At 47.6% G+C, this 265365-nt stretch overlaps 1 protein-coding gene across 4 annotated transcripts; it reads left to right on the top strand.

Moving 5' to 3' along the window:
- The first annotated feature begins 46310 nt into the window (after positions 1 to 46310).
- On the top strand, positions 46311 to 207311 carry LOC147706552 (guanylate-binding protein 2-like). Of its 4 annotated transcripts, none has more exons than XM_086933023.1 (20): positions 46311 to 46476; positions 88525 to 89414; positions 106607 to 106728; positions 120371 to 120483; positions 124332 to 124519; positions 136063 to 136278; positions 136547 to 136659; positions 136940 to 137074; positions 141866 to 141927; positions 144322 to 144458; positions 151713 to 151923; positions 155725 to 155852; positions 156809 to 156918; positions 164137 to 164336; positions 168417 to 168650; positions 173095 to 173381; positions 184101 to 184313; positions 186517 to 186619; positions 203532 to 203725; positions 205085 to 207311. In XM_086933023.1, exons 10-20 carry the CDS (start codon positions 144387 to 144389, stop codon positions 205205 to 205207), a joined length of 1875 nt encoding a protein of 624 aa, XP_086789149.1. In that variant the 5' UTR covers positions 46311 to 46476; positions 88525 to 89414; positions 106607 to 106728; positions 120371 to 120483; positions 124332 to 124519; positions 136063 to 136278; positions 136547 to 136659; positions 136940 to 137074; positions 141866 to 141927; positions 144322 to 144386; the 3' UTR covers positions 205208 to 207311. The 4 variants fall into 4 exon arrangements, with proteins under 4 accessions (XP_086789149.1, XP_086789148.1, XP_086789146.1 ...); XM_086933022.1 differs by having other exon boundaries at positions 46341 to 46476; positions 141866 to 141922; positions 144369 to 144458; XM_086933020.1 differs by having other exon boundaries at positions 46341 to 46476; positions 141866 to 141922; positions 144369 to 144458; positions 151707 to 151923.
- Positions 207312 to 265365: the final 58054 nt, after the last annotated feature.

The following is a 265365-nucleotide window of genomic DNA, read 5'->3' as shown; positions in this document are numbered from 1 at the left end:
TCCTAGACAGACTGTTGTGTGCAGTTGAATGAAATGTGTATTGCCGCGCTGTGCGATGAGTATGCCTCCATAGGTCAACCAACCCCAATGCTTCCGTAAAGCTCTGTAAGCGGGAGACTCCCGGTGTCAGTGTCCTTACTGGATGTCTGTCCATGCTGGCATCCATCATGTCATTAAAGCCCCCCCCCCCGATAAGAAAGTCACCCTCTGGCAGGGACAGCAGAAACTCACTAAGGGCCGGGAGTGCCACCGCTTAGAGCGCCGGGGGGATGTACACTGATATCACGTTGATGGGTCTACCTTTCCATTGACCCTGTATTGCCGCAAACCTCCCCTGGTCGTCCTTCCTGGTTTGCTTAACTATGAAGGAAGAATTTTTTCGCAGTAGGATACCCGTTCCTCTGGATCCTGATGAAAATTCAGAGTGTACCACCATCTTGTACCCCCACCTATCTAACGCCTTACATGCTGTGCCCGTGAGGTGTGTTTCTTGCAGGAGTGCTAATGTGGGGGCTTGACGCTTCAAGGCTCGCAGCACTAGCCCTCTTTTAATTTTGGCCCCCAACCCATGTACATTTCAAGTAAGTAATGTGAGCGGGGCTACTGGAGCGTCAGGGGTCATGTCCTGGGTATTAGACATTGGGGTGCTTATTGCCATGGGTGCGGTAGAAAACAAATGTGGGCTGAAACCCAGTCATGTGACGCAGCCTGAACATACCTTACTATTCCACCATTGCCGGTCCAAACTACAATAAGAAAACACGAAAACCTAACTCCCCAGTCCCTTGGCCCCCCCCGCCCTGCCTCCCTGCCCGACGGTCTTCGAACTGCCCCCCACCCCAACAGTGCAGAGTGCTTCATCCCAACCCAGAACAGTGTACTTGCGTGAAGGTGTGAAGAAGTCCAAGGAGAGTGTGACCTTCCCTACCCATCAGGACCTGCATCAGCCCGGTGTCCAGAGTCGGTTCGCCTGCAGTCCTATGTACACCCAGGTGTCCATTAAACAGCTATCTTCCCACGTTCCTGATTCATCCCGGACCGAGGTCGTCTGCTTCCTCCCTTTGTGACTGTCCTCGTCAGATTGACGGTGTTCCTGGTTGCTTGACTCTTCATTACCCTTCCGACGGCGCTGTGCTCTATTCCCACGATGTGGTCCCTCTACTTGTCGCCAGCCCTCAAGCCAATCATGGGCCTCCTCCGGTGTGTCGAAAAAACACGTTTTCCCATCTGCTACTACTCTCAGTTTTGCTGGAAATAACATCGAGTACGGCACTTCTCTGGCTCTCAGTGCTTTTTTGACCTCCAGGAAACTGCGACGGCGCCGTGAGACCGCCGCAGTGTAGTCTGGGAAGAAGGAGATCGTTGAGTTTTGTAGACAAGTCTGTGGAGATATTCTCGCAGTTTGTAGTATAACATCCCTATCACAGAAGTTGAATAAACGTGCTAGCACTGGTATGGGGGGCTCCCCAGGTTTGGGCCTTCCACTTGGCACTCTGTGGGCTCGTTCTACAGAAAAGAAGGTTGAGAGACCCTTAGGTTGCAGCCTGGTCTTTATGAGGTCCTCCACATACAGATCCATTCCCGGGATACCTTTGCTTTCTGGACTTCCAAGAATTCTTACGTTGTTTCTTCGCGAGCACCCTTCTTGGTCGTCCAGCTTCTCTGTCAATAGTTTATTCTCCGTTTCAAGCCGTGATACTGTTTTCTGCATCGCCGTCATGTCTGTGACTAAAGTTTTCGTGACATGTTCGACTTCCGTGACCCTAGTCATAATTTTCAGAAAGTCGGCCCTCAATTGGGACACATCAGTAGAGATGGAGCCCACTGTAGTCTGAACGCTGGTAAGAGCTGCCATTATATCCTCCAGAGTCACTTTCTTGGAAGCATCAGTTCCTGTGGCCTTCCCTGAGGAGGTCTTCCTTTCTGGCAGTGGCGGAAAGTCCTTCCCATAAATGTACTGTTCCAGCCTAGATTGTGCGTTTTGAGATTGTGGGCCTCTACATGCCATGTTGATGCTGGGGTTGTCAGAGTACGTTTCTGTTAAGTGCCGCCTGCTGCCCGGGCTCTCTGGACTCCATGGCCTGCTAGTCTATAAAGCCCTCTTGCTCTACACGGCGTATTATTCTCAGGTCTCCCGGCGTGGACGTATGGCCCAGTTATCAGCCGCCCTCTGGGGGTATTTATCCTCAGTCTGCTCCAGTCTCCCCTGTTAGCATACACAGGGCTGTATGTTCCCTCCCAGGTGTCGGGGGGGCTGTGTTGTTGAGGCACTCACCAGGGGGGGAGGAGCACCACGGTCAGCCGCGGCACACGGGTTACTGGCCCCTCTGGAGTTCTGGGGGGGGGCCCCGGGTCATGCAGGAAATCTAGGTCCCTTACTGCAAGTGTGCCTCACAGTGTCGACGTGGCCCTCATGTCTCGGCCCCCTGTAGTGCGATCCTTGCCGCTGCCCCAATGGTGCGCCTGACGCCTCCGCCACCGCTCAGGCCGTTCCGCCGCCGCCTTTCACAGTCCCGATGCACTGGCGGGGTCAGAGCGCACAGGTAATCCAAGCCCCGGCTCCGTTTCAGGCAGCAGGCCTCACCGTTCCGATGCGCCCCCCGGGCCTCGGTTCACTGCGAATCAAATAGTACTGCCGCCTCTGCAGTTACATGAGGTCGCGCACTCCCACCACTGCTCCTGGAATTTTTTATTTTTTTTTAAAGCCTCCTCTGCCGCGTAGGCCGCTCCGCCGCTGCCCCACTCTGACCTGGTGCACCGCACAATCTAGTCCCCGGCTGCCACACTTGGAATAGACCGCTACTGTCTGCTCCGTCGCATCTCAACACCCGGTGTTGGATTTGAACAGGAGTTGCTCCTGCAGACGCCGCTCGATCCCCAGCCTCCACATATGCCTCTGATGTGCATGTACATGCCGGATAAATGGTCTGATTGACCTAGAAGGTCACGTCTCCTCCAGAGCTCTCCTAGTCTGCAGCCATCTTGCTCGGCCGCTAGCCACGCCCCAGGTGAAAGATATTTTGCTCAAAATTTTGTTTTAACGTTTTCATAATTTCCCCTTCATTCTGATGAAAGCTAACCGTAAAATAGAATTATTGAAACATGAGTCATCTCTAAGACTATTCCCATGTGTCCCAATATATTGCCATGTATATATTGGGGTTCGTATTGTGAGGTTTTCTGGTCCTTCCACCTATTCTTACTATTATGGAAGGGGACTGCGGGGGCAGGTCCTACAGAACATCTTCAACACACACACTAACACATCACTGCTGTGCCAAATTTTTAATTTTCATTAAGAAAAACTTGTACACTAGGTAAAATCTGTAGAGTTCTGGGCTCCTCCTGCACCACAGTTTTCAAGCGGTCCTCATTTGAAGGGCTCCATCCTCATTATCTCTTATACACACTGGGCATAGTCATGCAGTTCACTGTGTGTAAGGGGACGGAACACACCAGGCCATGCCAAAGGATCCTCAGAATCAGTTTGACAAATTAAGACCTGTGCATGAATCCCTGTGGGTGATGTTGGGCCCGCACAATGTTGTAGGCCAGCATGTGACCCCAGGTCTTTGGGATACTGGGAGTTAGGGAGATGGTTTGTAAAGTTTGGGCCATTAATGTATATTAAATAAGCGCTGTTATATAATGGAGCTGTGCTTTGTAATACCAGGCCTGTGCATTGTGATACAGTCACAATGCTGTGTGACCTTGGCCTAACTTTGTGTATTTAGATGGACTGGACAAGCACAGTGTATTGAGATTGGTGCTATTAATGCACCAACATTATGTACAAGGAATTGTCCGTACATCTCATTAGATGCTGAAAAGCGCACAACGTTGCTCTATTTGAAGAGAGCCTTTGTTCTTTTTCAGCAGTGGCTCGGCACAGGGCTATAGTGGCGCTTTGGATGGGGGAGTGGCCTTCAGACAGCCTCAGCAGCACAAGTACCACTGAGCCTACCAGTCATGAGTACCGGTCCGCTTCTTGACAACGAAAAAGTGTTGGTACTTATGAGGATAAAAATAAAAAGTGTTGCCACTCATTACCGGTAAGTACCGGCCCATTTAAAGCACTGGGCCAGTGGTTCGCAAACATTTGACTCCTGAGGACTCCCATTGAGTTACTTCTGGAAGTCAGGGACAACCAAGCAATTTGTACGATTTAAATTTCGAACATTAAAACAATACTTTGAAAAAAATAACACACTAGCACTCCAAAAACTCAAATTACTAAAGATTTTAGTATGTTATGTTGAAAACATTTGTTACCTCTAAAAATGTTATTGGGAAGGTGCTGCATCTCAGCGACTAACTTTTCAATGTTTGTCTTATTTTGCAGTACGAGACTCCTGCTCCTGCCACGACTAGATTGGAAACCCAAAGCAGCCGTAGAAAAGGTAGTCAGACCAGTCCCCGTATGGTGCACACCAAGTGCAGCAAGAGAGCCTGACCACTACAATGGGGGTTTTGGGGGGCTCTCCCCCCCCCCCCAAGAAAAAATGGGTAAAAATGGTGTATTCTACAACACATTTGTCGTTATATATTAAATTGTATTAGCTTTTAAAGCATAGTAAATGATGACCTTACTATGCACCAGGATACAATAATCTCTGTTGGGGCTCTTCAATGATCCCCTCACTATCACCCTTCAACAGTGCCTTTCATCTTTCCATAGCCCCTCTCTCACATGTGTTTCATTTGTTTTATAGCACCTCTCATACCGGTGTAGGGTGTCAGAGCACTTTACATCATACACATACAGAGACAATGAATCATACATGTGTAAATCAGTGTATAAAAATGTTACATAAGGCAAATGGGACTACAAGGTGTAGGATTCATATGTCATCCATACTGCTAGGCATTTTTAGGAGTGCTTGGTCTGGAGAAGCACAAACTCAGGATTTAGAACATAACACAGAGGTTAGCGTTGACTTTCATAATTCCTATTTATTTCTACCCAACAAACCTTTTAGTAGCATCAGAAGAACGAAACACTGGGAAAAAAACACAACTTACTAACTTGTACCATGCAGTTTTCATGCAGCTCTTTGGTGACAGTTCATAGCTCATGGTGCTAGATTATAGTTGTAAGTTAGGAACTGCACGGTAACAAAAGGATCTCTAAGACAAAAGCAGTAACCCACTGAGCTATGCACATAAAATACTGTTTTTTAAATGCATGGTACATGTTCTGTGCATGAGGCATATTAACCATCTGTGCTTCCTTAGATGAGTCAAAGCTGCCACTGGACTAAACTCCCATCTCTCTGCAGCAGGTACATTAATCACCAGAGTTATCTTGACACTTTTATTGTTGCCGAAAACTGCTCATTATACATGGAACTTTGCACTGCTTTTAAAACTGTGGCCTGCAGGCCCCTGGGTATATTTCTCAGACCCCTGGGAGTCCTCAGACCACTGTTTGTGAACCATTGGTTTAGGGTGACCAAACGTGGGCGCCTGTACATTCTATCCTAGTGCTGTAATTTAAGGGCACTTTCCCACAGAAAAAAACAGTAGGGCTCTATAGGTAGAAAGTGAGCCTTCAATTGGAATGGGATTAACACTGGGTGGAATCCGGTCTCTTGGTGCGCATTGCTGACTCACATCCCATACCCCCACCTCATGACAAAAGTGAGTCTCTTCTGTTCATCTCCAGGCGTAGGCCCATACCAAAGAACCAGGCAAACCAGTCTGTTGAGGAATGGAAGATTCATTGACAGGGAAATTGACCTATTCCCTACATCTCCCCAACGATGAAGTATTGTACACCATATCCTGTGCAATGAGTATTCCTCGAACCATGGTACCAGCTCCTCATCTCCTCACTTGGCCCAACGGTGTGATGCTTTATCCCATGACTCAGTTCACTTACTTGAAACAAAAGTCTAGTGCTTAGAAACGTACCTGAATGCTGCTAGGTGCTATATAAAACACAACATTTTTTTCAACAGGTGGCAACTTTGAGAGCATTAAATCCACCATTAGAGGCCCTTGCACCCAAACAAACATCCCTCATTTTTAAGTGAAGATGTCTGGCCAATATGAGTGTGCCCAGTCTTGGGAGTCCCCATTATTTAACTTTACCTTGGGCGCTCTTGCCTTGCACATGTTGAATGATGGCTTCTTGAACAGTGTGTGGCAGAGAGTGGCCCTGAGCATTGCTATAGGGCCAAGGGTTGGGTAAAATCCAAGTACCAACATCTTCTCTGGTGCCCTTTGGGTACAAACGTAAAGCCGAAATGTCTGTAAGTTGAGGCTGCCTTCAATGCCCATTGAGCCTCAGGCCTCCACGAGCCTCTCGCTACAAACCCCCAAAGCCCCAGGCTGTCTCAAGTATCCTGTGCTTACAAGCAAACTGCATCCCAGGCTGTCCCAATTATCTTATGCTTACATACAAACTGCATCCCAGGCTGTCCCAATTATCTTATGCTTACATACAAACTGCACCCCAGGCTGTCTCAAGTACCCTGCCCTTACATTCACACTGCAGCTCAGGTTAGATTAAGTAAAGGTGGGCCAGCCTCTGAAAGCTCGAGCCAGGCTGAAGCATGGAGCCTGGTTCTGGCTCAGGTCCTGGTCCCCTTGGATTGTGGAGGCAATAACAAGTCAAGCCTTGTATGCGGCTTCTGCCTGACATCCCCCCTCTACCCAGGTTGTCGTGTTACAGTCAGAGCCTCCTAATTTGGATCTTGGGAACTAGGTCCAAATCTTAAGCCTCATTTTATGTTAATGCTTTGTTTTGACTTCTTTGTGCATTCTGAAGCTTTTATACAGCCGAACTTGACCCCGAGGCATAAGAGTGCTTTACATGAACACCAGTGACTTTACACAAGGTCATGTGGAGATTAAATGACTTTCCCAGAATCACATGATGTGGACCCAAAGCTTACTCGATTAGCATATGGCAATCTTTAAACAACCTGTCTTTGGATTTGCTATTTTAACCTGTTTTGAATCATAGCGAACAATGTCTTTATAAGGTGATTATTGATTTATGACTCATTTGATTGATTTGAGTTTGTTGCTTCTAAGTTTCTAACTAATCTTCTAATAAACCTACATGGTTTGCAAATCTACTATTTTCTGTTCTTCTTTTGGGGCCATATGTGTTTCACTGTTATTTATATATTGTTGAATTGCTGCTGTTCAGTCTCAATTGAAGACAAAAGTCCACCCACCCAAGTGCACCATGTACTTAAATGTGCACCAAAGATTTGTAAGGTGCAAACTCCATCTCGTGCAAATTCACAAGTACAGAGTTAGACATGATTTGCAAATATAAAACTTAGAAGAATATGGAACATAAACGTGGCCTGGTGCATCTCCTCAGTCAGCAGTGAACCTACCGGGTCTCAAAAAAAAGAAACAGTCAGGGGACTTGGATGAAAGAAAGTGGCAAGTAAAGATTGTGCAAAGTTAGGGAAATCAGGTGGCAAAGTTCCAATAGAGCTGAAGTGGTGGAGTGATGTGTTACATGACAGAGAATAAGACAAAGATAGGTGACAAAGAAGAGTCCCAATGTCAGATGCGAGCAACAGGATGTTTAAGTTCAGTGTTGCAACCTGTCTTAGAAAAAAGGCTTTCAACCTTTCGTAGAATAAAACCTCAGGCCATTTGCATATGGTTTGCTATTATGAAAGAGCCAAGCCCTGGCTGGTGATAAAGAATGAGTGTAAAATTGTCAGGATTCTTTTGTTACATGACAATTATCCCTTTAATTATCATTCTGAAACAACTTACACAGCTGTCAAATACATTTTATTTGATTTCTTTATGTGTTTACTGTGGGTATGCGTCTTTTTGAGTCTCTTGTATCAGAGATTTTGGTCAGAGGAGCCAGTAACTGCTGGAGGGTGGGATAGGAAACATTATCAGATTTTTCATTTCAAAAGATTTTATTATTTTGAAGGAGCACATAAGGAAATAAGGTACAGACATTAGTGATACCATTGGAATCAGATAACTACAATCAAAATATGAGGCTCAAAAGTAATTAGCACAAGACATATTTCTAATACATCTAGGTCTACTGAAGTCAGATAAATAAGTCAATTGAAGGAGAAAAATTAATATACAGCAGACGTAACTATCAAAAGTAACACTATCAGATAATAAAATTAGGGGAAAAAGGGAAGGAGAAAAGAAGATAGAAAAGAGGAAAAAAGTAGAAAAGAAAGGAAGAGGGAACAGGAAAGCAAAGAGAAAAGAGGACAGAGAAAGGAAACATTATCAGATTTAATTGCTTTTCCCAATATTGTTCCCAGCCTGGATTTAAAAATACACACCAGGTCAACTGAAAGCAGTCTAGGAAGAGCCAGTCTAAGAAGATTCAAGAGAAAAAGCCTAATACATGTTTTTTATTGTGTTGTTGTAGTTGCATCTATATAGGGCTTCCTACTCATGGAAAGACACAACAGCGCCATACTCTTGGTAGCATACTGCTCCGCAACCTAAGGTTAGCCGTTTATCCAGTGGCTATTAGTTATTATTGTTTTTTTTTGTGTGTTTTTTTTTAACTCTTTTTTTATTGTTTTCAATTAACAAACAGTTACAAAACATACTTTCATTAATCTTACAGCGTTTGGTGGGTCCAGGTATCCCCCAAAAGTTTTTTACATTAATTATGTCATTGTGGCATATACAAATCACAAACTTATCTCGCATGTATGCGGGCGGAGAGGCGAGAGTCCATCTCACCTTCAGCAATCCTGCCAGGCATGAAACCTCACATCCGCCTGAGTCACAATCGCGTGAGGTTGATGCATATCGAACAATTCTCTGGGGCAAACACAAGACACATTTTCACAACATTACAACATTTGTTCCCTATACTACTAGATAAGAAACAAATCGACCTCCACCCATCTCCATACGGTAAGTAGCTTGCTCATTCCTGTGTCTGCTATGATACGTTTCATGTACCTCCATCCCCCTTCGCTTTTTGGAGCAGATAACACGTTAGTGGAGCCCAAATATCATTAGGTCTAGAGGCTACCGGTAGTAGCTCTGCATACGTAGCTAGTTTTTCCTGACAGGTAATAAGATCTTCCATCCACGTCTTAAATTTGGGTGCTCGTCCCCTTCGCCATCTACATGCCACTCTCCGTTTGGCCAAGAGTAGCGCCATAGCTATGAAGCGTCTGTGTTCCGCTTTTATGGGGGTAACGTAACCTAACAATGCCACTAAAGGGTCTGGTGTCAGTGGCGCATCTATCATCTGTCGCAATGCTTCAAATATTTGCTCCCAGTATTCTTTAATCCTTGGGCAGTTCCAAGCTAAATGTAAAAAATCTGCAGCTACAACCCCACATCTGTCACAACAATCGTTCTCTCTCAAGTTAAAGCGGTGCATCTTGGCTGGTGCATAATACAATCTGTGTAGAAATCTATAGTGTATAATTCGGAGTCTGCTACTTGCTGATACTCTTTCTGTCTGCAGACAACAGGTCTCCCATTGCATATCTGTTAATGGTCTCCCCAATTCCACTCCCCATTTCTCTCGGGCCTGTGGGGCGGGCCTCTCTCGCTGTGCATGTACTGTATTATAAATCAGGGACATAAGTCTTGTGGGTTTGTCTCTATCTAGCAGCAGTTTGAGAGGAGTCCTGCAAAGTGCGGGATTTGAGCATTCTCGGATGCACCATTCTGCCCAATTCCAATATGGCACACCCCTTCTCCTGGCGCGTAGAGCTCCCTAGCCCAACCCAGAGATGTGGCTACCAAGGAGGCTGCACGCCCTAGGCAAACCGGTTTACCAACTAGTTTCCCCTCTACTGTCTCAAGTGCCAGTCTCCCTGCCTGTACAATGGAGCAGTCGAGTCGGCACCGCAGAGGGCAATGCCCCAACACCGTACCGCGACCCTGGTCTCACTGACGACACATACTGATGCCACCACGAGGCGCTGCTCGCACCGGGACCTCTGGGCACCGCACGCCGCCCCGCCACGCTTCACAACAATGCTGTGATATCCCCGATGCTGCCGCTCTATGCCGGACTTGACGCCGCTGCCTTCACCGTGGTTCGAGGGTACTGCTCGTAAAGTTACACGACACACCGCCCTCATCCAGCACCGCAGCCTTGGCCTACCGACGTCGGTACCACTGACTCCAGTTCATCAGCCGACGACAGCACTTCAGCTATCCTTTCCAGGGAGATGTTAGCACATCTATCCAGGAGGGCAGAAAGCTGAGTCGATGACAGGACCCTGTGTCCAATTAGTATGGGCACAGGGTCTAAAGGCAACAAAGCGGCAACTTTCCTAAAGTTGCACATACCACATTGTCACATTAATTTTGACCTCAAGTTGGGCCTGATATAATGAGTTGTTTGATACCTTGGATGACCCACTTTGGTCTCACCGTTCCCAAGAGTTAGCACAGATGAGGGGTGAGCGAGTAACTCTGCACTTGCCAATTGGGCGACCAAGCTCTTCCACAGTAAAAAATGACAGTTTTGTGTTTTTACTATCAGAACACTTAAAATTATATGTTCTGCCCATGGGATACGTTGCTCCTTGCCTTTGGAATCTATAGGCTTGCCATAGGAGTGACTATAGAGGAGTACATTGATCGGATTACCTCATTGGGTATAGACCTGCCCACGGGAGAGTTGGGCAGGCATTATGTGCCAATTTTCCATTCTGTTTCATTCCCTGAACAGATACTACAAGTCAAAGACTAAACTATATGCATTTTTAATCGGGTGCTCACACATTAGGTGTGCATTCTTTCCTTATTAAAGGTTTTCACAAGGAGTGGCACGTATGGGGCTGGTCCCTGTGTGGTTCTGAAGAGGAGGTTTAGGGGATGCCTCGAAACATGTTGACCGAATATTAGGGACTGTATACACATAATAGTTCAAATTGTACCTACTATTTAACCCTTTTTCATCCATACCAACTAGGAACAAAAATAAAATATTAGCTCACTAGCTAGGTATTTTTAGCATCACTTTCACCACTCCACTAACACTGCACTACACATTTTTCCCCCAAAAAGTGCTCCTACGCAGTTCCGCAAGTCGCAGCACGCCCCAAACAACAGCTGCTTGAGATGGTCCCAATAATGAAGCATGTCACCTTGGGGCAACCCTGGGTGAGTGAGGGGACTCAAGAAAAGAATTTTCTTTTCTTAGGACGGGTTCCTTTTTTTCGCACATTCAGCGGAATCCCCATTCCCTTGGTTAGGTTCTGTGGCTCTGACATTTACAGATTTTTTTTTATCTACAGGTACATTGGATAGTGAACCTAACTGTTACCTCCATCTCCCCCTTTTTTGATTGTCAAGACAAGGGTGACCAAGACAACCACTGGGGGTGACCAAAAGAAATGGGTTACAAAGCCTCCCCAGGTGAAAGAGGGTGAGAAGCCTAAAGATAAAACACGTCTTCAAAAGGCCCCCCCAAATCCTGTCCAAGGGGGTGGGCTCAAGAACTCTTCCCAGCCCACATGTGGGTATAAGGGGAAAAACATTGATCCCACAAAGGCCCGGTGTTTCCACTGTAACAAGAAGAGACACCGAACTAGAGCTACTGCCTAGTTCCCCCACCAGTTCCTACTGGTATGGCAAATCTCCAAATGGGATCAATAGTGTGCCCAGAGCAAATCAGTGTCCACTCTGAGGCTGTTTTAGTCTCTGAAGGGGAGGGAGAGTTGGCCACTTTGGGTGTCTGGCCCCTAATGTAATGAAATGCATGCAATACCACTTAGTGAATGGAACTAAGATATAATCACTGAGGGATTCAGGTGCCAGTGTCACCATGGTGAGAGATACACTGGTTTCACCAGAGTAATACCTGACTGGAAAGGCTTATCCAGTTACCAGTGCTGACAGTGTCAGTACTAACCATGCCATAGCTATGGTGGCATTAGACTGAGGGAGGGGGGCTGCTGGCTAGAAACAGGTAATGCTCTCTCCAAAACTCACAGCAGCCTGTCTGCTTGAATATTGTAGGAGAGTAGGGTCTGCTTCCTATGGTCACCCCCACTTTTTGCTGTGATACTCTGGTTTTTCGACTTTAGTGTGGCTGTGGGCCTGCTAATCAGACCCACAGCCCAGCTGTTCTCTCTCTAAATTGATACCATGTTCTTTAGGTACATACCTAATTGGGAATTGGGACACCTTTGTGAGCCCCTGTATAGTGTACCATAGGTACCCAGGGCATAGGTGCATCCAAGGCCTACCAGGGGCTGCAGCATGAATTGTGCCACCCCTGGCTGCCCATCCAAACTGACACCACAGGCGGATCACTCAGCTTGGGCAAGGTGGTGTAATCACCCCTTACCTAACATATAGTGCACCTATATCTTACCTTATATATAGACACATATATACCTATAAGTCACTCCTATGGCAGGCCTTGACAATCCTGAAGGCAGAGTGCTTGGTTTTATGTGAGATGGTGCTCTAGCATGAGCTGAGCCCGTCTGCAGCTTTCGGAACCATGTCCTTATAGCTGTTCTATGATATAGCCATACCATATACTCTTAAGTGCATCATAATCCTCGCGGTTAATGCTAACTCTGGTTTGGCTTTATCAAAACATGTTGTGTAAAGTGTCAAATACTTTGGAATACTACCCCCCGCCAGTCCTGGCGGCGGGGTTAGCATTCCACCCTTCTAGAGGAAGAAGACATGTAGTTACTGCTTTACCCGGTTAAAGTTAAACAGAGCCTCAGCATCACAAAATGGATGCTGCTGCCACAGACACGAGTCTGACCTCCTGCAGCTGGACAAAACTCCGGCAAGGGAGGCCTGGACAATAGGTTTCCTGTTGAGAGAGGTGCCAGCACCTCCCCAGACAGCCTGTAGTGGATTGGGACAGGGTGGGTTCAATGGAAAGATGCTTTTCCAGACACTGCCTGGGGCACACAAGGTGCTCCATGCAAAGTCCGGTTCAAACCAGTTGCTGGGGCATTCCAGACAAAGAGAAAGGGGTGTAACCACCCCCTTCCCAGGTTCCCCCCATAGGAGGGACCTAGCAGGTAATCCAGCCCCTTAGTTTAGTATAAAAATAGGAGCTGTGTCTAGAGACATTAGATTATCCTGGGAAGAAACTCTGAAACAAACTCTTGGACCTTCGACGTTTCATATCGACTGGAAGACTGAACATCTCCCTTGTGGTCAAGGAGTGACCACCCTGTGCAAACAGGCACCACCAGTAACTTGCCAGTTTGCTTTGTCAACGCTCCTGCTGGAACCCGAAGACTCAGCGACTCAGGAACTGGACTTCCTGACTTCTCCGACTCTGATCCACATCCACAGCAAAGCTGAGATCCGTGGCAGACACGAGAGACGTGGGACCGGACATCCTGGACTACTTGCTTTTTGCTAACTGTGCAGCTTCAGAAGTACCCTCGAAGTTGTGCATTGGGGTTTGAGAAGCCCGAGACCGAGCAGCATTTGACCCAAAGCTCAGCTGTCCACACTCCACGAGTGCCGCGTGGGGCCCGCTCCAGCATCTCAGCTCGACGCATCTTCCCGGTTGCTAGCCCGTTGGCTAGTGAGCCCTACGAAGACCAATCTTTGAGCCTACGATGCTTGCCTGGTTGCTCCAGACTTGCTCCAGCTTCCCTGTGAAGTATAAGCGGCACAGACCTTGCTGGTCTGAACAGAAGCCAATTTTCACTTCCTGCGTGGGTTGCGCTTACCAAGGCTTGTTGGGTCCAATCCGGATACTGACACTGCAGTCACCTAGATCCTTCATGGGACAGCTGGTATCCATCACCTGGTCATCGTCAACGCCTCCTGGTCCACGTGGCTGCAGAGACAAGCTTCACCTCTTCACCTGATTGCATCTCAACAATGCCTGGTTCCTTCCTGGTTCCTTCCTGGTCACTGGCTAGTGACCCAGACTCTGTCCCCTCTGCTTTCAGGTTCTTCTCGACTCTGATCCACCCTTGGATCCACCCGGACACTTCTCTCCTGGTCGCCTGTAGCACTTCTTTACAGCTCTCCACAGGATACAGCGACGAAACCCGACACGAAAAGACACCTATGCACCCGGCTTCCCTGGGTGAGGTAACACAAGTACTCCGGTGCTCCCGTGAGTGTTGACTACCCAAGTGTCCTAGTTTAAAAGGGTTTTACTATAGTCCATCCGGAAGTGTCCTGAATCTACTACTTTGTAACTTTTACGTTCCCATTATAACTCTATGGTAACTCATGTGTGTGTTTAGACACTGCACACGCATCCTGTGGGTCTCCTACTTACTAACCTTTGGTTGTCCAGTGTAGCCCCAGCGATTCCCTAGGCCCTAGGCCTATTCACCGCTCCTGAAGTGGTTCTTATACCACTTACTTAGTATATGCTTTGTGAGGCCCCTAGGGTAGAATTGTATTTGTGCAACTTATAGTATGCTTAATGAGTAACTTGTGCTGTATCTCGAACTCTGACCTCATAAAGAGTGCAGAGGGGTTGTGTTAGTAATAAATACATAGATATTTGATATATACCTTGTGTGGTGTCCTTTCATTTGGTATTCAAGGGATTATAATTGGTAAAACAGCTGGCTTCACATGCTCTCTGAAGTTTTAGCCTAAGACTGCTTTGTCCATGCTACCACTAGGATAACTGGTCTATAAGGTTGACTTTACAACCATCACCATAAGGGTTGTTTGGACTGATACAGGGTGCCCACTAGAATAGTAGAAAACATATACAAGGCCAACTTCTCACAAATATGATCTGGAGACCTCAGCAAGGGCTGCGGTAGTAAGACACATGCAGCTATGCTGCAAATCCCAGAGATAGTGTGTGTAAAAACAAAAGCATAGTGCCTATCACAGTGTGAACAAGGAGGGTTGGAGCCTGAAATGATGGCCCAATTACCCAAGAGGAAAGGTAGGAAGACTGGCGACACAGCTTCTACACAGCAAAAAGGATCAGGACCCATTTCTTCAGGGAGAGGAATTGTCAGCCCCAGAGAGAACTGAGCCAATGGAGCTTGAACCTTATTAGGTAAATCTCTTGGGCCCATGGGACCCTGCTGTGCCTTGGGCAGCAGGACTACCCCACTCTTGTAGCCCTGAGGCAGCAACCTGTGGCTCCCATTAGGTCTATAGGGAGAACAACTCCTGTACACTGAGGCCAGAGACCCCAAACCTGGTGCCACTAGGAGAGTGGCAGTGCCTCAGTTGTATAAAGAGTTTCTACTCACATTGACCCAAGACATTCCCCCTAGCTGAACAACCACTTCTATTGGCCACAGATGTGCCAAAAGGTGAAGGCATTTGTTAGCTTCTGTGTCACCTGTCAAGCCAGTGGCAAAACAGTAGGACACCCAAAAGCCCTCTTAATTCCACTGCCATAGGTTGGGGTTCACTTTGAAAGCATAGGTGTGGATATAGTGGGTCCATTTGAACCTCCCAAAGCATCAGGAAACAAATTCATACATGTGGTAGTGGTTCATGCCACCAGGTATCCTGAGGCAATTCCCCTTAGGACTACTACAGTCCTGAAGTAGCCAAGTCCCTCATTAGTGTCTTCACCAGGTGTAGTATATAGCGAATAGAGTGCAGAAGACATAGTGACCCGAAAGGGTTAACTAGCGTAGGCAGTGCTAATGAGTGAAAATGCATGCAGAAAACCCTTGTGTCACGCAGCCCTAGCAGAGAACCTTGTGACGCTTGTTTTGCTATTTCTACTAGACAAAATTAAATGTGCTGCCATGGTGCCTAATTTATAGTACCAGGCCACGTTGAACTTCTGATGCTTGTTTTCGGCATCCCATAGACACAGCTATTTGCGAAGAAGCCTAGTTTATAGTACACTCGGGTGGCCAGGTGGATCGTGGGAGAGACATATCGTTGAGAATGTACTGACCCAGAGAGGGCCTGGGAGGATGATTGATGAGAACTAGGGACAGCAACGTTGTAAATACTGATAACAGGGCAGAACATGCCAGAAGGGAACTGAATGAAAAGTTAACCAAATTCTAGTATATAAACGTGGGTCTGCCCTTGCCTCAGTGGAAGCTCATAGATGGAGTCGTGCAGATCCGCTGTCAGTCCGAAGCTGCTTCCTCCCCAGTTGTGCCATCGCTAGAGAGGGTGTTGGAGAGGTTGGAGTGGGCTTCCTGGCACTGTGGAAAGTTACGTTCCAGGGGAGATGAAGGGCCTAACTATTGCTTTATCCTGACTTTTTAGTTTCTTATTAGTGTGCCTTTAATTAGCTGCATTGCAATTGATTTAGGACTGGGTGTTTCATCGTCACTGTGTCAGCATTGCACTGTACATATAGATACGTATATTGGATGTGACCATTTTGCTATTGTTAGCTGAAAGGTTGTGTATGGTGCACCATCACTGCACCAGCATTGTACTGTCTACTATTTTTTGGTCCCTGTACCTGTATCCATTTCTGTAACAACAAAGTAAATTTGCTACCACCATTTTTGAGACATTATCCTCCGAGCGGTTCAATACCACTGAATGACGATACTGTGATGTTCCTTTTGAGCACAAGAAGCCTGTTTTTTTTGCATTTGTCCGGCTGGACTCTTTTCAGAATCATAGATAGTACCTGTGTCTGAGGTGGCTTTTCCCGAAGAAGGCATTTTTATGCTGAAACGCACCTAGAAACCACCTGGGAACTGCAGTCGCTTCACGACACAGATACATATAATGCCCATTTTAGAAATTTTTTAAAGATAATCATGTGTTGTAATTAAGATTAAAATGCATCAGAATATGTACAAAATATGTTAATAGACAAGGTCTCTAGTATTGAATAAACCTGTACATGTATATATTCTGAATGTTGAGTGTGTATGCTTAGATGGATGTGGAGGGTATGTAGATTGTGTATATTTTATATCGGAAAAAAGAATACATTACTATCAATAAAAAACTATTTTGTATTTTTCCATCACATTGGTCTCTCCTGGTATTTACTTGTTGGTTTTAGATATTGTTGTTGAAGTTGCCCTAGGAATTTACATTATGTATTATTTCCCTGCCTATTAGTAGCAGGGGCCCTTTACCATTACAATCTTTGTTTTTTGGCAATGTATTTCTTGAGGGTGAAGTTTGTGTCCAGGGTGAATCCAAATGCTTTGGAATTCAGTGGAAATTGGGCTTTGAAGCCATCAACTTTCATGTCAACAAGCAAGGTATGTACTGTTTCTTGTTTGTTGTTCTTGGCAAATCAGAGGAATTCTGTCTTGGTTGAGTTGAGCTTCAGGAGGACACTATGGGGCACATTATTATGGTGTAACGATCGCCACCGCCGAGCTAGCGGTGGCGACAGTTACGCTATTGTAACGTGAAATACCCCCCCCCCCGCCATATTATGATGGTGGGAGGTATCGCGGCGGACGCAAAGTCTGTCCGACACTTTTCCACCGGTAAGCAATCATTCCGATTACAAGCCGGGCGGTGCTGGGGCAGTAATATGGTGGCGGTGCCAACCAGGCACCGCCAGCCATATTATGATGTGGGTTACATTCAGGCCCTTCCAGGGCGGCAATGCCGCTATGGAAGGGCTGGCGGGGATTGGCTTTGGGGGCCCGTTGCCCGAGGGGTGGGGAGTGCACTTGAGGGGTTACCCATGGTACACCCCTGCAGTTCCCTGCACCAAGTGGCAGGCACCGCGTGGTGCCTGCCACGTGGTGCAGGGAAATGCCAGGCATGCCCTTTTACCATTGTGGATGGTTCTGCAGGCAGCAACACCGTCGGCAATGGTAAAAGGCCAGGATGCTCTCGCCAGTATGGCGGGCACATCCTAATTTGGCTGGTGGGACTGCCGCACATCTGGCGGTCGGTCCCATCATCGTTATGGTGGCGGGCGGACTGATGTTCTCCCACCATCATAATGAGCCCCTAGATGTCTAGGCAATGTGCAGGCAGTGTCTGAAGCGATAGATGTCTGAAGCAAAGCAGACTTTCAAATAGAAGTTGCGATCCCTGTGTAAATACCCCATTTGAGTTGCACAGAGAGCGCAATCATAATTACCTGGTTCAATAATGTACACACTCTGTTAAATCTATGCAGGTCAAAACTCCCGAAGATTAATAGGTGAAAATGCCTGTAAAACACCAGTGCATGCAGATTTTTATGCAATAGCACTAAAATCAACCTTATGGTCCATTGGCAAGGCAAATATGTGAATAGATGACAATTATCGTAACAGATCAATTCCAAACACCTCAGTGATGGATTTTAGTGAGTGTGATAAATATTCATGGATGTCATTTATGGGGTGTCGGTGGTCACAAAAGTTACCCCTGGCTTGTGCCTTGCAACCCCTGGAACTGCCTTTGTGATGCTTGACTTGATAAAACCAGTGCCAAGAATACAGTGGCGGCTTGCATTCCTAATTTTACACTTCACTAATAGTGAATAATATTCTATTATTCACAAATAGTGTAATAAAAATGGAGCATGCTTGAATGGGATTGAGAACTATGATGGCAGCTGTGGTAAGTAACCATGGTTTTAAATGTATGTAGTTTGCATGTTGGCAGGTGAGATTGCATTTATATGAGAGAGCATGTGTATGTGGGAGCAAATGTGTCTGTATGAGTAAGAGTGTGTGTGAGTGAATATCACTAATGAGTAGGATTATATGAGATTGAGGAAAATGCACCATATCAAGTAATGTTGCATTGTGTTCTCTTCCAGTGTTCTGGCACACTTTGGCAGCCATACACCTAGGCACAGGCCCTTGTGAATGAATGATCGGTTTTGTAAAGTGCACAGCTACTCAATGAGTGTCCTGGCACTAGGGCAGAAACCGGACTGGGAGGAGACCTATAGCCTAGAGAGATAGGTCTTCAGGACTTTTCAGAAATTCGATTCATCTGTATGGACTCTTAATGAAGTTGTAGCTGGTTCTACAATTTAGCCACCAGCAACATGAAGGAGGCATTACCTGTCACTTTCTTCTAAAATGAGGGACAGCAATCATCTCACTTCCTCCTACCTCACCGGCAAATCCTGGACCACCATGCCGCTTCATCCCAGGCTCTCCCTGTCTCTGACACAATTCAGTAAGGACTTCAAGACCTGGTTCTTCGAATGAACCACAGCGCCTAGTCGGTCCTGCAATACCTCCACCTGCTCCCCTCTCCGCCCTCCCCCCTGCGCCTTAAGACGAAGCACAATCGTTAAGGCTTTGAACGTCACTCTCTTTCGGACTGGCAGGCAATGAAGTTGTTCCCGAAAGTGGGACACCAAAGAACATTTAGATAATTTAAACAGCAACAGGATTGCCGTGTTCAGTACCATCTGCAGGCAGTCCATGAGATATTCTGAAATACCCAGGTAGAGTACGTTGACGTATTCCAATCTGGACATAATCAGCGCTCTAACCACTGTTATCCGTGCCTTCCATGGCAGGAGATCCAGGAATTTCTTCAGCATTCGTAGAATCAAAAAACGGGATTTCACTACTGCAGCTATCTGGGCCTTAAAAGAGAGCTGAGTATCAAACAGGACACCAGGTTCCTCAAAACCTCTGTAGGAGGGGGAGGTGAAACCCCACTGCTTGGCCAGGCACTTGTCTAACACGCAAAAGGATCAGGCCAAACTGCAGTATTTCTGTTTTGTCCGGATTGCACAGAAGGAGATTGGATTTAAGCCAATCTATCACTTCTACCAGACATGATGAGGTTTGTTTAGCAGTAACTGGGTTGTCCTCGTAAGACAGCAGCAGCTGCATATCGTCCGCATATGAGACAATTTTGATGCCAAATGATTCAGCTAGAAAGGCCAAGGGTGCCATATAGATATTAAGAAGGGTAAGGCTCAATGCAGAACCTTGTGGTACCCTGCATGTCAGCGTTTTCTCCTCGGAGTTGAAGGGCCTCATCCACACAGCATTTCAAACCATTCCCCTCACTCCAACGGTCTCCAGCCTTTGCAGCAAGATCTCATGTAAAACAGTATCAAGCGCTGCTGATAAATCCTTCTGCTTTAGTGCAAGGGCGTGTGCATTCTCTGAAGCATAAGTTTTGTACTGGGAGGTGTCCATTCTAGTACAAAAACTATGTTTTAAGACTTTTTGCGGGCTGTACAATGGAGTACCCTTGCCAAGTTGGAAAATCAAGGAGAAATGAAAATATTTCTCCTTGTTACGTCTGCCTCAAGACGGCGTAAGACTTTGACACAAATTCAGGTCTACCTGGTCAGACCCGGTCGCTCCTCCCGCCTCGTGGCCCACCCCGAGTGTGCCCGGCCTCCTCCTGCGGCCTAGAGAGTTCTGCCCCTGCTGGTTTGGCCCCCTGAGCCTGCCTGCCCTCTGTGCCTGCTTTGTTGTTTGGTAAATTATATCGCCGTAAATTGCCTCGTTATTGTACTTGTATTTGCTTGTTTAATCGTTTTTAGCGCATTTCACTTTTATTGTCCCGTTGTCACTGCTTGTTCCCTGCCCCACCCCGCTTCCTGCGGCTGCTCCCCCGCGGCCACACCCACGCTCCCTCCAGCATCACCACACCGCTCACCCCCCCACTCGCCACCCCGCTCCCGCCTCCCAGCTGCTCCTCCCTCCCACAAAGGTTCATAAGGCGAGGAGCTGTGACCTGACCTGACCTGGTCAGACCCGGTCGCTCCTCCAGCCGCGTGGCCCACCCCGAGTGTGCCCGGCCTCCTCCTGCTGCCTAGAGAGTTCTGCCCCTGCTGGTTTGGCCCCCTGACCCTGCCTGCCCTCTGTGCCTGCTTTGTTGTTTGGTAAATTGTATCGCCGTAAATTGCCTCGTTATTGTACTTGTATTTGTTTGTTTCGTCGTTTTTAGCGCATTTCACTTTTATTGTCCCGTTGTCACTGCTTGTTCCCTGCCTTACCCCGCTCCCTGCCGCTGCTCCCCCGCGGCCCCACCCATGCTCCCTCCAGCATCACCGCACCACTCACCCCCCCACTCGCCACCCCGCTCCCGCCTCCCAGCTGCTCCTCCCTCGCCCCGCCCCCCAACTCTCCATTTATGGCAGAGTGCATGCGTACGCGCAGGGATGACGCGCAGCGGGCACGCCGATTGTGCGCCGAAGGCGCACCAAAGGCAAGCCCGTCTGCGCCCGTCCGTGCCTGGACCGCGCGCAGCGCCAGACCCCCTGGCCCTCTGCAGCTGCCAGCCCACCCGCCGGACTTACGACACCGCCACCCTCAACGCACTCAACACTGGCCGAATCCCCGGCTGCCACCGAGCCATCCCAGGACGCACCCACGGACCCTTCACTTGCCAATCCTGCAAGTTCTCCTGCATGCGGACCTGCACCGCACCCGCCAAGCCGAGCACCAGCAGCAACCACCTGAAGTGCATCCTGCTCAACACCCGCTCCGTCCACAGACACACCGTCGAACTCTGGAACCTCCTCGACTCCACATCACCAGACGTCGCCTTCCTCACGGAAACATGGATGAACGCCTCCTCAGCACCCGACATCGCCATCCCGGACGGATACAAGATCACCCGAAGGGACTGCGTCAACCAGACTGGAGGAGGCATCGCCATCGTCCACAAGAACACCATCTGCATCACGAGCAACTCCGACGACACCCTCACAACCTCTGAACACCTGCACTTCCAGATACACACCGACCCCAAGACCACCCTCAGAGGCACCCTCATCTACAGACCCCCGGGACCACGCACACAATTCAGCGAAGACATCGCCGACTTCATCAGCCCGCACGCCCTCCCCTCCGCTGACTACATCCTCCTTGGGGACCTCAACTTCCACCTAGAGTACAACAACGACCACAACACCACCACCCTGCTGGACAACCTCGCCAACCCCGGACTCAAGCAACTGGTGACCACTCCCACCCACTACGCCGGCCACACGCTTGACCCCGTCTTCTCCTCCAGCAAGGACATCTCCTTCAGCCACACCACCTGCTCCACTGGACAGACCACAGCTGCGTCCACTTCAGCTTCAGTAGGACCGCCACTCACCACCACCCGCAACAGGTTCCCCGCAGAAGCTGGAACAACATCACCACCGACCAACCCACCACATCCCTGAGCCAGAACCCTCCCGCCAGCTCAACGAACCCCAACCAAGCTGCCAACAACCTCACAAGGTGGATCACCAACTGCGCAGACGACCTCGCTCCACTGAAGACCCCCCCCCCCGTCATTCCCGGCAGCAAGAAAGCATCCTGGTTCACCGACGAACTCAAGAGCTCCAAGAAGGACTGCTGGGCCCTCGAGAAAGCCTGGCGCAGAGACCCGACTACAGACAACATGACCAACCTCAAGCACGCCACCCAAAAACACCACCAGCTGATCCACACCACCAAGAAAACCGCATTCAAGGAAAGACTGGACAACAACGCCCACAACAGCAAGGAACTCTTCAACATCGTCAAAGAGCTCTCGAACCCCAGCGCCGGAAACAACGACATCACTCCCTCGCAAGACCTCTGCAACTCACTCGCCTCGTTCTTCCACAGCAAGATCACAGACATACACAACAGTTTCAGCACACAGCCGACGCACCCTACGACCGTACCAACGCCCCCCACCACCACCCTCCGCTCCTGGACCCCGGTCAACACCGAAGACACCATCCGCACGATGAACTCCATCCACTCCGGATCACCAACCGACGCCTGCCCTCACCACGTCTTCAACAAGGCCGACTCCGTCATCGCACCCCACCTCCGGGACATTATCAACACCTCCTTCGACACCACCACCTTCCAAGAGAGCTGGAAGCACGCTAAACTCAGCGCCCTACTGAAGAAACCATCAGCGGACCCCACCAACCTCAAAAACTTCTGCCCCATCTCGCTCCTTCCTTTTCCTGCCAAAGTCATCAAAAAGACCATCAACAGACAGCTGACCGCCTTCCTCGAGACGAATGGATCCCTCGACCACGCGCAGTCCGGCTTCCGGGCCAACCACAGCACCGAGACCGCCCTCATCACAGCAGCCGACGACATCCGAGCCCTGCTCCGAGCCCTGCTCGACAATGGGGAAACAGCGGCCCTCATCCTCCTGGACCTCTCCGCAGCGTTCGACGCGGTCTGCCACGCACCCTAGTGCAGCGCCTGAACAACGTCGGAATCCAGGAGAAGGCACTGGAGTGGATCATCTCCTTCCTCGCCGGAAGAACCCAGAGAGTCCGCCTCCCCCCGTTCAGATCCGAGGCCACCGAACTCATCTGCGGCGTACCACAAGGATCATCACTCAGCCCCACGCTGTTCAACATCTACATGAGCCCCCTCGCGGCCATCGCACGCCAACACAACCTCAACATCATCTCCTACGCCGACGACACCCAGCTGATCCTCTCCCTCACCAATGACACCCCGCAACCGCCAGAACCAACCTACACGAAGGGATGAAAGACGTAGTCGAGTGGATGATGAACAGCCGCCTGAAACTGAACTCAGATAAGACGGAAGTCCTCATCCTGGGACCATCACCCTCGGTCTGGGACGACTCCTGGTGGCCCCCTGCCCTGGGCTGCGCACCCAAACCAATGGACCACGCACACAACCAGAGCTTCATCCTGGACTCCTCCCTCTCGATAACCAGGCAAGTCAACGCCGTCTCCTCGTCATGCTTCAACATCCTACGCATGCTACGCAAGATCTTCCGGTGGATCCCCACCGAAACCAGGAAGACGGTCACCCAGGCCCTCGTCACCAGCCGACTGGACTACGGCAACTCCCTCTATGCCGGAACCACAGCCAAACTTCAGAAAAGACTCCAGCGCATCCAGAACACCTCAGCACGACTCATCCTGGAAATCCCCCGACACAGCCACATCGCGGAACACCTGAGAGACCTGCACTGGCTCCCCGTCAGCAAGAGAATCACGTTCCGACTCCTCACCCATGCACACAAAGCTCTCCACAACCAAGGCCCCGGATACCTCAACGACCGCCTGACCTTCTACACTCCCACCCGCCAGCTACGATCGACCAACCACGCCCTCGCCGCCGTTCCCCGCATCCGTAGAGCCACAACGGGAGGAAGATCCTTCTCCTACCTGGCTGGCAAGACTTGGAACTCCCTCCCCATCCACCTCCGCCTGACCCAAGACTGCCTCTCCTTCAGGAAGCAACTCAAGACCTGGCTGTTCGAACAGTAGAGGACCCCCTCCCCCAAGCGCCTTGAGACCCTCCGGGTGAGTAGGGCGCTATACAAATGCTTTGATTGATTGATTGATTGATTGTAGGTAGGTATTTGCGTCAAAACCCATGGGTAGGTGCATGGGACTTCCCATGCACCACCCAGGGAACACCCCCTTAATGTGAAATAGCACAAAGCAGCGCATAGCACAACTTTGCTTTACTTTGGGATACAATCCAATGCAAATCCTGATTTACATTGGATAGTAAACCCCACCCTAACAATGTGCGCTGGGTATATGGCACAAAAGTGATGCAAACCCTGGACAAAGCATAACTAAATATGGGCCTGACCGTCAATGAGTATGACTGAGTGAGAATGAGATTAAGAATTAAATCAAGTGAGTGAGAATGAATAACAAGCATTAGAAATGCAATCGGGCTCGGATTTATTTGAGTTTGAGTTAATGGCATTGTAAATGCCAATGTATTGTTGCTATGTGTTATGGAGTGTGTTCATGTGGTGTGTACTGCCAGTGATCTCCTTGTGAGTGTGAGAACATTGCACCGTTACTGCCTGTGATGCCCTTCTTGTGAGTGTGAGAAGCTTGCACCTCTGCTGCCTGTGGTCTCCTTTTGAGCGTAAGAAGCTTGCACTGCTGCTGCCTGTGATGTTGTTCTTGTGAGTGGGAGAAGATTGCACCTCAGCTGGCTGTGGTCTCCTTGTGAGTGTAAGAAGCTTGCACAGCTGCTGCCTGTGATGTCCTACTCACTACTCTACTCTACTCACTACTCTACTCACTACTCTGCACTCACTACTCACTACCCTACTCACTACTCTACTCACTACTCTACTCACTACTCTGCACTCACTACTCACTACTCTACTCACTACTCTACTCACTACTCTGCACTCACTACTCTGCAGTCACTACTCTGCACTCACTACTCACTACTCTACTCACTACTCTACTCACTACTCACTACTCTACTCACTACTCACTACTCACTACTCTACTCACTACTCACTACTCTGCACTCACTACTCACTACTCTGCACTCACTACTCTACTCACTACTCACTACTCTCCACTCACTACTCTACTCACTACTCACTACTCTACTTCCTACTCTACTCACTACTCACTACTCTACTCACTACTCACTACTCTGCATTCACTACTCTACTCACTACTCTACTCACTACTCACTACTCACTACTCACTTCTCTACTCACTACTCTGCACTCACTACTTTACTCACTACTCTACTCACCTCACTACTCTACTCACTACTCTACTCACTACTCTACTCACTACTCACTACTCTACTCACTACTCTACTCACTACTCACTACTCACCACTCACTACTCACTACTCTACTCCCCACTACTCACTACTCACTACTCACTACTCACTACTCACTACTAACTTCTCTACTCACTACTCTGCACTCACTACTTTACTCACTACTCTACTGACCTCACTACTCTACTCACTACTCTACTCACTACTCACTACTCCGCACTCACTACTCTGCACTCACTACTCACTACTCACCTCACTACTCTACTCACTACTCTGCACTCACTACTCTGCACTCACTACTCTACTCACTACTCACTACTCTACTCACTACTCTGCACTCACTACTCACTACTCTACTCACTACTCTACTCACTACTCACTACTCTACTCACTACTCTGCACTCACTACTCTACTCACTACTCTACTCACTACTCACTACTCACTACTCTACTCACTACTCTGCACTCACTACTCTACTCACTACACTACTCACTACACTACTCACTACTCACTACTCTACTCACTACTCTGCACGCACTACTCACTACTCTACTCACTACTCACTACTCTACTCACTACTCTGCACTCACTACTCTACTCACTACTCTACTCCCTACTCACTACTCTACTCTACTCACTACTCTGCACTCACTACTATACTCACTACTCTACTCACTACTCACTACTCTGCACTCACTACTCACTACTCTACTCACTACTCACTACTCTACTCACTACTCTGCACTCACTACTCTACTCACTACTCTACTCACTACTCTACTCACTACTCTACTCACTACTCTGGTGGTGTTAGTACTGGTAGTACTGATGGTGGTAGTACTGGTAGTAGTGGTGGTGGTTGTGGTAGTGGTAGTACTGGTAGTGGTAGTACTGGTGGTGGTGGTACTGGTAGTACTGGTGGTGGTGGTAGTACTGGTGGCTGTAGTAGTGGTAGTACTGGTGGTGGTAGTACTGGTAGTATTGATGGTGGTAGTACTGGTATTACTGGTGGTAGTGGTAGTGGTAGTACTGGTGGTGGTGGTAGTGGTAGTACTGGTGGCTGTAGTAGTGGTAGTACTGGTGGCTGTAGTAGTGGTAGTACTGGTGGTGGTAGAAATGGTAGTACTGATGGTGGTAGTACTGGAAGTACTGGAGGTGATGGTGGTACTGGTAGTGGTAGTACTGGTGGTGGTGTTACTGGTAGTACTGGTGGTGGTGGTGGTACTGGTAGTGGCAGTAGTGGTAGTACTGGAGGTGGTGGTACTGGTAGTGATAGTACTGTATGTGGTAGTACTGCTGGTGGTAGTACTGGTAGTGGTGGTACTGGTGGTGGTGGTACTGGTGGTGGTGGTACTGGTAGTGGTAGTACTGGTGGTGGTACCGGTAGTGGTAGTGCTAGTGGTGGTGGTACTGCTGCCCGTAGTACTGGTAGTGGTAGTACTGGTGGTGGTGGTACTGGTGGTGGTAGTACTGGTGGTGGTAGTGGTAGTACTGGTGGGTGTAGTAGTGGTAGTACTGGTGGCTGTAGTAGTGGTAGTACTGGTAGTACTGATGGTGGTAGTACTGGTGATGGTGGTGGTACTGGTAGTGGTAGTACTGGTGGTGGTGGTACTGGTAGTGGTAGTACTGGTGGTGGTGGTACTGGTAGTACTGGTGGTGGTACTGGTAGTGGTAGTAGTGGTAGTACTGGAGGTGGTGGTACTGGTAATGGTAGTAATGTTGGTGGTAGTACTGGTGGTGGTAGTACTGGTAGTGGTGGTACTGGTGGTGGTGGTACTGGTAGCGGGAGTACTGGTGGTGGTGGTACTGGTAGCAGTAGCATTGGTGGTGGTGTTACTGCTGCCTGTAATACTGTTAGTGGTAGTACTGGTGGTGGTAGTGGTACTGGTGGTGGTAGTCCAGTGGTGGTAGTGGTACTGGTTGTGGTAGTACTGCTACTGGTAGTACTGGTGGTGGTGGTAGTACTGTTGGTGGTGGTACTGGTAGTACTGGTGGCTGTAGTACTGGTAGTACTGGTGGCTGTAGTAGTGGTAGTACTGGTAGTACTGGTAGTACTGATGGTGGTAGTACTGGTAGTACTGCCCACTCTGCACTCACCGCCACTCTGCACTCACCGCCACTCTGCACTCACCGCCACTCTGCAGTCACCGCCACTCTGCACTCACCGCCACTCTGCAGTCACCGCCACTCTGCACTCACCGCCACTCTGCACACTGCCACTCTGCACTCACCGCCACTCTGCGCTCACCGCCACTCTGCGCTCACCGCCACTCTGCAGTCACCGCCACTCTGCAGTCACCGCCACTCTGCACTCACCGCCACTCTGCACTCACCGCCACTCTGCACTCACCGCCACTGAGTTGTAGAAGGTATTATTGCTACTAGGGCTCATTGTCTTGTAGTATATGCTGTGTTGTGTGTTGAAAGTATGTTCACAAGCTGTAGTTGTTTGAAAAATGAAAATTATGTGCAGGTAGAATGTTAAATTGTCTATGAAATGTTATTTTTCATGTTATTGTCTGTCAGTCACCTAAAGGCATAGCAATAGCATGATTGCAGGGAGCAGATGTTCCATAGTGGGTGTATTTGGATATTTACTTTAAAATGTGTATACACGCATTGGAGCATCGTGTGCTGCTGCTTGGATGAGAGAGCACATCACAGGCAATACAGTGAAATGCAAACAGACACGACCAGCATCTACCAAGCACGGTGTGCTTCGCAATTAGAAGTGTGTACAATGAAAAATAAAACCGGTAGACCCATTTATTTGCAAGCTCGGCGCATTACTCTCTCGTCTGCTTGACCTTAGAATACCGAGCATGAGGGAACTACACACAGCATTTATATGCAATTCATAAAAAACACGATGGCACGGCCAATGGGGAGGCAGCTCTTTCCTAGTTGCAAAGTATAGCAGATGCAGGCTATGTGCTTTACAAGAACTAAGGTAATGTCTTCATTCTCCACCCCCCCTCTCTGGTGCTACTCTAAGAAGTTGCGTCAGCGATGTAAATGAGCACGAGATATTGTTATAGTTTCGTATCATGCGACATGCAAAACCGATTACTGTTTGCCAATCCCGTGAACGGCATCAGCCCCTCCCATGCACAAGGCAAACAGCAGCAGCCGGAGTAGGGAACTGCTGGTGGCTGCACAACAAAGCAACCGGCCTTTGGGAGCCAATACTACGAAAACGCATCCAAGCCCCCGCCATGGAGCGACAAAACATGCCCTGCTCTCAGCTCCGTCCTTCCACGTGGATGACACTGGGCGGAAAACCACTCCGTTTAAAGAATAAACTGCAAATGCTAAGCTCGGCGCCTGTACTATGACTACTCCTCCTCCTCAATGTATACAAATGCACCCATGTTTTCTTACAACCAATCACGGTTGGTAGGATCGCATTCAAGGCGTGGGGGTTATTTCAGTAATTGCCCGCACAGCCCCCCTGGGGATGACAATTCACGCTTCCGCTGAAGGAGACAAAGTGCTTTGTATGGGGAAATGTGGTTTTTACAAGTTCTTTTTTTATCGTCTCGCTCGGTTCTAAATAGAGTCAAATGACTCATCTCGTAAACATAGACGAGCCCACGGGAGCGCGGCAGTTAATGCACACATGGGAGCGCACTTCCCCACCATCAATGCGCGCACTGGTTGCAAAGCTGCTGAGTCCAGGGCAGCGTGCGCTTCTTATTCCGAGTATAAACTAAGCAGAGAAGGACAGACCCCGCGTGAATAATGGTGGCCTTATAAACAGCTTTTGGGATCTAAACAAAAAGACAGTACACCCGAACGGTAACTCCCCGTGTAGCTTGGTTTATACGGTCGTTTGCCCAAGCATGCAATGTGAACGCGCTCGCACCATCTGGATTACATTACACGGCCACTGTGACAGCTCGTAATTAAGATTAATCACTCTCCAAGCTCGTTCGCGCACAGAATATGCCATGAAACTAACATCAATGACGGACGAAAAGTAAATATAGCCTATCACGTCAAGGCTACTACATAGACAGCACAGCGAACACGAATCACTAGGCAGATGCCATAAAACACTAAGGAATGTAAGGAATTTGTCTGGCCAGAACCCTAGATATCCTTTTTTTTTCTTTAACATTAGGATCTCGGAAGCTCCGCCTCCACTTCGTGGACGCCGAGGCCCGAGCCCTAAAAATGAGTGTGAGGGAGTGTAAGAAAGTGAATGAAAAGGAATGAGTGTGAGTGAGGGAATGAGTGTGAATGTTAGTGTGAGCAAGAAAGTGAGGTCAGACTTGCACCTTTGTCATTTGCCCTAAGGTATTTATTGCCTTACAAGAGATAACATGAGGAAAAAAACTGTCATACTTGCAGCAATCCTTAACACAACAGACACCTGTGATAAAGTACTGGCACACTGGGGGTAATTCTTGGCATAAATGGCACCTATGGAAATATACGGGCATACATGAGGAAATGACTGGCATATGGACACCAGTGGCAGTAGGCTGGTACTAGCACAAAGGAGGGATTGGCATAATGGGGGACATCCTGGCATATGGGAGGGAGACAACCAAGACAAACTGAGGTAATTTTTTACATGAGTCACCTATGGAATACGGAAAGCATAAAATGCAATTTTCTGGCACTGGAATTTTATGCCATATTTAGGTTTCGCCTGCATAGCTCTTGCACGATGCTTGTGAAATCTATTGTATTAAATATATCTTAAAAGGGACTTACATCCTGTCTTCACTTCTTATTGGTCCTTGTGCTTTTCCTGTTACTTTTCCTTGTTCTATTGGTTGTTGATGTTCTATTTCCTGTTCTTCCATGTGTGTTTCTCTTATTAGTTTAACAAAGTAGGACAAGTGCACAACCTCCAGTTTACGAAAAAGTGTTTTCTGGTTTACTGATTTGTTTAGAATAAGTTTAAGGTTGCTCCCCTGGGTATGTTTTCCGTCCAGTGAAACGTAAATTAAATCATAGCTGTGTGTTTCCAAAAGATATTTGGTCACAAACCCAACAGGGGCACTCCTTGTTAGTGATCACAGTAAAGGCTTCTTATTTTGGCTTGTAGAATTTTATTCATTCAAAAGAAAAAGTTCATATCTTCATTTAGTTCTTATTTCATTTCGAAAGCATCATGAAATTATATCAGACTTGAATATATTCCAACCTCCAATGCATTTCGAGCGGATTGTCCGCTCTTCATCAGGGAGTACATTCTAAAATAGATACAATGCAACCAATGAATTCAGGTTCAACATAAAAGTATACATATTGTAGATACATTAGTGCAATAATCATCACTCAATAGTAAATACCACATCTGAAATGCGATGTGACTAGTGTGCTAGATTGGCCTTATAACCCAAGTGAAAAAACGTGCTGTGTAAGGATGTTATAACTGGTCAGTTACTCACGTAATCAGATTATCAAGTTTGGAGTAAATCTGTGAAAAGTAATCGGAAACGCGTGTCAGACAGTAAGAGGACTGACATTTAAAAAGAGCTCGACTCGCGCTTCGAGAATGACCAAAGCGCTTCAAAAAGGCAGCGTGACGCTTTCAGGACTTCTTACCTGAATATAGATGAAAGGCGCGTGTTCAGTGAGTCGTCCGGTACACCGCGAGCAGTGATGTTAGTAGCGATCGGGTTGCCGGTTTTAACACGAGTGTTTGAAATAATTAGTAAACATATTATGTTTACTAATTATTTCAAACACTCGCGTTAAAACCGGCAACCCGATCGCTACTAACATCACTGCTCGCGGTGTACCGGACGAAAGCGTCACGCTCTTTTTAAATGTCAGTCCTCTTACTGTCTGACACGCGTTTCCGATTACTTTTCACAGATTTACTCCAAACTTGATAATCTGATTACGTGAGTAACTGACCAGTTATAACATCCTTACACAGCACGTTTTTTCACTTGGGTTATAAGGCCAATCTAGCACACTAGTCACATCGCATTTCAGATGTGGTATTTACTATTGAGTGATGATTATTGCACTAATGTATCTACAAAATGTATACTTTTATGTTGAACCTGAATTCATTGGTTGCATTGTATCTATTTTAGAATGTACTCCCTGATGAAGAGCGGACAATCCGCTCGAAATGCATTGGAGGTTGGAATATATTCAAGTCTGATATAATTTCATGATGCTTTCGAAATGAAATAAGAACTAAATGAAGATATGAACTTTTTCTTTTGAATGAATAAAATTCTACAAGCCAAAATAAGAAGCCTTTACTGTGATCACTAACAAGGAGTGCCCCTGTTGGGTTTGTGACCAAATATCTTTTGGAAACACACAGCTATGATCTCTTATTAGTTTCCCATTTGCAAATTTCTGTGTTCATCTGCTCTGGTGGAACTTCTTTAAAGAGGCTCAAACAACGATCGGGAAAACAAAATAAAAACACGAGTTAGACCCTTGCTTGAAAGTTATAGCGCTGCTCGAGAGTTGTGGGCTCAGCGTGCTACTATTATCTCCATGAGATCCTGAGCCTTTTATTCCTTTGCTCTGGATGAAGCATGCACTACTTAGTGCTCCCGCGGCATAAGAAAGAACCCACTGGAGTGCATTCGCCATTGCGTCGCTTTTCTCTGATAGGATCTGTTTTAAAGCCACTTTAAATCACTTTTTTGCCCTAAATGCAAAAATGTAGTCTTATCTCAAACTTTTATTTAAGAGGCATACAAATATCTACGTATAAGTGTCTGCTCTGCTGGCATCTCACTACTCATCCAAAGAACATGCCCAGAATGAGATCTAAGGCTGCTGCTGCATGTGCCGCACAAATGCCAGGTATGTTAGAAATGTAGAGAAAAAAAACTAGCCTTATTATTTTTTTCTGCAGTTTTATATAGTGGGAACTCGACCCAAAGGTACTGGAGCACTTTACATGAGCACAAGTTTCATTATACAATGCCATATTCATTTTTTGGTAGGCATGGGTGTTGGACTTGGGCCTTTTTGGCATGTTCACCCCTAGACTTTTTGCCTTTAGCCTCTGGCGGTAGTGATTTTAGGCCTCTGCGCACGTTATCACTGTGGCCCAGGGTAAAGTGCGTGAGTACTCTGAGTGCATGTGGTGAGATGGCCTGCCCTCCCATAGGAATGCATGGGGGATATGTGTGTCCATGGTAGTTCCTGATATGTGGGGAGCGCAGGGTCGAGTTTGGTATGTGCGAACTCGTGAGGATAAATGCTGCGCGATGGTGTGCACAGATTTATTGTGTCTAGTGGAGAAGTGCCACTTTTAGAAGTTGCAAAAATAACAGTTGATGGACAGAATGCAGAACAATGTCATATATTCACCCCAGTACAGAGATCTGGGCCTAAATCCATCGTTTTTTTGCACTCCACACCACCCCAGTTCAGACATGGCCATATGCAAATCAGCCTTGACCCTGTGCCTCATGGGAACAGTCCAGCCCAAACTGCCAAGCCATGTCTTTCCTGGACCGGAATCAAGCATCCTAGGACCAGTTTCTGGCTATCAGCCGTCTTCAGCCAGGATAGCTTGACTCCAGTAGTGTGGAGAGCATGGGACTCACGTCTGAGCATACCCACCCACCACCCCCTTTTTTACCGCTTTGTTCGCCATAAGTTGGCAGGGTATGCTCAGACGTGAGTCCCTTGCTCACTTTGCCACTGGATTCAAGCAAGCCTGGCTGAAGACGGCTGGAATGCCAGGAACCGGTCCTAGGAAGCTTGTTTCCAATCCAGGGAAGGCATAGCTTGGCACCAGGGAAGATGGGCGCATAGGGGTGAAGTGACGTCGGAAGCTGCTATAGACAGCAATGGGAGACTTAGAAGAAGATGCCTCTGGAGAAGATGAAGAGGGGTCTGGTGGAATCCAAGGGTGGATTCTGGAAGTGCAGAACCTGCAAGCAGAGGGGACAGAGTCCATGTCACTCTGAGGTGACCAAGAGGCATGGAAACACAATGCTCACCGATGTCAAGAGGTTCAGGTGAGACAACTGTGACTTTGTCGCTGCAGCTGTGAGAACCAGCCAACTCTGGGAAAGTCTAGGAGCCATGCATGAGCCGTCCTTAGTCAGATGGCAGTGTCTAGGTAGTCGGTGTCCAGTGGGAGCACTAACAAGCCTTTCTAGCCGCAACTGCCATGGATAACAAAAAGGAGCAAACGTTGGGACCAGCAAGGTCCAAGGGACTCACCAAGAGCTGGAGAGACAGAAAAGGCCCGAGCAAGCAGTGGAGCTCACTGAAGAAAGAGACAACCTCAGGAGGACCTACAGGCTGAAGGCACAGGAGTCGCAAGAAGACCTCAGGCAGCTCACCAAAGATGAAGGCCAGCGGTGCAGAGGATGCAGTGAGGATGCTGATCTTTGGAAGATAAGGTGCTGGATGCTGGGCTTCTTGTAGACCGAAGATCTCTGGAGTGAAGAGACAACAAGCCTTGTCAATGGCAAGTCAACACAGTGCACAGGGGTTTGGTCCCAGAGGCCGTGACTAGGGATCTAGGGAGCTGCAGAACAACCACCTCTGTTGCTGGGCCTCAGGAATTCCATAGAAAGACAGGAACAGCAGGCTGGTCAGCTTTGTTGCGGTACCTGAAGATGCAGGGGAGTGACTCCTTCACTCCAAGAGAGATTTTTTCGGGTGTCCTTAATGCCCACAGGTTTGCTGAAGAACCTGGATGAAGCACAGACACAGATTTCGACTGATTGACGAGACTACCCCCTGCCCGCCGAAGCATCTGACAACATAATAGGAGTCTTTTGCTCTTTGCCACACATACTCAACCACTTTTTTTACCGAGCATTTTACCATTAGCGATTTTTGCTAATAGGTACACAAGGATCTAGGATAGTGTGTGCCTTTTAGGGGGTACATACCGTCCATTTCCTTGCTTATGGTCCTGATGAATACCTGGTACTTCCCATGTAAGGTAGAAACATGTTGACCAATACACATATAGAGATACTCTGGCCGTAACTTCCCTCTTAGTATCTCGCCCCCTTTTTTAATATTGTCCAGTTGCTTTAAAATAAAATTCATATTTTCTATAAGTTAAACCAGGAAAATTTTTAACATCTTTTTTGCCCTTACATTCACAACCTGCTCCACTGTACTTCAGCTGTTGAAGCACACCCTGGTGACGCTAGGCCACCAGGGTGGACCCCGATGATGAAGAATGTCACCACTAGGCTGGTGAGTGAGGGTTTTTTTTACAAAAGGATGAATCTTTTCCTTTTGTCAGCCAAAACACCCCATTAGGAAATCTTCTGTTTTTCTTTTGGTGGTACTCCTCTCTTTGTTTAATTCAGTCCTTGATCAGGGAAACAGGAGTACTCTCCGTTCACCTTGGGTGAACACTATCCCTTGCTCTCCCCTTTGTTTTCCCATGACTGCAGACAAACCAAATTTCCTAGCACACACAAAATTATATAAACACAGTTTTTTGTATTCTTCTTTTTCTTTTTATTTGATTTTTTCTGCCAGCCAACACGTGTTTCATCAGTGGGTGTCTTACCCTATGACTTCCTCAGGGCTGTAGTCTGTTAGAATCCTCTCAAGCAAATGCAGAAAAGTGAGTAGGAAATTCGTAGGTATCAAACGTCTAGATGGCGTCTCCTTTGGCCGGGTGCGGACTCAGGATTTTTCTGGGCACTGTCAACCCGTGTGCGGGTCGGCTGCTCCCCGGCTGTGATAACAGCATGTTCGTTTTCTGTGTGTTGACTCCCATGGCTGGCACAATACATGCTGCAGCCCATGGGTGACCACTGGTGTATCTATGCCCTGGGTACCTTAGTTCCATATGCTAGGGACTTGTCAGGCTACACCAGTAGCCAATTTCTGGCATTTCAGCCGTCTTCAGCCCAGCTTGCTTGAATCCAGTGGCAAAGTGAGCAAGAGACTCACCACCCCCTTTTGTACCGGTTTGCTCGCCATAAGTTGGTAGGGTATGCTCAGAGGTGAGTCCCTTGCTCACTTTTCCACTGGAGTCAAGCAAGCCGGGCTGAAGACGGCTGAAATGCCAGAAACCGGTCCTCGGAAGCTTGTTTCCGGTCCAGGGAAGGCATGGCTTGGCATTTCGGGCTGGACTGTTCCCATGAGGCACAGGGTCAGACTGATTTGCATATGGCCATGTCTGAACTGGGGTGGCAGAGTGGGCTAAAGAACGGTGATGGATTAAACCCAGATCTGTTGACTGGGTGTGAGTGTTTGATTGGTTCAGATGCTCCGTCCATCACCACCCCCTTTTGTACCGCTTTGGTATTATAAGGAGGCACCCATGACAAAATGCTAGTCCTGGCACAATGGATGACATTTTCTACATGGTGGAGCCCATAGCACATTTTGAAATAAAAATGTGGTCAACTCCTGGGGAACATCAGATTTCATTGGCTTGGCATAACCTGAAAGAATTTGAATATTTAATGAGTTCCCTTTCAATGCCTATGGCATTTTAGTAAATTGAAGTGAAAATTGTGTTTAAAATGCAGTTTCACTCCATTCTTTTCAAATTTGTGTCAGGGGAAGGATGCCACTAGAAGTGGTCCGGCTTACTTGCTGTGCTCTCTCATTACAATTCAGGACAAGTATTATGCGCCAGAACTTTACATATCAAGTCAGTACCATAGTATCTAAAATAGATGTTTGTCTATTTTACACAGTTACACCAATCATGCAGTTATTATGGAATTTTGGAGATGTCAATTATTGCCATGTTAGGATCATGAGACATGCCTTCCAGGAAAAGAAAACAGGGGCAAACAATGTCACTTCCTGTTATGTAATTAAGGTCGAGGGGAATGTAATGTCATTTCTGCTTTCCCTGGTATTTTGGTGAATCCACGCCCATGTAATTATTGCGCCCAAAACTGGGCACTCCTCATTAGGCCCTAGAAGGGCACAGAGTAGCATTTTTACTATAGGCCCTGATTACAATTAGTCCGCAAAAGTGTGCGGTATTTATTAAACCCGGTTTATTCTGACACCACGCCCTGTAAGGTTTACTTCTGCTAAGCAACTCTTTTCCTGGTATTCTCCGCCTAGAGCCCCTTGCTCATTTTATTCCTGGTTCTGAGGCTAAAGGGCATGAACCAAAAACCCTAATTTCCAATGGCAGGTCACAGTTTAGCTTAAACTGTGACGTCAGCCAATGGAAATGAGGGGCGGGGCTTAAAGTCCTCTTCTTAAAGTCCTTGTTAACAATAAATCTCACCAACGCAGAAGCGCATGCGCTGCTACGCTAGGCGAGACCTAAAAACGGGGTATTTCGCATTAATAAAAGGGTTACAATTTTACGTCATCCGATGGGCACAGGACAGCGCTCATTGACAGAGAAACACAGGCAACGAGGAACTAAGGAAAAAAAATGCAATTGTTAACCCAAGTTTCTTACCTGTTAATGAAACTTCTTTCTGAGAACGGCATTGAACTATCCCTGCATTGGAAAACATAAAAAAACACACAGGCGACTCGATCTCCTTGGAAACTGGGACGTGGTTTTCATGAAGATATTTACTCGTTGATTATTGTACGTTTTATTATGAAAACATTTAATAAAGCAATGCAATACTAAAAAAAGAGAAAGAAAACTGGGACGTGAGTCAAATGCGCTGAGATCTGCCAGACAGCTGTTGGAAACAGTACAAGAGCTCTCCATACTTCTTAACTCTTTCGGCGCCAAAACGCCTTTGGGTAACTTCACGTTTTAAAAATAGAAGCTAAACTGAACTACTGTTGGATCAAATAGATGGCCAAACAGACAAAAATGAGTTTTTTAACTGGGGTTCTAGCATGTTTTTTTAATGTTTCTTTATTGTTTGTTTTTGCATTGTATTATTTGATGTCAAGATTTTTGGAATGTTTCATTTATGAAAAATGTTTTTTTTTGTAAAATTTTTATTTATTCAAAGTTTTAAGCAGAAAAAAGGGAGGAGAAAAGAAGGTAAGAAAAAGAAAGAGGAGAGAATAAAGGAACAGGCGACATCCCGCCATAAATCCCCACACAGGGGGTGCTAGAGAACGGTGCTGCAGAAAAAAAACCAAAATTACATAAAGGGAGACGGCAATCAGCGTTGTCAGACGCAGTGCAAATGTCAGTGTTTGCCAATCTCCATCAATGGGAGGGAGCACCAACGTCTCAGCAAACAGTCCAAAGTTCTCAAAAGCAGGTGGTGTCCCAGCCAGGATCACTATCATATAAGAAGGCCGTGCAATCCGTCTTCACATGCAAAGTTTGTCGCAACCAAAAGTAGATCAACAACCCCAATCCAACAACCCACCCACCCCCACTTCCCCCCTACCCCCCACCCTGTCCCCGGTGGTGGCGACCATCATGCACTCAAATAACGTCATTCAAGCAGGTGGTTAAATTTGGAAGAGATGTAATGCACGAAGAGCTGAGGGGCAAACCGCAGATGGCAAACCTCGAGACAAAAACCTAACCAAGGGTCCCCAGTTGAACATGAAGTTTTTAAAATTCCCCAGGAAAATATCTGACAATCTTTCCATACTTAGTAGTCGCCACAGCTGTGCGTGCCATAAAGAGATAGCCGGAGCTGTTGGGCTTTTCCAAGCGGCTGCCAAAGTCATTTTGGCCGCTCCCAGGCACAGCCATATAATGCGTTTATCGGCCCTAGTTTGGTGTTCCAACAGCGGGTCTCTAAGCCCCAACAGGACATACTCCATTGAATCCGGAATTGGATAGCCCATCACATCCCTGATGTGGGATAGGATCTCGGACCAGAATGGTCAGATGGTGGGACAGTCCCACCAGATGCGGCGGAAGTCACCCAGCAGACCGCAGCCACGCCAGCACTTATCTGAGGTCGTCGGAAATATCCGATGTAACTTAGATGGATATAGATAACAGTCAAATATAAGCTTCAGATGAGCCTCCCTAAGATCTGTTGAGTGATTATGTGCTGCTACATCTCGCCAAAGGCCCCTCCACTCATTGTCAGAAATGTCCCTACCCAGTGTGGTCTCCCAGTGGTCCATGTATCGAGGTCGGGGGGACACCGTGGTGTCTAGTAACATCCCATAAATGAAGGAAATCGTTCCCTTCATGGTGGACGTGCGAAGAATAAAGGCCTCAAACTTCGTCAATGGTCTAGTAGCGGCATCCACCACTCTAGGTGACGTTGCCCAGTGTAGGAGTTGGAGATGCCGAAAGCGCTCAGTGGGCAGAACCCCATAATCCCGCATACAGTTATGGAAGGTAAGAGGCGCCGTACCATGAAACAGGTGAGTGAGGGCTCTGCAACCACCCTCTCTCCAGACACCAAAGGGTCCATCCGTCAGGGCCAGAGGAAAGGCCGGGTTGAAATGGATGGGAGTAAATGGGGACGGGAAGGTGGTCCACCGGTCGTCGCCACTGACCGTGTCCCAGACCTTCAACACCGTGCTGGTGGGGGTGCTAATATACGCATTTCTGGGTCGGTCCGCCTTAGGTTTCCAGGCCAGGTCCCAGATGGATCTCCCGGCCACACTCCGATCCATATGGAGCCAGTGCTTCTCTGAGAGCTGTTGGGACCATTCCACCAGTACTCTTAATTGGGCCGCCTTATAATACAAGTGCATGTCTGGGAACCCCACCCCCCCTTCCATTCGTGGACGTCGAAGCACTGCATAGGAAAGTCGCGCCCGGCCGCCTTGCCATACAAATTTCAACATCAAGGTCTTTAGTCGATGGAAATAGTCCAACTCCACCGGAATGGGCAATGCCTGGAAGAGATACAAAAGTTTCGGTAGGAGGACCATTTTAAGCGCATGAATCCTACCCAACCACGAGATGTACTTCGGCTTCCATCTCTCCAGTTCCGCGCGTATCGCCGTTAGCATCGGGGGATAGTTGGCCTGGAACAGTGCGCCTAGGGTAGAGGTCAGTCTCACGCCCAAATATAACAAGGACGAAGTCGACCATGATAGTGGTGTTAGCGCTTGAATCCGGTGCACCTCTTCTGGAGGTAGTGTTAGGTTCAGAATATACTATTTGTCGAAATTGACTTTAAATCCTGCCACCGTCTCAAATTCCGAGAGCACCGTATGAACATAGGGTAACGATAGTGCCGGATCCCTAAGCGAAAGTAACACGTCGTACGCGAAGAGCGGAATCTTATGTTGTTCACCTGAGAAGGGGAGGCCCAAGATTTGTTCGTTCTCCCGAATCGCTAGGGCCAACGGTTCAATGCTTAAAGCAAAGAGAAGTAGGGAGAGCGGGCATCCCTGACGTGTTCCGGGGGAATGGTGGAAACTCCCGGATCTATGGCCATTAATCAGCACCCGAGAGGTGGGGTTGTTATAATTAGCCTCAAGCATTCTTATGAAGTGGGGTGAAAAACCGAAGGCCTTCAGTGTGCGATGTAAAAATCTCCAATCGACGCGATCAAAGGCTTTCTCCGCGTCGAGCCCGACTAATACCGCCGGTATGCGAAATCTATTAGCCTTCTCGATTAGATGGATCACTCGCCTCAAGTTGTCATGAGTTTGCTGGCCTTTTATAAACCCGGACTGGTCCGGGTGGACGAGGGCCGGCATCAAATCCTGTAACCTACCAGCAAGAATAGAAGAATACAACTTAGCGTCCAGATTAAGGAGCGCTATCGGGCGATAAGACGTGCATTTGGTAAGGTCCTTCCCCGGTTTGGGGAGGATGGTAATCAGAGCCTCGGCCATAGTTTCAGAGGTTCTCCCATCAGACGCCATTGTATTAAAGAGGGAAACCAGGTGATCGTAGAGGTCCGACGCAAACGTCTTGTAGAACAAGGCCGTGTAACCGTCAGGGCCCGGGGCCTTGTGGAGTTTCAGAGCCTTAATGGCGTCGAATACCTCCTCTCTAGTGATGGGGGAAGACAGCAAGTCATTCCATTCCCTGGAAACCTGTGGTATAGGGAGACCATTCAAGAACGCAGATTGGGCATCCGAGTCAAGGGCGTCGCTCGAATAAAGATCTGCATAAAAGCGGCCAAAAAGGGCTGCTTTGTCCGCATCCCTGTGCCGAACAGAGCCCGTATGGTCCTGTATACCCCCAATATAATCCTTCTCGCGTTTATCATGAAGCTGCCGGGCCAGGTGTCGCCCCACCTTGTTCCCCTGGGAGTAGGAAACGCGTCGGATGCGCAGGAGGGTAAAGTCAGCCCGGTTGTTGTAGTGGGCTTTCAATTTTCCTCTCACCGCTGTTAGTGGTCGGAGGGTCACCCTAGAGGGGTTTGACTTGTGCGCCTGTTCCAAAGCAGCGAGTTCCATCTCCAGGGCCTCCCTCCCTAGCTTGTTGAGGTTCGCATTGAGGGCGAGGCATGTACCCCGTATTGAGGCCTTGCATGCATCCCACGTGGTATATACTGATGTATCAGAGGGAGGGTTAAGAGCAAAAAACTCTCTCATGGCCCTTCGCAGCTCTTTACAAGACACCTCATCCCGCACCAACGCTGCTGGGAAGTACCACTTCCGACAACCGTCCCCCCCCACGGACCAATGCAACCCAAAAACTACCAGGCTATGGTCAGATACTGAGAGTGGGAAAATACTAGCAATTTGGACATCCCCCTGAGGGCCTGGCTAATAAAAATATGGTCTATACGAGAGTACGAGCGATGGACATGAGAGAAAAATTTATAATCCTTGGTCTGAGGGTGTAAGAAGCGCCAGCTGTCCACCAACCCCAATTCGCCTATTTGCCGTTGCGTTTCTTCCGTAAAGATCCCAGAGTCTGCCCTGCGCGCCCCCGAACTATCCATATACCTGTCCCACACCATATTGAAGCCCCCCAATAGGAACAAGTGCCCTTCTACAAAGTCCCCAATCTTGTCCATCAGGCCTTGTAAAAAAACATTCTGTCCAGCATTAGGAGCATAAACCACCACAAACGTACATTGTCGGCCATATAATGACCCCTTCACCATTAGCCAACGACCCTCCTTATCGCTACTCACCCCCAGAGGCTGAAAGTGGAGAGACGCCCGGAACAGGAGGGCCACCCCCCTATGCTTGGTGGATGCTGATGCCCTATAAATAAGGGGGAAGTGTCTATGTCGGAGCCTTAGTTCATCTTTCCTAGCTAAGTGGGTTTCCTGGAGGGACACTACATCAAGATGATGATCAGATAGGTACTTCCAGAGTTTCTGGCGCTTTTGCGGGGAGTTGAAACCCTTCACATTCCAGGTACCTATACTAACAGGCATAATGATGGTGGGAGACTCCGCTCTGTGTGCTTAGTAGGATGATCAGAGCCCAGATCTCGGTCACACCCTGGGCCAAACCCACCTCCCAACCACCTCCTCCAATCTTCAGAGCCCCCCTTCCCTCCAGCAATTCCACATCATCGGGCCTCCCAGAGCCAGGCAGACAAGATGATCCGCAGAGCACCGCATATTGAAAACACTCGGACATAGACGCCAATAACAATGTCCCAAGCACCCCCTGCCCATGAGGAACAGGACACACCCCTTCCCAGAGCTCCAGACAACCCCCATCCATGCAAACATCAGAAAATGTGTACTTCTCAGTACGGTTCCAGATAACGATTGCAATGGAGAACACCACTAGTGCAAACAATACCTCACACACACATTTGTCGGGCGCCACCACTCTCCCCTCCCTCCTTGCCCCAAACCCCAACACCCCCTCTGCACCCCCTGCCCCCGAAAACCCCCACCTTCCACCCCTCCCCTGCAACCAAAAACCCATAAGGCATAACTCAAGAAACTGAACCTGAACAGAGTACTCAGCAGTTCCAATGGACCATAATTCACAAGGCCCTCATCGGACTGGAATCGGGGTGGGGGCACCAACTCAGGGACCCCCAGGGCCACGGTCCGGGGTGTCTTCTCCAAAAGTACAATAGTACCCCGGGACCTTAGGGCCAGAGTCCCTCCGGCGCCAAACCTTCAGAAAATCTGGGGTCACGCTGCTCCAGAACTTTGTTGGGAATCTGCTACTGTGGCCGAGGCCACCGATACCACCGCATCACCCCTTTCCTGCAAGCTAGCAGCGCGATCCGGTCGCCGCCGGTTCGGGGACGAACCAATTCTATGCCAGGAGGAAGACCGGTGTCGTCTCCTCGATGGTGAGGAACGTGTCGCTTGGGTGGGAGGAACGTCCTCCAGCCCCAGAAGATCCTTTGCCACCTGCAGGGAGTGAATTTGCGCCAGCCTATTTTGCCATCGAAATATGATACGGAAGGGGTGCCCCCAGGAGTACGAAATGTTGCGTTCCCGCAGGAAGGAGGTTACAGGGCGGAATTCCCTCCTCTTCTGAAGCGTCGACGTTGCCAAATCCTGGTAGAGCTGTGGACGGTGGTCCCTGAATTGCAAGGAAGTGATGGCTCTAGCCTTTCGCAGGATGCGCTCCTTCACCTGAAAGTCATGCACACAAACGAGGATGTCCGGAGGGGGACCCCCTCCCCTTCTAGGCAAGCCGACTCTATGTACCCTATCCATTTTAATTTCTTGCACATCTTCCTCGTCCAAAATCTGTAAGAACAGGGCTTGGACATATCCACGGAGGTCCCCAGCTTCTCCGTCCCATGGGACCGCCCTAATGCGAATGTTGTTCCTCCGGGAACGATTCTCTAAGTCCTCTGTGTGAGTCTGCAGATCCAAATTCTGTTCAGTAAGACGGATGATGTCTTGTTGTAGTTGGTGCACGTCGTTCGCTACACTCAGATCGTGATCGTCCAGCGTCGCTACACGTTCACCAATTCCATCTACCTCTCTCCACACTTCCCGGAGATCCGATGCCAACTGGGCGCGGAGCTCAGAGATGTCCTCTTTAATAGAGGTGAATAGCTCAGTCATAAAGGCCTTGGTAGCGGGCGCTTCATCATCCGATTGCTTGGACGAACCACTGGCCCCGGGGGAGGCCGGCTGCTGCGAGGACTTAGAGGTGCCGTCCTTTCCCGGCCTTCCCTTACGAAGCGTGGTGAACATCATGGAGTTCCGGCTGTGGCACGGGACCAGGGTTGTCGCTCACTCCCCAGGAACAAGGGGCGCTCAGGTGCAGCGCAAGACCTCACTAGGTCTCCAGTTTCGGCCTCCGCGTAACTGCGCCACAGTCAATGGCTGCCCAGCCAAGATGGCATCGTAAAAGCTTCCCGCCAGGAGGTGTCTTCCAAAGTCAATGTAGTGATACGTGCGTCCGGTAGCCCAAGGCAGCAGAATGCGCTGCGCCTGATCTTGGGTCCTCCGCTACTGTAGATCGGGGCCCCCGTACTCCTCTCAAGGCTATGGCACAGCCTCAGTCGGAGGAATAAACCAGGCTAGTTCTTCAGTCCGCAAGGCGATGTAGGCCGTACCGCTACTGTGGGCCTCGGCGTGTCTCTGGCCTCCGACCCCCCCAGCACCTCTCTTCCAGGGAACCAAACACCGTGTCTCGGCTCCAGACAGCAGGCAATCCGACCAGAAGGCCCCGAGGCTGTGGCAGTCTGCTTACCGCGGAGCTCCGCGGCGTCCCCAGGACCCGGGTCCGTTCTCACTCCAGACCGGTGCTCTCAGGTCAGGGCCTACTCCCTCGTCAACAGCCGTTTCACGCTGCGGTCAGGGCATCAGAGATCCCAAAGTTGCTCTGCAGTAGGGCCGTCCCCCTCCTCCAGCGGCCGCAACCAGCTCCACCGGCGCACTCCTCTAATGGCCGCTCCCAGCCGTTCTCAGCTCCTCCGGTAGCCGATGGCACTCTCCACGTGGTCGGCCGGCTACCAACTCCCCACAGCTGACTGCAACAAAGCGCCCCAAACCGCCAGGACTTCCTCGATGGCGTGCCGCAGAACTGGCGGGCTTTATGGAAGGCAGATGAACCCCGCGGCTCCGCGACACCGCGCCCAGTCGGCGCCAGGTGCCTCCGCACTCAAGGGCCGGCCTTCTTCTCACGCAAGTCCGGTGCTTACAAGGACGGAAGTCGCCTCTCCTCCAACGGCGTTTTCTGACCTCCCGCAGCCCCGCCGGCAGCGCCGGACCGCTCCACTCGATGTCAGTGGCCTCTGCAGGTGACTGGAGGTCGGTCAGCACCCTGTGGACGATGCTATACAAAGCTAAGCTGGTCGGGTGCCGGAGGGACTCGAAAGTGCGTCTTACTCCGACGCCATCTTGGCCACACCCCATGAAAAATGTTTTTATATATTGACTGTATACATACTTTTGGGACATTTCCGAAATGTTAAAAAGAGAGATAATTTACATTAATAAAACAGTGTAGGCATTACATTTCAGTCTGAGAGTATATTTGTAATCTGGATTTGTATATTCAGCACAGTGGTATGAATCAGTTGTATGGTGAGGTTATTGAGGAGAGTATGTAAAAAGTGACTGACTTTATTTCAATCCCAGCAAAAAAGCTAATCGCACGCTCACCCTCAATGAAGAGCCGCTTGAGCGGGTCAAAACATTTTATTATCCTGGGATTAGGATACCTGACCAACTCAAGTGGAAACCCCACATTGAAAAAATGGCCCTTAACCACAAACGGGTCGTGGGTGCTATAAGCAGGGAACATAGATCTTCAGTTTCTAGACCTATAGACCCTGCTCTAGAGATCTATTCAGCAAAAGCAGTAGGCAGTGCACTGTGCGGGGCTGAGCTCTGGTGTTTTAGCAATGTTGACCTGCGATCAATGGCTGAAAACCAATTTTATAAAGAGCTGTTGTCCATCCCCAGGAGTTTCCCTAGCAAGCCCATTCAATACGATTTTGGACGCAGATCTATCAAAGACCTTATAATTCTGCGTCCGCTTCTTTATTGGGCTCGCCTGTGGCGCACACCGGAGCTAGAGAGCTACGAAGACGGCCTCAAAGAAATCATGAGCTTGCAGGGGTCACATAAAATAGCCTGGCTTTCCAAATTAAAGGAACTCCTGTTGGCCATCGGCCTTTGGGTGGCATGGGAGTCCGGTGCTTTATTTTCCAAACTAGAAGTCAAGCGGGCTTACTGGCGGTGGGTCGACGCCCAGGAATCTAGAGCGGATAACTTGGGCAGGCTCACCGATGAGTTCTGATTGCACAAAACTGTTCCCTTTCTTGAACCCTACCTGGACGTTATTAGAAAACCAAAACACAGGGCTTTGTATGTACAATTTAGAATAGGAACCTTACCAGTCCGCGAACGCACCTCAAAATGGAAACCCCCTTTCCAGACGCCTGCCACCTGCCCACACTGCAGCACCGAACTGGAAACTATCCCACATGTTTTCTTCGTCTGCAGTGCCTACAACAAGCCTAGATCTAAATGGTTAAAATCTGTTTGCCTCCTTCTCAAGACTAGATGTTATGCCCCAGCTCTAAGAATCCTGCAATCTGATTCTAACACAGTACTGGCGTGTGGGGTCGCCAAATTTCTTAGTTGGGCGTGGGTGATCAGATGTAAAGCTATGTGATGAACCCTCTTCCAGGCAATCCTTGGCTTCCTGTTTCTTATAAACTCAAAGCTGTAAACTGTTTAATACTGTTTTAAACTGTCTATTTAATTATTTATTGAGTGTTTTTAATATTATGAATTGTATTTTAACTGTTATGTGCTTTTAAGATATTATCCTATCGAAATAAAGCTCTGTACTTGTACTAGACTGAGTGAAAGTAGGTAAGGTTTTTTCCAGGGATGTTCTAATTTGTTTAGTAAACTGAACTACTACTGCCTGAGAACGGCAGGGGCATAGGCTGCAGATTTGGGGACACCACAATATCTAAATTCTTGTATTTAACACCCCGCCCCGCCCGGGAAGGTTTGACCTCCATGCGAAAGAAGAAGCGCGGTGCTACGGCCCAACAGTGGTAACCCCAGGACTCACGGGAACCCGCCCCCACCGCCCTTGATGGAAGTCCAGGCTCGGACCCGTGACCGCCACGGCAAGGCTGGTGTGGACCGACAGACGCTCTGTCCCCAGGGGTTGTCTCTCTCTCTGCCGGACAGACAGTCTCACCCATGGGCAGGGAGCGAGGCGCAGCGGTCCCACCCAGGAATGGGCCGGGAAACCCCCTGGGCCTCTCCCGGGAGCAGGCACCCCGCCACCAGCTCACGCATGGGGCGGGCGCGGTTCGCTGCAGTCACGCCCCATGGGCGTCTTCCTGGAACCAGAAGAGGAAACCGAAAGTGAAAGGGAAAGGCCGTGCGCTGGACTGTGAGCCCGGAGCGGCACCGGGGCAGAGACAAACAAGAGACGCCCCAGGCAGAGAGGGAGCAGGCGGTGAGTGACACCCTGAGCTGAGCGTGAAGGAGCCCCAAGGGAGGGGTGAGCGACACCTCGGGGGCGCTGATCGGGAGGGAGAGGAGCTGAGTGACACCCTGAGTTGAGAGTGAGGAAGCAGGGGGTGAGCCCCAAGGAAGGGTGAGCAACACCCCGGGTGGCTGATGGGGAGGGGGAAGAGCTGAGTGACACCCTGAGTTGAGAGTGAGGAAGCAGGGGGTGAGCCCCAAGGGAGGGTGAGCTACACCCCGGGTGGCTGATGGGGAGGGGGAAGAGCTGAGTGACACCCTGAGTTGAGAGTGAGGAAGCAGGGGGTGAGCCCCAAGGGAGGGGTGAGCGACACCCGAGAGGGTGGGGTGGCTTAGTGACACCCCTGGGAGGGGGGAACTGAGTGTGAGGGGGCCTCAGTGACACCCCTGAGTTGAGAGTGAGGAAGCAGGAGGTGGGTGAGACCCCAAGGGAGGTATTCAGAGACACCCAAAATGGGGTTACGAGCCGTGCTATTGAGGGGAGCAGGTGACTCCCCAGGAAAGGGGGGAAGGGGTGAGGGGGAGGTGAGCAGCTCCAGAAGTTAGGATCCAAACCGAGACAGTGAAGGAGCAGGCGTTGGGTGAGTTCCATGGGGAGTGTGTGAGCCCAGAGTCAGAGACCAGGGAGTGAGTGGGGCCCCTGGTGTCTAATGCACTTTTATTTACAGAGATCTGTTTTCAAAAAAACAGGTCAGAGGATTGAATTATTCTATAATTGCTCACCTGTCCCTGCTGCGCAGCGCGTCGCTTATAGACCGTATTTATGTGAGCAAATGGGTTTGCTGGGCGTTTCTCCAATTATAAAAGAATAGGAACTTACTTCTGTTTTAATCTTTTCTGAGTCCTAAAACAGTCCTTGGTTTCCTTAGTGCTCAGTTACAGTCCTCTTTAAGTGCAGCATAGGTTAGTCCAAGAAACGTCACCAAAATGTGGTACACAAACAAGGATGCGTAGTCCAGGTGTAGTGGAAGATCCTTCTTTATTGACAGGTAGTTAGGTGGCAGGTTACAAGATAGTAAGTTACAGGGAGAAACCCCACCAGGAAAGAGCTACCAGCTCCTCAGCCTCAGATGACCAAGTGACAATCTTTACACAGGGAGGCACACTAACATTCCATCATGTCACAGGACATTCTCATAAAGTGGTAGAGAGGGAAAACACATAGAACCATTTACCACATCCTTCTTTAAAAACCGTGTGTCCTCACCCCAATCGGCTTCAAATTATATTCTACATCTCCAATTGGGGCTCCCCTTTCTGAGTGACACCATAAGAATGGCCCTGGTCCTCTTGTGGCTATCCATTTGGCAAAGAACTAGGGTAGACTTGACACAAACCATTATAGGAGAATGCTGTAACCTGGATTATTACAAAAGAATTGGGTGGCTAAATCCTGTAGAAACTGTATTGAAGGCTATAGGAATGAAAAAACTCTTTCAGGACCCTGACTCCTGTAAGGGGGTCACCAAGAAACGGTTAAAAGATCTATATTCCCAAAGAGCAGAATACACCCGCAGGGAAAAAAAACAGATCCATCATTCTACTATTGTGTATGACTTGGTCCCAATAATACCAGGAGATGGTTTCCATTACTTAGCACAGATAAACAACACCCAGCGCAGATTTATTCTACTGCGCTTCAGATTAAACATGATCCCGTCACTCATGGGATATCCACAAAAAGAAGTACAGGCTAGCGGATATCGATCCCCTGTAACAACCTTGCGGCGCAGACAGATCTGCATATCCTACTATTTTGTCAAAAATATTCTGAGGCAAGGAAGTTGTTTATGCTGCCAATTCTGAGGCATCATAATTTCAGGCAATGTCGGGTCGCAATGTATATTTAAAAGCCCTACGTGACCCTTTCGTCTGTTTCCGTGTTGCCTCATATCTATGGGCCTGCCTCAGGAAGAGGAGAAGGGTGGGCACAGTTTCTAGCAGCACCCTGTAACCTTATTATGAACTGCTTTTTCTATTTTAACCGATGTTAAAGGTTTTAATTGGACCACAGCAACATGTGTTTAATAATGTTTTAATTAATGTATATATGAATATTTATTGATCTGGATATTTTTTTTATACGTATTCTTCTGCTTTTATGATCTGTTTACAATGATCGAATAAAGCTGTGTGAAATTAAAAAATGTGACATAATTCAGTAAGTCTAGCAGAGATGTGTCAGTATCCTGGAAGGGGGCTCCTTTTGACATTTATCTGCTCTTACTCAGGACACCTCTTGGTCAGTGCTGCTCTTGAAGTGTGACCTTGGTAGATTCCTGCACTCGTGAAGTGTGACCCTTGTATATTCATGCACTCGTGAAGTGTGACCCTTGTAGATTCCTGAACTCGTGTAGTGTGACCCTTGTAGATTCCTGCACTCTGGAAGTGTGACCTTGGTAGATTCCTGCACTCGTGAAGTGTGTCCCTTGTATATTCATGCACTCATGAAGTGTGACCCTTGTATATTCATGCACTCGTGAAGTGTGACCCTTGTAGATTCCTGAACTCGTATAGTGTGACCCTTGTAGATTCCTGCACTCGGGAAGTGTGACCTTGGTAGATTCCTGCACTCGTGAAGTGTGACCCTTGTAGATTCCTGCACTCGTGAAGTGTGACCCTTGTAGATTCCTGCTCTCGTGAAATGTGACCCTTGTAGATTCCTGCCCATGTGAAGTTGTGACCCTTGTAGATTCCTGCCCTTGTGAAGTGTGACCTTGGTAGATTCCTGCTCTTGTGAATTGTGACCTTGGTAGATTTCTGCTCTTGTGAAGTGTGACCTTGATAGAGTCCTGCTCTTGTGAAGTATGACCTTGATAGATTCCAGCTCTTGTGAAGTGTGTCCTTGGTAGATTCCTGCTCTCGTGAAGTGTGGCCCTTGTAGATTCCTGTTTTGGATGTAGAGGATTATCAGAGCCTCCCGCGGGTATTGTTCGCACAGTGAAACACTCTTTTTAGTAAGTCTGGGTGCTGCTAACTGCCCCCAGTGTCAGCACTCTACACTAGGACACAGCTGTGGACTAATACTGGTCCAACAATAGCAGCAGGTACATAATCTGGTAGCTTCATAGACTCTTCCAGCAGTGATGGAGAGAGGGAGGTGAACTGAGCACGAGGGAAGAGGAACACTCAGTGGGAGGTGAGGGAGACTCCATGGAATCCCCAGATGAGGGGAGTAGTCGAGAATAAGGGCGCACATGGCCAGTCTGCAGGGAGCCAACTGAAATCACTACTTTGTAGTTGGGATGGGAGCAGGTTATATTTTTTGTCACCTACAGTGTGGTCGTGACCATTGCAGGAAGTGATGTCACACGAGGAAGTGCCGGCGTGTGACGTTTGCCACTTCCCTCAATAATGTATCCACAAGACCAAGACAAGTCACTTGTGAGCCGCGGCTCCCCTCAACTCAAATAGCCCACTTCTAAAGATGGCAAGAGAATTTTAGGCAGTTCTCATTAAGGGCCCGTTAATTAGTATATATCTTTACCACTCTTCACTCCCATCCTCTCTCTCACTTTCTCTCTCCATTTCTATTTCTTTCATTTTTTGTTACAAATTTGTCCCTGCATTCCCTTTTGGCACCCAGCTCTTTCGTTCATCTCTGTCCTTCTCTCTCCCTGCTATCTTTCTACTTTTCCTTTTTCTTCCCCTTTCATTTTCAAAGCCATCTCTTTCTCTCTTACCACTTCCTTCTCTCTACATGTTTCTCTTCTTTCTTTCCTTTCGCCCGATCACCTTGTCAGTTCTCTCTTCTTTCCACTCTGCCTTTCTCACGCTCCTTTCCCCTTTCCTTTTTTATTGTTTATAATTCCTCGCTCCCTTTTCTTCCTCTCCTTGCTCCCTATTTCTTCCCCTCTCTGTTTCTGTCCCTCTGTCCACTCTCTTATCTTGTTTCTCTTGCTCTTTTTAGGTTGAGCCTATAGCGGCAGTGCGCATGGGCAGCTCGCTTTGCGAGACATGCAGTATTCAGTATGGTGTTGAAGCTCCACCCAATCTCCTCCCATCTTTTTCATTGGTTTAGGTCCTAAATGCTGCCTTCCAATTGGTTTTAAGCCTGCTGGTCCCTCCTCATGACAGCCATGACGTCATTAGTATCCTTCCATGGCAACTGGCCCCTTTACTTCACACTATTTTCTTCTTGTGCTCCCTCTCCCTCAGTCCGTGACTTCTCGCCCCCTGCACCCCACCCGCACTCCCGTTTTGTGCCTTCTCGCACGCCTGCACTTGCGTTTCTAATGTAATAGGTCTTGCGTAAATGGGAGTCCTATTGCATTGCAATTGCTAGTTCTGTACTTTTGTCTCTCCTCTCTCTCTATCTGTCCTTTCTATTTCCCGCCTTCTTTTTCCCTCTCTAGTTACCCTCTCAAACTCTTTTTCTCTTCTTCCTCAGTCTTCCCTTTCTCTCTCCCTCTTCCTTCCTCCTTTCTTTATCCTCCTCTATCCCTCTTCCTTTCTTTATGCTCCTCTCTCTCCCTCTTCCTTCCTCCTTTCTTTATGCCCCTCCCTCTCCTTCCTCCGTTCTTTACACCCCTCTCTCTCACTCTTCCTTTCTCCACGCCCTTCTCCCTCCCTCCTTAGATGTGTTTGCTCAAGCTTTGTGTGCCTACATATATTTTTAGGTCTCGCCTAGGTAACGCATGCGCTGTCTCTCCGAGACTTAAAGTTATCTATATTGTTGAGTGAAACTCCACCTATTGGCGGCTAATATGTCCGGATGCTCGCCATTTGTTTAACATTGCATTGCTTTTCTTATTCTGTTTATGGTTGGCTCGCTATGCAAAACGTCACTTCCGTTTTGCAGGAAGCAGCACCGACCAACTACTGTTTAGTTACGCTACTGGGCTGTTATTATACCATTTAGGGACTACTTCCTTGTTATCATTCAGCTAAACAAGCCAGCAGCGTAACTAAACAGTAGTTGGTCGTTGCTGCTTACTCTCAGCACGCCTCCCATTTCACGGCAGCCGTGCTAGTCAGCAACTTTTTTCCTCCTCAGTCTCACCAAACTGCCAGCGCCAGCGACACAGTTGTCTCTTGGGAATAAAAACATTCTCTACCAACGGAGCGAGGCACAGTGACTCAGAGCAGAGCTTTAGGGAGACGGAACCATCCGCTTACGTCATAGGCCGGCAGCAGTAGCGGCTCAGAGCAGCACCTGTAGGTGCCAGGACTGGTGCAGGGCAAGAGCGGAGCTCCCAGCAGCACCTCCCACATGGGCTGGGATCCCGGGGCAGTTGGTGGCAGCGGAGGAAGGTGTGCGTCTTTCCGCACCAGCATAGCCAGCTTGGGTTCTGCCAGATAAGTCAGCTGAGTGAAGACCGGATCGCACAAAATGGTGAGTGTGATGTAGCATGCTGTAGGAGACAACATGGTGCGTATCTCTGAAGCTTCCCGGTAGCTCTGTGCGCCCTACCTACAGCCCTTGGTTCTTGCTCAGTGTGCCCCACGAGCCACCTGTGTAGTGCTGATCCGCTGCCGCGTCCTCCAAGAGGTCCCGAGCTGTGGCCTTCCTGTATCTTTAGTGGAGCTAGTACTCTCCTACCTGCTCGTCAGTCATATTTATTGTGCCCATTCACTCTCACTTAGTGGGCTTTTTCTCCAGGGACCATGGGCACTATTTATTAAGCAATTTGAGATGGTAACCTGAAAAGAGGTGACAAGTATGCCAATTCCTTTCAGATAGTTCTGTTTCTAGCCTCTGTACAGGTGCCAAACACCCATTGGGGTCACTGGGCTTCAGCCCCCCATCGTGTGTGCCATCCCGGGCTGAGACAGCTTTGCGGGCTGGCGACCATCTAATTGCAGCCACACCGAGTATTTCACGTTTACTTGTTGTTGCGGGGGGCGTGGGATGCTAGGTGGAACAAGAGGAACTGATACGGAGCCCTTAAGTGTGCTTTTTAAGGATGGCTTTATTTTCATTAACACTCTTCTCTGGCGGCTGGTGGTTCTCTCTCTGGTGAAGGCCGCTTGATCGGTTCTGGGATTCTTTAGGGTATCCAGCGTCTAGCCGGTCAGGTCCTTTAAATCCCAAGCGTAACTCAGCAGAGTGGTGGGGAACGCGCTTCCCGGATGGTATCTCGTGTCGGAGCAGACCCCAAAACAAAAGAAACAGAACACAAGGGTTGGGACAGCCGTCCTGTTTGCTCGACTCGCAAAGGGACCGGGAGTGAAGGAAACCGGGTGTTCAAGTGTAACGTGCAGAGACTGTCGGATATTTACAAAATATACACGGTATGCCGAGCATACACTGGTGGTGTTGGTTCTAGGGGGGGGGGAGAGGTACGTTGTCCCACCCAGCCCGCTAACTTGCCCCGTACCTGTTGGAGCCACGCTCCTCCAGTGGGAACGTGGCAGGGCGACTCGTGGGGTCGTTGGCCTCCGGGCTTGCTGGAACTGCCACGGAACAGCCGATCACTCGTCTCCTCGTCTCCTTCGTCCTCCGATGTATCTCGCAATGCTCTCTCTCCTCGCCTCCTCGGAAACGCCGTTCGTCCTCTTCCGTGTTCCGTCCTCTCTTGACGGATCGTCATTCACAGGGGGAGGAGTCTCGTCCGGTCGGTGTCCCCAGTTAAAGGCGCCGGTGTCCTTTTCTTCTTCCCAGCTCCATGCCTGTTGATCGTCCTGCTCCCATTCGGGGCTTTGATGAGGTTCAGGCTGCTGCTGCAAGGGGACACAAATGGGTGAGAGGGGCACGGCGGACCACCAGTCCTGTAGTGCTTCGGGACCCTCGGGTGTGCTGCCCGCCCCGTCACACTTGTTAATGAGACTTTATTGCACAGTTTTTTATTTTAATAAAATGTGATTTTGGGTACTTGAGAAACAAAAGCTCATGACCCTTAACAGACGCCCACCCTTAACCCCCAAACATTAACTTGCTGAACAGAGAAAAACGAGAATTAAAAAATGGAACCAAATAGCAAAACTCAGGGATCACAGTTTTAAATTTGCCCAAAAGATTAGGTGACCATTCTGAAATCAAGTCGAGCGCCTAGAAGCCTGTGAAGACTTTCACCGTGTGAAAAAATAAAACTATTATCTGGACGCTCTCAGCCCCTTCCCTACCTGCACCGTGCACATTGTCGTGCATGTAGGGGGTGCTCGGTTTCCCACCCTATTTTTTTATCACTCGTTTAGCGAATGAGGGCTAACCAGCTTGTTTAGTTTACCCATGTGCTGCTGCCAGTGAACTGATCACCCGGAGAGGAAAGGAAGTCTCATCAGTCATCAAGTGTGAAATAATGTAACATGGGATTTGTAACAGCAACTTGCCGTCTTGATTTCCTCACCATAATACATGTGCTAAAGCCTTTTGATTATATAATGACTGTTATTTTTTTTTTTAACTTACAGCTATGTTGAATGAATGGGTTTTTTGAAAATGGCACCACTTCAGATTAATTTGATTCGGGTATTCTCATTCCCTTTTTAATTGGCACAGGATTTTATGAAAACGTAACCATGACGTGGCTGATATTTAAAGCAGCAACTGATTTATCTAGAGTATGTAGACATTTGTGGATCATTTTGACAAATTGGGAAAAAACTGTCAACTGTCTGTTTTCCCAAATAAATTAATTAAAATATATTAATGTATGCAGCACACACCTGTGTCTGTAGTCATGTTAAATGATCAGGATATCCCTAACTGCAACTATGTCACACATCAGATTTTCAGATGACTCTTAATTTTGGTTTAGCAGGAAGGTGGGTGACATTTGAAAGTGGTGGGGCGCAAAGTGATTTGCATCCAGCATCGTAGCGAGCGAGCGAGCAAGCCCGAACCCCAAAAGGGGGGTATGGGGGGGTTATCCCCCCAAGAAATTTTTGAAAAAAAAGAAGAAAAATCGTGCATTTTCAAGCAAATTTGAGAAAGCAGGAAGGTTAATAAAGCAATTGTGAAAGTGCAGTTATTACATTAATAGATGGCATAACATAGGTAGCTGCTTATTCAGTATAACCACAGAGCTTCATACATTCCGTCCTTTTACGCTCAGGTGCTGAATTCAGACTATAAGACTTTCATGAAAATCTCAGCTCTAAGAGTAGAAGTTGTTGCACAGCAGTTGGGAAACAGCCTTAACATAGGGGAAATAAGGAGAGACCAGCCATGGGAGAGAAATAGAGAAAGTTTGTCAGAGCTACACAAACACACGCCCACACACAGAGACACGCACACACATACACACACACACACACACACACACACACATCAATCAAAACACCCACACATCAATCCACACACACACACTCACACAGACACCTCCCCCCCACACACACACATCCTCACACAAACACACATCCCTGGGACATATATCGCACAGTGTTGCATAGGAAGGCCTGTGTTTTTGTTTGAGTGAGTATTTTAAATCCAAGGTGAAATCTGAGAGATATCTAACCATACCCGACTGAAAGCTCCTGTACCCAACTATTTATTAAAAAATACATTTATTAAGGGGGTGTAACACCCCAAACCACCCCTGACGCTTCGCCACGCACTAATAGATCAAGCTGCCGTGATACAATAGAGTGTGTCTTCTTGCCCATTGCTTGGAAATGTCCTGCTAGGGATGAGGCATGGGTAGGACCTGCAAGCATCTTACATTGTGCAGCAGCATACAGAAGACACTTTTTGGGTAGGGATTTTCAGTGGCCACCAGAAGACCCAGACAAGGGCTTCCCTCTGTCTTTTATGAACTGGTCCACTGATGGAATGAACCAAAATCCTTCAAAGCTGTAGGGGTCAACATGTTAATAATAATGTGTCAGCACAAGATCGGACACTGCATGCCTGGAATTTAGCAAAGAAGAACTAATAATGAAACTCAGCCTTGTAAGCTTTGCAGTTATAATTCTACCATAACTTGGAAACATATTTATAATTAACTCTCATGACACAGAGGCCCCCAAAAGATTTCCTAGGTGCCCTGTGCCCAACACCAACTCTGCAAAACACGAGGCAGTATAGTTCTTCTGATTCCACGTCATGCCTTTTTCTTCACCACCCTTTAGTTCCCTCTCTTGATCTATTTTTCATACCTATTTTTATCCATTATTCACTGTTTCCAATAGTTCTCATCCTCCCTTTCTAAACGTTTCCTCATGCGGCCAAAGCCTAATGATAAACATGTCTCGTCAGCCACTAACTAACTGCAACCGCCCGCACACGAACATCGACTACGCCCAAATCAGCTGCAGCCAATGATTTCTCCAGGACCATAATCCCTCGCAGCCTCCCCGTGTGTTCACACAAGCTCCCGCACACCTTCATGCAGATAACTTAGTTGTTTGGTTTAAAGTTATAAGCTGTCCCCGTCTTATCCAAGGGGGCGGTGGGGGCACAGTACGCCGCCGGTCTCATTAAAATCATCTTCGGTGGTACGGGTGGAGAGCCTAGAGCGAGCACATACACATTGCAGACTAACAAACACCATATACATCAAAGCTTCCACCTGCTCCAATCCGGCCACACCTAACAAGCTTCTATTCCCCAACCGGTAAATATCACACTCATTCATGGGTATCTCGCTCCTGGGGGTGACGCCTGACGGCAAGCCTCCATCACACCCAATCGGACACCGCGGACCCAACTACATTTTGTTCGGCTTTATCGGCTGCGTCCTGTCTTTTGGGGGTGCTGTGACTAGAGTCTGAATCCGGTTGTTTCGGGGGGAGGGTGTCATGCCAATGTTGCACCATAGACAAGAAGTGTGCTGTTTAAGGATGTGGCACATCTGCAGGAGGGGCTACGGCTACGATCCTGACTTTCCCACTGACAACTTTTTATACTACACGCAACGACAACGAAGAGCAGCACACCTACTGTATATTAAATCAGTTGACTGCGACGTGTCTCTCTATCGAAGTGCGGACGTCTGCTCAGTCCTGCCTGCTCGCATGTGGATGGCCCGAGCCCTGCTCCCCACACTAGAGGTCAAGGAGTAACTAACTAAAACGTCACGGCGCGCGCGGCGCGTCCCGACTCCCGAATGGCCAATCACTGCATGGCTTCACATGCAGAAGTCACACAGTGATTGGCCATTATATTTAGTGCTGAGCAGTATGCCACCCCCCACACGCGGCATCCAATATTGGATTTTGCGCGGTGGGACAGCCAATCCTGGCGCTGCAGGATTGGCTAGGGGGGCACACTGACCACTCGCCCTGGCGCCTTTCAAAGCCCGGGGCCCCAGCTAAGGCAGCACCCCCGGCCCCTTTGGGCCCTCTAAGTGGGAACTGACTGTAACGCGCATGCTCTGGCTAGTCTGAGCCCAGAAATCCTCATGCGCACTACTGCTGGCCTGCTGCAGACAGGCTGTCACTCAAGCTCAAGCTGCAGCAGGCCAGCCCCACCCCCTGTGCACTCCTCCGCATCCATCAGAGGTGTGTCCCGACTCCCGAATTGAAGCGCTGCGCTGCAGCGCTTTATTATTATTTGTCATGAAACTCATAAAGTTACATTATTTTAATTTTAGTGCTGCTGTATGCTCACGGTGCGTCCAGGCTTAATGGGGCTACGCCCCTATGCCCCAAAGGACGCACCGCGGCTGTGGTTTAGCGCTGGGCAGCATGCATGTCTCGCTCTCGTTTCAGTGAACTTATCCACGACTTATACAAGATACTTTGTGAAGTTCAGCTCGGCTGTTCTACATGTGATCAATTCTAGTGCCGCAGCGATTTACCTGATGTGTAAGTAAACAAGCGCCATGTTTGCTAAAATGGTAATCGTATCTCTGTATAGACACAGAGCAGGGAGAAAGGGGCTTTACCAACTCAAGTGTCCTCGTTTGCCACGAAGCACAGATAGCTGGCTGCTTTTTTTCAGCAAATGTAATTCATTGGTGGGCTGTGACCTACTTTGAACTGCTCGCAGGACTCTTTTCCCTTACCTTTCTAGAGTGTCCCACCATCTTTGAACCCCAATTCACCAACTTGCTCCGTTTCTCCTCACATTTAAAAAGTAATTAATTCAAATGCCTTCCCTCCTAAAAACCGACGGGCTCTGAACTGAAGAAGTCTGTACATTGTATGCTTTGCTGCGATTTAAAAGCAGGTTTTGGGCCTCAGGGGTTTAAACAGTGGATTTTGCTTCACTAACAATCCTTCTGTGTGTTGATAAATGAGCACTCGCTCCGTGTCAATAATTATTTTCCTTCGTTGTCACATCCTTAAAGGTTGTTAGCTGTTTGTCCCAATGTCCAGCCGATCAGATCTACTTCAGCTGTGATGAAACTGTATGCGAAGGACCCCAGTCCTTTCTTTGAGGGGGACGGGGGTAGTTCCAATACCTTGGACAACTTGGAAAGGCTCCTATGAAGAGTCTACGTTCAACTCATCTGGCCCATCGAGAGGATTTGCTACGATCAGAAAGGTCTCACACTCTTAGCAATTCTGGTTTGCGTTTTCGGTCTGTCGAGGCATAGGTAGTCATCTGTCGTTCAGGCCACTTGAAATGATCTCACAGTGTTCCCTTCCTTTTTATTGCTGCACTTTTGTGGGCACTGTCCGTTAGAAATGCTGTATTCAGTCTATGGCTGCATGGATAAATACTTACAAGGTCCCAAAGGCGAGACCGATTGCATTGCAAATGCATGTTCTGTTGGATGTTTCCAACCTTTTTGTAAATTTCCTCATCTATAAATAAATCCTGCGTTTTTCTGTCATGAAACGTTAATCTGACTGGGATTTCCTTGTGTATGTATTTCTTTTTAAATCCCAAAAAGAGTCAATGTAAATGTTGGCTGGATTTGACATGAAGGTTTGGGATATTTTTAGGTTTGGCTTAGAAACATCGTTAGCTCTCTTGCCTGCGTCATGGTTAAATAATTACCAAAAGTAATACACGTCTAGAGAGCCTTCTGTATGCCCTGTATTTACATCCCAAGTGTCATTCAAGTTTTGATTCTGCTCATTGAGCTTGGGGCACTGGGCCCACCCACTTGGACAATTGTCTGGTTTGCTCTGTGACGCCATCTTTGTGCCTGCAATCTTTCCTTGAAGTTCGAATTGACTGGAATCTTTACTTTTTTACGTATGTTTGTTTGTCGGCCAGTGCCTCTTTGCTTTGTCGCTTTTTTGAAGCGTGCATGCGCAGAACAGTTGTAGATGTGATCCAGTGTTAACCTGTTAGAGGAGGCCGGGCAGATCAAAGGCAGCCTCTCTCCTCTCTGTTGACTTCTGCAAACAGCGCCCTCCTGACAGATGCACCTTGAGCTGTGACTCCGCCTCTCTCTGCGGCGTCCTCTGGGTTGAAACTGCCACATGACCTCAGTGGTTAATAAGTATAAGGGAACCCAACAATCAATAAGGACCAAGGGTAGGAAGCATTTTCTGGAACAAAGTTCCCTACAGTCAATGAATAGATAACAATGCTCTGGCGACAAGAATAATGCCCAGGAGTAATAAAAAACAAGCATTTGCAGTGTAATTGGTCTTGCATTTATGCAAGTTTAAGCTATTGGCATTGTAAGTGACAATGCCAATAGCTTAAACTTGCGTAAATGCGAGATCTATTGCATTGCAAATGCTTGGTTAACTGTAAAACTGACCGCAGCGCCTCTTCAAGGACACACAGCACTTGTTTTTTTTTTGTTTTAACTTTAACACTGAGCACGGTGTCCTTGAAGCTGGTGCCCCACTGAGTGTTAAAGTAAAAAAAAAAAAAAAAAGAGACAGAGCACATTGTCCGTGAAGCAGCGCCGCACTCAAGTTTTAAAGTAATAAAATAAAGAAACAGAGCACGGTGTCCCTGAAGTGGGCACCGCACTCACTATGAAAGTTAAAAAACGAAACAAATCGCGGTGTCCCAGAAGTGGACGCCTCGCTCAACATGAAAAATGAATACAATTAAAATTGAAGATGATCGCGGTGTACCTAAAGCAGGCACCGCAATCACTATGCAAATTCCCCAAAAAGCAGCCACCATTGCCCTCATCAGTGCCAATTCCCAAAAAAGTGCTCACCTCCTAGATAAAGCAGACCCTGTAATCAGCCAAGTAAAAGGTCCAGATGTTATGGGCTGTAACAAATGGAGACAAGGCAGTACCAAGGCGGGACTAACAAGCCCATTTACGAATCAGAAGCCACCATTTAAGAAGGACAATGACACAAAGCCAATGACAAATGTGGGCGGAGAGTGGGAGATTCTTCAACAACATACCCTAATACAGCATGCCTTGCAGAGCGAGTAGCGCATCCATGCTGCGGCCAGGCTCGACCTAATGAATATGTAGTACACTTTTAATCAAACATATATGCATGGAAGATTAACCCCACTGGGGTAATCCTCAACGGGTGTTAAAACCATGAAAACAGACAGGCATAACACATTAAATGACCATTAGTTGTATCCACAATGGGGGCCACTTATTTACATCAAAGTGAGCACTACTGCACCCAAAAATCATTTACACATTAAAAGGGTCCGAGTGTTTAAGGTCGACGACGTTTCAATCCGTGATTAATGCAGGGCCTTCATCAGGAATTCAAAATACATGCCTGATTACATTTATTAGTGTGCAAAGACTACATGTCATCTTATGTAGAATTAACAAGACCTATCATAGTGTCAGAAAGACGACATGACGGTATTTAATACTCAGGGCCAAAAAGAGGTAGGAAATCAAGGCATTATTTACATAGGCAAATATAAGCGCAATCCATAAATGCGGGGAAGCAAACAGCCTTCACGGGCAAGGTCCCACGGATAGGAATCCTCATTCCAAGAGTTGGGAAATCGGCAAGTATCAATGATGTGATAACAGGAACCTCCGACCGCAACACAGAGTAGTGGGCACTGAACAAGAGCTGGGGGACAGGTCCACTGCGGGGAGCCCACAGGGGTTTCATTCCTCTCTCACATCATCAACTCCAAAGTAAGTAATCAAGTGCTATAGAACCTGCAGCTTAACTTCCCTACAGTCTCTGCAATTATTATAAACATGCAGGGGCATTGCTGTAAACATGAACAAGAAAGAATAGATCACCTTTTCTAATGTGAGGCTTTTAAAGCTGTCTTCTACGTTTGTGTAAAACGTTTGTGCATCTAAGTTCAAATTAGGTGAGCAAATGGCTTTTTGAATGTTGGCAATGTTTAGTGTTAGCATAACATCACAAAACATAGCAAAGTTGTTGCAGAATAGCCAAAACAGACCTCGAAGACCTTTTGTTAAGACAAGAGCAATGCTCGTGTGGCTTAAATACTAGGGTCTATTGTTGCATACAGGCTAGGCTCTATTGTGCTAACACATACAGGAAAGAGGGGAAAATAAGTAAGGCTGGCAGCCCTAATCCCAACCTCATTTCATTTTCCAAGGCGGGGAGTAGGTAGTACCAGACAGTAAATGCCTGCATTTAGTATTTTCCCTTTCGAGTAGAGGTAATCTGCTAACCTGTCTCTTTGCCTTTCACACTTCAGAGCATGGTTAAAGACATGACTTCTCTACTGCAGGGGCCAATGTCCTCCCAGAACCCAGGTAATTTATCCATCAGATAAATATACTTATTGGAGTAGACCATTGCCTGCCAATGGCTCTACAACTGGCATTTGAATGCCCTAAACAATGCACAGTGATTTCTAGCTCTGTCATTCATGGATTTCTTTCAATTAAACCTCTTTCCCACTCCTGTTTTCTCGTGATGTGCCTTGCTTCCAATTATTTCTCTTTTCACTCCCTCCCTTTCTGTTGGTCAGATACCTAAATGCAGATAGCAGAAAAGCACTCTTAAAAAAGACCGCTCCTCCCACAAAGGTCCTTCTTCAATCATGTTATCTTGCCCAATTTCTTTTCCCCCGTTCCCTCTTTTCTATCTTTACTCAACATTCATCCGCCCTCAATGCTTCTGAGGTAAGCTTATGGAGGTTTAAGTGCTACATAAAGAAGCCTCTCAATATCCAAGTTAACATTTTGTGTACCTGCTGGAGAATAGGGGTCTCTAGTTGGCAGGTTTGCACCCTGTCCTAGTAGAGACCCTTCCTTCTAGTCAGGATAAGGGAGTTACACACTTAAAATAATTCCTGCTCACCCCCTTGGTAGCTTGGCACGAGCAATCTGGTTTATCTTAGAGCCAACGTGTAAAACATTTGCACATAACACACAGTATCACAGTGAAAACACTACAAATGGAAACCACACCAGTTTAGAAAAATAAATTATCTTTATCTAAACCAAACAAGACAAAAACAACAAAAATCCAACATACAGATATGAAAATATGACTTTCAAAAGGTAAAAAACTGTTCTGGCCCAAGATGGCTGACGCCTGAGACATTGCCTGCTTTTAGCACAAAGGATTCGTAGCTCCTCTTACCCCCTGATAACCGGAGCTCGCAAGCGGAGAAAGGTTTGGCTCCCCTTCCCTGGCTCTGCACAAAGGGAAGCTGATTACAAAATACTGACAAGCATCGATATCAACAAGGATCCAGAAAGACCTGAAGATCTTGCCTGGACTCAAAATGGCCGACGCATAGGACTTCTCAGGCCGAAGGTTCTGCCACTTACTGGAAGTTTTCAGGCTCCCGCCCTCCAGGCCACCCACAGGGATGAAGGCCTCCCCACCCCATTCCTGACCAATTGGAAGCCCAAAAAGGAAGCCAAAAGTCCCAGAAAGTCTTAAAGCCTATGCCTGGCCCCAAGATGGCCGACGCCGAGGACATCTCCACCTAATAGTCTGCAGCATCCACTAAGCTCTCCGTGTCACCGCCCACTGATTCACTCACTTGGATTATTATTATTATTATTATTATTATTATTATATTCTTATATAGCGCCAGAATCGACCCCCGAAGGGGTATCTCCGCGCTTGCCTTGGAAACCCGTCCTGGTTTTTCCCTGTGAGATAGCCCCTACAGGGCATCCCCAAGGTGAAAGCCAGGCATCCCGCCGCGGGGGGGGGGGGGCGCGTTGTGGAGATTAAGCAAGCTTAATGCCCAGAGTTGCAGAGTGTGAACCCATGATTAGGTCAGGCGCCGAAGCGAGAATTATCGAGTCCATGGACATTTGAGCTCAAGACCCTGCCGCGTCGGGAATTGAACCTCTGCTTCAGGGTCTGCCTGCTCTAACCAGTGAGCCACACTTCTCCACTGGTTCCCACCTCCACCTCCACCTCAGACCTGCCCAAAGAAACCCCAAAAAGGAGCCTGACCACGCTTTGGACTAGCACGGAGTGCATGCCTGACCTTAAGACGACTGACACTATCCCTCATCAGCAAAAGAGAGTAAGGCACTTAACTCTCTTTAGGTCCCCTACGCACTGGAAGGCGATACCTAGGACGCCAAAGCTGTCTTGCAGCCGGAAGGATGGGGCTCAGAACATCGGCTCCGTGGAAGATAACGCTCGCGAGCCCTGGGTCCCCCTTATCGACCCCTGCACCCGAGGTGAGCAGACCTCCAGAGGGGATATCGAGAGGTGCTACCTGTTTTGCGGTGAGGGGTTTGCCCGAAGGGGGTGCCTTTTGGTTGCCTGACTCTGCAATTGCGGCGCCCGTGACCCAGCAGTGCTGCTAATTCTCACTGCTCACCGTGTGGACTCCTGGGGCATGGTGGCGTGTAGAGAGCCCTGGGAGTGGCAGCGCGACTTTAACCACGCGCCCCTGTTTGCTGCTGAGGAGCCTGTCATGGCGGCGGCTCACAGACACGGAATCGAGCCTCCATTCACCAGACTTTGGGTCTCCCCAAAGTCTGCACGGCCCGCAAACTGTGCCACAGCACACTCCACAGCACCCGCCTCCCCCCGTGATGACAAATTGGCAAGAGTAAAACACTGAGGTGACCAGAGCGACCCCATCATGGCCGAAAATGATGACTTCTTCCCCCCGCTGAACTTTGACTTACTCTTCCAGTCCGAACACTGCGCCTACCTTTATGCGAACATCTGCAATTCTTTCTTTCCCCCCCGCTCTACTCCTCTCCACTTACCTGCTACTGACCTCTGCCCTCACCTTGTCCTGGCCCTAGTCCCCACCCTGCTTACCCGTGAATTTTCCCTTGGCATGTGAGATCTAGCTATTTTGCCTGATGCCCGATGGAGCTACCTGGTTTAGCTATAGGGGAGAAAGGTTGGGGATTCTATCCTTGGACGTCACCTACCCAGTCAGTCTTCAGCCAGACTTCCTTTCATCTCTCATGTCATCTCTTCCCGCATCCTCCCTCTATGTCTCTCCTTCTCCTTCTCCATGCTCGTTTTATGTTTCCCTTGAGACCTAGCTATTTGGCCAAAGCCCAGTGGAGCTACCTGATAGCTATAGAGGAGATGGGTTTTGGGACTCCCCCTCGACCTTCACCTACCCAGCCGGACTTTGGGCAGACCTTCCTTTGTCTTTCTGCTGTATCTCCCCTTACGCCCTTCCCCTCTATACTCCACTTATCTCTTTCTCTATGATCTTGTAATTGTTTTTCTAGCAACTGTTGTATATTGAAACGGATGTAATCTTGTAATTCTGTTGAACCTCATGTAAAGCGCTCTGATACCTCCAGGTCTAGCCAGCGCTATATAAAACTCTTAAATAAAATAAAATAAATAAAAATAAAATAAAACTATGGATGCATCACTTTTGTTGCAAAGTACCTGAGATGCGTCAAAAATCACAAGCGAACGGATGGTGATGCGTCGGTTCCTTACATGCAGGGAAGGTGATGCGTTGGTTTCTTGCTCCAGGGGACGTGATGTATCGGTTCCTTACTAGAGAAGGAGATGCGTCCGTTTCTTACTGTGTTGGGAGGTGATGTGTTAGTGTCTTACTGCGGCTCTAGTGTTGATGTAGATTTGGTGCACAGGTGGGATGTGTGGAAATCCGGACACGCTGGAGGTCAATGCGGCAGCGGTCACACAGTCGGCGCATCGATATCCTGCTAAAATAATGTCTCTAAAGAAAAAATGGGAGCTGCTTAATCTATTTTTAAGACGGCCACAGCAGAGGCAGACTGAGAAATCTGGAAATTGGGCATCCAGCTCCAGACCTATGAACGGTTGTAAGGCTGTTACAGCTCTTACACAGTTCTGTTGGCTCTCCCTGATGACTGGCTGACTCAAATCCAGCCCAACTAGCCTTTTATTTTTTTTTTTTTTTTTAGCAAACTTTTGCAAACTCTCCGCTTTTCCCTCCAAACTAGTCTCCCACTAACATACGACGGAGCTGGCCTCAGCCCTGCCTACATGTCAGAGGTACCGTCACAAAATGACTAGGTTACCCTGTCGGCCACTTTCCCATCAAGCATGAGACTGACCCAGCACCAGCCATACCAACCTGTCAGTAGAACCATGTAACGAAATAACTAAGTTACTGAAGTGACTGATAAGTTGTTCATGCATTCAATGAAATGTTTGTATATAGGGATAAAGTTATATTTCCTGATGTTGTCCCTTTTCCCTTTCCACCCCCTATTATGATGCACAATTTTTTTAAAGAAGCAGGCTTGTTACATTGTTTTGAGTCTCCCTTACCATTTTTTTATTTATTTCTTTTTATTGACACATATAACAATAAACTTGAATACATCGGGTGACACATAATCACAAAACATCTGATGATTCATCTACCTTTTACAAAATACTTAACATAAGAATTTAATACGGATCATTGCGATTCCAACACCAGATTGACTTCCTGTGCAACTGGGGGAGCACAAATATCTCCTCTGTACCCATTCCAGGCACCCCAAATGTTCCCACATTTCCTGGGCCGCCCCGTAGCAACATACACCGATCTTTCTCTGAACATACACCAATCTAAATCCTCCATCCATTTTCCTATCTGGGGGGCCTGGCAGGCTCCTCACAGCTGGGCGATATTACGGTTGGCCACTGCACATGCCAATGTAACCCACGTCTTCCCGTGTGAAGTAAGATCAATCGGCTCCCAAACTTTCAGGAAACATTGGCGTGCCTCTAACTCCAATGCCAATCCCCACACTTCGCGTATTTTGTCATGGACTTCAAACCAATAACTCCGTCCGTCTGAGCAATCCCATAAGATATCTAGGAATGTTGCGGCCTCCCAGCATCCTCTCCGACACTCACCATTCACCGCCAAACCCATACGCACCAATCTCAGCCCAGTCACATAAGAGCGATGTAGGATTTTCAACTGCACTAACCTCAGTCTCATTTGTACTGCGACCACTCTGGGGGAGGACACAGCCTCTCTCCAGTCCTCGTCATCCAAAACCAGTCCATCCGCCTCCCACTGTTCCCTAAGGGTGACGAGCGGATCCTCAGTGTGGTTGATAAGCTTTTTATAAATCAAGGAAATTGTTTTTTACCGGAAGATGTCCGTTTAACAACCGGTCTTCCAACGGTGAGGCATCCGGGGGTGTAACGTCATGGGGGATATTAGCCAGCAAAGCATGTCGGATCTGTAGATACCGATATCTCTCGCTTTCCTGCAATTGATGTCTCTCCTGCAGAGCCACAAATGTGAGGATCCCGTCTTTCCCCCACACATCTCTGACTTGTGATATCCCGATGAGATCCCACTTGTCAAAACCTTTCTTCTTCCACAGACCGCCCAAGCGGTCCGAGCTCCACAGCGGCGTAGCCAGAGTTATTTTCCTGTCCCATTTAAGAGACCTGTTAGTCTCATACCACTTCCGTACCGCAACTGCCGCCGACCCCACCAGTGGAAACCACCCCTTTCTGGCGTAAAGAGGCCTAGTATAGTCACCGCCCGGTATCTGCCCACGGTCCATCGCGTAGCCAGGGTCAAGTGGCGAACCATAAATTGCCTGATTGATAGCCGCTAGTTGGGGGGCCCAATAATACTTCTGGACATTAGGCAGGCCAATCCCCCCCATCATACCAAAGCAAAGCGAGTTTGGCGAATGCAATCCGTGGCCTGCCATCCCAGAGTAGCTGCCTCTGAAGGGACTCAATTTCCCTGAAATATGAGGGGGGTACCGGGTCCAAGGTGTTTTTGGAGTGCATACAGGAAGCGGGGTAGGGCCATCATTTTAAACAGGACCGCACGTCCCACTAGGGAAAGTAGCAGCGACCTCCATCTTGCCACGTCCTTCCGGAACCTCGCTAGCGGGGGCACCAGGTTCGTGTCATATCGTGCCTTGGGATCCATTGAAACAAATATGCCCAGGTACCGGAACCCCACCAACTCCAACCTCACCGGGAAGTTTGTGGGATATCTGGGGGAGCACCGCTCAAAACAAAAAAGACTGACTTCGACCAATTCATGGCAAAGCCTGAGTACCTCCCGAATATGGCTAGGACATCCAGAAACACGATCAAAGAATTCCGGGGGGTGGTCAAGTAGAAAAGGATGTCATCTGCGTACAACAATATTTTATCTTCCCACTCTGGCATCCATCTCAACCCCCTAATCGACCTGTCCCAACGGACCCACGCAGCTAGTGGCTCCAGCGCCAGCGCAAACAACAGCGGTGACAGAGGACATCCCTGTCTGGTGCCCTTTCCCAAAGGGAAGTCTGCAGACCTATGGTTATTCACCACTACTCTGGGCAGGGGTCCGGAATACAGGAGGTGGACCCAATTGATAAATTCCGGTCCCAAGCCCATCTTGCCCAAGACCGCGAAGAGAAAGGGCCACTCAACTCTATCGAAAGCCATGGTGGCATCCAATGACAGCAGAACCGCCGGCTCATGTATTTTCGACACCCCACCAAGGATCCCATGCAATCGGCGTATATTAAGAGCGTGTTGCGGCGCGGCATAAAGCCAGACTGATCCGGGTGTATCCGTGTCGTGATGACTTTTACCAGGTGGGTCGCCAGTAGCTTGGCTAACACCTTTTGGTTCAGCATTCAAGAGTGAGATCGGCCGATAAGAAGAACACTCTACCCTCGGCTTGCCGTCCTTATGAATTACAAATATATTAGCTGCTCTCTGATCATACAGGAGCTGGCCCTCCTCTCTACTCTCAATAAACATTGCTCGGAGAAATGGAGCCAATTTGTTAGCGTGCACTTTATATAGCTCAATGGGGATCCCATTCGGACCTGAGGCTTTCCCAGAATGAACCCCTGTAATAGCCTGCGCCACCTCATCGTTCGTAAAAGGGGAGTCAAGGTATTCCCTATTGTCATCTGATAGAATGGGCATCGGTATATCGCGGATCATACCTGCATTTTCAGTATCAGAGTAATCCCCTTCCGCTGTGTACACTGCCTTATAATAGTTGGCGAATTCCTCCGCTATTTGTTGTGGGTCTGTTATTCTACCCGAACCTTCCGACACTAACTCCGGCACAAGGCGTGACGCCCAGACCCCCTTTTTCAGCCACGCAATCAATTTCCCGGCCTTGTCATCGTGCTCATATATCCTACTCTGTGTATTTGCATGTTGGATCTTAGCCCTGTCTCTAGCCAGATTCCTGTACTCATCCCTAAGGAGTCTGAGGCGGTGTAGTCCCTCCGGGGTGGCGTCAACCGACACCTCTCTCTCCAAGGCGAGCAACTCTTCTTCCGCCTTATCAACCTCAGCCCTACTCTTTTTCACGGAGATAATCGATAGTACTTCCCCTCTAATAACAGTCTTATATGCTTCCCATAGGAAGCAGTGTGAGTCAACTGTGCCAACATTATCTCGGAAAAATCCATCCGTGATTCGTACGATCTCCTTCTTAGTGTCAGGGTCTCTCAATCGCCAAGCGCTGATTGGGGCGACTCTAGCTACATCCCACTGCCCCATCTCAACTCCAAGCCAGACCGGAGAGTGATCAGATACTCCTCTAGCCAAATGTCGCACCTCATGGATCCATGCTGCTTGTGACGCTGGCATCAATATGTAATCTATCCTCGAGAGGGTATTATGTGCCGCTAAGGCATGAGTATATTGAATTTCACCAGGGTTTTTAATTCTCCACCCATCCACCAGTCCCATAGTTTCTGTAAAATCTGACAACCTTCTACGGGACGGCAACAAAGCCTGGGGAGGGTGTCTATCCACTTCACCATCCATCACTGCATTAAAATCCCCCCCACAATCAAGATCCCAACAGGCAATGTCAAAAAGATTTTACACAGGTCCCGAAAGGTGAAGGACTGCAGGGCTGGTGGGACATATACAGACAAAAATGTAACAGTTCTCCCCTCCCACAACCCAGAGATCCCAATGTATCTGCCTCTATTGTCAGCCCATGTGGCCTGGATAGCCAGCGGAAAGGAGTTCTTCACCAATATCCCCACCCCCCTCGAGCCAGAGGTGAACCCCGCGTGTGCCACTAACTTGTATCCTCATCTGTGCAACGCCATACAACGCCGACCCATGAGTTGCGTCTCCTGCAACAATACCATATCAGGCGAGTGTCTTCTAATCTGCTGACCCACCATTCCTCTCTTTATCTTATCTCCAAGCCCATTCACGTTCCTACTGAGTGTGGAAATGCCCAATCCCCGTCTACCGGAAGACATTATGGGAATACATCAATACTGACGCAATCCGTGACACCCGATGCAAAAGAAAAAAACAAACATCAACAACAAAACATTCCCAACGACTCTTCATTACGGGTGTCCCCCTCTCCCCCTCCCTGCACCCCTGCATGTAGCTTACGCTCATCCCCAACTCGCAGTGTGCCTGTCGCCCCCAATCTACTCTACAAATAACTAAAAGTAGAAAACAGAGGAGGACCAACTAACCGTTCCGCCACCCCCTCCCCCCTTCCAGCTCGCCACAGCCACCCCTGCATATTCAAAACAGAACTAGCTAAACTCTATTAGGCAGGGGATTAAATATATGCCCCCTCTCACCTACTGCTACTCAATACAGATCGTCGCCCCCAACGGCCTAATAATTACTGTGTCATTGTTCCTCAGCCTCTGGCTGGTGGTGGGCCTCTGAGCCCGGCCCCTGAACATGGTCCAGCCAGTCCGCAGCCACTGCAGGATTATCGAAGAACCAGGTCTTGCCATCAAGCTCCACTCGCTCAACTGTAAAGAGGGTGCTCAGGCATTTAGGTTTAAGATAAGTGAGAATGAGATTTTCTACAAACAGATCCGGCGCTGGACCCTCCGATTTCTCCGGCGCACCCAAAATGCGTATGTTATCACTTCTTGCGCGCCCTTCATAATCGCCAATCTTCCGATCTGTGAGTTCCCTTGACGCCTTAAGATCACGCACCTCCCGCTGCAGCAGATTAACGTCATCAATGAGGCTGGTCGTCTTAACCTCCAGGGATTTGACTTTCTCTCTTGTCTTTATGAGATCTGCCCTTATAAGACCCATTTCTATGGTGACGGTGTCAAGCTTACTGTCCATAGCCTCTATTTTCTGACCCAGGGATGTCTGGACACCAGTTATTGCGGCCATGAGATCCGTTAATGTAGGCTCAGTAGGATAATCTTAGGAGCCCCCGCGGGTCCTCACTTCCTTTCAATCGGAGACCCTTAGGCAGGGTATAGCGGTCCAATTTATTAGATTGAACCTGCCTGGCCCCCCACGTGGACTTGGGGAGGGTTTTATCTGAATCCGCTTTCCCGCTATCTTACCCCTTGAGGACCCGTACGCCGCCCACTTTCTTCGCTGAGGCCACGGTGTCTCTGCTAACCCCAGTAGCCGGCAACAGGTTGTCTCCCGAGTCACAACATTCACCCCCGTCCGATCCGCTCCTCGAAATCACTCCAGATCACTGCGCGGGCGCCGTCCGGCCAGGAGAAGCCGTCCATTAAGGTGTGGAACGCTGGAACGCAACCGCTGGAACCATCCGATCCACTGGAAGGGTAGCGCCCCGCTTCTCTCCGCAATTCAGGCACTCATGGGGCAGCGCCACAGACCCCCATGCGTGCAAAGTGTCATAGCAAGGGACCACCAGGCGGACCCGGTAAATAGTGGGCCACACGCTCTGCGTCTCCGTGGAGCAGCCACCAATCACACCGCAGGGCCCGCTTGATCCCAAGCAACAGTGGCGCCAGATCACTTCCACTAGGCCTTCTCACTCCCAACACTGGGGTCCGTCACCACGGGCCGCAGTACTTCCTCCTCTCTCCCGGGCCCCAGCCCAATGTCAAGGAGTCAGGGCACAAATTGGGGCCCCCGCCGCATCTCCAGCCACGAGGGCGCAATTCTCCAGATCCCCCTGTCTGCAGGCGGCCGAAGTATCTCCACCGTGGGGCCTAGTCCCAGTGCCGCGTCGGACCTGCTGTCTGCTGCCCTTACAGGCCAATCTCCTATGCTCAGTCCTGCCCTGGGTAATAGCGGGGCGCCTCCCGGTGCTGACCTTCACTCTCTCGGTGCCCCCAAGCTGCGGCGTCTCACAGCAGCCGACTAGCCCCCCTGGGACTCGCAGCTGATTTCTGGGCCGACCTCCGACCGGACCGGCCTCTACCGACCCCGGTGCCCGATGTTGTGAAACTCCGGGGCGGGCAGGCCGTCACTCAATTTCCCGGTCTTTCAGGCAGCTAGGCCCCAATCTTCCGGGCGGTATTCCAAGGGCACCCAACCCCGAAGGAGGGCCGGATTTCCACCCGCCGGCACCGCTACGGTTCCCCCACTCGAGAGTGGGGTCGGAGACCAGGATATCTATCAGGATGGCGAGCCAGGCGAGAAGGGTCGGCGGAGCCGGTCCTCAAGCGGCCATCTTGGTCACTGACGCGGCTCCTCCTTGACCATTTGTTTTTAAATGAAAATGAGATGTGGCACTCTAGCTTTTAATGCCCATGCTGCTAGCTGTTTCTCGTCTCTCATAAATGTCTGATTACTTAAGCTGCACCCTTCAACACTTTTCCAACTTTCTTTGGGGGAGGAGAGAGTGCTATTTAGGTGGAGACTTATGCTTTTGGCCTAGAGTGTTTTATAGTGCTACAGAATTGTGAACTTGTAATTGCTGTATGAATAGGGTAAAAAGTAAAAAAATAAAATGTTATGGACAATTTTCCAAAATGTATTCAAAACTTTCTTTGGGGGTGTAGGAGAAGGGGCTCAAATAATCCTATTAGGCTGCGACCACTGTAACTTGCCTTCTATGTTTCAGGGGTAAACCGGTTGCTGATAATTGCCGTTGGGTCTAGAAGCTGCACATTTGCACCATGCTAGGTCTAATATGCATTAAAACCCAACATTTTGTGATCTTGCTACAATTCCTCTTGGGCAAGTACTAAAACTGTGGTAAAGTTGTTATATCTTGTTATGTTTCAGGCCATTGTTACTGGTTTGGTGTTCATTAAATCACAAAATTAAGATGTGGCCTTCTTTTGCAACTTTAACTTCCTGCCCCCTCAAAGGTTGAGGTTAGCTGCTCCCTGGGAAGACAGTCACACTTCTAGAGCAGGGTTCCCCAAACTGTGGGTTGCGAAAGAAGGTTTCCGGTGGGTTGCAAAACTCCAAGCAACCAATAAAGATCCCTTTAAATGCTGTGTTTTATCTGGTCACCCTTGCCAGTGCCTAAAAAACAGAGGTCACATGTCAGGCTTATTTTATAATACAAACATGTGATTCTGCAATCCATGTATAAATGCCTGTCTCTAATTTCTTTATAATCGTCGACTTTTACGTAAGAACTCGACTATTAGAAGTTATTACAATCAGGTTCTGAAGTCAGAGTGCCTATTGCCAGAGCCAACAGCGGGGGTGAAAGGCAGGTAAGGTCACGAGCACATTGAAGCAGCTGTTTCAAAAAAGGAAGAGGAAACATAACTTTTCTTTATTCTGCTTTATTTTAATAGTTTACAATGACAAGCGGAGAGAGTATGATTATTTTTTGCACTCCTTAGACAGGGAAAAGCTGGAATCTTTCTGCATGTTTTTACACATTCTAAGCTACTGCAGATTGTTTTATTTTTTTAAACTGACATTTATTAAACTGTTTCTAATATCTGTTTGCAACAAATATCTAAAAGTATTTTAATATGTTTCATTTTGCACTAGAGGTTTTATTTTTGTTCTTCATGTATGCAAACCTGCTCTGTTTCATATGAAAGAGCTATGCACCAAGGTTTTAAGTGGTTTGTGGAAAGGTGATGGTGTGACTGTGTATTATATGGGGTAAAGTACCCCCTGGCAAACATGATTAAGATATTGCAAGCCACCTCAGAGTTCCATAATTTTAAAATGAATTATGTGACAATGTAGGATGTTGTTTTTGTGTAACACAACGAAATGTAATTACCTGTAAATTAACTGTATGCACTCAGCAGTTAGAAAAACAAAAAATGAAGAACATCGATTAGTAATTCTGAAGTGTGCTGGAAACAGAGATTTTAATAGGAGCAAATCAATCAAAACCCAATACTTGGTGATTCACAAATGATAAATGATCACAGAAACCTGATTTCCATGCATCATTTGTGTGCTGCGTAGTTTTATCAGTAAAACTGGATGTCTGTGAAAAGTTAGTGGCCATTTCAGTGGAAAATGTGCTTTGTGTAAATGACTGCGAAACCACATGATGCTTTAGTCCCATGAAAAATTTGCCGCGCTCATGTCTATTAAAGCGAGTGGGTCGCAAAAGTTTATTGTTCGGAAAAGTAGATTGTGGTTCTAAAAAGTTAGGGAACAGCTGTTCTAGAGTGATGCAGGCAGCGTGGGACATGTATCCAGAATGGTACGAGGTCAAGGTGGGTCATGTGGCTTGTTTGGGATCAGTGTGTGGTGCCTGGAAATCCCTGCTGCAGGGTCCACAAGAGGGCATTTAACTCTCCTGGCCCCGTGAATAATGCAGACAGCGTTGTTTATAAACGTCTGGAATGGAAGCAGCACTCTCAGGGACCAGGCGAGTTAAATGTCCACTCCTGAGTTTTAACCATACAGGGGGCCGGACCGGAGTGTTACCTCTGGTCCGTGTGACCATCCTCAGTGCAATTTATTTATTTTTAAGTTTTGTATAGCGCGAACATGACCCAAGCGGGTTTCAGAGCGCTTTACATATGGGTTGTGGAAGACATGGGATGATAGCTGTAGGAGAAAATAAAAGCAATATACAACAGGAACAACATGGCATAATGGTGGCGACACGCGCCGTAGCAAATGTCAGATAGTAGCTAAAACAGCGAAACAAGATCGGAGGCAAGAGGAGAATAACTTCTAGTTCAGCGCGTCTTTTATTAGAAGAGCCTTGACTTCCCTTTTGAAGGCAAATGTTGAGGGAATCAGTCTTGTTTCCATGAGTAGGGAGTTCCAGATTCTCGGGGTAATGCCAGAGAATGTACGATTTTAGGTTTTCACTTTTTAAAATGTCTTCGGCTTAAGCAGCAGTGTGTTGGTGCTCCATGAGGGCCAGTAGCAACCGGAGAGTTAGAGCTTATTTTTCGGGTAGAGTGAGGTATTGAAGTGTAGAGCTCTATGGGTCATACATGCAATTTTTAATTGGATCCTTGCCTCAAATGGAAGCCAGTTGAGCGATTTCAGGTCTGGAGAAATGTGGTTGGTTTTCTTGGAACCAGTGATGAGTCTGGCCGCAGCATTCAGTGATGCTCTGAGGGGGGCTAAACTGAGTGTTCGAGGCATATGAGCTGCAGATCCTACATTTAGCAATAGATCGCCACCTGGTGTTGGGCTCGGATGATTGCAGGTTGTTGTTGTCTTCTTGCAAGAAGTCTTTTGTAGTCACGAGATAGGTGACTCCTCCCTTGGACAATACTGCGCATGGTCATCGACTCCATCCTCAGATTGTTTTTTTCCGCCACTGGGTTCGGATAAAAGTTTTCCGCTCCGGCTAGAAAAATACTTTTTCTGCTTTTTCGAAGCGAGAAACTTCAAACAAACTTCTTTCGACATCGAACAGACTTTCGACATCACAAACTACATTCCGGTGCGTCAACCCGGGCCGTTGGGCCCATCGGCGCCATGCGGCCTATGCCTCACGGAAAGAACTCCATTCAAGAGATGCCCGGTATGTCGAGCAAAATTCCCTCATAGCGACCATCATGAGGTTTGCAAACTCTGTCTCTCACCAGAACACGGCGAGTCGACCTGCACAGGCTGTGCCTCCTTCCGATCGAAGAAAACAATTCGAGATCGGAGGGCCCGTCGCCACGAAATGAGATCAGCACCAGCACCGGAGGCCATCTTTGAAAAGGAGATCGTCAAAGAAGACGTCTCCGAGGACGAATATCCAATCGAAGATATCTCCGAGGACGAGGCTCCACTCGGCGCAGAGGAGGACTCGCCTGATCTCCAGATAATATCGGGGGCAGAGGATTCGGATGACTCGATCCCGTCTCGACAACCCGTGAGTACATCTGCCCCTGCACGACAGACATTATCCAAACAGAAGGCAACGGTCAGCACTCCGCCCATGGGGCCCAATCGAGACCGACATTTACCCTCTTTGGGCTCGGCTCTGAGGAAAGACAATACGCCTTCCGGTGCCTCGGCACCGAAAAACACCATGTGCCAGTTACACCTCCTCCATTGGCACCAAAACATCCTTCGACACCAAAGGATTTGTCGGCACCGAACATAAAAAAACCCTTCGGCGCACAAAGACAAAGACACTTCGGCACCCGTACCATCGGCGCCAAAGACCAAAACTGTACCAAACCCGAAAGCTTCGACACCGAAACCTACCGGTTCAAAAAACAAAGAGGGGAAGCCTGTTTCCGGCGCCACAGGCCCAGCAAAACCTGTCTCCACGCCGAAACCTCTAATACCGGTACCGAAGACCCCAGATAAGGCTAAACAACATTCGGTACCCACAACATTGCCAAAAGACTCGACTACTCCTCATAAGGTAAAAAGTACTAAACAACCTCTATCGGCTCCGAAAAGATCGACGCCGTAGAAGGTTATAAAAGAGGAAGAACTGTTTAGGTTTAAAGCATTTTATTAAGACAAAAAATAGGAGGCAAGGGAACATGGGGGGTAGGGTTACATACGATCAGGTGAGAAAAGCTGAGCATAAATTTATGAGTGCGATGGTGGACAAAGCTGCTGCAAAGAAAAGAACAATGGCAAATGATAAAAGCTGAGTACAGTCGACACCATCAGGCAGACCAGAAAAGGAAAAGCAATAATGCAGGAGACCAACTCCACCGCCCCCAGAATCTCCCCCCCCCCAAACAACCCAACTCACCCCAACACCCCCCCGCCTCACCCCCGTCCAATACTCGGCTGATAACACAACCTGCCCTCCCGCCACGCCCCCCTCCCCCTCGTGAGCCCAAATCTTGTGTCTCCTTAGCCGGTTGAAAGCACCGGCGGTGTTAATCTCAAAAGTCTGAGGTATTTCGGGCAAGTGAGTTCCCTGAATTCAGTAGTTAGAAGCGCGTGGAAGGGTTGCCATAGCTCATCAAATTGGTCCACGTCCCCCGCCACCATAAGCGATAGTTTCTCCATACCAAGTACGTGCCAAAGCCTGTGCAGCCAGCCTGTGATGGAGGGGACCGTGGTGGTACGCCAGTGGATCAAGATGTTCTGAATCGCTGAGCCCAGCGCTATCGCAATTTGTCTGCCCCTACGGGACTTCAGCGGGTACATCAGGTCATTAGGAAGGCCTAGCAATACATACGCCGGGAAGCGCAGCAATTCAGTTGCAAAATGAACATCAATCTCGTCAAGAACTTCCTTCCAGTAAGCTTCCAACAAAGGACAATCCCAAAGTATATGTGTGAGGGTCCCCACCCGACCGCAACCCCTCCAGCACGCCTTCTCAATATGCCTGTTCATTTCATGGAGCCTCTCCGGGGTGTAATACCAATACGTAGACACCTTGGTGAGTGTTTCCGTGAGGCCTGTATGATATGCAGAATGTCTCGCACGATGCGCAATTTGATCCCATTCCTTATGGCTAAGCGTCCTTCCCAGTTCTCTATTCCAACGTTCCCTGCCCGGATTATAGAAGTGAAACGGAGGGGGCTGTAGAAATTTATAAAGATCAGTGATCAGCTTAGCGTCAGAGGCGCGTGTCACCAACCACCGTTCGTATGGCGTTATCTGGCGATCAGCAGTGTCCCGCACCTGGGGTTGAAGCGCCCAGTGCCTGACCTGCATATATCGCAGCCTGTCCGACTCAGACAAATGGAACTCCTGTTTCAGTTGCTGGAAGGGGACTACCCCCTCCGGCCCATAGACCTGGAAGAACGCTCGGCAGCCCGCCGCCCTCCAGTGAGAGAAAGCACCTGGCTCCATCCCGGGGGAGAAGTCAGGATTGTCTGCGATCGGTGTAAAAGGTGAGGGGAACGTAGTGGGTTCACGAGCCACGTTGACTGTGTCCCATACCCTTAGGGGAACTCGCGTAACGAAAGAAGCATAGAGATTACGGGGGCGGTGAGCCCGGCGCATGAATGGAACCTCCTGGAGGGTACGCCCCGCCACTGCCTGGTCCTGAAAAAGCCAATGCTTGTCTGATTCCCACCTGCTCCACTCCACCAGGTAGCGCAACTGCGCCGCCTGGAAGTATTTCCGGAGGTCAGGGATGCCAAGGCCCCCTGCCTCCTGAGCCAGCGTGGAGAGAACCCTCTTCATCCTCGGTTTGCGGCCTTGCCAGACGAAGCGCGCGATGTCCGCTTGTGTATGTCTAATCCAGCCCACGGGAGGCTGGAGCGGTAAGGCTCGCAAGAGGTATAAAATCTGGGGCAGAGCCGTCATCTTGACCGCAGCAATTCTGCCGAGCCAAGACAATAGGCTCTTACTCCAGCGACCCAGTTCCTCCCTTATTTTCCTGCTGAGAGAGGCATAGTTGGCCGTTACCATCGCTGGCAACGTTGGCGCTAGCAAAATCCCCAGGTACGGCACTAGAGATGACGACCACTGCATGGGAAAGAGCCGCTGCAGATCTCGTCTAGTATCTGCGGCCAGGGACACATCCAAAGCCACCGACTTGCCCATGTTCATCTTAAAACCAGCCACTTTCGAAAAAGCGTCTAGTTCATGAATACAAGCCGGGAGGGCCCGTCTAGGATCGTCCAAAGTTAACAGGACGTCGTCAGCATAAAGACTGACCGTGTGAACATACTGCCCCATCTTGATCCCGACCGCATCTGGGTTCTGACGAATTCTCTGGGCAAACGGCTCCATGTAAAGAGCAAAGAGGAGTGGGGAGAGCGGGCACCCCTGCCTAGTGCCCCGTTCGATCGCAAAGCTACGGGAGCTGCACCCATTGACTCTTACCGTCGCCGACGGGCGCTTGTAGCAGTTGAAGACCATCGAGCAGAATTTGTCTCCAATGCCTAGTTTCCGGAGCACCTGCTCGAGATAAGGCCAGTGAACCCGGTCGAATGCCTTCTCAGCATCCACCGCCAGCAGCATCCACTCGCCCGGGATCCGCGAAGCCTTCTCCAGAATGTGAACCACTCTCTTGGTGTTATCGACCGTCTGTCTGCCAGGCAAGAAGCCAGCTTGATCAGCCTCAACTAGGCCTGGCAGATGCAGGGCTAGCCTAGACGCTAATATCCCCGTGTACAATTTTTAAGGTCGACATTCAGGAGTGAGATAGGCCTGTACGAGCCGAATAGGGCCCGGTCCTTCCCAGGTTTCGGGATCACTGATACCGTTGCTCTTAGCAGGTCCAGTGGGATGGCTCCCGGCTCCGAAAAGGAGTTAAACAGGCGAGTAAGAATAGGGGCCACGACCGGGCAAAAGGTTTTATAGAACAAGGACGTGTAACCGTCTGGGCCTGGAGCTTTCCCGTGTTTGAGCCTCGCTATCGCCGACACCACCTCCTCTACGTGGATGCTACGCTCAAGGTGTTCCGCCTGAGCAGAGTCCAGCGCCGGAAGGGTCACCGACTCCAAATATTCCGAGGCATCCTGCGTCGAGGGGGGTTCCCCCTTGTACAACGCCTTATAGAAACTACAGAACGTTTCTGCCACCGCGGCGTCATCAGAGACCGCCACCTCGTCAGCACCGAGGAGCTCCTTCACCACATTACGTTGGTGCGCGATACGAAGCCTATTTGCCAAGAGTTTGCCACACCTATCCCCTCCTGTATAAAAGGCATGTTTTAGACGCAGCGCTGCGTATTCCGCTCTATCCATGTCCAACGCCGACAGGAGCTTCCTAGCAGCCTTCAGCTGCCTCCAAACCCTTGGAGCTCCGGTACGGCGATGGACCTGTTCCAATTCCCGGACCTGGGCAGTCAACTCCTCCCTCTTGCGCTGTCTCTCCCTATTCTCTGCGGAGGAGATGGATATGAATTCCCCCCTAAGAACCGCCTTCAGTGCCGCCCACTGTGTCACTGGCGAGGTGTCCGAGTTATCATTGTGTGCCTGGTATTCCCGAATCGCTTCCTCAATATGCTTCACCACCGTTTTTTTGTGTAGGAGGGTGTCCCTGAGGCGCCACACCCCCCGGGAGCGGGAGGCCGCCGGCAATGCAAATGAGCCCACGACCGGCGCATGGTCAGATAGCGAGAGGACCCCAATGTCCGCCGCCGTAGCAGCGGCACGCATCGGTCCACTAACCAATAAGTAGTCCAGCCGTGCGTAGGTCCGGTGCGCATGGGAATAGTAGGAGTAGTCCCTGTCTGTGGGGTGGAGGGTGCGCCAAAGATCATGCAAATCCATGTCAGTGATCCGGGCCTTCCCAGCCTGTGAAAGTTCCCCAGTCTGCGGGTATCGCTGCGCTGATCTGTCTAGTGTAGAATCAAAGACAATATTCAAATCACCCCCAGTATGACATGGCGATCGGGGGAGGCAGTCACATCTACCAGCACGGAGTCCAGAAAGCGCTCCTGGTGGTCATTTGGGCTATATAAGGAGCCAACAGTGAACGTCGTGTCCCCCAGGCGGAGGCGGTATGCCAATAGCCTCCCCTTCTGTTCCACAAATTTGTACAATACCTCCCCCCTGAAGGAACTCGCTAACAGGATGGCTACCCCCGCGGTCTTAGATGCAGCAGAGGAGAAAAACTGAGTCGGGAACTTCGCAGAGCGCAACCTATGACAATCCCGTGATAGTAAATGGGTTTCCTGCAGTAGGCATATATCGGCCTGTGTCCCCTCCAGCAGAGATAAGATCGCCCTTCGCTTCACAGGATTATTCAGACCCTTAACATTAAGGGTCACTACCTTCAATGGCGACATATCCCCGGGAAATCGGAAACGCTAAGCCACGGGTAGACTATAAGCGAAAGGGGGGCACGGGCCAGCAGCCCAGGACAAGCAAAATAGAGCCAAGCAATAACATTTGAGACATTGGACGGTACCCCCTCAACCCCTGAACAACACCCAACCCCCCCAAAAACAGACCCATGGCAACTGGCCAACTCCCCACCCATGCACAAACAACCCATTGTCCCAGTCAAGTCCCAAAACGGACAAGTCCGTGGAAAGTAGCAAAAGTGGACGTCCAGCCACTTGTTCTCCCCGCCTCCCCCCGACCCTCCCCCAGCCCCCAAACCTGGCACTGAAGAAGCTATGTCCATCTCCCCCCGGAGTGAGTTTACGCCGTCAAGGCGACACCGTTCGTGGCGACTGAGTCCCTGGCCGCTTCTCTGGCCATGTCTGCCCTGATAGTGGGCGAGTCCGGCCGTCCAGCACTCGCCGCCGACCTCCTCCTCGCTGATCTCCGCCGTCCTCCTCTATCCGAACGCCTCCAGCTCGGTGTTGCTTTTCCTACCTCCGCGGCCGTGAGGCCCAGGACACCGCAGACATCTTGCAAGGAACGCAGCTGATCGAGCACTCCGTTCCAGCGGAATATCAGGCGAAAGGGATGACCCCAAGAGTACGGCGTCTCATGCTCTCGCAGGAAATCTGTTGCAATTTTGAAGGACCTGCGCTTCTGTAGCGTGATAGCGGACAGGTCCTGATACAGTGCCACAGGGCGGTCACGGAAGGTCAATGGTTGCTTTCTGCAGGCTTCGGCCATGATGCGCTCCTTCACCGGGAAATCCGGGCGGTAGGCCAAGATGTCCGGTGGAGGTGCCGTCGACTGTCGCTGTCGGCCGACTCTGTGGGCTCTGTCGATTCGGATCGGGAAATCCGCGGGTTCTCCCAGAATCTCTCGAAACAAGTCCTTCAGGTAGCCCGTCCGATCTGTCCCCTCATCCGCTGACGGCACACCCCGAACTCGGATGTTGTTCCTTCTTGACCTGTTCTCCAGGTCCTCATTGTGCGCTTGGAGTTCGACATGTTGCTCCCTGAGGCGGAGAACGTCTTGCTGCAAATGGACAATCTCTTCGTCCCTCCGTTGAGCCGCTGTCTCCATCCGTTCGCTTAGGCCCTCCACCTCTCTACGGACCTTGCGCACTCCGCTAGCCACCTCCTGCTTCAGCGTCTGGAAGTCGGCCTTAAGCGAGCTGAACAGCTCTTCCATGAAGGACCTCGTGACGGAGGGCTCGCCTCCAGTCGGGTCCGCTGCAGCCCTCGAGGAGGTCGGGGACGGTTGTGCCCTGTCCCGCTGCTGCTGGGCCCTGCCAAGCATGTCCGGCAGGGTGCGGTCCCCTTTCCTTGATCCTCGGTTCCCCGACATTCATGCCCCATAAGCCGCCACACTCCAGTCAGGGAATGCGAGCTCGGGTCACTAGCAGCAGGCCTCGGTTCCGATGAGTCTCCAACAGCCGGCGGAGCGCCGCCAGGGGGAACGCCCGTGATAGTAGGGACACCAAGGGATCTGCGCCACAGAGGACAAAATGGCGGGCCAGACCTGTCGTAGAAGGCAACTCAAAGTCCAGCCCAAAGTCAGACGCTGGCCCCCATCAAGGGGACCCAGGGTGCAACGTCCCTCAGGAAGGAAGAGCTTTGCTAAGTCAGGGGTGCAGGAGTCGTCCCTGGGCGACACTATAGGAGGGCTTCGTCACTGTCGCCTGGAAGACAAGATGGCGGGTGGGCGTAGCCGGGTAGATCGTCCGAGCCCGACGGCGCCACCAAAGCCGCACCGGGAGACAGTGTCACTGGTAGGAGTCCCAGCCAAGGCCGACCGGCCAACGAAGAGAAATAATAAACCGGGCCTCAGATTCTGAGTAGTGTCTCAAACTTGCGACGGGCCGGGGTCCATTCAATGTCGTAAGCCACCGCTGCAGATCTAGGGGCCATCATGATCACACAACAGGGTCCACTCTCTGCGGCAGCCCGTGGCAGCTAGCCTCCGTCGTTCCCAATCGGGCACCACCTGATGCGGGAATCCAAGCGAAGTCCACGCCAGGCCACCAGTTATCAGCACCAGGATCTGTCCAAGCCACCAGGCCAGCGCTCTGCTCCGCTCCGCCCCCGAAGCGCTCCGCAGTTCGTTTATCGTCTCTAAGCGTGCCTCCGCCGGATCTTTCGGGGCCAAAGTTGCATCAATATGTGCCCCAGGGTCTCCGCCACTCGTCCCTCGGTCGCTGAGCTTCAGCGGGGAGAGAGAAGCTGACGAAAAAGGGCTCGGGCCTAGTCGGGCCGGAGGAGCTGCGGGAAGAAGCGTCTGCTCACCCCGCCATCTTGGCCACGCCCCGGAAGAACTGTTTAAACCAGATCCTAGACAGAAAAAAGTCCATATTAATACAAAAACTGGACATGTGGAAGCAATCCCTTATAAGAAGAGACCAGCAGACACACCACTTACACCTGTGGTCCCTGCCAAAAAGGACTGTGCAACTTCTCCAATGCACCCTTCCTCTCCTTCACCTTCTTCCTCTCCTGTTACTCCATATGTAGAACCTATAATTTCTCCTATTCACTCTCCTGCATCATCACACCACACTGATGAGGAGTATGATTTGGGTGGGGGTGATGATGTTCCAGAAACACATACATACCCTTTAGATGAGGATGTTAACATAGATTACCCTAATGATGATGAGGATGCATATAATTTTTCACCAAATAATGCACCAGACATCCCTGATCCTCAGTACTACCCAACAAAACCTTCCCCTACAGATGATAGTATGGGTTTTAATCACTTGTTAAACAGAGCTGCACTTTACCATGGGGTTCCCATGCACTCTGATGCCGTTGAGGAGGACTTCTTGTTAGACACTTTCGAACAGTCACAAAGGTCTACTCAAATATTACCAATGATTAAGGGAGTCATTAAACATGCTCCAGAGATTTTTAAAGATCCGGTAAGGTGTAGGGTGTTAAATCCTAGAATAGAGAAAAAGTATAGGCCAGCACCAGCTGATCCAGTATACATTAAGGGTCATCTGCCACTAGACTCCTTGGTAGTGTCTAATGCGTGCAAAAGGGCCAATTCCCAAACTTCTGGGGACACCCCCCCGCCTGACGAAGAGTCCAAGATCATTGATGCGTCAGGGCAACGAATTGCTGCACAAGCAACAAACATATGGCGCATAGCAAACACACAGGCTTTACTCTCGCGCTACAACAGGGCTCATTACGATCAACTAGTAAAGTTAATGGAACACCTACCAGATCAACACAAGGATCTAGCAGCAGAACCTTTACAAGAAGGCATCCAGAGCAGTAAACACTTTTGTTCTTCTCAGGCGTCACGCATGGTTCCGTATCTCAAGTTTTAAACCAGAGGTACAAACTACCATTCTAAACCAGCCCTTTAATCAAAACCAATTGTTCGGGCCGGAGGTAGATAATACATTAGAAAAGATGAAGAAAGACACAGATACCGCTAAGTCTATGGGGGTGTTACATTACACCCAAGCTAGAGGTTCTTTTCGCCGCTCCTCTTATAGAGGAGGCTCCAAGCAGACCGGCTCAGACACAACATCATCTTTTAAAACACACACGCAGACCTCCTCTAATAGAGGATTTTTTAGAGGAGGATATATAGGCAATAACAACAAGGGAAGAGGTAGAGGTAGTAACAACAACCGCTCCTCTTCCGCTCCTAAACAATGACTTCCCTCTGCCTCCCCTACAGCATTCCACGCCTGTGGGGGGCAGACTCTCACAGTTCCTACCTGTCTGGAACTCCATCACATCAGACAGGTGGGTAAGACAAATTATCCAACATGGCTACTGCCTTGAACTCACAGCAACCCCCCAAACATACCACCCAGGCAGCGTCCAATGTCTGCAGAACACATAACTCTGCTTCAACAGGAAGTTCTAGCACTCATACAAAAAGATGCTATTCAAGTAGTTCCATTAGAAGAACAAGGAACAGGAGTCTATTCCCTGTACTTCCTAATTCCAAAGAATGACGGGACAGTAAGACCAATTCTCGACCTCAGGCCACTCAATCACTACATTCAATCAGATCATTTTCACCTGATCACTTTACAACAGGTACTCCCATTACTACAACAGGGAGATTTTCTGTCCACACTAGACCTAAAGGACGCCTATTTTCACATTCCAATACATCCTGCGCAGAGGAAGTATTTAAGATTTGTCATACAAGGACAACACTATCAGTTCAAAGTGCTTCCATTCGGGGTCACAACAGCACCACGAGTGTTTACAAAGTGCTTAGCAGTAGTGGCAGCACATCTCAGAAGACAACAAATACATGTCTTCCCCTACGTAGACTACTGGCTCATAAAAGCAAGATTGTGCACCCAGTGTGCACAACACACAAAACAAACAATTCAAACACTGCACAACTTAGGGTTTACGATAAACTACACCAAGTCGCACCTAGAGCCTTCGCACGTTCATCATTATCTAGGAGCTACTATAGACACATCGGTAGTTCTAGAGTATCCCAGTCAAGCCAGGATTCAAAGTATTCTGAACTTAGTCTCCCTTTTTCAATGCCAGCACTCTCTACAAGCCAGAGTGTTCATGAAACTAATAGGGATGATGGCATCTTGGATCTTCATAGTTCCCCACGCAAGACTGCAAATGCGTCCACTACAGGAATGTCTAGCACAACAGTGGAATCAGGCTCAAGGTCAGCTCACAGACCTGGTGTTGGTGGACAGCCGTACATATCGCTCTCTGCAATGGTGGAGCACCAAAAATTTGACAAAGGTACAGCCGTTCCTAGAACCTGTTCAACAAGTAGTTCTCACAACAGACGAATCCCTAACAGGATGGGGAGCCCATCTCCTGCATTATACCACACAAGGTCAGTGGAACAATCAACAGAAACAGGTCCACATCAACCACTTAGAGCTGCTAGCAATTTTCCTAGCACTCAAAACCTTTCAAGTACAAATCCAAAACAAAGCTGTCTTAGTCCGAACGGACAATATGACAGCCATGTACTACATACAAAAACAGGGGGGACACACTCTCTGCAACTCTCAAAACTTGCACAGAACATTTGGAGATGGGCCATTCCTCAAAACATACATCTGACAGTAGAACACTTTCCAGGGATCCACAACCAGATAGCGGATCTGTTAAGTCGTCAATCACAACAGATTCACGAATGAGAGTTGCACCCACAAGTACTTCAACCATTCTTTCAAATGTGGGGGCATCCACAAATAGACCTGTTTGCCACCCTCGAGAACTCAAAATGCCCAACCTTCGCCGCCAGGTTTCCACACCCACGGTCGGAGGGAATGCAATATGGATGAATTGGTCGGGCAGATTTGCGTACACTTTTCCGCCTCTCCCACTCATTCCGCCAGTAGTACGCAAGCTCAGACAACAGCCCTTCAAACTGATACTAGTGGCTACTAGTGACTACATGGGCACGTCAATCGTGGTTCACCACACTACTAGATCTCTCAATGGTTCCACATCAGAAATTACAGCTCACGCCACCCCTGTTAACACAGAACCATGGAGAAATAAGACACCCAGAACCAAGCCAACTGAATTTGGCGATCTGGCTCCTGAAGTCCTAGAGTTTGGTTACTTAAACCTACTACCAGACTGTATGGATATAATCAAAGAAGCTAGAAGACCCACTACCAGAGCATGTTATGCTGCTAAGTGGAAACGATTTGCAATATACTGTAACAACAATCATATTGATCCTTTGGACGTTTTCTATCCAAAATATCATTTGCTACCTTCTACATTTACAAAGGTCCAATTTGGCTTACTCTTCCATACGCCTGCATCTAGCAGCTATGGCAGCGTATTTACAAAATAGACAACATCTATCTCTATTTAGAGTACCTGCAATAAAAGCATTTATGGAGGGATTAAAAAGAATAATCCCACCCAGGTTACCACCTGCTCCAGTATGGAACCTAAATGTGGTCCTTACAAGACTCATGGGACCCACTTTTGAACCATTACATACATGTGAACTACAATTTCTAACATGGAAAACTGCTTTCCTTGTTGCCATTACCTCTCTCAGAAGAGTTAGTGAAATCCAAGCATTCACAACAGAAGAACCATTTTTTCAAATACATCCTAACAAAGTGGTTCTTAGACCCAATCCAAAATTCCTACCAAAAGTGATTACTCCTTTTTACCTAAACCAATCAGTAGAGTTACCAGTGTTTTTTCAAAAACCGGACTCTGTTGCAGAAAGAGCTTTACACACCCTAGATGTTAGAAGAGCTCTACTATACTACACAGACAGGACAAAATCATTCAGAAAAACAAAACAACTATTTGTATCCTTCTCTCCCCCACACAAAGGCAATCCTATCTCTAAAGGAGGTATTTCTAGATGGATTGTTAAGTGTATTCAAATATGCTATCACAAGGCTAAACGTACACTAACAGTTACTCCTCGAGCACACTCCACTCGCAAACTAGGAGCCTCTATGGTTTTCTTAGGAAACATACCATTAGAGGATATATGCAAGGCAGCAACATGGCCTACAATACACACCTTCACTAAACACTATTCTGTTGATGTGCAAGCCAAGCAGCAAGCTGCAGTAGGCCAAGCTGTCCTTAAAAAACTCTTTCAGTATGCTGCAACGGATACAAGCGACCACCGCTAGGGGAGAAACTGCTGCACAATCGTTGCTAAATGTAGGATCTGCAGCTCATATGCCTCGAACGGAAAATGCTACTTAGCATCTGTTCTTGGCATGTAGAGCTGCAGAGTCCTACATGCCCTCCCGCCTCCCCGGGACTTGTATCCGTTCCAGTACTCATCTTACTTAGATGCACACGCATAGACATCCTTTTCTCTTTACTTCTACTAACTCCATCATTTCCCATCATGGCGAAAAACAATCTGAGGATGGCGTCGATGACCATGCGCAGTATTGTCCAAGGGAGGAGTCACCTATCTCGTGACTACAAACGACTTCTTTCAAGAAGACAACAACAACCTGCAATCGTCCGAGCCCAACACCAGGTGGCGATCTATTGCTAAATGTAGGATTCTGCAGCTCTACATGCCAAGAACAGATGCATACTGGTAAGTAGCATTTTCCTTTGGCAGTCCGCATAGAGTAGCACTGCCGTATTCTAGTCTAGAGATGACTAGTGCTTCCACCACCGATTTGAAGTCATCTTGGGAAAGGTAGGGTTAGAGTTTTCTTAGGATGCTCAGTTGGAAGTTCACTTCTTTGGTAGATGCTCTGACGTGGTCTTGCATGTTAAGGGTCTTATCTAGCACAACTCCCAGTGATTTTGTGGAGTCAATGATGTGTGGTGTGTATTCGAGAGCGGTGATATAGATATTTCACAACACTGGGGATTTGCTTAGTAGGTGAGATGAGGAGGAATTCTGTTTTAAGGGCGTATAGTTTGAGGTGGTTGGTGGTTAGCTAATTTAGGGTTTTGAGCAGGGTTCTGTTGAGTGACAGGGGAGGATATTTTCATGTACAGTTGGGTGTCATCCGCATACATGTGACATTGTATGTTGGATGCTTTGAGGATTACAATCAGTGGTTCAAGGAAAAGTTTAAAGTGCGTGGGGGAGAGTGAGGATCCTTGGGGACACCCAGAGTGCAGGGGCTGGAGTTGGATAGAGTTTGATTAGATTTGACTCTTTGCGTTCTGTTGTTGAGAAAAGAGGCAAACCATTTAAGGACCGTGCCTGAGAGCCCCATCCTGCATTCCAAGAGGTTAAGTAGATTGTCATGTTTGACTGTGTCAAAAGCAGAAGAGAGATCAAGTAGTATCAGTAGGCAGGCTTCATTCTGGTCAAGCAGAGTAAGAGCATTGTCGACTATATGAGTGATGGCCGTTTCAGTGCTGTGGCCCGTGCGGAAGCCTGATTGGAATTGATCGAGAAGTTGGAATTGCTCAATGTGTTTGTGCATTTGTTCATGTGCACGTTTCTCCAGGAGTTTAGCGAGGGTAGGGATGTTTGTGATTGGTTGGTAGTTATTCAGGTCTTCAGGGTCCGCCATGGTTTTTCTGAGAATAGGGAGCACAAGGCCAGCCTTCAGGCAGTCATGGACCTCACCTGGAAGAAGGGAGGTGTTGATGATCTTGGACCAGAGCGGGACTAGTGATCCTATCATTTCTTTGAAGAAGTTTGGTGGAAGGGGGTCATTGAAGTGATTAGAAGGTTTCAGGGTCGAGAGTATGTTGAGGATGGTAGTGACATTGAGGGGTGTAAGTTGACTCCAAGAGGCATTGTTTTTGGGGGGAGACGGGGCTGCATGGGAGGAGGCGCGGGTAAAGAGGAGTCAGGAGAGTGTGAGAGTTCAATTAGAGCCGACTTAAGATCTAATTCGATCTTGCTCGCCTTTCCAAGGAAGAAGTCCGAAACCGCATCACAGTTTGGCTGAGGGCAGGAGATATGCAGAGATTGGATAGAAGTGTTATCGGATTGTGACTTAATCAACTCAAATAGCCGTTTCGGGCGATTTTTGGCTTTGTCCAGTTGAGATTTGAAGAAGGTTTCTTTAGCTGTTCTGATGATTTTGTTGTATCTACTTCTTTTTAGTCTTAACGATTTTAGAAGAGCAGTGGATGGAGAGGATCTTCAGGCCTTTTATGCTAATCTCAAGCTCCGTCTGTCACCATTTAGGCTGTCATTGAACCATGGTTTGGAGTCATTGATGGGTATTATTTTTAGTTTGGTGGGGACATTTGCATTCAGGGCAGACATCATGGCGTTATTATAGTGCTCAGTGAGGTTGTGAACGTCGGCCATGTTTGAAGGTGGCGGTAGGGAGATGTGGGGGGAGCCCCTGCGAACACAGTAGGGGGAACACTGTGCACTTTTTTAAAATTGGTCGAGAAACTACTACAAAGCACTGCTTGAAGGCTTCGAACTGCTGCAATTTATGCTAGGAATTAGGGTTACAGCAGGACTGTTTGCCACCTGTAACTGTATTTTAGCTTGAATTTTAACCTTATTACTAAGTTTGAATGCAGTAAACAGATTCATTTAAACAGAGTTCGTACATGTGTAATACCCACACCTTTCTCAACCTCTGTTTTTTATTCTCACAGATGACAGTCTGCAGTGAGAGCCCGGGAGAGCATGCTTTCTTCTATTCCACCACTCGTGAACGTTTGTGTTGGCACTCTGATCAAAGGATGCTCTACTTCGAAGGAAGATAACTTCTGCTTCCTCATCCACCAGGAAGAGGCCTCACGGACTTCTCCCTTCCAGAAAAGACTATCCCTGACGCTCCTCTCCCGAGTAAGATAACCTCAGGCAAGAACAAGAGCTTGAGGGGTTCCTCGCCACCAACGTAGAGCCTTCATACTACCAAGATTGAATGCTCCTGCAACAAGGAACGTTTGTCTTCCTGTGACTGAACTAGATCCTTGCTGCCTTCTTCCTGGAGCTCACAACCTTCCTGCCCTAAGAGGACAACGTCTTGCTACTTGGAGGAAATGTTTTACCTACCCCTGAGTAAGAACTACGAAGCAACATCAGGCCCTGGAGCAGTTGTACCAAATACAAAAAAAGCTACTGCTCACAAAGTAAAGGAACTCCCCCCTTGCTGTTCTATCACAAAGGTAGAGGAGGTCCTGTGAGGGGAGGGACACCCCCCTGCTATCACACCACAAACAGAACCAGAGAACCCCGTATAGGTACACCTCAAAGAAAGATAGACCTCTGCCGGGCTACCACAAAACAAAAGACTCTGCGTTGAAGCAAGAACCCTCTCCACGTTCACACTAAGGGTTTGTCAGGGCACAGCTCTGACCCCGGATGATGGAAGGGCCCGTGTGTCTGGTGGAGGTTACCCCCTCAGGTGGTCTTTCACTGAATCCTGAAGGTCTAGAGATTCTCAGCAGCCTGGACGATGCTCTGGAGGTGGTGGCCATATTTGGACCCAAAGACACTGGAAAATCCTTCCTCCTGGACCAGATACCAGGAAAAGAAAAGTGTATGTTCCTTCCTTCCCTCTTGTCTGTGTTTAGGTGGATGATAACCATGCAGTAGATACTCAGTGAGAATGAGCCACGCTTGTAGCAACAAGACCATGTAGCGGGCACTGCATGGAGGTGACAACATGCACTGCACAGAGTACGAGCTAATGAGACTAGGTAGTGGGAATGAGAACCACAGTAGGCACTCTTACTGGTAGTATTACTGCGAGTCACAGAAGGCCGTGCTGCTGGTACTATTGATGCGAGCCACTGTAGGCACTGCTACTGGTAGTATTAATGCGAGTCAAAGTAGGCCCTGCTACTGGTAGTATTGATGCGAGCCACTGTAGGCACTGCTAATGGTAGTATTGATGCGAGCCACAGTAGGCACTGCTAATGGTAGTATTGATGCGAGCCACATTAGGCACTGCTAATGGTAGTATTACTGCGAGTCAAAGTAGGCCCTGCTACTGGTAGTATTGATGCGAGCCGCTGTAGGCACTGCTAATGGTAATATTGATGCGAGCCACAGTAGGCACTGCTAATGGTAGTATTGATGCGAGCCACATTAGGCACTGCTAATGGTAGTATTACTGCGAGTCACAGTAGGTTGTGCTGCTGGTACTATTGATGCGAGCCACTGTAGGCACTGCTACTGGTAGTATTGATGCGAGCCACAGTAGGCACTGCTAATGGTAGTATTGATGCGAGCCACAGTAGGCACTGCTAATGGTAGTATTGATGAGAGGCACAGTAGGCGCTGCTACTGGTAGTATTAATGCGAGAAACAGTAGGCACTGCTACTGGTAGTATTAATGCAAGGCCACAGTAGGCAATGCTACTGTTAGTATTGATGCGAGCCACAGTAGGCACTACTACTGGGAGTATTAATGCAAACCACTGTACACACTGCTACTGGTAGTATTGCTGTGAGCCTCAGTAGGCACTGTTACTGGTAGTAATAATGTGCGCCACAGTAGGCACTGCTACAGGTAGTATTAATGCGAGTCACAGAAGGCACTGCTACTGGTAGTAGTAATGCCAGCCTAGGTAGGCACTGCTACAGGTGGTATTATTGCGAGTCACAGAAGGCACTGCTACTGGTAGTATTATTGCGAGCCTCAGTAGGAACTGCTATTGATGCAAGCCACAGGAAGTGCTGCTACTGGTGGTATTAACTTGGGCTACAGTTGGCACTGCTACTTGTAGTATTGATGCAAACCACAGGCAGCCCTGCAACAGGTAGTATTAATGTGAGCCACAGTTGACAACTTACTAGTACTATTAATGCGAGCCACAGTAGATGCTGCTACTGGTAATATTAATGAGAACCACAGTAGGCACTGCTACAGGTAGTATTCATGCGAGTCACAGAAGGCACTGCTAATGGTACTCTTAATGCGAGCCACAGTAGATGCTGTTACTGGTAGTATTGATGCGAGCCACAGTAGAGGCTGCTACTGGTAGTATTAATGCAAGCCTAATCAGGCACTATAACTGGTAGTATTGATGCGAGCCACAGGAAGTGCTGCTACTGGTGGTATTAACTTGGGCTACAGTTGGCACTGCTACTGGTAGTATCGATGCGAGCCACAGGCGGGCCAGCTACTGGTAGTATTAATGTGAGCCAGCGTAGGCACTGCTACTGGTAGTATTAATGCGAGCCACAGTTGGCAACCTACTGGCACTATTAATGCTAGCCACAGTAGATGCTGCTACTGGTAGTATTAATGAGAACCACAGTAGGCACTGCTACAGGTAGTATTCATGCAAGTCGCAGTTGGCACTGCTACTGGTAGTATTAATGCGAGCCACAGTTGGCAACCTACTGGTATTAATGCAAGCCACAGTAGATGCTGCTACTGGTAGTATTAATGAGAACCACAGTAGGTGCTGCTACTGGTAGTATTAAGGCGAGCCTCAGTAGGCACTGCTACTGGTAGTATTAATGCGAGCTTCAGTAGGCACTGCTCAAGTAGTAATAATGCGAGTCACAGTAGGCACTGCTACTGGTAGTATTAATGCGAGCCTCAGTAGGCACTGCTACTGGTAGTATTAATGCGAGCTTCAGTAGGCACTGCTCAAGTAGTATTAATGCGAGTCACAGTAGGCACTGCTACTGGTAGTATTAATGCGAGCCTCCGTAGACACTGCTTCTGGCAGTATTAATGCGAGCTTCAATAGGCAGTGCTCAAGTAGTATTAATGCGAGTCACAGTAGGCACTGCTTCTGGCAGTATTAATGCGAGCCTCCGTAGACACTGCTTCTGGCAGTATTAATGCGAGCTTCAGTAGGCAGTGCTCAAGTAGTATTAATGCGAGTCACAGTAGGCACTGCTACTGGTACTATTAATGGGAACAACAGTAGGCACTGCTACTGGTAGCATTAAAGCGAGCCACAGGAGGTGCTGTTACTGGTAGTATTAATGCGATTCACAGTAGCCACTGCTACTGGTAGTATTAAAGAGAGCCACAGAAGCCAATGCTACTGGTAATACTAATGTAAGCCACAGTAGGCACTGCTACTGGTATATTAATGCAAGCCACAGTAGACACTGATACTGGTAGTAATAATGTGAGCGACAGTTGGCACCCTACCGGTAGTATTGATGCGAGCCACTGGGTGTATGAATGCTAGCCACAGTAGGCACTGCTAATGGTAGCATTAAAGCGAGTCACAGTAGGCCCTGCTACTTGTAGCATTAAAGTGATCCACAGTAGGCCCTGCTACTGGTAGTATTAATGCGAACCACAGTAGGCACTGCTACTGGTAGTATTAATGCAAGCCACCGTAGATGCTGCTACTGGGAGTATTAATGTGAGCCACAGTAGGCACTGCTACTGGTAGCCACAGTAGGCACTGCTACTGGTAGTATTGATGCGAGCCACAGTAGGCACTGCTACTGGTAGTATTGATGCGAGCCACGGTAGGCACTGCTACTGGTAGTATTGATGCGAGCCACCGTAGGCGCTGCTACTGGTAGTATTGATGCGAGCCACAGTAGGCCGTACTGCTGGTAGTATTGATGCTTTTCACAGTAGGCACTGCTACTGGTAGCATTAAAGTGAGCCACAGTAGGCCTTGCTACTGGAAACATTAAAGCGTGCCACAGTAGGCACTGCTACTGGTAGTATTAATGTGAGCCACAGTAGGCACTGCTACTGGTAGTATTAATGTGAGCCACGGTAGGCACTGCTACTGGTAATATTGACGTGAGCCACAGTAGGCACTGCTACTGGTAGCATTAAAGCGAGCCACAGTAGGGACTGCTACTGGTAGTAATGACACAAGCCACAGTAGGCCCTGCTACTGGTGTTATTAATGCTACTGGTAGCATTGAAGCGAGCCACAGAAGCGCTGTTACTGGTAGTATCAATGCAAGCCATAGTAGGCACTGCTACTGGTAGTATCAATGCGAGCCACAGTAGGCACTGCTACTGGTAGTAATAATGCGAGCCACAGTTGGTTCCCTATTGGTAGTATTAATGTGAGCCACAGTATTTATTTATTTTTATTTATTTTGAAAGTTTTATAGAGCGTGGACAAGACCCTTGCGGGTATCGGAGTGCTTTACCATAAATGTGTATAGGTATATCAAACATTAAAATTAAGTAGGACCATAAGAATAACATCAGAAAGCTTAATAAACAAAAGGACAAATCAAACATTAAAGATAAACAGGACCATAATGAGTAGCAGCAGAGAGAATCGCAGATAGAAGGACAAATCAAATAAGATGCAGAACCGGAACGGTCAGTCTGATGGGTAATGGTAGTACATTAATGATATGTACGTCAAATAAATAGAACAGGTTGATAGGTAGGATGAATGGAGTAGGGGTTCTCACAGTCATGTGAGGCTATGTTTTAGTAAATTTTGCCATAAGGCTGCCTTTTACTTCCAGTTTGAAGGAAGAAGTGGAGGGGTTCAGTCTTATTTCTGGTGGAAGGGCATTCCATATCTTGGGTGCCATTCCTGAAAAGGATCGATTATACGTTTTTTTCTTGTTGAATTTTTGTGGTTTCAGAAGGAGGTTTTCCGCACTTCTTGTTGATCTTGACCCTCCAGATATTGTGAGTTTGTGTGAGATAGCTGGGTGCATTATGATTTAAGGCCTTGAGCATCATGCAAGCTATTTTCAGGTGGATTCTGGCTTCAAATGGCAGCCAGTTTAAAGATTTTAGATCCGGGGAGATGTGGGCCCTTCTTTTCGAGCCAGTGATGAGTCTCGCTGCTGCGTTGGTAGAGGCTCTATGAGGAGCTGTAGTGGCTTTGGGGAGACCGCATAGCCAGACACTGCCATAGTCCAGCCGAGGTAGAACTAGAGCCTGAACCGCTAACTTGAAGCCATTGGGAGGAAGGAAGGGCTTCAGCTTCCTTAGTGTATTAATCTGAAAGTTTGCTCCCTTTGTTGCATTACTAATATGTTTCTGCATATTGAGGTTACAGTTCAGAGTTATACTCAGTGATTTCGCCGAATCCAGAATGGTTGGTTGAACATTGAGTGCTCTGAGGTGTTTGATCAAGTTGTGCATTGTGGGGACTTTGGCGGGTGGAGCAATAAGGAGGAATTCAGTTTATAAAGCATTCAGTTTGAGGTGATTCTCTGCCAGCCATGATTGGGTGGTCTTAAGAGTGTTGTTAAGCAAACTAATGTCATCCAAGGTGTTGATCTTGTGGTAGAGTTGGGTATCGTCGGCATACATGTGAAATTTCACGTTGGATGTTTGTAACAGATCGGTGAGTGGTTCCATGAACAGGTTGAAGAGTGTAGGGGATAAGGAGGAGCCTTGTGGGACTCCTAGCGTAACAGGAACTGGTTTGGACAGGGTGTTGTTGACCGTGAATTTTTTTTGAGTCCGGTTTTGCAGAAAAGAGGTAAACCACTTGAGCACTGGTCCTGAGAGACTCATTCTGTGTTTCAGCAGATCTATCAAGTGCTCGTGTTTGACTGTGTCGAACGCTGAGGAGAGGCCTAGTAGGATGAGGAGGCATGCTTCGTTTTGATCAAGTAATTGAAGTGCATCATCAATGTTGTGTGTCATGGCTGATTCTGTGCTGTGGTTTGCACGGAAGCCGGATTGGTGTTTGTTTAGGAGGTTGAAGTGATCGATGTGTTTTGGCAGTTGGTGTTGAACACATTTTTCTGAGTTTTGGCCAGGGTGGGAATTTTGGAGATAGGGCGGTAGTTGTTTAGGTCCGTAGGGTCAGCTGTGGGTTTCTTAAGTATGGGAGACACCTGCCCTACCTTTAGGGAGTCAGGGATGCAATCTTGTTGAAGTGAACTGCTGATGATCTTGGTCCAGAGGGGTAGTAGCAAAGGAATGGGATATTTAACTGCATTTGCGGGGAGAGGGTCAGTGAGGTGATTGGAAGGCTTCAGGGCATTGAGAAATTTGCCAATAGCTTCTCCAGAATAGGTGTAAAAGTATCACCATGTTGCGTTGTTTTTTAAGGTAAACTTTGATGGGATTTGTTGAGAAGCGATAGGGGGTGCACTGCTACTGGTAGCATTAAAACGAGACAAACTAGGCACTGCTACTGGAAGTATTAATGCGAGCCACAGTAGGAACTGCTACTGGTAGTATTGATTCGAGCCACTGGAGGCACTGCTACTGGTAGTATAAATGCGAGTTACAATAGGAACTGCTACTGGTAGCATTTATGCGCGACATAGGAGGTGTTGCTACTGGTAGTATTGATACGAGCCACAGTATCCACTGCTCCTGGTAGTTTTAATGCACGCAATAGGAGACGCTGCTACTGGTAGCATTAATGCGAGCCACAGTAGGCACTGCTACTGGTAGCATTAATGCGAGCCACAATAGGCACTGCTACTGGTAGTATTAATGCGAGCCACAGTAGGAACTGTTACTGGTAGCATTCATGCGCAACATATGAGGCGTTGCTACTGGTAGTATTAATGTGAGCCACAGTAGCCACAGCTACTGGTAGTATTAATGCAAGCCACAGTTGGCACCCTACTGGTACTATTAAAGCGAGCCACAGTAGATTCTGCTACTGGTAGTAATAATGAGAACCACAGGAGGCTCTGCTGCTGGTAGTAATAACCTAAGCCACAATTGACACTGCTACTGGTAATAATAATTTGAGCCACAGTTGACATCCTACTGGTAGTATTAACTTGAGCCACAGTAGGAACTGCTACTTATAGTATTAATGCGCGCCTTAGGAGTCACTGTTACTGGTAGTTTTAATGCATCAAATAGGAGGCTCTGCTACTGGTAGTATTAATGCGCACCACAGGAGGCCCTGCTACTGGTAGTTTTAATGCACCCAATAGGAGGCGCTGCTACTGGTAGTATTAATGTGCACCCCAGGAGGCACTGCTACTGGTAGTTTTAATGCATGCAATAGGAGGCGCTGCTACTGGTAGTATTAAGGTGAGCCACAGTAGGAACTGCTACTGGTAGTATTAATGGGTGCCACAGGAGGCGCTGCTACTGGTAGTATTAAGGTGAGCCACAGTAGGAACTGCTACTGGTAGTATTAATGGGTGCCACAGGAGGCGCTGCTACTGGTTGTTTTAATGCACCCAATAGGAGGCGCTGCTACTGGTAGTATTAATGCGCACCACAGGAGGCACTGCTACTGGTAGTTTTATTGCACCCAATAGGAGGCGCTGCTACTGGTAGTATTAATGCGCACCACAGGAGGCTCTGCTACTGGTAGTTATAACCTAAGCCACAATTGACACTGCTACTGGTAATAATAATTTGAGCCACAGTTGACACCCTACTGGTAGTATTAACTTGAGCCACAGTAGGAACTGCTACTGGTAGTATTAATGCGCGCCACAGGAGTCACTGCTACAGGTAGTTCTAATGCATGCAATAGGAGGCGCTGCTACTGATAGTAATAATGCAAACCACAGTAGGCACTGCTACTGGTAGTATTGATGTCCACCACAGGAGGCGCTGCTACTGGTAGTTTTAAGGCACCCAATAGGAGGCGCTGCTACTGGTAGTATTAATGCGCACCAGAGGAGGCACTGCTACTGGTAGTTTTAATGCCCGCAATAGGAAGTGCTGCTACTGGTAGTAAGAATGCGAGCCACAGTATGCTCTGCCCCTGATAGCGAGAACCACAGTGTGCAGCCACCCTGGTTATAGGACGAGCAGGATAATGAGGCCCACATTGGCCTGCAAATGGTATTTTGCCAAGTAGAATGCACTGCTGGTGGGAGTAAGGTCCACAGTGTGCACTGCTAGTGAAGAGAGACTCCGAATGCACCTCTAGAGGGACCCACACTATCCACTTGCTAATGATAAGACCCCCAGTATGCACTGCCAGTTGTTGAGGAGACCAGTAGTATGCACTAGTAATGAGAACCATAATGTGCACTGCCAGTGGCAATGAGCACCAGAATGTGCACTACAGGTGGTAATGAGAAGCAGTGCGCACTGCCACTAGCAACTACACCTGCAGGATTGAATGCTAATGGTAATAAGAGCCACAGAATGCTCTAGTGCTTGCAATGAGACAAGTAGTATACACTGCTAATTGCAGTAATGCTCATTGTCTGTACTGCTAGCGAGTATTGAGGCCCATAAGATCTACTGCTAGTGGTAATGGGCGCCGAAGTATGCGCTACCAGTAGTAATGAGACGGGCAGTGTGCGCTGCCACTGGCCTTGAGACCGCAGCAGGCACTGCTAGTGGTTTTGCGTTTGTACTGTGATATACTAGTAGTAATGAGACCAACAGTATGCACTGCTAGTGGGTAGTGAAACCCACCGTATGCAATCCTAGTGATAATCAGAAACCGTGTATGCACTGCCAGTGGTTCTAAGAACTGCAGTATGGTCTACCAGTGGTAATAAGACCGGCAGCATGTACTTCTGGTAATGGGGCCAACATTATACATTTCTAGCAATAATGAGACCAGCAGTTTTGTCTGACAGTGGAAATGAGACCTGAATATCTAGTGCGAGTGGTAATTAGATCAGCAGTGGTATCGATACCCAGAATATGTACTACTAGTTAAAATAGCATTCACAGTGTTCACTGCCAGTGGTAATGAGACCCCAGTATATGGTGCCAGTGGTAAATAAACCCATAGTATGCAGTACCAGTGGTAATGAGATGCACAGTGTGCAGATACCAATGGTAAACGGACCCATAGTATGCACTGCCAATACTAATGAGACTCGCAGTACCAGATGTAATTAGACACGCAGCATATTGTGCCAGTGGTAATGAGATCCACAGTATGCAGTACCAATGGTAAAGGGACCCATAGTATGCAGTACCAATGGTAAAGGGACCCATAGTATGCAGTACCAATGGTAATGAGATCCACAGTATGCAGTAACAATGGTAAAGGGACCCATAGTATGCAGTACCAATGGTAAAGGGACCCATAGTATGCAGTACCAATGGTAATGAGATCCACAGTATGCAGTAACAATGGTAAAGGGACCCATAGTATGCAGTACCAATGGTAAAGGGACCCATAGTATGCAGTACCAATGGTAATGAGATCCACAGTATGCAGTAACAATGGTAAAGGGACCCATAGTATGCAGTACCAATGGTAAAGGGACCCATAGTATGCAGTACCAATGGTAAAGGGACCCATAGTATGCAGTACCAATGGTAATGAGATCCACAGTATGCAGTAACAATGGTAAAGGGACCCATAGTATGCAGTACCAATGGTAAAGGGACCCATAGTATGCAGTAACAATGGTAAAGGGACCCATAGTATGCAGTAACAATGGTAAAGGGACCCATAGTATGCAGTACCAATGGTAAAGGGACCCATAGTATGCAGTACCAATGGTAATGAGATCCACAGTATGCAGTAACAATGGTAAAGGGACCCATAGTATGCAGTAACAATGGTAAAGGGACCCATAGTATGCAGTACCAATGGTAAAGGGACCCATAGTATGCAGTACCAATGGTAAAGGGACCCATAGTATGCAGTACCAATGGTAATGAGATCCACAGTATGCAGTAACAATGGTAAAGGGACCCATAGTATGCAGTACCAATGGTAATGAGATCCACAGTATGCAGTAACAATGGTAAAGGGACCCATAGTATGCAGTACCAATGGTAAAGGGACCCATAGTATGCAGTACCAATGGTAATGAGATCCACAGAATGCAGTAACAATGGTAAAGGGACCCATAGTATGCAGTACCAATGGTAAAGGGACCCATAGTATGCAGTAACAATGGTAATGAGATCCACAGTATGCAGTAACAATGGTAAAGGGACCCATAGTATGCAGTAACAATGGTAAAGGGACCCATAGTATGCAGTAACAATGGTAAAGGGACCCATAGTATGCAGTAACAATGGTAAAGGGACCCATAGTATGCAGTAACAATGGTAATGAGATCCACAGTATGCAGTAACAATGGTAAAGGGACCCATAGTATGCAGTCACAATGGTAAAGGGACCCATAGTATGCAGTACCAATGGTAAAGGGACCCATAGTATGCAGTAACAATGGTAAAGGGACCCATAGTATGCAGTAACAATGGTAAAGGGACCCATAGTATGCAGTAACAATGGTAAAGGGACCCATAGTATGCAGTAACAATGGTAAAGGGACCCATAGTATGCAGTAACATTGGTAAAGGGACCCATAGTATGCAGTAACAATGGTAAAGGGACCCATAGTATGCAGTGCCAGTGGTAATGAGACCTGCAGTATGCAGGGCCAGTAGAAAATGGACTCGTAGTATGCAATGCCAATACTAATGACACACCCAGTGCCAGATGTAATAAGACACGCAGCATACAGTGCCAGTGGTAAGTTGAACCATAGTATGAGCTGCCAGTGGTAAATGGACCCATAGTATGCACTGTCAGTGGTAAATGGACCCATAGTATGCAGTCCCAGTGGTAAATGGACCCATAGTATGCAGTCCCAGTGGTAAATGGACCCATAGTATGCACTGCCAGTGGTAAACTGACCCATAGTAGGCAATGCCAATACTAATGAAACAAGCAGTGCCAGATGTAATGAGACACGTAGCATACAGTGCCAGTGGTAAGTGGAACCATAGTATGGGCTGCCAGTGGTAATGAGACCCATAGTATGCACTGCCAGTGGTAAACTGACCCATAGTATGCACTGCCAGTGGTAAACGGACCCATAGTATGCACTGCCAGTGGTAAACGGACCCATAGTATGCAGTCCCAGTGGTAAACAGACCCATAGTATGCACTGCCAGTGGTAAATGGACCCATAGTATGCACTGCCAGTGGTAAACGGACCCATAATATGCACTGCCAGTGGTAAACGGACCCATAGTATGCAGTCCCAGTGGTAAATGGACCCATAGTATGCATTGCCAATTGTAAACGGACCCATAGTATGAACTGCCAGTGGTAAACGGACCCATAGTATGCACTGCCAGTGGTAAACGGACCCATAGTATGCACTGCCAGTGGTAAACTGACCCATAGTATGCACTGCCAGTGGTAAATGGACCCATAGTATGCACTGCCAGTGGTAAATGGACCCATAGTATGCACTGCCAGTGGTAAATGCACCCATAGTATGCACTGCCAGTGGTAAACTGACCCATAGTATGCACAGCCAGTGGTAAACGGACCCATAGTATGCAGTGCCAGTGGTAAACGGATCCATAGTATGCAGTGCCAGTGCTAATGAGATGCACAGTGTGCAGGTACCAATGGTAAAGGGTTTTGAATAGAAAAGGAGAGTACCCTGCCTCAGGATATGAAGGCCCTAGCTAAAGGGTCCAAGAGATATACATAGAGGGGTGGTTAACCTAGGGATTGACACTAGACATCACAATCACATGGTCAAATCAAATAGACTATACAGTTCATATTGAAAAATATATTTTTTATTTTTTGTTTTCTGATAAAGATAAAAAAAGTTTCTTCTTATAATATAGAAATATATTTTTTAGTACATCATTAGTGCATATAGGTCATAAATAAAACAAACATAGATATAGAGACAACAACATCAAGGAAGTTTGTCCTACCCAGTAACGGCCAATACTTAACACACACAATATCATTCACATTCAATCCTTACTCACTCTAACTAGTCTGATACCATACACCATTCATTCTACCATTCATTTTTCTACTCCTTGCAAGTACAGCACACCGATGGTTCATGTGCTGAATATATCAGTGTGTTAATCCAGATAGGTGGTTTTGGCTACGGGTCCTGATGTAGTGAGGACAATAACCGTATTCCTGGAGACATACGCTGACGCGCGTTTCGGTGACAGGCCAATTAGGCCGCACCTTCGTCAGGGCAAGGGGCAGTATACTGGGACGGGCACAAAGATAAAATTCTGCAAGATAGAGAGTAAAACAAAATGCATTTTACTTTCATGTATGTACATATACTATTCAAATTACAATTCAGTGCTAACAATAAACATTCATCATCATAGATGGGTCACTGCATATTTCAAACATTTAGAGAAACTTCCAATATTTCAGCCTATTATTTTGTCCAAATGAATGGTAGAATGAATGGTGTATGGTATCAGACTAGTTAGAGTGAGTAAGGATTGAATGTGAATGATATTGTGTGTGTTAAGTATTGGCCGTTACTGGGTAGGACAAACTTCCTTGATGTTGTTGTCTCTATATCTATGTTTGTTTTATTTATGACCTATATGCACTAATGATGTACTAAAAAATATATTTCTATATTATAAGAAGAAACTTTTTTTATCTTTATCAGAAAACAAAAAATAAAAAATATATTTTTCAATATGAACTGTATAGTCTATTTGATTTGACCATGTGATTGTGATGTCTAGTGTCAATCCCTAGGTTAACCACCCCTCTATGTATATCTCTTGGACCCTTTAGCTAGGGCCTTCATATCCTGAGGCAGGGTACTCTCCTTTTCTATTCAATGGTTTTTCCCCCCTATTTCCTGCCATATCCTTAAGCTACCCACGGGGAACCCCCTTCTTTGTTCACCAATGGTAAAGGGACCCATAGTATGCACTGCCAGTGGTAAACAGACCCATAGTACGCAGTCCCAGTGGGAAACGGACCCATAGTATGCACTGCCAGTGGTAAATGGACCCATAGTATGCAGTTCCAGTGGTAAACAGACCCATAGTATGCACTGCCAGTGGTACACAGACCCATAGTATGCAGTTCCAGTGGTAAATGGACCCATAGTATGCAGTCCCAGTGGTAAACGGACCCATAGTATGCACTGCCAGTGGTAAACGGACCCATAGTATACACTGCCAGTGTTAAACTGACCCATAGTAGGCAATGCCAATACTAATGAAACACGCAGTGCCAGATGTAAAGAGACACGCAGCATACAGTGCCAGTGGTAAGTAGAACCATAGTATGAACTTCCAGTGGTAATGAGACCCTTAGTATGAAGTGCCAGTGGTAAATGGACCCATAGTATGCAGTGCAAGTGGTAAATGGACCCATAGTATGCAGTGCTAGTGGTAATGAGACGCACAGTGTGCAGGTACCAATGGTAAATGGACCCATAGTATCCAGTGGTATTGACACCCGCAGTATGCAGTACCAATCGTAAAGGGACCCATGTATGCAGTGCCTGTGGTAATGACACCGCAGTATGCAGTACCAATGGTAAAGGAACCCATAGTATGCAGTGCCAGTGGTAATGACACCCGCAGTATGCAGTACCAATGGTAAAGGGAACCATAGTATGCAGTGCCAGTGGTAATGAGACCCGCAGTATGCAGTACCAATGGTAAAGGGACCCATAGTATGCAGTGCCTGTGGTAATGACACCCGCAGTATGCAGTACCAATGGTAAAGGAACCCATAGTATGCAGTGCCAGTGGTAATGACAACCGCAGTATGCAGTACCAATGGTAAAGGAACCCATAGTATGCAGTGCCAGTGGTAATGACACCAGCAGTATGCAGTACCAATGGTAAAGGAACCCATAGTATGCAGTGCCAGTGGTAATGACACCCGCAGTATGCAGTACCAATGGTAAAGGAACCCATAGTATGCAGTGCCAGTGGTAATGACAACCGCAGTATGCAGTACCAATGGTAAAGGAACCCATAGTATGCAGTGCCAGTGGTAATGACACCAGCAGTATGCAGTACCAATGGTAAAGGAACCCATAGTATGCAGTGCCAGTGGTAATGACACCCGCAGTATGCAGTACCAATGGTAAAGGAACCCATAGTATGCAGTGCCAGTGGTAATGACAACCGCAGTATGCAGTACCAATGGTAAAGGAACCCATAGTATGCAGTGCCAGTGGTAATGACACCCGCAGTATGCAGTACCAATGGTAAAGGGAACCATAGTATGCAGTGCCAGTGGTAATGACACCCGCAGTATGCAGTACCAATGGTAAAGGGAACCATAGTATGCAGTGCCAGTGGTAATGAGACCCGCAGTATGTAGTGCCAGTGGCAAATGGGCCCTAAGTAGGCAGTGCTAGTGAAATATGCAGTGCCAGAGGCAAATTGACCCATAGTATATAATGCTAGTGGTAATGAGACCTGCAGTAGGTACTTTTAATTAGACCAGTAGCAAGCACCGCTAGAATGAGTGAGACACACAGTACACACTGCAACCACAAGGCATGTGAATACCAGTATAGATCTGTACACACAAGTCATGGGATTATCAGGGTAGAAAGGACTCCACACACAAGGCATGGGGATCCTAGGGTAGTAAGCGCCACACACAAGGCATGATGATACCAGGGTACCAAGGTCAGCAAAAACAAGGCACAGGGATACCAGCGTACCAAGGACTGCACACATAAAGCCTGGGGATACCAGCATACCAAGGACTGCACACACAAGGCCTGGGGATACTAGAGTACCAAGGACTGCTCACACAAGGCATGTGGGTACCAGGGTACCAGGACTGGACACACAAGGCATGGAGGTACCAGGGTACCAAGGACTGCTCTCACAAGGCATGGGGATACCAGGGTACCAAGGACTGCTCTCACAAGCAATGGGGATACCAGAGTACCAAGGACCACACAAACAAGCATGGGGATGCCAGGGTACGAAGGACTACTCACACAAGGCATGGAGATACCAGGGTACCAAGGACCACACACACAAGGCATGGGGGTACCAGGGTACCAAGGACTGCTAACACAAGGCATGGAGGTACCAAGGACTGCTCACACAAGGCATGGAGATACCAGGGTACCAAGGTCTGCTCACACAAGGCATGGAGATACCAGGGTACCAAGGACTGCTCACACAAGTCATGGGGATACCTGGGTAACAAGAACTGCTCACACAAGGCATGGGGATAACAGGGTACCAAGGACTGCTCACACAGAGCATGGGGATATCAGGGTACCAAGGACCACACAAACAAGTCATGGGGATACCAGGGTACCTAGGACTGCTCACACAAAGCATGGGGATACCAGGGTACCAAGGACTACTCGCACAAAGCATGGGGATACCAGGGTACCAAAGACTACTCGCACAAGGCATGGGTATATCAGGGTACCAAAGACTGCTCACACATGGCATGAGGATAACAGGGTACCAAGGACTGCTCACACAAGGCAGGGGGATATCAGGGTACCAAGGACCACACAAACAAGGCACGAGGATACCAGGGTACCTAGGACTGCTCACACAAAGCATGGGGATACCAGGGTACCAAGGACTGCTCACACAAGGCATAGGGATATCAGGGTACCAAGGACTGCTCACACAAGGCATAGGGATATCAGGGTACCAAGGACTGCTCACACAAAGCATGGGGGTACCAGGGTGCCAAGGACTGCACACCCAAAGCATGGATGTACCAGGGTACCAAGGACTGCTCACACAAGGCATGGGGATACCAGGGTACCAAGTACTGCTCACACAAGGCAGGGGGATACCAGGGTACCTAGGACTGCTCACACAAGGCATATGGATATCAGGGTACCAAGGACTGCTCACACAAGGCATGGAGATACCAGGGTACCAAGGACTGCTCACACAAAGCATGGGGGTACCAGGGTACCAAGGACTGCTCACACAAGGCATGGAGATACCAGGGTACCAAGGACTGGACACACAAGGCATGGGGATACCAGGGTACCAAGGACTGCTCACACAGAGCATGGGGATACCAGGGTACCAAGGACTGCTCACACAAGGCATGGGGATACCAGGGTACCAAGGACTGCCCACCCAAGACATGGAGGTACCAGGGTACCAAGGACTGGTCACAGAGAGCATGGGGATACCAGGGTACCGAGGACTGCTCACACAAGGCATGGAGATACCAGGGTACCAAGGACTACTCGCACAGAGCATGGGGATACCAGGGTACCAAGGACTGCTCACGCAAGGCATGGGGATGCCAGGGTACCAAGGACTGCTCACACAGAGCATGGGGATACCAGGGTACCAAGGACTGCTCACACAAGGCTTGGGGATGCCAGGGTACCAAGGACTGCTCACACAAAGCATGGGGATACCAGGGTACCAGGGACTGCACACACAGAGCATGGGGATACCAGGGTACCAAGGACTGCTCACACAAGGCATGGGGATACCAGGGTACCAAGGACTGCTCACACAGAGCATGGGGATACCAGGGTACCAAGGACTGCTCACACAAGGCATGGGCATACTAGGGTACCAAGGACCACACACACAAGGCATGGGGATGCCAGGGTACCAAGGACTGCTCACACAAAGCATGGGGATATCAGGGTACCAAGGACTGCTCACACAAAGCATGGGGGTACCAGGGTGCCAAGGACTGCACACCCAAAGCATGGATGTACCAGGGTACCAAGGACTGCTCACACAAGGCATGGGGATACCAGGGTACCAAGTACTGCTCACACAAGGCAGGGGGATACCAGGGTACCTAGGACTGCTCACACAAGGCATAGGGATATCAGGGTACCAAGGACTGCTCACACAAGGCATGGAGATACCAGGGTACCAAGGACTGCTCACACAAAGCATGGGGGTACCAGGGTACCAAGGACTGCTCACACAAGGCATGGAGATACCAGGGTACCAAGGACTGGACACACAAGGCATGGGGATACCAGGGTACCAAGGACTGCTCACACAGAGCATGGGGATACCAGGGTACCAAGGACTGCTCACACAAGGCATGGGGATACCAGGGTACCAAGGACTGCCCACCCAAGACATGGAGGTACCAGGGTACCAAGGACTGGTCACAGAGAGCATGGGGATACCAGGGTACCGAGGACTGCTCACACAAGGCATGGAGATACCAGGGTACCAAGGACTGCTCACACAAAGCATGGGGATACCAGGGCACCAAGGACTGCTCACACAAGGTATAGGTTACCAGGGTACCAAGGACTGCTCACACAGAGCATGGGGATACCAGGGTACCAAGGACTGCTCACACAAGGCATGGGGATGCCAGGGTACCAAGGACTGCTCGCACAAGGCCTGGGGATACCAGGGACTGGACACACAACGCATGGGATACCAGGGTACCAAGGACTTCTCACACAAGGCATGGGGATGCCAGGGTACCAAGGACTGCTCACACAAGGCATAGGTTACCAGGGTACCAAGGACTGCTCACACAAAGCATGGGGATACCAGGGTACCAAGGACTGCTCGCACAAGGCCTGGGGATACCAGGGTACCAGGGACTGGACACACAAGGCATGGGGATACCAGGGTTCCAAGGACTGCTCACAAAGAGCATGGGGATATCAGGGTACCAAGGACCACACACACAAGGCATGGGGGTACCAGGGTGCCAAGGACTGCTCACACAAGACATGGAGGTACCAGGGCACCAAGGACTGCTCACACAAGGCATAGGTTACCAGGGTACCAAGGACTGCTCACACAGAGCACGGGGATACCAGGTTACCTAGGTACACGCTCACCAGGCATGTCTGCAGGCTAGGACAGCACACGCAGCCTGTAAATATACCAGGCTAGTTCAGATGTTTCAATCAATGCATGAAATACCATGCTAGCTAGCACTGCATGCACAGTGCATAGGGGTCCTGGGGTTGATCTGCAGTACATGTAATGAACTTACAGATTGCTTCTAGAGGGACCGCCTATGCCGAATGCGTTCCGGGGTGAGTAGGTGAGCAGGAGGAGTCTTGGCAACAAGGAGAATTATCATGAAACTCCTCCCAGTTGTCCCCTCCTGCCTCATGTGCCCTCCGCACTCAGTGAATGCATAACAGGTTGCATTTTCTTTTTTATTCTTATTTCAGCATTTGGCCAGTGCCGGCCTTGGGGGACTAAGGCCCCTGGAATATGGATGAGATGCCTGCCGCACCCAATGGGAAGGGACAACAGCCTCGTCCTTTTGGATACTGATGGATTCAGAGATGAGGTACTGAAAATCTGATTACTGTTCTGTAAGGGTATGGGGTAAACAGGCAGAGAAATGGAGAATGCCCAAGTAAGGGTGCATCATTGTGAGTTTGTAGGACCCATGTGTCCTTTCATTGTGTGTGACCGCTTCCTCCACATATCTTGCTGTGTGTAGCATTCAGTGCTTTTGAGGCCTCACAGACACATTGTGGGTGGCTCTACAGACTTGTCTAATGATCCCACTGGCACATCATTGCAATCTTTATGAAGGGTTCTCTTCCATTGAGAAGCTCACAGATATGTATTCAAGTGGTCAACTGGCGTGAAGCACGTAGACGACTTGTTGAGCTGTGTTCTTTATGCTGCAGCAAAATGCACATATTCAAGGATAGCTTACTGCTCACAGCTCATAATTCCATCCCTACACAACCATAGAATCAGAAGATGGAAGTAATGGATATTCCAGCCAACATGGATGGAACAGCGGGGTGGAGTGCTGTTGGGTCCTGAGTATGTGAAATATTTTATACTATGTATGCTCTAAAATGGAGTGCCAACTATGGAAGGCTAGCTGTCCACTGTATGGGGTTGTTGTTTTAGGCCCTGCTTCCAGCCACCCACAGTTAGAAGCTGCTAGTGCAAGCTTCACCCGTAAAGATGGTGTCCTCATCGTTTCACTGGCAGTGAGTGACCTGCATGGATTTTTGTGGGAGTCCTTGGGATTTTGGCTACAACATGTGAATATAAAACTTTTGAGGAAGAGTTAAGAAGTGAAGTGGTAGAAAAAAGAAATGGGAAATTCCAGGAGGTTCTACTGACCACTCCTCATTTGATTTTGGATAAGCTTGTATACCTGTGTAATTCCCTTCTAAGGATTGAACATACTGCATCCTACATGGAAGAAATGTCATTTACTCAATATTTTCCACCTGTGTAGGAAAAGAATTGTAAGGATTAAGTTGCTCAATTTGAAGAGCATGCAGCGAATGCTGTGCCTCTCAAACCTTTTGGCATCTGGGACTCCAGTATTGTGGTAACTCATGCCAGCCCGTGTGGTGTGGGGGCTGCATTGATACAGCACAAGAATGACAAAGACACAGTGTTGGCATTCACCAGTCAGTACTTGGTTTTAGAACATGATGTTTGGCTGGTTGATGGGGGATCAGTGCTACCACAAACCTTTGGTGGCTTTGTTTACCACCAAGGGTGCTAGAAGAGACACACTGAGAATTGCAGTTGACACTTTTGACTGCAGGAGTTCCATCACAAAATTGGATATATTTCAAGAGTTATGACCATAATGGCAGGTTGCTTTGCTAGGCTACTCTTAGGTAAATGTAAATGTAGATTGATACTTGTATTGCGCACTACTCACCCGCAAGGGTCTCAAGGCGCTTGTACGAATACCACTGTGGAACCCATCCTGGCTTTCCCTCTGAGGCGTCCACTCCTGGGCACCCCCAAGGTGGAGGCCAGGCATCCTTAGCGTTGTGGGGGCCGTTGTGGAGATTAAGCAAGCTATTGCCCAGAGTTGCAGAGTGGGACTCCATGATTGGAATAGGCACCGAGGCGAGAATTATCAGGTCCGTGGAATTTTTGAGCCCAAGACCTGCCGAGGCGGGGAATTGAACCCTGGTCCCGGGCTAGACCTCTGCATCAGGGTCTGCCGCTCTAACCATTGAGCCACACTTCTCCACAATGATGCTGGAGAAATGGAGCCAGAAGGTGAGGATAAAGCCGCAGTTGGTGCTATATCTTACATTACTAGAGGTGTAAATACTGAGACTGAGTGGTTGCAGGTGCTTGCTGAAGATGAAGCCTTCAAGAAGGTTGTGCAACATGTGAATGGAGGATGTATGAATTCTAGATGTTCGGTTGCTAAATAGGACACCTATCATCACTTTTCACTGTAGTTGTGTATAGTCACTGGTTTCTTGAGAAGATTTGATGCCTTGCTGTATAGAATCACCGAGAATAGAAAGTGTATTTCCAGTTGAATATGAATGTATTCAATATAACAAGTAATTTATCCACATCTCTTCTTGCAGCAATCCAACACTTCTTAAGGTATTCACTATTAAAGTCTATGTATTGGAAATAGAGTCCTGGCTCTAAGGTTACTCCAATCTTTAAAGGATATATCGCCAGCCTTCAAGGGGCCAAGTTCCCCATTTCAGTCTCTGATTCTGATCTTTCTTCCAGCAGTTTAACTAGAGCAGATGTTACTATTGGTCTCCCTTCCTCTCAAAGTGGGCAGGGGATCCCTTCATCTGAAACATGGAGGTTTCTCGGATAAGGATTAGTATTCCCCCTTTCTGTGTCTTTCCTCTCAATCCCTACTATTGCCTGAAACAGAGGTTTTCTGGGCAAGGATTGTTGCTGCTCCTTTTCTGCATCCTCACCCTACTCATTCCCTAATGGCTTTGATAGAAATTGACTTCTCATTTCTTCTGATTCCCACATCCTTAGGCTTCAACCACTAAAAACCCATTCTCCGCCCCCTTCTCCTCACAGTGGGGTCATTACGTTTTCTGGCCCCTCGATTCCTCCGCACTGCATGCTTTCCTGGGTTGGGGCCCCGGATGCTTTACTCCTCTTTACTTTGTTCAAAATACTGTCTTCCTTTCTGCCTATTTCAAGCCACCCTGCTAGTCACGGGACCCTTTGCCTTTTCTCTAGGTGCTTGGTCTCCGCTTGCACACTACCTTGCACTAGATTGTACCCTTTTCTTTACATGTTAAGGTTGTTGAGTTGGTACACAAAGGCCGTATTGACATGTGGCCCAAGAAGAGAGGGGTTAGATAGTTGACTTGGAAGCCAAGTTTAGACAGGTCTGTGAAACAGTTTGTCAGATAAGGTGTATTGTGTATTTATAGCAATAAGTCACAAGTTACTTTCCCAAGTCCTGTAGAATTATTTCCACTGCCAGAAAATGTCCTGGTTTAACATAAGCGTTGATTTCATTCGTCCCTAAATGTCTTGAAGGGAATGGTCAAGTATGGGATAGTGGCTGCAGATCTTATTCCCGTCGGCCTGAAGTTAGCTTTGTCAACAGTGCCACCATTTGCACAGTCAGGGAATTCCTGGAGAATTTTTTTCCAGAAAAGCAGTGCCTGGAAAATGTTTTCCAGACAACCCTACTCATATAATTTCAATATAATGTTTTGCTTTTACTTAATAGTTTAGATACTTAGCACGTGACCACCCCAGGAATAATGGTCTGGTGGAGCAGTATAATTGAGTCATCCAGGAGAACATTCAGTTATCTATGGCTAATGGACTGGATTGGATAAGAGAACTGAGGAATTTGTTGTAGGCTAATCTCACCACTAAGAATATTGCCACCAAAGTCTCTCCTTTTGTATTGCTGAGGGAAAAGGTATTGGGGTCAAAGGTAAATAGTTTGTAAATGGAGAAGACGGAATTTCCAATGGAGAAACTGGATGATGTGGATTTCTAGAGGAGACAAGATAAGATGAAATATTTTTTTTAATAATCTGTTTATTGAAAACTTGACAGTGTAAAATACAATTTTTACAGATCCATTGCCTATATCGGATGAATAATTTACAGCTATAAGTACAAACACCATCTTGCCGTCCTCGTACTATTGCTGTACAACATTTAGCCATACCCCTAGGGGGCAGCTCCCTGTTTGCCCGGTCCCCTCTGCAGTCCCCCCACCGGGTTCCCACATGGGTTCCTATGGTAAGTTTCCATTTGCTCCAGACCTGTTCCCACTTCCCGGGTGTTGGAAGGCGGTGACCCCAGGGGTCAAGAGGACTCTCCTAACCACCCGGGACCTCCTCTCCCACAATTACTGCCGAGTTTTACCGAGGGGGAGTCCCCGCCAGGGAGGACTGATCGTACACACGGACGACACACCACACTTACGAACGGACACCACACCGTGTTTCTTTATCAAGTATGAACTTTATCAAGATAAAAGTAAGGAGCAATACAAAGCGATCGAGGGATCGCGAAAGTCTTGTAGCAAGGGGAACGGGGGAGCGGGACAGTCTTAGAGGGCCAGCTGGCACACCACGTACCCTGCGCACAGTTCTCAATCCTCGAACTGGGGGGTATGGGGACTGGCGATGGGACTTGCAGTCCTACTCACTTTAGTCCCAGGTGGTCGTGAGGGTAGCGTTGCTGGTCCAGCTGGACCAGAGAGTTCTTCAAGCCGCGACGAGGTCAGCAGGGCTTGGTCAGGAGTACTTCGTCGTACTCGTAGGCAGGTGGAGCCGCGACAGCGTCCGCAGGGCTCGGGATGGTAACAAGTGTCTCTTACTCTCAAGAGTGGGCCGCGACGAGGTCAGCAGGGCTCCGGTGGTTCAGTTCCGTTGGTTCGAGGAGGAGCCGCGACGACGTCAGCAGGGCTCGATGGGTCAGAGTCTGTTCTCCTCAAGGTCAGCCGCGATCAGATCAACAGGGCTTTCTTGTCCAAGATAGAACTGCTGGCTAGATGGAAGGCAGGCTGTCTTATAGTCCAGGAGTTCTTTGATGTCCGGACCCTCAGAGGCAGGAGGCCGGAGGTCCGAGGGCCAGGCGCCTGATTGTCTGGGCGGCGGTGTCTTTGGTGCTTTTGGACCATGCGTCCAGGGAATTCCAGACACCCATGAAGGCCTGGAGCCAGCTCACTAGGAAGCCAAAAGGTGCGATCGAAACCAGCCCCCAGGGATGGCTCGGAGGTGTGAGGACAACCAGCTCCTCGGGAGGGGGCCGGAGGTGTGATGGAAGCCTTGGTTTCGGGTACTTGGTGAGTCGTTCACCCCCCTGGGCGAGTCGGGGCGCGCCGGACGCGCACGCCTGGCTGCAGCCGGGAGCAGCCAGAGGCTGCCGAAAGGGAAGAAGGCGGCCGGCTGGCCGGGGTGGCCAAACATGGAGTCTGCCGGTCACGTGCAGGCACGCGGTCTGGAGGTCGTTTCAGGTCCGATGTAGGAGTCTCGTGTATAGTTCTGGGTGGACGAGTCAGCGAGGGCCACGCCACGAGGCCGGGTCCAACACCGGGACACCCCTTGCTTTCATACACTGTTTTCTTTGCTATCATACACCAATCAAGGTCTTACATCCTATCTCGTAGTTTGTGTATCGAGTGCCCCCCACATCTTTGCAATATTGCGCTTCGCAATTTCCAGACCCAGTGTTACCCAAGTTCCTTCTGTGGCACTGAGGTCCATGGCTTCCCAAACATTCAGGGAAGGAGCCATCTGTACTCCTGTAACACTGCTCAGGCTACGTACAACGGCTGCCCAGTACCACTGTATAGGTGGGCATTCCCATATTGTGTGATAGTATGTTCTCTCTTGGCCACACCTCCGTCTACAATTAGGGTCAGTCCCTCTACCCATTTTAGCCAGAATGTGACAAGAATAGTATGTTCTATGAAGTATTTTCAATTCTAGTGCTCGGAATTTTCTCGATATGGCCACTCCTCTAGCGGATGCCAAAGACTCCTGACAATCGTGGTCATCCAAGTAACCTATGTCTGTTTGCCACTGTTCCCAGAGCCTCAGGAGGGGGTCAGTGGAATTATTGTCCAATTTCTGGTATGTCAGGGATATCGTTTTACAGGATTCTGTCCTCTAGTGGGGAAGACTCAGGAAGCTCCACACCCTTGGGGATTGTCGCTTGTAGTGCATGTCTAAAGTGAAGATAGCGAAATGTCTCTGCATCAGACAGCTCGTATTCTTGCTGCAGTGTTGTGAAGGGTATGACTTTCACCTTGCCCATAGGTCGCCCACGCAGGATATGCCTATTAGGTCCCATTTATCAAAACCGGGAATTTTGCCCATGGTGCCCAGCCTTTCGGCTTCCCATAGTGGAGTATGCTGTGTTCTTTTTCTGTCCCATCCCATGTGTTTCTGGACCGTGAATGTGTTATTTTTCTGCCCCACCCCATGTTTTTGGACCATGTGCCAAAGTTGGACTGTGGTTTTTGTTGGGCCCGTCAGTGAAAGATGTCGTGGAGAGGTGTAAAGCACTCTAGTATAGCCCCACTTGCTTAAAAAATATATCTTTCCATTCTAAAAGCAGACTCATCTGGTGGCCGATGTATACACTTGTTGATGGCCACTAGCTGTGCAGCCCAATAATATTTCCGTATGTCAGGCAATGCTATACCTCCATCGTGCCACCCCCGAACCAGCTTATGACATGCTATCCTCTGAGGCTTCCCGTCCCAAAGCAACATCCTTTGTTCACTTTCTGTTGTCTAAAAGTACTTACAGGGAATTGGATATGGTGTTTTTTGCAGTATATATAGGCACCGAAGGAGAGCCATCCTCTTGAAGAGGGCAGCTCTCCCTAATGGGGAGAGTGGCAGAGTCCTCCAGTGATGTACTTCACCCTGCAAGCGCAGCAGCGGTGGGAGAGTTTACGTTGATAGAAGAGATCAGAGTCTGTAATGATGTGGACTCCGAGGTAGCGGAACTCCTCCGTCACCACATCTGTTTTGCATTCCTTGAGTAGTGTGGGTAGCACTCCACGTAATAGGTAAATAATGGGATCAGGTGAAATATTAAGGTGTGCAGAGTCGAGAATTGCGTAAGTATGTGGGTGAAATGACAAGCGTCAAGATGCCTGGAGTTCACTCAAACGCCGGTCTAGTTTTGTGTCACCCAATAACGTTTTGTATGTCAAGAATGTCAAGAATTGCATAGTAATGTTGGAAGACAGAAAGTGTTGGAACAAGGAGAAGTTGTCAGTAATTCTTTCTGATCGCCGGGTGTTAGAACGATATATCACCCAGATCATTAGCATACAAATTCTGGGGATTCTGTGAATTCGTAGAAAGCGAGTGATCGTAAAGAAAAGGATTTTTCCACTAATAGGTCATGTAGGAAGTGTATTCCCCCAGCAAGCTGAAGGATTATGTGCAATAGTTGTAATGATGTTTTTTGTGTCTGTTCCAAATGTTACGTTATCCTAGTACGTAAAGGCCATATATCTTTTGTGTGTGTGTGTGGTTTGGGGTGTGTGATTGAGTATCTTCTTCCATGTTTTGATTGAAGGTATTAAAGGGGGAAGATATTATAGGTCTTGATCATATTAAATCTTTCTAATATGTTGGTTCTTTTAAAATGGCAAGTTAACTATGGAATATTAGCTTTCAACTATGTGGGTCTGTTGTGTCTAAGACAAATATATGATGTTACACCGCAAGCAAATTCCATGCGGTAGGTTACAAAGCGGACCTTACATTATCCGCGTTGTTACCATGCATGGAATGATATCGCAAGTAATTTCTACGACTTGTGCTAGATGGCGTGCTGGATTTAGGAATAGTATAAATTACTATTCCTACTCCAGTTAGCGCAACAGCAGGGAAGGTGTTGGATTTAACATCCAACACATTCCCTGATGTTGCGCGCCATCAAGCGCAAGTCGTTGAAACGACTTGCGATGTAATGCCATGCATTTAATCAACCAGCATTGTAAACGCGGTCTCCCCTCTAAGACTTCTCCCTGCTGTTCGTATTTTTATATTTCTATGCTCCTGATAAATGCTTACCTCTAAGAATGTTCTTGTTTTTTTTCAAGCTAGATGCCACAAAGGTCTGCCTCATCTGAGATCTCAGTGTCTCTTTTATTACATATATCACAGAATTTTGCTTTAGAGGTTATGTAATTCAGGGGTGACTCGGCGGACCTGGAAATGGCCTGCATCGGTTTTGGAGGATGAGTTTTCAGCTCTAGGATAAGCCTCTCTACTTGGACTCCATGTCTCTTGAGTGTTTAGCACCCCAAGGGTCCTCTTCGAGTCCCCCTTTGTTTAATGTTTATGTCCATCTGTTAGCAGATACTATTCAATCTTTTGATCTCACCTTGGTCTCGTGTAAGTATGACAGACAGTTTGTCAACTCTATGGCCCCAGAACAGCATTCAAAAGCAGTCCAGTTAAACCCTAATCTTACAGCAGTAGCCAGGATAATGGCTAAATACTGCTTAAAACTCAATGGTGATAAAACTGAAGTTATGGTTGTTGGAAGTAGTTTAAACTGTTGGACACTGAATTGTTGACCAGAAAGCGTTGGGCCCCAGTCTCAACCCAAAACAGTTGTTAATCATTTAGGACTCTGGTTGAACAAGTTGTCATTTGAGACGCAGGTGAGGAAATTGGCTGTAGACTGATTTTGGTCCTTTAAGATCTATTACAACTGATTTTGAAATATTACCTAGGTCTATCCAGAGGAATGTAGTCCAGGCGTTTGCAACATGTCAACTGCTTTAAAGAAATATCCTTCATTTGTGAATCTCCCAATCCGGACCGGACAGACTGCATATTGTTTAGAACTTTGGAAATTGTTAAGGCTGCCAATATATCAGTCTGTCTCTGCTTCTCTGACCACACTTCACTGGGTCCCTATAAAAAAGGATTCAGTTTAAAAGATTGTATATTGTATTTCAAGCCTTTAACAATAAGGGTCTGAGTCTGTTGCACCATTTGGTACAACCTTGCATTCCACATTGTGATCCCAAACTTCTCACTCAGCAATGATTCCTAGAGTTCTGAAAAGCAGAATCAGTTGTCGGTCCTTTTCCTTTCGTGCTTTCAAATGATAGAACTCTCACCCATTTCTGTTTTGGATCACTGCGGATGAGCTTACTTTTAGGAAACCTCTGAAGACCTGGCTGTTCGAGTGTTTTTGTTGAGAGCTTCTTTTAGCTTATGCCCTTCGTAGCGCTGGGAGTCCCTTGGTGGGTAACCATGCGCTTTATAAGTACCAATAGAATAGAACAAAAATATGAATACATGGGAATGAGAAGTGTCTGAGCTTCTGTGAAAACATAGTGGAAGCTGAAAAGTCTGCCTTTGTAGATACTTTGTTCTGGTGGGAACATTGTTGGCAGGTCAGCACTATGACTGATTACTGCTCCTGTTTGTAAAGCGTGCTGTGATCCAAATGTGAAAGATGCAGCTCAGTAATGCTTAAAAGCTGGAGGGTGACCAAGGTCAGAAGACCACCAAGCAAAGGACTTTGCAGAAGGTTGCTTACTAAGCCTCAGTACCATGGTTTTGTCAGTATTTGATTAAAGATGAGTCTGGGTCACTAAGAGGCCTTGGAGATCATTCAGTTTTAAAATGTCTCGGGAGAATCCAACATGTTGCCACTTCGCTGGCTGAGGAGCTGCATGCCCTCTATGTAGGTATGGAAGGTGAAACCAACGCACCAGACAAAGTTCAGTTAAAAGGGCCTTGCAAGCACTGAAAAGTATGGAACCCAGTGAGAGCAATGCAGTCTCTGCAGGACAAAAAAGAATGGAAACAAAACATGCCTCTTGTCTATGTGTCAGGGTTGTCTGTCCATTCCTTAGCCTGAGACCTTTGTCCTTTGCTGACCAGCTTAACTGACAAACTAATGATCAAAATACTGTGATCCATGGTGTCAAAGTCCGCGGAGAGGCCTATCAACATTAGGATGGTGTTTTGCCACCTTGATTCAAAATCTCATACATAGGAGCTCCCAATAAGGTTTAAGTCAAGAGATAGGCAGAAGCCAGATAGATGAGCCTCTAGAGCCAATGAAGTTTCTGGAAAATTTGCTGTTAAAAATATTTTTGCCTCAGAGTGTGCAAAATAGAGGGGTTTTAAGAGGGAAACAAAGCTTGTCTGAAAAGTTGTGCTGCTGAGGGCATCTGAGCATTGGCTGGTGGATATGGTGCTTCATGTGTTCGCCATAGAAGGTACAAGAGCCCTGCCAGCAAGTTCATTCTTCAGTGGCCCTACTTCTCTCTGTCGGAGGGGTAGACAGTGTTGGCCTTTAGTATTATTATGATACCAGGCAGGAGGCAAAGCGGGCATCAGCGTTCTGGGGACTGGAGGAAGGTATTCAGCCTGGTCATCTCTTGGAACTGTGCGGTGCATACGGAAGCACCCCCTTGTGAGTCAGCACACTATGGGCTCCAATCACACTGTGATGGCGGGTCGATCTAGGGAGATCAACACATTGGGAGACAATTACTAAAAGTAATAGATACTTTTCACATCCCCAGCAGCGGAGAAGAAAGGAGATCAAAGAAACAGTAGAGACGGGTCTCCATATCGATATTCTAGTGGGGAGACAAATAGGCATGATGGCGACACATGGCTCTTTTCTGAAAAAAAGCTGGATATACTTATGGAGGAATTGCAAATGGTGAGATTAAAACAGAAGTGACAGGAGGGGATCCCTCTGGTGTAGCACTTGGAGATTCGAATGAAACAGATGGAAGCTGAGGGTCACCCCAAACAGAGACCAAGGAGCAGTGCACCGTGAAGAATCTAGCCAATATTTTTGCAGGTAGCCTATGTCAGAGCTTTGGGCTTTTTGGTGGTGCATGAAGGCAAAGTACTGACAGATGGTTCTGATCATAAGATAGTTTGTCCTCCTTCGCTGCTTCTATCAGGAAGCCGCATCTTAAGGATAGCAAGGCAGGTGGTATAGTCATTGTGGCACGTGGAGACCCAAATGATCAGCAACTGCGTGGACGAACTCGCCCCACTGAGGACCCCGCCTAGCAGACCCGGCAGCAAGAAGGCTCCATGGTTCACCGACGAACTCAAGAGCTCCAAGAAGAACTGCCGTGCCCTCGAGAGAGTCTGGAGAAAGGAACCGACACCGGACAACAGGACCTCCTTCAAACTTGCCACCCGGAAACACCACCAGCTGATCCGCGCCGCCAAGAAAACAGCATTCAAGGACCGGTTGGACAACAACGCACACAACTGCAAGGAACTCTTCAACATCGTGAAAGAGCTTGCCAACCCCAGCGCAGGAAACAACGACATCACCCCATCGCAAGACCTCTGCAACTCCCTCGCTTCATACTTCCACAACAAGATCGCGGACATACACAACAGCTTCTACAACCAACCAACGCACACCATGACCGAACAACCACCCCCCACCACCACCCTCCACGCCTGGACCCCGATCAGCATCGAAGACACCGTCCGCACGATGAACTCCATCCACTCCGGATCACCGACCGACCCCTGCCCTCACCACGTCTTCAACAAGGCCGACGCTGTCATCGCACCCCACCTGCGAGACATCATCGACACTGCCACCTTCCCTGAGAGCTGGAAACACGCCGAACTCAGCGCTCTACTCAAGAAACCAACAGCGGACCCCACCGATCTCAAGAACTACCGCCCCATCTCGCTCCTCCCGTTTCCAGCCAAAGTCATTGAGAAGACCGTCAACAAGCAGATGGCCGCCTTCCTCGAGACGAACGGATCCCTCGACCCCTCACAGTCTGGCTTCCGAGCCAACCACAGCACCGAGACCGCCCTCATCGCCGCCACCGATGACATCCGAGCCCTGATGGACAATGGAGAAACAGCGGCCCTCATCCTCCTGGACCTCTCCGCGGCATTCGACACGGTCTGCCACCGCACCCTAGTACGGCGCCTCGGCAACATCGGAATCCAGGACAAGGCGCTGGAATGGATCATCTCCTTCCTCGACGGAAGAACACAGAGAGTCCGCCTACCACCGTACAAGTCAGAGGCCTCCGAAGTCATCTGCGGCGTCCCTCAAGGATCATCTCTGAGCCCCACCCTCTTCAACGTCTACATGAGCCCCCTCGCGGCCATCGTACGCAAACACAACCTCAGCATCATCCCCTACGCCGACGACACCCAGCTGATCCTCTCCCTGACCAACGACCCCACCGCCGCCAGAGCCAACCTTCACGATGGGATGAAAGAGGTAGCCGAGTGGATGACGACCAGCCGCCTGAAACTGAACTCGGACAAGACGGAGGTCCTCATCCTGGGCCCCTCACCCTCCGCCTGGGACGACTCCTGGTGGCCTCCCGCCCTGGGCACCGCACCCAAACCGACAGACCACGCACGCAACCTGGGCTTCATCCTGGACTCCTCCCTCTCCTTGACCAGGCAAGTCAACAACGTCTCCTCGGCGTGCTTCAACATCCTACGCATGCTACGAAAGATCTTCTGGTGGATCCCCACCGAGACCAGGAAGACCGTCACCCAGGCCCTCGTCACCAGCCGACTGGACTACGGCAACGCCCTCTACGCCGGTACCACCGCCAAGCTCCAGAAGAGACTCCAGCGGATCCAGAACGCCTCAGCCAGACTCATCCTCGACATCCCACGAACCAGCCACATCTCCGGATATCTGAGAGACCTTCAATGGCTCCCCGTCAACAAAAGAATCACCTTCCGCCTCCTCACCCACGCACACAAAGCCCTACACGACCAAGGCCCGAGCTACCTCAACAGCCGAGTCAACTTCTACGCTCCCAAACGCCACCTCCGATCAGCCAACCACGCCCTCGCCGCCGTCCCCCGCATCCGAAGAGCGACTACAGGAGGAAGGTCCTTCTCCTACCTGGCCGCCAAGACCTGGAACTCCCTCCCTCCCGACCTGCGCCTGACCCAAGACCACCTCTCCTTCAGGAAGAAGCTGAAGACCTGGCTGTTCGAGCAGTAGCGGCACCCCCCCCCCCCCCCCCCCCCCCCCCCCCAGCGCCTTGAGACCCTACGGGTATGTAGCGCGCTTTATAAGTGTCATTGATTGATTGATTGATTGAATGTAAAAGATGGGATGCTGGGAAAGAAAGTCGTCAATCCTGAATTAGGATTTACAGCGTGGAGATGGACCAATCTTTTTTTCCCCTTAGTCCACACACGCAGATCAGGTTAAAGGTGAGAAAGTTACTGTTGGCCTGTAGTGTTGGCCATTCCATGTGGTATCCGGCTCTGTTAGATTGAAAGGATTGGTAAGAAAGGCTGCCCGTTGTTCTTCGAGAACATTAATGGTGCTTCAACATCGCTCACTGCAGTGTATGACGCGTACGTTCAGGGGTAGGAAGGTCTGGCCTTATTGTCACACTGTCTAATGGGTTATCACAAGTTCTGTCCCATTGGCACAGGTTCTTTCGGTGGTTGATCTGTAGGTTCTGCTCTTACAGGCACATTGTTCATTGGCTTAGGTGTAAGTTCTGCCGCGTGCACACAACGGTGGGTGGTTAGTATGTATGTTCTGCTGCTAAAGAGATGCTGTTGGGGTATTAGCCTGTTCTTTTATCACCTTTTGGCTCTTCTTATAAGTAGGCTGTAAGATTCTATCCCTCCGCAAACCTCATTTTTGTCGGGGATCGAAATTCCAATTTGTGATGTAAACACTTTACCCTTAATACATTCTTTCACCTGGTGAATCTGGGCAGCTAAAAACTGCCCAAATGTACTGGTTGAAACAAGAAACATGCAGTAAATTGAAATACAAGTTGAAATTGGTGCAAAAAGTGACAAATAATGGATGCACTTCTTTATTTTCATTCAAAAACCTTGAATTCAAGGTATTTACAGAACCCAGAAAAACAGATGCCCTTTATATTCAATGTTTATTTGGTGTGGAGAAGGCCTCCCACCCTATCCAGGCCCACTTGTAATTGTGACAATTATGTATTAGTTTGTTGTTTATTTTCTCATTGTTTACATTTGTGAGTCACTACTTTATAGTTCATCTCCTATATACTCCTTCTTGGGTGGCAAGTCCATACTTCTGCCACTGTGCTCCCCACCCCTCCTTTTCCTGTCTTAATGTTTCATGTATGGAGAGGTAGCTGGCTGGGTAATCCATAGGTTCTGTAAGAACTGTTCCTGTAGTTGCATTATTCTGTTCTTATACTTCCTTTGTGTATTTCAGGATGACCCAAAGGTGTTTGCCTGGCTGTTTATGCTGGATATTCTGACCTCCTCTGTTTTTGTCTACAATACCCGAACCATTGGAGGCATCCAAGAGGAACTGATACAGCTCAAGTATCCTTTGTTTGTGGAGCGTTTCATTGATCTGGTTCAAGCCTCTGAGCTTGTGAGAGCAGAGCACCCTTGGGTCTCACCGTCAATGTACGTCGCAGTGTCAACGCACAGTCATGTCTGCATGTTTAATACTCACTACGTCTCTAAACGGGGTGAGTCAGGTAAGGGAAGCATTCCAAACACACAAGGTGGGTTTTATTCCAGAGGAACATTCCATGTATAGCGCCTCACCCTGTAGGATGCACCCTCATCAGTAGAGCACCCTACATGAAGGACCCACTTCATAGGAGCAAGTTGAGTATAAGTCAAGTTAATGAATGGAAAGGTTCATGTTACAGTTCTACCAGGTAAACTGCCTGAAGGTGTTTCCACCTTGAAAGAGTGGATGTGCTGAAAATTCAGAAAAAGGTCAGTCCCTGTGTTTTTTTAAGCGAGGGTGCTTGGTCTCGCTATGGAGGTACACATGGCGAGCTGGGCATATCCAGGGGCCCGCGACCAAGTCTGGTGGCTCAGTGAGCTAGTGCATCCATTGTATAGACATGTGTTTTTTCTTGCTGTCAGAGATTCAAATCCCAGCGTGCCCACTCAGCCTTTTATCCTTTTGAGCTCAATAAAATAAGTGCTACCGAGTTGGGTAACAATCAACACCTGTTATTGGCACAGGAATGCCCTTCTGGATGACAGTGCGTTTTGTAAATGAATGCCTCTCTTAGAGTGTCCTATATAGTCAACGTATGTGGAGAAGGTGTGGTTGGATGTCGAGGTGCTGGTGAATAATGTTCTGTTGATAGGTATTCCTGTTTTATTTAAGACGTCTCCCTTGGATGCATTTGTCAGTAAGGCATTTATCTTTCCCGTATACAAGGGCCCACTAATATGACCACACACTGTGCGGATGGAGTCCTGCACTCTACTGTTTCCAGTCTGGTTGTAGTGTTCTGATCCATGCGTATGCAGAGATTTGTTCTCTGGTAGGCTGAAGTGGAGCAAGTTGGAGTCATTGATGCCTGAGTTGATGGTTGTTCAGGCTTTGTCAGGAAGATGCCTTTGGAGATGGAGTAAGAATAAGAGAGAAGATGGAGTGTCTTATGTTAGGGCCCAGAGCACATATGACTATCCACCTGAAGGCCCTACACGGGCTTCCGGTACGTAAGAGGATCCAATTCAAAATGCTGGTCCTAGCTTTCCGTGCCTTTCATGGCACAGGGGCAGTGTATCTTAGGAGAAGGATCCAACCTTACGTGCTACAACGACTCTGAGGTCCTCTGGCCAGTCATTAATGCATATGCCCACGTTTGCCCGCTCCCGTATAGACGGTCGTTCGTTTCAAGTGCTGGCCGCCTGCTCATGGAACGGACTGCCTCCTCATCTTGGGCAAGTTCAGGATCTGTTGACTTTTAGAAGACAGCTTAAAACCTGGCTTTTCCAGCTGTAATTCTTCGGGCGGCCGCGGCCCGTTTGTAAGCTTTGTTTCTGTCTTCCGGTGGGCCCACTGTCAGGGCCGGGACCCTCTGTGGAGTAGCCGTGCGCTTTACAAGTAGTTATTTTCATTCATTTCATTTAATCTGATGCAATGGACTGTCCTGGGGCTGTAGCTGTGGCTCTGAAAGTCATGTATTTATTAAGTGCATGTGTCTGTCCTACCAGGAATGCAAGAGTTTAGCTGGTGGAAATTTGGGAGGCGTTTAGCACTGAAGAACATCAGGTCCGATTAGGACCTTATTTTCTGGTTGCCAAGTACCAAGTATGAGAGAGCGGCCAGAAGCAGGATTCTAGGGTCTAGTACTGTTTTTAGTGTTTGGTGATCCAAATGTAGAACTTGCTTTCAAGGGTGTAAAGCAGCTCCCGTTTGCCGTTGTCTACATTAGGTAGATGCTGAAGACCACCAGTGGTAATATGCGTTATCGATATTCCAGTCAAGGCTGTTGGAATTTGAGCAGGAGGGAAACCAAGCATGGGCGACTGACATCCGCTGCAGGGAACATTGGCAGACGAAGGGACTGAGAAGTCCATAGATTTTGCTGCTTTGGGATGGGGGCCATAGAGTTCCTTAACAGAGTCAAAGGGTGCATTACTGTCTTCCAGAAATAGCTGGCAAGCTTTGTCATCATCAGCTGCTGCAAGGATGTTATTCCATATTTTAAGCTCACTGTTATGGTTCTCTGAAAAAGATGAAAACTTGGATCAAACACTGTAGTCTTAAAGAAGGGATTTAATGGTTTGTTGTGTGAACATGGATCTTATGGGGATATTTGCAATGGTTTGGAGTTATAGTGATGGCCAAGGCCGTTGTGACCGTGAATATTCTCTGAAGGTCTGGGTGATGAAGTGTTTTATAACTGATTCCAAGCAGTCTACATAGTCTTTAATTATTTCGACAGGTATGAACAGGAACCGAGTATGCTTAAAAGCACGCGCGTCTTGTGATTTGAACACCTTCGTGAGTATGAAGGCTGGGATAGTTAGCGCGTCTGATTAGTCCGATTTAGTTTGGCTTTGATGTTCTGTTGACTGGTGTCACTTGCGTTTGCAACTTGTGATTTAGAAAATATTTGTTTTTCTTTCATTTGCAATTTATCTTGTCATTCTATGTGGATAAAATTGTAGATTAGTTTTAATAGCTTGATGGGAGAAACATGTTGGCTGTGTTTCTAAGCAATGTAGTCTCATTGCCATGAAGATTATTTGAGACTGTTAGTTTGAACATATTTTGTTTGTTTGTGTTTTCCTAAAGTTTGTACTACTACCAAGCCGATTCATCTCTAAAGTATTTGTTTGAGTGAATCTCAGAGTCTCACTGAAGCATTTCTTCTTTGCCCCATCTCAGGATCCCGTTTGATGGGGTGTCGAGAGCCTGGCTTACATTGTCCCGAAGGGTGGTACGTGGCTGTGCAGTATTTTCATGAAGACGATACTTGATGGTGTTGAAGAGAGATGGAGTCCAAGGTTGCCCTTTTCAGTCTTAAATATTATCTGTAGATTCTCTTGGTAGATCAAGTCGATGGTGTCTCCAGAGTTGTGTGTGAGATCTTTTGCTTATTTTGACACATAAGAGAAGGAGCGATCTGTTATCAGTATTGTGCATAGAGATACAATATGCAATAAAAGTGTCTGGAATTGGGTTTGTGCCTGGTATTATTTGGCAGGTGAGTTTATGTATGGATTTCTGTTGTAGTTGTTGATTGAGTGTTTGCATGAATGGTCATAGGTATGTATTTTAAGGAGGTGCACGTGGGTTTAATTTGGAAGGTCTCTTCTTGTGCTGGATTCATGCTTTGGTCCAGTGGAGTGTTTCTGGCAGGAGAAGAGCTACAATCTTGGCCTCCATTTTTTTCTGATAACTCAACTCTACGAACTATTTTTAGATCCATAAAACGTTATACAAGTAGAAGATAACTCACACGAATGTTACATTTGCTAAACTAACATGAATGTATAGTTATTATACAATCTATCTCTGAAGTGGGAAATTCCTGGGATGGTATTTCTGTAAATGGGATATATAAAGGCGATCTCTTACCTGTGTCTCGGTGTTTTTTTACTTTTAACTGGAAAGCTTCTCCACTATTTGCTAGTGTGTCGCAGCAGAGATTTGATTTTAATTTCATCCATGTCATGCACAATCGGATGTGTTGTGGTTGGTTGCTCTGATGCCTGGCACTGCGTAAGATCCACGCACATGGATTCATTGGGTTTGAGGTACAACCAGCTGTGAGCTGCACCCCTAGCACAGAAGGCCACACTCTCGGCAAAGAGAGAAGAAGGTGTAGTCCCGGTCTGCACACAGGGTGATGTCTGAGGGGCCAGCTATCCATCACTGTTGAGTTTCCTTTACCAGATCCCTCCAGGTACATGGACTGGGCAAACACCATGGTGTGTGTGGATGCCTCCTTTCCTGAGGACACCAGCCTGCTGCTTCAAGGCCTCTTACCCGAGTTTGTCTGCTGCATGCGGGACGTCCCGGCTGACCCACAGATGGAAGAGGAAATGCTGGCTGCAAATCATTCCCTGGATTTCGCCTTAGGGCACGATGAAGGTAATCCAACACTGAGAGAGTCATAATCTGCGATTGAAATCGCTAGTGATGGAAGGATCTCGCAAACGAAAGTCTAGCCAGGCAGAGGAGTAACAGTAGATTCATTGCACTGCAAAAAGAGTCATAATTATTCCTACAGAGCAACACATGGTAGGGTGCAGCTTGATGGCCTCCACATTGATGTCCGCCACCACAAGAATGCTTACCTTCTAGATTGACCTACAACATGACAACACACTTACTCACCACACACCATCTCTCACAACAACAAAAGAGGAACCATAGATTATGCAGAACCCATTGTGAAAGCACACAAAGAACCTGTTTAAGAAAGGGAGTCCTACTCAAGAGCAAAAAACATGAATATAAGACAAACTCTCCGCTAACTCCGAAGAGTCCTAATACTGGAACTCCATCTAATGACGGAGAAGAAGCAAGCAACCTTTCATTGGAAATGTCAACCATACAACCAATAGTGTCATCCTTTTCTTGGTCATGTCCACTGTCTTGTGGGATATCCACATCAAGAAAATGTTCTCCTCTTGGTTTGGATAAAAAAAACACACGCATATGCATGCACACCCCTCCCCACCCCCCCTCATGCCACTCCCCTGAAGCTCGAAACCCTGCCCAAATGCCACATCTCCCTGGCAGCAACTCTGAGAGCCCTCTCAAGGCCTCAGCCATCACAATGGATTCAGACCTCCTTGCACACGATTCCCCTCGCTTACTGGGAAACTTAAATAAGAACCGGTCCCCTAGACTAGGAGTGTTGATGGATACTCTGCCATTCGTCTTGGACAGACACTCGCCCATCTTAACTTTGTTTATCAACTCTATTTCTAATACCCTGGTACATCACTTCCTTGTAGATACCCTGACCCTCATGCTTCCCAATCTTCCTTTTCAACCACCAGTCATCAAAATTGTTCCCGATTTCATAAGTTCAACAGGGTAAACTCGACCCAGACTCGGGAGAGGTCCTGTAAGAAAGTAAAGTTGCCTCCCTGCAAAGCGTTACTTCAACATTCAGAACGAACTGCATGGATTCTTTAATAAGACGGTTGAAGTGTTCTGTCTGTCTGCTCCTGGGTGGTACGCCACAGTGCTCTTATGCTAAATTTGGCACCTATTCAGTCAAGCATTTGCAATGTACTCGGTCTCGCATTTGTGAAAGTTAGAGCTCTTGGCATTGAAAATGACCATGTTTTTTACTTTTGCGTTTTAATTGCAATGAAATGATCATATTTGCATAGCGCTATTGCCATTCGAATGACCTTGCGGCGCTGGATAACCAGAAAAAAGGAAATAGTTGATATGAGGGAGGGAAGAGAAAAGTAATATGCTGGCTGGAAAAAAAAGTAACCACATCGTGGAAAAAGCAAACACTTAAAGGTAATGCAAGATTAATTGAAGCATGTGAAATATAAGTAGGAACAACATGGTTACCTTAACGCTTTTAAACTTATTATTCAGAAATCAATGAGTATTTTTGTTGAAAAGTTAAGGACATGACTACAGAGCCCAGAAGGGACCCGTTTCAATGCGCCAAGCTTATATCCTTAACTCCTTCGATGCTGATGACGGAACCGCTCCGTCATCAGCCGCGGTAGCGCTGTGCTGATGACGGAGCGGTTCCGTCATGGCCCGCTCACCGCGCCTGCGCGGCGTGGATTCCGCAACTGCGCTGGTCGTTCCATTGAGCGGGCGGGGCCATGACGGAACCGCTCCGTCATGAGCACAGCTCAACTGAGGATGGTGACGGAGCGGTTCCGTCACCAGCATGGGCGCGCCGCGTGGCCGCCCCGCCCCCTTAGCGCTGGGCCGGAATAGCCGCCGCAGCGAAGGTGTTAAAAAGACCACATCCTTGACCACAGAGAGCATATTTTTGAAACTAAAATAAGGAAAAGAGTTGCTGAGGATCATATTAAACTTTTTTCACTCTATGCATCAACCAGGCATTGCAGTACCTCCAGGAATGGTGCAGTTCCTCTCCTGGGTAAAACAATACTATTCAAAGAAAGACGTGAAAATAGAAAGTAACGCTTCATTGGCAAACTCTAAAAAGTGGCGCTAATGTGTGTGGGTATGAATAAAACCAATCAGGCCTCTTAGCGACCACTCTGTCTTGCTTTATTAGGTTTTTTATTTATTTTTCAGATTATTTTTTTTTTAATTCTCTCTGTCCCGAGACTGCACTTTGGAATAGAAAAATGTCAGGAAATGAAGACATTTGAAGCAAAATTTGTTCCCCTGTGAAATGGATCCAAAAAAAGAAAGAAAGGAGAGAAAAGAGAGCTAAAGAGTCTTTTGTTGAAGTCATGGTTTTCAGCAAGTGAGGAGGAGCGAGACAGAGAGACTATGAGGAAGTGGAAGAAACATGGCACACAACACAAACTAAATGAGTAATATGCTGTCTGAAAAAACCCTGCAACATTTACTGTTCTAATGTTCAAGAAGCAGAGAAAGGGTGCTGTACCACAAGCTGCCACTTGGTGTTCTTTGGGACATCTTTTGGCCACACAAGGTACTGCACTCTGCAATCTTGAATTCAACACATCCCCATTGACTTTGGTCACTGTGCTGAAAAATGAAGCGCAGCGCCCGCTTGGAGAAACGTTTTATGCTGTGCATTTAAAGGTCAGATTTATTCATGACTAGGAGCGCTTCCCAGTGGCAAAGTGTAAAGAACGGTAAATGCGTATAAAAAAACATACACACAATAGAATGGAAGTGCATTGGTATTGTGGCTCCAATACCAGCTCCCGAGCGTGTTAACAGGAGTGCTTCCATGCCACTGTGAGAAGCAACGAGGGGAAGCAACAATAAACAAGGGATTATGCTCCAATAAGCTGTATGAATCATGTTAGGATGGATGACCAGGAGGAAGCACGAACGTGTTGGATGGCTAAACAGAATGATCAATCAGTGATGTCCCCTGGGCGGGAACCAGGCACCTAAAGGAGAGCCAATGACCAGCAATGCACCAATCAAAAGGCAGGATTTGTGAATGGCACAACAAAGAACCATTGGTAATCGATGGGTGTGCTTTAAGCCCATATTCTGGATACAATATGCTGAGCAACACAATCGCTTCCCAGGGTCAACCTAAAAACTGGAAAACAGCGCTAGTGAATTGAGCGGATATTATTTGTAGTTAAACATTTCAGCAGTTCCTCTTTGAAATAGGTACCTACCAGGAAGTTTGTCATTGCGTCCAATGTCAAATTCTCAATAATCTTCCTCTCCGGCCTCTTGAAGTAGTCAGTCATGACAAACACACAGATGTCAATCCTTGCTGGAACACCGAAGGGACCCACTGTGTGCAAGTTCAGCTTACAGCAATATCAGGCACTGCTCAACAAGCCCTCACTAAAACTACTAGATCATCCAAGATGTTCAAGCCCATCTTACGTCATCCGTTTAAGCTCTATTACACAAGCCCTGGTATTTTTGTTACTGGGGATGCACATAATACATTCTCCCACCCATCTATCAACCCCCTCATCATTTCTTGGCCACTTACAGGTACTCCCATATGTTCCTTTTGGTAGCTGACATTCCTGGACGACCTTCATGACTCGTCTAAATGATCTCATTCTTTAAAATCAAAGGCAGAACAACCTTTTCAGTCCTCACAAGCATGCCATTAACCCATGCAAGCTCATCTTGCATCTTTTCTAGGGTGGGCGGAATTCGCAGAGTTTCACTCCGTGGAATTCTGCTGAGTTACCGAACAACTCCGCTGAATACCGCAGAGTTCTGCAAGCTAGCGGAGTAATTATCTTCTTCATCTTATTTCCACTATGGGGTGCCTACAGTGAGTTAATCCATGGCCCCGGAGATGTGGCTCTTTATAGAGAGCAAACCCCACAGCCCCAGGCGCTACGCTCCTTACATGGCTCCCAAAAAAAACATACTGTGCGCCAATACACCAACATACCGTGTCTTCCCAATTTTGCCAGTTGTAAGTGTTCGAAGTGAACGCAGGGAAGCCGCCATCTGGAGTACACCACTGCCACCTTTGCCAAGCCTGTGCGGACGGCTGTATCCATAATGCGCTATACAGAAAGTGGTCCTTGACCAGTTATGAGTAAATTCTAAATTTTTAAGAAAAATATTCATTAACCGTTCACTTGATAAAACACTATTGTTTATTCAGATAGTGTTGATACGTTGAATACTGTATTTTTTCATTTACAAACATATAATATACATTTTTAACAGTGCCCACTGTACAGGGAAAAGGGGGAGGGAGTGTAGTGCTCAGGGGTGGTGTGGGTAGGTGAAGTGACAATTCAATTGTATATCACTTTCAACAATTGATGATGGCTTTCCGGAGGAGCCTTACCAGAATTAATCATCGATTAAGTATACCATTCAATAAGACATCATAAATAACAGGTGTACAAAATAACACACTGATTATGTGCAACAGTTGGTAGTCGACGTTTCGACCCTCGTGGTAGGGATGATAACCCTTACTCGGCGGGTCTTCCTCAGGACAGTGCAAAGGGGAGGTGTGGGCAGTTCCTTGTGCATAGATATCACCGCGACTCTTCAGTTGGACATAAATGACTCATGTGCGCAAATAATCCTTGTCAGACACCTGAAAGCGGTCGTGTTCATTTTATATGGTGAAGTCTAGCATTGGAGGCGAAGTAGCTGCATATATCACCGCATTCCTGGGTAGGGGTTACGTGTATCCTAAAAGGAGTGATCAGTATTCATTGTTGGTCCGTTGTTTAGTGCATATGGATTGGCCTATCTGTTGGTCCCCGTTCTGAGTGATCGAGATGTACCGGTCACGGCTCGGGTCCTAATCTAATGCCGACCTGTACGCTAAGTGAGCAGGTCTGGCAACGTCGTCCCCGGCATCCTGCACATCAGCCGCGAAAGTCGGAAGTGTGTATCCATAATGCAGCACGGGACCCAGAAACACAAACGCAGATAAGCACACAGAGCTGTAATAAATGACTAGAATACTATTTTAGCTCTTGAATGTACCGGCATTCAAGCCATGATGCCAGACAAAACCACCTTAGAAATAGTGTACAATGATGACGATGTCAGAATACCTTTCTGCAATCCTGAATCAAAATGTAGCCAAAGTAGAGGTTTGTCCTCTATTCATTTTGGTGACGCATTGTCTGTTAAAGATGGTCATTGTTCAAGTTGCTTCATAAAACCTTAGCTGATGGTATGTGAATAGGGTGTCACACAGGGAGGAGCTCTGGGGCTTAGCAGTGGGGAGGAGGGGAATGATGCAGTTTCTCTTTGGGATCATTATGGCTCAGTTAAATGGCATGGCAGTCTGCTTTCATGCAAGGGGCGCTTGAAAGGCGATCTGATTCTAGGAGTGAGCTATCCGAGCGTGGGGCGTGCGGGTAAACTCAGCTCTATTTAACTAAATTCTGTGAACTTCACCTGCAGAACAGAGTTTATCGCTAAGAACTAATCTTTTCAAACATACTCTCGCCCACTTCCCTCCTGTCCAATCTCCTCGGACCGCTGCAGTTTACTTTTATTCAGGTGATCCCTCTTTGGAAGATTGTATGGTCTTATAACAGTATCAACCTTCATGGCCTTTTAGCCATCTACTGCTCAACCAACCATCACAAAAGTCTTTAATCATACAAGATGTATTCCAATTATCCTCCTTTTCTTACACATCATTCCCCTCAAAAGGTAAATCTGAGATGCGGTCAGCTTGCAGTTTCCTTCTGCCCGGACTGTTCTCCACTTCAAACTGAAAAATGTGAGGTTACGCTGAAAGTCGAGGAGTGAGAACCCTGCCTCCACCGGGGAAGGCATAGGTTTGAGGCTTGTGTGGTTGTAGACGCACATGCTGTGCATACTCCTTACATCTAGTGTTGAGCCCGGATATGTTGTTTTTCTTTAAAGAAGCCTTTTGAGTCACAGAGATATAGTGTCTGCTCCTCTTGCACATGGCCATCGACCCTATTGTTAGATAGATTTCCCGCATGGCGGGTGAGGATGCAATGTGAAGTGATGTATTGAGAGATTATTTTGTTTCTGGATTTGGATGTGTCCTCCCATTCAACACCGTTGCAATGCTCTTTTTGGTCTATACAGGTTTCTTCCCTCTGTTGATATTGTTATCAATTGTGTTTCCTTTCTTCTCTCTGTCTCGGGTCAGCGATTGCGGCTTCGCTCGAGCAGCGTTCGGGTCAGTCGTAGCCCATTGTGGACCTCGTCATTTGGGGCCTACTTCTGTCTCCTGATTGTGTCTCTCCACCATGCCTAAACGGTGATGGAATCACTGCCATTCTAATACTTTCATCACTGCTACAAAACCCTTGCACTGACCTCCATCAGGTCTGTAATTTGTGTCTTTCGTCTATGACGACTGCTGCTCCTTCCGCTCCATAAAGACCCTCCATACCGTTGGGCCTGTCGCCACGAGATGTCACGTAGGAGCAGAGACAACACCCCAGACCAATTCAGCATGGAGGACACAAAGAGGAAGCGCCATCCACAGCTGTCCGCTGCAGATGAGGAAGCTTTGTCCCCCCGATGACCGCTCTGGCGCCGATCTGGAGGTTGAGGATCTTCAAACCAGCTCTGCAAGCTGTGAGTATGGTAGCCCTTTCCCCCGATATCACATTTACAAGCTGAGCATCCCCATTCCAAGGGTCTTTCAGCCACTCTGAGATAAGCCGCCGGACCTCTACTGCCTTCGGAATATCAGCACCTTTGTAAGTAACACCCAGCTCTGACTCGGCACCGAAGAAACCATCAATGCCGCCTGCTTTGGCACTGACCAGTCCTTCCTCCGCTCTGACCCGACCATCGGGCAGACACACTTGGTGGCGAAATCAAAACTGGCCTCGAAGTTGAAACCCTTGGCCTGAACCAGCAAGGCTGACGCTGCTTGGGTGCAGTCGAACCAACCCTCCATAATCTCCAAGAGCAGGAATAGATTGATGCTCAACAGAGACAATTGGTCATTCACTCCCATACGGGCCGGATCCTCGCCCACCCACCGGGGTCAACTGCTCAGCCAATCAAATACCAGCTGTCCTTTGAGGAAGCCCTGGACATGCCATCTCCATCTAAGCAACACAAAAAAAGCGTATGAGGTGTGTAGCCCTGTGCCTTTCACACATCTATCACTGTTCCCTGTTTCACAGCACTCACCTTCCTTGCCTGCTTCTCCAGGGAACCTCCTTTTGCTTACACCTCCGGGGTCAGCTCACTCTGACAAGGGGACATCTTTGATACTCCTCAGCAAGGCTACCCCTGGGACTCTCATGATGCAGCTCCCAACTTGTCCCCTATCCGCCCCTCTGCTCTTCATCCTATCAAAACATTATGGGTTGGGCCATTTCCTTCCATAAGATAGATCACCATACTAAACCCTTAGAGGAGGACTTTCTCTCTGATAGCCTCTCCTCCACCCACTGCTCCACCCAATACCTGCGCCATACCCCTGACATTTTTCAAGACCCTGTCTGCGCTTGGGTGGACAAGAAATATAAGGCTTCCCCTACTTATATTTGTGGCCAGCTCCCACCCGACTCCCTGGTTGTTACTTCTACCTGTTAGAGAACCAACTCCCTGTCTACTGGTGATGCCCCTCCACCACGTAAAGAGAGCAAACTTACAGATGCTGCAGATAAAAGGGTGGCCACACAATCGACCAACCATTGGCATATTGCTAATTCCGTTAGTCTGCTCTTGAGGAATGACCTGGCCCTCTTGGAGGAGATGGAGGAGCTCCTCTAACAACTCCCAGAGGAGCCCAGGAAACAGGACTAAGATATCATCTCTGAGGGGAACAGATATCTAATGTCACTATTCGCTGCTCATTAAATGCCGCAGACACTTCTGCCAGGGGAATTAACTTCAGTGTCCTCCTGCACAGGGAAGCCTTCTGGCTGCCTGTGCAGGCTTCAGACCGGAAGTTCTGTAGTACCTGCTTAACATGCTGTTTGATGGTCAACATCTGTTCGGGCCGCAGGCTGGGAAGGTACAAGCCCGACCTGGTGGATCCAGACCAATCACGTCATTTCTGGATGCACATGCGGGGACAACACAAAGTGAATATTTCATCTAATCGACAAAACCAACCACTCACAGACACCCACACTGCTTTTATCAATGACTCTTCGAGCGCATTCGGCCGGGTGCATTGGCCTTTCCTGCGGACGGTGTCGGAGGCAGTGGGTCTGGGCCCCCATTTCTGCCAATGGGTTTGGGCACATTATGCAGATCCAAAAGCCCTAGTCCGTGTCAACGGCGCACTGTCCCCCACTTTCCCAATCACGAGGGGCACGCAAAAGGGGTGCCCTCTTTTTCTACTCCTGTTCACGCTCTACATGGAGCCACTGGCGGAGCGTATTCGGGGGGCACTCACTCATTGAGGGGGGATGGATGGGGCGGACAGGCACACAAGATAGTGCATACGCAGATGATGTGCCACTCGCTGTCACCAGACAACGCCAGTCGCTACCCCAATTGTTGGAAGAGCTCGCAGCATTCGGAGAGGCATCAGGGTTCAAGATGAATGCCACCAAATCTCAGGCCCTCAACCTAACTATTCCGAGAGACGAGCAGGCACATCTGGCTAAAATATTTCCTTTTACATGGGCCACGCAGGGTATCTCATATTTAGGTATCTATCTATTCTCCCCTATTGATAGGTCACTGTCCCACAATTACTCCTCACTACTGTACACGGTGCGCACACTTGGGCTGGGTATACCACACCTAGTGCATTATTAGCAAGCAGCGCAGTTGAGATTACTAGTGGAATGGCAACTGCCTCTCACGGAGAAGCACTGGTGCTTCCTGGATCAGGCGGTAGCCAGCATCCATATTTGGAAGATGCCCTGGCTCCTGCGTAAGAATCGTCCTCCTGGAGGGTGCATCGCTCCAGTGGTCTGGCCCACGGTTGGGGCCTAGGACAGATTGAGTGTCTCTAGAGGTCTCTCCACCCCGATCTCCCCTCTTACACAAATGATGGGAAATGCAGACTTCCGACCGGCATCACACGAACCAGCATACTTTTGGTGGCAAGAGTCCAATTGCAAACGCATCAGGGGTCTTTTTGATGAACAGGGACTTCTGGACTTTCCTAGACTTCAACAGGATTTCGGACTCCTAGACTCTGAGTCATGTTGTATACAGAAGTCCGCAGTGGGAGGCGGAATGTGGGAGGCGGAATGTGAATGCAAATTTAAGGATAAGGGATGGACGGACTCTCTGTGCAGGGCTCGCACATCGGCCTGCAGTGCCGCCGGAAGGGAGGCACTCCTTAAGCTAGTGCACCATTGGTACTAAATACCCACCGGCCTGACTAAATGGAAGAAGGGGACTGACGATAAGTGTTTGCGCCACTATGGCCATTCCGGTACAATATCTCACCTGCTGTGGCATTGCCCCAAGCTACACCGATAATGGTCAGAAGTGCTCACAGACGTTGAGAAAATGTTCGACACTGAGCTACCCCACTTTCCCAGCTACATCTTGCTAGGGCTTCCTAACACACTCACATACCCACTATGCTCTCCTAACGTGAGGGCTATCACATCGGCCCTATGCGCAGCGAAACAAGTCCTGCTATCAAAATGTGGAAGTGATACCACTCCCACACACCTAGAGTGGACACACAAACTTGGACCTGCGGAGTATGGAAAATCTAACAGCAATAGCAAGCCAATCCCTACATAAGTTCAAGAAGACATGGAGCACCTGCCTAAAATACTTATCTAACATCTTTCGGGAACTCACCTGCCCCATATACTTGCGCATCCTGCGCCTCATGGCAAGTGTGCACCCAGATGCTTCAACCATTACATAATGGGCTCTGGAAAAGCTTAGATGCTATTTCATTGCACACAGACATGGCATGTCTTGTTCATTGAATTTTTTTATATTGTCAGTTAATAAATGTAGTGTTATCCCCTTTCTACCTTCCCTCATTCCCCCCCTTTGCCGGCCATTGAATGTAGGCGAAAGCCCTGTATACTCTTTTAAAACAATCAAAATTGCTACAACCTTAAAAGCAACAAGTTACCAAAATGTGTTTTTCGGAAATTGGTCACATGCACCAAAGTTTCGTTATTGCTAGTTGTAGGAATTCAGCTCTTGGAAATACCGGGTAGTTTGAGCTTCAGCTCTGATGGTGTCAAGTTGTCCTGCAAGTGAAAACAAAAACAAAAAGTACCATAATCTGAGCGCAAGCAGCACAGAAGAACAGTTATCAAGAAATCCATCGGCACTTGGTCGATGCTCCAGGAACGAAAACACAGAGGGACAAACTGAAGCCAACAGACGCTGACACGCTCACCAGTGAAAAGGAAGAAAATTAGATTGACAATGAAGCCAACCAATTATAGGTAATGATCGGACTAAAAGCACCTTTATGGAGAACTTTAAAATATATATATTTTAAGAAAGAATAGATCCTTCTAAGCAACAGCGCATGTACTGTCTCAGGCGAGACCTAAATATAAGGACAGGATACACGTTGTGAGTCTGTGCACAGCAGTTCCAAATAAGCTCTGTATTGCTCTGGCCCACTCGTCGGTAGCGACAGAAGGATCTCATTAACGAAGGTCAAAATAAGCAGATTAATATTAATAGATTTATTGGATTGACAAATTAGCCAGTTGCCGATTCTTGAAGTCCAACCAGCCCATGAATTTGGTTCCACATTCCATACTCCCAAACTACTATACGGTCTAGATTGCCCTATAAGATAACTTCACACTAGCTCACCACAAGTGACAGAATCTTTTTTCATAACTTAGTAGTTTCCATAGTTAAAGAAACCAATGGGTGGAGGTGGTGGCTGGGAAATCCAACAAGTGTACATTATCATTACTATTGACCCATGAGGCAATCATCCCATCCGGAGGCTCACAGAACTTGCTGACAGTGGCAAACACTCCAATGCTGACCCTCTGCAACTCCAGTCTATTACTGATACCAGTCGCTCCGTTTATTGTAGACCCCTTATTGTCTCCAGCCTGTCCTTCTCATCACTCTTGCTTATTTTTCATTAGGCATGTCCTCCCCGCCTGAAGAATTCCCACTCGCACTGCTCCCATCATCACCACAATGGGGCACTAGCTTACAATTTGCATCACTCTGTTTATTTGTTTACTTTTGACATCTTTTAATACATTAATTCACAAAAGCATCCCAATTGCAGGCTCACTTCAGAGGTTGGCCGCTGCATTGGCCCTTGGGTCTATTTAGGCCTTCTTTTCGGCCCCTGCTCTGTGGCTTAGCGCACTCTGAAAACTCTTTTTGGTGTTCTTGCCCCACTACGGTAGGTGCTACCCTGGTCTGATTATGCTCTTTTTTTGTACACATGCATGAAAATTGTGCTCTACAAATAAGAAATGTACTTAGCAAGGATTAGTGCTCTAACATCGCAGTAGAACAAAGCAATGACTCAAGGACATTATTTAGCGTGAGTTTAATTTTAAATTGTAATAATTGTGCAGCAGTGTTTGCAAACAGATACCCTCTGTCGTTAGTTACAGTAGGTTTTTCACTTTGTTCTACAGATACCGATGTTCCTCTTCAAGGCTACAGACTCTTCCCCAAGCGTAAACTCTTCCACTTCTCCCATCCCTGCTCTTCTCTGGGCGATCAGGACTTGGATATGCTTCCACAGGATCTGTTTGATCCCTACTTCCAAGGGCAGGTGTCGAGGTTTTGGGACTATGTTCTCAGCCGTATGACGAAGACTACACTGGGGAACCGCACAGTCAATGGAAAAAGTAAGGAATCAAGAAAGACTATTTTTCAAAATGCATGAAATTTCCAACCTTTGACGTGCACTTGACTCCTGAGTGAAGGTGGCAGAGGCTGGATGGAGAGTAAATGACTTGAGAGAGGTGTGAACAAGAGATCCAGCAAGCATGGTGAACCAAGCTTCAAAACCTAACAAATGTGAAATGCAGAAGTGTTGAATTATAGTATCCCTGAGATGGGCCAGAGTAGTGTTGCCTGCAGATTGGTGGATTAACTTCTCTTCTTCTCTTGCAGTTCTAGCTGGTTTCTTTGAGCACTATGTAAACTGTTTAGCTCGTGATGAAGTGATTGTCCTCAGCGAACTTTGTGGCTTCTTTGAGGAGGACATCAGCACATTCCAGCAGGTGGTAAGTTCTGCTCTGTCCCTTTTGCCTCACGCCTTTCGTCTTCTATAGAAGCCATGTTTAGGGAGCACTAGTGTGGTTGTAAAAGGGCTCGAGTCCCATTGACATATAAAACTTGGCTCAATGGCGCTGGGGTATGTCTACTACTGGGTTGAAGATCCTGCATATATAGTGAAAGTGTGGCTGTACAATAGTTAGTGAATCATGGGATTCTGCTCAAACAGTTTTTGAGCTTCATTCATCTTCTCTCTGAACATTGACAAAATTTCTTTCAATTTTCCAGGATCACGTAAACAAATTGAAAGAGAAAAGAACGGTGGAACCCCGACAAGCGTTTAATGCGTGCCAACACTCTCCTGAGATGACTCCACAGCCAAAAAAGATAAGGGCATTACCCCATCTGGTGCATGAGCCAAAGGTACGTTCATGCCGACTGCCGTCTTAGAATATTAGGCAACTCCTCCTAAGTGAAACGTTGTATATATTATGTCCTAAACTTCCAGATTATCTTCCAGTTCCAAGGTTCCTTCGTATGACTTGCCGAAGAAGGAGACCACTGAGTAGCTATGATGACTTTTTGCCTCTCTTACTTTCTTTAAGGCCCTTTGAGTGTTGGAATTGAAATTTCAGAAGTCGCAGGCATGCATTGGAAGTTCTCTGGGTGCTCCAGAGAGATAGTGGATCTTGGTGCTAGGCTTGGAATCCTTGGGGCCTTCGGATAAAGGGCTCAGGAAGGTTGGAGGAGTGTTGTACTGGGAGAAATACTCTTCTTGTGTTTAATTAGCATTACCTTCACAAGTATGTTATGGGGGACTCCCTGTAGGTAGCGCTGGATACATTGAATGCAGTGGGACAGATGAGATATTCTGTTGATCTTCCGTGGGCTCTTGTCTCACAAAAGTTATTGAATTTTAATGTCTTACAGGGTTATTTTAGTGGGGCATCAATATTCCCCTAATGTTAAGAAACACAAGTAGCTTTTTCTTGTTTCTGAATTAAAAGTGTTTATTATTCAGGAAATAAGTATGTAAAAAAACAATTACACAATATAATGGTTGTCAATAATGCTAAACTAACACTGCAGCACACTTGAAACTAGAATTTAGAATAGAAGCCAAGAATCCGTATCCATTCTGTACCAGTGTTTTATATTGCCAAGCATAACATTTTGCATCAATAAGCAATCTGCTAACCTGCTACAGTGTGTGTAAAACGTGCTCAAAATCGACATCCCTCTGGCTTATGTGCCTGGTTGGAGAGAACTGATGTTGAGCACAGGACACCAATACCTCTCTTCTTGTTTTGAGCTACGCTTTTATTTCAGCAACAGTGACTCCCCAGCCTCTCTCACTTTTATTTTTCTTCTCTCCCCTTAAACCATATGGCCAAGCTCCTAATTAGGGTAAATGTTACAGGCAACGAGTCACCGAGCCAGGCAGTCACTGACTATGGGCAAGCAATTCACTGTCTTGAAGATACATAAGGAACTGACTGTTACCAGCAGGCTGCTCAAACGCAAGATACTGCCTGCAGATAAGCAGAGCACTGGTTGCCACAAGCAAGCACTGCTTTGAAATAAACAGCATTAGTCGCCACAAGCAAAGCACTGGTTTGACAGAACCCAATAGTACAGAATATTAAGCTGTACAAAATAAGTACATACCTTATATCTACTTATGTGTATGTCCTACAGAGCATTAAGGGGTTATACAGCATTATCGATCACTTACAATTCATGACAGAAAACATTCTACACAGAATTATCTGCTTAAAACAGTGTAATTGCTAACGCATTCTACATAGCATGAGCCTTTGCTTGAAACTTACTGAGGCATGGAATGAAAAAGGCATGTACTTTTCAGAAAGGCAGAGAAAAACATAAATGCAGCAATCCCATGAGATTCATGATGGCGGAATAGCTGGGCTCTGTATCACATGGCTCTTGTACCGCATTCCTATTCAGGCAAATCCTCAACAAAAATTCCTCTTTATCCTGGCCAGACATAAAGGCCATCCTAAAAATGTGCCATGCTTGCAGCTACCTAGTGATCAGTTTGCAGTGGCCCAATCTAATGTAAAATGAAAGTTGTCAACCAGCAGCTAAGTTGTCAACCAGTAGCTGACATTCTAAATTGAACTCCTTTCTGACATCTAAACAGGATTCCGCCCAGGCAGACACACAGATATGTGTTTATTGCAGCACGACCGGATGACATCAAGACCGCGGTTGACCCAAGTGGAGTAACTAAAGGAGATCTACTACAGGGTCTGCCCTTAAACCACATGGAGCCAGGGACAATCTCAAAAAGAGTAGTGGTTTATTATATATCCTTATTTGATCAATCGATAAGTGTATCAGAAGAATGATTTGGGACATGTAAAACAGTAATCAAAACAGTTGAACCAAACCCAAAAGACATATAGTGAACAGTAGTTTGTAACATTTCATTCATCATAACATTACTCAAATGATCGCACAGTGCAGAAATTCATGATGCAAAGAAGAATGTGAAAAATCAAGAGGTAATGGACCATAAAAAATTTTGTTTTTATCATTGCTTAGATAGAGTATCCAAACAAAAAGTGTGAAATCCTTCAAGGGGAGCCCAATAGTGTTGACAACGTTTCGACCCACGAAAGTTTAAAGAGTCATCTTCAGGACAAGAGTATAATGAGTGTAAGCAGGGGCCTGTTGGCATGAAAAAGGAGGATACAAATATTGAGTTATGACTTAATATACAATTAATATTTCATTGGCTATGTCTCAAAAGAAGTTAGTCACTTATGTGAAAAAAGATCCCTGATTTCTGGAAAGTTTGAAATAAAAGTAATTAATGGGTACATCCTGAGCTGCTGAGCCCAACCTGTGAAATTGCAGTGTGAACTGAGCCCAATCTCTGAAGTTTTGGTGGCTGAGACTTGAGCCACTGAGCCAAATAATGAAACTGTGATGCGATCCGAAGTCCATGCACCCAGTTGTAGTGTGACTCAGAGCTACTGTTTGATCTGCGACCTCAGCGTGCCTAAAGCAGTGGTCCGCTATTCACCCAGTGAGGTGTTACCATCTGCTTGAGGATGGTCTTACTTGCCGTACTGAGCCAGACCCAAATAGCCTAAACAGGGCTGCACCTGCTGGACCAGTCCTAAGCAGCCATCCTAAACAGCTGCTGCATCATACAGACTCTAGCACTGAGGAGGCTGAGAAAAAGTGCAGGTGTGTGCTCAGCCCAAACAAGAAGCAAGCATTGGAGGAGCTTCTTGGCTGCACTAGAAGAATCTGCCCATTCACGGATCAATAGACTCGTTGCGTGAGAACCAATGAAGTGAGTTAAAAAGACTGTGAGATGACACAAGAGTACGAGGTAATCTAGACCTGAGCCAAATTATGCTAGAATCAGACCTGGGGAGATAACCACCTGAAGCAAAAGGTAAGCAGTAGGGTCAATAGCAGGAAGAGGAACTGATCTACTTAGGTGCCAGGACACAAAGGTCATATTTGTGAAGCATTTTTGCGGTTGGAAATGGCTGATCGGGCCTTTTCCAACCTCAAAAATGCTTTTACGTATGTACAAAACACAAATTGCGATTCAGTAAAATGTTAACGGGTTGCAATTTGTGTTCACGATACAGTATTTGGAAGGGGCGTGTTTAGGGAATCTCTTCCACAAACTGAATCTGAATGGGATGTATGAACAGTTTTCCACCACATTACAGTTGCAAAAAATTCATATTTTACCAACTCCTTGAAGGAGGGACACCTACCTCTTTGAGAATGTATAACAAATATTTCTGAAGAGCAGGCAGTGGTCATATGGACCAATGCTTACTCTTAAAAAATGAAACTTGAGTGTTTCTTTTTTTCTTTTTAAATGCATCCCATTTTCATTTAAAGAAAAGAGGCTGCATTTAAAACAAAAAGCCTACCTCATACCTTCTCTCTGACCCCCTCCTGTTACTCCCCCCCCCCCCCCCCCCCGGGTTCATCCCAAGACTAATTGCACTAATCAAGGTTATCTCAGGTCTCAAGTATTACCTCAATACTGAACAGCACACATGGTCTTCCGAACCTATATGTATATCACTGCTCAACTATATGACGCTTGCGAGAAACTGCTGTGGTTCAACCCAAGACAACGTGCACTAATCGAGGCGATCTCAGGACTCGCATACTACCTCAATAGTGCACAGCGCACTTGGACTTCCGAACCAATATGTATAACAGGATAACAGGCTCTATTATATGACTCTTGCTGTTAAAACTGCTGTAAAGTGCTGCAATACCTTTGGGTCTGGCCAGCGCTATATAAAACTCCTTAAATAAATAAATATCTACAGTGACATCCCTTTGCTAAACCTTTCACTTTCAGAGATACACGCATAGCTCATTGTGGCATTCACTGATGTCGCATCAAGTGAGATACTTCGATCCCTCTGGCTCCTCTCCTGTCTTTACCTGTCTTAAACAAGTCTTATCCTGACGGAAACTTCTCTCTTCAAACTGCAAAGATGTGGAACTCTCCACTTCATAAAAAGATCATGAATCCCACAATGCCACCTTGAATTCTGGAGATCACTAAAAACCTGACTGTTCCTCATAAATAACTACTTTGTTAAAGTCACCCCAGAATGCAGATTGTCTTCCCTGCACCTTTTCTAAACACTTCATGCTTAAGCGCAATGACTCTGCAGCAGCACGCTTAGAGCACGCTTGCTAATCTCATGCACTTCTGTCGACTCTTCCAACATAGGTCATGCTACCACCACCATCTTCATAAGCCATGCATTTATGTAGGGGGCCCAAGACCCCAAGGCAAATCCGCTTGCTTGAAGACCACATCCGGTGTATATATCACATACATACATACATAAATCTATGGTAATGTCACAATAAAATACAGCAAATGTCCTAATAGAAAAATTGTGTCAATGAGCTTCTGGTGCATAAGGAGGTCTGTGTGAATTATTACTGTGTGCTAGTAAATGAGGAAAAAACTTATATTTTTGGCACAGTTGAAGGTGGGGTACAAAGTGTACTTTTCCCAGGACTTTTTTAATGGTGGCATCAATGCGTGACCAGCCATGACTCACTTCTTAACACCCTGTGCTGTTCACTAGCGTGAACAATTCTGATGTAGCAAGTTGTTTTACAAGCACTCTCCTGATTTTTGGGTTGTGTTTCTTGCTGATATCGAGTCTTGCTCCTCTACAGAGGGAAACCATCACCCTGTCTCAGAATGCCGCCGCAGCACGTGCCTCGTACATTAAGGTAAGGTGTTTTCGTTTTATATTCAACACTTAGAGTTGGTACAGATTGTCATATTATTTAAAGGAGCCTGTGTCTGAACATCTGTTAGTTTCACATAGTTTGTAATAAAGACCCCATAACGTGTAGGCTGTGTGGGTAGACTGAGGAAACATTAATACATATTCTATGCATTTGTCCTATACTCCTGCTCGGAATGAAGACATAATGTAAGGAAACCGTGACTAACCCTAGTGGTGCAGACAAATGGGCATGATGTTATTGAGGCATTAAACCCACCAAACCAGCACTCAACATAGCCTTTGTCATATTTTAAAATGATTTTTGTGAAAGGGGTCGAGGCGTCACATTCAATCCGATTATGCGGTGTCACCTAAATGTGAGGCAGGTTGTCCCGCGAGGCTGTAAGTCCAATTACGATCCATCTCTTTTTTTTGCTACAGGAAAATGTATGCACTTTTGAGTATATTATTTTTTATCCATAAATTAAAAGCTTTACTTCTTAGCAAATGAAATGTGTATAATAGAGTGAGTGTCCTATGAACTTCAGATAGCAAGTGAGCCATTTATGCGCTTCTCCTTTGCGCAGTACGCCCCACACTTTATTGGCACATGGACTTTGCTGCGCTCCTCTTTTTCCTTGAGATTTTAATGTTATTTTTATACATGTGTGGTGTTTAGGAACTAGGTACAGTTCCCATGATGTTGTAATGTCACCTGTTAAAATGTATGAGCCACGTCATGCAATGGTTTTAATGACCTATGCATGTAAATGAACCACACAGAGTGATTAGAGGAGAACTAGGTTCTGGGAGTTGAAATGCTCTCTTATTGATAAGTGATGTGCTGTTTTCAGAGAGGCGTGTCTTCAGCTCACTTCTAAACTGGAGCTTGCCTGATGTGATCTTAATGGATACAGGTGATGGTATCTAGATCCAGGGTGCATAGATGGAAAAGGACTTTTTCTTGGTGTTTTTTTTTTTCATTTCTTTGAGCTGCTTCTTCTTCAATCTGATGGTGTCCTGGCTGGGTCCAGAGCCACTTTAGTTGGTGACCTTGTTAACCAGATAAGCATGTGCTGGTTGTAATGGCTTTTTAGGTGATGCAGCTAGCAGGAGCATCCAGTGCATTTCTATCATGGAAGGGGTGATTGTGTCCTGTTTCCTATAGTCTTTGATAAGGTGAGCTGTGGAGTATCGGATGCCCTTAAGAGGAGATCGTGTGATGTCTGGGAGGTCCTGGAGCAGGTGTTGCTTCCATCCAGATGTAGGAGTACCAAAGCTTGACTGGCTCAAGTTTGCTTTCTACGAGAAATGATTTTATTTTGTTCATTAGAGATATCTGGTACCAGGCTTGCCTGGTTTTCTAATTGATGTGTTCCTTGAGGATATAGTTGGTACCCAAGGTGCATCCAAGTCACTAGGTGTTAGGTGCAAGTTGGATTTTGAATCGTCCACGTTTATTGATATTGTTAGTCCACATTTGAACAAGTTGCTTGTTCTTCTTGACAAATGGCATGAATTCATTTTGGTTGGGTTGAGCTACAGGTGCAGCTCTGTGCTCGAGATCCAGGGTTGGATGAAGTCCTGGCTGTTTTTCAGTTGTTGGAAGTCTGGAGCAGAGGGGACTTTCAAGTAGGTTGTATTCCGTCAGTGTGTTCATGAATTTTGATGCTGCTCTTGGTGAGCAGGACCCCAGGGGCTCTTAGTGAAGTTTGTCAATAATGTGATATGGAACTTCTAGGTCCTGCAGGCACCATATGAACAAACTAGTGTTAGTTAGATGGGTAATAGGGGAATCAGTGATCGGGGCCTCAGGCTGTAGATGAGGGTGGAATGTTTGACATGTTGAAGGCCGGTGAGAGGTCCAGCAATATCAGGAGACAGATGTCATCTTTGTCTGCGGCCAGGAGTGTGTCTGCTACAATTTGTAATGCGGCTGTCTCGCGTTGCAGTGTGTTCTGCAGCTGGATTTGTAGTCCTGCCGATGCTGGCTAGCGTTGAATGTGATCTTGAAGGGGGCCATAGACTGCTTTTTCCGTGGTCTTGCCAATGGAGCATAGGTGGGTGATGGGTTGGTAATTGACAACGTCATCAGGGTCTAGGGTGGGTTTCTGTAGTACTGGGAGGATCTTCTATGTAAATTTTGCATTGAGGGCAATGGCTGGTTGGCCACACCTGTTACAGCCGCCATCACTTTGATAAATACATTGGTTGATCCCCACCGTAACATTAATGTCCAATACTTGTGCTTGCGGGCCCTAATGGATGCTACGTACCCTCTCATAGTACAGTGCGGTACAGCAACACCTGAACTCTGGGCCCAGATCTTCCTCTGTGGGGATAACCACCTTTTATGATGGGCACGGGTGAGGAACACATGGATGTAAGAGTTTTGAGCAGCCACTATCTCTACTCTTCCCACCCTCACAGGCTATTTTGTTTTCCAGGAGGAGGAAATCTTCTCGATGCCGGGAAGCAGTAGCAGCCACTCTTCACAGAGACCATCTTCAAGCACTGTTACGCGTTTACATCATCAGGTAAACAGCCCAGCCTGTCATTTTTTGTTAATTGTTTTTTATTTACTTCTAATGGGTTCATTCAGCATTAAAAAGATAGCCAGGTGCCATACCTCTCTACTTGTATATCAACAGTGCCACTTCTCTGTTTTACCCTTGAAGGAAACTTTAGTACCATTGTTAAAAAGCTGTGATCATAGAAAAACCAGGCTAAGTCTTACATGGCAGCCACCAAGGGGATGTGCTCCCAAGGCGTAGCAGCGCGTGTATTGAGTATTTTAAGACTTTCTTTTAAAACCTAGCGTTTTTACCATGCTTTTTACATTCCCTCTATATTTGACCCTTGTTTTTGTTTGATGTAGTGTGTAGATGTCAATGGTGATTGTCTCTACAAAAACCTCTTACCTAGCAACATAAAATGATTCTTGTTCAAGAGAGTTGTTTCTTCAATAATATGATGCGATCACTCTCACCTAGATCATTTAAACTGCATATTTTATTCTTAGGTGGGAGACTGCAACATATCCCCCCCATTTCACTATCACACCAGCCCAGTGCTCCCATCTGCTCAGCCACAACCGGCTGTCCTATAGCCAATTCCTCAATTAGGCAATTGCCTCACATATTTTAGGAGTGGTATTGAGCCAGTATATAGTACATGACCTAAAATATTTGGGAAGTGAATTTGAATGCATTTCGGAATTAAATACTGGCTAAATGTTTTTTCAGGGATATTTCTGTGTGAGTGAAGTTTTGGCAGTCTCTCTTTAGAATTCCATGTTTTTTCAGCCTATATCTCAAACTAAAATAAACAAGAGGGCGTAGAGATTAAAGACCCTGGGACTGACGTGTAATCATGTCCTGTAGCAAAATGTTGTTTTCCTTGTTAAAAGAAAGGCACAGAGAAGGCTTCATGCTCTGTGGTGTTTGAAGAGAAGCGACATTCTCGCCTCCATAGTGGGATTTCGCGAGCATCCACCAGTGTTCAGCCGGACAGGAGTTAACAGCAGATTACAAACAGCTAAATGAGAGATTTTGTGTGGAGAGGCAGGAAGCTTTCATAGATTGAGATTCTCCTCCTGAAAGTCACGGAAAGTGAGGTCCATTGAGTGGATTAAGATGGGAGCAACACGGGGTCCTTAAAGATTGTGGCTCTCCATGTATGAATGGCTGGAAATGCAGAAACAGTATTTGGATTGGATTTTACTTAGGCCTGTGCAAACTTTTAACTACACCAGCATATTTGGCATAAATTTGGTAATTGCATATCATACATTTTATGCAAAATTACAGAAATTGTGTCATATTGGCTCGTTGCTTAATGAAACTTCACTTCATGCAGAAATTATAGCGTGAGATGACATGTTTGGGTAATTTTTGAGTGCGAACAACAGTGCTTTAAATGCGAGCGGCCGATCCTTCAATGCAGACAGTCAACGGAATCCGCCCTGCTGGTAGTGGTAGAAGATCTGAGACAATCACTCGACCAGGGGAAATCAGCAGTGCTGCTCTTGTTGGACTTGAGTGCAGCATTCAATACGGTGGAACATCAAATACTATGCAGAAGGCTGGCAAATATTGGGATACAGGGCAGGGCACTCAAATGGCTGTTGTCATTCCTGAATGAAAGAACATTCCAAGTACAAGAAAACTCTACTCTCTCCAAAACCATGTTGCTAGAGTGCGGCGTACCACAGGGATCAGCATTGAGCCCAACCCTTTTTAATGTTTACATGGAGCCCCTGGCCAAGATTGTGCAAGAATTCGACATATCTATGACTTTGTACGCCGACTATACAAAGCTGGTGATCTCACTGGACCGGAAAGACTGCTAGAGGGGGAGAAAATGTCCTCCTGCAAGATAAGAGTCAAAGAATAGATGACAAGAAGCTGCCTAAAGTTGAATGGGGAGAAAACTGAGATATTGTGTCTCGGGAACAAACCAATACCCAGGCCCATTTAAGATTGGCCTTCTTGCCTAGGTAATCCACCTATACCTACAGAAATAATAAAAAGCCTAGGATTTTGGCTAGAATCTGCCCTAACGTTGGCAACACAGGCCAAGAAGGTTGCTGCAACCTGTTTTGGACTACTGAGAAGCTTACGGAAAATCCTGGATCCAATACAGCTCAGGAAGATGGTGGTCCACTCTCTCATCATTTCTCGACTAGATTATGGAAACTCACTGTTCTTGGGGGCCCCTAAATATGTTACGCACAGAATCCAGCCGTCAGGCTGCTCTGTAATGTTCTCACACGGAAATCAGTAAAAAAGCATTTAGTGGACCTCCACTGGCTGCCGATAGAAGCAAGAATAAAATTCTAAGTCTAAATCATCACTCACAGAGCACGCCATAAAAAATATCCAGAAAAAATCAGGAAGTTAATATCTCCTTACACTCCAAATAGGAGGCTACGTTCTAATACGGAAGGACGCCTAACACAAACAAAGGCCAGGAGGGAAAGATGGGGCGGAAGAGCCTTCTCCCATCTGGCTCCCAGACTCTGGAACTCCATTCCGTTGGAATGTAGGCGGATCGACAGTGTACTATAATATCAACACTTTGCTGTTTGAAGCAATATCTCCAAGTCTCCGGCACCCAACTCAATCACTGATCTTATAAGCGCTGGGAAGCCTAGGGCAGCCATGCGCTCTATAAATCCCCAATAATAATAATAACTAACACTTTAGGTAGATTTTTTTACCCGGGCGGTCTATTCAGGTAATGTTTGAGTGCGGAACTACAAATCCGAACATGAGCATCAGTCTTTTGAATACGAGACACTGGAAATCAGCAGTAAATTAAATTTTCGAGTTGAGTTTTTACTCAAATGGACTGTTCACATAATTTGTTTGAGTGCAAAACGCATTTCCTATAATTTCATGGTATTTTGCATAATTATGCTACAGCAAATTACGTGAGTTCCGCGCACCCCTACTTTCACTTTGCTACATCCCCCACAATGTGATACTGCATTTTGATTCTTTTATGATTTGTATTTCACAAAACATACCTAGTTTTTCTCTGTAGTTCTCACCGCTATAGAGCTTGGCGGTGGGAAATGGAACTGCCAGGCCCTATTTAGTGATTTATTTTCATTATGGAATTAGAGGCCACATCCCCTCCTTCTTCCTAGTTACTTTTTTAAGTAGCATGCGCCAAAGGCAAGCCTATCCGCCCCAGACCTCAACCATACCAGGGACCTGCACATGACCCCCAGCTTTAGGAACCTACTCTGTTCAGCACCTCCTTGCCTTTAAAGATTGGAGTAAGACATTTACCTCTCACTCACTTTTACTCTTACTTTATGCATTGCCATATCTCCTCTTGGCCTCCCCTTCCTCCACACATTTCCTATCTCTTGTCCACCTCCTCACCCCTACACCTTGATATATCCTTTCCAGTACTTAGTTTCTATTTAACAAATGTCAGGTTACTCCCAAGACATCAAAAAGAACTCTCTGATTTCATCTAAAATCTTCTGCCACCAGCTACTTTTTGTACAGAGATCTGGCTCCATGAAAAGCTCCCACTGCTACTAATCTTCAATGATGTGAAGTTATGACCTTCTCACTTGCTTTCAACCCAACTATATCATACTCGGGCACATTGATTTTTCACACTCCTTGACCCAAAACCTCCTTCACCACCTGTCTTTCGAACACTGTTGTGTGTCGTAGCACTACCAACAAGGGGGAGAGGTGTGGCGCCGCGGCCAGGGCGACTGACGCTGGACTCTGGGGATCATGGTTCGATCCCCAGCCCCGGCGGCAGGGTGCAGCCCAGCACCATGAGACTCTGGGCAATAGCTCGCTTAATCTTCCCGACGGCCCCCAGCGCCGAGATACCCCTTCGGGGTGATTCGTGCGCTATTCAAGTACTCGATTTACATTTTACCCTTAAGTTTCTTGTCCTTGTGGATTTTAACATCCTTTTAGAGGACTCTGACGACTCAGACGCTCTACACTTGATTGAGGCCCTGGACGCTCCCGGCCTCTTTCTGTTTACGAAATCCCCCTCCCACTGTCTAGGTCATATGCTGGATGCTTTCTCCGCTAGATCAGCACTATATTCTCCAACAAGCTGTAAGGAGCCAAAGTAGTTTCTGCAGGAGTGCCAGGAACCGAAGCCTAGCCCAACCCGTCCCCCTACACCAATTGCGGCTATCAAACACTAGAACGCAATGGTGATCGGGAGGGAAAGGAGGGAACAAAACAAGGTAAGAGGGGAAGAGACACTGGACTTCTTGGATGGCTCTCTCTCTTGATGCAGCTGGTGCTGGTAAATGAATAGTTAATCAGTGCATAAATAAGCAACAAACATTACTAACATGACTCTACATATACTTTGCTGGTTACCTGATAAGGGAGAGGAGTATACTAGGAATCAATCTGTCCTCCTAAATGTCCACAGTGACTAGGTACCACGGAATGCCTGTCATGGATAAAAGTATGTAACTAGGGAATGTGCCACAGGCCAGTGAACAATAGTATTTATTGCTGTATTAGTCTTACCCCTATAAGCAACGGGCTAAACAGTGTGGTTGATCTATGGAGCTGATTAAGATAACAGCAATAGTATCTCTGGAAGAGCAATAGCAGTTGGCGTGTGAATCATCAAAAACCCTTATGAAATAAATGTGTAAATAATAAAGGTGTGCTACAAGCGCGTTACCAGGTTGTCTTTTCCCAGCACTGTAACGAATGCCAACATCCAGGAAGTGAAGCAAACTCCAAATAATAGGGACTGGGATTAATAACAAAAAATAAAGGAGAGTACCTCCAGGCGGACCACAACTCCCAGAGTCCAACAGTGGACACCAACAACTCGCACCCCGCAAGGCCGGCCGTCTGGAGGAACAGTAGTCCGGCCAAACGGCGGATCCGCAAGAGAGCAGCTGAAGGAGCCCCCTCCAGAACCCTGAGAGGAGACAGCTGGCACCGGGGACAATGAATGGGTCTCTAAGCAAAAAAAAGGGCGAATCGGAAAAGTACCGCAAATGAGGCTAAACGGTATTCCGAAGCTTTAACCTCTAACTTCGAGGTTCAGGAAAGAAAAAACAGAGCAACAATAACAGACTACACAAGGAGTCTAAATCAGAGAAGGTCAAATAAATCGTCCGGAAACGATACGGGTCAGAATAGCCAGAAGCTACAACAGGAACCAAGGAGCGAGGCGGAAGTGACGCGCCGCAAGAAGCGACGTGACAACTAGAGCGCGAAGCTCAGAACAGCGGGGAGATCAGGCTTTAGTATCCTGCCCGATCCCCTCGCACATGCGCAGAAGCTCTCGGCCATTTTGCATTGGTCTCGCGCTGTCTGCTCGGTCTGCGTCTTCACTTAAGGGTTGGCAGGCGTGACACAAGCCTCTTCTTTTGAATTGGTCTGAGCTCTGCCAGTACCATTTCTTCTGCCCACGGGTAATTTGTATATCTCTCACCAATAATTAGCCTTACCCAGGGCTCACTAAGCCTCAGCCCAAAAGTACACCTGCTTTACTTCCCTCTTTTAACACCATCACTTCCAATGACACTTTCAATTCATGGATTATGAAGGGTTTGAACAAAATAGTCCCCCTCAGGCACTGTTTCTCTTCATTCGTACCCCTTAGTTGCTTGGTACACCAAAAAACTCAGACTTGCTAAACTTCACTGCAAGTCATAAGACACAATGGCGTTCCTCTTACAATCTTTCCAGCGAATATTCAGGCAGAATATTACACAAATAAAACTGAGTTTGCTGCCAACTCCTCATCTGAGAGATATGCAATATTGTCAAGGAACTGCTTTCTCCTCAGGGCTGTAACTACTTCAGATCACCCTCCCAAAAACTTTGTCAAGACCTGTCTGTTTGCTTCTGTGTCACTCTTTTTGATTTTGTATGAGATGCATGACTGATCCATTGATGTGTTGCTCTGTTGGGGGCATATGCCTATGCTGCACTGCCTTTTATAAGTGATTTTCTATAAAACTCCAGAATAAGATTTTTTTGAAAAAAGACCTGTCTTTGTTCTTCCACTCTAAAATAAAATTGCTGCATGTCAACTTCCCTCCACAATGCTAGGGGAGAAGATGTGATGTAACGGCCATAGCTGCTGACTTTGGAACTGGGGAACCAAGTTTTAATCACTGCATCGGCTCAACATCCTGTGGTTCTGGGCAAATCACTTAATCTCCCCGTGCCTACCAAAAATGAATGTGTCCTTATGTAATGTAACTGGTTCTCATGTAAAGCGATCCAATATCTTCGGGTCGAATTTGCGCTATATAAAACTGCAACAACAAAACAAATGCCTCATGGATTTAGTTTACAAACAAAACAGGTGATGGACAGAATGTGGATCAATGTCACACATTCACCACAGTCCAAAGATCTGGGCCCAAATCCATCATTTATTTGCACTCCACACCACCCTGGGTTAGACAATGGCGATATGCAAATCAGCTCTGACCCTGTGCCCCATGGGAACAGTCCAGTCCGAACTACAAAAGCCATGTCCTTCCCAGAACGGAATCAAGCATCGGAGGATGGATGGATTTAGTTGTCACAATTGCTGATACAAAACCCTCAGACAGTCATTTGTCCTTTCCAGGTTCAATGCATTATCCTCTGTGAAAGTTTGCAGCATTATTAAATCCATTTGAGCAAGTTCACTTTTTGTTCCTTGTCCGCCCAACCCCGAGCCCTACATTCTAGAGTTGGCTCCAGAGACTGTGGATCCCATCATGATAGACATCTGTAATCGCTCTGTAGCCAAGGCTAATGTCCCAGATAACTGGAAACGCACCCAGGTCATGCCCTTACTTAAATGTTCGGCCAACCAACAAGCTCTAGAAAATGATCGTCCCATATTACTTCCTTCACTCTTGCTCAAATCCCTCCAATTTCACGAAACCATATAAACTCATCTTTTTACCTAACCTCCAATTGTAAATCTTTGTCACAAGCTCCTGCGGCTGTCTTCCTCTTTTTCTATACCCTTCTCTCATAGCCCTAGGATGTCGCTGGTTATTATATTATAACAACAAGATGTTTAGCATGCACACTTGGTTGTAGAGAACACGGGGGCAGAAGGACACTAAAAGCGAAGATAATCCTGATGCAGGTTTACATTGGGAAGGTCCAGAAATCTTTGTAATTTGAATTTCTCTTACTTAAGGTGTTGTTGATGGAAGAGATCCTCCTGGCAACTAAACTTATTCAGGTAATAGGTGTGGGTGTTATAGCAAGATATTCTTACTATTTTTATTTCTAAATATTTCTTGTCAGTTCCAGCGGAGCCCTGGACAGAGCAAAGCACCAGTGCCCACCATGGACAAACCCCTCTGCCTCATAGAGAATCTTCCAGATGAAGGTCTGCAGGTGAACCAAGAAGCTTTGGACATTCTCAGCAGGATCAGCCAGCCCGTGGTGGTGGTAGCGATCGTGGGTCTGTACCGCACTGGGAAATCGTATCTCATGAACAAGCTCGCTGGGAAGCAAACAGGTAATGATACATACTATTGTATGTCTAAGGGGAGGCAAATGAAAATGAAGAAAGTGCGATGTTGAAACAAAATTGAAAAGAGTTGCATTGACCTGTCAAATTTCTTTCTCCTGTTTTACGTTGGGAACAAGGGGCTTAGATATGCCTCTCTGACACAGTTAAAACCTTATGACTCAGCATTCCTTATATCCTGCTGCCATTTTAGGATAATAAGGCATTAAAGTAGGGAGGCAAGTAAGGTTTTGTACCTCTCCAAAGCCATAATCCAGTGCTTAGATTAGTAATCTCTCATGACATTGTCATTTTCAGCTAGTTGCTGTAGCACTGGCTTACACTATCCTATAGATTTTGCTAGCAAATCACTTCCCAAGGTTAGAGTGGCTAGCAATTGAGATAATACTTTTCTTAAATATTCTTCTAGAAAAACAGGTATTTGATGTGATAATCTTTTCAAAGTCAGAGGAGCAATTCTGCACCTAAAGACCAGGAACTACCCAGGTTTCCTAAATGCTGTTTTATACATTTTTCTTTAGTGTGTGTCTGCTTCCCATATCCCATCCTTTACATCTTTCTCCCTCAGAAGGAATAATGTCCTAGCTAACATAAAGTAACATTTCAATACTATTAAGGACACGAGTGAGGATTATTCGATTCTTTCTCCTTTTTATTATAACATCAGTTATATAAACACAAAGACTTCATTTTCCATAAAGCCCAGGGAATATGAAGTTCAAACAAACAAGTCCATCAAGCAATCAGCTGCAGTAAGTGCCTTTATCTGCTCTTGTCCCTCTTCTGTTGCCCTCTTTCTTCCTGCGACTAAGCTAACCATGGAAGATTCTATTCTTGTTTAGAGGACTCCGTTCCTGCAAAATACAGAGAGCGCTTATTAACCTAGGTGGATATCTTCAACCAGAGCGACAGAAAACAGTACAACCAAGAACATGTAAATCACTGAGTTTAAACATACATTCATAACCATAATGTAACATTGTTACTGGTATAATCTTAAAGGAGCATTACTAGCAATCATAGGTAGATCCAATAACCTGGGTGGACTATGATTCGTCATCGGGCGGTCTAATTCTGGCCTCTGTGTCCTTAATAGAATTGAAACTTTCCGTTACGTTAGCTAGGACATTTTTCATTCTATGTCAGGACCTGGATGCAAGGATTATTCAACTTTAAAGCTTATCCACCACTGGAGGCGCAATGGAGGAAACTGGTTTGAAAAACACCTTTTAAAGGTTGAACACAAGGACTACTGAGCTGCGTTCAAGATATCCTTCAAGCGAGCTCTGAGGGTAAAGGCTATTGAAGCCACAGCTCATTGGGTACCACAAAAACCTTGGCATCAATGCCTGCTTCTTGCATGATCCAACAAACCCATCTCATGATGGTCGGGATGAGACCACCTTGAATGTCCGTCTAGCAACATGAAATGTGACACCGGTGTAAAGTCCTCTCCCCATGATGTCCAGGGCCCTAACACCCGATAGTCTCCTGCATGCAATCAGGCACAAAAGAATGGCCAATTTGGCAGATCATAGCTTATGTTAGAATATGGTACCCATGTCCCCAGGGCATAGGTAGCCCAGAGTTCTCTCATGGGCTGAAGCATGCCTTATGCCACCCATGAGAGACCATGCAAAATGGAACTACAGGGTTGCCATTGCAGCCTGTGTAAGTGGGTGCATGCACCATTTACCTAAGATATAGGTTTACTATATCTAAGGGTCACTGCACGTACAACCTATAAGTCACCCCTAGAGCAGGCCTGTATAATCCTGAGGGCAGGGTTCTTGGTTCTAAGTGAGAGGTTTCCCCTGCATGAGCCGGACACCCCTACAGCCTACGGAGTCCATTCTCCCGGGTTGTCAGTAAAGCAGCCATACACTACACAGAGGGGCACCTTGTAAGTACACGATGACCATCTCTAAAACGGCTGCAACTAATCCTATCATGTTTCGTAACAAACATGTTGAAATCCTACCCTACACCGGTATGATTCTAAGCACTGGAAGAGCTCTCAGTGTTCTGGGTACCAGCCTTCTTGCCCGAGTAGCACAAAATGGCTGCTGCCGACCAGAGACACATTTCTGCCCTCCCGCTGCTGAGCCAAGCTCGAGCTGAGGAAGATGAAACAATAGGCATCGTGTCACAGGGAGGTGTGATCACATCCCAGACAGGATTTAGTGTATTAGGCTTGGGTGGTTGTGCTTGCCAGCGCCAGAAAGTCTGCATGAGGGGTATATTTTGTGTCCCTCTGCATAGTCCAGTTCAAACCAGTCCTGGGAGCCGTTTGCTTCCGCTCTAGTGCAAAACTGGACAAAGGACATGGGAGTAACGTCCGCCCCCCTTCCAGACCTGGGAGGGTCTCCTGAATCTTCCCAACCCTTTCCCTAGGGTACTTAAGGGCTTACCTGGGCATAGGTCCCTAGATTTGTTGTGTGATAAGATTCATATCAGACACAATTGCACTTCTACCATCAGGGCACTCTGGATTTCGTTTGGGCCTGACTTCATCTCCCTTCCAGTCTGCTGCATCGTCTGTCCCTGCGCATCATACAGGAGCCTTCCAAGACCTGTGAAGCATCAAGGACAACAGCCTTTGGAGTGAAGGAGTCACTCCCCTGCATTCGCAGACACCACAACTAAGTCGACCGGCCTGCAGATATGAAGCTCCTCTGGACTCTGGACTCCGCAATTCAGGTGGTGGTTTTCCACAGCTCCTGAGGCCTGCTCTGCCCTCTCACCAAGTTTGAGGCTAGTAGTTTTCGTGGGGATTTGCAATAGCTGAACCCCTGGGTACAGCGTCCCCTTTGCAGTTGCAAAGGTTTTTTGTCATCTTTGCAAAAAGATCTTCGGGCTCCAAGTAGCCCCAACCTCAAACATCTCCAGTGACCAGAATCTTCAGCCTCACCGCATCATGTGCATTGTGGCTTGCATCTTTTGGTGAGCTGAATGAGGTCTTCCTGCCTGTGGGTTCCACTTGAGGGTCACTTCTGTTTTCTTCAGGCTTGTGGTGAGTCCCCTAGACCTTGCTGGTCCTCACCGAGTACATTCTTGATTTCCTGCGTGGGTTGCATTTGCCAAGGCTTGTGGTGCCCCCGCTGGACAACGACCCCTCAGCACTCTCCATCTTTCAAGGGATAGCTTGTATCCGGCTCCTGGTCATCCTCAGCGTTGCCTGGTCCCCCACAGCTGTAAAGTCAAGGTCATCGACATCTCTTCTGAAGCACCCGACATCGGTGGGCATTCGTCTATCAAGCTCCTAAGTGTCCCCTCTGCTTTTAGCTACTCCTCTTAAAGAATCCACGTTTTGATTCCTACGGACACGTCATCCTCTTCCAGCAGCTGCACTTCCCCGAAGTCCTCCATGGTCCTCCACCACGGTTTCTGACGCCACTTCACACCTGTGCACCCGGCTTCTCTGGGATAGGTAACTTGTGTCCCATGGTATCCACGGGTGGGGTGGCTCTCCAACCTTCTGTCTTCCAGGGGGTTTCTTCAGCATCGGGGGAGGAGCAATCATTACCACCTCGGGTCTTACACCACACCCCTGCCCTCCGAAGTCCTGGCGCCTAATTCTGAGGAATGCATAATGAGACCCTTACCCTTACTAGTGAAAGGAAAAGAGGCTTACTATACTGAGCTCATATTCCCATACTGCTCCGAGGCCCTGGTGTTTCAAATAACAGCTCCCATGTGAACTTTAAGTTCAGTTAAACCTGAGATGGGCGATAGGTAGGGTTTCCACATCACCATGCAAATGCTATAAATCCTGTTTCACCTTTTCAGGTTTCTCTTTAGGAGCAACCATCCAGTCTCACACCAAGGGGATTTGGATGTGGGTTGTCCCCCACCCGCAGAAACCCAACCACGCCCTGGTGCTGCTGGACACAGAGGGTCTGGGAGACGTGGAGAAGGTGAGCAAGTTTATGGGTGTTTAAAAACAAAATTGAGATCAATTCTGTATGCCTGTGATTGTCATTAATATTATCACCGACCCATGCTCAGCCCCATATTGGATGATGAATAGACCCCAAACCCTGAAAGACATTCTTTACCAAACAAGGCAACCGCAGTACAAGTGGCCTTACGGTGTGTCATTCAGAAATATTTAAGGAAAACCAATTCCGTGGACAGACGAGGCATCAACTGAAATTAAACAAAAATCAGAGGTTAGCCCCTGCCAGAGACAATAATCTGGTGGCATAAGGGATTCGTCACTTTCAAGTGTAGGATCAAGCTGTGTGCTTGAAACCACTGCTGTCTCCCAGAGAGGCTGCCTGATCAGATGCCTGTGACCCTAGTGCTCTATCAGTATGATGAGCTACCTGGCTCTACGGACAATTATAGATGTATCTGACAGGTGTCCCATCCCTAGGGGGATTTGCCTTGCCATGGGGGTATCTGAACCCATCTGTTTGGTCATACATGTCATGTCCTTCACACCTGTGCCCTTTCTTCAGGAGAGAAAGATGCTTCACCATGTAAACCCCTCCTACTCCTGAACTGTCTGCAGCTGGGAGAAGCAGCCAGACCTTGCATATGCCCCTCTATGGGCTATCCCCAACTGGAGTGGAGGGGAGTTGAATCCCTTGTCATGCTTGTTTCTCCCAGTGTTCTCTCTGCAGTACAGCCATCTACTCAGTAATAAAAGTCCTAAAAGGCCTTGTACCCAGCAGGGTAGGTTAACTGGTGATGCATGTTGACTGAGTGTCCATCTCTGGTACGGGGTGACTGCCTCGTCCCACCTATAAGACCACTGCTCTATTTCCAGCAGAACATCAGTGCCTTCTCTCAGCAAATGAGCTGCCTGACTTCTTGTTACTTCTTTAGCTCTGCCCTCCCTCTGACTGTGTCTTTTTTCTTTGTCTAGGGTGATTCTACGAATGACTCCTGGATCTTTGCGCTGGCCGTACTGCTGAGCAGCACCTTCGTCTACAACAGCATGGGCACCATTGACTACCAGGCCATGGAACAGCTGCAGTATCCTTTGCGAAGGGAGTTGGGGTTGGTTAACTCAGAGTGCTGAACGAAGCCCATCTACTGGGGTAGAACTGGAACTTAACTAATTCTAACATTTGTTTATTAATAGCACTTACTGTGACTGTTTTACTGCACCACTAAACACTTCACATACCCTTTGCTAGGGCAAGTAATAGCCTGGCCTGTAGGAAAATGTCTACCATTTCCTAAACAGGCACTACCTTCTGAAATCTCTTGCTCTTTAACTATTCCTCCCTCAGCAATTTCTGCCTTCTAGAGACTGCAGTTAAATCTCATATTTCCCATATAGGTCTTCCTTTAAATACGTAGGATTGACCCGAGTCAATTTCGTGGCAGGGTGTAGACCATTGTTTCTGTGTTTAGGAAGCTGGCTCTTTATATAGTTATCAAAACGAGATATACTGGGCAAAGTGTGCAGGTATTCCCTTATGAGAGGACAGAGGCTTGCTCCAACAATCCCGAGGTGCTCTTTTAGGGTGTAGTGGGGTCTAGCAGCCTTAGGCTTACCAGAGAAGAGTGTTACACATCGGTTATACACACAGTCAATGATATTTATAGCACCAAAATCAATATGATCAGGTAAGTATGTTTTTCAAGAGAAATACTTTTCCGATTAAAAAGTTGACAGTGCATTTTTCAGAGGCTGCAATGTTATCCTATAGGAGGAAATACAAATCTATCATATACGTTCTTTGCAGCGACTTACAAGATCAACCTCCTGAACTTAAGGGCAGTATGGGGCAAGGTCTAAGGCAGCGCCAGCAGGTCACCTCCAACAGTACTAGGGCGGCTGGGTGCACTAGTGCAAAACAGCATTAGGTGCCCAATGCAAGTCAATAGGGTCCGTTCTTCGCGATCAGAGGCTGAAGGCTTGGACTGAGGGTCCAGTTGAGCTGATCCAACAGAGGGGGCTCAGGCGTCACGATGCTCGGGTATTAGGGGAAAGCTTTGGTCATCTTCTCCACTGCCCAGGGCCGCCGGATGCAGAGGTATCTTTAGGCGTCTGGTTTTTCTTACCAGGAGCAGTTGCGGATGAGGGGCCCTGCAAACAGAGGCTGCAGACGATGTCAGTGTTCACGAGGGGTGAAACCAAAGTGGACTCCTGTCTCTTGATGGCTTGGGCCATGCTGACCCCATTGGCCCACTTCAACACGGGCTGGGGAGCTCAGGTGCAGTGATGCTTGGCGGCATCGGGTTTTGGCAGGTCCGTAGTCCTCATGGGTCTTCTTGGATTGCCTGCAGAATGCAGGCGAGCAGCTTCAGAGCTCCACAGAAGTCCTGTTTCTTTGTTGAAGGCAGGCAGTCCTCCCAGGGTTTTTGGATGCATGACAGCTTGCAGGACGAGACAACTTTAGCACGAATCAATGAGGAACAGCAGATAGGCAGTCAGGACTGGTGCCAAGTCAGTTGCTCTTCTTCAGGTTTTGCTTTCGCGTCTCTTCAGTGTCCTTCTTCAAAGGGCAGCAGGATCTGCTATTCTGGTGCCAGGGTCGCCCCAAAATACTGGATTTAGGGGAGTTAAGAAAGTGTAGGGTAGTAGCCAATGGGCTACAGATGCCTGGAGTTTTTATGCCCCCTATATGACCACTTCCTGTGGCAAGTAGGCATAACCTTGTCTCAGAGTTCCTTAGTTTGCCATCACCAAGATGGGCAACTCTGAAAACTCTTCAGGTAGCCCAGGCCACCTGAAGGGTGGCACTAGCCAGAGGGGGAAAATGCCTACCTGACTATCTAATTTTCCCCCATGTCCAGTTGCCAAAGGGCTCTGAACAAAGTGGGGTGGCATCCTCTCTTGCGAGAGAGCCAGATTCACATACCAATGGCGGTGGGCTCCTCAAAGCTTCCCTGTCTTGAAATGCTAACCTCCAGGTCATCCTGTAGGAGGGAGTGTAAACACGCTTTGCCCGAGCAGGCTTTGTTTCTGACTTCTTGAGAGGGAAGACCTTCACCTTTTGGGGGGAGGGGGGTGCAGAAGCTCGTCTCTGGTGGCAGGCTGGCGAAAAACAGTCAATCAGCACACCAGGAGCTAGTAGGTTTTCAGGGGGCACCTGAAAGGTGCCCTCAGAGTGCATGTATTACTAAATCCATCCCCTTTGAGATAACCAACATTACATAATGTTGGGCACATGGACAGGACACCATCATCATGCAAAGTATCTTTCAGAAATTGACCCTGAGGCCTAACCATGATATATGCGCTATACAAGACTCTTTGAAATGGGATGGGGTTCTTTCCAAAATTATAGTGCTTCTAACAAAAAATCAAACGTTTACCCTTGCTCAAGAATGACACCGGTTAAATTTATATCAGCATTTTAAGTTTTTAACTTTGACTCTTGCATGGCATGGTTATCACATTAGAATGCCTTATTAATTGTCAGCCTAAGTTAAAAATTCTAACTTCTTGAAATTACTAAATATAGGTTTGCATCTTCTCCTGGCAGAGACATTCATTACGGAGATAGAGGAAAGAAAATATGAATCAGTGTCTCTCAAGTTCCATGTTAGAAGCTGCTCTGTAGATCTGTAATTTTTTTTTAAAATGTGTTTATTAATAACTTTTTCTCAATTTCAGTACACATCAAATTAACATTTGACATATAGAAGGCGACCATACAATTCACATTTCGCGTTTCCAGCAACATCAATATGCATCCATTGGAAATCATGGCAGAAAGTCCACATTAAGCACATCCTCCCTCCTCCACCACAGATACATGTTCATTTGGGTTTATTCCTTCCCGAGGCCTGTGTATATTCGTTGACCCATCTTGGGCATCGTCAAGCTCTGATTGTAGAACTGTAATTCTTGACCTGAAATATGGGACAAGCTCTCTTGGTAGCTACTTTTCCAGTTTATGATAATGACATAAAGTGAGACTATGGCCCCGTTGTAGAAAATCCCAGAGGCACAAAAACCCTCCAGTATGACTTTGTAGGTGACAACAGCACACATTGAAGTAGAAGCGATTTCGACAATCCACACCACAAGCTTACGCCTTCAATCCTGAAAGAAAGGAAAGCTGTGATAGAAAGGAGAGGTCCAACACAAACCCATGGATAGTCTGCTATGAGGGATTAGAGCTCACTGTATTGGAGCTTTGCATGTAGCTCAGGGGCCTTCCTTCCCACTCATACATGGTTTTGTACCACTCTCTTCCTGCTCCTTCACTATGGTAACAAAATAACCTCTCAGATGCAAAGGAAATAAACTGCATTGCTTTCTTCATCCTATGAATGGACCCAACGGCAGTCCTGCGGTTTCTGCAGAGACCATGTCTTGGCCAGTGGCAACTCTGCAAGTTCTACAGAGACCATGTCTTGGCCAATGGCATCATCCGAAGTGAGTTGACGGAGTGCACTCTGACCCTCTCTTGGAGAGTCATTAACAGTATCTTTAAAAAAGTAATAGTTGAAACTGTTGACATAGTTAAGCAGATTGACACTTTGACACTTTACTTCAGCAGTTAATTTATCTTGATTCTTTCTTTTAAATTTTTATTTCAACACAGATTAGAAGTAGAAGGAATAGATTGTTACATGTAATGCCCATATAGGATAGGTACGGTCCCTATTTCTGGACAGTTTTAATGATAAAGCAACTTGGTCTTACCATCCAGATAGGTCTTAACTTGTGTTGCTTTGTAGTGCTACCAATATAATCTTGGTCACACTCTGTAGAATTCCTTTGCCACCCCTCCCCTGGCAGTGCACGCACACCAACTAATCATTCGGAGTAGAGAAATTGGATTGGTGTCCTGTGAGCTTCTGCCAAACGTAACCCTGGAAAACATCCATGCTAGGAATAGACGAACCTGCCAGATACAACAGGTGTCCCCCCCCCCCCCCCCTCCCCCTCCATTCTTGGCCAGGAGCATAAATGGACAAGCAGTAGTGTTTAGTTTGTATTAGAATGATTGCCAGTGCCCTAAGCTCAGCTCAGAAACCTGCAAATGGTGCTTTTAAACACTGGCACGCCAAATGCCAAGGCTGCGTAGTCTTGAACCGACGATATGGGTCGTCCATCCACTATCAGATAGTCCCTGCCCCTTTATCCCATTCAAGCAGGTTCCTTATTTCCCCTTTACAATGGTTTTTATGTCTTTCGTTTCCCTGTGTTTGTTTTCCCCTTTCTTGCTCCCGGTCAATGTCTGATGAAGAGAAATAAATTCCGGTCTCCAAAAATGAGTATCTCTATGCCCCACCGACAGCCAACAGCTGAAATCAAGCAATTGCAAGCAGACAACGCCCCAACACAAAGGTGCCCCTGACCCCTCCACAAGCCAGTTTACTTTCTAACACTTTCAGCCTGCTCTGAGTAGGTGGAAAATGTCAGTAGTTTTCTCCCCAGAAACGGGGCAAACCACATGAAAAGGATTCAGTATTCCCAGGGCTGTTTAGTTGTTCAACCATTCTGGTCAGAATCTGGTGCAAGGATAACCGACCGGAATAAGAATGTCAGCCTGCAATATTCCCACAACAAAATACATTGAACTCATAATGTAGGCCTATGTATGCTGTTGGTTCGATTTTCTCACTCAAATCGTAAAATGCGAAGTGTCTCCTTTTAGCACTCTTACCTAAATGTCATCTGCTCACTGTACGGTTGTATGACGGAACAACGTGTTCCTCAACAACGTCTACCTTAACAACACGGTCTCTACAATGACCGTGTCTTAACCACGAATTGCTTTACCATGCATACCTTTACCATGATTTTTCATACTAAAAGCATGCTTCCTAAACACCTATCCGTGGCTAAGTCTACCACCCCTCTCCCTCTCCCCTTCAGTCCTAATTACACCCCCAACACCCTAAAAACGAACCCGAACCCCTCCCACCCCTACTAAAAGCTAACACTAACCCCCAACCTCCTAGAAACTAACCTGAACCCCTCCCACCCCCTAAAAACGAACACAAACCACTCCCACCCCCTAAAAACTAACATGAACCCCCCACACCCCATAAAAACGAACCTGAACTGCTCCCACCCCATAAAAACTAACACAAACCCCCCCACCCCCTAAAAACTAACACATACCCACCCGACCTCCTTGAAACAACTGCAAACCCCTCCCATCCCCTGAAAACTAACATGACCCTCCACCACTAAAAACTAACCCGAACCCCTCCCACCCCTGGCATACAGAGTTGAAATAGGTGTAAGAGGGTTCAGGCATCCATGGAGCTATGGAGAGGACACACATGGGGATACTTTAATGAGTAGATCTTTACACAGCAATAACATAAAACACTGTTGTTGTGTCCATCTGCCTTTTGCTCTGGACTATGACACCACTTGGGAGCGATCTATGTACAGGTGGAGGGAAACATGAAAGTATCACTGCTGGGTCCACATTGGCTTCATGTTAAAGGACTGACAGAGGAGGAAGCTCCAGTGGGCGTTTGGTTGGTTTGCTGGATGGTGGTTTACGTGGTCCTGCATCACAGAGGCATTTGCACAGGTCTGAGGTTTGTGGGTCCAGTTTGCCTTCTTTTTAGCGGTCTATCAAGACTGAGACTGGTCAATTCCAGTTGATTTTTTATGTGGTTTGTCCATGATCCTGTACTGGTCTGATGTCCGGATGAAACACTGTCGCTTATATGACCATAACAAACACAAGATGAAGGACAGAGTGCTGAAACTTTTCAACCCCCAGCCACTGATTTGGATTTAATCCATTGTTCATTTGCTTACTATGCCACCTGAGTTTGGACCCAGCCATATGCAAATCAGTCTTGACCCTGTGCCTCATCATGGGAACAGTCCAGCCCAACTGTTGTAGTATGAAAGTCCACAGGAGACCAGGTTGTAGTTCCAAGTAGTAGCTTTATTCAGGTACAAGTTACAGAAGCTTTAACTACAGCCAAGATGGTAAGTCGGCCTGTAAGTATGCCCCACCAGGAGCAGCCTCTGAGCTACTCAGCCTGCTGACACCAACTGTCTCATATCAGGCACCCGACATTCCATGACCTGATCAACATTCCACACATACTCAGGCTGAACAGCAAGGGGAAAGAGGGACAGAACAGGAAAAGTCACCTTACTACACCTTACACTTCGGACAATAACGAAAAAAGGGCAGACAACAGAAAGATCATCTACCTCTTAATACGCTCTGTTTCTGTGTCGGGCATCTCCCTGCCATTGACTGAAAGTCCTCCAAAGGCTACAGAGAACATCCAAATATTTTCACTATATGATAACAATGACCATTGTCGAGTAAGTAAATTCTAGGAGATGCTAGCATCTTTGAGTTTTGGGTGCTTCATATTTAAGTGCCTCATTTTGCTTACCTGTATTTGCTCTTCCTGGACATTGTGTTTGTGTTATTTACCATGTGGTGCTGTGGTTGTTTCAACCCACCACTACCTCCTACGTTAAGCACTGATTGCTTGAATTTGCTGCCCGTAGAAAGTAGCTAAAACATAGTTGTTCTATGAGAGTGTTATAGTAGTTGTGACAGTGAAACACTAATTAGACCATTGGAATGTTGGGAGCTCCTTTGCAGACAATGGAGTGCTCCCTGCTTCTACGGGCCGGTAAAGGCCCGCAGAGCAACATTCCAATGTTCTACAAAGGCTTCTCGAAGCTCGATGGGGTTTATATCCCCTCGAGCTTCGAGAACCCCTTTATTTAATTTGTTAGAACATGCTGCCCTCTAGTGGCAGAATGTTCTAATAGCCTTATAGCCCTTCGTAGCTGGTCTATACCGGCAATTAAAGTCCCGCTGTCTTGTTAAAGTCCCTCGCCTTCGGCTCGGGCCTTTAACGATTCAGCGGGCCTTTAATAGCCGGTATAGCCCGCTACGGCGGGCTATAAGGCTATATTAATGCCAAACAACAGTGTCCACCATGGCTAATGCTCAGTGATCTTTCACTGCCAAGGGAATTACAAATCGGGCCTCAAACATGGACTATACTTGTAAAACCTAAATGTCTGTATTTATGTGATCTTAATTATTCTTTTTGTTTTCAGGCCAGAGGCCTAAACCTCTTTTATAAAAGATATTATTTATTATTATTTCTCACATGGGGAGGAGTAATCTGGTTTGTATTTTCATTTCCGTCTTACTTCCAACCATGTTTGTGTTGGGCAGGTATGTTGATGTGTTATCCCACCCATCCCTTAATTCCACGCGCTGTTTCTCTGTCCAAGATGGAGATATCCCTCTTTTCCTTAGCCAGCGTGTTGAGCTATGTGACCGAGCTGACCGAACGCATCAAGGTGAGGTCTGCCAGAGGTGAGGGTGCCCCAGAGGAAGAGGACTCTGAGTTCATAAGCTTCTTCCCAGCCTTCGTGTGGGCCGTACGCGACTTCACTCTGGGCCTGGAGCTGAATGGGAGGGCGATCACTGAGGACGAGTACCTGGAAAACGCCCTGAAGCTGCATCCAGGTAGAGTGGTCCACTACTGCAAATGTCTGTAGGATAGAACAACGCAGGGAAATAAGTACATTGCATGCCTTAACCATGCATGTTTTACCCTGCCTTTTTTTTACAACTCATATGCTTTTATAACATATGCCATTGCCACGCATTGTTTACATATATAAAAACAATGTATTTGTGGGGGGGGGGGGACACCCCCACAATACCTCACCTTACCATAAATGCGTGGTAAAGGCATGCACTGAGAAAACATACATGTGGTTAAAACATGCGTGCTAAAAATGCGTGGTAAATACACAGCATGGTAAAAACCATGTTGTAAAGGTTGTTTCTACCTTCAAATGAGTCCCTACCTCCTCATGACAGTGCTGTGAGTCGAGTGCGAGAGAAGAGGAAGCCCTTCCCTACCTACTATATGTGCAGGCTTTTAAATGGGGAAGAAAACAAATTCTTTACCAAAGACCGAAATTTCAATGAGTGAAGGGCTCATATTAAGTATTTTTGCCACCCCAGGCCTCATCTTAACAGGAAAACAAGCAACCTGAGACTCATTCCAGCCTAGTTAAACCTTGTGAGAGTGGAGGATCTTAAGTCATGTGGCACAGTGAACATGGTGCTCACAACTGAGCATACCTGTTGTTGCACAACAGAAAACTATGCTCACTGAGCCATAGGACTCAAACTTTGCGTCACTGATAAGCAGAGGTCTAAGTTTGCCGAAACCTGTCTGAAGTCGCTTGTGGTTGCATCTGGAGGGGACCAGGGCTGGCAGTTTGACCTTGACTGTTACTGGTGCACTAACCTGTTTGCATATGAGTAGTCTCTGTCAGGAGTGGCATAGTATGTGAGAAATGATGGACTGGAATGCGGCCTGAGCACTCGCTTGCGGCTGAGATTATTTCAAGCCTTCTTTCATTTTTTTATTTATTGCAGACCTAAACAAAATCCACCTACTTGGAAGTGATTCGGGAACCCACCTAGAGCCTTACCTTCATTGTAGGCACCTTTGTCGCAGCATGCTTTCAGAATTAAGGTGCACAGTGATTTTTCCCTTCCATCCTAGGACCTATTGTCTATTCCCATTGGTAGAAGCTGGCAATCTTGAATCTGTAATTACTTGCACCATGCTCTGTGGTTTATTGAGCAGTGTGCTTCTCTACAAGACATGATGTACATAAGAACTGAACTACTATACAAAAGATGCTAGATAAAATGCTATTGTAACATACGTGATGAGTAGTTTGGAAAAACAGTCACGTCACACAATTTTCATAAACTCATTAGGCAAACTAGTAAATATTTAGGTATTACGTTATTGCTAGATCTAGAAACCTCAATATCTCAGGATAAGTTTTCAAAGCCAGCTCCTGCAGTCACTACCACACATTCACGCATCGCTCATGTATCGTATCATGTATGCCTACATGTATGTGGTACTTCTATAGTGTGATCCTACCTGAACGCCACGGATGGACTGTAGATGGCGAAGGCAGAGATACAATAATAGAATGAATCTAGGCGGGGTATGGTGTAATGAGAGGGGAGGTAGACTATTTAAAGTGTTTCAATTTAGTGGTTTTTAAAGCGGTGTCTCATTATTCGCCTCCTTAACTTAAAAATTCTCCTTGACCTAATTTTTCTCCAATCATATGTATTGCCCTTTTCATAGTTCCTCCTGTCATGTCCGACATGATCCCTCAACTACTCCCTCCGCTCTATTATTTACCCCTATGCTTCAAATCTCCCCCGTCCCACCTTTTCCCAAGAATCTGCAGCTAGCCTATCGAACCCAACATAACGTCTTAATTGGCGAGTCCCCTTCTTTTGTAAATTCTTGTCACATCTTGTCTTTTGTAAAAGCTTATCACATCATGTCCCCTCTGTCTAATTTCGCACCTCCTGTACCATAATCAGTCCCTTTCAGTCTGGTTGAATTCATCACAACTTCTAAATATGATAAACCATCTTGTATACTTCAACTCCACAGCCTCTTCACTGTACTATATACATTGACCACAACACACTCCATCTGTAGTCAATTGGATAGGCATTACAAACTAAGCACTAAACGTGGTCGGCTCTCACAGGACTCTATTCTATTCTTCCACTACAGAGTTCACTGACCTTGGTTATTCACTCTCTCTTTGGTTCCTCTGCACAAGCCTTTTGATAGTTATCTTCTTGTCTTTGGCTTCACTTATAATATTCATGGTGACGATGGGCAAATATATATTTTCCTTCCCAACTTGTCACCCTGATAATTAGTCCAAAGTCTCAAAATGCTTCTCGCTAAGAAACACTGGATGACCTTTGTTCTCTCATGCTCAACTCTTCTAAAACAATATTTGTTTACATTACCGGCCACCTTCGCCTAACCTACGTTGGCATACAAAAAACTAATTTTCTCCCGTAAACGTCTGTGTACTGCCTCTTATTGTCACTCATTCCAGCTACTACGTCCTTACTAATGGAGTAGATAACCATAACCAATAATGTTTACTCGCTCTCCACTTCTGCTGCATTTGAGTGTTCAAAACTGTTTGGCTTTTGAACAATTTAGGTAGATTCTCAGCAGCCACTGCGTAAATTCAAATTCACTTAGATGTTCCTCATTACTCTCAGGACTCCGAAACGCGAACAAAAGGCAGCGTTATAGCTTAATACTTCCTCCCAAGTGTCTCAGGGACCTGCGCTCAGCCAGTGTGTGATCCTCTAGAATGGAGAGAGCGTTTGTGGGATTGGAGAGTCAGTTGGAGATAGGGGATGAGCAGCAGGATGCAGCTCTTGGTGGGGTTTACTTTCTACTTTTTTACACTAAAACTGAGATCTAATAAACCTACTTATCATCCACACTAAGGCTTCTGGACTTTGATTGCAATTGGCAGATATTTGATAAGTAACTTAATACACATTTTGGATTCTTTCTGGTGCCTTTACTTTTACTGAATTAAGGCTGCGAATAAAGGCCATTTCAAATACTCAAAACGGGAGTAGGGCCGCAGAAACCGCTCCTCGGAAGCTTGTTTCCGGTCCAGGGAAGGCATGGCTTGGCAGTTGGGGCTGGACTGTTCCCATGAGGCACAGGGTCAAGACTGATTTGCATATGGCTATGTCTGAACTGGGGTGGTGTGGAGTGCAAAAAAACGATAGATTTAGGCCCAGATCTCTGTACAGGGGTGAATGTATGACATTGTTCTGCATTCTGTCCATCAACAGTGGATTTTGCATAGGGCCGCAGATTGTCCCTATTCTGATGAGCTAGGACCCACTGCTGTATTTTCTGGGATTCTTCTTTTTCACTGTCCTTCATTCATCATGTGTAAATAAAGACCTACAAATAGCTGAAAGGGAACACTGAATGGGATGACTGCACCAACGTGTCTGATTTTGAACCCTACTACTGTCTAGAGTAAGCAACGCCAGCTCAGCCTCACCACCCCTAATACTGAAGATAACAAAGAATATCTCAGGTTAGGTTTAGGGAATACAATGGTGTCTGATGCCCTGACTCACCAGTAGTATAAGATTGTATCCACTGACTGCCCAGACATAGAGAAGGGGCCCCACGGATACTTTACATGGGGCTGTCATACAGTGTTTGAGATGGGCACACAGTGCAAGCTCGAGTATGGAAATGGGGCATTCAGATACCTCTTTAGTTTTAAGACCTGCTGGTGCCTTATTGACCTCTGACACGAGAGGTAGCAAGAACAGTACCAGGAGTACAAAAGGGAAAGCCAAGGGTTGCAGCTGCTACTCCAATTGATAGCCACAAACTGAGCACAATTCAGCTGGTGATGTCTCCAAAATTGAACACAATATTCTAGTCGAAACCTCACCAGTTTATTGTACATTGGTGACAAACTTATTGTTCTATTTGTTAATGCTCTGAGTGTCTCGAAGTGTGGTGGGCGTTTAGAGGCAAATCTACAACAACGCTATCTATGATCCTTTCCTTCATCAAGGGGTGCATGCTCGGCTTCGAGGGCTGATATTTAAGTTCTCTGTGTAACTTTAAAAGGTTGCCTTTTTGCTGCCCACTGTGATACCCCAAAGGTTTCCTCATTGGTCCTACTCATTCCTCAGATGCCGATTCTAAAAGAAACATGCCCAAGCAGTACATTCGACGTTACTTCCCCACACGTAAGTGCTTCGTGTTTGACTGCCCGGCCAACAAGAAGAAACTGGCCATCATTGAGACTCTCCAGGACGATGAGCTGGAACCCGATTTTGTGACCCAAACTCAGAAGTTCTGCCATTACATTCATGGCAACGCCAACACCAAAACCATCAAAGGGGGCCACATTGTGACTGGCACATGTGAGTATGAGAAGAACAAATCCATGTTTTTTTTGTAAGTCAGTGCTCAGGTTTGTATCTTGTGACACTGTACACAGGCACTTCCATTTTCAACTAGGTGTTCAGAATGAACCAGTTGATTGTTTACATCGCATTGAATACACTGAAGGTGACAAGATGGAGAAATAGAGAGACCGTGATTTTCCAAGAACCTCCCAGTATTGGTCAAAGGGTCGAGTCAACATTAGATATCAGAGCCTGGCTTCAAAGTCACAAACTAAACCACTACTCTAAATACAGTCCTCCATGCCCTCCATAGTTCCTGGCTAAATTGCAATAATAACTGTGCCTTTTTTCACTTCTCCCACTTGCCCATTGCATCTTTCCCACTTGCCCATTGCATCTTTCCTTCATTGTCTCTCCCCATCTCACTTCCATTTTCTCTCCCCTATATCTTTTTCTTGCTCCAGGCACCTTCTTGCCTCACCTGGAGCAGCAATTATGCACACTATCTTACTACTGTCCTAGGCATGGCTGTCTGTGAGATACCTTTTTTCCTTCTGTGTGTCTTTTCACATCAGCGATGACCAGGTATATCACAGAATATGAGGATTGCATGAGAGAGACGGTTTTTCATATTTGTGGTGCTGCTCCTGTCCTCTGGACATAGCTGCCTTTTTGCAAAATGCGTACCCTGCATCACACCGGTGAGAGGTATTTGATTAGTTTTGAGTTTAGCCATTGGAATTGTACATGAAACTGAAATTCTAACCTACGTAGTCTCTACGGATCATAGAGAAGACAACCGTAGAGCTTGAATAATTTTGAGTTTCTTGTGTTGCAGTTACCTGGATATTCTGTCCATAGTGATTTAAGATGGCCCTTAGGAGGCCCAGAGTTCAGCAATGATCCTAGTTACCTGTAGAAAGCAGTAGTTAGTGGTTCTCTGCCTCCCAGTACTGGTCTTCCTCAATTTACTTCTTGATCAGGACATAGAGTCAAACACTTTACATGTTCCTGCCTTCACAGGTTTAGATGTGTAAAAGTTTTGAAAACTAACCCTGTGCGCATGGATTAGAAGAAAGTGTTTATGACTTTAACCAAAACATTAAAGTGCCCCTTGATTCAACACTGTCTTCAGCTTCCTTTGCCTGCAGTTGGCATTTGTCTCAATATTTCTGAGTACGGTTCACTTCTCTTTTGAAAGGTTTTCCATTTGTTTTTTCTGAACTCCCTTGTATCGGAAGGCGCAGCTTATTTCTGACGCTACAATCGATGACAGCAGCAATACTTTTACATTTTTATCAATGTTTCTTTTTACTTTTGCAAACGGAGGTCGGTGAGTAGTGGCATCTCTCTGAATATAATCATCTCAACTGCATGATCTGTGACATACATGTTTAGCAAATAAATCATGCTAATAAAAAGCAACATTTCCAATCTAATTTTACCTCAGTAAATTAAAATCAGATCAACTATGGTAAAGAACTTTTGCCAGATAAGACCACCCTCAAGCAGCATTTTCAATTGAAAAAACAATGAGGGAAGTGATGCTCTTGTACTAAATTTGTAGCAAAACTAACCAGCATTGGCAAAGCCAGAAGATAAGGTCACTGTGAAGGAGAACGGTCTTCTTCAATGATTGGGCGAGGGGCATTGTGTGCATGTCTGTGTCTGAGCAGGGTATAAACCATCAGTTGATGGGTGAGTGAGATCATTGATGGATGAGTGCGTGAGTAACTCAAAGCAGTGAGTGAATGGATGGATGTCTGGTTAAATGGGTGAGTGCGGGGATGAACTGGTGATCGCATGACTGGACAGTGAATCCACAGCCAGAAGTAGCGACGGTGCTAAGCCAGTGTAAGCATTACGTTTGCGGTGCTCACCACTGAGACAAGAATGCCCACTATATATTACAAAAATGTTACCTTAATGCTAGTGTCATCATTACACCAGAGGTGGGCACAATCCTGCCTAGAGTATCTTAAGAATTACTACCTTGGTGAGGTCTGAATGCCCCCACCCTATCCAAGTGTTCAGTATTGGAGTGTGGCCTCCTCATTGATCTCTTTGAAGCACCCTTTGCACTCGCTCTCTTTTAGAAACCCGTTTACAGACTGAGCAGCTGCTTGGCTGTGTTTGCTGCAGCACCGGGTTTGGTGTGACACCTCATTTGTATTTCTAGTAGACACACTGGCAGCCAGACCTCACTGGGAGAAGGAGCTTAGGATGTCTCTCAACATCCAGACAGTCAAACCCTAATTCTGGCTGCGGATAGGAAGCTGACGGGGGACAGTTTCACTCACTGTTTAAGAGAGCTGACTTGCTGGATGCTGTTTGATTACACAAGAGGGTTGGCAGGAGGCAGACTCATCAGTGGGGCAGTGTGCATGCAGACCTAGTCACAAGGAGGAGTTGCGTCTTGTGCCTTCTCCTGGGGCCCTGGTACTTCCAGTGCGTGGTGGGGCAGAAGGTATGGCAATCCTCTGGATGGGTTGCATGTGCTAACAGAAGGAGCAACCCAATGCAAACCAGAGAGAAAAAGTATTTCTTGAAGAACAGGACATCAGCCCTTCCTCGGGTGACTGTGGAAGAAGTGTCAAACCTTGGAATGATCAGGCTGGTCAAATATGATTGGTCTAGCAAAGATATGTGACTCTTGGACTGCAAGGCTTCCAAAGAGTTACCCCAACATGGCCCTCGTATGTCAAATCAAGCAACCCAGAGGTAGCACACCTTCCACTGAACTGGTCTAACCTTCTCTTGTCTGTTCTCGTACGGTCTGCTCCAGACCAGCAGTTTTGAAGGATGACAGGCAAACTTACAGACAGGCCACGAAGAGATAGACTTTCTAAAGAGCACCCAGAAGAGAAACCCCATGGAAAAGACAGAAAGGTGTTCCCATAGCTTCCTTTCAAGGACAGACCCAGGATGGATCCATCTAGGCAAGATCATATGGCCAACCCAGATATAGTCATCCCAGTATGGAGGAAAAGTGTCGGCAAAGGGACAGTTTGTGTTGTATATTTCACGTGGACATGCCGCTGGTCTCTGGAGCGAACACTGGATAATCTACCCCCATCAAAATGTATCTTGTGTTGACTCCCTTAAGGGTACCAAAAGAAAAGCCTTCCTCTTATGACATGTCTGATGTTTGAGGCAGATATTCCAAAGCTGCAAGAGTTAGTGGCTCCATTGGTCCCACATCCTCTTGAACCTAAGACGCACACACTCTTGACTTAATTTTCTTTAATACCATTTGAGAGAATGCTGTGAAAGAACATTATATTCTGAGTTTGCATCATTTATTTCTGTTTGACATACCTCTGCCAGATTCACACGTTATCACTCCAACGACAAGATGGTCTGCAGCATGAGTAGGAGGAGATCACATGCTGTAAGCATTCCTGCTATCTAGTGCTGTTCTCTGAGCATCACAAGGAGGAGCGGTCTCGCAGTGACTTGTGGTACCTTCTCTTGAGACCACAATGCACCAGGACACAGAGTCCAGCTCAGATATTCTTTACCCTTGAGCTTAGATGTGTTCTGTTGCTGCTGTGCTTTGATTTAACATTTCTACGTTTGAGAAACAGGGAATATTTAATGCAAGGCATGGAAATTACAAAAATAACAGTGACTGCCTCGTAACTGAGTGATTTGAAGAACAGGGAGTTAGCAAACTTCAAGACTTGTCAGATGAGGAACCTTTTATACAAGTGCACAAGAATAAAGTTGTGCTGTACCCTCATGTTTGTTTTTTCCAAAAGTGTTACCATTTCATTTGAATAAGTCCAATGTGTTGCCTTCATTTTTCTCAAATCCACGGTTATAAGTGGAAAAGGGTTTGCATGAATTACATGTAGATAGCAACACTATGTGAAAAGCTGGGTTAACAAGATAGATTGTTCATTGCATTTAATTTTGCTACCAAAAAGCAAAACACACACTGGATCCCTAAGCAAGAGCACATTCTATTCCGAAAAAAGAAGCTACAATGGCGTTTATGGGAGACATTTGAGCGACAGAGATTTGTTAGGCTGGGAAATGGAGTAATGCACTCATTCACTAAGCACTACCGCTTGGACACTCATGTAGGCATGAAGCACTAGTCTGACAAACTGTACTCAAAACAGTGAATCATACGTCGTCTGCAGCTGCCTGCCGTCCGCCACTTTAGAGCTTTGGATACTGCTTTTTATTCTATGCACAGCGTGTGGTCCACAACTAAACAGCTGCACATGTTGCAAACGGAAAATGTGTGGTGTTGTAGATTCACATGTGCCCTACACACGTCTTGGGAAGCAAGCAACGTACAAGACCTGTGGCCATCTTTTGTGTGTTAGCATACATGGCAGTACACGGATGTAATGTTTCACTTATACAAAGACATGCTTGCCCTTGATAAAAACACAGTCTCTGTAGCAGTCACTAAGTTTCTAACAGATTCATTCTACTTCCCTTTCAGTGCTGGGGAACTTGGCATTGACCTATGTGGATGCTATCCGCAGCGGAACCATCCCCTGCATGGAGAACGCGGTGCTAGCCCTGGCCCAGATCGAGAACTCGGCAGCGGTGCAGGAGGCCCTGGCGCAGTACATACAGGGAATGGAGAACGCAGCTCAGGAACAGTTCCCCACCGACACTATGAAGGAGTTCATGTTCTTGCACACCAACTGCCAGAAAGAGGCCCTCCAGGTCTTCCTTGACCGCTCCTTCAAGGACGATGATGAGCAGTTTCTGGAGGAACTGGCGGTAACCTCTGCGTTCATTTAATTCTAATGGTTCTTTAATTTTACCAGGGATTCAGCCTTTCTTTTCCCTTACTCCCCTTCTTCTTACTTTCTTTCATTCTCTTTCCTTTGATCTTTAACACCATCTTTGATGATAAAAGCTGCCCACTTGCAGAAGAAGTAATGTTTTGTCATGTCTTGTAATTCAAGTGCTTTTGAAGGAAGTGGCTTCATGAGGGGAATGCATTGAGTAGTTTTATGCTAACGTCAAAAGCTGAGTATCCCAGTGTGAGAATATAAAAGACAAATTATGTCTTCATGTGGGTGTTTGGACAAAATATCAGATTAAAAATATGGGGAGGCAGAATTATCGGAAAATAAATATTGTGATACACAAATATTGTGATGCACAAATATCGTTGACAAAAATATTGCCTTTTTAGGTAAGTAATATCGTTTTGATAATATTGTTACTTGAACATGAAATATCTTGACAAAAACAAGAGACAACGGGCATTTTGCGAAACGCAAAAATGTGTTTAATTAAACATTGTGGCCGGGAGAACAGTTACATGCGCAGGATCTGAGACGCCTGTCTCAATTTACAATTGGTCTGGGGCTTCCTTTTATACAGTTCGCCGTAGGAAATAGTGTTTCTGACTATCCATGTATGGAGAGGAATGTGTGTTACTGCCTTTGGAGCCATAAATGAATTGTCCGATGTAAAATACAGGTGGGCTGCGACTAAGTGGACATAATGTGGCCAGTGGGTAACGTGCCCAGATGTCCAGCTTGCGGAGCTTGTGATCACTGCGTTTGCTGTGTCCTAATTGGCTACATGTTCCTAAATCATGTGGCACTCTCTTGGGTTTACTATCAACATGCCTAAGTCACACCCGATCCCTTCTCAGATTCTCCCTTTCATCTGAGCAGTTTTGGGCTTATCCTCCTGAGCAGCGAGTCTGGGATGTTCAGGCTATGATAACCGATATTTCATTCTCAATCTCAATATACCAGTGAGCAATGAGTCTGCTGTTATCACTATTTGTGGAACTGGGTCGACGAATGGCCGCCTCTTGGAAAGGCTTTGTGAATTTCACCACTGCAGAGAGCGGTGGGTGTGGCCGTCCACCAACACCAGATCTCTTAGCTGACCTTGAGCCTGGTTCCACTGTCATGCTAAACATTCCTGTAGGGGACGCATTTGAAGTCTTGCGTAAGGAATGATGAAAATGCAAGAGGCCATCATGCCTATTAATTGCATGATCACTCGGGCTGGTAATGAGTGTTGAGGCTGAAATTGGGATATCAGATTTTCCATGTTGTGTATCCGGACTGGGTTGGGCTATGCTAGGGCTTTGCAAGTGTCTATAGTGGCTCCTAGGTATTGTTGCATGGTGGATGGCTGGAGGTGAGACTTGGTGAGGTTTACAATGAATCCTAAGCTGTGAAGCAGCTGAACTGTCTTGTGAGTATGATGTATACAGCTGTGTTGAGATCTGGCTTTTATTAGCCAGTCGTCCAGGTATGGGAACACGTGAATGTGTTGTCTTCTTAAGTGAGCTGTGACTACTGCCAGACACTTGGTGAAGACTCTGAGTGCTGTAGTTACCCTGAACAGGAGAACTTTGAATTGGTAATGTTGTCCATCCACCACGAACCTGAGATACTTTCTGTGAGCCGGGTGAATGGGAGTATGAAAGTAGGCGTCCTTTAAATCCAGAGTGGATAGAAAGTAGCCCTGCTGAAGTAGTGTAAGCACCTGTTGGAGTGTGACCATGTGGAAGTGGTCTGATTGAATGTAGAGAATTAGCTGTCTGAGGTCTAGTATAGGCCTGAGAGAGCATTACTTTTTGGGGATTAAGAAGTACAGGGAGTATACTCCTGTCCGTTGATGCTGAAACGGAACTGGTTCTATTGCATGTTTCTCCACTAGAGAGAGAACCTCTTGTTTAGGAGAGTGAGATGTTCTGGTGACATTGTATGTGGTTTAGGAAGAATAGTTGGGGGAGTGCTTGTAAGCTCCAGGCAGTAACAGTACTGGATAATTTGTAGGACCAATTTGTCTGAGGTGATTGAGTTCCAGACTGGCAGGAATTGTGAGAGACGTCCCCTGACAGGTGTGGAATGATCTGGGGTAGCGGAGGGAAGTCACTATTTGTTTGTGGGATGTGCATTGGAGTTTCCCTTGCCTCTTCCCCTATTATTGTTCCCTCTATAATTTCCTCAAAAATAACCTCTGGGAGAAGTGGATTGATTATTCCAGTGGTGGTGCGTCCATTGGGGGCGTTGGGGCGTTGCCCCACTAGCCATGGATGACCGCACTGCCAACATGATACACGAGTAACTTTTTTTTAAATGAATGTCAATGTGAGCCGAGCGCACTTGCACCCGAGCGCTACCAGCTACGGGAGAAGCCCGACAGAATCGGGCATCCATAAGGAGGTGGGGGGCGGGGCTGCGGCAGAGAGTGACAGGCAGGGAGCGGGGTGACAGCGCAAAAGTTAAAGTGCGCATGTAAAATCCCGTAGTACTGCATATTTCGCCTGGCCCGCGTATGCGCACACGTTAGCCCTCCCCCCTCTAGCAGTACTGGACATAGGCAGGGACCCGGGGCCCGGTCTGAAAATGTATTATAGTGAACAAGTGGTCCTTGACAAAGATTCAACATATAACAAAGTTTATAAATTCTAGTTCAATAGTTTTTTAGTCAGCTCTAGATTAAATCTATATAGTTGGTGGAATAAATATATTAGCCCAAAATGACAAGCTTATACATAAAGAGTTACCCGACACTCAAGAATTCAATTGAATCCAACTGGATTCTCTGATTTAATATATAATTTTGAAAAAAGAGAATACAAGTATTTACATGTTATAATCAACAAAAATCTTATTTAGTATAAAAAGATGAACGTACACAGAGAAAGATAAAGATTAGTGCTCAAGTGATTGATCGAAGAGATCAGGAAAACAAGGTGTAGAATTTACGATATACAAAGTAATGAGCCTGCCCTAACTAACGCTTGTAAAAAATTGATTCTTTTTACTCGCTTCTAATTGTCAAACACAGCCTCCATTGTCCTTAATTTGCACTATTGGCAAGGGGATTCGGAGGGAGAAGGGGAAGGAAGGGGGGGCAAAAACTAATAGATGCAGGCTCCAAAGGGAGAAGTGTCGACGTTTCGACCCACATATAATCCGGGTGGTTAGATTCCTCAACTTAGGGTCTTCATCAGGACGGGATCAGGGAGGGATAGGGAATGTTTCCAAGTGCACGTCGGTTAAAAACCAATGTCAATGGGCACCCTTTTGTGGTGAATTACCATGCGTGCGACGATTAGTCCGCACCAAAGGTTTTTGTTTTTAGTTAGGCGCACCGAATCTTTCGGGGCGGTGTTGTCCAAGAAATTAATCGGTGCAATCTCTAATTATTTGAGAAAGCGCAGAGAGGTCAAAACGCTGCCTTTCTCGTTCCTTCGTCTTCGCGTCTGCGGAATGCGGAAGCCTGAAAATGGGCAGATAGTGTCCTGCTCTTAGCCAATCCTGGTACAGTGGCGTTGTTAACGCTGCGCCAGGATTGGCTGCTGCAGCAGGATGGTGCCGTGCGTGGGTGTTGGCTGCTCCCCTGAGGGCCGCACAGTATGGCCAATCACATATGGCTATATCCAGCCATGTTGTCGGTGATTGGCCATTTCTACTCTGTCTGGACGTCACCGCGCGTGCTGCTGGCCACAACAACAACAAGTAAGTGAAAGTAGAAGTAGTCAGAGTCAATGTCGAGGATGAGTGATAGTGTGAGAGAGTCAGTGCAGACTAGTGGACCGCGTGACTGACTGCTCATCGTCGCCGGACTCGTGGGTGTGCCTAGGTCGGACCCGGACCGGCTTCCAGGCTGACTGGCTGTGGCTGTAGTGTGGCTGTGTAAATGGATGGAGGGTCACGACTCGACTCACGAGGTGAGGATCATCTGTCCGGGGTTTGTTTATGCCTCCAAAATTAAATATGTTTGTTTAATCTCTGTCCGCAGTTTGAAGATAATAGCATAGCACATAACCTGTGGGCCGATGGTACAAGGACTGTCCTTGTGAGAAGGAAGCAATTGGAATCCATACAGTGTAGTGTACCTGTAACGTGAGCGGGTTCATTACACACCCCACGTTGGTTGCGCAACCGTTACCATCTGCAGCACCGCACGCACGGGCACGGAATTCGGCAAGTCTCTCGCCCCTCATACGTGGTTTTCAGTATGCGCTTCGTCTTCACCCCCGGGCCCCAACGAGTTTCACACGGCGAGGAAAAGGGCTCAGAGCTTGCTGTCAGCCTGGTTAGGCTCCGAGGACCTGTGTTTTTGTGCTGTATCACATTTGGCACACAGCAGCAGTCTGTCTACTGCACTCATTCATACCGCTGGGTTAGCACCCATATTAGCCACCAACTCTGTTACAGAGGCTCAAGACTCTGGCATTGTACTTCTGAAATTGTGCTAACTTTAGATTTTGAAAGGACAAGTAAAGTAGTTGACAGTTTGTTAGGTAAATTGTGTTTAGCCACGCATAGTGCTCATTGAAGGCCCTTAAAGACAAGTTACTTGTTGTAACTGTTCTAGCCAGTCTTTCCAAGTTTCCCCGGCTTTCACCTGCTCCAGTGCTTCTTTTCCTTTGCATGTAGTCTTATTTATCACATTAGAAAGCTATGACTAAAAGTGCCAGAACGTCAGAAAACTTGTGAGTGCAGTAGCTGGTCATGTATAGATCAGGGAAACGTGGCAGTCTGGGCTAGAAAATGTGAATTAGAAGCTGTCTCCTAGCCCTCTAATAAAGCGTTAACTCTGTAATTGTGATTCGCAGTGACCATCTGGACACCGGTTCGTGGGCCATCTATAGTGATTGAAAATGGCTCATAGTCTCGGGGCTGGAGGAGTGCGGTCGGGGGCGCTGGGCGGGTAGTGGTAGTGCAGTGGAGGGAGGGAGTGCGGGTAGGAGGGGGTTCACTCGGTGCCAGACTCACTAGCGGTTGTGAACCCACAACGGGACGGGTTTGGGGAGAAGCCGTCAAGCCAAAGTGCTTTACATAAGAACCAGTTGCAAAACATAAGGACTAAGGATCATTACATGCGTTAAAAGATACAAACAGAATAAAATTGCAAATGTACAAGATGTAAAGTCACACAAAGAGAAGAGACTGTGTGATCAGAGTTATCGTTTTTTTTTCTCCAAATGTTACTACTAGTCTAGCTAGGCGGGCCCCCTAATCTTGCTTGCTGCTACACTAGCATTTTATTGATCAATATGGTTCATGCAAGGTTGCCACTCTAGTAACTGCTTGTATTATATGAAACTGACCTCTGAAAAGGATTAAAAGATGCATACACACAGCGTGGCAGAAATTTCTGGACAATTTTGTGTTAATATTTTCTATAAATTGAGTATAAACGCTGAAAGTGAGTTCACCTTACCAAAAATAAGTCAGTGCGACTACAAAATTCATTGGATACACGAAATATGTGTGCACATAGATGATTATGTTAGAGAGTTAAACGGCAAATTGTGGTGCAGATGAAGCAAAGTTGTGCAAATCATGGTGGTAAACATTATGTTGATTAATTACCATTAAAATCCTCAGGCACGGTGCAAAATTGCATCGCGCCCCACGAGCTCCTGTGCAACCCTTAGTAAATAACGCTGTCAATGACCAAGTTAAAGGTTAGGAAGGAAGTGAAAGAAAATATTTAAAACAATGTCCATGAAAATGTTGTTATCACTTAAATTTCGCAAATTAGAGAAGTCTAAGGAAATGTGGGTTACATGTATTCATTACATTGGCAGCAAAATATGGGCTTTCTGGCAGGCGCAGTTACCACAACAAGGACTCGCTGTTCCTGGGTCTGGCGGAAAGAGCTAAAACAGCAAAACGACTGCAGCCGTCAGGAACATCCTCGAAGCGATGGATAACTCAGTGGCATATTGTACCTGCTGTGGAGTTCTTAGTGTTGCACCCTCCTGCAGGGGCCTGGTGGTCACCGGTGCAGCAGGTGCAGTTGTACCGGGGGATTGAGAACAGATTACTATAGGAATACGTCCCAATGACGTGAGTCTTCCTTTTGCACTGGAATGCCAGTGTAAAGAAGAGAACAAGCATTGGCATAGCCTACAGGTCGCGCCTTTGGGACCTTATAAATGTTTAGCCATGCAACACTTGCTGTTGCACCAAGGATATTGTTAATGTTTTTTCGAGAGAGAGATCAGAGTTTTGTCTAATGGAAGTTTTGACTCATGGAAAGGTAGCACAGAAGGTTAATGTGCCTGCTGCAAAGAACATGTACCTGATGCACATCAGAAAATGCTGTAAATAGGTCAGTGAGTCACTGCATTTGTCAGAGAAATCATTTTGTCTCTTGCAGTTTGTAAGTTAAAATCCTAACATACAACAGTCTGCTATGAAGCTCTGTGGTTATACTGAATAAGCAGCTACCTATGTTATATGACATCTCTTTAATAATGTAATACCTGCACTTTCACAATTGCTTTATTAACCATCTTGCTTTCTCAAATTTGCTTGAAAATGCACAATTTTTCCACTATTTTTTCAAACTTTTCTCGCGGGGAAATCCCCCAAAACCTCCTTAGGGGGTTCGGGCTCGCTCGCTACGGTGCAGTATGATTATCATTGTACGTCGCACCACTTTCAAATGTCACCAGCCGCCACTGGATTATTCCCTTTGTAAGAGGAAGAGGGATTGTCTGTGGTCGCTGTATTTGAGCCACCCCAGTAAAAGGAGCGGCGATAGGACCCTCTGCTAGTTGGTAATTGTAAAGCCCCCATAGACTTTGCGACCTCAGTGTCCTTATTCATATTTTCAAGGGAGGTATCTACGGCTGGCCTGAAAAAGATGTTCCTTATCAAAAGGCTGGTTTAGTATGGAGGATTGTACCTCCTGCTTAAAACCGGAGATTCTAGGCCAAGCATGTTTACCCAGTAGCACGCTAGTATTCACTGCCCAAGGTGATGTGTCTGCCGCATCGAGTGCACATTTAATGGAAGTTTTACTGATAAGTTTTCCTTCTTGTATAAGGTCATTAGCTTCTGCCTTATACTGATCGGGTAAGTGTTGCATAAGCTGTTCTAACTCATGATAATGAGCCCTATCATAGCGTGCTAGCAAAGCTTAAGCGTTTGCAATACGCCAAGAATTTGCAGCCTGTGTAGCCACTCTCTTGCCTGAGGCATCGATGAGTTTAGACTCCTTGTCAGGAGGGGGAGCCTCACCTGTGGTTTTAGAGTTAGCTCTCTTGCGAGCTTTAGAAACACATATATGTGTGTTTATACAAGTATATGTATATATGTGTATATATTTATATATATGTAGTATTAAATATTAATGGAGTATATATCATTTACATTTTAGATTAAAATATTTAACATTTTTTACTTTAAACTCTATATTTAAAAAAGCAATCTTTCTGTCTATTTTTGAATGATATTCGTGTCACTTATTTTAGGTATAGGATCATGATATTATGGTAAACAATATTTTTTTCTGATATTTTTGACAACGATATTCATTAATACGGGATTGTGTCAGTGATCCTCCATGTCCCATCCGTGTTGGGTCTGCCCAGTGCCTAATTTCTAGCGGAATGCCAGAAACCGGTCCTCGGAAGCTTGTTTCCGGTCCAGGGAAGGCATGGTTTGGCAGTTCGGACTGGACTGTTCCCATGAGGCACAGGGTCAGACTGATTTGCATATGGCCATGTCTGAACTGGGTGTGAAATGCAAGAAAACGATGGATTTAGGCCCAGATCTCTGTACTGGGGTGAATGTATGACATTGTTCTGCATTCTGTCCATCAACTGTGGTTTTTGCTTTTAATTTCTAGCGGTGGCAGTGTCTAAGGTATTCTTTAACACCATCGATGCTAGTGTTATTTTTCTCCTGTGCTGAGCTTTTGGTTTCCCCATTGTTCATGACGAGCTCAGCTCGTCATGAGCGTCGAAGGAGTTAAGAGGGCACAGCTTGCACCACCCATTACTCTAACCAGTGATGACAGATGCCAATACTAACTCAATAACCAACTGTCACACCCCTACAGATGTGACAATTTGGTCTGTTCCAGGCCACCCAAAGCTGTAATAGAATTAAATTCCAGTGCAGAGCACCGGGAAACACCAGCTTACTTTAAGCACTGGATTGGCAACTAGGATTATGCATTTTTTATAACTCCACTCATTGTTCATCTTTAGACCCCGTCCACACTGGGTGGATTAGATGTCACTTAACTTTTTGTAAGTCAGGGTGGGTAATGCAGTGCTCTCATATGCTAGTTACCCACTAGTTGAGCGATAAAGGCTAAACCGCCCATCGCTAACTTGGGTGTCTCACTCCTCCATCCATTTGTATTTAATTATTAGTTAGACCGCTTCACTGCTAGAACTCTCGACACTGTTTAACTATCTCTAAACCCTCTCTTTTTTTGTTTGATAATGGTAAGACTTTCTGAACGTCAACTGAAGGGTGAATTATTGCTAACCTTTTCCAGGTGTAGTTGTAATTATTAATATGCTCCCTGCGCTTCAATATCCATGGCCTGGCACTCTTAATATGTTTAGACGCTTTCAAATAAAGTAGAGAATTAGAGAAAGGTGGCATTTTTGCATGAGTGACAGATGACTTCAGTGATGGGTGGCCAAGCCTAGGCAGCCGACCATGGATGAAATGCGGCTGATGGAGGACGATAGTCGTAGGTGTGGACAGAAGGCAGGGTTTTCTCGTGGTTGCAGCTACTTTGAGAGAAGGAGTGTTACAACTGGCTCTTGAGGGCCCTCTTGGGATGAGGGCCATGAAGGATGAGTTGTGTAAGATTTTTAGTGCTCGTCCTTCCGTAGGGCTGGGCCCATCAAATAGGGAGCGATGCGTGGTTACTGGCACGTCACAGGTTGCTGTACTCAGTCAAGTGAAACTTATCATAGAGCCAAATCTACAGTTTATTAGCCTTCCATATTTCATGTTGGGACACTGGAAGGTGCCTCAAAGTGTGTGCTTCTTATGGTAGATTACCTCTTAAAGTGGCCAGAAGTGTGTTTGATTGAGAACACAACTACCAAAGGAATTAATAATTTTCTCTGGGATGTGTCCAGTAGGGTAGAGAGGGTTGTCCAAAGGAGTTAGTCCTGGAAAATGATTCAAACTATTCTTGGCTGTGGCAAAGGAAATTCTTGAGTAAATGGTTTGAATGAAATAAAGCATACAATAACTTGATTGTATGAATTTCGAAGCAGTGGGTTAATCAATCACTTTATGAGGAATATAAAGGCTCAGCTTCACCTGGTGCTGGTGAAAGTTGAGGGGTGGAAAGACACCCATAGGCAGTAACTGTGGGCAGCAGTGCACACCGCTCTACCTGTTACCACTGTAGTAGGCCCATTTGCACTTCTAAGGAGTCGAGTAGCAGGTTCACTCTAATAAAGAGTGTATGGTGCAGGAGCTAATTAATTGTGATAATTTTAAGGGCCTTTAAGGAAAGCAGTGCAGGAAGGGTATAACAGTGACTGTAATGGGATGGAGAAAGTGGGAGAAGGGAATTTGGTAAGAGTGAAGAAAACAATAACTTTTTTTAAAGGGGATAGTTTGTTTTTAAAACCTAAAAAGGTGCTGGAGGTGAGGGATGATGTGGTTGTGTAGGAAGATAGGTGGCAACACATGGAGCAAACCATTCTCAGGAAACCATTGTATCTAAAGGACTTTGTCTCCATGTAATCGACTAATTCTGTTTTTACATAATTGTTCATTTTTAAAATGCATTTATGTTGTAGGTATGGGCACAGGGAGGGGGTGTTGTACATAGTGTGGATGGAATGTTTATCCTGGGCGTTCTATGCTTGGGTCGTGAGAACGTCCTCCTGGCAAGGAATGTTGATGGTTGGAAGTTGTGTCTTTGGCAGTTGCTGCCTGGTGGGGGGTGCTTATGAACATGTTTGTTTCTTCATTATAAGTATGTCTGACTGGGACTCTATTGCAGCTACTTTACTAAGCTTCCTTCTGCGTAAGATGCAATTTCCTGTGATATCCACCTGGATTCTGACCCAAATTCCTTTGTCCTCTCGCCGAGAAAACAACGTCCTTTTCAGCGTGGCTGGGCCCAGTGTGTGGGAGATCTAACACCAGTCCTAGTGTGACATACATCTTATCCAATGAGATAGGAATCCGGTTTGGCTCAAGTCCTAGTTTGATTTAACTTGGGTGTTTTGAAAAACATAGGAGTACTAGTAGGCAGCCACTCATGTCCTAGGGTCAGGCAGGAATTCAGTACTTGTGGTTTTTCACTCAAGATTTGGTGGAATGCCAGGCAGCAATCCCACCTGGAATAAAATCAAGATCTACTAAACGTTGCCATCCATTCTTTGTTGGCTTTAACTCCAGTCCAGGTGCCAAACTGGACTTTGTTCCTGGGGTAACTGCCACCTTGGTGTAAGATTAGACTTGGTCCTTGGTTTAAGGTTGTGAATGAAGACAATAAATGGATTGCATTTGTTTCTGAAATTACTTAATTTCTACATTAGCATAATGTATTTTCACATTGATTTTTAGATTAAAATTACAGCTTTGTGTGTGAGGCAGTGAAGGTCCGCGTCGGCCACCATTGCTTCCCAAAATCAGCCTCTGCCCTTTCTGAAGCCTGCTTTACAAGGTGATCTCTGTTTGTGTTCAGCTCACTTCTTCCTCCTTGCCAATCCTCTCCTAGGATCAAGTAGAAGCTAAGTGCAAGGACTTCCAACAGCGTAACGACCAAGCTTCCTCCGACCGATGCCTGGCCCTGCTTCTGGAAGACAAGGAGACCCTCGAGGAGATGGTGTCACGGGGGGATTTTGCCAAACGTGGAGGTTATCTGCGCTTCATGGAGGCTCAGAAGCAAATGGTGGATGCGTACAACTTTACACCCAGCAAAGGACTCAAGGTACGAGAGAGTCTGTTTTAGAGATCATTGCCAACCGTGTTGCTAAACCTGCTACAACTGTCTACAAGAGCGCTTTTGGCCATGTATTATGACTAATAGTGAAAATTACATGTTTGGCACTTTTTTGTACTTTGGCAAACACTGTGACTTCAAAACACAAGTATTGTTCCCAGAACACAGAGCCTGCACCTGTGCCAACTTGAGTCCCCCTGAAATACAATCATTTATGTTGTGAGCTTTATTCTGGGGACTCCAGATACTGAGAGTGAGATCATATGTCTACAATACTGAATTTCACTTAGCAACATGTTGCAATTTTAAGTTATTAATCCCTATCGAGCCATTGTGCCCTCCTGAGTACATAGGCGTTGTTGTCTCTAATCAATACAATTTTAGTCTTTCCTTCCAGATGAAGCCACTGACCTCGACTCAGCCCCCCACAGGGCACTTTATAGTCCTTTCTAAAGGAGGACATTATCCATCCTTCCAGAGGACAGGCCTGTCTCCCCTTTCTCTAAGGACGCCACTGTAATTCCTTCTTAAGGACCTTCATTCCACCTTGCCAGAGAGGTCTTCTTCCTGAAGATGTTGCCTTTCCTTCCAGAGGAAGTTGTTCCTCCTCCTTCCCAAGGAGGATACTATAATCCCTCCATAGGGAGGAGTTCATCTTTCCTTCCATAGGAAGCCACTGTGTCCCCTTCCTAGGGAGATGTTTGAGATGGAGCTGCATTCAGCTCCATGAAGCCATTTGCACGGCATCATGCCGCCCCTGGTGTGCATGTTTTTTCGAATGTTGTTTAACCATTTATCAGTAATAATCCAAATGTTTCTTCCAGTTTTATCACTTTTCTTAAATCATTTTCATTTTCATCTTACTTTTTCCAAATCCACAAAACCGATTATCATGCCAATTTTCAGTTTTCTTCTATTCTAACTGTGCCGATCCTGGCCTCTTGTAAGAATATGAGTAATGCAATGTTCATCACAGGCAGTTTTTTATTTCAACATAAAACCCAATGCATTTCGGGCCTTTTGGGGCCCATCTTCGGGGGTCACTGCTGTGATCAAAGTTAAAAGCTGCAGTCCACGCCTTTCTTCCTCGAGCTGTAATTATTACTGATAAATGGTTAAACAACCTTCGAAAAAACATGCACGCCAGGGGCGGCATGATGCTGTGCAAATGGCTTCATGGAGCTGAATGCAGCTCCATCTCAAACATGTTCATTTTTCTAATGGCAATGGGGCAGGCCAGAATAACCGTTCTGCACGCAAACTTAACAAAGGTATGAATAACTTTAAGAACACAAAGTAAACAAGATTGGGTGTGCATCCCTTCACGTATTTGACATTTTACTACAGCCCCTTCCTAGGGAGGCCAGTATAATACCTACTCAGGGCAGATGTTCACTTTCCTTCTTTCTAAAGGAAACCATTGTCACCCCTTCCCAAGGAGGCACTGCAATCCCTTCTCAAAGAGGATTCTATTATTCCTTCCATATAAAGCCTCTGTTTCCCCTTCCCAGGGAGAAGCAGTCTAATCCCTGCTCGTGCGTGATGTTAACCTTCCTTCCACCCACAGGAGTGATGTGAGAAATGACCAGAGTTCGTATACCTGTGCAGAATGTACTTGGAGTGAGAAGTAGCTTTGACTTTTTTAACGGATGTTAAAATCAGCTGCGCCATCAATGGTGGCAGTTAAAAGCAACTTGCTGATTTATTAAAGTGGAGAATAAGAAAGCTAAGTAATAGCCAAGACTTAATCTTTTCAGGCAAGGTGTTAGTCATCCATATCCCAGACGTCTGTGCGGGGGATGCAATGCATTGCCCATACTAAACACCTTGTTCTTTGCTGTGTCGCGGGTTGGCCATATTACAGGCAGCCTTCCCTACTATGGCCTGCGTTGGTCACATCACAGAGGTTGATTCTTATGTTTTTAGTTGCTCGTCTTACACATCATGGTTTTAACTAGGTCCCATCATTTGTTATATCACACACGTCAATACTCGTCATTTCCCAAACTGTGATGTTACTTGTGCTGCTTCTTGCTGTGTCAGCGTCCCCATCATTACAAATATCCTTCGTTGTAACATTCTTGCTGCCTGTAAATTCACTGCTTCTTACTGTTCCATTGATCGTCCACTTAAGAGATCCCTTGATGCTAGGCCTCGGATGTCACACACTTGTCTCTGGTTGTCTTTACAGGCTGATCAGGTCCTTCACGAGGTCCTCAAGTCACAGGAGACTACAGCTCAAACAGTGCTCCAGATGGACAGTGCTCTAGATCAGAAGGAAAAGGAGGCTGCAGGTAAAGTGAATGTGTTTTGCTTATTTTTGCTTGCCAGTGAACTATTTATCTAACCGTAGACTTTGCAGCAGTACTCCTGACTCTTCGTCTCATGTTAGCATGGTTGTTAGAGGGTGTAAATTGTCTGCTGGTTCTTCAGTAGTTGCCGTGTTAAGAGATGGTTGCTTTCGTGTGTGCATCTTAGGATGTTGGTCCCTGGACTTAGTGTATGTGTGGCTACTCGTTTACTTGTGCATGTGCGTGGGATGGCGTACACCAAGGTTATTGATCATTGTGATGGGTGTGTCTCCTTTAGTTGTGGTTTGATGGTTGTGTTGGTGTAAAAGTGTTAAAAAATGCCACATTTTGGTAAGAGAATGTTTTGCCCACTGTTGATGTACATTTTTCTCTAAACCGGAGGGTTGTGGGGTTTGAAAAAGAGGTTTTAATAATGAGTCTGACAGAAGACATTGTGTGGTCACCTGCAGTCCACCAACCATCCTGCTACCATTGGACTGTTTCTTGCCACTCTTTGATTTTTTGGGATGTAGAGGATCTGAAAATGTGGCGCCAGCATTTTTTACAACTGTGCCATTCAATTTTTTTTAACATGTTTTATTTATTTTTTTGATCCATTTTATTGTAATTTTTAAAACAAGGAAAATTCATCGGTAGCAGCTCGACAATCAATAGGAACAAATGGAGAAAATTAGCCGGATACATAAAAGAGTTTATAACCTTTCGGTCCGACATCACAAACATTTGGATTGGGCAAGAAACAAAGCATTGATCAGGGAACATGGTGGCAGCAGGTTGTACCATTTCCCCCACATTCTGGAGAACTGTTCCGGTGAACCCCGGGATTCACAGAGAGCCTCCTCTTGGGCCCCGCACCCGTCTACCCCTCTCCTCCAGCCCCTCACCGTGGGAGCTGAGTCTCGAAGCCAGTGACGTGCTATGTCCCGCTTAGCCACGGCCACCGACGCCCCCAGCAGGCGTTTGTCTGATCTAGTGCCATCCAGGCCGTCAAATACCCCCAGGAGCATCCGAAGTGGGTCATGAGGGACCTCCCACCCCAAGGCCTGTGTTAACTCTCTCTCCACTCCCCTCCAAAACCTCTCCAGCCCCGGGCACGTCCATACCATGGGAAAAAAATCGGCCGGGGAGTGCCCGCATCTAGGGCAGTCCGGGGAGGCTCTCAGGCGGGCTCGAAAAAGCCTCTCTGGGGTGAGGTAGGACGTGTGCAGGTAATATATCTGTACCAGCTGCAACTTGGAGGTTGTGGTCAGGGTGCATGGGGCCATCAAAGCATCCCTCCAGTCGGCCTCTTCCAGGGGTTCCACCCACTCTTCCCATCGGGCACGCAGGTGTTCAAGGGACGCGGGGCTGTTATTGACTAGGGCACTGTATATTCGGGACACTCCACCCCCCCCCCCCCCTCCCCAGGTCCCCCATCATTACTTGGGCCTCCAGTGGGCTAAATTCTGGGAGGGTAGTTGGTGCAGGCAGGTGCGCATGGAGGGCGTGACGCAGCTGCAGGTAGCGGAAGTGCTGAGCATGGGGAAGGGCATAATGCTGCTGCAGGTCAGCAAAAGTTCGAATGTGGCCTCCCAACCATACATCCCCGAGCACTGATACCCCAATGAGATCCCAGCATCGGAATCCGCCCAGGGATGACCCCTCACGGAGCTAGTTCCCATGCCAGAGAGGCACTTGGCGGGTAACTTTGCGGTCCCATCCCGTGTGGCGCAGGGCAGTACGCCAAGTCAGCAAGACCTCTCTGGTAATGGGGGTCAGGGTTTGCGGAATCGGGCATCCGTAGAGGAACGCCTGGATGCGAGGGAAGTCCGTCTCCTCCAATTCCACCCGGTATGCCTGGTCGAACCAGCCGCCCGCATACCAGTCGTGGATAACTATCAGTTTGGTGGCTAGATAGTAGAGGTAGAGATGAGTCACCCCTAGGCCTCCATCGTAAGGTGGGATGCCGCTGTGTGCAAGGGAAATCCGCGGTCGCCCGCCGCCCCAGAGGAACCTGGATAGGGTTCCGTCTAACTCCCAAAACCAGGCACGGAGGAGTGGAATGGAGGTGTTCTGTAGGGTATAGGGGAAACAGGAAAGAATCATCATTTTAAACAGCGCGCTCCGCCCCAAGGGATTGAGGGGAAGAGAGTGCCATTTCTTCAAGTCCGATCTCATCCGTGTCACCAGGGGCGCGATGTTCAGTGCCCATTCCAACTCTGGCAGGAGAGTCACCCATATCCCCAGATATTTGACCGAGTGGTGACAAAGAGGGATGGACGACTGCCAGTTGAAACACTCCCGGGAGGGGTGCAATGGGACCAGGGTGGACTTGGCCGCATTAAGTCGGAGGCCAGAGCCTCGTTTGAAGTCCAGGAGTAGTTGCAGACATCTGCGGCCTGAGTTCGCCAGATCTGCCAAGTATAGAAGCACATCATCTGCGTAGAGGGCGATCTTATCTATGTGACTCTCATTCCAGGCCCACCCCCGGATGAGGCGGTCATGCCGGATGAGCGTTGCTAGGGGCTCCATCGCTAGCGCGAACAGAAGTGGAGACAGGGGACACCCCTGGCGCGTCCCTCTACGATTCGGGAAAGCCCGTGAAAGCGTCCCGTTGACGAGTATACAGGCTCTGGGGTTCGCATAGAGGACCCCAATATAGCCGCAGAACCGCGGACCAAAGCCCATTTCACTCAGCACGTCCTGTAGATACTCCCAGCCCACCGTATCAAAGGCTTTCTCGAAGTCGAGAAAGAGGAGGGCCAGATAGGGGGAGAGAGGTGGGAACGATGGGCCAAGGCCAGATGGAGGCGGCGGATGCAGTGACGGGTTCCTCTGGCCGGCATAAATCCACATTGGTCCGGAAGGACGTGGCCTTGAAGGAAGGACTTAAGCCTCTGGGCCAGTATTGCGGCGAAGAGCTTGATTTCGGTATTGATGAGTGAGATGGGGCAGAAGTCCGCACAGTTCGCCGAGGGCGGGTGGGTCTTAGGAATTACCACAATCATGGCCAAATCCGACTCGAGGGGGAAGGCACCCTTCTCTGTCACATGGTGGAAGAGACACAGCAGCTGGGGGGCCAGAGTATCTCTAAAGGCCGCGTAGAAGTCCTGAGGGAATCTGTCTGGGCCAGGCGTTTTGCCCCGGTTCAGAAGAGGGATAGCCCTTCAAGACTTCCTCCAGCGAGAAGGGAAGTTCCAAGGATTCTGCATCTTCCGGAGCGAGGGAGGACAAGCGGACGCCAGCTCCGTCCAGAAGGGTGGTTAAGAGTGCCTCCAGAGGGCGCGCTGAGTAGAGGCGAGTGTAGAAATCAGCAAAGGTCCCCGCAACTGCCCCGGAAGTCACCTGGAGGGTGCCGTCCGGTACACGAATCTCCAGAATGACGCGGTGGATCCTAGGGTAGGACACCAGGTTGTGAAGGAGTTTACCATTTTTATCCCCCCAGCCATAGATCGGCGCTACCGATGAGCGCCACAGTTGCTGGGACGAATCGAGCGAGACCTGGCGAATCTCCTCTCGGATCACCGCTAATTGCCAGGTGGGGTCCACTCGACCACTCGCAGCCAGTTCAGCCTCGAGCTGGGCTGCTCGGGACTCCAAGTCCGCAAGTCGGGCCAGCCGATCTGCTCGCTTGGCGTGGACCAGTCCCCTCGCCACTCCAGGGATCACTGTGTTCGAGGCATGTGGGCTGCTGAATTCATATCTGTGCATAGATCGCCACCTAGTGTTGGGTCCGGATGATTGCACATTGTTGTCCTGGAAGAGTCTTCGAAGTATCACAAGATAGGTGGCTCCTCCCCTGGACTACAGTGCGCTTGGGCATCAACTCCATCCCCAGATTGTTTTTTTCCGCCATTGGGTTCGGATGTGTTTCGGTTCCCTCTGTCGTAATCGATAGTTGTTTTACTTGTTTTACTTGAGACCAAAAGGTCTTTAGGACTCGCGTCGGTATTGTCTATCGTTCGGGTTCGTTTGTTTCATCGACTCCGAACCAACACTGCCCTTCCGCGTGCTTTCGGCGCGGACGGGCCTACACGACGCTCCAGACTACTTTCATCATGGAACGAAGTCCATTTAAGAGGTGCCCGGTGTGTGCATCCAAGTACCCACATATCGACGTGCACCCAGTGTGCAATAAGTGCTTGTCGCCGGACCACGACGAGGCCAAGTGTATGGCCTGCTCCAAGTTCCGGTCGAAAAAGACACTCAAGCTCCGCCGAGCTGCAAGACTGCAGGCCCAGCGATCGGCACCCCCTCCGACGGACATCTTCGACACGGAGGATGTCGGCGACGACACTATCCAGGATATCACAGAATCTAACCCGGCGTCTGAGGTCGTGGACAACTACGACGCGGAAGACGAGGATTTCGAGGAAGTCGTCGAGGAGGTAGGGGACGATGACGGGGCCATTGCCACCGTAGAGGATAGCTCGGAAGAGGAGCTTCCTCACACTGACTCCGGGGCCAGCCACCATTCTAAGGCCCAGGCCGAGGGATCGCCTTCGGGCCTTACCCAAAGCCTTGATTCCCGTCCCACGGCTCCGCCTTCCGGCCCGGCCACGGACATTGATACGGCACCACTCACGATACAGAAACCGAAAGTGAAACCATCGTGAGACCACGAAGAAGCGGCAGGACGACCCCAAGTCTCTCACTGCCCCGCTTCCGCTCGACAAGGCCAAGGGGGCAGCTGCGTCGGCTCCGAAGACTGCGTCATTGGTCGCCGTCCCAAAACCAGCTTCAGAAGACTCTCTCGAGCCAGTGCGTCCCTCCGCCTCGTTCACTAAAAAGGTCACAGAGTCCCTTCAGCGTATTAGGGAGGGGGCCGCGGCAGTCGAGCCGAAGGACACTGTGCCGCCCAAGCCTATCCAAAAACCGGTGAAAACGACAACGCCGATTCTGTTCACGTTGCCGCCGAAGACGGCGCCGAAGGCTTTCACGGCAAAACCTGGGGCCGGTGTGCCCTCGAAGTTCTCGTCGACGCCGAAGGCATCGTTGGTGGTTCCAAGCCCGCGCCACCAACCACTGGCAGAAGAAGAGCATCGAGAAGTGATCATCGACGCCAAAACAGGCAAGCTCTCTCTCCTTAAAAGGAAGATCACCCATGAACCGGCATTAGAACATTTCCAGATCCCACTTAAGAAAAAGATGGACTCTGCTGGTGCCTCTGCCCCTATGGAGCCTGCATCACCACAAGGCCATGAACTTTCACCCACTCATTCTAATGCTGAGGAGGGTGATGGTGGTGACGAGGATGAGTATGCCTATCCAGTCTACTCCGACCCAGAGGATGTGACTGAGCCTTGGTCTGCTGGTGGCGACCCTGGAGACCCACATTCAGGACAGGAGCCTCAGCTTTTTTCAGCAAAGACTTCCCCAACTGAGGACTCTGCAGCTTTCAATGCTCTGATTCTGCAGCCAATCATGACGTCGATCTCCATGCCGACCCAGTAGACGTCGATTTTCTTTTTGACACCTTTTCAGTCGCTGAAAAAACTGTAAAGACTTTGCCAATGCTAAAAGGGGTGTTGAAACATGCGCCAGAGGTCTTTAAGGAGCCCACCCGAGCAAGAGTCGTCAACCCACGTATTGACAAGAAGTACAAGGCAGCGCCCACTAATCCAACTTACATCAAAGGACAGTTGCCCCTGGATTCCTTAGTTGTCTCCAATGCTCGCAAAACAGCCAACTCACAGACTACGGGTGATGCTCCTCCCCCAGACAAGGAATCAAAAGTGTTTGAGGCTTCGGGGAAACGTGTTGCTGCGCAGGCAGCCAACATATGGCGCATATCCAACACACAGGCGCTACTTGCACGTTACGACAGGGCACACTACGACACTCTAGAGACCCTTCTACAGCACTTGCCAGATCAATATAAGGAAGCAGCAGAAATGTTGATACAGGAGGGGAAGCTTATCACCAATGCTTCAATTAAGTGCGCTCTGGATGTGGCCGACACCGCTTCAAGAGCAATAAACACTAGCGTTCTACTGCGTAGGCATGCATGGCTCAGAATATCCGGTTTCAAACCAGACATTCAAACTACCATCCTGAACCAAACTGTCAACCCAGACCACCTGTTTGGCCCAGAAGTTGATACCACCCTCGAGAAAATGAAAAAGGACACCGACACTGCTAAGTCTATGGGTGCCTTGCAGTCCCAGCAGTTTCGGGGTGGTTCCTTTCGTCGCTCCAATAATAGAGGCACCTCGAGGGGTCAACTGTCACAGTCGACGCAATTCTATAAGAGTAACACCCAACCCTCCTATACCAACAAGGGTCGGGGTGGATACCGTGGCAACAACGTCAAAGGCAGAGGACGTGGTAATAACAGCTCCAGGTCCTCCACCGCCAACAAACAGTGACGCCTTGTCACTGCCCCCCGACCACGCAACACCGGTCGGGGAGAGACTCCAGCAGTTCCTGCCCGTGTGGAAGTCCATCACCACGGACAGGTGGGTCAGATCTCTTATCCAATATGGTTATTGTCTGGAGCTTACATACACTCCACCCAACATACCCCCATAGAGCCGTCCTATGTCCGGCGAGCACTTGCACTTGTTGCAGCAGGAAGTCAACGTCATGCTGCAAAAAGGAGCAATAGAGCTCGTGCCCCTGCAGGAAAGAGGTACAGGGGTTTACTCCCTGTACTTTCTGATTCCAAAGAAGGACGGATCCCTCAGGCCCATCCTAGACCTCAGGCCTCTCAACTTTTACATTCTGTCAGAACATTTCCATATGCTCACGCTGCAGCAGGTTCTCCCACTGCTTCAGCAAGGGGACTTCCTGGCGACTCTGGACCTCAAGGATGCGTACTTTCACATTCCACTGCATCCTTCACACAGAAAGTACCTCAGGTTCACCATTCAAAACCAGCACTACCAGTTCAAGGTTTTGCCTTTTGGGGTCACCACAGCGCCCAGGGTCTTCACAAAGTGCCTAGCGACGGTGGCGGCGCATCTGAGACGTCCGAACATCCACATCTACCCCTATCTGGACGACTGGCTCATTCAAGCGAAGTCGGCCCAGCAGTGCGCCGACCACGTGTCCCACACCATTCACCTTCTGCACGATCTGGGGTTCTCACTGAATTACCCAAAGTCCCATCTCCAGCCCGCCCACATACGGCAGTATCTGGGTGCGATCATAAACACTCTGGCGGCCACTGCGCAGCCGAATTCAGTGAGAGTCAACAGCATTCAGTCGCTGATCCAAAGATTCAGACGTCAACACTCGCTTCCAGCAAGAGTGTTCATGCAGTTGATAGGCATGATGGCCTCCTGCATCTCCATAGTCCCGCACACGAGACTACATATGCGTTCGCTTCAGGAGTGCTTAGCACGTCAGTGGACTAAGGCTCACGGGCAGTTAAAAGACCTAGTGTTGGTGAGCCGTCGGGCATACAACTCTCTGCATTGGTGGAATCCGCAAAACCTTTGCAAGGGCCGACCGTTTCAAGAGCCTGTGCCGCAGATTATCCTGACGACGGACGCTTCTCTCCAGGGATGGGGAGCGCATGTACTCCAATACACAGTGCAGGGACTATGGACGCTACAGCAGAAGAAGATGCACATCAATGTTCTGGAACTGATGGCGATCTTCATGGCCTTGAAGGCATTCAAAGTACATCTGTGCAACAAGGTCGTGTTGATCCGGACGGACAACATGACGGCCATGTACTACATTCAGAAGCAGGGGGGCACACACTCTCCGCAGCTGTCTCATCTGGCTCAGGGCATGTGGAAGTGGGCCATTCAGAGGAACATTTTCCTCATGGCAGAACATCTCCCAGGCAAGGACAATCAAATGGCGGACCTGCTCAGCAGGCACAGCCATCAAATGCACGAGTGGGAGATACATCCATCAGTACTCCAACCGTACTTCCAAAGGTGGGGTCATCCAGAGATCGACCTGTTCGCCACAAGGGAGAACACAAAATGCCAAAGCTTCGCCGCCAGGTTCCCACACCCGCAATCGCAGGGCAATGCGATATGGATGAACTGGTCAGGCAGATTTGCGTACGCTTTTCCCCCAGCACCTCTGATACCGCTGGTGGCGCGCAAGCTCAGGCAGCACTCGATGACTCTCATCCTAGTTGCTCCAACGTGGGCTCGCCAACCATGGTACACCACGTTTCTGGAACTTTCCGTGGTACCGCATCAAAGGCTTCATCTCACACCCAGCCTTCTGACGCAGAGCCATGGCGACATTCAGCACCCAGATCCGCAACAGCTCAACCTGGCGATCTGGCTCCTGAAGTCCTAGAGTTTGGCTACCTTAACCTTCCTCCCAATTGTATGGACATAATTCGGGAGGCAAGGAAGCCCACTACTAGAGCATGTTATGCGGCAAAATGGAAACGGTTTGTCATCTATTGCGCAAACCACAACATTGATCCACTAGATGCTTCTATTCAGAACATCATCTGTTACCTGTTCCATCTATACAAGTGTAATCTGGCATATACTTCCATTCGCATTCACCTGTCTGCGATGGCCGCATACCTCCAAAATAGACTGCACCTTTCGCTTTTCAAAGTGCCTGCCATCAAAGCTTTTCTGGAAGGCCTCAAAAGAGTCATTCCGCCACGGACTCCACCAGCTCCTGAATGGAACCTCAATGTGGTTCTTACAAGACTGATGGGTCCTCCCTTCGAGCAACTACATTCCTGCGAGATTCAGTTCTTGACATGGAAAGTGGCTTTCCTTGTAGCAATTACATCGCTACGGAGGGTTAGTGAACTGCAAGCCCTCACAATCCAAGAGCCTTTCTTCCAAGTTCATTCAAACAGGGTAGTGCTCCGCACTAACCCTAAATTTCTACCCAAGGTTGTGTCTCAGTTCCACATCAACCAAACCATTGAGTTGCCGGTTTTCTTTCAAAATCCAGAGTCACTGGCGGAGCGGATGCTCCACACCCTTGACGTTAAACGGGCCCTAATGTATTACATTGATAGGACCAAGGATTTTAGAAAGACTAAGCAGCTTTTTGTTGCCTTTGCGCCACATCACAAAGGTAACCCTATTTCCAAGGCTGGTATTGCTAGGTGGATCGTGAAATGTATTCAAATCTGCTATGCAAAGGCAAAACGCACTCTTACAATTCCACCAAGAGCCCACTCCACCAGAAAGTTGGGGGCCTCTATGGCTTTCCTTGGAAACATTCCCTTAGAGGACATATGTAGAGCAGCCACATGGTCTACCACACATACATTTACTAAGCATTACTGTGTAGACGTGCACTCCAAACAGCAGGCAGCTGTAGGGCAGGCTGTTCTCAAAACACTTTTCCAAACTGCTGCAGCTGGCACGGGCGGCCGCCGCTAATGGAGGGACTGCTATGTATTCTATGCACAGATATGAATTCAGCAGCCCACATGCCTCGAACTGCAAATGCTACTTACCAGTATGCATCTGTTCTTGGCATGTAGGGCTGCTGACATTCATATCGCCTGCCCTCCTCCCCGGCGCCTGTAGCAGCTGCAGTGTTCACATATCATTTCATGGCCATCATTCACTGAGTTTCACTCCATCTTAGCCACAATGGCTAAAAACAATCTGGGGATGGAGTCGATGCCCATGCGCACTGTAGTCCAGGGGAGGAGCCACCTATCTCGTGATACTTCGAAGACTCTTCCAGGACAACAATGTGCAATCATCCGGACCCAACACTAGGCGGCGATCTATGCACAGATATGAATGTCAGCAGCCCTACATGCCAAGAACAGATGCATACTGGTAAGTAGCATTTGCATTTACCGGCCTCCCATAGGGTCCCCGTCAACGGGACGGAACCCTCATTGGTGGCGAAGTAATGGGTAAGTTCCTGGCCCAGTTCCTCCACCAGAGCTTGATCTTGTAAGAACCAGGCATTCAGGCGCCCACCGCACGGGGTCCCCCCGGGGTAGAGCCCACACAAAGGGAGACCGGGGAATGATCCGACAGCCCTCTTGGCAAGATAGTCATCCCGGAAATCAAGTGGCAGTCCGTGGCCGGGAGCAGGAGAAGGTCTATGCGGGAGTGGGTGTGTTGGGAGGCCGAAGTATGAGTGTATTGTGTCTTACGTGGGCAGACATCATAGAGCCCCAGGGCAAACGCCCAACTCGAGAGGGCCGCCGCGCATGAGGAACGGGTCGCTGAAGGGGGACCCGACGTATCCCGTCCCGGCTGCATAACAGCGTTTAAGTCGCCGCCAACCATGGTAAGGCCGGGTGGGAAATCGGAAAGGATATGCGCGAGGGAGCGCAGCGTCGGGGGCTGGAGGGCAGTTGGGACATATACATTCAGGATGTTCAGAGGGCAAACTTCCATTACGCCAGAGACTGCAACATATCGCCCCTGCGGATCGCAGTAGGCTTTAGTCAGGGTGAAGGGGAGACCTGTCTGAAGCATAATCGCCGCCCCCCGGGACCCGCGCTGGAAGCCGGAATGCCAGGCCGTCTTGAATCCGTAGCGAGCTAGGAAGTGACATTGGGTACCTAAGACGTGGGTCTCCCGGAGAAGGAGTACATCTGCTGAGAGGCGATGTGCTGCTCGGAGGACCGGAGACCATTAACATTCCAGGAGAGAACGTGGAGGGGCCTATTCAGAGAGTACGCCATTGGGGGAGGTAGGGACGTGGGAGAGCGCCAGGGTAGTAGGGGAGCGCGCCACAGGGGTAGGACCCAGCACATCGCTCCGGGACCAGGGAACAGGGTGCGCAGGGGTAGGACCCAGCACATCGCTCAGGGAACAGGGTGCGCCGTGCATCCGGGGCATCGGAGGGACATAGGGACGGGGGGGGCGGCAGCCCGCTGACCGCACCTTAGATGGCCCAAGGGGGACCCAGGGTTGCCAGAGCATCGGTGTGCCATAGGTGAACGTCGGACAGAGCGTGTCCACCGTAGAACAGTAGTAGGAAGAGCTGCTATCAGCCGCTCGAGAGTGGCAACTATGTAAGCCGAAGAGCGGCCACACAATACAAACCTGAAAAAACAGCCCATAGGCGGGCAGAACCAGTAACCACAGGGGAGACACCGGCCCCCCCTCCCGACTCCCCCCCCAACACCCCCCACCCTGCACTTCATAACAGGAAGCATCTGTCGCCCATAAGTACAACATCCCAAAAGAAAATCCCTCAGTAGAGGATGGAAACTAAACTGAAACAATTAGTTGGGAGCAGTGGCACTAGTCCAGTGTCAATCAAGGGAGGACCCCCTCTGTAGTGTCGGATGAATAACAACAGCCGTAAACAACGAAGGTCAATTAACAACCCCATACATTGTCCGTTATCTGCATAGTCATCCAAGACAGCGTGATAGAAAGACAAGGATGAGAGAAAAATACAGGCGTAGGAAGAAAAGAGAGAGTAGGAAGGAAGAAGAAGGGAATGAAGGGGAAGTGCAGGTGGGAAGAAAAACGTGAGTGAGACATATTGCCGTTAACGGGTTGGATCTCCATTAGGTCGCCCACCCCCCGGGCCTCCGGCAAGACCTGGGCAAGCGTTCCCCGCAGCTCGGCCGCACAGGCGACCTCTGGCAGCGACACATCACAAAGCCAGGTTCAGGCCTCTGCCTCCTGTGGAGAGTCCCAGATCACCGGGCTGCCGGACAGGTCCGAGTCCGACCTAGATTTACGCCGGCACATGTCCGAAACCAGGGGCTCATCCGTGGTGGTTGCAGAGGAGTGCCCCACCTCCGGGGGAAAGCCACGGTCCGAGGGGGGAGGAGACGGTCGCTGCCCAGTCCCTCCAGGCGAGTGAGAGGCATCTTGACGTCGGTGGCCTCGTCTGCGGGACCCAGTCCGACGCCGCCGCGGCTTAGGCCCCTCAGGGGCGGGGCGGACGCCAGATCCTTTGGAGGGGGAAGGCATCCGCCCCGGCAGAAGGGGGCGCTCCGCCGTGAGCCAAGTCCAGATGGCCTGCGGGGTATCGAAGAAGTAGGATTTGTCCTCGGAAGAGGACCTTGAGCCGTGCGGGGAACAGGAGGCCGTATCGCAGACCCATCGCCCTGAGCTTCTGTTTGACAGCATCATAAGATTTCCTTTGGGACTGGACTTCGCTCGAATAGTACGGGAAGACCATAATCGTGGAGTTCTGGAATCTCAGGGGGCCTAGGGTCCCTGGCCGCACCCAGGATGGTATCCCGGTCCCGGAAGTTAAAGATGCGGAGGATGAAGGTTCGGGCAGGGCCTCCAGGGGGTGGTTTGGGTGCTAAAGAGCGATGGGCCCTCTCTATGGCAAACCAGGGGTAAAGTTTCTCTGTCGGCATCCAGGAGCGGAACCAGGCCTCCAGGAAGTCAGCCACCGGGCCTCTCTCCACCCCCTCCGGAAATCCTAGGAGGCGTAGGTTGTTCCGTCGGGCTCGGTTTTCCACGTCCTCCGCCCTATGATGGAGATCAGACGTCAGGGTTTGAAGGCGGGCCACTTGAGTCTTGAGAGTGACCAGGTCATCTTCCGTCGTGGATATGCGGGACTCGGCTTCAGTATGCGCGCCGTGGCATTTCTGAGGTCTTGCCGGATTCTGGCGACGTCGACCCGTAACCCCCTAATTTTGGCCTCCACCGATGTCTGGGAGGCGCTAATAGCCTGGAGATTGTCGACAAGTCCCCGCCCTCCGCCCCGGAGGGCAGAGGGGGTCCGGTACCGGGGCCATGGTCCGTCTTGGTGAATTGCTCCATATGTAGTTGGGAGGAGGGGACCGCGGGCTGTGTGTTCTTTCCCCTGACCATGGCTCCTCCAAGTGGCAGTCGATCAGTCCAGCGGGCTTCGCCGCACGATCTCGCGGAGGGCCCCGCTATCCGGTCCTCGGGGAGGCCCAGGCAGCCGGGTGCCCACGGCAGAGCTTCAGGGACTTCTCCCGGCAAGGGCAGAAGAAACACAGAGGGTCAAGGTGCAGAGTGAGAGATCAGGGGGGAATCTACAGTATTCCAGGTGGAGGGAAAACAATCCAGGGGGGGCATCCCAGTTCCAGTGCCCCAGGGTGTAGGGCCTAGTCCAGGCGTAGGGGTTTGAGCGGAGGTCCTGCAGCGCAGCTCCGGGGCCCAGGGCGGCCAGATGGTCCTCGTCGGTGGCAGCAGCGGAGCAAGCAGAGTCCAGGGAGGCGGTCAGGGCCGCCGCGAGTCTCCCTCCACCGCAGAGCCCCGGGAAGTCATTCAACTGAGGCAGCAGAGGAATAAGGCGCCTCATGCCTCCAGGTCCAGTAGGGTGGCGGGGTAGCCCAATGCGAGGCGCGACGTCACCGCAATGAGGGACAGCCAGCAGAGCGGTCCACAGGCCCCAGCGGTGCCGCAAGCCCCCACAGCACCCCAAGCCCCCACAGCACCCCAATCTCGGGACAGCAGGCACGGTCACAAGGCGCAGGCCTACAGGGCTGCAAGTCGGGGGGCTCAGCGGGTGGACACCTGTCCGGATCACAGTCCCAGGGCTTCAGGTGCAAGCAGGCGTCCCAGCAGGGCAGAGCAAGGGGCCAGGACCCGGTGGAGGGCGCGTGGTGGGACCGGTTCGTGGTAGGGCGAGGGGGGGCTGTCGCTGCCCGTGTGGCACCCGGACTTCAGTGTGGCAGCCCACCGGGCGGCCTGCAGGCAGGAGCGAAGAAGGCCCCCCACCCCAGATCCCCTCCCACCCGCCCAAGCCGCTCCTCACCTGCTCAGGCTCAAGGCCAGGTCTCTCCGGCGGCACTGCCAATCCAAACGCCGGGGGCAGCCTCACCAGCGCAGCTCCGCCACCAGGGCCACGGAGTAGGCCCCGGCCTCCATGCGTGTCCTCAGGCTGCGGCCCCACGCGGCAGGGGGCTGGTTCCGGGGGGGGGGGATCCGGTGTAGGGAAGCCGCTCACCCTCCGCGGCAATATCTCGGCGGCCCCTGCTGTCAGCGGGCCGCAGGCGGGTTTCGAGGCCCCCCCCCCCCCGAAGTACTCCGCAATCACCAGCGCTCTGGCGGGCCATGCTCCAGAGCCCGCCACACTCCAGCAGGCACCGGTGGAAAAGGAGGATCCGGGCCCCTGGAGGATGGGGTCCCCCAGGGCTAAAAATAGCCTGAGGAAGGGGGCCAGGCACACACCCCTCTGCCAAAATTACTGCCAGTTATCCCCCCTGGGACCTGGCTCACCCGGAGGGGCATTAAAAAAAAACCACAAGTTTGTGGTAAAATGTGTTTTGAAAAAGGTTTTTGCCCCCTGCCGGTTTCCTGTGGAAGCCCACCACCAGAGGTTTAGGGTATTCGTACACTGCCCCCTTCTCGCTTTTTTTTGCGGTCGGATCTACGGAGCATCTGTGTCCCTAGATATACATAATTTTGTTTCTTAAATAACTCCAAAACTACTGAACAGATTTACACCAAATTACAACAAGCATTTGCAAAGCAATAGGTCTCGCATTTGCGAGAGTTTAAGCTATTGGAATTGTAAATGACAATACCTTTAATTTATGTGTTGAAAACCAAAACATAAATAAAAGGCATTGTCATTTAAAAAGCCAATAGTTCAAACTCGCCAAAATGTGAGACCTATTGCATTGCCAATGCTTGTTTAGCAAGAAGTTCAAGAACTATTTCTGTAAAATGAAAAGTGATTGGGAACGTTGTTCCCATTAGATCCTGCTCCTTTAATCACTGAGGAGTAGGTTTGTTTTATTCATTTTTTTAAAAGGATTTTGTGATACATGAGATGCGCACACACACACACACACACACTCACACACGTGAAAATGTGTCCCACTAGAAGTGTATTAATAATACATATTCAACTGTTTATTTCTACAGTGCAAAGGTTGCATACCACATTAATACCAAATTTCAGCCTAACTTGAGAAATCGCTGCTTACTGCCTCACAGTTCATGCTTCTGTGGAACTTAAATGACTAAAGTTAAAAACACCCCCTTCATTTCCTTTCTGTTGCAACACAACCCCTAGCGCCCCATAGCGCCGGGACACCTCTTTGGAGGTAGCTGTTCGCGCTTTACAAATGGCTGTATTATTATTATTCTTTTGCCGACATTCAGAAAAGATGTGAACTAAGAATTATTTTCTTGAAAGTCTGCTAACTGCAAACAAACATTTAATGAATTCTGTGATTAGCTACATTTAATTTAATTTCACTCATTCCTTCTATGAGTGATCGAGCTGCTTGTTTTCAGTATTTTAGTAAAACAGATTTCATGCAGCATTATTGTCTTTGGGCAGTTTATGATTTAGTAATGTGTTTAAAGTGACCAGAGAGGTTTTTAATATCTCCCTTCATTCGATGATGGCAAAATGCGAGGGGGGGGGGGGGGGGGAGAGTGGACACCCTTCCCCCCACACACATCTTCAAAACACCTTAATATGTTCAGAAAATAATGGATATGAACAGACCTTTTATTCTGATCTGCATGACTGGATTCTGCTATTAAAATCATAAATATGGATTTATGCCTCAGCAAATCTCCTAGAAACCTACACTATGTCATCAAAAAATCAAAAACTCCCCTAAAAATGATTTGGGAAGTACACCCCCTCCCTGCATCCATAAAATGACTCAAACCATCCTTAAATATCCCTTGCCACATATCAGGAAATTGTTTTAATGAAAACATTACCTTAACTAGGAGTTGACGAATTCCAGTTATGGTCTCTCTAAATTAGAAACACAAAACGTCCAAACTTGTGTTTTCTGGGGGGCCGTGTTAGTGTTGGGGACACAGTGGATATTAGCTGCTAGTCACCAACATCCATTAAAAATAACAAACTTTATTAATTAATTTTCATGTTGCCCAATTCAGGCGGCTCGTCCGTGTTTTATTATTCGGTAGTCTGATAAACAATACAACGGTTTTATTTGTCTCAAGGCATGGTAGACAACTTACAGGGCTGCTGTGTGTAGGGCAAACTGTTGAGTATTATTTACCACTTTACCCGGTTCCTGGTCACACAGGGACGCTCCAATATTTATTCATAAACACAACATCTTTTTCTGCTGTTTCTCCGAGGTGCCTGGTTTAGCTGCTTCTGTGTGATGGACAGCCCCTGTCGTCTGACGTCACGGTGGGCGTGTGCGGAGGACAGCCGGGGGCCGTCCGAACCGCGCATGCTTAGACTTCATTCGCACAGCGGGGGAATTCCAGCCACAGCGAAGCGGTTAAACTACACACGTTTGTTGTGCTCATTTTGTTTATGCCAGTTGTAACTAGTTGCCGGACTTTAAAAAACAGGCATTTGCAATGCAATTGGACTAGCATTTACGTGAGACTATTGCATTGCATCACGGACAATGGGAGGGGAGGGAAGCACGGACAGTGGGAGAAGGGCGGTGGAGGAGGGAGAAGGGGGCAAGAAGACCCGTACAAAGTAGTGTTTATAGTCGAAATAACACGTACCCTACTGTGTAACACTCGAAGTCAAGGGGCCAATAGCCATGGGAGGGTACAAATGACAACATGGCCATATTAAGGAGGGACTAAGAAGCTTTATAATCAATCAGAAGGCAGCATTTACGAAAGACAATTCACGAGCCAATTAAAAACATGGGTGGAAGGTGGGCGGAGCTTCCACTACATACCCAATTAGTGCATGCCTCGCAAAGCGAGCAGCACATGCGGGCTGCCGCTATGGTCTCGACCTGAAAAGCGCTCTTTCTGAACCAAGAGCTCGCTTTCTGCCAAATTTGGACTAATTCCGTTCAGCAGTTCAGCTGTAGTAGTGTTCAAAATCTTATATATTTGTATTTGTATGTTTTTCCCCTTTCCTAGTGTGTATTGTAATGGTTAAATCAAACCTCGAGTGTGCTGGGGGACGGTTGCTCCTTCATGTGGTTGTGTCTGGATACTCAGTAGCCTTACTGGAAGCGAGAGAGAGAGACTCTTAAAGTTGTCAGGGTTGTTCCCTAGAATCTGTGTATGTTGGTGGGTACTCTGGGCCCTCTGGTTCTCATGTTTTCTTATGTCCTCTTTTATCACTACAGAAGAGCGAGCGAGGGCAGAGGCCTTAGAGCGAGAGGCTCGCGTGAGGCAGGAGATGCTCGAGCAGTCACAGCAAATGCTGGCGGATCAGGAGAGAGCCCACAGAGCGCACACCCAGCAGCTGCAGCAGAAAATGGATGAGGATCGAAGAAAGCTAATTCATGAGCAGGAGATGGTGGTCGCCCGGAAGCTCCAGGTACCTCTTTTTCGGTGTCATATGTATGCTAATCCTGGCACCCGAAAATCACGTTAATTCTCACTCGCCAACTTACTCTCGGCAAGCCATGCACAAGACAACACTCTGTCACACGGTGGTTAGGGGGATTTTTCCAGAACACGCCAGCAGAGCAGAATTTATCGCCCACCTCTAGTGCTAATGCAACATTATTCACAAGCAGCATCAGACATCTGTGAGACCAATCATCAAGATATCGTTACAATTCTAAATCACTAATCAGGCAATTGGTAAACATGGCTCCTGCATTCTAGTTGCAAAAAAAACCTCAGCTGTGTTTTCGGGTTCCCCGTCGGGGATGGCCACAGCCTGACCTGCATCCTATTGGGGGCGCAGACATGGAAGAGAAGGGGGACATGCACTGAGATAGGGATAGGAAAACAGCTTCCTCTATGGACTTACGTGCATCTTCTGTAAACTGGGAGCCCTAACCGGGATTGGGTGCTCTTCTGCTGTCATCCAGATTAGTACATGCCCTGTGTATATCTTCACGTTATATTCCTATACCTTATTGTAGTGTAGCTTCGCCACTGGCATGTACAGGCTGTGGGTTGTCAGACTGTCCCAGGTGCAGGTTATTTTAAAGGGCTGAGCATCCACAAGATGTCTGCACTGAAGCTAACACTCCTTTCTATCTGGTCCTTGTTTACGATCTGTCGGTGCTCATGGACGGTTTTATTATTATTTTACGGAGTTTTATATAGCGCAAACTTGACCCGAAGGTATCTGGTATCAGAGCACTTCACATAGCACCAGTTGCGTTACATGAGGACACATTCATTTTTGTTGGGCACAGGGAGATTAAGTAATTTGCCCAGAATCACAGAATGTTCAGCATTATTGTTGGTTCCCCAGATTCGAGGTCGACCGCCCTAGTCTTTAGGCCAACACCTCTCCCCATTGGTTCTAAAGTGTATAAATTGAGGGCACGAAAGTCAGAAACTATTGGACTTTCAGTGCCAGTGATCAGGATGCACTGAGGAAATGGCCGAAACGCCAGTACTCTAATCTACGGTATGCTGTATACATTCTGCCAAGGTCTAGAACACATATTAGGTACCACCTGCATGTATTGGTGCTGGGTAAATACAGGAAACCAGAAGGGATCCCCATAATATTTAGTGTATTGTGGCACACAGGGTGGCATGCCAGGCTGAGGGCTATGATAGTTAGTATACACTGCAGCAGGGGCTGAAAACTGCAGTATCTAGCATGGGTAGTGCAAGGACCTGAACTGAAGGCCTTCATCCAATTGCTCCACTGGCCACGACTGCGCTTTGGGACTCACATGACTTCTTGTCTTCTCTTTTGTTTCTACAGGAACAACAGCGCCTCCTCCAGGAAGGCTTCAACAAGGAATCCGCCCGCCTGGCATCTGAGATTCAGAGGGTCCAGCAGCAGATCCCGAGACCGCAAAAGAAGTCCAAATGTGTCATAAGTTGAGAAGTCTGGAGTCCTGGCAGGACATGGTGAAACCGTAATAAAGACTGAGCGACAGCTGGAGACAATGATCTATCTGGGGGTGGAGAACATTCAGACAGATGCCCACAGAAAGAGAAGTGGAAGCCACGCTGCCTCCTGGACCTCCAGTACCAATTGCTTACTTTGTACTTGGATCCATCGCCAAAGAAGCTTCCTCTGGATCAAAGCTGTATTCTCTTGAACCCTGTACCAGGAGCAGGTCCCCCTGTACTGCTCATCTGTGTATTGATACATATATAGGAGCACCCCAATCTACTCTCATTATCCACACCTTCAGAGAGCACGCTGCCTCATTTCATTTATAAGCCTCACCGGCACGAAGAGCACCTCTCGCTGGCGCCACTAATCCTGCTGCACCTCACCTGTCCGATTGCACCTCATTTGCAAGGGGTTCAGCTTTCCTGCCTGCAGCTTTTCTTATTTTGGCAGATCAGATCAAGGCCTGGCGAGTCTCTGAAGATCTGCCTGTGGTGAGGTGCAGTCTGACTGGTGAGGTCTGGCAATGCACTTCATTGTGGTACCATTTGTATTTATGAAACCGCTGTAGTTCAGATGGCCTAGTATCTCCCTGTGGCTTAACCCACACGCTTGGGACGCGAGCACTTGAAATAAGTCCACCCTACGGCTGTGTGACTACCCTACCTCGCTAAACTCCATCCCAACTATTTCCAACACCCAAATCACATCTCAAACACAAGATGCAGGTTGACATAGCAGGAACTTTAAACTTGAACCAACCCCTTGTACTAAGCACTGTGCTACCTCTATTGTTTGTACGGAAGTGCCCACAGCAGTTCAGACTGTGGTGTTATACTATCCAATTGCCATAATGCGTTCATCCACAAATAAATGGGATGTTTAGCTCCTCACGCGACAAGCGCAGAATTCTGCTCCCCTTCACTTTCCTTTACTCCGTCTGATGACGCAGCTCTGGTAAACTTTGCCTTAGTTTCTTCAGATGAGTGAGGCAAAGTAATCTGCAGTGATCTTAGAATTATCATGGTCAAATATCAAAATATGCAGTAGAGGCACTTATAACCCAGTCTAGAACAATCAACCGTAGGACCCTAGAAATACCCCATATGCTCTCAGGAATCCAGGGGTATGAAGGGAATTTGTTAGAGGCATTCTCGTGCACCTATTTGCCCTAGACATGCTATGCTGAAGCACCACGCCTCACAGTTCCTAGAAGGTATAAAGTTTAGGAAGCATAAATTAAGAGGTGGCACAAGAGAGGGCTGAAATTGTAAGAGTTAAGGAAGTGGGAAAGGGTGGTAGGTAAGAGAAAAAGCACTGAAAACAAGTGCATGATAAAAAGAAAAAGAGAAGGTACAAATGCATAACTCAAAGAATAGAAAATGGGAAAGAGGTGACCTGTTGATGGAATGGAGAGAAGATTTATACCTACAAGCGTTCCAAAGAGAGAAGGGAAGGGAGAGGCAGAAGGCAGAGAAAGGGTGTCAGTCACAGGGTCCCCCTGCCTCTCTTCTCAGAACTGATCCTTGTGGTCGTTTCCAGTGATGCACTAAGTGGTGTGACGCAGGAACAGATTTTACAGGCGCTTTGAACCCACACCCTCCTGCAGTTAGGAAGAACTCTAAACTGAAGTTCTAAAAAAAGATTAGAGAGTTATAGAAATTAAGTGGAAAAATACCACCTGGACGAATCTGATTTAACCAGTGGCAGTCATAAATTTGCAAGTTGTAATCATCTACAGATGCATGCTAAGGACACGTACTATACATACAACTAATGCTGTAATGTGTTTGGGTGACACAGTGACCGACATGACTGGAGGAGCGTACTTCATGTACATGCCAGCACATACTTTCAATAAGGTGACGACGTGTACTGTCTTTTTTTTTAATTCTATTTTATTAACCAGAAAAACACACAAAATGCTTCAGAAACATTAGAATACACATAGCATGTCGGTGTGTACTGTTAATGGAATTTGCTCATTATCTTTGTGTGAAGCTGATTTACAGAAAGGTCTTTACACATGGATGTACATTGCAGATGTAATTTGTTTTTTGCATCAAATAATAAATGTATTAGATCCAGATGTGGAGTGTGGTTACCAAAGCAATGGTATTTTAACTGTTGATTGAACAGGAACGGACAGGTGTAGGCCACATGGAAATTAAGCCGTAACTCTAATCAAGTTAGAAAATGGAAGAAAAAGTTACTCACCTGTGTTAACGATCTTTCTGGAGGATACTCTATTTACCTGCAGATTCCTTTCCTTAGAATAGTCTCAGGCATTAGTCTGGATACGAAAAATCGCGTCGCCCATAAGGGGCGCTGGCTCCACATTGACGCTGGAAGTAGCCCCATATTACATCACCAAAGCCATACAGTGACCATCGGTTCCCCCTGTCGTGTAGTTCCTACCAATGTGAAGGACCTGCGCATTGTTTGGACAACATAGACTAAGGGCTTGGTGTCTAGACTGATTCCGGACACCCCGCAAGATATGTTGGCCTACAGACCAGCTAGCTCACAGTGCCACTGTAAGCCCCCCTAACCTACCAGGAAGGAATGGTTTCTGGCAACCACTTAACATGACAACAATGACCCCCTCCGGGATTGTGGAAACAGTACAGAACCTTTCGTGCAGTCCCTCATGCTAATTTATTCTCAGAGAAATATACAGAGAATATACAGTGGTACGCTTTCAATAATTATTATTTAACCAACGTTATTCTTGCATAAAATACGTGTGCTGCAATGATTAGTAGACGGAAGTAGATAAACATGATTACAAGAGCCAAAAGTGTAAATAGAAGATATACTTCTACCGTGGTGTTAAAACAATGTGTTTATGCAGGCATAGAACACTAGGCAGTAATCAAGCGCTCTCCTACGATGTGGACGCTACTTTGATTGCACTTAAAGTGTGTGTATGTGTAAAGCCAAGAATCCCCCAAGGGACGAACCAACCCCATTACCTGATGGGCTAGAGTGAAGGACCCCGTCTTGGTCATGAACCGGATAGCCCTCAGAAGATGTCAGACCACTGCGTGGTGATTTCTCAGCATGCTAGGACCTCGGTGTCAGCGGAAGTGCCTGCTCTGCTAATCTGTCAGGATGCTCATCTTTTATAATAGAAAGCAGCCTTGTGATGTGCGTATAGATTAGTGATGTTATGGATATGTAGATAGCCCTGGCGCCACATGGATGAACATAGTGATGAGATTTGTACATAGTGCGAAATGAGACCTTGCACATGATGTTCAGGGCGTTTTGATAATGTTGTGTGAATCTAGATATGAAAACAAGTTTAGTTTCAGAGAAACTAATCCAACATTGTCGTGCATGCAAATATTTGCAAAAGGTCACAGCTGAACATTTTATTTGCGAGGACAATGTAAGAAATAAGTTGCTGCACTACATGGGCGTAACTTGGGAATATAACACCCCGCCTTCGAGGCAGCGGACAGACTGACATCAATAGAGTAGTACAGTGCCAAATACTTATTAAACTTTCCCTATAACTATCCATCAAACGGGCTGTCCTGTGGTTCAGTGAAATATTTGCAGGTAGATAGAGAATCTACTAGGAAGATAGTTACCAAGGGGAAGTAACTTTTCGTCTGATGAATACTTCTACCTGAAGATTCATGACCTGTAGAATAGATTCCTTAGCCATACCTACCTCCAGGAGGAGGATTGATGGATGGTTATACTTGGAAATCCCGCAGGAGGGGTCTGGTAAAAGGACAATCTTTACACATTCGTAAAGAACTATTGCCTAGACTCCGAGGTGCATCAAGAGACTCCCATGTAGCTGCTCTACATACCTCTTCAATTGGAACTCCTCTTGCAAGGGCAGAAGTGGCAGCTTCGGCTCTGGTAGCGTGGGCCTGGATCCGTTAAGGTGGTTCCTCCTTGACCAGTGCATAGCAGGTCTTAATGCAGAGGATAATACACCTTGAAAGGGTCCTTTTCTGCACTGCTTTCCCTTTTTGGCACCACAGTATCCGACAAAGTGCCTAACCTAGAGTTACGTGTCCTTCGTGCCACCCAGGTAGTAATTGATGACCCATCTTCGATCCAATCCGTATAACTGATCCTCATCCTCCTTCTTGGGATTAGTGGGGATAGAAAGTTGGAATGTTGGTGGACTGATACAAAGGGAAGGGAGTCACTACATTAGGCAGGAAAGCAGCCCAGGTTCGTAACACCAATTTGTCAGGGTAGAAATATGTAAAGGGTGGACAGAAACTAAGAGCCTGCAACTCGCTCACCCAACTGGCAGAGGTTATTGTTACTAAAAAAACTGATTTCTTAGTGAACATCAAGAACAGAACTGCTCTGAGGAGGCGAACAAGTCCACCTGAGGAAAGCCCCACTGGGCGAAGATGCTCTGGACTACAGTCGGTAGAAGATTTGTGATTGGCAACAAAATGATGACTCAAGATGCTGGCTCTGACATTCAGAAACTCCGCTAGGTGATGCATTTACAACAGTTGATAAATTAACAAAAGAGGGAGGTAGAGTAACACAGAAGGATTCTTACTCCACAAACATATTCATATAAACAAAGAAGCAAGTTGGATGGTGGAACCTTTCTTAACGAAGCACCTGACCACATTAACCAAATTAATATTTCCCCTCTAAATTTCACCGAGGGAGTAGTGTGCACCCTGACAACCACCCACCATCACAATGGCAGTTCTATATAGAACTTTGGGATACAAAGCGTAATTTTAAGCAAAGGTGCACCACAACAAGGACATGTGTAAACTAAGGTTTTCTAGTTTGCACACAAGATAATTTCCCCAAATTTTTTTTCATATGAAACAGGACAATTTTTTTCTCAAAAAAGATTTTTCTTTATTCATTCCAAATGTTAAAAGACACAGCCGACGCGTTTCGTCCCTGCGGGGACTTCTTCAGGGCAAAAAAGAGTAGTAGAAGCTCCTTAAGCGCGACGATATATTGTTGGGGAAGCAAAGTTGCAACCCAATGGCCAGGCCGTGTATGGTCACAGGATCACTGGTTCAAAACCATCAAATGTATCGTATGGTTCGTGAATAACGAGTTATTCTGTTACAGTTCGATAGGGGACTTGAGGTTCCTGGGACTAGCATTCATATGTGGTTTGCAAGATGTGGATGCGTGTTTTGTAATGATGCATCCAAACGAGTCTATTCTTTTAAGGATTACGGCGAGTCAAGAGCAGTGAGACGGATATGTTTTCAAAGATGAAGCATCCAGCGGGATCAATGCTTTCAAGTATTGCGATGAGTCAAGGGTAGTGCTTAGCCCTTTATTCAGTGGCTTCAAGCAACATGTCCCCTTTCTTGTTTGGTTTTAATTAATGTTATACAGTGCAGTAGTCCGTACTCGTTTAAATCCAGCTGCAGATTCGTCAAAGCAGAGCTGTTCCAAAACCGTCCGTAGCCGTATGTCGTCCCCTTCCCGTCCAAACCAGTTCGTATAGAGCCTGGTGAGAGAAGATGCTCTGGACTACAGTCGGTAGAAGATTTGTGATTGGCAACAAAATGATGACTCAAGATGCTGGCTCTGACATTCAGAAACTCCGCTAGGTGATGCATTTACAACAGTTGATAAATTAAAAGAGGGAGGTAGAGTAACACAGAAGGATTCTTACTCCACAAACATATTCATATAAACAACAGGATTCCTACTGGGGTAAGGAAAGAGTGTTCGTCACAGGTGTGGGAGCACTCAGAGGCCAGCAATTAACCAGTTTTTTCGAGTATAAATAACGCACACCATGGGCTCCATATTCAGTTCAGCCGGGCAGCGTGTGGGGTAAGACGGAGGACGCGTAATCCTGAGTCCGTGAGTATGGGCCATGAAACAAGCATTTACAAAGGCAACAAAAGTGAGTAAAATAACACGCAAAAACCTGTATTAAAGACTGCAACCTTTTCTCTACTTTAGATTGCACACAGCAATGCCCCCCCCCAGACGTTTTTGAAATGCTCATGAAGCAAGCAAAGAATACTTGACAAGTATGACCACAGCTTCAAATTACATTTTTAGGGTGTTTTATGTATCTATGTTGTATATGTCTGTTAGTGTCTTTTTCTTCCCACAGGGCTATTAAGCGTTTCCCCGTGTCTCCTCCCAGACCCCGCCTCCCAGCTGACCCTCCCACACACTGTTCCACTACACTCGCCCCGTCCTCTCTTTCCCTGTGACCGTCTGGATTCCCTCCATTACGGTCGCTCCCCCAGAGCTCCTCTCGCAAAATCGAAAGCCTCCTCCTCGCTGCCTGCATTGACTGCCCTGATACCTGCTGCCTGCCGCCCTGTCACAGCGCATAGCTGATTTAACTGCAATTGGTATCGTTTTGTGAGCGCATTGCTTGTATCAATTAACGCATTAAGGTTGAGCGCCTGCCATCGTCTATTCTCGCATTGATTAATTGTATTTCACTACTCATAGCGGCTGATGTAACTGTGGTAGAAGCGTCTTTTTGGGAACTTAGTATCTGTATTGATTGAGTGTAACTCCGGCTGTGCCCCAGTTTCGTTTTATCACCGGGCGGCCATTTAAGATTGTTTGTATTTTCCCCGTGTCTCCTCCCAGACCCCGCCTCCCAGCTGACCCTCCCACGCTCCGCCCCCTCCGAATTTCACTTATGCCTGATGTCCCGACGCGCAGCGTCCACGCGCTACGTACACGCCGAAGGTGCGCCAAAGGTAAGCCCGTCTACGCCCGTCCGCGCCCGGACCGCGCCCAGCGCCAGACCCCCTGCCCCTCGCACTACCCAGCCCTCCCGCATTACCTACGATGCCGCCACCCTCCTAGCCCTTAACCCCGGTCGCGCCCCCAACTGCGTCCAAGCCGCTCCTGGACAAACCCATGGACCTTTCTCCTGCTACTCCTGCAAATTCAGCGGCACCGACAACATCTCCGCTACGACCACACCACTGACTCCCGACCCCAACCACCTACAATGCATCCTTCTCAACACCCGATCGGTCCACAGACACGCCATTGACCTATGGAATCTACTAGACACCATTTCTCCAGACATCGCCTTCATAACGGAAACATGGATGAACGCTTCCTCCGCACCAGACATCACCATTGCCATCCCTGAAGACTACAAGATCACTCGCAAAGACCGTACCAGCCACACAGGAGGAGGAATCGCTATCGTCCATAAGAAATCAATCCGCATCTCAACCAGCTCTGACGCCAACCTCGCCAACTCCGAACACCTTCACTTCCAGATCCACATCGACCCCAAAACAACACTCAGAGGCACCCTCCTCTACAGACCACCAGGACCCCGCGCAAAATTCAGTGAAGACATCACGGACTTCATCACTCCACACGCGCTCCCCTCCAAAGAATACATCCTTCTGGGAGACCTCAACTTTCACCTTGAAAAGATCAACGACCGCAACACCACCACCCTCCTGAACAACCTCGCCAACCTCGGACTTAAACAACTTGTCACTTCCCCCACCCACATCGCAGGTCACACACTCGACCCCATCTTCACCTCCAGCAATCATGTCTCCTTCAGCCACACTACGGATCTCCTCTGGACTGACCACAGCTGCGTTCACTTCACCTACAATAAACCCAAACCCTCCAACCACCTCCAAACAACTCTGCAAAGAAACTGGAACAAAATCACCACCGACCAGATCTCCTCATCGCTCCTTCTAAACACCCCAGCCCACTCCTCGGACCCAAACCTAGCCGCCGCCAACTTCACCCTATGGTTATCCAACACCGCCGACACCTTAGCACCACTGAAAAAACGTCAAAGCAAACCTGGCAACAAGAAGGCCTCATGGTTCAACGATGATCTTAAGAAGTCCAAGAAACTCTGCCGCACCCTTGAAAAAGCTTGGAAAAAAGACCCAACCACCAGCACCAAGGACGCCTTCAAAAACGCCTCCCGCACTCACCACCAACTAATCCGAAAGGCCAAGAAAACAGCATTCAAGGATCGACTTGACAACAACGCCCACAACAGCAAGGAACTTTTCAACATCGTCAAGGAGTTTTCCAATCCCTCGGCCAACTCCAACGACATCACCCCCTCTCAAGCCCTCTGCGACTCCCTAGCCTCATTCTTCCACAACAAGATTGCAGACATCCACAACAGCTTCGACAACCAACCCGGAGTCCAACCCACCCAACCACATGCTGAACACTCTCCCCCCGCGAACACCCTTAACGACTGGAACCCAATCTCCACTGAGGACACCATCCGCCTGATGAACTCCATCCACTCAGGATCCCCCACAGACCCATGCCCTCACCACATCTTCAACAAAGCAGACTCCGTCATAGCTCCGCACCTCCGAGACGTCATCAACTGCTCCTTCAACTCCGCCACCTTTCCGGAAAACTGGAAACACGCTGAACTCACCGCCCTTCTGAAAAAACCCACAGCGGACCCCACCGAACTCAAAAATTACCGCCCCATTTCGCTCCTTCCATTCCCGGCCAAAGTAATCGAGAAAGCTGTCAACAACCAGCTCGCCGCTTTCCTCGAAGCCAACAAATCCCTCGACTCCTCACAATCTGGCTTCCGAGCAAAACACAGCACTGAGACCGCCCTCATCGCAGCAACAGACGACATTCGAACTCTACTGGACAATGGAGACACAGTCGCCCTCATCCTCCTCGACCTCTCTGCAGCATTCGACACAGTCTGCCACAGCACCCTTTTACAACGCCTCAGCAACATCGGAATACAAGGAAAAGCACTTGAATGGATCACCTCGTTCCTCACCGGAAGAACCCAGAAAGTCCGCCTTCCACCATTCAAGTCCGAGGCCACCGAAGTCATCTGTGGCGTACCACAAGGATCCTCTCTCAGCCCCACCCTCTTCAACGTATACATGAGCCCCCCTCGCGACCATCGCCCGCCAACACAACCTCAACATCATCTCTTACGCGGATGACACTCAACTGATCTTTTCTCTCACCAAGGACCCCAGCACCGCCAAAACTAACCTACACGAAGGAATGAAAGAAGTTGCTGAATGGATGAAACACAGCCGTCTGAAACTGAACTCAGATAAAACAGAAGTCCTCATCCTAGGTACATCCCCCTCTGCATGGGACGACTCTTGGTGGCCGGAAGCCCTTGGAAAAGCACCCATCCCGACAGACCACGCACGGAACCTAGGCGTTATCCTGGATTCTTCACTTTCAATGAACAGACAAGTCAGCGCCGTATCCTCATCCTGCTTCAACATTCTTCGCATGCTCAAAAAAACATTTCGCTGGATCCCCACCGAAACCAGGAAAACAGTCACCCATGCTCTGGTCACGAGCCGACTGGACTACGGAAACACCCTCTACGCAGGCACTACCGCTAAACTCCAAAAGAAACTCCAACGAATCCAAAACGCCTCAGCCAGAATCATATTAGACATCCCACGCAACGAACACATCTCTGGTCACCTGAAAGACCTCCACTGGCTACCCGTAAATAAGAGAATCACTTTCCGACTGCTAACCCACGTACACAAATCACTCTACGACATCGGACCAGAATGCCTCAACTCAAGACTGTCCTTCTACACCCCCTCCCGCCAACTACGTTCTTCCAGCCAAGCCCTCGCCACTGTACCTCGCATCAACAAGACCACCATGGGAGGCAGATCCTTCTCATACCTGGCTGCTAAAACATGGAACTCCCTCCCCACTTACCTTCGCCTTACCCAGAACCACCTAGCTTTCAGAAAACAACTTAAAACGTGGATATTTGACAAGTAATCCTCCTCCCCTTCCTTAGCGCCTTGAGACCCTCTGGGTATGTAGTGCGCTATATAAATTCTCTGACTTGACTTGACTTGACTTGTTTGAACTACCCATACCCTGGGCAACCAGTCTTTTCTTTTCTTTTTTCAGGTGATGCAAATCGCATTTACTTGAACCAATCCGCTGTAGGCACATAGTAGCCTTTAAATTACAAACACTTGTATATATAGTTTTTTTCACTTTTTGTTAGATTAACATATAACACACTTTTTTCTATAACTAAGTGAGTAAGGTAGGAAGTTGTGCCCCCATCCTGAAGAAGGAGCTTTGCCTCCGAAACATGTTGACACACACCTGGGGTACTGTCCATAATCACGACAGATTACCTCGCACTGCACCTCTTTTAACAGTACCAGCCCGGGGTCTTGAATAAAACTTTTTTCTAGCCTACCCACGAGCCAGGTGCTTTTTAATTTTTTCACCTCAACCCACCACTCACATATAATATACTCACTCACTTGCACCACATATAGTCATTACTATAAGTGTTCCCGCGTAGTCGTAGGTCGCAGCACGCCGCATCCCGTTAGAAGGGTGCGAAGACCCCAATGATGAAGCATGACACCAAGGGGCCTTTTGGTGTGTGAGGGGTATTTTATCAAACACTGAGTGCTCCCACACCTGTGATGAGCACTCTTTCCTTACCCCAGTAGGATTCCTGTTGTTTATATGCATTTACAACAGTCTCCGGTAGATAATCGTGCCAACAAGTGATTTGTTCAAAAAACAAATTACCATATAAATATATTATACATTTGGGAAGTCTAATCATTACATCATAACTTAATTGAAAGTTATACACTTAATTAGTTAAGAAAAATAATTTCAGAATGCAGGTGTATGTCTTTATATCAAATTTGTATTGAAATTCCAAATCATAACTACAGGAGTTCAAAAAATCTATCTCCACACACATTGACAGTGAACACTGCAATACCGTTCTAAGTGAGTATGCCATTTGTCAATGCATGTTAACGCCCACTTTCCAAATATATAACCTGAGTCTGTCTCTCACAGAAGGACTAGACTTGGAGCATACATTTAACAGTGACTAAAAAGAACGTTGGTTTTGGCGTCTACGTTTCGGTCATGGTTGTGGTGCATCTGTGAGATCATCTTCGGGACTGTGTAATTGTATGAAGATTACATCTTTCTGATTTCTAAGATCGAAGCCCACAAGGGAATATTGGGTTGCCCTTTACTGTGTAATTAATTTACCACAGTTTCAACGCTTCCAAGCTAAGGAAGTGAGACCCTAATCCCTTATACGTGTTCACTTACTACATTATTCTCCTGCTGCCTGTTAAGAGCTGGATAGACCAACCCTGGATGGATGGTAGGAAAGCCTTGAGCGCCAATCAAATCGCCTACAGTTTCAATTAGTTGATTTGGAGAACCTGTCCTTACAAAGACCAGAGGCCTCTGATCTCCAGATTTCACCCTAAGGTGGAAGCATCCGTGGCAGCCATAGCCATGGTTGGAGGGGTAGAGAAGGCAATCCTGCAACTTAGGTTTGCCTTCCCCCACCCACAAACCACTGCAGCTTTGCGAGAGATCACGAATGAGTCTGACAACTCCCCCTGAACTGTAGCCACTGCCTGTGGAGTTACCACTTCGAGGCCCCTTATGTGTCAACATATATGTGTGACTAGGAGAGTGCAGAAAGCCAGCAGGCCTAGTAATCGTAGGACCGTGAGGACTGGATTTTGCACATTGGAAGAATTGGACCAGCTCCCTCATGTCTGCAACTGTATGAGGTGGGTGAAAGGCACAGAGAAGGTGGCCTCCAGGACTGGTCCTAGGAACTGGGGTTCTTGGGAGGGCCGTAAGGTGAGGTTTGGGTTTGTTGATGGAAAATCATAAGTCACACTGCAGCGACAGTGATGACTGCATATGGGCCAATATTTGAGTAACTCACAGGTTCAAAGTAATGGCCATCCAGGCCAGCAGGAAGGAGGATACTCCCCCTCTTACAGGCTCCGAATGAAGTTGTGGGACACAAGTAAGACTGCTTCCCTGGGAGGGGCCGGAGCGAAGGAGGAGGAGAAGGAGGCTTTCATCTGCCTCTACCTCAGTAGGTCTTATAGGGTTGCCCGTGTCGAAACGAGAAGCTCCTGGCAAACCCCCAAAAGCATCAAAATTGTGTGTACTATCCTTCGGATTAAGGCTGTTGAAGGCTGTCTTTCCTGGGCAGAAACCCCTTTGTCCCCAAATAGACGAGATCTGTCAAAGGGTAGGTCCATCAAATTAGATTTCACATCCGATGAAAAGCCAGAGGCCCTGAGCCATGCATGGCATCTGATTCAATCAATCAAACATTTGTAGAGCGCGCTACTCACCGTGATTGAGACTGAATAACTCATTGCTCTTACTACAGGGTCCGCCATATTTAATCCACTCTTAATGATGTGCCTAGAAGTATTCTGCTCATAATTCAGAACTTTCTGAAAAGTGTCCCATATCTCCAGGAACATGAGGTACTATCAGAGGGGCCATGTCCCACAGAGCTTGTATGTAAGGGGCTAAAAAGCAATTTGTGTTCAATGACTACAGAGCCATACTTACAACTAAGAACATCTTATTTCCTCATGCCATTATCCTTGTGGATTCGCGGTCCGAGGTGTCTAAGGGAAACGTGCTTTGTACCTGTTTTTTAGAAGCAGGTTGCCTAAATTACCTAGCTCTCTAGAGAAGGGTGTGTGGAGTGAAATGATGGGTAGCCTGGAGCAGGCAATAGCGGCTGACCACTAGCCTATTTTAGCAGGTGCAGGTAAGGGCTTCTCCTAGACTGCTAAGATTGGTTCCAACAAAGGTTCATTAAAAGGCACTAATGGTTCCTATGAGAGGTTTGATGGTAGCAGAACCTCTGTGAGAACATTCTTCTTATAGAGACTTTTAGCTGCACATTACTTACCTTTTGAATATTTCCCATCAGACTGGATCTGGAAACTTTTTTCTTAGTACCTCTGTTCGACCAAAGGTGGCGCTGTGTGGATCCACATTGACACCGTTCCGCACCGGAAGGGACGTGTTGGGCCAATAATGGTCGCACACCTGCACACTAGCGTCCGTTCCTTTCCACACCTCTAGATGCAGGTCTGGAGCTTATCTTGTTTTGCAGAGATTGTTTTTTCCAAACTTTCTACAGTGTGCATAGCATGTCACCCCCTAGGACAACAGGTTTTAAGGCCTGCAGGTACTGTCCACACAGATGTCTGCCTGCGGGGGCTGCGTGTTGCAGGACCTCAAGACTACCAGGGAACAGGAGGCGAAACATTGGCGCCAAGTACAAGAAGAAGCAGCACTGGAACCGCTCCCAAGTCGAAGGTTTGTTCCTGCTCTCCGAGTCAACAGAACCACTCTTGAGGCGGTCTTCATTGCACTCCTAATCCTCAGGCAGATGATCCACAAAGGCTAAGCCCTACCCTTCCTTTCATCCTCACCGCACCTTCCACCATTCACCAATGGCTGAGGGAGGGCCATCTCTCCATTTTGTGACAAGAAAAGCTATCCCTTTTGGCCAAAAGGGTTATCGAGAGGGTGCCTGCGCCAGAAGTAGGATGTGCTTGCTATTCCCACTACTTTCTGGTGCCTGTAAATGATGAAGGCTTTCTGCCTATTCTAGTAGTGTGTTGGGACAGTCATATGGGAGAGGTGTAGACGCTGGTAGAGTCCCTGCTCCAGATCACCCTTCTGGAGCGGAGGGCCATCTGGTGGGTGCTGAATGCCTTCTTGCCACCCATCAGAGGGAGGCTGTTACAGGTGCTCACCGACGACACCCCCGCCATGTGGAACTGCACAAGCAGGGTGGGGTGAGGGCATGGACCCTGTACCAAAAGGCCTTGCGCCTCTGGATATGGCTTGACCACCTGGCAGGATTGTTGAATGCCAGGATGGACGAGCTCAGCAATGACCACCTAGTGGCACACGAATAGCAGCTACATCCAGAGGTGGCGTAAAGTCTGGTCTTGATCTGTTCGCTAATGTCGTTATGGATACACAGTCCACCTCAAGTGGCACTTGAGGCTTCTGTATGCTTTTCCTCCGTTGCCACTCCTTCGCAACCGTCACTTTCATGCATGGAGATTGAGGAGCTACAACTAAACACCTTCGACCTTCCTCCAAAGGTGTTTGATGTCATCTTGGCAGCCGGGCATCCCTCAATGAAAGCTGTATATGCCTGTCATTGGGGCAAATTTGAGGCTTGGTGCAGCACTCCGCAGATTGACTCCCTTCAGACCAAACTGTCTGATGTGTTATCGTTTGTTCTATCTCTCACCTGGCCTCGTTAATCTGGGCACTGTTAAAGGTTTTGTTTCCGTTGTCTCGGACTTTTTACAGTTGCCTGATCAGCCCTCCCCATTTAAATCACCTGTTGTGATGTATTTTTTTAAAGGGCTGCAATATGTTTTCCCCTTCTCGTTTTGTGATACTCCAATGGGACCTCAGCTGCCCTTAATTATCCGCTGTTCACTCCATTCACCCCTATCCACAGTTGTCCTTTATGGTTCCTCACCATCAAAACTGTGTTCCTCGTTTCCACCACCTCAGCACAGCATGAGTGTGCTTCAGGCTGTGTGTGTTCATCTACCATACTCCACCTTCTTCCTCAACAAGCTGTTTCTGCGTACTCCGCTTCTTTTCTCCCAATAGGAGTGACGCAGTTCCACAACGGCCATCACCCTTGTAACGTTCCATGCTCCACCTCACCCCTCTGAGGAGGAGCAGCTGCTCCATCGTTAGGAGCCTTAGACAGCGCTCAGCTTTGACATCCATTGCACCAGGTACCACTTGGTGAACGATAAACTCTTTTTTCGTTTGGACTCTAAGAGAGTGCTCATCTTTTACATCGATCAGCCCAAGGACCAAGGGATAGACTATCAGCTCTTTGTCGGCTTTGCCGGAGCAAAGAAAGGAAAGGCTGTGCAGAAGCGAAGCATGTCACGCTGGACCATGCTCTGCATTTAGTTCTGCCACACACTGGTTAAGAAGCAACCTCCAGAAGCCTGCATGCCCATTCCACTAGGGCCAAGGCTGCTACTACTACACCCGCATGTGGAGTACCTGTTCTAGACATCTGCCAGGCAGTGGTGTGAATGGACGTCACTCTACATGCCCACAAAGCAAAATTGTCTGGACAGTCAAGTCCCCTGAGTCCATCCACTGCCCTCCTCTCATGTGGTACGGCTCTGGCATCTATTCAAAAGGTGAGGAATCTGCAGCTAGAAACCCCTATCATATTAACAATCAGCTTACCCTTGGTAACATTCTTTCTGTTTGGTACTCTGTCTTGCAGCAGCTTCTCACTGACCCTCCGATCCTCCCCAATCTTTGGTTAGCCTCTACCTTTAATATGATCCCAAGCCTAGGTGTCTGCACACTGTCTACCAATTTGCTTTTGGAGCTCCACATCTGGAGGCGCGGACAGATTTGATATCAACTGATGTCAGCATGCACAGGGAAGGGGAGTCTCTATAGGCCCTGCACGTCACTTCCAGAGCTCTGACCATAGTGCCACATCTGCTCCCTCACTGTACACCATACTACTCCACTGAGAGAAACTCGCACTGCCTTCAACTTCAACCCAATTGCGTCCCGCTACAAACACCTGGAGGCGACTCAATTCAAATTACGCACTAGACAAGAGCAATATGCTGCCTAAAAAAAAGTGACAACATTCTGGAAAAAGCAAACTCTTATAAGGAATGTAAGATTATTCAAAGCATGTGAAATGTAAGCAGGAACAACAAGGTTACCTTAATGCTTTTGCACTTATTATTCAGAAAACAAGAGTGCTTTTGCATGAAAAGTTAAGGCCATGTCTACAGGGCCGGAACGGACCTGCTTCAATGTCCATTGCTTATATCCTTACAAAACGAAAGCAATATGGTTTAAAAAGACCACATTTGTGAATACAGAGCAGTGGTATGCACTTTATTTTCCAGTCCGCCCATCAAGCAGGTATTGCAGTACATTCAGAAATGGTGCACTTCCCCACCCGGGGAAAACAATGCTGTTCAGAGAAAGACAATAAAACAAAAGTAGCGCTTCACTGGCAAACTCTGGAGTGGCACTAATGTGCTTTGGGTGTGAATAAAATAAATCAATCTGGCCCCTTTTCGACCCACCCTGTCTTACTTTAGTTATTTTTTTTACATTTTGAACCTTTTATTTCTCTCCATCCCAAGGCTGCACTGTGGAAGTGAAAGATGTCACAAAAAAGATGCGCTTTCCAGCAAAATTATTTCTTTTGTGGATTAATTTCACAGGGGAACAAATAAAGAAAAGGAAACGAAAGAGGGAGGGAGTAATGGCTACAATGCCCAGGGAAGGGGACCCCACACCCTGACCTTGCAGCTTGCTCTGGTGCTTCGAGGTCCAGGGAAAGTGGGCCCCCTCCCCTGGGTTTCGAAGCAGTAACAAGGCATTTCTTAACCCCTTCCATGCTGATGACGAACCCCAGTCGTCATGCACTACGGTGCTCGTGTGCTGATGACGGCTGGGGTTCGTCACGGCCCGCCCCTGTTTGTGTCGTTTACAGCACACCAGGGGAATCGCGGCCGCATGGAAGGGGTTAAAACACTGCCCTAGCATCAGTTGCCTTCTGTCACCTAGCAACAAAACGTGGGAATGGCTGGTACTTAACAGAGGTGCTGTCCGCCCCTGACACTGTGAGCCATAATTGCTGGCCTTGCTGCTGTGCCTTCCCCACTCTGTTTGTCCCTCCCCCCCACCCCTGCACCCCCAGGAATGCCACCATGCGGTTGACTCCAGACATCTCGCATGTGTATTGTAATTGTGTGGGGAGGGTGCCCTGTTGAAGCAGGTGGGAAACCTGTGGAAGTGTTTCATTTCACAGTGAAGCAGGGGGGCCCCCTGCCTGTCACCTGAGCGTGAGGCCCTGGGCAGCTGCCCATGCCTATCGCCGGCTCTGCCCTCGAGGGAGTGAAGCGCTGGAGATGGGCATCAACAAGCAGCATCTCAGTTGGCAGAATGAGTGATGTGCCTTGGATGAAAGGGGCTGGGAGGCAAACAGCAGCACAACATGAGACAGACAGGGAGCCAATTATTGGAAGCTGCATGTAAACATAGATCTGAGTGACACTGCATGAAGGCGCCACAGCAGACGCGCAACCTCCAACTAGATGTGTGCCATGTTTCCCACAATGTACACCAAGCCAAACATAACAGCATTTAGACGAGACACAATACAAACAGTAGCCTGTCCATGTGTCGATAGAGTGCACACTATGGGGCAGAATTACAAGCCCCTTGCGCCACTTTTGCGTCACTTTTAACATGGGAGAAGTGGCTCAAGGGGCTTGTAAATCTGCCCCTATCTGTCTCTCAGCTACAATTAGCTTAAAAAAAAAACGAGACAATTGTTGCCTCTGGCCAAGAAATTAGCAGAGAATAAAAGCATAAAAATAACTGCAGAGATGAACCCAGCGGATTCGAGTGATACGTAGCTAATTATAGCTATAAACCAAAAGAGATGAACTCCATCTTACAGGGCAGGTCGAGGCAGCAGTGACCGCATATGGCCTCTTCTGTATTCACGCAGCTGGTGGATGTGAACCAGGCGGAGCACGTTTTAATGTCTCGCCTAGGCAGCGCGCATGCGCTACTCTGGGGGATGACCTTTAGAAATTGGTCTGCTCCTTTTCAAGCACACTCGTGCTTGTGCTGGCATGCACCTTGTGGGAGCGAGCAGCGGCGCGCGTGCTAATTGAAAACGTATGGCTCTTGCTCACTCCCACAAGGCGGAGGCCAGCACAAGCATGTGTGCTTCAAAACAGCTGCTGCTTGTTTTTCTAGTTTCCACATAATTCGAGCTTGTCGCAGGGGCATTAGCACCCGATTTCCCATGCTTCCATTTATTTGACTCATCGCTTTTTTTTTGTCTACCCCTCATTTTTTTCCATCTCTTCGCCACCACAAATTCTCTCGCGTTTATTAACTTTACATTTCTCTCTCGTTACCTTTCCTTCTTTCTTCTCCTCCTCCTCTGTAGTCTATCAAGCATGCAGCCGTGGGTGCCAAGTCCCCATCCCAGTCACAGCCTCCGTGTGTATGGTGTGCCCTCTCCCGACCCATAGATGGAGCTCTTTCACAATTCACTCTACCAGCCTCCATGGGCACGAGCGTGGCCGCTTGCCTGATGCTGCTGCCCACAGGGAGCTGTCGTAAAGCACGAAGCTGAGGCGTGTGGGGGATGGGCAGCAATCCTATCTCAATGCAGAATTCTTCATGTTTATCTGTATTGTTATTAACATTTATTTGAAACGTTGTCTAATTAACTTTGCAGGTGACGGTACGCAGCATTATTTATCCATTTAAACTGACATTTTCTGTACTTAGAAACGCCTGAAAGTGAAATGGAAGCTCAGTTTGACGTTTTTAAGATGTGAACTGCAAGCCCTCTGTCCATTTCCCCATAGTGTTCCATAACTTTCATTTCCATGATTAAATGTTTTCTTCTTTGTTCCATGCCCCTCTCAAGACTCCCACCCCCCTTTTGCACATTTAAAACATTTGCAAGATTGTGAGGTCTGAGCAAGATGTTCGCCACAACACCATCAGAGCATGTTCTGTGCACATACTCAATGTTAACTCTTCACATTAAGATACATTACACCCGTACAAGTACCATCCATTCATGTAACTTGTTGCTGAAGTTCTTCATATGGGGAGCACAAAGCCAAGTTCATGCTCGAAACCTGGACAGTGGTTAAATCACACTTGCGCTGCGGGTGGCTTTTTTCAACCTGTGTCCCAGATTTGAGGCTGTTACTACAGCACAGGACTAACGTGGGCTTTAGAGTAACTTATACTGCCTCGTTGAAGAGGATTCTTGGACTTCAGTTAAGAAAGGATCTTCGCCGCACACATCTAAAGGATATCTGTCAACCATTTGCATCAAAAATGTTTGTGAAGTCAGGCATTTAACACCTTTTTGGAGGAAGACGTAGGTTTGAAAATTAGGTTACTCCATTAAAGTTTGTGGATGTATTTTGTTTGTTAGAATAAAAAGTAGGAAGTGGGTGAGTTGACAGTAATGCTATTGGAAAGATGAGCTGGTATACTACCTTCTTGACTCATAACTTGGAATCTTTGCCGTGTTCTGCTCATACTGACTGATATTAAATTATTGGGGCCTGACAATGAATGAGTATCTTTTTCTTAGTTGCTTAGTTTTTAGCATGGTCAGGCTGGCTGGTGCCCATGGTGATTAGCACCACTTTTGTTTTACCCTCAGTGTTTTCGGGCAGACCAGGATTGCTTTGTTTAAACAAGCATTGGCATAGCCAGTAGGTCTCACCTTTGAGACCTTATCAGTCTTTAGTTATCCAGCACAATATCCTTGGTGCAACAACATCAACTGTTGCATGGCTAAACACTTATAAAGTCCCAAAGGCGAGACCTATTGGCTATGCCAATGCTTGTTGGAATGTTCCTGCTGACAAGCAAGGGAAACTACACCCACCCTCCCATCAAGCAAACACACAAAAGAAAATGAAGCAGTAGCAGACATCATTAAGTTAATGTTAATGTGGGTAAATCTTCTTTTAATAAAATAAATTAAGAAAAGCAATAACTCTATTTATAATCTACTTTATAACGTGCTGGGGCTGGGTGATAGGCGCTCCTTAGCAGATTAGCAATAGTAAATGAAACAAAAATAGAAGACCGATAAGCTTCGCCCATGACCCTGATGGGTTATATTACGAAGCGTCTTGTCCACTTTCCCATGGCCCCTCCCCCATCAACCCCCTACAAGCACCCCAGTCCCTTAGAAGATCTTTAAGCTAGGGCTCCAATTGGATCTTTAACACATGTTAACAGCCATCTTGACTCTGTTGTTGATTGTGCTTCTGACACCACCCTCTGAAGAAGACAGAGCCTGGCAAAGAATCAGAGCATTTCCTGTAAGCAGCCACTCAGGGGAAAAGCCTTCACCTTCGTCGCGCTTTTCACGAGCACCAGTAACATTACACAATGACATATTCATATTTGTTGTAGACAATGGGAGATTAATCGGCAGCTCTGTTCAAGACACTTAAGCAATGTCCTGAGATGCCCAAAAATCTCCCTGTGTCTACCAAAAACATGAAACTGTAAATGTGCAATGAAGCTGGTGCTTCTGGAAAGCACTTAGGAATGAAACTAAAAGGTAGAGAGCGAGCTGCTGCTAATGTGTGGCATGAGGCGAACAAAGAGCGACTCCAGCAGGGATACCCAGAGCGAGAGGATGTGGCTCAGCAGTCAGAGCTGCAGACTTCGGAGCTGGGGATCCGGGTTCGAGACTTGGCATCAATTCAACATCCTGTGAATGATCCTGGAAATGTTGATTGCCCTAAAATGCACACCAAAAAATAAACAAGCATTTGCAATGCAATGGTCTCGGCATCATTAAAGGTAGAGCTATTGGCATTGCTCATGACATTTTTTTCTTTAAATCAAAAATAAATGGGCATTGTCATTAACATTGCCAATACACAGCACTCTGCACTCAACAGCACACAATGCTCTGCACTCACTGCTCTGCACACTCACTCTGCACACTCACTACTCTGCACACTCACTACTCTGCACACTCACTACTCTGCACACTCACTACTCTGCACACTCACTACTCTGCACACTCACTACTCTGCACACTCACCACTCTGCACACTCACTACTCTGCACACTCACTACTCTGCACACTCACCACTCTGCACACTCACCACTCTGCACACTCACCACTCTGCACACTCACCACTCTGCACTCACCACTCTGCACTCACCACTCTGCACTCACCACTCTGCACTCACCACTCTGCACTCACCACTCTGCACTCACCACTCACCACTCTGCACTCACCACTCTGCACTCACCACTCTGCACTCACCACTCTGCACTCACCACTCACTACTCTGCCCTCACCACTCACCACTCTGCCCTCACCACTAAAAATACAGAAAGCGGACACCTCCCTGTTAGAATCCGAGGGAAGCGAAGACGCGCCCAGAGATGACCACGTGAGCTCGTTCGCATGGGGAAGGAACATCGCTTAATCTTAAATACCATGAAGTGATTGTACTGTGGAAGAACGCCGCTACTCGGCCAGCATGGGCTCCAACTTGTTAAGCTCTTGAGATAACTAAATTAATTAGCGTGAATGCCCTTGTGGGAAATCAGCCTATTCTCTTGTACAAGCCGCCCGTGAATACAAAGAGAACACAGGCTACCTGATGTACGGCAGCCAACCAAAACACCGGCGGAAAGCAATTACTTTCCGTCAGGCCCGTACACTTCTCATAATAAGCGCCAATGGACGCGACATAAAGCAATCTGCAATGCATCTTTGTTCTGCGAAATAACCGCTCGTGGCCCGCATCGCTATTGTTTAGGCACTAATCAAATGCTACAGCTGGCTGCGCCGCACGACGCCCCCTGGCGGAGCCGCGCCTGTGACCATCACCGCTGTGAACTTCAGAACTGAAGCATTTTCAATATTCTACAACAAAGCAATAGTTGTCGCTTATTTAGCTTCCACAATTAAGAACCATTTGCAAAGCCAATAGCCCTGACTTGTTGTAGGTGTAATGTTACTTGTTGTATTATATATATGTATGCAATGACAGATCAGCAAAATGTCAGTGGGGCGGCACACCATGCTAAGCAAAGATTTTTAGCTTGCATATTTTTAAGCCATGCCTTTAATCCGCTGACCACTCCTCTTTGAGAGACCCCCCTCGTTTTTTCATTCCACCTAATGCCCTGGGATTAAAACAATCCAGAGACAGGGATATGTGGAGCAGCTAATTGAGCTTCATCTCATACTTGTGTCCGCCATTAAAAGCACCAGGTGCTGCACAAGGATGGAAAACTGTTGGGGTTCTTTGATTCAGTAGCAATTACTTTTTTTCTGGGCTCTCACACTAGAGGTCATTGGGTTTAGCAGCATTGTGAGGTTTGTGTGGATCAAAGGCTGTACGCCATGCTTTGGAATACTGCAATCGTAATAGCTGGGTGGATGAATTGAGACAAGGGTCACGATGGATGCAATGAGGAAGAGCGGGCTGATGGAAATTCATTTTAGGTTATTCAGTCACTAACTGTTCTCACATGAGAAAACTGATCGGACCATGCTCGCAAAACAACAGCGTTAGACCTAAAGGCGTATGTGAACCCGGAAATGTTAACACATTAGAACTGTAATTAGATCCAGTAGAACCCACATCAATAAATTATAATGCACAATTACCCTTTAAAGATGACAGTTACACCCTTGGCTTTAAATTAATTGTAGGAACTGCAGAGTGTTTTACTGAGGTCCCCAATTTTGTTCATTTCAAAGAACGGTAAATAATATTTGCTTTTACTTGGTAAATAAAAGCAATGTTGATAAAATTACAACTTAATTAATATTACGGGCACTGCAGAACAAAATAGTTTACCTTGTGCATAATTTCCCCAGCAGTCTCTTAGTATCGCGGCCGCCCCGGAAGTCAGGCACGGTCGCCTGTGACGGGGGCGGGGCCACGTTCAGACCGGAACTGAAGAGGAGGCAGGCGGAGTCGTTGCGTCTCGCGGCCCGGGGCTCCTGTGAGCGGTGTAGAGCCCCGGGGCCGCGCCAGCAGGAGGTTGGGCGCCGCGTGCTGAGGTAAGGTAAGTTCCTAAAGGCTGGAGCGGGATTGGTGCACGTGTGTGTGTGTGTGTGTGTGTGTATGCTCGTGTGTGTGTGTGTGTGTGTGTGTGTGTATGTATGTGTGCGACGGTGACGGCGGGGGGGGGGGAGGGGGGCGGGGGGCCTCGGTGCACTTGTGTGTGTGCGCGCGTGTGTGTATGTGTCAGGGGTGGTGTCTCTGTATGTATGTATGTGCGTGCGTGCATGGGCGCTTGTGTGTGTGTGTATGCGCATGCGTGTGTGGTGCTTGCGCTTCCCAGGAGACAGCGCCTGGCCACAGCGCGCGTTCCAGTTACAAATCGCCTGGAAGGATGCGCGTGGCCGGGACTGTCTCCTGGGAAGCATAGTCCCTGACAAAAGATCTCCGGCGGAGACGCGCTTCTGCGCATTGACGCCGAGACCTAATAAAGAGGGGGTGGAGAGAACAATAATAATTATTAAGTGGAGAGGCAAGGAGTAAGAAAAAAACAAGCCCAATCCCAAACCATCCTACAAAAAAAAAGATCCAATTGATGCAAAGTGGCAAAATTAAATAAACTTAAAGTATGGGAGGCAGCAGAGGCATCTATGGCATTAAAATGAGATGGGAGTAAAAATGCTGTGTTTAAATGTAAGCAGGCAGGGAGCTGGAGCTAAACACAGTCTAACAGAGGAGGAACCATAGTGGAATGATACAGTACTAAGTCCCTGCTCGGTGGGAGGAACAGAAGAGAAAAAGGAGGGACAAAGAAAGAGACAGGACTGACCACTACCAGGCAAGGATGTTTGACGGACATAGACAAATGAAAAGAAAGGGAATGGACTTCAAGCCCACACACCGATTACAGCAGATCTCAAAGAGACAGTTGCGCTGTCTAGCTCGACCTAAAAGGAGGCACTCCAGTGAAGAGATTCATGGTGGGTGTGGAGTGCTACCTGCTTCTCAAGCTGCCCTTCAGATGAAACTAAAATGGGGTACAGATCCTGCTCAGCCGCTGCGCACAAGCTCAAAAAGACAGTCTCAAAGCTTGCTGCCACTACACAGAGGCCGTCTGCAGTGACAGCGGTTCGTCGGAGGAGACTTGCCCTATATTGTAGCTCACTCGATGCCAGCTTTAATACAAGCAAATCCCTGTGGATTGCTTTGAATAGCTTTCTGTCCGAAGTCTATGACCAGGAAGACTTTTAACCTTTATGGACTTAATCAGGAATAGGAATTCTGTTTGAAATACATATAAGGGTCATACAACATTTTAAATTCACCGTCCTGAAGATGGTCTGAAGGATGTATACACCACAGAGACCGAAACGTCGACAACGTCATCTATTTCCTCAGTGATATATTTTCCCATAGGAATTGTTGTCTGTATCAATCAGGCTAATTTTCCGTTTATGTATTTGTTTGGAATAGATGCCTACACAAATGACCCTGAGGTATAAGTTTCAGCATATCATCTGTTAACCAAGGTCATCGTGTATTGTTCCAGTCTTTCGAACCCTTTCTTGTTTACATTTAAAAAGTTTGTGTTTTGAAAAACTCACACCAGCTCAAAGAGTAACTCTGATACATTTATTGTGACACAAATGAACTAATTGAATTGTTGATTGCTCAATTCTAACTTATCGGCTGGGACTTACCAATATTGTTTTATATTTCAAACTGTTGAACTAAGAACATTGAAAGAAATCCCTTACAGGCACAGTTACTTACCAATAGATATACCACCTAAGCCTCCAAGGGTTAATTGGGTTTCCCACTTTTTCTTGTTGTACCATGTACTACAGGCGTAGCGATCAGTAGCACCATTCTGTTTTGGAATCGCTGTCTTGCTTTGATATATTTTTGTTGCTTGTATGTTTTTTTTAATTGTGATCAACTTGTCAAAGATTGTGACTTTCCTGTTGTACAGATGCCTCTGTACTTTCACCTGTCATTCTCCAGCAATTTCCACTCCCATCCTCGAAACCTGGAAGATGGTCGACATGTATGCATTTTCATTGCCCTCCCAAAAGCGTTGTAATTGTTTGTATTTTTCCCCAACCTCTATATTCGCTATGTTGTTTGAGAGCTGCTGCCAACAGGTTGAGGAAGCAGTGAGACGATAATGTTTGGGAACCACTGTCCTACACAATCGCACTGGGGCATCTCCCATACAGAACCTATGAAACCCGGACTTTAGGACCCCTAGGGATTCACTTTTGGAGGTGCTGAGGCACCATAGACACTTTTAACTGAAACCCTGAAGAATCCTCAGTATGGTCTAATAGTTTGCATTCCTGGTTGGATCATTCAGTGAATGGAGACTAACCCTGAAAATGTTACACAAACAAGGTTAGGACTTGGATTTGCCTGACAACTACTAGAACACGGGCGACAAGGAGGAGTGTGTTGTTGCTTCTGAATGTCATACTCCTTCACATGTGTAGAGTTGAAAATAAAGTACAATTTTTTCTTACAAAAGCAAATATTTGGCTAGACATTAATTCATTGTTTGAAGTATCTGCACTTGGAGTTATGTTCACTGACATGTATCAACATCCCCCCGGCCTTGAGTGCTTGACCACAGATGTCACTGAATCAAGTGCAGTCAAGTCCACCAGGGCTGGGCCCAGTAGCCCCTGCGAGCCCCTTGGTCCTCTGAAGGGGTCCCGACAGGTGTGTGCAAGTTGTTATTCTTCTAAGAAGTCTTTTGAGTCACAAGGTATATGTTGACTCCTTCTTAGGTTGGCTTTGTCCATGGACACCGTACCAGCATACCTGAACAGCTGACTGAAATTCCATGCACCCAAAAGGACCCTATTATCAGCCCAGCTCTCCTACACCGTGGTCCCACGCACCAGAAAGACCAGTTCGGGAGTCCACTCCTTCTCCTTCCGCGCCGCCAGACCCTGGAACGACCTTCCGCTCCACCTCAGACAGACATCATCGCTCCACATCTTTGCAAGAAACCTCTAAACCTGGCTCTTTGACAGACCCCCTACTTGATGGACTGGAACTGTGACCCCCCCCCCCCCCCCCCCCGCAGTGCCTTGAGACCCTTACAGGTGAGTAGTCGCACTTAACAAACACCTGATTGATTAGTAAGACCCCATAGCACATCTGTAAATGGTCAGACAGATTAGCCTTACCTCCTCTACAGAGCGGAGCTTGGAGTCTTGGCAAACACAAGAGGTTCATGGGGGTTGCAAACCCGAAGGTGGGCGATGTAGATCCTGCGGCAAGTAAATGATACATAAGGGGGTGCCAAAGTCCTGCAGAGTGAACCCCTCTTGTTCTATGCAGAAGTATATTATCGGCAGTTACAACTGAGAGAGGCCCAGTGTGAGTCATTCTCCTAACTTCTCCCTCAGATCCCCTGACTTGGGATAATGTGTGTTACACACATATCTGATTCAAACAAGGGGGTGGTGATGAACAGAGTGTCTGAATTAAGCAGACCACTCTTACCCAGTCCAAAGATCAGGGCTTGATCCATCACCGTTTTTTAGCTCACTGCACCATCCCAGCTCAGAACTTGGCTATATGCAAATTAGTCTGACCCTGGCCCAGTGCATCATGGGAACAGGGCAAACCAAACTACCAAGCCAATTCTTTTCTGAATCGTTTTTGGCCACTATAGGTGTGGCAGGGTATACTCAGACATGAGTCCCTTTCTCACTGCACCATCAGGATTGAAGCAAGCCGGGCCTAAGACGGCTGAAATGCCAGAAACCGGTCCCCGGTAGCTTGTCTCCTTTCTGGTGAAGAATTGGCTTGGTAGTTTAGTCTGCCCTGTTCCCATGATGCACTGGGCCAGGGACAGACTGATTTGCATATAGCCAGGTTCTGAGCTGGGATGGTGCAGTGAGATAAATAACGGTGATGGATCAAGCCCTGATCTTTGGACTGGGTAAGAGTGGTCTGCTTAATTCAGACACTCTGTTCATCACCACCCCCTTTTCTGAATCAACACACATATCTGGACATTCAAAAGTTTCCTTTCGAACCTTTCCCACCCTGGGAAATATTTTCCCTTTTTGAGAGAAAAAAATAGGTTAGCGAGCCCATTTCTAAATTCATATGCATAATACATGTGTGTATATTCTTGGATGTGTAGAGTACCTGTGGAAACATGAGGTTATAGTAGGTTTTTACTTATTCCCAGGAAAACCTTTGTGAAGTGCTGGAAGTTGTAAATATCCACCAATGAGAGAGTGTAACGCTTGAGCCAGGCCCTCGGCCTTCAATAGCACTGAGCTCACTCCAGACTGAGTCTTGCAGTAAGTCCTTGAGTGGAAGCACAACCACACAAGGCTCAGGGAGGCCCTCTCTGGTCGACAAGAAACCACTGGAGAGTGAGCATCTGGTATCGGTTCTAAGGCAAGATATGCATCTGTTCTTGCATGTAGGGCTGCTGATATTCATATCTGTGCATAGATCACCGCCTAGTGTTGGGTCCGGATAATCGCACATTGTTGTCCTGGAAGAGCAGGGGCGTAGCTAGAGCTTGTGGCGCCCGGGGCTACCCCTCAGATTGCCGCCCCCTCCTTTGCTGAGGAAAAAGGACGGTGAGCACTTGAAAGATGTCCGAGTCTCCGAGAGACACGTAGTATTGCTGCTAACAGTTACCTCGATCATGCAAGTTACATGCACATACATGACACGGTCATTGGCAAAGCCAATAGCTCTGGCGAAATACGTGACCTATTGGCTACGCCAATGGTTGTTTTGTTTTTGTAGGCACTGTGAGAGGAAATGATTTGCCCAGAATCACAGGATGTTAATTGCAACCACTGGCAAGCTGCTAATATATAAAAGTGGTGGGGTTTCTATAGAATTCCAGGAGCGAAAATACCAGGAGAATGCAGCTCAGCAATTCAACTGCATCACGGAAAAACAGCAGCAGTGTAATTTACTAAAGGGAATGTTTTCTATCATCTACTATTTCCATCCATTTCCAATCAGTATGGCAATGGGTAACAGGGTTTACAGAACGAAGAGTGGGTCCAAGTGAGACTAGATTAGCTGGAAGTGGAGAATATTTCCTAAATACTGTTATCTGTACATAGCTGCCAAAGTTTCAGATTGCCATGTGTGACATTTTTCAAATTTGAGTGTAATTATGAGTGACATTTTTTCAACGACTATGAGTGACACTTTCTGGCAAGCAAAATCATGCAATGAAAACGAGGGAAACTTATAAATATGAGAAATTATAGCAATTTGAGCAACAAGAAACTCCAAGAAGTTCTTGAAACTGCTGCAGAGCACCAGAAATGGAAGGGCACTAACACTAGTGCTCCCTCCTGTAACCTGACAAAGGTAACAACACTACTAAAGTCAGTGGCAGGCTGGCTGCCTGACAAAAACTTTGCAGAGATGCATAACCTTGAGAAAGTTTGGAACTTCAGTAGGCAGACCTAATTAAAATGATGTGTTGGCTCGTTAGCTACACAACGTATCTATCTAAGTGACCAGGGTAGCCCTGCTTGAAATTCAGGCGGGTATTCCCACGGTGGATTTAGTCATTTCATTTATTTTGCTTTGTATTCATGACAGTGTATTGCTGGACAACTTAAAGTATATTTGGTGTGTCTTCTGTCTGGGTTTCAAGTTTTCAGTGATTATAGAATTTGTTTGATAATGCTTTAAAAGAGTGTCTGTAAACTCTGGTGGCCCTGCATACTAAATGCTTGATTCACATGCTATCGGATCCCATCAGCACCATGGGATTAAGTCGATGCCGGTCTACCTCACTTCCTGGCTGTCCTGACAGCCCTGTTACATCAAGGGAACTACGCACTGCTCAGCAACGCCTTGGAGGCCTCATGGCGACAGGGGCCGCAAGTAAGCCTGAGGCAGAGGGCTAGATTCATTTATTTATTTATGCGGTTTTTATATAGCGCAGACTTTACCCGAAGCATCAGAGCGCTTCACAATAGGACCATGTGAGAAGTTGGCCTGATATGTAGTGTTTCCAATTCTGGAACCACTTGGTATCAGTCCAAACAAACCCCAAAGATGTCAGGTTGTAAGTCAACCTTGTTAGACAAGCTATCCTAGAGGTAGCATGGACTAAGCAGCCTTAAAGGCTTAACTTAAGAGGTCGTGTTAAGCGAGCTGTTTTACCACATACAATCCTGTAATCAAATGAAAGGACACCACACAAGTATATATTATAAAAATATATGTATTTATTTCTAAATTACTCCCCAGTACTCTTTATGAGGAAAGGGGCACAAGCGTTAAATCAAAAACACAGTATAACATACAAAGTTGCACAATTTTGGATAAGGGCCGGTGGCCACTTAAACCATATACTAAAAAAGTGGTATAAGAGATACCAATCGAACAGTGGTTAGGCCTAGGGCCTAGAGATTCGCTGGGAGCAGTCAGGACTAGCAATGCTGAAGTCGGGAGTAGCCCACAGGAGACGGGTGCAGCACGGAAAGTGCGGCTTGCACCAATGCAATGTCAATGGTGCGTAAAAGTTACACAAAGTGAATTAAAAGAGACTTCCGCTGAACCTAGAGGAACAAAACTTTAGACACAGACCCTAGAGGTGTGTACCAGCGTAGGAACACCGGCATTGCAATGTTACCTCACCCACAGGCCGTGGGTGCACAGGGTTGAAGTGGCGTCGGGTTTTGACACGCAGGCTCTTGGTGCTTGGAGCTGTTGAAGCTGCAGGCGATGTGAAGCAGAAGTGTCCGGTGCGATCCAAGGGTGGATCGAAGTAGAAAAGTACCTGAAAGCAGAGGGGACAGAGTCTGGGTCACTCAGCAGTGACCAGGGTGGAACCAGGACGGAACCAGGCAATGTCGGGCGCAATCAGGTGGTTGTCGATAGGCTTCTCTCCGCTGTCACGTGGGCTCTGGGGCATCTGCGACGTCCAGGAGCAGGTCACGATCTGTCTCGCGTAGGCTCTTGCCGTCAGCACCGTCGGCTTCAAGATTGCAGCAAACAGCACTTGGCAAAAGCAATCCACGCGGAACCGGGAGATTGCTTATCACTCGAACCAGGAGGGTCAGAGTGGGGGCTCCTTTTCACAGGAGCTGGTGCAGATATGGAGCAACCAGAAAAAAGAGTCGTATTCAAGGTTTCATCGGCACAGGGGCCACAAGCCAGCTGGCAAGTGACCGGGCCAACGCGTCGAGCCAACACAAGCAGAAGGGCCCCACGCAGCACTCGTCGAGTGTGGAGGGGGTAGCTTTGGTGCAAGTGGAGCTCGGGGCTGGGGCTTCTCAAACCCCGGTGTACAGCTTTGAGGGTCACTCGTGGCCTGCACGGTCAGCGTCTCGTGGCCTTTTCAAGATGGCGTGCCCCACGCTTCCGGTCACCTCCACTGGTCTCAGCTCTGCAGGGACTGTGGATCGGGCTGGGAGAAGGCAGGCAAGCTTGATCTCGTCGATCTCTGTTGCTCGAGTTCCGGCGGGAACTGCAACAAAGCAAGGGTCGAGGGCTGGATGTTGCCTGTTTGCACAGGGTGGTCACTCCTTGACCACAAGGGAGATTCTTCAGTCTTCTAACGTCGAGTAGAAAGTCGAAGGGTCCAGAATTCGTTTCTTATGTTTCTTCAGGATGATCTGAGTTGCATTGGCACTGCTCCCACTCTTATTCGAATCTGGTGGGCTGGACATCCTGCTAGGTCCCCTCCTATGGGTGGGACCCAGGAAGGGGGTGGTTACACCCCTTTCCTTTGATCCAGGCCGCGCTGGGACAGGGCTGGAAGGCCCCAGAACCGGTTTGGCCGGATTATACAAGGGGCAGCCTTGTGCTCCCCAGGCAGTGTCTGGTTTCTTTGAAACCTCCCTACTACAATCCACTATCTCCTGTCTGGGGTGGTTTAACACCGCCCTGCGACAGGAAACCCTTTGTCCAGGCCACCATATGCTGAGTTTCGGTCAGCAGCAGGAGGCCAGACCCGTGTCTGTGGCAGGGGCATCCCTTTTGTGGATCTGAGGCTCATTTTAAATCAACCGCGTTTCAGTAAAGTAACATGTCTTATCCCTCTAGAAGGGTGGAATGCTACCCCCGTCGCCAGAACTGGCGAGGGGGTAGTATTCCAATTCGTATGACACCTTACACGACATGTTTTGATAAAGCCAAACCAAAGTTGCTATATAACCGCGAGGATTATAAGGCGCTTAAGAGTATATGATATGGCATTATCCCGGATCAGCTTAGGGAGTTGTTCCCGACAGCTGCAGACAGGCTCAGCTCATGCCACAGCTCCATCTCACATAAAACCACGCACTCTGCCTCCAGGATTGATGAGGCCTTCCATAGGAGTGGCTTACAGGCTATATATGTGTCCAGATATAGGTTTAGATAAAGGTATCCTATATCTAAGCAAGGGGTGATTACACCCACTTGCCCCAGCTGAGTGATCAGCCAGTTGTCAATTTAAGAACCAGCCAGGGGTGGCAAAAGCTATGCTTCAGCCCCTGGTAGGCCTTGGTGGCACCTATGCCCTGAGCACCTATAGTGCATGGTACAGGGGCTGACAAGGAGTCCATTTCCAATTGTGGTATGTACCTAGGGTACATGGAATCCATTTTACAGAGAGAGCAGATAGCCTGGGGCCCTGATTAGCAGGGAACCAGGCCAACTAAGTTGAAAACCAGCTAAACACAAGGCAAAAAATCTGGGGTAACCATAGTCAGGTAGCCACCTTCCTACATAACCCCCCCCCCCCCAAACGAAAGGAGATAAGGCTATCCTTGGCCAGGTAAGCCTATATTGCCTGAGTGGCCATATAAGGAAGTACCTGCACTAGCATGGGTACCCCCTGTCTCATGGTCCACTAAGCAGTCCCTCACCCTAGGGGTATTAGAGGGTCTCCACCATAGGGAATCACTACCTTGGGTGTGTTTATGCAAAGTTAAAGGCTGGTTTGGATATGGAGTATTGAAGTGAGGCTCCACTAATTTTGGACTCAACTTCCTCCAATTACCTTCCACCATGTGTGCCTTTCTTTCTTCAACTGAGTTGCACTGAGCTCTCCGGGTCAACCTCTGGCTACCTAAAGCTGGAGGCTGGGTCCCTCTGTGTGGCTTGCTGGAGGGACAGTTCAGTTTTGGGCCCTTTGGGTCCCAGGTTTGGCTGTGCCCAACAGAATCCATCTGTGGGAGGTCCCTAACTGTTTTTAAGGGGGCTCCCTCGGGAGTTTTTGAAGTTTTCACCTTACTAGGCCTACTAGTTTTGGTGCCCCTAATCTGTTGATGGGGGTGCTTTATTTGACAGGGGGCCCTCTGGGTCTCACTGTCCTTCTTGTCCTCGGCAGCCCTGGGCTGACTGGGGCAAGGTAGAGAGGGGCAGGCTACCTGCTCCAGACTGGGTCCCACCTGAGAAGGGTCCACTGCCATCAGAGGCTCTGTCAGGCCAGGCCTAACAACCTCTGGGGCAGTTCCTTCATCAGGGGTAAGATCAGATCCCTGAGGAGGCTGATCCTGTCCTAATGTCTGGTGAGGGGAAGATCTCTCTTCCTCCTCCATGCTCTCGGTTTGGGTGGAGTGATCCATCATTTCAGGCTTCACAACACACATATATGTTTGAGTTTGGGCTGTGGCCATCACAGCCCCACCAACCTTTTCAGGAGGAGACTCAGTTTGGGTTTCTGCTGTTATCATAACAGCTTTGCTATTCTGTTTTGGAAGAGCTTCTGTTAAAGATGGGGCAGAGAGTTGCTCAGCCCTACCAACCTTTTCAGGAAGGACATCTTGGATTGGGGCTGTAGCTATTACAGCCCCACTAACCTTTCCATTGGAGTTTACCATTCTAGAATGGATTTCTTGTTCAACCTCAGCCCAGGCTGAGATTTCTAAATCATTACCCAGTAGGCAGTCTACAGGCAAGTTTGGTGACACTGCCACTCTCTTTGGGCCAGTGACACCTCCCCAGCTGAGACTTACTACTGCCATGGGATGATTTGCTTGGATACCATCAATGTTTGTTACCTGGTATGTGGCACCTGGTAAAAGTTGCTTAGAGGGGACTATACAGTCAGCCACCATGGTGATGCTAGCCCCTGTGTCTCTAAAGGCTTCAACTTTCAAACCATTGATGATGGGTTCTTGTCTATATTTGCTCAAGGTATTTGGGCAAACAGAGAAGTTGGCAAACCCCATGCCAGTCTCATAAACAAGATCATTTGGGGATGTGGACCTGGATAGGCCAGGGTCCCCCTGGGCTCCAAAAGTAAACCCACCCAGATTCCTGGGTGTGCTCCCACTTCCTGGGGGATTACTGTTGACAGTAACAGGATGTGTTGGAGCTCGCTTTGGAGGTATGTTTTCTTTATTGCCATTCTTGGGACAACAGCTGTCTGTTTTGTAATGCCCAACCTGTTTACAGGCATGACAATAAGGCTTTTTCTCAGTTGATGAAGTGTCTTGGGACCCACCCCCATTCTTGGAGTTTTGGGGCCCTGGGGAAGTGTTTTCTTTACTTTTATCCCCACCCTTATCTTGAGGCTTGGTAGACTCCTTCTTCTGGTTATTGTCCTGATTCTTAGGCCTAATCCTAGTTCTGACCCATTTATCTGCCCTCTTTCCCAATTCTTGGGGAGAGGTCAAATCTGAGTCCACCAGGTGCTGGTGTAAGAGCTGGTTCTGACAATTACTTAGGATCTGCTCCCTCATAATCAAATTATACAATCCTGTGAAGTCATGTACTTTGCTGCCATTTAGCCAACCCTCCAGAGCCTTAGTTGCACAATCAACAAAATCAGTCCAGTCCTGAGTCTGTGTCTTCTGGGTGTCTCTGAACTTTAACCTGTACTGTTCAGTGGTTAAGCCAAACCCATCTATTAGAACACTCTTCAGGACTTTGTAATTGTTGGCATCCTCATGTCTGACAGTGAGGAGCCTATCTCTCCCTTTCTCTGAAAAGGAGTACCATAAGATTGCTGCCCACTGTTCCTCAGGAACCTGCTGTACCATGCAGGCTCTCTCCAGAGCAGTCATCCATTTGTGGATGTCATCCCCTTCCTTGTAGGGGGGCACAATCTTTGTCAGGTTTCTACTATCATAGGACCTGGGTTTCTCTTGAGGAATATTGCTGCCACCAGTGGCATCTAAGCCACTCAATTTCTGCTCTCTTGCCAAGGTAAGTTTAGCTTGGGCCAAGGTAAGCTTAGCTTGAGCCAGGGCTACCTCCTCCCTCTCTATTTGGAGTTGGACAGCCCTCATTCTGGCCCTATGCTCTTTCCTCTGGGAGGGAGTCATCCCTCTCTGAGATTTTCTTGAGGCACTAGAAAGATGGGAGTCCCCTGATGGAGATCTCACCCTCCTGTTACCTGGGAGAATTTGGTTATGAGATCTGGAGTGGTGCTGGCCCTCTCCATTCTCATGTAGGTCTAGATTGGCCTGGTTAAGCCTGGCAACCTGTTATTTATTTTTATTTTTTTATTTTTGGAGTTTTCTATAGCGCTGGCCAGACCCGAGGGTATCGGAGCGCTTTACAATTAGTCCGGGAAAAACAGGTGCGAAGATAGTACAGTATAACATAAACAGGGTTCGTATAAGTTCATAGATTAGCATAGAGGTCTTCCGCCTGGGGGGCGGTTTTGAGGTAGTGTTTTCGAGGTAGTGCGAGTTCCATGTTGCGCTCTAGAGGTAGAGTTCGGGAACGCGCTGTTGAGGTAGAGGGTTTTTAGACGATTCTTGAATTCTGGAAAGGAGGGGGTAGTTCTGATGTCCACTGGGATGCAGTTCCAAATTTTTGGGGCGTTGCCGGCAAATGAGCGGCTGGCGGTTTTTTGTTTCCGCGTTTTCAGGGGGATGAGTAGTAGGGAGTTCGAGCTTCTGAGATTTCTTGATTGACCCGCTTTCTTGAGCTTGGAGGCTAAATATTCCGGTTTCCCTGTGTGTAGGGCTTTGTGTGTTAGGCAGGCTGTTCTGAAGTTTGCGCGCATTTCCACTGGGAGCCATTTGAGATCTTTGAGTGCGGGGGATATGTGGTCAAATTTCCTTGCACCTGATATCATTCTGGCTGCTGCATTGAGGGTGGTTTTCAGTGGCGCTAGGTGGGATTTGGCTGTGCCGGATAGGGTTGCGATCCCATAGTCCAGTCTGGACAGGACCAGTGCTTGGGTGGCTTGTTGGAGATCTTTTTGTGGGATGTGAGGTTTGATTTTATTGAGGAGTTTCAGGTTAAGGAAGGCGCTTTTCGCGGAGCTCTTGATGTGGTTAGACATAGTTAGTTTATGATCCAGGGTGATTCCTAGTGACTTTACTGAGTTGGTCAGGGTGAGATTTCCTTTGAGAATGTCGATGGCTTTCACCCATTCGGTTATTTGGGGGTTGTTGTCTTTGTTGGAGATGAGGAGGATCTCTGTTTTTCCTTGGTTGAGTTTGAGGTGATTCGATCCTAGCCAGTCTTGGATTTCTCTTAGAGTGTTGTTGAGCCTTAGAATGTCGTTATAGGAAGTAGCTTCTATGTAGATCTGTGTGTCGTCCGCGTATAGATGGAAAGGAATGTTGGCTTTCTTCAGTATGGTGGTGAGAGGGACCATGTATATGTTGAACAGTTGAGGGGAGAGAACGGATCCTTGGGGGACCCCTCTGATCCTGATCTTCAGGCTCATCTACATCTGAGCCTTCCTCTTCCTCTTCCTCCTCCTCTTCTTCATCTTCTGGAAGATCCTCATTCTCAGGGGAGTTTATCCCTTCACCTGAATCTAAGGGAGCCTGACTCACCTTATCTAAGTCATCCTTTTCTAGGATAGCTATTAGGGAAGGAATGGTAGGGCCTCTGCCCTTTTTTAGCCCCCTGGCTGTGCACAAGGCACTCAGGTCTTTGTGGCTAAGGTTGTCATATCTGGAAGTTGCCTTGGTAAGGTCAACTGCTACAGGGGCAGACCCTGAGGCTCCACCTGTATCAGACATGACTGCTAGTGAGGTGTAAGTGATGCACTTACCTACACTAAGTGTTTTCCTACTGTACCTTGCTAGTGAGTTGTAGTCAGGGTGTGCTACTCCCTTTTATCTACAACTACTAAGTTCAGTAGAACTTAATATGCTAAGCTTTTGATTTATATGTACCTAAGGTACTTGATGTGATCTTTCAATTTGATGTAAAGATTGCAATGGTAAAACAAACAGCAAGCTCAAATCCGCACCGCTGCACACCAATGTGAGAAGTTGGCCTGATATGTAGTGTTTCCAATTCTGGAACCACTTGGTATCAGTCCAAACAAACGCCAAAGATGTCAGGTTGTAAGTCAACCTTGTTAGACAAGCTATCCTAGAGGTAGCATGGACTAAGCAGCCTTAAAGGCTTAACTTAAGAGGTCGTGTTAAGCGAGCTGTTTTACCACATACAATCCTGTAATCAAATGAAAGGACACCACACAAGTATATATTATAAAAATATATGTATTTATTTCTAAATTACTCCCCAGTACTCTTTATGAGGAAAGGGGCACAAGCGTTAAATCAAAAACACAGTATAACATACAAAGTTGCACAATTTTGGATAAGGGCCGGTGGCCACTTAAACCATATACTAAAAAAGTGGTATAAGAGATACCAATCGAACAGTGGTTAGGCCTAGGGCCTAGAGATTCGCTGGGAGCAGTCAGGACTAGCAATGCTGAAGTCGGGAGTAGCCCACAGGAGACGGGTGCAGCACGGAAAGTGCGGCTTGCACCAATGCAATGTCAATGGTGCGTAAAAGTTACACAAAGTGAATTAAAAGTGACTTCCGCTGAACCTAGAGGAACAAAACTTTAGACACAGACCCTAGAGGTGTGTACCAGCGTAGGAACACCGGCGTTGCAATGTTACCTCACCCACAGGCCGTGGGTGCACAGGGTCGAAGTGGCGTCGGGTTTTGACACGCAGGCTCTTGGTGCTTGGAGCTGTTGAAGCTGCAGGCGATGTGAAGCAGAAGTGTCCGGTGCGATCCAAGGGTGGATCGAAGTAGAAAAGTACCTGAAAGCAGAGGGGACAGAGTCTGGGTCACTCAGCAGTGACCAGGGTGGAACCAGGACGGAACCAGGCAATGTCGGGCGCAATCAGGTGGTTGTCGATAGGCTTCTCTCCGCTGTCATGTGGGCTCTGGGGCATCTGCGACGTCCAGGAGCAGGTCACGATCTGTCCCACGTAGGCTCTCGCCGTCAGCACCGTCGGCTTCAAGATTGCAGCAAACAGCACTTGGCAAAAGCAATCCACGCGGAACCGGGAGATTGCTTATCACTCGAACCAGGAGGGTCAGAGTGGGGGCTCCTTTTCACAGGAGCTGGTGCAGATCTGGAGCAACCAGAAATACGAGTCGTATTCAAGGTTTCGTCGGCACAGGGGCCACAAGCCAGCTGGCAAGTGACCGGGCCAACGCGTCGAGCCAACACAAGCAGAAGGGCCCCACGCAGCACTCGTCAAGTGTGGAGGGGGTAGCTTTGGTGCAAGTGGAGCTCGGGCTGGGGCTTCTCAAACCCCGGTGTACAGCTTCGAGGGTCACTCGTGGCCTGCACGGTCAGCATCTCGTGGCCTTTTCAAGATGGCGTGCCCCACGCTTCCGGTCGCCTCCACTGGTCTCAGCACTGCAGGGACTGTGGATCGGGCTGGGAGAAGGCAGGCAAGCTTGATCTCGTCGATCTCTGTCGCTCGAGTTCCGGCGGGAACTGCAACAAAGCAAGGGTCGAGGGCTGGATGTTGCCTGTTTGCACAGGGTGGTCACTCCTTGACCACAAGGGAGATTCTTCAGTCTTCTAACATCGAGTAGAAAGTCGAAGGGTCCAGAATTCGTTTCTTATGTTTCTTCAGGATGATCTGAGTTGCATTGGCACTGCTCCCACTCTTATTCGAATCTGGTGGGCTGGACATCCTGCTAGGTCCCCTCCTATGGGTGGGACCCAGGAAGGGGGTGGTTACACCCCTTTCCTTTGATCCAGGCCGCGCTGGGACGGGGGCTGGAAGGCCCCAGAACCGGTTTGGCCGGATTATGCAAGGGGAAGCCTTGTGCTCCCCAGGCAGTGTCTGGTTTCTTTGAAACCTCCCTACTACAATCCACTATCTCCTGTCTGGGGTGGTTTAACACCGCCCTGCGACAGGAAACCCTTTGTCCAGGCCACCATATGCTGAGTTTCGGTCAGCAGCAGGAGGCCAGACCCGTGTCTGTGGCAGGGGCATCCATTTTGTGGATCTGAGGCTCATTTTAAATCAACCGCGTTTCAGTAAAGTAACATGTCTTATCCCTCTAGAAGGGTGGAATGCTAACCCCGTCGCCAGAACTGGCGAGGGGGTAGTATTCCAATTCGTATGACACCTTACACGACATGTTTTGATAAAGCCAAACCAAAGTTGCTATATAACCGCGAGGATTATAAGGCGCTTAAGAGTATATGGTATGGCATTATCCCGGATCAGCTTAGGGAGTTGTTCCCGACAGCTGCAGACAGGCTCAGCTCATGCCAGAGCTCCATCTCACATAAAACCACGCACTCTGCCTCCAGGATTGATGAGGCCTTCCATAGGAGTGGCTTACAGGCTATATATGTGTCCAGATATAGGTTTAGATATAGGTATACTATATCTAAGCAAGGGGTGATTACACCCACTTGCCCCAGCTGAGTGATCAGCCAGTTGTGTCAATTTAAGAACCAGCCAGGGGTGGCAAAAGCTATGCTTCAGCCCCTGGTAGGCCTTGGTGGCACCTATGCCCTGAGCACCTATAGTGCATGGTACAGGGGCTGACAAGGAGTCCATTTCCAATTGTGGTATGTACCTAGGGTACATGGAATCCATTTTACAGAGAGAGCAGATAGCCTGGGGCCCTGATTAGCAGGGAACCAGGCCAACTAAGTCGAAAACCAGCTAAACACAAGGCAAAAAATCTGGGGTAACCATAGTCAGGTAGCCACCTTCCTACAGACCATAAATGACACAGGAGGAGAAAATTACAAGTAAACAAATTACAAATGCTGACTTTAAGTTACATGAGGTAAAAGTGACAATTGTGAGCAAACAAAATACATGAGGCAGCAAACAGTGCATTACAGGAGGAAAAGGTGATAAGTATGCAGGTTACAAAAGAGTACAAAGTGCAATTAGAGGTATAATACTGCAATATATGCTAGAGACACTCAAGCACTAGAAGTGTGTCCCACATTGCTGTGGCGCAGACGGTGCATTTGTAGCTGTACTGGAACCCTCGGCTGCTATTCTCATTGTGCCTGCCTGCAGCGAACACCGCACTCACCGCACTATGGAGCTATCGAGTTATGCTTTGAGTCATCGGCTTCTGCCGCCAAACCTGCTGGACAGCCAGCGAGTGCAACCCACCCCACCCCCCTCTCATACCACGTAGGACTCACTCACCTGGGGGGCAAATGGCATTGCTGCCTGCGAATGCTTCCTGCAGCATCTGCCCCGATATAACGCGGCTGGTGCAGATCGGCCCATAGCTGAGGTCTGACTGCGGCCTACTTTCCATCGGCTCCCCGAAGCACAGCGAAGGCAACACTGTGCCCCCCTCCTGCCATCATTGCCCACCGGAGAACCGACCGACCCCCCCCCCCCCTCTCCTACTTTTATCTCCTGATGCTATATCTGCTCGGCTAGGAAAATGAGCAAAAGTAAAACTGCAGAAATGCCAGAATCCTGTACAGTGAGTACAGATAGGCTCAAATAAATTCAGGTTTAATTTATACTAAAATGAAATTCACAACTAACATGACAGGTAAGTCTCTGTGCGCAGGGGGGGGGGGGGGGGGCACACCAGCAGAAGATGATTATTCATGCCTCGTCCTCAAGCACACTAACATGATGCCGCACCGCAGGGCCATGATGCTGACCAGTCAGTGGTCGGACCGACGACACAGGGGGCACATCTAGTCCAACCCCGGCCCGCCACTTCTTTTCCAGCCTCACTTTCAGTTCCAGAACGGACGGGAGGTCACATCCGACCCCGGTGGCGCCACAGAGCTGCCCATCTGTACACGCAAAGAGTCACTGCAGAGTTGTTACACTGTAACAGAGTACCAAGGCACTGAGCTCTTTTCTTTAACTCTTAATAGTCTGAGCCTGGCAAGAAAACTTTGTGCTGCCAGGGGCCCGGATCGGCCGGGTGCACGGTACACAGCCAAATGACAAGGCACCAGTCTGTGCTAGAGCCCACGCGGCCGCAACAGGCCTCCAGTCAGTAAGTGCCGGCCGCCTCCAAAAAGGTGCCGCCTGGGGCGGACCGCCCCGCCCCTAGCTACGCCGGTGTGGAAGAGTCTTCGAAGTATCACGAAATAGGTGGCTCCTCCCCTGGACTACAGTGCGCATGGGCATCGACTCCATCCTCCGATTATTTTTAGCTATTGTGGCCAAGATGGAGTGAAACTCAGTGAATGATGACCATGCTGTAAGTATATGTGAATTCTGCAGCTGCTACAGGCACCGGGGACGAGGGCGGGCGATATGAATGTCAGCAGCCCTACATGCCAAGAACAGATGCATACTGGTAAGTAGCATATTCGGTTCGAGGCATGTGGGCTGCTGAATTCATATCTGTGCATAGAATACATGGCAGTCCCTCCATTAACGGCGGCCGCATGTGCCAGCTGCAGCAGTTTGGAAAAGTGTTTTTAAAACAGCCTGCCCTACAGCTGCCTGCTGTTTGGAGTGCACATCAACACAGTAGTGTTTTGTAAATGTGTGTGTGGTAGACCATGTGGCTGCTCTACATATGTCTTCCAAAGGAATATTTCCAAGGAAAGCCATGGAGGCCCCCAACTTCCGGGTGGATGGGCCCGCGGGGGAATCGTTAGAGTCCGCTTGGCTTTCTGATAGCAGATCTGAATACACTTAACGATCCACCTGGCTATACCAGCCTTGGAAATGGGGTTGCCTTTGTGTTGTGGCGAAAAGGCAACAAATAGTTGTTTCGTCTTCCGAAAATCTTTGGTCCTATCAATGTAGTACATTAAGGCCCTCTTGACGTGAAGTGTGTGGAGCATCCTCTCCGCAACTGACTCTGGATTTTGGAAGAACACAGGTAGTTCTATAGTCTGGTTGATATGGAACTGAGAAACCACCTTAGGAAGGAACTTAGGATTAGTGCGAAGCACCACCCTTTTGGAATGAATTTGAATAAATGGCTCATGGATAGTTAGTGCCTGGAGTTCACTAACTCGCCGTAGCGACGTAATCGCCATCAGAAAAGCCACTTTCCATGTCAAGAACTGAATCTCGCATGAATGCAGTGGTTCGAAAGGGGGACCCATCAGCCTGGTGAGGACCACATTTAGGTTCCACTCTGGAGCTGGTGGGGTCTGCGGAGGAATGACTCATTTGAGTCCTTCCAGAAAGGCTTTAATGGCAGGCACTCTGAATAGGGAGAGGTGCTGTCTGTTTTGGAGATAAGCAGCCATTGTGGATAGATGTATACGAATGGAAGCATAGGCCAGATTACATTTGTACAGATGTAAGAGATAACAAATGATGTTCTGAATAGATGCATCCAGCGGGTTAATGTTGTGGTCTGCACAGTAAATGACAAACCGCTTCCATTTCGCCGCATAGCATGCTCTGGTGGTGGGCTTCCTTGCCACCTTGATTATGTCCATACAGTCAGGAGATAAGTTGAGGTAGCCAAACTCTAAGACCTCAGGAGCCAGATCGCCAGGTTGAGCTGTTGCGGATCTGGAAGCTGAATGTCACCATGGCTGTTTGTCAAAAGCTTGGGTGTGAGGCGCAGCCTTTGATGCGGTACCACGGACAGTTCCAGAAACGTGGTGTACCATGGTTGGCGTGCCCACGTCGGAGCAACCAGGATGAGAGTCATCGAGTGCTGCTTCAGCTTGCGTGTCACCAGCGGTATTAGAGGTGCTGGGGGAAAAGCGTACGCAAATTTGCCTGACCAGTTCATCCATATCGCATTGCCCTGCGACTGTGGGTGTGGAAACCTGGCGGCAAAGCTTCGGCATTTGGCGTTTTCCTTTGTGGCGAACAGGTCTATCTCTGGATGACCCCACCTTAGGAAGTACGGGTGGAGTACTGATGGATATATCTCCCACTTGTGCATTTGGTGGCTGTACCTACTGAGCAGGTCCGCCATCTGATTGTCCTTGCCCGGGAGGTGTTCCGCCATGAGGAAGATATTCCTTTGAATGGCCCACTTCCACATGCTCTGAGCCAGATGAGACAACTGTGGAGAGTGTGTACCTCCCTGCTTCTGGATGTAGTACATGGCCGTCATGTTGTCCGTCCGGATCAACACAACCTTGTTGCACAGATGTACCTTGAATGCTTTCATTGCTATGAAGAAAGCCATCAGTTCTAGAACATGGATGTGCATCTTCCTTTGCTGTGGTGTCCATAGTCCCTGCACTGTGTAATGGAGTACATGAGCTCCCCAACCCTGGAGAGAAGTGTCCGTCGTCAGAATGATCTGTGGCACAGGCTCCTGGAACGGTCGTCCCTTGCAAAGGTTTTGTGGATTCCACCAATGCAGAGAGTTGTATGCACGACCGGTCACCAACACTAGGTCTTTCAACTGTCCGTGAGCCTGCGTCCACTGATGTGCTAAGCACTCCTGAAGCGGACGCATATGTAGTCTCGCGTGCGGGACTATGACGATGCAGGAGGCCATCATGCCTATCAACTGCATGAACACTCGTGCTGGAAGCGAGGGTTGAGGTCTGAATTTCTGTATCAGCGATTGAATGCTGCTGACCCTCACTGAATTTGGCTGTGCTGTGGCTGCCAGAGTGTTTATCGTCGCACCCAGATACTGCCGTATGTGGGCGGGTTGCAGGTGGGACTTTGGGTAAGCCAGTGAGAATCCCAGATCGTGAAGAAGGTGAATGGTGTGGGACATGTGGGCGGCACACTGCTGGGCTGACTTTGCCTGGATTAGCCAGTCGTCCAGATAAGGGTAGACGTGAATGTTTTGTCTCCTTAGGTGTGCCACCACCGTCGCCAGGCACTTTGTAAACACCCTGGGTGCCGTGGTGACTCCGAAAGGTAGAACCTTGAACTGGTAATGTTTGTTTTGGATAGTGAACCGGAGGTATTTTTTGTTTGACGGGTGCAGCGGAATATGAAAATACGCATCCTTTAGATCTAAAGTTGCGAGAAAATCCCCCTGACTGAGCAACGGTAGAACTTGCTGCAGTGTTAGCATGTGAAAGTGCTCCGACATAATGTACTGATTGAGGGGTCTGAGGTCCAGTATTGGTCTGAGGGACCCGTCCTTTTTTGGTATCAAGAAGTACAGTGAGTAAACTCCTGTGCCTCTTTCTTCCACAGGCACAAGCTCGATTGCCCCTTTTTGCAGCATGACGAGAACCTCCTACTGCAATAAGTGCAAATGCTCGGCGGACATAGGACGGTGTCTTGGGGGTATGTTGGGTGGAGTGGATGTTAACTCTAGACATTAACCGTACTGGATACGTTGTGTGACCCACCTGTTTGTGGTGATGGACTTCCAGACTGGCAGGAACTGATGAAGTCTCCCCCCGACAGGTGTTGCGTGGTCGGGGGCAGTGACAAGGCGTCACTGTTTGTTAGTGGCGGAGGATCTGGAGTTGTTGTTTCCACGACCTCTGCCTTTGGCGCTGTTTCCACAATATCCACCTCTACTTTGTTTGGTGTATGTGGTCTGCGTGCCGCCTTTATAGTACTGTGTGTTTTGGGAAAGCTGGCCTCTGGAAACACCTCTATTGCTTGAGCGACGAAAGCAACCACCGCTGAACTGCTGCGACTGTAGAGCCCCCCTGGACTTTGCAGTCTCAGTGTCTTTCTTGATTTTTTCCAAGGTGGTGTCCACCTCTGGGCCAAATAGATGATCAGGATTTACTGTCTGATTTAAAATGGTGATCTGTATCTCTGGCTTGAACCCGGAGATTCTGAGCCAGGCATGTCGTCTCAGCATGACACTAGTGTTAACAGCTCTGGCCGGGGTGTCTGCTGCGTCCTTTTTTTTTTTTTTTTTTTTTTTTTTTTTTAAATCCGCTTTTATTTTATTCATACAGTTTTGTAGACATTTTACAAGTTAATAACTACATATAAAATCAATATTTTAAAATACCTCGAGTAGGAGGAGCTGCTTATCCAATGCAAAGAAGGTTACAAAAGTATTTTACATAAGAAATTCTCCCCCTTTGCAAGAAGTAATATAACTTACCTTTAAGGACCCCCCTTTTAAAACATTGAAATCTGTAGTATATTACTGCAGTTAAACTCTGTTTGTCCTAAGGTTATTTCTTTTTTTTTTTTTTATTGAACTCAATCCAGACAGGTACATAACAGAGAAGTAAAAAAAAAAAAAAAAAATTACAGAAAAGTACAGGTTGAAATCATAAACCATCATAATCATAATCATATTCAAGGACTTCACATCGATAAGGAAGAAAGAATAGTACAATATTTGATACAATAATTGATACAACACCTTTGATGAGCCAGAGATTTCTTCCATTAATTCACTAAATATATTACTTCAATATCACAGAACTCTTAGATAAATTACTGTTTCATATATCATAGGTTAAATGTTACCTTCCATCCCATCAAACAAAGTCTAGATAGATGAATTTATTCCTGCTTTCCAGCTCAAAACTGGAGACCAAATCGATTCGCCCATTCTTTTCCACTTAAGCCCTCTTGTAGAATATATGGCCCTCTCGAAGCTGAAAACAGCTAAAAAACGAGCCAGCCACATCTGGAAGCTTTTTGGTTCGGCTTCTTTCCAGTGGGCCAATAAAATAATTCGAAGTACCGCCGTACCTATAAATAATAAATTTTGCTCATTCTTTGATAGAGCGATCAAGGAATCATACCCTAAAATAAACAATGTATCTGTTTCTGGAAGGTTATGACCAAACAGCACCTCCCAGTACTCAGCAATCATATGTTTAATTTGAGTGAGTTTGGGGCAGCTGCTTAGCATATGTATTAAGTTAGCCGGTCCTTGTGTGCACCTTGGGCATAAATCATTTTCCCTTTTACCCCAAGAATACAATTTAGCGGGTGTATAATAGAGGCCAAAAATAGTTTTATATGTTTGGGCTTTAAGGTTGCTAACCCTAAAAAGTTGTTGGCTCATCTCTAGGCTTTTATATATGTCAACATTGGGATTGCTGAGTTTGGCTGCCCAGCTATATTCAGTTTTTTCCAGATCATCTTGTACATCAACAAGGAGAAGATTATATATAACACCAATTCTTGTATTAGATCCATTAATAGCCTCCAAAAGATCTATTTTCTGTAGCCCACGGGTGGGTCCCTTAGCCTTGAGGTTTGTATATATTTGCACATATTTAATGTAGTCTCAGTTAGAGAGATGATATTTATCCTTAACGTCTAAAAAAGTGGTTTCCAAATCATGTACAAGAAAATCTTTAACACGCAGGATTCCAAGTCTCTGCCATTTCCTTGCTATAATGTCGTTTGAAAATGCCAGGGTCGCCTTCGTATGCCACAAAGAGGTATAACTATTCCATTTACTAATGTGCAAATGTTTAGTAACTTTGCCCCAAACCTACAGTGCCTCGTTTATAATTTCGTAGTTCCGATCATTGTTGTAATCCCGTGCCTCAATCTGTTGTAAAAACAATCCATTGGCCTTATCCCCTAGTAATAGCTCATATATTGAAGGTGGAATATTGTCATGAGGGGTTGATACCCTTACATTAGAGCTAATCAGTGGGGTCATTTGTTTAAGAAGTGCGGCCCAGTGATACATACTAGTATTAGGTATTGCCAGCCCACCTCTTTCGCTAGGTAAAGACATTAACTTGTGAGACCTTCTGATTTTACCATGTTGCCAAACAAACTTAATCATGAGGGATTCAAGAGTTTTTAAGATCTTAGGATCAATAGCCAGTGGAATTGCTCGAAACAGATAAAGGCATTTAGGAAGTATATTCATTTTAAGGAAATTAGCACGCCCTATAATAGACAAGTGAAGCCCATTTACCCTATTCAAATCTTTTGTAATATTTTGAATCAGTGGGATGAAGTTATGGTTAATTATGGTTTTAACAGTGGGAGCAATGACAATTCCTAGATAAGTAGCGTTTGCAGCTCTTCTTTGGCCATTATAGTCGATGTTATCGGTACATAATACAATTGTCTTCCTTTTGTTCAAAGAGGATCCAGAATAAATGCCATATTCTGTAGTTATGGTCTCAATTTCCTCCACAGCCTCAATCGGGTTCGATGTTAAGACCGCGATATCGTCAGCATATGCTAATACTTTAGTAGAGAAAGGGCCAAGGACAATTGGGGTAATACTAGGGCTCTCAATAAGTTTCAAAATTAAAGGGTTAATATATAGGGCAAATAATAAGGGGGAGCAAGGACACCCTTGCCTCGTACCTCTAGTTATACTAATATCGTCAGATTCAGACCCCATCAATTGAACTTTAGCTTTGGGAAATAAATACATTGATCTTATCGCCTTAATAAATTTGGGGCTGAAATTGTTTAGTTGCATAATTGCCCACAGGAATTTCCACGAGACGCGATCAAACGCCTTTTCGGCATCTAATAGTATCATTGACATTCGGCCCCCCGTGACCGTCATGGCATCAAACAAGGCAATCACCCTAGATGTATGGTCAGTTGTTCCTTTGCCAGGAACAAATCCATGTTGCCACGGGGAGACGATTTGCTCAATAACACCACTAAGTCTCGTGGCTAACACCTTGGCATATAGTTTAGAGTCCGAATTGATCAGAGATATGGGACGGTATGACGTTAATTGCTGAGGTGATTTCTCTTTTTTGGGGAAGACAATTATATTTGTTTTATTCCAGGAGTCCGGGGATAGCCCGTTCCATTGAATACCTAAAAAAAGATCATGAAGAAGTGGTCCCAACTGAGAGCTCAGAATTTTATACAGGTCTATGGGTAGTTTATCAGGACCGGCTGCTTTGCCCGATGCAAGTGAGGTTAGAGATAGTAATACCTCATCTAGGGTGATTTCTCTTTTCAGATCCTGGCGTGTAGTATCATCTAATCCTTTTATACCCTCAGTATTATTAAGAAAGTTATTCAGAAACTCATATTCTGTATTTGACAGAGGATTAGAGTCTTCCGTATATAGATTCTGATAATACTGCTGAAATAGCGAAGTGATCCCATCTACCTGCATATATGATTTACCATTATCAGTTATTAGTTTTATCTGATTGGTGACATTCCTTTGCCGGGTGTGAAGCGCCAGCTGCCTCCCCACATTTTCCCCATTTTCATAAATATCTCTCCTAAGAGCGCTATAAGTCTGAGCGGCTTTTTGACGAAGGCTATTGTTTAGCTCATTTTTTAATAGAGTAACTAAATACATTGACTGTGTAGCATCTGCCCCATGGGAAATAACTGTGGTATGATCTTCCTCCGCCTTAGCCAAGGCTATTACTTTAGCGTTAAAGTCATTCTTATTTAGCTCTCTCGCCCTAGCTTGGTAGCTAATGGTCTCACCTCTAAGGGCACACTTAAAGGAATCCCATACAGTATTTCTGGGGGCACTAAAACGGTTGATATCAAAAAATTCCTCCGTCCATTTTTAATGTGTTTAATATATTCATTATCAGCCAACAGTTTTCGATCAAATGACCACTGTCGAGATTGCTTTCGATCGCCAACTGTCAGTGTGAGAACCAAAGCATTGTGATCAGATATGATCTTAGGACATTTAGTAATTATCGCCTGAGCCACTAAATCCCTAGTAGAGAAAAAATTATCTATACGGACATGTTTTTGATGTGGGTGGGAAAAGTATGTACACCCTGGGTCCTGTTGATTCTTAACCCCCCATATATCTACTAGCCCCAGACTATTTGTGAGTCTCCTGATAGCCTTATAAACTTTGGGTGTCTGCTGCGTCCAGTGCACATTTGATAGAAGCATTTGATATTAGCTTCTCTTCTTGGATGAGCATCTCAGCTGCCTCTTTGTATTCATCTGGCAGGTGCTGTAACAGGGTCTCGAGTGTGTCGTAATGGGCCCAGTCATACCCAGCTAGAAGTGCCTGAGTGTTTGAAATGCGCCAGATATTGGCCGCTTGAACTGCCACCCTTTTCCCCGATGCCTCAAACACCTTAGATTCCTTATCTGGGGGAGGAGCATCGCCCGTTGTTTGTGAATTAGCCCTCGTCCGGGCATTAGAAACAACAGGAGAGTCCAAAGGCAACTGTCCCTTAATGTAAGTAGGGTCTCCAGGCGCCGGTTTGTACTTCTTTTCAATTCTGGGGTTTATCACCCTGGCTCTTGTAGGCTCCTTAAAGATTTCCCCAGAATGCTTCAAGACACCCTTCAACATAGGCAAAGTCTTGACAGTCCTCTCTGAGGTGGAAAAGGTGTCAAAAAGAAAGTCTACTTCAATGGGTTCAGCATGGAGCTGGACGTCATGATTCTTAGCCGCCCTTTCAATGAGGGCATTAAACGCTGCCGAATCCTCAGTAGGCGACGTTTTCACAGCATACACTTGAGTGTCTGGGGCAGAGTGTGGATCACCTGGGTCAGCAGCATCTGCCCAGGGTTCATTTGTATCATCTGGATCAGTGTCCACAGGACAGCTGTATTCATCATAGATGAGCTGAAACCCTTTTAGGAACACCCAACAGGCAGGACACAATCAATTCCCACCCATGTGCAGGTAATGTGCTCACTGCACCTTCTGGCCTCAGGGAGTTTTCAAGGAGTCATAGCAGAGGTTGGTGTGGTGTCACATAGAGTGCTCTTTCTTGCTTTTTCCATGCCTTTTTGGATGCAATGCTGAACAGGCTAGTGAAATGAAATGAAATGAAATTAAAATGATTCTTACAAGCGCACATAGCTGCCCGGATGCGTCCAAGCGCTGATACTAATGGTACTGTCTAGCGAGGCATGTGGGCCAGGGGAGGCTCTACTTATTGAACAGGAACGTTTTCAATTGTTTTCGGAAAGAGATCAGTTCCGGATTGGATCTTAGGTGGAGGGGGAGAGCATTCCATAACTTGGCAACATTGAAGGAGAAAGAACAACCTCCTGCTCTTGTCCTTCTGACCTTGGGCACTGCGGCCAGGAAGGCGTTGGCTGAGCGCAGTTGTCTGCTGGGAAGATACGGGGTGATTAGAGGAAGGTTGATTGCCGGACCAGCTTCCCAGAATGCCTGATGGGCAATACATAAGGACTTGAAGCTGATTCTGTCCTTAACAGGAAGCCAGTGAAGGCTTTTCAGGCCGGGTTTAGCCGATTGCCTGCGAGGAATTTGCAATAAAGTGCGGGCGGCACAGTTTTGAATTACCTGCAGTTTCCGCAGAGTAAAGTGAGGGGCTCCCAAATACAGAGCATTACCAAAGTCTAAATGGGATTGGATCAGGCCCTGTATCACCGTTTGTTTGGCTCTGAAAGGCAGCAAAGGAAGAATCTTCCTAAGGACTCTGAGGAGGCCGAAACAGGTGGCAGACAGCCTTGTTGCCTGACAGTCAAACGTCAGATATCCGTCCAGCCAGATACCCAGACTCTTTATTGTATTCTTAGGTACTGGTGGCGGGCCTAGACAGGAGGGCCAAATTGAGTTGATTGAGGCTGGGGCCAATCAGCCCAGCAACATGAGCTCTGTCTTGTCTCCATTAGGCTTGAGACAAGACAGAGTCATCCAGCTTTTTACTTTCTCAACCTGCCAAGTTTACCGTGGCCGAAGAGCCATCTTCCTGTGCCAAGGAGACCGCCAGCTGAGTATCGACCGCATAGGTGACAATCTTAATACCATATGGACGGACGATCTCAGCCAGCGGTCTCATATAGACGTTAAATAACGTCGGGCTCAGGGATGAACCCTGTGGGACTCCACATCCCAAGGGTTTACTGGAGGAGATGGTATTTCCCTCATATACCTGAAAGGTTCTGTCGCTTAGAAAGGATTTGAGCCACTCTAATGCTCTACCTGATATTCCAATGTCGCAGAGGCGCTGCAAAAGGATTTTGTGGTTTACCGTGTCAAAAGCAGCGCTTAGATCGAGGAGGATGACTGCCACTGACCCTCCCCGATCCAAGATTTCTCTAGTTTCCTCCATGACTGCCAACAAGGCAGTCTCCGTCCCGTGTTTTGGGCGGGAGCCCGTTTGTGAGGGGTAAAGCAGCTGGTTACTCTCGAGAAAACTTGTTAAAAGACTATTTATATGTTTCTCTAGGATTTTGCTGACCCAGGGAAGTAGGGAGATGGGGCGGTAGTTTTTGAAATTATTAGTGTCCATATTGGGTTTCTTCACAAGTGCCCGCACCATGGCCTGTTTCCACGCAGGTGGAACTGTGCTAGTGGAGATTGAGGCATTAAGTACCTCCATTATAGTAGGAAGAATGGTGCGGGCAACAGCAACCAATGTGCTTGGGGGAGCAGAGTCGCTGGGAGAGCCTGACTTCACTTGCATCATTAGAGTAGCAAGTGATTCTGGGTTTAATAAGGGAAGCTCATCTAGCGAGGGTGATAAGCTACATATGGCATCCTGCGCATGGGATGACGGAGCATCCACTGGGCCATTCAACTCAATTTCTGGGAATGATGAATAAATAAGGTCAATTTTATTAAAAAAGAATTCCGCTAGATCATCGCAACGGGCTTGCAAATTATAATTAGTTGGGGGGGGGGGAGTTTGGTAAGGCTTTTCACAATTTGATAGATCTCTTTGGAGTTGGAGCTAGCTTACGAGATTTTTTGTGTGTAATACATAGCTTGTACACTCTTTATCTCTTTTTTGTAGTCTCTGATAGCTTCCCTATAGAAGGTTTTATCCAGCTCGGGTTACCCCAGGCGCCATTTTCTTTCCAGCTTTTTGCACTGGCATTTTTTCTCCCGGAGCTCAGCCAAGTACCAGGGGGCAGTGACTCTGGATCTTTTTAAGGTCGTTTTTTTATAGGAAGTATGGTGTTAAGCGATTTTGTTATCCAGTTGTTGAATTTGTGATTAGCTACCAAGGGATCTTGATTGGTTAATGGTTTTGTCGTCTCTAGCTCGTGGACCCATTGGTCCAGCGGGAGTCTGGACCAATTCCTAGCTTCCCGTACCCCTGGTTTTAGTACAGGGGTTTTGTGCGTGATCCAGACAAAGGGGGCTAACCAATGGTCAGTTCAAGGGAGAGCGATCGGAGATTCTGCCTTCAAATTGGAGCACTTACTAAACACTGGATCTAACAGATGGCCTTTGGTATGCGTAGATGATAGAACAAGCTGGCCCATCTGCAGTGCGGAGAGCTCTGCAGTTAGCTCTTGAGCAGTGCGATCAGCTGTATCATCGAAATGAATGTTCAGGTCGCCTAACAGCTTGAAGTTGGAGGGGGAGTAGGCCAAATCCGCAGCAGCCGAAGGTAGATGTACATGAAACTGTTTTACAGGTCCTGGGGGGGGGGCGGTAGATGAGCGCCCCAGAGAAATTGATGTTCGGGGAAAACTCTAGATAAAAGGATATACTTTTGCAGTCTAAAAAAGGATTGGAGGAGCATTGGCAAGCATAGTGGTCTCTAAATATGATTGCCAATCTGTCGCCCTTCTCATGAGGGCGATCTAACCTTGCTATTTGGTAGCCCTGCAACAGGGCTTGTACCAAATCAGGTTCCGAAGACGGGGTTAGCCACGTTTCGGTGAGAAAGACACCGTCTGGTTTAAATTCATCAAGCAATAAGGATATTTCTATGTGATGTCTGGATAAAGACCTACAGTTGAGGAGGTACATTTTATATGCCTGCTGGCTCTTGGTGGGGGATGTAGGTTTAAGTTGAGCGTTACAGTGTTGGCACCGAGTAGGCATATATAAAGGATGGTAGAGGTGATGACATGTCCCCTTAGCTTGTGTTCTCAGTCTATGTAAATCATTTGAGCAATAGCTCTTAAGATGCCCTGTAAAAGAAGCAGGGGTTGTGGCCCCTAGCCCCGTCCGGTCGCGACGGGCGCAGACGGGCTTGCCTGTGGCGTGCCCGCTGCGCCGCCGGGGAGTAGCAATCATTTTATAGGCTAAGAAAATAAGAGGGAAGGGCGGGAGGCAGCCAGCAGCTAGAGCGCTACCCCTCCGTACCCTCAAGGTGGCGTCCACCCCTCTCTCACACCAGCCCCGAATCGGCTGTGCAGGGAGTAGGGGTCAGGAGTGGCGTGGAAGTGGTAGGGATTGTACAACGATCGATTTTACGTATTCTAAAATCGAGCCACAGTTTAAACACACGCAATTTTAAAATTATTTCAATTTCGAGGAGGCGTGAGGCACCGCAGTTTAAAAGTCACAGATATTAAAATAAGTTTCCTAAAAGCATTTACAGCCCCCGGCTTCCGCCTCAGGGGTAGAGCAGCACAATTAATCTGAGCGCTCGCGTTCTGGCACGTCTTATGTAGTCAGCAAGGGCGGGAGGCAGCCAGCAGCTAGAGCGCTACCCCTCCGTACCCCCAAGATGGCGTCCGCCCCACTCTCGCATCAGCCCCGAATCGGCTGTGCAGGGAGAAGGGGTCAGGAGTGGCATGGAAGAGGTAGGGATTGCCCGAGGATCGATTTTATCTATTCTAAAATCAAGCCACAGTTTAAACACACGCAATTTTAAAACTATTTCAATTTCGAGGAGGCGTGAGGCGCCGTAGTTTAAAAGTCACAGATATTAAAATGCATGTCCTAAAAGCATTTACAGCCCTCGGCTTCCGCCTCAGGGGTAGAGCAGCACAATTATTCTGAGCTCTCGCGTTCTGGCGCGTCTTATGTAGTCAGCAAGGGCGGGAGGCAGCCAGCAGCTAGAGCGCTACCCCTCCGTACCCCCAAGATGGCGTCCGCCCCACTATCGCACCAGCCCCGAATCGGCTGTGCAGGGACTAGGGGTCAGGAGTGGCATGGAAGAGGTAGGGATCGTCCAAAGATCGATTTTACGTATTCTAAAATCGAGCCACAGTTTAAACACACGTATTTAAAAAAAAATTCAATTTCGAGGAGGCGTGAGGCGCCGTAGTTTAAAAGTCACAGATATTAAAATAAGTTTCCTATAAGCATTTATAGCCCCCGTCTACCGCCTCAGGGGTAGAGCAGCACAATTAATCATATATACTTCCCCAGCACCCAACAGGCATTACAAGAAACCAAACTTGACTTCTATCAAATTGCACATTTCCCCCATGTCATTGGCTGCATTGATGGGACCCATATTGCTATCACACCGCTAGCAGCAACAGAATATGTGTTCAGAAACCGATAATGTTACCATTCCCTGAATATCCAGATTGTGTGCAATGCCAAATACATCATCAATGACATTGTGGCAAAATACCCTGGCAGCACACAGGACTCATCTTCTGACATAGTGGGCTACATAGACGTCTGAGTGCTGGAGAGTTTGGAGAGGGATACCTGCTATGTAAATAAATAGCACACATCCATCCATCATCATTTTGGGAGGGACATTGACTTACCTTTCCTTTTCATCCATGCAGGTGATAGTGCCTACGCAGTGCGAGACTTCATCCTAACACCATATCTGAATCCAGCAAATGCAAGTGAGAGGAGGTATAACAGGGCACACAGGTCAACGCACTCATAGAACGCACATTTGACATCTTGAAGAGCCGTTTCACATGCCTACATAAAAGTGGAGGGGCACTGCAGTACAGCCCTGAGACATGTTGTAAAATAGTGAGAAGCTGCGCAATGCTCCACAACATGGCAGTGAGGAAAGGGACCGAAAATGATGTGAGCGACTCAGACACATTGGATGATGACTGGACACCTCCCCCTTTGCAGGGCAGCAGCAGGAGTAGGGGCAGCGGCTGGACGTCAGAGACGGACAGAGATCACAGAGAACTTCTTTGAGGTATGGAATAAATGTAATGTACAAAAAATATCTGTGTAACAGGTGATGTGTTTATTCACACTTCACACACATTAATGTTTTCAGAAACCATGACATGTTTCAACACAGTGATGGCACTGATAACTAATGTAATGAAAACACTTCAGGTTGGTTGCTTCACCAGTTTAAACAATAGTGTCAGTATCCACTTCACCTCCTACGGTGACAGCTGGGTGCAGGGCGGTGTTCTGCCTGTGTCCTCCGTTGTCTGGCTAGCTGCAGGACCATGTCTAGCACTGTGTCGTTGTGTAAGTGGCAATGTAGGAGTGTTGCTGCTCCTACTGGAGGTCTCTTCACTTTCACCAGAGACCATTAGTGTTCTGCCACCAGAGTTTGCGGTTTACAACAGTTCCACAGCATTAGTAACGTGCTCTAGCCCTCTGGCAAAGTCTTGGCTGCAGTGAGTCATCTGCATCTGCATGATGATGCTGCGACGTGTTAGGTTGCTGGTTGTGGTGCAGAGGCGGTTCACAGCCTTAGTGTAACTGTGCATACGTGCATGGGCACGTTGTGCAGCCCTGTTCTTGGCACTTTCAATGAGCTCTAGTGTAGCACATAGTTTTTCGATGGCACCTGTCATGGCCATCCTGCCCTCACCCATGTGACGCTGATTTTTATTTAATGTGGGCAGCTGCCTGTATATTGAACGCAGTGCCTTGTGTTGCAGACGCTGCACTTGAAGCATGTTCTGCTCCAGTCCTGCAAAAAGAGTGCTCTCCTCAACATTGTCACTACTGCTCCTGGACAAGGACCTACGTGCTCCATTTGTGTGAGACCTTTTCTATGGTTGCTGTTGTCCACGACTCTCACATACTTCCTGATTTTCCATACTATTATCTCTTGCATCCCCAGTGTCGTCTATGTCATTCTCCAAAGGAGTCAGTGGGGGCACATATGTACGCTTCCTGCGCATTATGGGTGTTTGGTTTGATTCTTCACTGCTTCCCCTTCATTGGAGTATTCCACATTAATTTGGGAGTCCTCTCCCTCAGCAATGTCCCCTGGTGCCCTTGATTGTGCTGTGGATGTAAAGGGGGACATATGAGTTTGTGTTTTGTCATACATTTTGGACTGAATAAAGTTTTCAACTTTAAAGTTGTATCAAACCTGACACTCTCATTTTGCCTTCACTGCAACCCACAATCTAAGCATGTGTTTTATTAGTCTCATTCACAAACTAGCCTTGATCAAACTACAACTCCCATGATGAATTTCTACATGTGTTGTAAGGGGTGGACTGGAGTCAAATGTGTTTACTTCATGTCCTTCATTCTACAAAGTGTGCATGCTTTGTGTAGCTCTTTAAAGATTATTTGCCATGCTTCTTACCTTGACTACTGGATGCAGGGTCAGAGCTGTCAATCTCAGCCACTCCACACACACTCTCAGGCAGGAGAGTGGCCTCCACAAGCTCCTCATGGGGTGTTGGCTGTTCAGCAGTTGAAGTTCCTCCACTGGTCTTGTGAGCCTCCTTCAACCTGGCTGCCATCCTCTCCTCGCAATTTTAGATCACAAAACGGAATCTTGATGCATACAGAGAAGAGAGAGGAAGCATCAGCATTTAAGGAAAGGGGCATGAAAACGCAGAACAGTGAAAAGAGTGAGAGGGTAGGGGTGGCTGGAAAGGAACAGTGAAAATGAGACATCAGGGATAGTTGACAGTTGAAAGAAGAAATAGTGAGAGGGCGACAGCAGACAATACATAACTAAAACAAAAAAGAAATAATAAAACAATTACGCCAGAGAGAAAAGGAGAGAGGAGGGGAAATAAGAAGAAGAAAGTGGAAGTGACACTGGCAAGAAGAAAGGAAATAGTGGCAGAAGAAAACAGTAAAATTTGAAACATTGGCAGCGAAAGAAAAATAGAAATCCTACAGAATGGACATCTGGAAAATACAAAGAGGACTATGAATTAAAGAACGGAAGAAACAACATTTGAAAGAAAGAACACATGAAAGAAAGAGGTGTTAGAAAGAAAAGGAGAGCAAAGAAAAAATGTGTCTCAGAGAGAGTCTAGTGTCTTGCTAGACACGTATGTGTTTCCCAACATACTGTTTGTTTCCAGCCACTCCCCGAGGGCTGGGTTTACACCCACCCCACACCCATCCAGCACAGGCATCACTGGTCAGGTGGTCATATCAATAACGGAGCCTGAGTGCACGGGCTCATGGCCAGTTTACTAGTGTTTAAAAAGTTTCTGTGTCATTCATTTACTAGCATGTAGGTCCAGGGCCCAGGACACCACAATGGTGACGAGGACGGTTGATTTGGTACCCCGACTTCACCTCTCCACCCACTCTGACGATACAAGCAGAGGGGTGCCCGACTGTCCATACAGCCATACTTGCTTGCAGACTGCTGAGTTGCCTGGCAGGAGCTGTTGGAGCCACCGATGGTCACTGTGCTGCATTTTGGCCCGGCCCAGAAAGAAGATGCTGAGGTCAAGGAGAAGGTTGTGTGTCCTTCCTGAGAATGCCCTGCAACACCAGCCAGGGGTCGGGGAGATACCATTGGTGAAGAGGTGGGGAAGCTACAGCATCAGAAGAGGGCATTCCACACACCCCCTGATGTGGCCAGGCACTACCGAACATCCCCCTCCCCCACCTTGTGTAACCAACATTTATTAAACTTGGACATGAGAGAGGATTTCTTTGGAGGTCGGGGTCGTACAACTACCCGGTCGTATTTATTAAAAACATAAACATCAAATATAATTGAAATAAACAATATTTACACAATAATTTACGCAGGAAACGTACTTGACATTAGATTACAATTCATGTACACAGATTTCAGATGGCTAACCTTAACATACTTCTAATACAAAGTATTTCCTATCCGAAACCAATATCTGAATCATAATCACACATTAATGTTTTTCTGCGTATCCTATTGGGCCTACGTCAAGGTCGCTAACTGGTGTCAGATCCTTATCAATCAGACACGCCCTCCCGTAGGAGTGCGCATGTGCAGAGGGCCCGTTTACCGAGAGGGTCCTCCCCCCTCCCCCCCCCCCCCGTTACCCCCAACAAGAGAAAGCCTCCCACGCTCCCCGGCCTTTTAAACCCCAGTGAGGCCAGACCAGTTTTAACTGGCTTGACCCCCAGCTCCCCCTTGACCCAGAAGCGATCCAATCGCTTCGGAGTCACCTGGGTGCCTTATCACCCATCAATGATGAGGCGCGCCCACCGCGTCACGATGACGCGGCCGGGCGCGCCACACCATGGCTGGTAGGCGAGGGGGAGAGGGGGTCGGTGCCCCGCCATACCACCGGCGGGGCCGATACCGGCCCCCGCCTTTCTCTGCCATCCTTCGGCCACCGCTGCCAGTGCAGTGGAACCGGTCGACCTCCCATGTTGCTCAACAGCGCCAGCATTTCCCAAGCTTTGAAAGATGAGTAAAGGGTCGAGACAAGAGAAAGTGAGAACAAGGTCAGAGCAGTGTTGTGGCCCACCCTGAGGCGTATCGCCATGTGCACCAGCTACCAGACGCCGCCCCGACCGCAGGTGAGAGAACAGTCCGGCCAACGACTGCACGCACCCATTTTAAGTGCCAACCCTCCTGCTGCTATCTCTACAGTGCCCACATACTGCGCTACTAGTCACTGCCTGCAATGGCAGCATCAGCGGTGAAAAGAGAGGTCTGTCAGGAGAGCCCCAGCTCATGCCTCCTCAAAAAGGTGGCATGAGAATATATGAACTCTAGACACATTTTCTGCTGCCAAAACTCACCACATGCGGATAGTGGCCTGCACAACTATCCATCTCCCATGTTGTAACAAAGCAAGATAACCGAGAGTCGCTGAGAAGGAGCTGCACTGCCCCTAGTGACATTTGCTGCGACTGCACTCTGCACCCTCCTGGTGCTCATTGGTTGCCACCTCACATTGCCAGATAGCCACCCTTGACTGTGGCTACGAATAAGGACACAAATTAACTGTCTGCTCCTCAGGAGAATTGGGCATGCAGCAGACCATACCATCTACCTTACAAACATGAACAGCACCACCACTCCTCCCCAGAGACAAGAGTGGAGAGAAGGCCCAGAGAGACCTGAAGGCAGAAAGGAGATTGTTTGCTCCCTAACTAGGGTAGCACTGCCCCGCCGTGGGCCAGAAACTGTTTAGGGAGTGCCCCCACGCTGCCTGTGGAATGAGTCACTCATTAAACTATTCCAGGCAGGCAGAGTCGCACGCCCCCTAGAGGTAGACTGCCTCCACCGCAAATGAAAGGCGAGCCTCGCCTACCACTGCAATCCCATGCTGCGCACTGAATACCTTGTTCAGGAAAAGTAAAGTAAGGAAAAGGCTGCAGACCGGATCCAAGAAAGGAAACCTACCTCCTCCTCTGCCCCAAAAAAAAGGTAAACCTATATTCACCACTGTCCAAAGTTGGCTGAAGCACCTGTGAGAAGATGCCCAATCCCACAGACACACCAGGACCCTCAAGAGGTCCATGATGGGAGAAGATGCATAGTCCTACGAACGGGCAGGACCTGAAAGAGGTCCAGGATGAGATGAGAACCAGTGACACATGGGCTGATGCCACCTCGCATCAGCAAAGAGGACACATGAGACGAGTGGCAGGACGCCACGCTGCAAGCATGAACTGAAAAAAGAGAAGAGAGTGTGTGGCCACATCTGTCATACTGAAAAACCTGATGGCCAAAGATGCGCAGGAGTTATGAACAAAGGGTGACAAGACCAAGGGCTCGTACCACTAAATGAGAGTGCACCTAAGAACATAAGCCAGTCACCGAGAAGTGGCAAAGTCACTGCCCCGAGGGAGAACTGAAAGTGAGGTGCCTGCATGTGCGGTCCATGTATCAGCCCCATGCTTCGCAGTGCGACTATCCAGCCACCGTCACCGGCAGCTTGATGCAGAGGGCATCCCTGTTACCAACTGCGCATGCCAAAGGAGAAAAGAAGTACAAAGGGGAGGTGGTCCGAGTTACAAAGCAATTAATTTACAAGAATTATTCTGTATTGCATCATACAGACAAACACCACATGTTCATTTCAATGAATATAAGTCAACAATTCTAAAGAAGAAATATACAGTGTTCAAATTCAACTTGCATTTATTTTTGCAATTATTTACTTCTGTGGTTTGTTCAACATATTGTGTCTCATATATTCAACAACGTTATTTCAATGTAATTGTGAAGTCATTACATTTAAAGTACTCTCAGTGAGGAAGGGAAGGGAAGTGCAAAAGTTGTGAGGGACTGGGTAAAGGCGGTGTGACATTAAGAACATTGCGTTAAAATCAGAAACGCCTTTACAATCAAGGTAGTATAGATGTTCCCAAATTACATCACACATATGTTAAGTATATTCTTTTCTTTAGATCCTATGGTGTGTTAGGTTGGCGTAGTCTACGTTTCGACCCCCATGTACGCTTAAGGGTTATTTGTGCCTCATGTTGGGGTCTTCGTCAGGACAGTGGATAGAGAGCATCAATTAATGGTCGGCATCTGTACCGTCGTTATGTGGGCCTGGGCGTGCTCCTTGAAGTTTTGGAGAATATTCCTCGTGGAAAAATTGACAACACCATGTCTCGTTTGGTTTCCGTGGCCAATCTTTGAGTTCAGTGCACAGCGAGCACCGTTATTAGTACACCAGAGTTTTAACATAAATAGTCCTATTCGTGATTCATTCATAAGTTTTTAGGACCGTTCCCTCACTAGGCTATTCGTTCTCTTGCTTAAACTGGGTCTACTCATTATAGTCAGTGCTGAGTAATACGTCTTCAGATTGTTGCTGAAGTTGTGTAAACGTGTTCTTTCACGCTGTTGCCTATATAGCTTTTTCACCTCGCCGGTGCCTGTTTACGAATTTGCGCGTTATATGTAGGAGCTCCTCGGTGTCACGAATGCACGGACACGGTGCGGCAGTGCTTCCGCGAGTGTTTGTCTGTCGTTTGTGAACGTTCTCTCAAGTGGCTACGGCTCCATCTTTGCTACTTTAGGGAGAAAAGAACGCACCGATAACGCAATGAGTTACTTGGTTGCAACATCTCTCCAGTCACCCTACCCCCTGCAAGTCCAAATCACCTGTGGTATAGGTGGTTGCCCAGTGGCAGCAACACCATCATGCCATATGCATCACCCTAACCACCGAAGGAGCATCGCACCTCAAGGGTTTTAGCCCTACACCTGCGAACCACCAGAAAATCAAGGAGGCGCTCCTGCCACTGTGCAAAGGGATCCCTGCAAGAGAGACAGTCTGGGAGCTGCTCCACTGACAAGGTACTGTGAGGCACCGGGGGCCTAACAAAGTGGTTTGTCACGGAGTCAGTCCACCCCAAGATGAAGCTCTCCAGCGGACCTCCACCAATGCTCCTGATGCACCCCAGTTTGAACTTTGACACAATCACACCACCCTGAGAACAAATGGGACTGGCAAACATTGCACTGGTGGACTTCAACCCAACAGAAGGTCCGGACTTTATCTACACGTGTACGTGCCCAGAGTCATCGGGTTAAACCATGGATGCATGCAGTGACGCCCAGGTGCTCCCGGCTGCACCTGTCCACTTGTCCAGTGCTGTCCTGTGGCAGGGGCGGCTCTAGGCTCATGGCGGCCCTGGGCAGGGAGTGTAGGTAGGGGGCCCCCCGGAGAAACGCAGGCGCTGAGGCCAGTGAAGAGGGTAGGGGTGGTCAGGGTGTTTGGAAGTGGAACAGAGCCGGAGGCCGCCAAATCCCTGCCAGGGGCCGCCACACAAATATGTATCCATCCTCAGAGGATTATTATATTAAGGATATATATTGGCGTGGCGGCCCCTGGGGTTTGGCGGCCCTGTGCAGGTGCACGGCTTGCACGTGCCTAAGGCCGCCCCTGCCTGTGGATTGCCTCTCAAGGCTGAGAGACTCAGTGGTGTCTAATTTGTTTTCATTCGCACAAGTCGGAGTCGCT

This window comes from Lissotriton vulgaris, chromosome 7 (assembly GCF_964263255.1).
Source record: "Lissotriton vulgaris chromosome 7, aLisVul1.2, whole genome shotgun sequence".
Classification (NCBI taxonomy): Eukaryota; Metazoa; Chordata; class Amphibia; order Caudata; family Salamandridae; genus Lissotriton; species Lissotriton vulgaris.
The sequence above is the reverse complement of the archived record's forward strand: the minus strand, read 5'-3'. Positions and strand labels throughout refer to the sequence as shown.

What these genes read in the sequence shown, in the direction of transcription:
- LOC147706552 (XM_086933020.1), top strand. Translation starts at nt 89,237, where the DNA reads ATGATGGAAGGGCCCGTGTGTCTGGTGGAGGTTACCCCCTCAGGTGGT. An exon ending in CACGTGCCTCGTACATTAAG is followed by an intron (nt 141,923 to 144,368) that starts GTAAGGTGTTTT and finishes TTTGTTTTCCAG; the next exon opens with GAGGAGGAAATCTTCTCGAT. An exon ending in CAGGCCATGGAACAGCTGCA is followed by an intron (nt 156,919 to 164,136) that starts GTATCCTTTGCG and finishes CAGCGTGTTGAG; the next exon opens with CTATGTGACCGAGCTGACCG.